General features: G+C 39.9%; 1 protein-coding gene across 4 annotated transcripts; it reads right to left on the reverse strand.

Annotated features, from left to right (window-relative positions):
• Positions 1-64,463: 64,463 nt before the first annotated feature.
• ylpm1 (YLP motif containing 1) lies at positions 64,464-199,608 on the reverse strand. Of its 4 annotated transcripts, none has more exons than XM_060829393.1 (22): positions 198,996-199,608; positions 172,113-172,193; positions 162,792-163,055; positions 156,723-156,908; positions 150,013-151,025; positions 143,947-148,671; positions 137,363-137,477; positions 136,453-136,678; positions 133,643-133,732; positions 130,107-130,278; positions 128,995-129,143; positions 124,498-124,643; positions 115,943-116,005; positions 108,222-108,341; positions 103,466-103,642; positions 102,789-102,872; positions 99,013-99,096; positions 97,398-97,508; positions 94,358-94,409; positions 69,285-69,418; positions 67,867-68,043; positions 64,464-64,830 (listed from the first exon to the last, which is right to left on the reverse strand). In XM_060829393.1, the coding sequence occupies exons 1-21, from the start codon at positions 199,431-199,433 to the stop codon at positions 67,897-67,899; spliced, it is 8,577 nt and encodes a 2,858-aa protein (XP_060685376.1). In that variant the 5' UTR covers positions 199,434-199,608; the 3' UTR covers positions 64,464-64,830; positions 67,867-67,896. The 4 variants fall into 4 exon arrangements, with proteins under 4 accessions (XP_060685376.1, XP_060685374.1, XP_060685377.1 ...); XM_060829391.1 differs by having other exon boundaries at positions 162,792-163,058; XM_060829392.1 differs by lacking the exon at positions 64,464-64,830 and adding an exon at positions 67,000-67,085 and having other exon boundaries at positions 162,792-163,058.
• Positions 199,609-204,925: the final 5,317 nt, after the last annotated feature.

Genomic DNA, 204,925 nt, shown 5'->3' on the forward strand with positions numbered 1-204,925 from the left:
GAGTTTTCCACACAATCAACAATGGTCATTATTAGAAACTTAGTTTCAGATTTCTATTGAATTAAAATTCAGCTATTTGCCCTAGCATGATTCAAACCCAAGTCCCTCAGAATATTACCTAGGTTACCTCTGGATTAATAGTCTAGTTTTAATACCATTAGGCACTCACCTCCAGTAATTCCTGATTGCCATTTAAGTTGATTTTGGTTATTTTTGCAGGACAGCAAGAGTTTCATTATTGTATTTAATGGCCGATTAGATAGAACATTGCACATAGGCAACCATTGCAGATTGTTGCTTGTATGATATCACGTGAGGGGTTAATGGTCAGTAGTGCCATTATCATTTATTGCATGTTCACTTAGCCTTTAAAATATCTCAGCTGCACTTTTGCTATATTACAAAGGTTTTCTTTGTGTATTTTGTCAAAATTTTAAATTCACTCCTTATTACATAGAATGTTATAGCACAGTGCAGGCCATTTGGCCCTACAGGTCTATTTCAATTTCAACATTGACAGTCATGCCTTTGGCCACCTCAGACCAACAGTCTGGAACTTCCTTCCAAACAAAACTCATCCTTTGGTTCAGGCTGCTTGTAATTCATCACAGATTTATCACAAACATTTATTTTTTGTTTTACAAGCTATTATTGCTTCACTTTCAGAAGCTGATGGTTGTGTGTAAATTGTATTTTAAAATTGTGAGGCCTCCCCCATCCCCAAATGAGAACTTGTTGTACATTTATTTTCTGGGATTTGCAAGGCCAGCATTTTTCTGTCCAACCTTGAGTGACCTGATAGAGTCATACAGATACTCAGCACGGAAGCAGACCCTTCGGTTCAACTCGTTCATGCCAACCAGATTAATCTGGTCCCAAACTAATTTCAGGGACCATTAAGAGTCAGCCACATATCTGTGGATCTGAAGTCGTAGCTGGCCACACAAGGTATGGAAGGCAGATTTCCAACATCTACCAAGCACATTAGTGATCAAATGGGTTTTTCACAGTTATCATTATGTTCCAGTTTTATTAATACCACAATGGGAAATCAACCACAACCACCCCCCCAACCCCCCAACCCCCCCCCCACCACCACCCCAAACCAGAGTATTGACTTCGACCTCTGGATAACTAACCTCGTGACAGTACTGTGATCAAGGTTTGTGCAAAGATTTGTAGCTCGGGTGCCATTGTCATGGCTGTGGGTATGTTCACCGAGCTGGGAAGGTGACTTGCAGATGTTTCGTCCCCTGTCTCTTTGGAGCTTCCTGTGAAGCGCTGCTGTACTGTCTCTTCTGGAATTTATTTAGTTCCATTTCTCCTGCTTCTGGTTATTCGTTGTGGTGGCTGGCATATTGGGTCCAGGTCAATGTGCTTATTGATACAGTCTGTGGATGAGTGCCATGCTTCTAGGAATTCTCTAGCTGTCCTGTATTTAGTTTGTCCTATGATCGCTGTGTTGTCCCAGTCAAATTTGTGGTCCCTGTCATCTGTGTTATGGCTACTAGGGACAGCTGTTTGTGACGTTTAGTGGCTCATTGGTGTTCGTGGATACGGATTGCTAGTTGTCTGCCTGTGGGCCCTATATAGTATGTGTGTGCAGTCTTTGCATGGAATCTTGTAAATTACATTAGTTTTGCACATTAAGGGTATAGGGTCTTCTGCCCTGGTGAGTTGTTGTTCGAGTGTGACTGTCAGTTTATGGGCTATCATGAATCCCAGTGGTCTGAGAAATCTGGCTGCATATATTTGGTTGTTGAATGTGAAGTGTGTTGTCAAGCACAGGTCTAGTAATTTGTTATGCAGTCCTTGTTGCACTTCCCCGACTGCTGGAATTCATGACAGTCAATAAACTGATAGCCACCCTCAGACATCTCACCAGGACAAAAGACCCTATACCCATCACATGCCAGACTCCATGCAAAGACCACACGAAACACCATATAGGGCAAAGAGGCAGACAACTAGCAATCCGCATTCACAAACGCCAACAAACCACTAAATGCCGCTGTCCCTAGTAACCATACACACAGATGACAAGGACCACAGATTCGACTGGGACAACACAATGATCATTAGGACAAGCTAAACATAAGACAACCAGAGAATTCCTAGAAGGATGGCACTCATCCAAGGACTCCATCAACAAACACACAGACCTTGACCCAATACACTGGCCACAACGAACACTACAACACATCACAGGAGGGTCCAAAGCACTGAAGATGTCACCTAGACAGGAGACGAAATGTCAGCAAATCAACTTCCCAGCTCGGCAAACTTATCCACAATCACAACATTACTATAATGCCATCATATCCGCTAGCTGCCATTTCACACTAGGAACAACTACCTAAATTCCTTAAGTTTTAGGAAGTCAAGGACGATGGGATTCTAAAATTAACTGCTTGGTAATTCAGAGCTAAACATTGTTAAAAAGAAACATGACGTCAAAGCTTTTCACCAGGTACTCATCAAGACTGATACTCAAGTAACCTAAACTTAGAAAGGGAATATCAATTTATACAACATGAAAAGATAAAGCTGATTGGTTTGGATCATGGTGTGGTGATGCAATATAAATTGTTAATCTTAGTTAGCTGTTTAAACTCAGACTAGGCAGGTATAATTAATATTATAGAAAGTCATAAATATCTAATCATGATTATTTGTACCTGGCTGCAGGTTATTGGTGTACTTATTTTTTATATGTGCATTAAATACCAATGTAACACTCCATTTCCTAAATGCTTGCAATTTATAAGTTGTTGTTTTATATTTTTTAAACTGCCTTAAGCGAATTTACTTACTTGCAGATAGTGAGATACCATGCAGATGAATTTGTAGTACCAAGCAAAATTAAAATAAATTTAACCAAACTCATCATTTTGTCCTTGCTTACTGTTGGGAGACCTTATCATTGATTATCTGAATTGGTCAAGGTTCATGAATTCCTATGGCTCAGTTTGTACGATCTTAATTATAGAATCCCAGCAGTGTGGAAAGAGGCCATTCAGCTCATCAAGTCTGGATGATCCCACCCAGATCTATCGATTTCTGGCTTGAACATGCATTGTGAGAAGAAGCTTTTTCATATGATGAGTGGTTTGGGTCTGGAGTCACTGCCTGGAAGAGTGGTGGAGGCATCTTCAATTAAAAAATTCTAGAGGGCAGCAGATTGGAATAGAAATATTGTGCAAGGTCACAGAGAAATGGTGGGTGAAATGGATATGAAGTTGCGATGCACATTTGGAGAGCTGGTACAGACATGATGAGCCAAATGGCATTCTTCAGCAGTAGAATGATCCTTTGATTCTGTGCTCTAGCCATTATTTGTCCCTCAATCACAAAAACTTATCTAGTCAATATCCATTTGGTATTGTTGCAAGTTTGCATACTTTAAAGCCTTCTTTCCATTTCAAAGCTGCGTTTTGAACCCATGACCACCCAATTCCAGCAGAAGAGTGTCCCATGGAGTCAAGGAGAACACACTGGTTTAAAACAAATTTGTAATCACTTTTTTGAAGAGCATCCGAACTCCTCCAGGTAGTCTTGTGTTTAGTTTTTTTGGATCAGAGTTAAATGGATTGATTTAATTTTCTAAAATAAAAAATGATGTGAGTGGGTTTTTTTTTATCTGTTGGGTGTGGCAATCTGCATTTCCTGTTTACAAAGTCAAATTAGCCTTAGCTCGCCATCATTATCCTATATGCTCCAAACGTAAGCTCTTTCTGCAATGGATGATAAATATCTAAATTCAATAATACTGCAAAGCAGCACGTTATTATAGATACAGATCGAGTTACATGGAACAAATATATCACAGTGGCAGTACTCTTTCGCGCTTTCCATCTCTGATGTGGATGAGTATGAAAAGGAAAAGGTGAATTTGTGAAATAAAATGAAGAATGCAAAGACTGAACAAAAGTAATTTGGGACTGATGGACCACTAACAGCACAGAAACAGAATCCAGAGAGAGAGAGAGAGAGACAGAAAAATCGAAGCCAAACCCTTAGTAAATAATTGATGTACATCATGCTAAAGTTAGACTCTGCAGTTCGAAGTGAAATATTCAGTTATTAAAAGGGAAAAAGCTGAAAGCTGAGGCTGAAGGTGAAGACTGTTCCAGCAGTTGCCTTTCTAATGATACAAATCAATTCATCTTGAAGAGAAGGATGTATTTCAGCTTTAATCCATTTATTTTACAGATGGTGAGGAAAAATTTAACAATACAATGATTTAATTTAAGAATAAGGCACTTCATTTCCCTCATCCAAACCATTCTACCGAATCACTTGAAAAAAATGACAACAATGCCTTTGTTATAAATGTGCCAAAAGTATATCAAAAACTCCAACAATTGGTTATAAAGCTTGAACCTTTGCAATGATTGCCTTAATTACAAAGTTGTCTTCCAATTAGGTGAGTTACCAGAGCATTTATATAAATTAAGGAATTAGTTTTGTTTTTCCATGTGGACGTGAACAGAAAAGCTTCAATTTTGAACTGTGGTGGTAAAAATCAACACATTTTGGATACAGAACTGGCTCATAGGTAGAAGACAGAGGGTGGTGGTGGAGGGTTGTTTTTCAGACTGGAGGCCTGCGCCCAGTGAAGTGCCACAAGGATTGGTGCTGGGTCCTCTACCTTTTGTAATATATATATATATATATATATATAAATGATTTGGATGTGAACATAAAAGGTATAGTTAGTGAGTTTGCAGATGACACCAAAATTGGAGGGGTAGTAGACAGCGAAGAGGGTTACCTCAGATTACAACAGGATCTTGACCAGATTGGCCAATGGGGCGAGAAGTGGCAGATGGAGTTTAATTCAGATAAATGTGAGGTGCTGCATTTTGGGAAAGCAAATCTTACACACTTAATGGTAAGGCCCTAGGGAATGTTGCTGAACAAAGAGACGTTGGAGTGCAGGTTCATAGCTCCTTGAAAGTGGAGTCACAGGTAGTATAGTGAAGAAGGCATTTGGTATACTTTCTTTGATTGGTCAGAGTATTGAGTACAGGAGTTGGGAGATCATGTTGCGGCTGTACAGGACATTGGATAGGCCACTGTTGGAATATTGCGTGCAATTCTGATCTCTTTCCTATCGGAAAGAAGTTGTGAAACTTGAAAGGGTTCAGAAAAGATTTACAAGGATGTTGCCAGGGTTGGAGGATTTGAGCTATAGGGAGAGGCTGAACAAGCTGGGGTTGTTTTCCCTGGAGCATCGGAGGCTCCCGTTTTTTCCTTCCTGTAGCATTTGTATCCTGGAACATTAAGCTACCAATCCTGTCCGTCTCTGAGCCATGTTTCTGTAATTACTATGATATCCGAGTCCCATGTTCCTAACCATGCCCTGAGTTCATCTGCCCTCTCTGTTAGGCACCTTGCTTTGATATAAATGCATTTTAATGTATTAGTCCTACCTTGTCCCTGCCTACCCTGACTATTTGACTCACTTCTGTTCTCAACTGTACCAGTCTCAGATTGATCTCTTTCCTCACTATCTCCCTGGGTCCCACCCCTTCACCTTACTAGTTTAAATCTTGCAAATCTCCCTGCCAGTATATTAGTTCCCTTCCAATTTAGGTGCAAACAGTTCCTTCTTGTACAGGTCACGTCTACCCCAAAAGAGATTCCAATGGTCCAAAAATGTGAAACCTTCTCCCATACACCAGCTACTCAGCCATGCATTCATCTGCTCTATCCTCCTATTCCTGCCCTCACTAGCTCGTAGCACCGGAGAGTAATCCAGATATTATTACTGTCGAGAACCTCCTTTTTGAATTCCTGTCCAACTCTGTAATCTCCTTTCAGAATCTCAACCTTTTCCCTTCCTATGTCATTGGTTCCAATGTGGACAATGACCTCTTGCTGGCCCCTCTCCACCTTGGGAACATTCTGCACCCTGTTTGAGACATCCTTGATCCTGGCACCAGGAAAGCAACACACCATTCTGATTTTTCGCTGCTGGCCACAGAAACATCTGTCTGTACCTCAGACTGGACAGTCCCCTAACGCAATTGATCTCTTGGAACCCTCGTTGCATTAGAGCCAGTCTCAATACCAGAAACTTGGCTGTTCATGCTACGTTCTCCTGAGAATCCATCACCCCCTACATTTTCCAAAACAGCAGACTTGTTTGAAATGAGTATAGCCATAGAAGGCTCCAGCACTAGCTGCCTACCTCTCTTGGAGTTACCCCATTATGTGACTGTATCTGAGACTTTCTCCCCTTCCTATAACTGCCATCCATACTGTTGCTGTTACAAATTCCTCATTACTTCTAACTATCTCTCCAACCGATCCATTTGATCTGATAAGATTCGCAACCAACAACATTGATTGCAGATATAAGCTGCAGTAACCCTTAAACTCTCTTTAAACTCCCACATCTGACGAGAAGTGCATATTACTCTACTAAAGGCCATTTTTGCTCCTTCACAATCTACAGACCCAGAAAATAACACCATCTTATTCCTCTACAAAACACTGTCCCAGGTTAAATTAATAAGTTATGGCTTATATTTTAAGTTTAATCAAGAGACATATCTCAAAAAACATACAATCAAGAAAGAACCTACATTACTCATTGCTGCAGACTTCCTGTAGGTCACACTTAAAAACAGTACACTTATCTGCTTCTGTGGTGTGAACTTCACCCAAACAGTTCCTCCAAGATCAGTTGTGAATTTCACTGTTTTTGTTAACTTTCCCAGACGCACTCCGATGTCCAGCGATATTTGAATTCAAACAGCAAAGGCAACATCTGTGCAGGTTCACTGCTGTGTCAGTTTCTTTTTCTCTCTCTCTCCTGCACTGACCTCACCATGTGCTTCCATTGTCTGTTCTTCTCCCTTTTAAAACTGCTATTTTTTTTTCAAAGTTCCAAAATAATGCAACAACATATAAAACAGTAATTGCTGCTCCTGAAATTCGAGGAAATCACCTCCAGCACCTAAAATACCTCAACAAAGGAGCAGCTGTTACAGCCAGAAATTTTTCACATGGAATCAAGGATTATGGGGATAAGACAGATACAGGATAGTGATTGTGGAAAATCAGCCATGATCATAATGAATGGTGGTGCAGACTTGAAGGGCCGAATGGCCTACTCCTGCACCAATTGTCTATTATATAGCATTTCATAGACATAATATAAATCAGAGAAAACAGGAGCGAGAATAGGTCATTTAGCTCATCGATCCTGCTCCATCATTCAACATGCTCACAGCTGACCCTCTATCTCCACCTCATACTTCAGCTTTTCTTCCATACCCCTTCAGAACTTTATTCGCTGGAAACCTTCCTAATTATTTCTTAAATTCTATTCCATGCCTGTGCTTCCATAGCCTTCTGCAACAGAGAATTCCACAGGTTTACCACCAGCTGAATGAACAAATTCTTCCTTGTCTCAGTCCAAAATGGACTCTATATCCTAAGACTGTGATCTTTATTCTGGAGCCTTGGCCATGGGAAACATCATTCCTGTATCCAATCAGTCCAACTCCATCAGAATTTTGCATGTTTCCATGATACCACCTTTCATTCCTCTAAACTCCAATGAGTACAGGCCCCGGCAACCCAAGATATCCTCATATGACAAACTGCCATCTCAAATTTCAGTCTGGTTGACCATCACTGCACTCCGTCTATAGCAACTTACATGTTTTCATCGGTAAGGAAACTGCACACAAAACTAGGTTTGCCCTCACTCAGGCACTACACAGCTGCAGTATGACTTCCTTGCTCCTGTGCATAAAGTACCTTGCAATGAGAGAGCATTTGCTTTCCAAACTGCTTGCTTCTTTGCAAGTTTGCTTTCAGTAACTGCCGTAGAAGGATATGCAGGTTCTTTTGTACATCAACATTTCCCAGTCTATCACCATTCAGATAATACTCTGCCATTCTGTTCTTCCTATTGAAGTGGACTTCATATTTATCCACATTCATCCATTCACTCAATTTGTCTAAGTCACTTTGAAGGGTATTTACTTCATCCTCACCATTCACAATCTCACCAAGTTTTGTGTCATTGGAAAACCTGACAATATTATTTCTGACTCCTTCAGCCAAGTCATTGACAGGTGTTGGGAATAGTTGTTGCTCAAGCACTGAATTCTTTGGCACCCCATTTCTGACCACCTTCCACTCTGAAAAAGGCCCATTTATTCCTAATCTGTTTGCCTTCTGCTAATCAATTTTCAATCTATAATCTTATATTACCACCAATACCATGTGCTTTGAGTCTGTACACCACCCTCTTTTTCAAAAACTTGCTGAAAATCTAAATGCTTTATATCCACTGATTCTCCCTAATCTATACTACTAGTTCTGTTCACAAAAAAAAACTTCAGGAGGTTTCTAAAACCATAATTTCCTTTCCATGAATCCATGTGACTCTGTGTAATCACAGTGATAGAATCAAAGTGTCCTGTTATCACATCTTTTAAAATATATTCTAGCAATTTCCCGAACACTGATAATAGGTTAACTGGCTTTTAATTCTTTGTTTACTGGTTTCCTTCTTTTTAAAAAATACTGGGGTTTCATTTCCCAGCCTCCAAATGCTGGAGCTGTTTCAGAATTTGCAGCTTTGGAAGATGATAATGAATGCATCTATTATTTCCATCATCTCGAGTACCCTGATATGTATCTTATTAGGCTGGGGATTTATCTGCTTTCAATCCCATTAACTTTTCTACACTATTATTTTCCTTTCAAGACACTAGCTTCCCGTGCATTTCTAGGAAGGTATTTGTGTTTTTCTTCTGTGAAGACAGAACCAAAGTAATTATTTAATTGCACGGCCACTTCTTTGTTCACCATTATCAATTCTCAATTTTTAAATTGTAAGCGGCTTACATTTGTCTTCACTAATCTTTCCCTCTTTACATAATTATTGAAGCTCTCATAATCTGTTCTTCTGTTCCTTGTAATTTAACTCTCTTCATATATATTTCCCTTCTGATTCAACCTCTTAGAGTTATCGATGTCATAGAGATATACAGCATGGAAGCAGAACCTTCAATCCAACTCGTCCATGCCATCCAGATTAGTCTAGTCCCAAACTAATCAGGTTCCATTTGCCAGGACTTGGTCCATATACCTCTAAACCCTTCCTATTCATATACCCATTCAGATGCCTTTTAAATGTTCTAATTGTACTAGCCTTCACCACTTCCTCTGGCAGCTCACTCCGTACAACCACCAGCCACTGTGTGAAAAAGTTACCCCTTGGGTCCCTTTTAAATCTTCCCCACTCACCTTAAACCTATTTATGGACTCCCCTACCTTAGGAAAAAGACCATGTCTATTTACCCTATCCATGCCCCTCATGATTTTATAAACCTCTGTAGGATCACCCCTGAGCCTTTGATGCTCCGTCTATTCAGCCTCTCCCTATAGCTCAAACCCTCCAACCCTGGCAACATCTTTGTAAACCTTTCCTGACCCCTTTCAAGTTTCACAACATTCTTGCCATAGCAGGGAGACCAGAATTAAATGCAATATTCCAACAGTGGCCTAACCAATTTCCTGTACAGCCACAACGTCATCTCCCAACACCTGTACTCAATGCACTGACCAATAAAGGCAAGCATATCAAATGCCTTCTTCACTAACAATCTACTTGTGACTTCATTTTCAAGGAACTATAACCTGTTCAACAAGGTCTCTTTGTTCAGCAACACTCCCCAGGACCTTACCATTAAGTGTATAAGTCCTGCTCTGATTTGCCTTTTCAAAATGCAGCACCTCGCATTTATCTAAATTAAATACCCATCTGCCACTCCTCGGCCCATTGGCCCATCTGATCAAGATCCCATTGTACTCTGAGGTAATCTTCTTCGCTGTCCACTACACTTCCAATTTTGGTGTCATCTACAACTTTACTAACCATACCTCCTATGTTCACACTCAAATCATTTACATAAATGACAAAAAGCAGTGGACCCAGCACCGATCCTTGTGGAACACCCAGGTCACAGTCTCTTGGTCTTCCTTTGCTGAATTCTAAATTGTTCACAGTTCCTAGGATTGCTACTTCTTCTCTCAACCTAACATGCTTCTTCATTGATTAGATGATCAGATGTGGAAACAATGTGGAAACAGGCCCTTTGGCCCAACAAGTCCACACCGACCCTCCGAAGAGCAACCCACCCAGACCAGGATCTATTACATCTTTAATTCCTTTTGTTAGCCATAGTTCGGCCACTTTACCTGTTATATTTTTTCTTCTGAAAGGAATGTACAACATTTGCAATGCATCTATTCACCCCATAAATATTAGCCATTGTTTATCCATTATCATGCTTTTTATAGCCCAGGCTATCACAGTCAACTAACCCATTGTACTTTTGTAATTTCCTTTGTTTTGATTCAGGACTCTAGTTTTATATTGGACTTCTTCACTTTCTATGAAGAAATTTATCATGTCATGGTCACATTTTCTGAAGGGACCTTTCACAACAAGGTTATTAATTAATCCTTTCTCATTGCACAAAACTAAACCTGGAATAGCCTGTTCCCAAGTTGGTTCTTCAATATAATAGTCTAAAATAACATCTTGTAGCAGATCTAGAATCCATCTGCTACACATCATTGTTAATTTGGTTTGCCCAGTCTATATGTAAATACAAATCATCCATCATTACTGTAGTAACTTCATTGTGGACATCCTTACTTGCTTTTTAAATCCATCCCTTTCCTCATCAATACTGTTTGGAGGCCCATAAACAATTCCCACAAATGTTTTTGATCCCTTGTTACTTCTTAGCTCCACCCAGACCGTATTTATATCCAGATTCTATCCATTCTGACTATTGCATTAACTTCACCTTTCACTAATGATGCAAACTCACCTCCTTTCCCTATTTATCTGTCCTTCCTAAAGAGTAGGAGACTGATCAGCAAGGTTAGATCTCATGGAATACAGGGAGAACTAGCCATTTGGATACAGAACTGGCTCAAAGGTAGAAGACAGAGGGTGGTGGTGGAGGGTTGTTTTTCAGACTGGAGGCCTGTGACCAGTGGAGTGCCACAAGGATCAGTGCTCGGCCCTCTACTTTTTGTCATTAACATAAATGATTTGGATGCAAGCATAAGAGGTACAGTTAGTAAGTTTGCAGGTGACACCAAAAGTGGAGATGTAGTGGACAGCGAAGAGGGTTACCTCAGATTACAACAGGATCTTAATCAGATGGGCCAATGAGCTGAGAAGTGGCAGATGGAGTTTAATTCAGATAAATTGAGGTGCTGCGTTTTGGGAAAGCAAATCTTAGCAGGACTTATACACTTAATGGTAAGGTCCTAGGGAGTGTCGCTGAACAAAGAGACCTTGGAGTGCAGGTTCATAGCTCCTTGAAAGTGGAGTCGCAGGTAGATAGGAGAGTGAAGAAGGCATTTGGTATGTTTTCCTTTATCGGTCAGAGTATTGAGTACAGGAGTTGGGAGGTCATGTTTTGGCTGTACAGGACATTGGTTAGGCCACTGTTGGAATATTGCGTGCAATTCTGGTCTCCTTCCTATCGGAAAGATGTTGTGAAACTTGAAAAGGTTCAGAAAATATTTACAAGGATGTTGCCAGGATTGGAGGATCTGAGCTACAGGGAGAGGCTGAACAGGCTGGGGCTGTTTTCCCTGGAGCGTCAGAGGCTGAGGGGTGACCTTATAAAGGTTTACAAAATTATGAGGGGCATGGATAGGATAAATAGACAAAGTCTTTTCCCTGAGCTCGGGGAGTCCAGAACTAGAGGGCATAGGTTTAGGGTGAGAGGGGAAAGATATAAAAGAGACCTAAGGGGCAGCTTTTTTCACGCAGAGGGTGGTACCCGTATGGAATGAGCTGCCAGAGGATGTGGTGGAGACTGGTACAATTGCAACATTTAAGAGGCATTTGGATGGGTACATGAATAGGAAAGGTTTGGAGGGATATGGGCCGGGTGATGGCAGGTAGGACTAGATTGAATTGGGATATCTGGTCGGCATGGACGGGTTGGACCAAAGGGTCTGTTTCCATGCTGTACATCTCTATGACTCTATTGAATACCTTTGAATGTTCAGTTTGCACCCTTGGTCACCCTGCATTCACATCTTTAGAATCACAATCATTTTGGGCCCATTTATCATTAATTATGCTATTAACTCATCTGATTTATTGTGAATGCTCCATACATTCAGATATAGTACCTTTTGATTTGACTTTGCCATATCACTTTGATTTGATTTGCCATATCATTTACCCTTCACTCCTCCCTAGAACATCTTGACACCAAGAACAGCTAATAAGAATCCTACTCATTGACTACAGTTCAGCCTTCAACACTATTATCCCCTCGAGGCTGATTACTAAATGTAGTGATCTTAGGCTAAGCCCCACTCTCCGCAACTGGATCCTCAGTTTCCTGACCCACAGGCCATAATCAGTGAAGACTGGGGACAATATTTTATCCTAACACTCAACACTGGAGCCCCCCAGGGGTGCATACTCAGCCCACTACTGTACTCACTGTATACCCATGACTACATAGCCAGATATCAGACTAATGCCATTCACACGTTCGCTGATGACACCACCAGTCGGTCGAATCTCAAATGGCAACAAAACAGGCTACAGACGGGAGGTGGAACACCTGGAAAAATGGTGCACTGAGAACAACCTAGCTCTCAATGTCGGCAAAACTGAGGAACCCATTATTGACTTTTGGTGAGATGTTACTCATAGCCCACTACACTCATTACCAGTGGAGAGTGTTAAGCTCCTGGGAGTGGTCATCCACAATAAGCTTTCTTGGACTCTTCATGTGGACGCACTGGTTACAAAGACCCAACAATGTCTCTTCTTCCTCAGGCAGCTGAGGAAATTTGGCCTGACAGCGAATGCCCTTGCCAATTTTTACAGGTGCGCCATTGAGAGCATTCTGCCTGTATATATTACTACCTGGTATAGCAACTGTACCATTCAAGATTGGAGACAGTTACAGAGAGTGGTGAACTAGGCCCGGACAATCACAAAGGCCAACCTCCCATCTATAGAATCCATCTACCAGGCTCGCTGTCAAGGAAAGGCCGCCAGCATTCTCAAAGATCCATCCCACCCTGGCAATGTTTTTCAACAAACCTCTACCATAGGGGAGAAGGTACAGAAGTCTGAACACATGCACCAGCTGGTTTCATTACAGTTTCTACCCTACTGTTGTTAGAATACTGAATGGACTCACAAACACTTAACATTCGCCTGTACCTGTGTTTTTGTTTTTGCTGCTGTTTACCTATTACTTACATAACTCTGTGATCTGTCTGTATTGCTCGCAAGACAAAGATTTACACTGTGCCTCGGTACACGTGACAATAAATTCAATAATTTTTTGACATTTTTAAACATTTGTCTTGTGCTGCAATTCTACTTGTTGATTGCCCTTGTTTCTTCTGCCTTCCAATTTTACTTTCTACTTTTCTACCTTTAGTTTCCACCTTAGCTTCTCTTATTACGGCCTCCCCCACTTAGGATCCTACCCCCTCCCACTCTAGTTTAAACACTGCACAACAATATTTGTGAACACCCCTGCTAGGGTATTGGCCCAGTCCTGCTGGGGGGCAACTTGTCCAGCTTATTCAGGTCCCATCTTCCCCAGATTCAGCGCAGATTCTTCAAGAATTTAAATTGTTCTCTCCTATATCATCCATCCAAACACACATTCGACTGGTCAATTTTCCCATTCCTAATCTTGCTAGCACATGGCATTGGGAGTACTCCTGAGATTACCACCTTTGATTACTGGAAGATTACTTTCTTAATTTATTTCCTAGTTCCCTATATTCTGCTTGCAGGGCCTCAGCTTATACACAAGCCATTGGTACTGATGTGGACACAATCTCTGACTGTTATCCCTCCCCCTTCAGTATCCTACAGCTGCTCAGTGACATCCTTGACTTTAAAAATCACACAACAGGTTATTGTAAAACAGGTTTAATTGGAAGCACACTAGCTTTCGGAGCGACACTCCTTCATTTGGAGATGCCAGTGTTGGACTGGGGTATACAAAGTTAAAAATCACACAACACCAGGTTATAGTCCAACAGGTTTAATTGGAAGCACACTAGCTCCGAAAGCTAGTGTGCTTCCAATTAAACCTGTTGGACTATAACCTGGTGTTGCATGATTTTTAACTTTGTACACCCCAGTCCAACACCGGCATCTCCAAATCATCCTTGACTTTAACACCATCGAGTCATGAAATCACAGATCATATACTGCTGTCGCATCTGCACAATCCCCGTATGATAGATCATTTTCTGCACACATACTGTTTTTCTCTATCCCCACCATGCAGCTGAATCATTCTCAGTGCCATGGATTTAGCTCTTACTGCATCCTGCTGAGACACAATTATTCTCTGTAATAACTACATGGGGAATCTGCTATTGAGGAAGCTGGCCCATCAGGATCTGTTATATTACCTGCCTAATATTACCGCAGAAGACAGCGAGTGGTAGTAGAAGGAAAATATTCTGCCTGGAAGTCTGTGGTGAGTGGTGTTCCACAGGGCTCTGTCCTTGGGCCTCTATTGTTTGTAATTTTTATTAATGACTTGGATGAGAGGATTGAAGGATGGGTCGGCAAGTTTGCAGATGACACAAAGGTTGGAGGTGTCGTTGACAGTATAGAGGGCTGTTGTAGGCTGCAGCGGAACATTGACAGGATGCAGAGATGTGTTGAGAGGTGGAAGATGGAGTTAAACCTGGATAAATGCGAGGTGATGCATTTTGGAAGGTCAAATTTGAAAGTTGAGTACAGGATTAAGGATAGGATTCTTGGCAGTGTGGAGGAACAGAGGGATCTTGGGGTGCAGGTACATAGATCCCTTAAAATGGCCATCCAAGCATATGGTGTTTTGGCTTTCATTAACAGGGGGATTGAGTTTAACAATAGTGAGATCTTATTGCAGCTCTATAAAACTTTGGTTAGACCGCACTTGGAATACTGCGTCCAGTTCTGGTCGCCCTATTATAAGAAAGATGTGGATGTTTTGGAGAGGATTCAGAGGAGGTTTACAAGGATGCTGCGTGGACTGGAGGGCTTATCTTATGAGGAGAGGTTGACTGAGCTAGGACTTTTTTCATTGGAGAAAAGGAGGAGAAGAGGGGACCTAATTGAGGTATACAAGGTAATGAGAGGCATAGATAGTGTCGATAGCCAGAGACTATTTCGCAGGACAGAAATTACCAACATGAGGGGTCATAGTTTTAAGCTGGTTGGAGGAAAGTATAGAGGGGATGTCAGAGGTGGGTTCTTTACACAGAGAGTTGTGAGAGCATGGAATGCATTGCCAGCAGCAGTTGTGGAAGCAGAGTCATTGGGGACATTTAAGAGACTCTTGGACGTGCATATGGTCACAGAAATTTGAGGGTGCATACATGAGGATCAGTGGTCAGCACAACATCGTGGGCTGAAGGGCCTGTTCTGTACTGTACTGTTCTATGTTCTATGTTAATGTTCTCCTCTGACTGGCAGACAACCATTTTCTTTCTGCCTTTACGTGTGGTGTCACCATCTCGCTATACTTGCCACTCACTAAGGTGCCTTGCAGATATACAACAACGACTCCAACTACCGCTTCAATTCCAAAACACAGAATTCCCATAGCTGCAGCTTGCGACACTTCCTATACATGCAGTATTCCTGACAGTAGAAGAGTCCTTGACTTCCCACATTTCACAGGAAGGGTATTTCAGCTGCCCTTCGATTGTTTACTCATAAATTAGACACTTTACATTATTTCATTGACGTTAACTAATATTAAATATATACCTTCATCTGGCTCATGTTCCTTAAATACTCTTAATCTAAACTAAAGACCAATTTGGGACTGTTCTCATTGGAGAGAGGAGGTCTGTTAGAGATTTTCAAAATCATGAGCAGGCTGGACAGAATAGACTGGGAAAAGAGTGTTCACGCACAGAAAAAGAACAAGAAGAAACGTGTAGATTAAAAGCAATCTGCAAAAGGAAAAAGGATGAAATGAGGAAAAGCGTTTTTACTCAGTGAATAATTAAGGTACGGAATGCACTGCCTGGAAATGTGGTGGAGGCAGGTTCAATTGTGGTGTTAAAGAGGGTATTGGATGATTATTTGGATGAAAATAATTTGCAACGGCATTAGGATAAAGCAGGATATTGGCACAAGGTAATGATGCTCATTTAACAAGCTGCTGCAAGCATGGTGGGCTGAATGGCCTCTTTCTGTGCCATCACACTTCTGTCATTCTGTTACTTTAAAGATTGGGTTGCAGGTGTATTCACTTGATCTTACCTGTTCAAGGTTGTCACTTGTTTTGTGCTGGCTTCTGTTCCCACTTAATGAGCTTATGTTTTCCCTGTGATGTTACTCTTGAATGTTTTCAAAATTCAGCCCTCTTGTCCAGCTTTTCAACTCCTGGTTTCCCTGAGGATGAAGACAGAGAAAGAAAATGGAAAACAGCACCTCCTAGTTTCCCTTCTCCCCATTACTCCTGTTTTACTAATCTTGCAGTGTTAACACCTTACATCAAAGCACTCTTTGACAAAGTGCTTAATCTCTCTTATTTATCAATATGATATCAACTCATATAGGGAAATAATATGATGGATAACTAAAAGCTTGGCCACAGTTGCAGGTTTTAATGAGCATGTTAAAGGAGCAAATCAAGATAGAGAGGCAGAGAAGTTAATGGAGTGAATACTAGAGTGGCTGGCCAAGGCTTTTGAATATTACTGATGGTGGAATGTTTAAAATTGGGTATGCTTGGGTGAGTGGCTTAGAGGGAAACTTGCAGGTGGTGGTGCTGGCCTTGTCCTAGATAGAAGTGATCATGTTGTCTGAGGAGCCTTGGTGAATCTCTGCAGTGCATCTTGATGATAGTACATTCTGCTGCTACTGAACATCAGTGTGGAAGGAACAGATGTTTGTAGATGTGATGTCAATCAAGCGGGCTGCTTTGTCCTGGATGTTGTCAAGCTTCCTGGAGTGCTGTAGGAGCTGCACCCATCCAGGCAAGTGGGGATTATTCCATCACACACCTAACTAATGCCTCTCATGTAAAAGATGAAGACCCCTGCATCAAGACAAGACTTGGGAGCAACTAAAATGCAGGAAGGACAACTGGTCAGTTCATTTGCTTTGACAGCATTAACAAAAATGGAATGACACTCTGCTCAGATTAAGCAAGAATGTCTGCCATTGTCTTTGTTTCTGAACACTTTTACCATTACTCGCTGGAAGATACAAATTAACAATTGAGTCTGACTACAAGGTCCTTCAAAGGATTTCTCACTTTCTGTTCCAAAGCTTCTGCAAAGCAAGTCACCCCAGTTGCAGAGATATCATCTGTTTGTGACATGCAAGCAAAGGAAACAGATGTACATTGGTGACATGGTGTCAAGCTCAGCATTCCCAGTAAAGAAACTGGGGGATGCTCTTCTGAGTTGTGGATTACACAAAAATAGGAGGGAAGGCAAGTGGTGAGGATGACACAAATGTTCTTTAGAAGGATACTGACAGGTTAATTTCTCAAGGCTGAGGCAGATGGATTTTTAATCAATAAAGGAATCAAGGATTATGGGGAAAATACAGAAAGGTGGAGTTGGGGATTATCAGATCAGCCATAATCTCATCGAATACCAGTCTTTATGGTATGAATGGTCTATTCTGTTCCTCTGCTGAAAATGTGTTGCTGGTTAAAGCACAGCAGGTCAGGCAGCATCCAAGGAACAGGAAATTCGACGTTTCGGGCCAGAGCCCTTCATCAGGAATGAGGAGAGTGTGCCAGGCACGCTAAGATAAAAGGTAGGGAGGAGGGACTTGGGGGAGGGGCGATAGAGATGTGATAGGTGGAAGGAGGTCAAGGTGAGGGTGATAGGCTGGAGTGGGGTGGGGGCGGAGAGGTCAGGAAGAAGATTGCAGGTTAGGAGGGCGGTGCTGAGTTCGAGGGAATCGACTGAGACAAGGTGGGGGGAGGGGAAATGAGGAAACTGGAGAAATCTGAGTTCATCCCTTGTGGTTGGAGGGTTCCCAGGCGGAAGATGAGGCGCTCTTCCTCCAACCGTCGTGTTGTTATGTTCTGCCGATGGAGGAGACCAAGGACCTGCATGTCCTTGGTGGAGTGGGAGGGAGAGTTAAAGTGTTGAGCCACGGGGTGGTTGGGTTGGTTGGTCCGGGCGTCCCAGAGGTGTTCCCTGAAGCGTTCCGCAAGTAGGCGGCCCGTCTCCCCAATATTCCTCCGTCTTATGTTCTTAGGGCAATGAAAATTGAAAAGAATAACAAACTGCCAATGCATGAGAGCAGTTGTGTGCATTGCGGTTAAGTCATGTAAATAGAAATGCACATAGAATGTTTTTAGATGGGGGAGATGTTTGAGGTAGAAAAGCAATAATGTATTAATGTAGGCATCCATCTCACAGCTCGTTCAATAAAGACACAAACAAGCCAGGCTACCATCACGGGAACTTGTAACACTAATTTTGTAATAAGTTTGAAGTAAGAGAAAGTAGAAACAAATTATTAACAGATCATAAACAATTGGATTTCTTTTTGAGACTACTTGGTCATTTGAATTGCAAATATGTGAAACAATGAGAATGAGAAAGAGCACTTTTAATGTCACACCTTTATGATCTGAGCAGCAGGCAGTCTAATCCATATGAATGTATTTTTTGTGCTGCTCAATGAATGAGAATGACTCATTTCTGTGAACTGGTTGGGTGAAACAACAAACATACATTGTGTGGTCCTGCCACTGCATGATCAAGTCAAGAAAACAGAAATAGAGCACGTTGGAGAGACAAAGCAAGTCTGGCAACATCTGTTGAGAAAAAAACAGTTAACACTTCCAGTCCAGTGACCCTTCATCAGAACTGACAATAGCTAGGAAAGTGTGGTATTTACATTGATGCTGAGGTGGGGGGCTTGCAGTGAATAGAGTATATGGAAAGCAACCCAGAAAAAAGAGAGGGAAAGAAAGGGGATAAGCAAATTAAGAGACAGCTGATAATGAGCTGAGAGAGAGAGAGAAAGAGAGAGAGAGAAAGAGAGAGAAATAAATACTAAGTTATACACAGGAAACCAAAGAGAAAGCTAAATGGCTGCTGCCAAATGCCTCATACCAATTGACTTAAAGAATGATATAGACAGGTGACTGATTTAGGTAGAGGCAATACCATGTGGGGAATTAGATACAAAATTCATTGGTCCTAATTTTTGGGTGTGGGGCTTCAACCCTTGAATCCCTTGGAAAAAACATAGAGGATACATGAAAGTTGTGTCACCCCTGCGTTTCCTTCATAGCAGCATGTCCATAAGTGTCTCCTGAACTGCATCTCCTGCCCATGGATTCTACTTCACAGATGATGTCCTCTGTACACCAGAACAGACTGAGAGGCAGTGTAAAGAAACCATGTGCTTTAGGAAACTTCATCATTAAATTACAAAGTCCTTTTATGAGGCATAAGACTGAATTGGGGGCAATGTACAGTGCTCAGGTGTTCAATATCCAGATTGTGACCCTGACAACTGAGCAAGACTGCTGGGAAAATGTTGCTTGGCTGGTTAAAGTAAGTGATTGCCTCTGCACTGCACACCTGTCTAACACAGCACATCACCCATCTCTCACATTGCTCAATGCAGTATATTTCCTCCATTGCTTTTTCAGCTATGCACACTACCTATCAAATCTGAACCACAATACCCTTTAGACTATGCTTCACACACACAAGCCTTCTGATCATGGCAGTTGCACACAGCCCTGCACCCACAAACCTGTGTGATGTGCACCAGCACCTCACACTTCTACCCACGAGCTCTGATTCATTTTGCACAAATGTTAGAAGCTAGAATCAGGATCAGGGTCTGGCCAGGCACAAATGAGCTACTGCCAGGACGGGGGAGTACATCAGTTTATGTCTCAAGGTCAAGGTCACAGACTAATTCTACTGCAGGAGGCCTCACAATGTGAAGGAGGAGAAAGTGAAGACTGCAGATACTGAAGGTCAGAGTCAAAAAGTGTGATGCTGGAAAAGCACAGCCAGTCAGGCAGCATCAGAAGAGCACGAGAGTCGACTTTTCGAGCATAAGCACTTCATCAGAAATGCCATTCTGAGGCAGCCTCAGATCTCAGGAGGAAATGCATAGTTACTTATCATTACTAGGTTGTGGAGAATGTAGTCCACCACCACTATCATGAACCTTTTGAGAATGCACTGCAAGGAACACATAAAGTGATCTAAACAGTTAAGCAGCTGCTTCAGGAGATTGATGATTTGCTCCATGCTACTGCAATTGGTTCCATGTCTTTTATTAGAAGCACTTTGACCTTGTGCACTGGGAAAACAGAAGAGAGATATGTGTAATGTCTAAATCTCTTACATTGTTATTTGGAGGCCTGAGGGGGAATCATTCATTGTTGCAGGATACAAACCCAGTTGGTGCCAGAATAACAGACATTCATTGAGATTAATGTCTGATGTGGTCTCACGTGAACTGCATATTAGTAGAGTGTTATAGAACATAGAACAATACAGCACAGAATAGGCCCTTCGGCCCTCAATGTTGCACCGACCTGTGAACTATTCTCAATTTGTCCCCCTACACGAACCCATCATCATCCATCTGCTTATCCAAGGATTGTTTAAATCTCCCTAATGTGGACGAGTTAACTACATTGGCAGGCAGGGTATTTCACGCCCTTACCACTCTCTGAGTAAAGAACCTGCCTCTGACATCTGTCTTAAATCTATCACCCCTCAATTTGTAGTTATGCCTCCTCGTACAAGCTGACGTCATCATCCTAGGAAAAAGACTTTCTCTGTCTACCCTATCTAGTCCTCTGATCATCTTGTATGTCTCTATCAAATCCCCGCTTAGCCTTCTTCTTTCCAATGAGAACAGACTGAAGTCTCTTAGACCTTTCCTCATTAGACCTTCCCTCCAGACCAGTCAATATCCTGGTAAATCTCCTCTGCACCTTTTCCAATGCTTCCACATCCTTCCCGAAATATAACAACCAGAACTGAACACAATATTCCAAGTGTGGCTGCACCAGTGTTTTGTATAGTTGCAGCAGGATATTGCGGTTCTGGAACACAATCCCTCTACCAATGAAACCTAACATACCATATGCAACCTGTGTGGCAACTTTCAGGGATCTACGTACATGGACTCCAAGATCTCTCTGCACATCCACACTATCAAGAATCTTTCCATTGACCCAGTACTCTGCCTTCCTGTTATTCTTCACAAAGTGCATTACCTCACATTTAGTTGCATTGAACTCCATTTGCCATCTCTCAGCCCAATTCTGCAGTTTATCCAAGTCCTCCTGCAACCTGTAACATTCTTTCAAATTGTCCACTACTCCAGCGACTTTAGTGAGATCTGCAAATTTACTAATCCACTACCTATGCTTGTGTCTTTTATAAAAATGACAAGCAGCAGTGGTCCCAAAACAGATTGTTGTGGTACACTACTAGTCACCGAACTTCAGGTTGAATATTTTCCATCAACCACCACTCACTGCCTTCTTTCAGAAAGCCAGTTTCTAATCCAAACTGCTAAATCACCCTCAATCCCATGCCTCTGCGTTTTCTCCAACAACCTACCATGTGGAACCTTATCAAAGGCTTTACTGAAGTCCATGTATACCATGTCAACTGCCCTACCCACATTTACATGCTTGGTCACCTTCTCAAAAAACTCAATGAGGTTTGTGAGACACGACTGCCCTTGACGAAACCATGTTGATTATCTGAAATCAAATTGTTGCTTGCTAGAGGATTATAAATCTTATTTCTTATAATCCTTTCCAAAACCTTTCCCACAATAGAAGTAAGGCTCACTGGTCTATAATTACCTGGGTCATCTCTACTGCTCTTCTTCAACAAGGGCACAACATTTGCAATCCTCCAGTCCTCTGGTACTAAACCTGCAGACAATGACGACTCAAATATCAAAGGCAAAGGCTCTGCTATTTCCTCCCTAGCTTCCCAGAGAATCCTCAGATAAATCCCATGTGGCCCAAGGTACTTGTCTACTTTCACTCCTTCTAGAATTGATAACACCTGTTTGTAACTAACCTCGATCCTTTCTAGTCTAATATCTCATACCTCATGCTTCTCCTCTACAATATTCTCCTTTTCCTGAGTCAAAACCAATAAGAGATGTTTGTTTAGCACCTCTCCGATCTCCACAGGGTCCACATTCAACTTCCCACTTCTGTCTTTGACTGGCCCTATTCCTACCCTAATCATCCTTTTATTCCCCACCTACTATAGAAAGCTTTAGGGTTCTCTTTAATTCTATTTGCTAAAGACTGCTCATGTCCTTTCTTTGCTCTTCTTAACTCTCTCTTTAAATCCTTTCTAGCTAATCTGTAACTCTCCGTCGCCTCATCAACACATAAGCCTCCTTCTTCTTCTTAACAAGAGACGCAATTTCTGTAGTAAACCATGGTTCTCTTATCTTATGATTTCTTCCCTGCCTGACAGGGACATACCTATCAAGGACATGCAATATTTGTTCCTTAAACCAGCTCCACATTTCCATTGTCTGCATCCCCATTCTATGCATCCTAATTCTTGCCTCATCACATTATAATTGCCCTTGCCCCATCGATTACTCTTGATCTGTGGCATGTACCTATCCCTTTCCATCGCTAAACTAAACATAACTGAATTATGTGGTGCTGGAAAAACACAGCAGGCCAGGCAGCATCCAAGGAGCAGGAGAATCGACGTTTCTGGCATAAGCCCTTCTCCAGGAATGGGGGGGATGCAGTGAGAGAGGGTCTCACTGAGATCCTTGTAGAGGGAGGAAGAGAGCTTCTTCCAGGTAGGCATCCTTGCAAGAGGATTTGCAGTAGGTTAAGATCAACTAGGAGAAAAGTGAGGACTGCAGATGCTGGAGACCAGAGTTGATGAAGGGCTTATGCCGGAACGTCGATTCTCCTGTTCCTCAGCCGCTGCCTGGCCTGCTGTGTTTTTCCAGCACCACATTTTTCAACTCTGGTCTCCAGCATCTGCAGTCCTCACTTTTCTCATAACTGAATTATGGTCAGTCTCTCCAAAGTGCTCACCTACAACCAAATCAAACACCTGGCCTGGTGCATTACCAAGAACCAGATCCAGTGTGGCCTTCTCCTTGTTGGCCCTTTGACATACTGTCTCAGGAAACCCTCCTGTACACTTTGGATAAAAACTGATCCATCCGATGTACTAGAGTTTCCTGAAGAAGGGCTTATGCCCGAAATGTCGATTCTCCTGCTCCTTGGATGCTGCCTGACCTGCTGCACTTTTCCAGCAACACATTTTTACCTCCCTATAATATTTCCAGTCAATGTTGGGGAAGCTAAAGTCCCCCAAAATGACTACCCTGTTCCTTTCACTCCTACCCAGAATAATTTTGCTAATCCTCCCTTCCACCTCTCTGGAACTCTGCGGAGGCCTATAAAAAAACTCCAAGCAGTGTGACCTCTCCTCTCCTGTTTCTAACCTCAGCCCACACAACCTCAGTAGACAAGTCCTCATCAGAAGTTCTCTCAGCCACCGGTATACTGTCCTTGACTAACAGGGCCACGCCTCCCCCTATTTTACCGCCTTGCCTGTTCTTAATGAAAGATCTAAACTCTGGAACCTGCAACATCCATTCCTCACCCTGCTCTATCCATGTCTCTGAAATGGCCACAACATTGAAGTCCCAGGTACCTATCCATGCTGCAAGCTCACCTACCTTATTTCAGATACTTCTAGCATTGAAGTAGACACACTTCAAACCAGTTTGCTGCCTGCCAGCACACTCCTGTGACTGTGAAATCCTGTCCCTGTCCTCCCTACTCTAATCCTCCTGTGCACTGCAACTACACCTCAGGTTCACATCTCCTTGCTGAGCTAGCTTAAACCTACCCCTGCAGTGGTGGTATTGCTTCCTATTGAAGTGGAGGGACTTGCAGGTAAAATGAAACTTGACTGGAAAAATTAAACATGAAGTTAGAATCACAAAATAATTGAATATTACAATGGAGAAGAAGACATTTGATCAATTATGTTTATGTTGGCACTTTTGAAGTGGAATACAAATAGTTCAAATTTACTCACGTCTTCTTAATTTTCTCAAACTGTACTCTCCTTCAAATATTTAGTCAATTCCTTTTTGAAATCTATTATTGACAGTAAATAACATCCTATTGGAGATTGCATTCAAAATTTTAACCTGTCGTTACGTGACAGAGGGCATAGTCTCGGGTCGTAACAACATAGACAAGTGCTTCAGAGAAACTGGAATTGAGAGTGGTAGTTCGCATGTATTAATGAGTCAGGAGTGGCTTTTTTGAGATGCCAATCACTTTGAAATGGAAAGTGAGCAATTACATGAGAAAAAGGAAAAGGTCTAAATAATCATGTTCAGTCTGGAAAGTAGATGTTTGGGAGGGGATGTTAAAGTGCTTTGTAAAGTCTGTAGGTACGTACATACAGTGAAGAAAGTAGATCCGGGATACTACTTTAATAGTATGAATAGGATACAAAGATTAAGGTTTAAAATAATAATTAACTAATTCATCGGGATACTCAATTTATACAAGATGTTCAAAGAACTTTGTAAAACGAACAAGGGGTACGACTTATACAGATAATGGTAGTGTCCTAGGTGAGAGGAGAAAAATTTAAAAGTGACCTGAGGGGCAATTTTTTCACACAGAGTGTGGCGCACATATGGAATAACTGTCAGACAAAGTGGTAGATGCAAGCAGAGCTACAATATTTAAAAGACATTTGTACAGGTACATGAATAGGAAAGGTTTGTTTCCATGCTGTATGATGCTGTGACTCTAAACAATTGGAATAATGAATGGGAGGACTGTCGCATCTTTCTAAATTAATGAAATATGATGGGCTGAATGTTGTTCCTCAGATATACCTGTTATGAACCACAGATTCCAATCATTGGAGAAGCACACACAAGAACCCGTAAACTCCAGACTTCAGACTATAACTGAATGAAGTACACTCACTTTTCAACCTTGTCACTGCAAGGTCAATTTAAGAAAGACAAACTTGTGCCATTGGCCATTCTCAACTTGCCACCTATGTCGGTGTTGTGGTTACAGCCACACGTAATGCCATATGATACTATTTTGTCAGGAAATGCCTGACTGACCTGGATATGCACAAGATACACAGTAAGCTGGTCAAACAGCTTTTCATCAAACACTAAGATAGTATTTTTTTGTTCTATTAAGATTTGTTCTCAATGATCACACATCCTCTCAGGCGAATTACACATTAAGGAAAATGTATTTTATCTTGAAAGATGTGTGTAAGTTCAAATGATAAGTGAACAAAAATAACAGTGAAATGGAGCAGCAAGTGAAACTGGGAGGAAAGAAATCACCAAATACCCAAAGCTGGCTTCCTTCTAATCATATTGAAGTTCCTTTTCTCAATTAACTTTAAATACATTTAAATAAATACTCACACAGGAAGAACCTGATAAACCAGAGTATCTTGTGCATTCCCAGTTAAGATGGTAAAATGGGACACAGTAAAATATGGAATTTATGTATGACAGAAATAATATCCATTTCCAGTTAATTAAGGCATAATGTCATGGCTGGTTAAGTGTCTTTTCTTCCCACATTTTTCATCATTGAACCTCCCCCACTCAATCCCAATGTATGTTCTGAAAGCGCATGAAGCTCATGAAAGTGACCATTCTCCTTTGTAAGTCTGACTAAGTATTGACAAGTTAACCTCAGGTGCTACCTCCCTCCCTTTTCAATTCTCCACATCTAAACCTCTTCAAATATACCTAGTCTTGGCCCCTTGTCCTTACCAATTACCACCCCATCCTTAACTTCCTTTTTATCACCAAAAGTTGTTGTTGCCTCCAAAAAGTCTATTTTCCTTGTGATACTGTGAATCCTCCAAACAGATTTTCATCATGTCACTGGGCTAGTCAAAGCCACAAATGACATTTTTGCTGACTGTGGTTGTTCTATTTTGCTTTAATTGCTTTATACTGATTAATATACTACGGGATATGTAAATAGCTGGAATGCATCATCATAGGAAGTGATGCAGGCTAACATAAAGCATTTCTAAGAGACCTTGGAGTGCAAGTTCATAGCTCCTTGAAAGTGGATTTGGAGGTAGATAGGATTGTGAAGAAGGTGTTTGGTATGCTTTCTTTTATTGGTCAGAGTATTGAGTACAGGAGTTGGGAGGTCATCTTATGGCTGTACAGGACATTGGTTAGGCCACTGTTGAAATATTGCATGCAGTTCTGGTCTCCTTCCTATCGGAAAGATGTTGTGAAACTTGAAAAAGTTCAGTAAGGATTTACAAGGATGTTGCCAGGGTTGGAGGATTTGAACTATAGGGAGAGGCTGAACAGGCTGGGGCTGTTTTCCCTGGAGTGTCGGAGGCTGAGGGGTGACCTTTTAGAGGTTTACAAAATTATGAGGGGCATGGATCGGGTAAATAGGTAAAGTCTTTTCCCTGGGGTCAGGGAGTCCAGAACTCGAGGGCATAGGTTTAGGGTGAGAGGGGAAAGATATAAAGAGACCTACAGGGCAACTTTTTCACGCAGAGGGTGGTATGTGTACGGAATGAGCTGCCAGACGAAGTGGTGGAGGCTGGTACAATTGCAACATTTAAGAGGCATTTGGATGGGTATATGAATAGGAAGGGTTTGGAGGGATATGGGCCGGATGCTGGCAGGTGGGACTAGATTGGGTTGGGATATCTGGTCAGCATGGACTAGTTGGACCAAAGGGTCTGTTTCCATGCTGTACATCTCTTTGACTCTATAACAGGTCGGAGCAAATTTCAGATGTTTGAATCTGTCCTGAAAACAAAAAATGCTGAAGATCACAGCGGGGGTCAGGCAGCATCCATCACAGCTGACTTCGAGTCTTCTAGACTTGAAACATTAGCTTGCTCTCTTTCCATGGATGCTGCCTGACCCATGATTTCTAGCATCCTTTTGTCAACAGGTAGCATGTGAATAGCAGGGATTTCCTGAACCTTGTTATTCTTTAATGAAGAACCATTCATTTTGTTTGCCAATTAACATTACACTGTTTGGTACATTTATGTTCAGAGCCAATAACACAAGTGGTCATGGTGCACTATTCTTGCCTGATTTTCCAGAAGCCTTTGATACAGTTGATTACACTATGCCCCCTTCCAATGCTTTTCTTCCATTAGTTTGTTCAATGGGATTGTCATAGTTAGGTTCCAAGAAACTACAAGAGAATATCCACAGGCTGGTCAGATTGGCTGTTCATTGGCAAATGTTTATCCTATCTAACATTTCATACTTCTCTTTCATAACAATACCTCTGATTTGTCCCGCTCTTTTGTGAAAACAGATGCAAAGTGTTCATTAAGAACCATTTCCCACTTCTGCACACACTAACTTCATGTTCTGTATTTGGGTCTGCTGCATCTTTAATTATCTACTTCCTCTTTATGCATTTATGAAATATTTTTGGATTTACCTTCATTTTACTCGTCTATACTTTTCCATACCCTCTGTTTGATTTTCTAATTTCCCTATTTCTTAATGTCACACTGGACAACCCAGAAAGAAAAACAATACAATTGGTGAATGATGTACATTATCCCACTCATCTCTTACACTTCAAAATGGATCTTTAGCATGACCAGTACATTCACTGCCAAATACTACTATTTTTTATTGATTGTTCCCTCAGCATACTTTTTGCCTCTGCAGTATTGAGCTACTGACATTCGATATAAACATTTTTATTTTGCATTTTCCTACATTCTATGCTGGATGTAGGTTTGCTCGCTGAGCTGGAAATTTCATTTTCAGATGTTTCAACACCATACTAGGTAACATGATCAGTGAGTCTCCGGATTAAGTACTGGTGGCATGGCCTGTTTTCTATTTATGTGCTTAGGTTTCTGTGGGTTGGTGATGTCATTTCCCATGGTTATGTCATTTCCTGTTCTTTCTCTCAGGAGATGGTATATGGGATCCAAGTCAATGTGTTTGTTGGTAGAGTTACGGTTGGATTTCATTCAGAGCTACATATCTTCTCAAAACTCACTAACATTGTATGCTCTTTGAAATCCAAGGGCTTCTAGATTTTAGACACCCACACTTTTATTCTGTGGAATCAAATTCGTTCTAAACCCTGTTCACTTTTTTTCCTTGAACATCTCCTATTGTTTGACACTTGTACATCTTCAAGTAGCTGTTTCTCTCTACTTCACATAGTGAAATTGGCCTTTTTCATTTAAAACCTCTCTCTTGGTCAACCTTTACCTTTTTGATGATAACTCGGAATCTAACTGCATTATAGTGACTACTAAAAGGTTCCCTCACTGATAGTTTTAAGGAAAGAATCTAAGCATGTGATGGGCTAAGTAGAGAACTATTCTTTTGCTTATATAACTTCTTACACACTGGCAAAAAAAAACTTCACTTGATTACAATTTAAAAATCTTGTGCCTGCTGTATGTTTTACACTGGAGATGTTCCCTGGCTAGGTATTACAAGTTTCGAGTCTGTCATAGACATTCCTTTTGTTACAGAAATATTGTTACACTTTAAGTTGTCTCGTAATTGTTTGATACACAGAGTAGGAATGAAGGTAATGTTTGGCAGGATATAAAATGGAATGCTACTTGGGACTTGTACTGGGATGTAAGCTTTTCAAGACAATATAGTGATTGTAATGGAGATTCACAACAGAGTGTATCAGATTTTAAAGTAGTCAACTATGAGGCCACGTCTCCTAAACACCCTTGACTGAGTTAATTAAGGTCTTGAAAATGATTAAGAGATTTGAGAGGTAGATCCAGAGAATGACTCAATCATGTGGGGATCCAGAAAAGGACAGCATACTCTCAAAGAATGAGATCTTTTTCTATACATTGTGGAAATTTGGACAACTCAATCTTCCAAAATGTTCCAGATCGTGATCAACAGATGTTTGTTAGGAACAACTGGTGATGCTGATATATGGGTAAATATAGTTGTGATGCAGATCTGCTATGATAGAATTGAATATCAGAATACATTCAGCTCTTCTGTAACGCAGTGGTTGCGTTCTTGTGCAACCCTGCGTTATCGAAAAATTGCGCTTTAGAAACAGCGCTTAGTGTCGTTAATCACGTTACAGCCAACACTTTTTAAATCTTTGTGCTATAGAAACAGAGTCCCCGATTCGTCAATCACGTTACAGTGAATTCACGTTGATGAAACATGAGTTAGAACAGCCTGTAGTCTTGAAAAGCTAAACAGATGATTTCTGTTCCCAAGCAGTCTGATGTTCAGGGATATGGCTCTACTGCTCAATATCGAATATAATTGAGGGTGGGAATTACATTGCAGACAGCATGCTAAATATGTGATGGAGCTTGTGTTTTCTTTTTGAGACTAGCATACCCGAGCTATTCATTAGGTACACACATGTGCAGGGAACCTGTTAGCATTGGCAGCAGCTACTACTTAAATAAAGGCCACACTTCTTAATGCTGCAAATGTGTTGCTGGTCAAAGCACAGCAGGCCAGGCAGCATCTCAGGAATAGAGAATTCGACGTTTCGAGCATAAGCCCTTCATCAGGAATCCCTGATGAAGGGCTTATGCTCGAAACGTCGAATTCTCTATTCCTGAGATGCTGCCTGGCCTGCTGTGCTTTGACCAGCAACACATTTGCAGCTGTGATCTCCAGCATCTGCAGACCTCATTTTTTACACACTTCTTAATGGTCTGGAGTCCTTTGTAAGCTGAATCCATGCAGTAATTTTTTTTATTAGCTAACATGCTAAAGGGTCATCGTTCCTGATGAAGAGCTCATGCTTGAAAGGTTGACTCTCCTGCTCCTCGGATTGCAGCATGTGCAGTCCTCACTTTATTCTCCCTGAACATGCTCAACAGGTGAGCGTAAGAAACCTAAAAAAAATACAGACTTGCCTGAAACCAATCTGAAAGTACTTTTTAGTTTCTTTAAAAAATAAACAGTAATGGGTGCCTTTGGCAGATGGAGGGGGCTCAGATTCTTCATTTAGTGCCACATCAGCTGTACAAGGCTAAGACAGAATGTTGGTTAGAATGTGGGCTTAAAGTTAGTGCTGCACATTAATCTACGTTGCTCTATATCTCACTGGCAGTGCACATAAAGCCCATAACCAAGATGGCTTCCTGTGTATCTTGTGCATATCCAGGTCAATATTTTCAAATCTTGGTTTATAAGATATGCATACTGGCTAAACAGTTGGGTCTACAAGACTGGAAGTTAGCCAAATGAAGTTCTTTGAGGCTTTTTGAGGAGGGCAGTTTGAAGGGAAATTTATACTTCTAGTATACAACTGCCAATGATTTTCTCCCTTCCCTTTCAAGAGAAAACATCTAAACTGCAAGGAGCAAAGCAAGCACTGTGAGCTAGAGTCAATTTTAATGAGTTTGCATAAGTCCTATTAAGTTACATAAGTTAAGCAAATAGCCTTGCTGGCTTCCAGGCCAACAGCTTTTATATAGAGTCAATATTGTTTTCTTTAACTTTCTCATAAGATCCTTAACCCTTTCCTTGATGCAGGGATGTCTGCATGCTACAATTTCAAAAGGCTTCATCAGATCAATTGCAATATGCAGACTCTACCCTGCCCCCATTTCATTTGCTGTGAAAGGCATCAGCCCCGAAGTTCGTGGCTCACCATGGCATGAAAACATCAGCATTTGCACACAGAATGAAGAAAAACAAAACTGAAATAATGCAATGGTTAAGAAGTTCCCCCACCCTCCCCCCCACTGGCAAAACCCTGTTTCCATGTACAGGAGATGTTGGAAGATACCTATTGCAGAATGCTTGGATTGCTCTGACAATGATCTAATCTTGGGTATGGTTGACAGTTTCAACTGATAAAGACAAAAGTACCTTTTAAAGGAGTCAATTGTTTGCTTTCTACTGCTTTACCTTAGATGTACATTTGGGAATGCTTTCTGCAAGGTGTCTGAAAAGTTATTGATTGGGTTTTCACTCAACCTCTTTCTAGAAATCTCTGGAGATCAAGCAGGTTTTCAGGCATATGCACAGGAAAGGCAGAATTCCAAAGAGAATCTTTCTATTCAGTAACATAGAAGAAAGAACACGTGGGTATGTAGTGAGGTGAGCTCAGACAACATTGCAAATTCTCCTGCCATTATATAGTCTACAGACTTGCTGCACCTACCAACAATTCAGCCAGGAGCTATGCATAGGAAGGTTACACTATGGCAAAGAAGTCCTTGTTAAGCTTTTTACCTATTGCAATTTGATTCTCATTGCAAAATAGATCCCCAGTTGCAGACTGACTGTGTTTTAGTGCTATGCTGACTTCCTTGAGATGTTCCGAGTCTATATATTTAGTAATCTGGGCCCAATATACCCAACCATTAAAAAAAATCCAAAAATACAATTGTTCCATTCTCTGAATGTGGAATAGGTCTGTGACCTACAGCTCAATCTACTACAAGTGTGAGATTTGCTAGCAGCTGTTCTTAAGGCAGTCCACAGTTTCTGCACTCTAATCCAGCTGAGGATACATTGAGCGACAAAGCTTTCTCTGGCTTACAACACTTGGATGTCTGTTATACTTGAAGTAAGTACAAATCTGGCTGACCCGAAGTGCTTTACAGCTACTGAATTTCTTCCTGAAGCCTGGTCTGCTGTAATTTGGGATAATGGCATCCAGAACGATCATCGCAAAGGCTCAAAAACTGGTTACTGTTCGGAGGCCTATATACCATTCTCACAAGTGACTTCTTGCCTTCGCCATTTTTCATCACTAGCGAAAATACTTCAGTTCTGGTTTCGTGATCTTAGGTCATTTCTCTTTGTTGTACCAATGGTAGAGTCAGTTAATAAAGCCACCCCTCTGCCTTCTCCCAGATTCCTGTTCTTCCTAAATATTCTATTCCCATCAATATTCAGGTCCCAATTCATGTCATCATGCAGCTATGTCTCTCTAATGGCTATATATCATACATATTCATTTCCATTTGTAGCCTTAATTCATTTGTTTTATTTCAAATGCTGCATGCATTCAGAGTTAATTTTATCCTTTTATTCTTTTTCTCTTAAATTTGGACTCTATTCCTTCCTGGAATGGTCTGTTTATCATTTCCTGTATTAATACCTTTCTTTTTTGCCTCTCTACACTCCTTAAATTACATTTTCCCAAATTTAATCTTTTGTCCCTGCTATTTAGTTAACCACCTCTTTTCCCCTAATAATGTGGCTCACAAGAACACTAGCCCCAGCACAGTTTGAGTGAAAACATATCCAATTGTACAGCTACACGTTCCCCTGATCTGGTGTCAGTGCTCTACAAACCAGAACCCACTTCTCCAACCCGTTTTTGAACCATGCATTCATCTCTCTCATCTGATTTGTATTGTGCTAATTTGCATGTGGCTTAGTTAACAATCCATACAATGTGACCTTTGAGACTTGACCTGCTCTTAATTTGGTGACTGGCTCCTTGTAAAGACAATGCAAAAATTCATTCTTTATTCTGCTTATTTCGTTGGTACGGACATGGACCATGATGACTGGATCCACCTTACTCCTACCACAAGTTTCTCTCTAGCCCTGAGCAAATATCCAAAACCCACACATTGGGCAAGCAACACAGCTTTCTGGACTGATGTTCTTCACTGCATAGAATGATCAATATCCCCTACTACTGCTATTTCCTTATTGCTCCATCTATTTGTATGGATTCCTGTACCAGGGTGTTATGTCAGTCAGCCCATCCATTTTACAGCCTGTGTTCACAGCTTAACAGGCTGGAAGAACCTCAATGCTGGTAAGTAATTTGCAAAGGCTGAGGCTTTTGCAGTCCTGCCTTCTGGGTCGCTCTGCTGCCTCACTCACAGACAGATTCTGTTCTCCTCGAACATAGACTAAATTAGAACACCCTGTCTGTGACTGCCCCCTAATATAAATAATGTAGGCAACATTCCCAACCCTGGTGCATTGCAGTGTCAGCAGCTCAACCTCTAGGTTAGAAACTCTGAACTGAAGCTGTTCAAACTTCATGCACTTAATGACCTTGATCACAATCGCATCGAGGGGGACCCACATGCTGCAGTCCTAACATATCTCCTGTCCTGCAGTCCTTCATGCTTTCAAAGACTTTTAAAAATTTAATTGTATTTAGACTTTTAAAAATATATTGTATTAATGCTACCACTACTCACTAAAATATGTGAACCTTGAGAATAGAATCAATTTGAAGGTGGCACGGTGGTTCAATGATTAGCACCACTGCCTCACAGTGCCAGGGAGTCTGGTTTGATTTCAGCCATGGGTGACTGTCTGTGTGGAGTTTGCACGTTCTCCATGTGTCGGCATGGATTTCCTCCAGGTGCTCCAGTTTCCTCCCATAGTCCAAAGATGTGCAGGCCAGGTGAATTGATCATACTAAGTTGCCCATAGTGCTAGGTGCATTAGTCAGAGGGAAATGGGTCGGGATGGGTTATTCTTTGGAGGTTTGGTTGGGCTGAAGAGCCTGTTTCCACACTGTAGGGAATCTAACCTGAGTAACACAGCAAATAACCAATTTCTTTTCTGATTGTAAGCACAAATTCCTTGAGATTGAAAATAGTAGCAAAAGCAGAAACAAAAACAATAGAGGACCCCTTTTCTTTCCCCCACTAATCACCCAAATCCCAATACTCCATTGTAAATTGCGCTCAACTGCTAAGTCACCATAGACATAAAAATAGAAATTGCTGGAAAGCTCATCAGGTCTGGCAGCATCTGTGGACAGAAATCAGAGTTAACATTTCATTCTGAGGGTCACTCAACCCAAAATGTTAACTCTTATTTCTCTCCACAGATGCTTTCAGACTTGCTGAGTTTTTCCAGCAATTTCTATTTTTGTCTCCGATTTACAGCATCTGCTGTTCTTTTGGTTTTTATTTGTCAAGTCACCCTAAATTGGCTAGTTTTAAATGTTCCTAACATTGAAGTCCTAGTTGACCTAGTAACAGAGGAACCAATTTCCAGTACTTCAATAATTAACCAAGTTCAACTGTTCTTCTAATGGGGACATTGTAAGGCAGGCAATTTTAGAATTTAAACTGTGGATTTTAGTTAAGTGCTAACTTCAAATAAAATTATATTTGTACAACATGATTACCTTTACCTCCCCTGTCATCATTCCAAAGGGACTGTTCCCACAGTTCTCTTTCACTGTGACATCCTGGTTCCCTCCTCTATCACTCAAAACACACCAGCCCCCTCTCATGGCATCTTCCTGTGCAGTCAGAAGAAATTTAACACTTTCTCCTTTTATTCCTCACTGTCCAAGGCCCAAAGCACTCTTTCTAGTTAAAGAAGTGATTTGTTTTTACTCTATCAATCTAGTCTACTATATTCATTGCTCCCAGTGCAGTCTCCTCTACACTGGGGACAAACGCATACCTGTGAGACAGCTTTGTGAAACGCCTCCACTCAGATTGCAAACATGGCCCTATGCAATTGTTTGCATTTAACATATCACATTGTTCTTATGCTCATATTCATTGTACTAGTGTTCAAGAAACAGCACCTCATTTCTGTTTAGGTGTTAATCTACAGCCTTCTGGCACCAGGGACCCAGATTTGATTCCAGCTCTGGTGACTGTGTGGACTTTGCATGTTCTTCCTGTGTCTGCATTGGATTCTACTGGGTGCTCATATTTCCTCTCACAGCCCAAAGATGTGCAGGTTAGACTGGCTGTGCTGAATTGCCCACAGTGTCCAGAGATATGGATTAAGCTATGTGAATTGGCAATGGGAATTGCAGGGATATGGAGACAGGGTGGGTGGTTGGGTTTGGGTGGGATGATCTTCGGAGATTTGATGCAGACTTGATGCACTATAGGGGTTCCATGATTCTATCCTCCAACGTGCTTCCCCTCCACACAAGTGGTGGACTTTCCTGGTTGGCTTTCAGCACAGCTGACTGATATTCTTGATGTTAACACCTACACTGCGAACTCTTTCCTATTTTGATATCAATTATCAATCCTGTTGCCTTTCATTCTATCACCCCTATGATTTAGAATCTTCTTTGCCTTCTAAACTTTTCCTGATTTTCTCTTCTGTTCAACTTGCCTCTTTGCACCATTTTTTCTACAATACAAGGCCAAACACTTTTCCATCTCTCCCTTTAGTTCTGAAGACATCATATTTAAATGTTAGGAACATTAAACCAGCCAATTTAGGGTGACTTGGCAAATAAAAATCAAAAGAACTGCAGATGCTGTAAATCAGAGACAAAAGTATAAATTGCGAGAAAAACTCAGCAGGTCTGACAGCAACTGTGGAGAAAAATCAGAGTTAATCTGATTTTCTCTTCACAGATGTTACCAGACCTGTCCATTTTGTTGAGCACTTCCTGTTTATATTTTAAAATACTTTTTATTCATATCTAGTTATTTTAGGTTAAAATTTAATAAACTGGCATCACACAGAACTAAAAGTAGATTTTTGTAATAGCAACTGTTGCATACTTCCTGAGATAAGAAGAAACTTCTTCAGCTGGAGAGTGGTGAATCTATTGAATTCATTGCTACAGGAGGCTGTCTGTTTAAGACGGAGATAGATTGATTCTTGATTGTCAAGGGAATCAAGGGTAACAGGGAGAAAGCAGGAGAATGGGGTTGAGAAACTTATCAGCCATGATTGAATGGTGGAGCAGATTTGATGGGCTGAATGGTCTAATTTCTGTTCCTATGTCTTATGAACAAGTTGGAAGTTTCTTTCAACATTAGGCAAGTACAGCCAGCCAGAACAGTGGACTGAAAACAACGGCCAGAGTTATGTTGGAGTGTATGGGTGGAGCGAAATTGACTTAGGAAACTGCAGCATCAGGTAAAATTTATGGGATATCATGCCTAACAAATCACTGGCCTCTGTCATTATTGCAACTGAAAATTGAAGTATTTTCGATGGACTTGATCACCATTAACAGAGGGAGTTTCACACATTTTGTTTTACTGGGTATACAAAGCGTAGAAATAGACAGTTGTTATAATTTATATGTTAATATTTGCTTTTATCAAACTGAAGGATTCTAGTTCTTTAGACTGAATTCATTCTTGATAAGCAAAGGGATGAAGGTTGTAACGGGTAGGCACTAAATGGAGTAAAAACAAAACACTCATGATCTTATTGAATGGCAGAGGAAAGTTGAAGGGTTGAGTAGCCTCCTCCTGCTCCTGGATCAGTGGTGCTGGAAGACCACAGCAGTTCAGGCAGCATTCAACGAGCAGCGAAATCGACGTTTTGGGCAAAAGCCCTTCTGTTAACTGCACACAATTGTATTAATGGATCAGATACATCTTGGGTACGGTGCAGATTAAACCCTATCTTCACCTTTCCACGTAGACATACAATAAAACAATGGCTAACATTAAAAATTAACACTGTAAATACTGTTGGCACATCTAGATTCATCACAATGTCGCTGCAATCTACAAAGAAACAAGGCAACAATGAGATGTTTGGTGGTTCAATCTGCCACCTAGTGGCTGCTACACCTTTTCACCAGCTCTGTTCTGAAATGCCTGATTACATAAATCCAATCTATCTGAATTCAATGTATTTCAATCACTAGCCAGTAATAAAGTCTAAATACAATAATTATCTACTTCTTTTAACAATTCTAATGTGTTTCGATTTAGGTCCAATTAATGTACAATATATTGCTGAGTATGTTATTACATTAAAAATATTGAGATGAAATTGGGCTCTGTAGCACCCATTGAGCCCTTAAATGTTGAAAATACTGTCCAATGCATGGTGACATTTCTAATGGATAGTCTGCTGAACATCAGTTTTGTAAGCTGCCTTGAGTATTAACTCTCTTCCAGGTTTGGGGCAAGATTAAAAAACTCTCTACTGGAGAATAGGCAGGTTTGGTTAATTAAGTAACTGGTTTAATTCAGTTCTATAATAGCCAGAAATCTCTCACTTATCTCAGTAGTGTGTATAAGGGTACAGTTGTGATGGAATGCATCTGAAACAGAATGAAAACCTGAGAGATTGGTGAGTAGGGAATTTAGGGTCTCCTTTTTTTTCTAACCATGTCAGTTGATATTTCCAACATTTAAGGGCTATAGGTGTTATAGAACCCAATTTCATCTCAGTATTAGTATGAGGTGGGAATTGGTGAATTCAGTAGTGACAGAAGCTAGTGGTGTCATTTGTAGTATATCATTTAAAGATACATTCACAAACCTTGATCATTAAACTTGTTCATACATCCTTGATCTCTGCCATTATCTCTCCATCACTTTAACAAAGATCTCCAGTGCAGTATCCCAAAACACTGGATCTCAATTATCTTGCAATGGTCAGCCGTTGCTGTGTTTTATTTAGTATGGGAAGCTACTCCCAATGAATCTCTTCACCTCCAGCCAGAACAACAGCATTTGCTTTAAGAGGGCAGGTTAGATTTGTTATACTGAGCACTGGTGATATTGGGCATCCTGCTGATGCATCAGCATGATGGGGAGACCTAATTGCATGCAGAAATTATGGAAATAATGTGGCACCAAAAGCTGGTGTCTTGCATGCAGTGTCACCAATGGATAAAGGATTGATTGTGCACCTATATTCTTTAACCAGAGCAACAGGATCAAGTACATCACCAGTTATATAGAACATAAAATCTGGATACTAAAAATACAAGAGCATAACAGATAGCAGCAGGAGAAGGCCATCTGACCCATCGAGCCCGCTCTGCCATTTAATAAGATCATGACTGAACTTTTCATAGACTCAGCTCCAATTACCCACCCGCTCACCATAACCCTTAATTCCTCTACTGTTCAAAAATCTATCTTTGCCTTAAAAACATTACAAGGTAGCCTCAACTGCTTCACTGAGCAGGAATATACAGATTCACAACTCTTTGGATGAAGAAGTCCTAACTCAGTCCTAAATCTGCTTCCCCATATTTTGAGGCTATGCCCCTGGATAATTTATGATTTATTCTTGAAGACAACATCCAGATTTCTTTGAACGTTTTTTCATTTTTAAGATACTGATGCAGCAAAGATTCTAAATGCACGTCCAATAGAATCATTCAATCTAAAATGGAGCTATTTCAACAGCAACTTAAGAGTTGTGCAAGTCTTTCTTCTCATTAAACTATCATTATTTTTCATCTGAATCACTTTCATATTTAAATCACGTGGAAAGTTAAATACTTTACAAAAGGATGGGAGATATGCATCATAACATCCCCATTGTGGCATATACAATTTGTAACTACTTTGATTAATCCTAGGGGAATGGGCATTAAAGGAAATATCCCCAGTGTCAATCAAAGTAACTATGAATTGTGTATGCCTCAACAAGACATCATGAGGCATATTCCCCAACTCTTTGTAAAGTATTTGTCTACCTTCCCCATTGTCATATTTGTTGATCATATATGACTATTTGTTTGTGATAATGACCTTTTCCAAGTGAGTGCCATTCTTGAGCTGGCTAAGTCTTCAATTTTCTTTTGAAAAAAGATGAAATCCAGGCCACACACACAATTTAATTAAAACCATAGAATATATATACATACCTTTGTTGTTTTTAACCACATTGCACATGACCAGAACCAAGTGACTGTATTCACAATTGCTAACATCGGGCCTGGAGAAAAAGCTATGGCATTGGTCTTCATTTTTAATTCCTTTTTGACATTTCTGCTATAGAGCACGAATGTTTGGCCACATCCCCTAGAGGGCAGTGTACTACTGTAGTAGTTCCACGAATACCGAAATCGTTATTTGGAGATCTGTTGTAGTGTAAGCCTTGACAGGGTTTACGGTGGCTCAGTGGTTAACACTGCTGCCTCACAGTGCCAGGGTCCCAGGTTTGATTTTAACCTCAGGTGACTGTCCACGTGGCGTTTGCACATTCTATCTGTGTCTGTGTAGGTTTCCTCTCAGTTCAAAGATGTGCAGGTTAGGTGAATTGGCCATGCTAAATTGCCCATAGTGTTCAAGGATATGTAGCTTAGGTGCATTAGGTATGGGTAGATATAGGGTAGGGGAATGGGTCTGGGTGGATTATCCTTCGGAGAGTCGGTGTGGAATTGTTAGGCCAAAGGGCCTGTTTCCACACAGTAGGGATTCTATGATTACAGATGAATACTGAAAGACACAAAGTATTTGCAGGATTATTATCTAAATGTCTTATGCAGGTTCAATGACAACAAGCTTTACAGTTGGAAGTATGTTTGTGAAATGTATCATCAGCAAAGATAGATTGAACACTAGGTTGAGAACAAGACATGAGGCTACAAAGGGATATAGTTAGGTTATGTGAAGTGAAAAAGATCTGGGAAATCGCGTATAATACAGGAAAACGTAAAATTTTGGCAGGAAAAATAAACGTATTTATCTAAATATTAAGAGACTGTAGAATTCTGAGATGCAGAAATACTTGGGAGTTCTCGTGCGGAAATCTCAGAAAGTAGATCTGTTTGTACAACAGGTACGTAGAAAAGCTAACAGAATTTTATACTAAAATATAAGGAACTGCAGATGCTGAAAATCTGAAACAAAACAGGAATTGCTGGAGAAACTCAGCAGATCTGATAGCACATGTGCAGAGAATGCAGAGTTAACATTTCAATTCAAGTGGCCCTTCTTCAGAACTGGAGATTTTATCATTTTTGAGGGAAATTGAACACAAAAAGGTCATACTTCAATTATACATGGGATTGATGAGACTAGATCTTGAGGACTACATGCAGTAATTGGTCTCCTGATTTAATGAAGGATGTAAATGCATTGGAAACAGTTCAGAGGTTTACTAAACTAATTGCTGGAGTTAGTGGGTTGTCCTATGAGGAAAGATTGAACAGGATAAGCTTGTATCTGTTGAAATTTGGAAAAGTGAAAGGCCACTTCATAAAAACGAGATATGGATTTTGAGGTCTTTCTGGCTAAGTTTGCAGATAATATACAAAGATAGGTAGCAGGACAGGTAGTATTGAGGAGGCAGAGAGGCTGCAGAAGGATTTGGGCAGGCTGGGAGAGTGGGCAAAGTGGTAGATGGAATATAACGTTGGAAGTGTGAGGTCACGCACTTTGGTAAAGAAAGAAGCGGAGGGCTTTGAAGCCTTCGTGATGGGGGATGGAGGTGTATAGGCACTGGATGTCCATGGTGGAGATAAGGTGTTGGGGGCCGGGGAAGCAAAAATCATGGAGGAGGTGGAGGGCGTGAGTGGTGTCCCGAATGTAGGTGGGGAGTTCTTGGACTAAGGGGGACAGGACCATGTCAAGGTATGCAGAAATGGACTGAAATGAGCAAAGATTTAGGGCGGCACGGTGGCACAGTGGTTAGCACTGCTGCCTCACAGCGCCAGAGACCTGGGTTCAATTCCCGACTCAGGCGACTGACTGTGTGGAGTTTGCACGTTCTCCCCGTGTCAGCGTGGGTTTCCTCCGGGTGCTCCGGTTTCCTCCCACAGTCCAAAGATGTGCGGGTCAGGTGAATTGGCCATGCTAAATTGCCCGTAGTGTTAGGTAAAGGGGTAAATGTAGGAGTATGGGTGGGTTTCGCTTCGGCGGGTCGGTGTGGACTTGTTGGGCCGAAGGGCCTGTTTCCACACTGTAAGTCTAATCTAATCTAAAAAAATTAAACTGGTTGGGACTCTACTCAAAGTGGTTTAGAAGAATGAGAGGTGAGCTTGTTGAAATGGATAGGATTCATAAGGGGCCTGACAGAGTAAATACTGAAACGATATTTTGCCTCACAGGACTGTCTAGGACCAAAGGGCATAGTCTCAGAGTGAAGGGATGCAATGAGGAAGAACTTCTCTCAGATGGTTGACGGTCTCTGAAACTGCTTGCCACAGAGAACTGTGAGCAGAGTCCTTTTGTATATTTAAAACTGAGATAGATAAATTTTTGTTCTGTCGGGGAATCAAATGTTATGGGGAAAATGCAGGAAAGTGGGTGTGAGGAATGTCAGATCAACCATGATTTTAATGAATGGCAGAGCAGGTTCAAAGATCAAACAGCCTGCCCCTGGTTCCATACTTTATGGTTTTAATAATGTGTAACTGCAACTGGATTCAATTGATATTGGTCACTTGGAATGATATTAGTTCTTCAAAGTCATTGAGATACCAAAGAATTCAATGTTTGCAGATAAAGAGACAACAGGTTATGCTTTTTTCTAAAAATATTTATTTTACATTGCAGAAAATAGAATTAGCCTTTTGTTACACTGAGCTTTCAATGTGCTTTTTAAATCTAGACCCATTTTAAGCACAAAATGCAAACTGTAATTAAAACTGAAACCTTAGGTCCAATCTCACAATTAATAGATGAATGACAAAATAATATCCAACATTCCATGTGAGTTTACTGGATACCCAGAAGTAGAACTCGAGTATAGGAGCAAAGTAGTTAATCTCTTGAGCATATTCTATTGTTCAATTAGATCATGTCGTACCTTCTCATATATCTTAAACACATCTACCCACCTTAGTTACACCATACTTAAATCAAAAAAGTCTCAGTTTTGAGCTCTTGTTCTGGTGTTTTATATCTGCTATTGCTTTTGGTCAAGAGATTATATGCCTTATATTACTGGATCATACAGGCATTCATAGAGGGGATTAACAATTGCAATATTATTGTGACCTTAAAAAGAAAGTTTTTGCATTTGATTAGCCTTATAAAAATCATTTGCGGATCTTTTATCCTCCGGGATGCAGTATCCATAAGTAGCTCTAGAACTTGGATCTTCTTAAAAAGAATTAACATTACATATTCAATCTTGATTAAAATGTTGGCTCTTGTTGAGGTCCAATAGTCGCATACAACGATATATTAACCAATGCACCCCATTTATTAGCTGAGAACGCTGTCTTCCTGCATTGGATGAATTATCCAATTAATTCTATTCACTGTTCTTTTCCATAGTGCCACATTGTTTTATTCATCCCGTTATTTATCCAATTCTCTTTTGAATCTACTACCATCACCCTTTCAGGTAGTGCATTCGAGAACTCACTGAGTTTCCTCATGTTGCCTCGGATTCTTTTTGCTGATCATCTTATATCTGTGTCCTTGATTTTGACAGAAACAATTCATGATTTTAAATTCTACTACATCACTGCATCCAAGATCAAGAACTCAGTGTGGTCAGTGAGGCAATTGGAATTTCCTCCACATTCCAACATTCTTTGCCTCTGGACAATGATGTTTGAACAATGTTGAAGCTGTTTTATACTTCAATAAAGAACATTCTCTTTACGCTGTTGCAATTCACAGCGGGAAGCCATCCTCCCTCCTGTTGCATTGTTGCAACCAAGAGAACAGAGCAGACAGACTGCTCCTGAATCACTGATACTTCCAACCAGATGTTGAGACATATGCAGTAGCAGCTTGGCAGGGTCATCTTATCTACTTCACCTGAACATGTCTGTGCAGTGAGATTGGATATTTAGCATTAGGCTGAAATATAACCCAGTGTCTCTCTGCTGTTTTTAATCTAACATGGCTCTGTTCTAATGGCCTCCACAAACCAATAACTTTCTAAGGTAAGAGACAAGAGTGAAACTGAGTCATTTAATTTGCTGTTACCTTATGAACGTAAACTTGCGTGTGTGTGTGATACATATATCTGTCTCTCTCTATCTCACTTATTTAATACAATAGTTATAGACTCTCACAGATGTACAGCCCAGAAACAGACCCTTTTGTCCAACTTGTCCTTGCCAACCAGATATCCTAAATTAACCTAGTCCCATTTGTCAGCATTTGACCCATTACCCTCTAAACCCTTCCTAATTATATACCCATCTAAATGCCTTTTAAATGTTGCAATTGTACCAGCCTCCATCACTTCGTCTGACAGTTCATTCCATACATGCACCACCCTCTGTGTGAAAAAGTTGCCTTTTAAAGCCCTTTTATATCTTTCCCCCACTTCCAAACCTATGCCATCTAGTTTGGACTCACTTACACTAGGGAAAAAGACCTTGACTATTCATCCTACCCATGCCCCTCATGATTTTATAAACTTCTATTCGGAGACCCCTCAGCCTCCAATGCTCTAAGAAAAATAGCCCCAGCCTATTCAGCTGCACCTTATAGCTCAAACCCTCCAAACTCAGCAACATTCTTGTAAACCATTTCTGAACCCTTTTAAGTTTCACAACATCTTTCCTCCATCAGGAAGACCAGAATTGAACACAGTATTCCAAAACTGGCTTAACCAACATCCTGCACAGCTGCAACATGACCTTTGAACTCCTATACTCAATGCACTGACCAATAATACCAAACACCACCTTCACCACCCTGTCGACCTGCGACTCACTTTCAAGAAACTATGACTTGCTTTGTTTGGCAACACTCCCCAGGACCTTATCATTATGTGGATAAATCCTGCCCTGATTGCAACACCTCACATTTATCTATATCAAACCCATCTGTCATGCTTTGGCCCATTTGCCCATCTGATCACGGTCCCTTTGCAGTAGAGATGGGGTTGGATTTTTCCACGGAACAGGACATGCGCCTGACTGTGCAATTAGACTTTGCTTTAAATGGAATAACTTTACATGGCAATAATGAAGTCAATCACTTTAAATTTTACTCTCAATCTGAGGATATTAAAGAGTAAAGCCATTTAATAATTTTCAATAAATTCCAACATCCTGGGTTGCACTTCTCTGCTGATGAATCTGGCTACACTACCTACCTGTTTCATCTTGCAACATCTTTCTGATTCCCTCCATGATGTCTGGTCTTTGACTCCACATCACCTACAAAAACAGATTTTTAAATGTTATATCTTATGCAATTTTTGGTCATGTTTCACTGTCTCAGGAAGCTGAACTTGTGTTATTAAAAAAAAAGAAAATCTACATATATCCCTCTGCTATTTAAATGCACTCTCCAGACCATGCACATTGCTAACCAGTGCCCTAAAGAATTTTCAAGCAGGATAGGTTGATGGAGCTGTTTCTGACTGGGACCAAATTCACCTCATAAATAATACATGTACAATATAATATGAATTATTCCCCTTAAAAAGCTTTAGTCACTTAGAGGGATCAAAATGAATTCTACAATTATCTCCCCCACACCACTAACTATCCCTTGCCATTCTTTTTTTGGCCTGTCCTATTATTGTTGTATTGTCCCAGTCAAACTCGTGGTTTGTGTTGTCCGTGTGCATGGATACCAGGGAGACTTGGTCATGTCGCTTGGTTGCTAGCTTGGCAAGCAACCAGTGACCTGTATCCATGAACACCTACTAGCAACCAAGCAACATGATAGGACAGGCTAAACAAAGAACAGCAAGGGAATTCCTGGAAGCATGGTACTCTTCCTTGGACTCCATCAACAAGCACATTGACCTGGACCCAATATACAAACCGTTGAAGTAGAAAACCGGAACCGGCACCAACTGGAAACAGCTCAAACAGAACTATGTCAATTCAAATTCATTACAGCAGCGCTTCACAGGAGACAACACAGCACTGATGATGTCACCTTGAAAGGGGACAAACCATCTACCAACAAACCTACCAGCTCAGCGAACAGACCAACAACGAATTCAACCAGCTTCCAAGCTACAGATCTTCACAAAAATTTTAAATATTTTCCTCAGGCTGACATTTGTTAAATAGTCTTGACCCTTTTGCTTATTTAAGCTCTATCTTTCTAGGTGTAGATTTTATATTGTCTTAGGACACCTAATTCAAACATATCCAGTTTATTTCAACTTCTCATCTTCAGCACATTTGTTACATTGATAGCCCTCTGGCAAATGTATAGCTAAGGATGTCAGGAAGACTGTAATCAAAGTTTCTATTATTTGCTGGTAATGTACCTCAACATTTTTATCTGTATACCATCAAAGCCCTATGCCACCTCCACACACTCTCTTCCATCAACTTTTGCTCTTTTAATTTTTATATTAAATGGTTCAGTTACTGCTTGTTGAACTATATCAATCTTTAGCCATTTGATAGTATAGAATTGAATATTGCTGAAAAAAGACAGGCGTTGAAGCTTTGCATCTTGCACTCACAAGAATACCAATAAAGGAGAAAACCAACATTTCTACTACTGGAAAGGATAGTATGAATTAATTGGCAAGTGGGCTGTGACTGGTTGAGTGGAGGCCACGGAGAATGCAGTAAGTAGTTCTTAATAATTGACACTTAACTGTCAGGCAGTTTACATTTTTGACTAGGCAAGTTGACAGTGATTGGTCAGTGATTGACATGAGAAATCAACCAGAAAATGGCTGAGGGCTATTTTACTGAGTTGAAAAAGGTGGTGTGTGCACATATATTCTTTCTAACAGGTCCCTCTGTATTAATACATATAATGTCCAATACACATTTATCACATGGTGGTCTGAGACACTGACTCACCATGCCAGCTTGACCTTAAAACAGGGCAAGTTAAAGCCAGTCTGCAGATTAATACAGAACATTAGCCTGATCAGATAAGAATGTTTCATTTTGAATAAATTCATGAAAGGCCCAAAGGCCTCTTAGTCCTGAAAAGTACACAGTCCACCTCATGTTAAGAATAAAGTAAATCAGTAATTTGAACAATAGGTAAAGCTAGTTGTTTTTTTTTAATTCACTCATGGGACATGGGTGTCGCTGGCTGGCCAACATTCACTATTCATCCCTAATTGTTCTTGAGAAGGTAGTGGTGAGGCTGCCTTCTTGAACTGCTGCAGTCCATATGTTGTAGGGAAACCCATAATGTCAATAGCAAGGGATTTCCAGGATTTTGATCCAGCGACAGTGAAGGCGCAGTGTTATACTTCCAAGTCAGGAGGGTGGGTGGCTTGGAGGATAATGTGCAGGTGGCGTACCCATGTGTCTGTTGCTATTGTCCTTCTAAATAGAAGTGTTGCGGGTTTGGAAGGTGCTGTCAAAGGATCTTTGGGCACACAAAGCATACATGCCACATGGGAGGTATTTGCCATGAACAGGACGCTGCTCTCAAGCCAAGATGATGCTCACATAAATGAGTAATTTGCTCTATGAATTTCAGTGCTAGTATGATGCCAGTCTATCGTATTAAACAGCATATCTCATTGGCCATTGTAATAAGCAAGGTACTCACTGTACCTACTGTGCTTGTAAAACTTTAAACACAATGTTGAACATCAGTGTGATTCTGCAATTCAACAACATTTGCTGGATAATCCTGAGTGTGCAAAGAATCACAATGATAACCAGCTTAGGACTGTGGCAGGCTCTGTGTTCAGCACCTGTGTGTACTGGAAGCTACATGTATTAATATGTAAGGTTCTGGATCAGTATTCTTTGCAAATAGCATATGTGGAAGCATTGAATCATTTTCAACTCAACAAAATAAGTGACAGTAATTCACTAGTTCATTTCTCAAGACAATGTTCTGACCAGTCAGTCTGGTTTAAGATTTAAGTAAAGCTTGGCAGTATTACACAGTTTACTGCTGCGTTCTCCAGTACAATACATCTACAGCGTTTAGTTGTCAACCAATCTGCACTCTCCTTGTATACAGCATAAATGTTTGCTTCCCTCTTTATTTACATTCTTACAAATTGTCCTGATAAGTGCAGGATGAAAAACTTGGACGAAATGTATTTTTCACATTGCACCCTCACAAAATGCAAAATGAAACCTCTGGTGTTTCCAGCAGAAATGCTCATCTTGTGAGCTGAACACAGAACAATCTTTTACATCGATGAAATTATAGTTCACAGGTTTTACAAATTATTTTCACAGTATTAGCATTACTTGCCAATACCAAGATGTGCAAACACTTAAGTAATACATGTGCTTCACAGGGACAAGTCAAAGTTAGAAAGTGAGTTTACATTTTTCATGCAAATAGCAAACACTAAAAGACTTCTACAAATTGGATGATTCCTGAGTACTGGCAAAACTCAATTTTTACATAATTTTCAATTTCAAATTTAAAACTTCAAAATTAATATTTTGATTGCTCAAATTTTTCATCCACATTCAAGATTGTTAGGGTTGAGGTACATCATTTTAAGTTTGCGAAGGACTTTGGAAAGTATCCCAGTCAAAATATTCTGAACAAAAAGCAAAAACAAGAACTGTAAATATTAAAAATTGAAAGAAAAACAAAGTCTTGAACATTGAGTTGTTCTGCCAGCATCTGTAGAGAAAACAGAGAAGTTACTCAGGTGTAGGCTCTTCATCAAAACTAGGAAACACATGAACAGAAGAACAGAAAAAGAAAGAACTTCATGCAAAGTACTAAAATGGAAATCAGAATGTGCCTAAATTATTGAAATGATAGTAACAAGATATGATAGATAAAGTGATAATAAAATCAACTAAAGCAACATTTAAGAGATGTGGAGAAATTGTGAATACCTGAAATTCAGAGAATCAGGCACAACAGTTCTGGAAATGGAAAATGTTGGCAAACTGGAACACAGCATAATAACTTCCTTCAAAGCAAAATGAGACTGACACCACAGGTTTGTAGAGTGTATACTAATATGATTCAGCACATGGTCCCTAATCCAATTAATGAAGTACCAATGTCTGTATTACTTTTACATCCACTATCTAATATTCTATAATGGTAACCATCAGATTAAAGGGACTTGTTAGCCTTAATTCCCATCAGTTTCCTTAATATTTTTCTTCTCGTGATTGTGTACTTATTTGTTCCCTTCCTTTTGTCGCATGAATTAGTATTTTTGGAATGCTATTAATGTCTTCTACCTATTTATTCAAATCCCCTGCTGTTCCCTGGATCCTCATCATTATACCCCCAATCCCAATATCTAAGCATCTTATGTTCACTTTGGCCTCGAACCTTTTTATATTTATAAAGAACTTACTGTCGGTTTTGATATTTCTTATCAGTTTACCTCAATTTATTTCCTCCCTCAGTATTAATTTTTTGGGTCCTCATTTGTTGGCTCTTTCTAAATTTATCCAATCCTCTGGCTTACGACTAACTTGTGCTTCATTGAAAGAACAAAAATACAGACAATTTGATACTATCTTCAACATCATTGATGAACCTAAACATCTGCCATTGTTCAATAATCATCTTTTTTTGCTAAACTACTTTCCCAGTCCACTCCAGTCTTCTTTCTTTGGTAATTACCCTTAAGTTTAGTACAGTTGTTTCCAACTCAAGATCCTCACTCTCAAACTGAAGCTAATTTTTACAGTGTTATGGTCACTGTTTCAGAGGGGATCTTTTGCTCTGAGATAATTATCAAACATGGCTCATTACACATTATAAGATCCAAAATCACCTGGTCCATGGTTGGAACCATAGCATATTGTTCTAGGAATCTGTCCCAAATATACTCTCTCAATTCCTTCTCTGGCTATTTCTGCCAATTTGATTTTCCCCAATCAACACTAAAAAAAACATGATTAATATACCGCTCTTTCACAAACACAAATTATCTCTTGAATTATTCTCAATCGATTGCACGGTACTGTTAAAAGGAGCTAACAGATGATTTCCACCAGTGTCATCTTCCCCTTGTTATTTCTGACTTCCATCTATATCGATTGTACATTTTCAAAGTTACTTCTTACTACCACTCTTATTCCATTCTGTACTTACAAAGATACACCACCAAGGTAGCCCAGTAGTATTATTGCTAGACTATTCATCTGGTAACTCAGCTAATGTACTGGTGAACCCTGGTTTGAATCTCACTATGGCAGATGATGGAAACTGAATTCAATAAATAAAATTCAGCAATTAAGAATCTGTGGATGACCATGAAATCATTGTTGATTTTCCAGAAAAACTTGTTTGGTTCATTAATGTCCATCAGGGAAGGAAATCTTGACATCCTAACTTGTAATGATTTACATATGACTCTAGACCCACAACAATTTGGTCAACTCTCAACTGTCCCCTGAAATGGCTTTGCAAACCATTTAGTGATATTAATCACTACAAAGTCTCAACAAAGAAATTAAATCAGATGGACCGTCTGGCAAAGACCTCAAAACCAGACACAACAACAGAAACAGGCCTGTCAACTCTGCAAAGTCCTCCTTATAACATCTGGGGGCTAGTGCCAAAATCAGGCATGTTGTCTCACAGACAAGTCAACAGCCTGACAAAGTTATACTCACAAAATAATATCTTATAGACAATATCACCACCATTATTCTTGGATATGTCCTATCCCACCAGCAGGACAGACCCAACAGAGGTGGCAAGAGTGGTATATAGTCAGGAGGGAGTTGCCTTGGGAGTCCTCGACATTGACCCTGGATGCCTTGAACTTTCATGGCATCAGATTAAACATGAGCAAGGAAACCTCAAGCTGATTACCACAAATTGTCCTCCCTCTGCTGACAAATCAGCACTCTTCTGTGTTGAACAACATTTTCAGGAAGCACTGAGAACAGCAAGAGCACAAATGTACATCGAGTGGGGGGATTTCAATGCCAACCACCTAAAGCAGGTCTGTTTAGCAGCACTAGTGATCAAACTGGTCAGGTCCTCAAGAGTATAGCTGCTGGCCTAGGTCTGTGACATGTGGTGAGGGAACCAACAAGTTGGAAAAACATACTTGACCTCATCCTTACTAATCTGCTGACTGCACATGTATCTGTCCATGGCAGTATTGGCAAAAGTGACCACCACTGCATGGTCCTTGTGGAGATGAAGTCTGACTTTTATCTTAGAGAATACCCTCCATTATGTTGTATGGCACTACCACTATCACAAATGGGACACATCTTGAACAGATCTAGCAACATAAAAATGACACTGGGACAAAATCCTGGAATTCTTTCCCTAAGGGAATTGTTGGCCTACTTACAGCACATGGACTGCAGTCGTTCAAGAAGGCAGCTCACCATCACCTTATCAAGGGCAACTAGGAGTAGGCAAACATTGGCCAGCCAGTGACACCCACATACTAGAAATGCAAAGAAAATTCTTTACTTCCTGCCTGTCCTTTCCTGGATGTTTTAGCTTTATCTTCTTGTCAGCATGTTTCCATATGGCTACAAGACCAGACTCATGAACCTCTGCACTTACCAGAAGAGTTGTGAAGCAGAAACTGTGATAATATTCTTTCAGAAATGATTTTCAGTCATTAAAATGGCCTTTTATTTTCACCTAAGATATCAGACAGTCATGTGAAGTGATAGCTATAATTGAACTCCTGGAATATTAAATACCAGGATAATAAACTTGGCAGGTAATTATCAAGTAACAATACAGTGAATGGTTTATGATGATTATTAAGACAAATACTAAGGTGATTTCTGCATTAAGAATCAGCAATTCTATAAATTTAAACTGATACACAAATTGGGACCTGTTTCTGCCAGTGGGCCTTTATTGGCTAAAGAAATTCACAATCAAAGTATATTATCTCTCAAGTAATTCAAAACTAATGTAATGTCTATCCAGTTGTATTGACCTACTTGTTATTTATCTGTTTGCTTTATAGTTCTACAAACCTCTCAAAAATCCAACTGTAGTTTGTGTTGTGTTGGGGATATCACAGTCTAAAGATACAGTGTAAACATTTAGGACACAGATTTGGAGAAATTCTTCACCCACATCGGCAAACCTGTGGAATTCTCTGCCATTCTGCCATAGAAAGGGGTTGAGGACAAAAGACTGAATGTTTTCAAAAAGGAGTTAGATATAGTTCTTCGGGATAAAAGCAAAAGCAGGGAGAGGGTACCTGAATTGGATGATCAGCCATGATCATACTGAATGTTCAAAAGCTGATTAACCTACTCCTGCTCCTATTTTCTGTTTCTATGATCCCAGCTAATACTAACACTGTATAATTTGGATTCTCAAGTGAAATTTGGTTTGTTAGCCCATCGGCTTTATCTTTGTAATGCTATTACTATGGGAGTCAGTCACTGAATATAGTCACAATTAAAGAATATACAGAAAACAAAAGTACAAACCATTTCACAAGAATTGGTTGAAATAATTTTCTTACAAATATCTGAATAAAGCAATTCAACCCTCGTAGCCTCAACAATCGTGCAGAGTCAAATCTCAAATGAATGATCATGTTGTCTCCACTTCATAGTTCCTTCTTCTGTTGGCATGTTTGTGCTTTGTTTCTTTATGGTAAATCTTCACAGTCACTCAATGCGAGTTTCTTGAATTTGAAGTCTTCATGAGACCCTTATCAAAACTAAGGCAGCTTACTTACTTCCAAACATAGATTCTGGAACTCCTTTTCCATGGGTTTCTGTTTCTGAAGGTTTCTTTGACAGGTTGTTCTGCTATAATGTGCATTTCATTTATGCAAATTCACTATAACATGATTAAAGAATTGGAGACACTATTTCTAGAGCATGAATTTTGTAAGTGTGTTTAGGTTATAACACAAATCTGACCCCATTAATTCAAATTTCTATTACATGATTTTCTAATAACAAGGGGTTGCACAAGAATGGAACTACCGTGTTATAGCAGAACCAACTGTACTAATATTGAACTGCCCAGGTCTCTTCTGCTGCATGATGGTCTGGAGACTGCTAAACTAAACTGCTATTCTTACAGGACTTTTTTTTCTCCCCGAATGACATGATCCTATCTGCACACTATGATTTTCTGGATGCTTCTCTCTTTGTTTCTGTCTCTGTGTCACAGAACAACTTGCTGTGGTCCATTTTTCTTTTCTAAACTATTTTTTCAAAAGCACTGAACTATTCATCTCACAAGTTTTTTTCCCCTTTAAAAAGACATCAATTAAATGAATTGAAGCTTATTTCCAGACATCGATAACCATTCTCAGAACTCAGAAGTAAAACTAAATTCTTCCCTTCTTAATGCACACAATATGGAGATACAAATCGAATTAAAGCTATCCATTGTTCTATGCTGAATTTAAGTTTCCAAATAATAACATATCATGAACATTCTTCAAATATTGCATAAAATACTCAAACAAATTGAGTGGCTTTATTTTGGTTAATGGCTGGCAGACTGAAGAATTTACACATATCAAGTTAAAACAAAACCCTTAAACAGGGTTTGAAATTAGAAGCAATGGCATTTGTTTAATATTAGGAAGGGAAACTTGTCAAGTTAAAATGGGAAGAGTTACCTCACGATGTTCTTATGCATACCTGCTACAAGTTTGTTGAAAAAGTCTTGACGGACCAGATTACCCGCTTGCTCTGGATGGCATGACTGCAGTATGGCAAAAGGAAAGATAAATTAGGGAAACTAAAGAAATTAGGGAAACTATTAATTTCGGTATATTTTACATGCAATACTTTGTTTTGGACTGCAAAGTACATCTTCAGGATGCACACCAAAGCACTCACAATATGCAATAGCAACATTAAATGAAGGTACACACCAGGCACATGTGCCTGTTTGCCGAGCAATAATAATACCAACTGTTCAGAGTTGCTGAGATTATCTGTAACTCACACAATAACTTTAAATTTGCAGCCTAGAAAGAGATCCACCATATCACAAAGAAGCTTATAGATATACAGTGTACTGAGGATGAGCTGATTACATAAATTTAAGGTTTATTGGTGGCACATTAGTAAGCTTTGAAGACAGATTAACAAACAGGAAGCAGAGAATAGGATAACAGTAATTTTTAGATTGGCAGGACGTAACTAGTGGGTATTACAAGGGTGAGTGCTTGGGCCTCATTTAGTTACAAACAAAGTCAAGGTGTCCTCCTGCTGTGTGATACTTCTGTTCATTATCCAAGTCATATCACATGTCAAGGAAAATGTCTATTCCTGCATTTATGTATGATAACTAGCCTTAAGCATTAAATATGTGTTGAATCATAGCATAGAAGAACTCAACAGGGAACACACCTATATGTAGTTGATGATTCCTTCAAACTACATTGGTTTATCCTTACCGTTGATGCAGTGATTGGAAAATAGGTGGATCTTATTGGCTATGAGATCCTTGATTGGGCCAGGTTAACAACCCCAATTGGGGAGCCCTGGCTGACAGATACAAACAGGAGATTCAGAATCTCCTCACTTCAGGGACTGACTCTGAGCTGGTTGGCCACAGTGAGTGGGCTGTGTACATATAAATAAAGAGTGATTTGGGGAGAGGACACTGGCCTCGATATAGTATTTCAGCTGTGCAATACTTATTCAGTCACGATGTTAAGACAATGGCATTAGCCAGAGTGTCGAGCTCCAAAGTGGATGTTGCACTGCTGTTGTACTCTAGTTGATCCAACGATATGCCTTTGATGGACATTTCCTGTGCACATGTTAATACCCTCACCCATGAAGTGTTCTATGCAATTCACTCCACAAAATTTTTGCAATATCATGGCTACTGTTTTGGAGCTCCAAGGACAATTCAGGTGCTCAAATAATGTACATCAAATGAGGAAAATTTCTCCAACGACACTTTTGTAAATTTCAGTGCAAGTAGGAAAATGCTATATATCCGTCAAGAAAGAAACAGAAACAGGAATGGGCCAATGAAACCATCAAGCCTGTTATAGAGTCAAAGAGTCGTACAGCATGGAAACAGACATTTTGTTCCAACCCGTCCATGCTGAACATTAAATTAATCTAGTTCCATTTGCCAGCAGTTGGCCTATATCCCTCTAAATCCTTCCTATTTGTCTACCCAGCCAGATGCCTTTTAAATGTTGTAATTGTACCAGCCTCCAGCACCTCTTCTGGCAGCTCATTCCATACAAGCACCACCTTCTACATGAAAAAGTTGCTCTTTAGGTTTCTTTTAAATCTTTCCACTTTCATCTTGAACCTGTGCCCTCTCATTTTGGAGTCACTGCCCTGGAGAAAAGACCTTGGCTTTACCTTATGCATGCCCCTCATGATTTTATAAACTTCTATAAAGTCAACCCTCAGCCTCTGACACTCCAGGGAAAATAAACCCAACCTAATCAGCCTCTCCCTATAGCTCAAACCCTCCAATACTAGCAACATCTGTGTAAATCTTTTCTGACCTTGGTCAAGTTTAACAACATCTTTGCAGTATGCCAAAAGTGGCCTCACCAATGTCCTGTACAGTCATAACATGACATTCCAATTCTGACCAATAAAAGCAATTGCACTGACCAATAAAAGCAAGCATACAAGTGCCTTCTTCACTATCTACCTGTGACGCCAGTTCAAGGATCTATGAATCTGCTCCCCAAGACCTCTTCACCTGGCAACACTCCCCAGGACCTTACCATTAAGTGTATAAGTCCTGCCCTGATTTGCCTTACCAAAATGCAATACCTTGCATTTATCCAAGTTAAACTCCATCTGTCATTGCTCGAAACATCGGCTCATCTGATCAATGTTCTGTTATATTATGAGATAACCTTCTCCATGGTTCATTAGACCACCAATTTTGGTATCATCTGCAAACTTACTAACCATTCCTCCTATATTCACATCCAGCTCATTTATTTACTTAACAAAAAACAGTGGTCCCAACATTGTTCCTTATGGCACACCGCTGGTCACAGGTCTCCAATCCTAAAAACAATCCTACCACCACCCTCTGTCTCCAACCTTCAAGCTAATTTTGTATCCAAATGGCTAGCTCTCCCTGGATTCCATGTGATCTAACCTTGCTAACCAGTCTACCATACGAACCTTGCACTGACATTCAATATGATTTTGGCCCATCTTCCATTTCAGCTATGGGCATGTTAACTTTGTGGTAATGTTATTAAATTCGTAATTCAGTATTCTGGAGTAATGAAACACGAGTTCAAACTCACAAGTTCAAGTTGCCTAAGTCTAGAATGGAAAGCTAGTATCCCATAATGGTGCTCCTAATATTAACAGATTGCTGTAAAATCCATCTAGTTCATTAATTTCTTTCAAAGAAAGAAATCTATCTTTGACTGGTTTGATCAATGCACAAGTCCAAATGGATAATAATATGGTTAACTCTCAAAAATACTTTGCAATGACCTAGAACACAAGCCAAAGAACAAAGCATTAAAAAAAATTTGACTGTCTTTATCAACCTAGGCACTCAACACATAAAGGCATCACTCCAGCCCAAAGTACACCTCACCAATGTCTAGGAATCTACACCAGAAATAGGACAGCTATTCCACAGGCAAGTCAAGTAAAAGCATGATTTAGTCATTTTCATATCATACCTTTCAGTCAACATCTCTGGGTTGGTCCTGTCCCTTCAGCAGGTCAGACATGGTAGTATAATGGTCAGGAAGGTGAAGCTCTGGAAGGTCAGTACATTAACAATAACTCCATGAATTTGCATAGCATTAAGCCAAATGTAAGTAAGGAAATCACCCACTGAATACTTGCCACCCAGAGCTGATGTATCAGTACTCAGAGTCAATATGTCATCATCTTGCTGAGTTATCAAGAATTTGGAATTATAGAGCAACTTTATAATTAATAAAGCATCCCAAGACACTCCCATAAGTACATTAGAAGACAACATTTGATACTAAGCTACATAAGGAGGTATGAGGGTGGATGAAGAACTAAGTTTTATCACTTCTTAAAGTAAAGAGATATAGAGAGGCAGATAAATTACGTAATGAAGCTCCAGTGCTTAGGCCCAGACATACAAACATATAGTCACCTAACTGGTACTAATTACAATCAGAGATACTCAAGATGCCAGAATTAGATCTCAAGTTCATTGATCAATTGATAAAGGCAAAGCTATGGAGGGATTTGGAATACATGAGAATTTTAAATGCAAGACACTTTTTGACCAAATGCCAACAAAGGTTAGTAACAAGAGGGCTGATAGGTAAACAAATAAGTTTTGTGGAAGTAAGGATTCAGTTCCCCAGTGACTTGGATGGCATTACATTTATGGAAGATAGAAAGGAGGAGGCCATCTAGGACTACATGGAATAGTCGAGTCCAGAAGAAAGATAGAATAAATATTGTTTCAGCATCAAATGAGCCAAAGCAAGGGCAGAGTCAAGTGATATGCCAGAGATAAAAATCAGCATTTTTAATGGTGATTCAGATATTTCATCAGAATCTCATCAAATATGTCCAAAATGTTACAAACAGTTTGGTTCAACCTCAGAAACAAGGACAGTTAGAGCCAATGGCTAGGGTCTGAGGTTTATAATTCTATTCAATAAAATCATTGCCCTATTAATTTGAAGTGTGACACCTCAGTAGCATCTCTCCACCTAACCCTAGACATGAATGCGTATACATGTAATTGCTGTTCATTCAAGCCAGAGGTCTCTCACTTATATTGGGAGAAGATTTGACCAAGGACATTTTTTGTCAACCAAGTTGATGGTTTAATCTATAAATTCAATTCCATTCATTCATCTTTTATTAATCACCTTCTTATTTCAAGTCATAACTTCAGAGCTTTGATACTAGCATTCTGGACATGTGCAACTGCCAGGTATATGAAATCCATGGGTCCAGCAACTGCTTATTCTGAATTGTGCAGAAAGAAAAAAACTACTTTTGGTATACGCCCAAGATTGACGGCAGATAAAACTACACTTTTTGTATGCCATAAACTTAATTTGCAAATTGAAGACACCTTTCAACAAAGAAAATAAAGAGTAAAGGAATAATTTGCTCCTTCTTGAGCAGCCTGAAAGAAGCCCAAGCAGAAATTGGTAACCATAAGTGCTCCCCAAAGCTACAAACAGAAATCAGCTCTTTTATTTTAATCATTTGTGGGATGTAGACAACGCTGGTCCTCGCTGCCCTTTACAAAGTAGTGGTGATTTGCTTTTTGAGCTGCTGCAGTCCATTTAGTGGAAATACAATCACAACACTTTTAGGAATGCAGTTTCAGAATTTTAGGCCAGCAACACTTAAGGAACAGTTTTATATTTCCAAGTCAGGACTGTGGGGGGGCTTGGAGGGGAATGGGTAGGTGATGGTATTTCCATGTATCTGTTTCCCTTGTCCTCTAAATGTTAATGGGCGTAGGTATTTCTAAGGAGCTACGGTTAAAATCAGCATTGCATCTTGTACTCACTGCTGCTAATAAGCATCAGGAGAGGGAGTATATTTATGGATATAGTGCCAATCAAATAGACTGTTTTATCCTTGATAGTGTCAAGCCTCTTGACTGTTGTAGGAACCGCTGTCATCAGCATTTATATGGCTAATTCAGTTCAGTTTCTGGTCAATGGCAAGTATCCAGTATTGTAGCTATATAGGAACAACTTTGCTCAATGTGCACTAAGTTATAGTGTATGTCTTCAATACTTTACAGTATTCTCAAAGGCCCATTGTCTATTCACTATTCAGTGTCTCCAGCCATTTCTTGATAATATGTGAAGTGTATTAAATTAACCAAAAATTGGTATCTGTAATGCTGGATATTTCTGCAGGAGGTCTGCCCATTACATTGTTGATGTCATATGACATACATATGTTGTACCTTTATTGTCAATGGCAGACAATTCCTTACGTTCAATTCAAACCTCAAGATGCAATGCCAAAGTATGATGAGTCCTTGCACTTGAGACCCTTTCTGACTAGTTAGTCCACTCATCAAAACAATAAGTTGAGAATATTATATATGTCTAATGCAATCAAAGATGTGCAGGGCAGATGAATTGGCTGTGCTAAATTGCCCACAGTGTTAGGTGCATTAGTCAGAAAGGAAACGGGTCTGGGTGGGTTGCTCTTTGGAGGGTTGGCGTGGACTGGTTGGGCTGAAGGGCCTGTTTCCACACTGTAGGGAATCTAATTTAATCTAATCTATTTTTTTTAAAAGTCTGCAAAAAACACTCCCCGTAATACTATCAGTGTACAATTGACAATAATATGATAATGGATGCTGGACAAAAACTGAAGATTTAGTCACATTAGTTAGCTACTTTCAAGAAGCCTGGTTAAAACTCTAGATCAATACCTTATTGAACTATGACAGTGACAGCTTGACAACAATACTAAAGCCAACACAAAATAAACATTTCATACCAAATTTAAAATCAAATAATGAAACAGTGCATACAAAAATCAACCAACAGCACTTTGTGCTTATCTTCCACATGCCTTGACTTGTTTTTGTGTTCCTTTGCAGGATGATAGGTAGAAGGTAGGTGACTTTCAATGGCAAGATAATGGAGTATCATAAGCACATCTGGGGGCCTGCCTACAGACGCCTTTAGATTGATACAGTTGACAGCTACCAGTAGCAAGGCCCCAGGGAGAAAACATCCAGAGTTGCGCCACTCACCCAGTGTTTCACCTCAGCAATCCCACTAATAATTTGGAGGACTGATGGCTGGATTGTTGCAACACTCTTCAAGCACCTGTGAATACTGCACTTTAGAAGCACAAAAGCATCAAATTTGAAACTGCATTGCATCAAGGAAAATCTTTAGCAGCTGCTGCATGTCCCACAGTTGAAGGTGTAAAAGTGGTCATTGATGCTGCATCATGGTTGAATACCAAGTGTAGGAAGAGATGTAGCCACGACTCCTATGTTGGGAAGCATAGTTTTCACGTTCTGCACAAAACTATGTGCCAAGTTAGTAGCAGATCTGGTACTTTCTGTGCATCAAGTAATTCAGCTTCACCTTGTAATTCAGGTGAATGTGGAAGACAGGGTGATGATTAAGTTTGAGCATCCTCATCAGTTTCATCACTACCATTGGCCACACCCCTACCAATAACTTTCCAAATAATGGCCAAACACCTGGACATGAAGACACACTGGTCTTTCTCCAATTAGCTTCTGCTACTTTTGCACGGTGACTTAGAAAGAAGAAACTCGTCTATGAGTTTCATATAATCCATCTGAGTGATGTGGCTGGCAAAAAGTCAGTGAATAGCTGGCATGACATGCAATCTGTGAAAAAAAAGTGAGTCTGTGGTTTGTTGTGGTGCTTGTGAATTTCAGGTCTAAGTACTAATATATATAGAAATTATTGATAGGTGAGCCATTGGAAAGTAGCAAATTAAGTAGTGTCTGATTCCAGTATAAAAGATAGGATTTATTGATACATTCAGTTATGTTAGGCCACAAAGTTTTGCAACATTATATTCAGGTTCTTGGAACTTGATGACAAACACTGCTTTCCATGGAAGCCTACTCCTGTTGTCTTGATTTTGTGTCTGGTGGACCTCCTGGCTAATTTATTTCTGGAATATACAAGTGCATTGTATGCATGGTTCCTTAAAAATGTTTTTCATGGTCACACACATACAATAACTTAAATGGGCTTATTAGTATGTAGGGCTAACAGTTTGCTGCTCCACCATATATAGAGCCTAAAGGAAAAATTGCTCTGAAACCTTGGTAGGTTTTCCTAAATTCACTCATGGGATGTCGATATTGCCAGTTGGCTGGCATTGTATTGCCTACCCCTAGTTGTCCTTGAGAAGGCAGACATTTCACCACCTTTCCTCATTCTTTTTTAACCATAGCCCCTTGCTGCAGCTTCTGAAAGCTATAGTGTCTGCACTTTCCTATTTTGTATCGTTCTTAAATTTTACACAAATCAGTTATTTCTAACAAGACTGACAAATGCACTCCAAATACAATAGACCTCCACTTCGCAACAATGGTCTCCTTTCGATGCACCCAGTCAATCAAAAGCAAGTTAATGAAGATGTATGTTGAAATAATTGAAATGAACAGCAATTCATCTTGCACCACGCATTTCAATTCATGGTTATTTTGGATGCTAACATATTTTGCCCTCAATATCTTAAAACTCGACAGTGTTTAATGTTAGTTTTTCTTTTCAAAACAAAATATGAGGAAACTAAATGAAAGGCCAGAAGAAATCTAGTAGTAATAGCAAAACTAACTACAAAATCCATAATACTTTTATTGGGAGAAACCAAAAACACATGAGATCTTCAGGGACACAACCTTTTGGCTGGATCTTTTGAAATTTATTTACATTTTTCCCTAAATTACAATGTATATAATAGTAGAAATAGTGAATAAAAATAACAAAACTGCTCTACTCATGAACATAAAAACATGAATTAACTACTTAGATTCTACAATGGGAAGAATTACAGATGCCATACTGTGGAACTGGGCGAAGTCCAATAAAACTTTCAGGCATGAGTTAAGCAGTCATCATCACAAAGTTTACAGAGAGCATAACTGGTCTAAGAGACCTGTGAATTTAGAAACAATTTTATTTTTAGTCAACAGTACCAATCTATGCTTCTTATAAAAATATAGATTTTTAAAAACTTGAATATTTGATTCCAAAGTCAGCTGTTTAGCTTATTAAGTTTATGTAGTGACAAGCTGAGCTGTACAAATCGAGGATTATTTCTGTATTTATTTCCAGTGTGCACTGTTAACTGACTTTAGACACAGGCTATCATTGCCATTGGTACTCTGGCACTTCTTGTAGTGGCACCATTTCAGCTCCTGGTTGAAAAATTCTGGAGTCATTCAAGATGATTTCACAAGGACAACGATAATATTTCAAAGGCTGACCTAGACTGACAGAACAAGGATTCTCATTGGTACTTACCTTTAACTTTTTGAGATGACTTAAGATATTGCCTCCCAAGTAATCCTCTTTCAAAATTACACATGCTCTTGGAACTTGTGTGTTGTAGGCAAAGTGCACACTTACCAGACATCATTAATTACCTGAGACAAAGTAGTGATGAACTTCTTGAAGCAAGTGTGTTACTTGCTAAACAGCATTAGAAGTTAACCTATTATGCAAGCTTCAAGCTGTGTATGCCGGATCAGATAAGGTTGATCGATATGCCTCTTTAGGGGAATGAAACTTTTACACTCAAGTACAGCTTTTCCGTAGACTTCTTAGTCATTTGTCTGTTCTGATTATCCAGCTAAAGCACATTTAAAATGAAGTACTCAGAAGATTTTAGATATGATGATGTACTTCAAACAGCCTCAGGTATTGATGAATAATAATGGAAACCTTCCTCTGATAAATGGAATGGGCAAATAACATGACTTTACAGAAAGAATTTGCTGAAACAAATACAGTCTTCAAAATATCACTGCCTCCATATGTGTAACTATGTTTATCACCTAAATTTGTTATCCGATCGTAGTTAATCAGTTCTGAAGGGCCATTGTACCCGAAATGTTAACTCTTTCGCTCTCCACAGATGGTGCCAGACCTGCTGAGTTTTCCCAGCAATTTTGTTTTTTGTTTTGTTACACAACAGCTCACTTTAACCATGTTCTCATTAAATTACAAAAACCACACTCTCACTTACATTCTTCTCGACAGGTAACATTGTAGAAATTTGGGGAGGCAGTGGAGTAGTTAGTGTCATTAGGCTAGTAATCCAGACACCCAGAATAAGGTCTGGAGGATAAAAATTCAAATCCCAAAAGACAGATAGTGAAGTTTGACTTTTTTTTAAAAACCTTGAATTAAAAGCGAGCCTAACAGCAATCACATAACATTACTGATTGTCATAAGAACCCATCTGATTCACCGGAGATTACTTTCGCCCTTGCTGGATGTTCACATATATGCCCCCATCCTGAGGAGGCAATGAAAGAGGGCTGAGTGTTCCTCCTTCAATCTTTAGAACTATTTGCCTATCCTGCACGATCCCATGTCACAGGCTAACCACAAGATCTTTCAGGTCCTTTTGGTTCAATTACACAGAAGAGAATATATTTAAATCTGGTAGCGAACAACAACTAGCCACACACACACACAAAATTGTTAAATAGTGGAAATAGACAGAATCGAGTAACATACTTTTGCACTGAACACTTTATCTTAAATCTAATTAAGTATACCAAGCATACAGAGATACAGCAATTAGGCATGCACTGAAAATGTCAGCTTCAAAAATGGCTCATCCATTTTGAATTTCATTTCTTTACTCTAAGGAACTGCTACAAGACCACAAAGTAGTTGTATTGTCCTGACTACACGCTTTTCTACATTATACAAAGTATATTTATTGTAAAGATGCTGACTCCATCACTTCGATCTTGGGTAGTTTAAGTGAAATGGCAGATCAACCACAGATATACCACTAGCATCCAATTCTTTAACTTGGTGGACCCAGGTTGTCCAATACGCCTCCTTCTGATACAGTGAAATAGAAAAGGTCTAAAGGCTTTAGATAGTTTTTGAAATGTTCTTACCTCTTAACAAACGTAATCCATAAAAATCACAAGAAAAGCTTGCAATTTACCTCTGTCCAAAGACAGTTCATGTAGAATTTAAAATGGTTTACATTTATTACTACAAAGAAACTAATGTAACTGTTGTGAACTTCAGAAAGGAGGATTATTAGTTTTACCTTTGGCTTTATCAAAATGTTAAAAATATTGAAATCATGTGCTGGACAAAAGGTTTGCTGTTCCACTTTTATCTTGGGTGCAAAAAATTGTTAGTTTGTCATTTGTTCATCATGGTTAAATCCATTCCAATTTAGCTCTTCTGTTGTGCTTTATGAGTTATGTTGAGCTTATAAAAACGGAGTATTACAATTTTCTGCAGAAAGAAAGACGGCATACCTTCCAGTGAAGGCAGGGAAAGCCACAAAATCAAATACAAAGTACTATTGCGCACTTTAGTTTAGAATTTATGATAAACATGAATAGCAACTCATGAGATAGCGCTGTTATAGCTGATTATAAAAAAAATGATACTGGTGTCTCTATATGTAGTAATGAAACAAAGTTGGTATACCTTTACCAAATTCTATTTTATGAAACCTTCTTAGAACTATGTTCTGAGTAATCCTAATGGTTTTTGTGGAGGTCTAAACCTCAATAATAAGGCACTCAAAGGAAACTAGATGCATCATCAACTTTCAAGCTTCCTAATTCCATTTTCAATATCTTCAAAGCACAGAACAGAAGTAAGTTACGGACATCCAACCAGGTGGTGCAGAGAACATGGTATATGAAGTTAAACACAATAAACTAAAATGATGGTGCAGAATGCTTACCAATGTGTAGTCTAATGCATAGAATGCTTCTTAGGCACTTACTTGAGAAGAAATCTCAGAGGATGTATGAAATTCACAGTAAAATATGAATGGATTGAAATTCACAGCAGCAGTATAGAAGGTAACTTGGAGATATTATTTCTGAGTGGCTAGAATAGTACATTATCAGAAGAAATGGCAGAAATCTGCCTTTCCTTTTGGTCAGGTATGACATCCAGCAAAATAAATAATAGAAAATAAAGCAAGATGAAGTAAAATGCCCAATAGGACAATGAATCATTGAATTAAAGTGCAAATGACGCACAGAACATGTTGATTATCCAAAGAGATCTCGAACATTAAAAAAATGATTCATTAAAAATTCTTATCTGTTCATGCTTCTTACCAATATGTAACTAACATAAAACAGTTTCATTCATAATCACTTTCAAAAGAAACCCAAATTTTTAAGGACGGACACTAAATAATGTGAATTGAAAACTGATTCATTTCAGCTATTGTGGGACCACAGACTAACAAGGATGCCCTCCCTTTGACCCAAAACGGCAAGAGTACTGTAAAAATGCAAATGATTACCTTGACTGCTTACTGGTATATGCAGTTTAGCACGTATAGCATGAAACTGACAGCAATTGTAATTATTCATCATAGATTTCCTATTTTTAATCTTTTACACCGAATGTCAATTCGTAATTTTTCACTGCGATGTGTTTTGTGCCCAATTACTATTAAGAAATATGTTGTCGTAACTTAGCAATCTTCACAAATACGTTATCAGTAACACAAAGACTCAAGAACTTAAACAATTACCATACATCTGTATGCAACTACATGGATAATTACACCTTACACCCAACCCCTTTCAAAAATGATATGTTGTCTTAAACATTCCCATCACAAATTTCAAAACCAACTTTCTTCAGAATCATTTCTCTCTCACAAATTTCATAACCAACTTTCTTCAGAATCATTTCTCTCTCTTTAGGTCAGGGTAAGTAATTCTTTGGATAAAAATATTGCAAATGTTGAAATGACATTTGAATTGCAACATTTCATTTTCAGTTATGCCTATTTCACTGTTCATGCAGGCATTAAATAAGGTACTAAAAGTTTTAAATGGACAAAACAGAACCAAATAAATCAATGTAGTAATATTTCTTATGAGACAATCATCTTGTCTACTGAAGCTATATTCGTTTCAAATGGTCTTGCACTAAGAAAGCTCTTCATTTAATTGGTGCAAATGCAAAAAACCATGGTCTAATAGTTGCTGGAAATGTACACACTCCAAAATATATTACAGTTTGAAACTGTACATTCTTTTGGCACATTTACCAGACAGTGAAGTATACTTCCCCATTTCCTACAGGATGGATAGATTCCTTGACTGTGATTTCTAAATTGGGACAGCTCATTAGTGAGAGAAGAATGCAATAGCCAAATTCAAAAGGCTATTTCAAACCATATTTGAAAGAAAAACCAGAAATACTGAATCCATAATAAACACACATTTGTTGGAACGCCCATTGCGTGCAGACACATGAACTGTTCCATGGTTTCAAGTTAACTTTATTGCTCCTTAAAATTACAGTTGGCATGACAGAAAAAGGAACAATACAGCAATACAGTATATAAAAAAAAACACGAGCTGATGAAGCAAAGCCATGATAGCAGGCTCAGGACACACTCGATTACAATTAATGTGGTTTCAACTTAGTTTTAGATAACACTATCGATTAACCCTTTAAAAAATATTCTCACAGGCTGCTAATAAGTCAACCACCTAAATAGTCTAGTGCTCGTACAGTGTAACAGTAAAATAAAACGAAAAACTCAAAACGACTTGTGAAATTTCTTGGCTGTCCAATCTCTACAAAAGATCTTTTGCCAGCCTTCTCCACTGTTATTGTGGAGCCTAGAGAGGAATGGAAAAATTAAAATTAGTTCAATTAACATTTAAAACAGTTAATTAAGCAAAAGGAAGTTACATTTTAATGATTAGATTAACTATCCAACTTTACCACTGTCTATAGTTACAGTTCTTGAATTTAAAATACCATTTGCAAATAACATTTGCCCTTAATCCTCATTCACATTCGATCAATTTTAAAGAGGAACTCAGTGAGATGTTAACTTCTCTAAGCAAAATAATCAGGTGGCAAATGAATTATAAAAGATAGATGAAGTAAAAAGATTTGACAGGAAAGACTTAACGCAATAGATTATTTCAAGATGCTTGCCAAATTCAGACTGGGCTCTGGAATGATTTCAATTTCATTGACTGCAAGGCTGTGGGCATTTGTGTCCACAGAGGAGAGGAAAACATTACACACAAATGCCATAAAAGAAACATTAGAACTTGCTGGGGAAATGGAGAATGGAAGAGAGGGAGTGAATGGCAGGATTAATGCAGGTAGTTATGGGGCAAAGATTAATGGTGAATCCACCTAAATATTAATAACTTCAAATACAGTATGCAATTTGCCTCCTTCAGGTGACTCTTGTCATTTTGCAAAGATCATGGTTGATCTAATCACAATCTCAAATTGACATTTTTGCCCATTATTGAAAACCTTACACCCTCCTTTTCACAAGAACATATCGACTTCTGCCTTAAAAATATTCAAGAACTTTGCTGCCATCACCTTTTCAGGAAGTTAGCCCCAAAGTCTCATGATCCTCAAAAAAAAATTCAAAGAATTAAGACCATAAGACATAGGAGTGGAAGTAAGGCCATTCGGCACATCGAGTCCACTCCGCCATTCAATCATGGCTGATGGGCATTTCAACTCCACTTACCCGCATTCTCCCCGTAGCCCTTAATTCCTTGTGACATCAAGAATTTATCAATCTCTGCCTTGAAGACATTTAGCATCCTGGCCTCCACTGCACTCTGCGCCAATGAATTCCACAGGCCCACCACTCTCTTGCTGAAGAAATGTCTTTGCATTTCCGTTCTGAATTTATCCCCTCTAATTCTAAGGCTGCATCCACAGGTTCTAGTCTCCTCGCCTAACGGAAACAATTTCCTAGCATCCACCCTTTCCAAGCCATGTGTTATCTTGTAAGTTTCTATTAGATCTCCCCTCAATCTTCTAAACTCCAATGAATACAATCCCAGGATTCAATTAAATAATTGAAAAACAATTAAGAGCTAATGGTAAAGAACAGGAAAATAAAGAATTGGGAAGAAACATCCTTTGTGGAGCTAGCACTATTATAGTCAAAGATACTGAAGCTTCTATGCATTGACATATAGTCTCTACATTGTGTGGTTTTGCTCCTGGGCAGTATTCTCTTCAGTAGTAAAAAATTTTAGCCCTTTCTGCCATATGCTTCTTCCTCCTATCTAGGGTAATTTACACATTCAATGACATGTTTTCTAAAATAATGTGGCATTGAAGCTTTTGCTCTTACACTCACTAGGGCAAAGCATAAACGTACCAATAAAGGGGGAAAACAACATTTATATTGTGTGAAACAGGAGCACTTACTGGTTAACAAGTGGACTTCTATTGGGATTTGGGTTTGTTGGCTACAGAGAGATGGATCATATTAAACAACATTTCCTTCCGGCTGTTCATGATAAGCAAGGTATTGACTCTATTAGCACTTTCCTCTCAAAGTAGAAATGTTAGTTTGCACCTTAATTTGAACACTTGCAAATTGTCTTAGTGATTGCCAGATGAAAAGCTGCATGAAATTTTGTCCTTTTTCAGCAATACTCCAATTGTGTACCCACCAAACAAATTACTTTTTTCTATTCACTGACTACACCATGTCAAAAAGTTGTATAAACTAAAACCCCACAACGTCCATATGCTGAGAGAGTTTGGAAAAAGTGACCCTTCTAAGATATTGTAAAATATGTGGCAGATGCTATTTAATTTGATAAATGCAAGGTATTACATTTTGGTCAAACAAACAAGGGCCAGACTTAAACAATTAAAGGTAGGCCTTGGGTGGTGTTGTAGAACAGAGACACCTAGGGGCTCAGATATATAATTCTTTGAGATTTGCATGAATGTTCGACAGAGTGGTTAAGGCGGCGTTAAGCATGCTTGCCTTAATTGCTCGGACGTCTGAGAATAGGAATTAGGACGTCATGTTGAGGTTGTACAGGACATTGTTGAGGCCTCTTCTGGAGTGCTGTGTTCAGTTCTGGTCGCCCTGTTATAGGAAGGATATCATTAAGCTGGAGAGGGTTCAGAATAGACTTTTCATGATATTACTGGGAATGGAGGATCTGAGTTATAAGGAGAGGCTGGATAGGCTGGGATTTCATTCACTGCAGCATAGAAGGTTGATGTGTGACTTTACAGAGGTTTAGAAAATCATGAGGGGTATAGATAAGATGTATTTTCCCTCGGGTGGGGGATTTCAAGACTAGGTGGCATATTATTAAGTTGAGAAGAGAAAGTTTTAAAAAAGACTAGGGGAAATGTTTTGTTTTATTACAGGGAGTGGATCGTGTGTGGAATGAACTTCCAGAAGAAGCTGGTGGTACAATGTTTAAAAGATATTAGGATAAGTATGTAAATGAGAAAAGTTTAGAGAGATATGGACCAAGCACTGGCAGGTGGGACTAATTTAGTTTGGGACTATCCTCAGCATGGACTGGTTGGACCGAAGAGTCTGTTTTTGTGTTATATGACTTCCTCCAGCACCTTCCACATAAATCCAGAACATTGAAACTGGTGTTTTGCTCCCTATTCTAACTTCAAAAACAATTGCATGCAGTGATAAAAGCTTTTTTTCACAGAAGAATTATGGCTGGCCTTTTGAGTTTTGATTCAGAACTAAAATAACAAAGCTTGCCCTGGAAGTCTGCAACCAATCTCTTGGAGATATGAGGCATACAGTCAATCTAACAAAAACAACAGAGAAAATAAATATTTTACTAAACCTTCTAGCACAGTTTTAAAAACTGCAACTTTGTTTTCTTGCTTACCTCACTGTAAAAACAGTCCAATTACTTTTCTTAGAAATATTTAGTGCGATTCAATGCTCTCTGGGCTAATTCACCCTTTTCATCTGTTATTTTCTCCCAATCTGTTTGTCCAACCACAAATCCTATGGCTCGTTTTCGCTCAGCATCCTTCTCCACTTCCAAGTCTGCCCATCTCACCTAAAGCAGATTGGGGTAAGTTCAAATATATACATTTTCCCTCCTTGCTGATCTTAAGCATTCTGCTTTTCAAATCAATCAGAATCTTATCCTATAATATATTTTATTTTTAAATATGGAGACTCATGATCAATCTATTTTAGTTAAAGTAAATGGGTTACAGAAAAGAGCTTCTGGATCAAAAATAAAACTATATATTCCACAGCTTAACAATGGGATATTACAAATGAACACAACAGAACAGCAGCATTTTAGCCACATTTGTCAATTTCCACAAACTCTATGCATCCCTGATACAGAGAACTCTGGAATTGGCATTAACGAAACAATTAATTGGATACCACACATTATTAGCAGTGACCTTAAAAGAAAAGTTCATAGTCTTAAATTTAGTTATTCCATTCACTCCCTAAATTTGGCAATTTCAATTTTATATTAATTAACACTTCAACTGCTGGTCAGTTGCTGATAAAAAAAACAATGGAAGTGATTCTCCTTCCAATTTCCAAATTAATTGAGAATGTCATACTAATTCTAGGTTTTGTGCAGATCACATGTCTGATTTCCTTCGCCAAATAACCACTTCCTTATTTGAAGGTGCAAATTTCACCAGTTCACAAAGTCCATTTTTGTTACAAAGGCTAGTTAGGATCCTTCTTTAGATTTGATTAATTGCTCATTGCATGTGCATTAACTAATTCACACAGTTCTTATCTGACTTTGCTACAGCTTGAGACTGTTTCCAGCCAGTGTAAAATGCATAATTTTAACCCAAAGCAGTATTAACTAGTACAACATCTTTTTGTACTAAATGGCAGCAGCACATTGCATTAGCACACTGGTACAATGATGATGTATTCTGTGAATAAATACTGGTTTGAATTCTCACTGTGCTGGGTTTCTGCCTCAATATTGTTGCAGGAACCTTGAGATTCCAGAAATCTTGTTCTGTTCTGACGGGACAGGATGGGATTTGGGAGGGTGAAGATGGGGGGCACTTAGCAACAGATTGTATTATTTCGTTGTATAATTTCACAGCATTCATTTGTTTTGAGAAAATGTTTTGCACTGAATCATGTTTGTTACTCAAGACAAATACTGGCAAAACTCTGTAACATCTCATTTGATAAATAATTTATTCTGACTCTTTTGCCAATCCATAATGTTCAAAGGAAACTATTTTACAAGTTAAGCAAAACCAAACAAAGCAAATGCACATAAAATGAGAAATGTTTTCTTACCCGTTTCTTTCCAGGTTCCGAAGAACGAGTGTTATAGTCATCAGGAAGCTGAAGGTAATCCTCCAGTCGATGTGCAATGCTGTCATGCCAGCCTCGCTTCCGTTTATTGCTGCTTCTTAATCCATCCAGCTTGTCTGAACAACAAAAACATAGGCTCTGCAGTCAGGAATAGCGTGAATGTATGAGAGGGAAATATATATATATATATGCATACATATATACATACATGTATATGGTGTTACAGCTGAGCTCACAGGTGAGTACCCTTGTTGCATTTAAAGGAGCACAGGCTGGTTGGTCATAAAATTATTTGAAACACATCTCTGATGTAGTTAACTGCTAAGGCAGAATTCTTTCTCAACTCTCTGATGTTATTATTTTGTGCACTCTTTGTTTGCAAAGTCCATGTACAAATTACCCAACAGGTGAAGAAAACAAATTTCTACAGTACAGTCGTACTGATGGAATAACAACTTAAAACAAAAAGTTTAAACTATATTGGATTTAACGTTGCATCACTCCTGCAGTTTTACAGAGATGCATTGACAGAACAGGACACTGTTTTTATTTTCCATCCAGGGTTCAAGTTAGAGGAATTAGTCTTACTTTAATATGAAATGCCTGTTAAAATGAAAGATTACTCACTGCTCAGAAATAAATATGGTTTGTTTATTTTATTAATTGTTAAAGTCATATTCAACAAGTGGCAGACAGACTCCAAGAAAATTTCCTTGAGTTTCATTTTAAAGTAAATAAAACAGTATGATATGTTGACCGAAACAGAGTGATCTGAAATGCTGTCACAATTTTGTTGCTGTGGAAAACGTGCCCTGTTATGAGATGCTGTCCCTTTCTGCGTGTGACAATTAACGTGGAGTTTTTAAGTACGTCTTAATTACCAACAATGCACAGAGCCTGCTAGAGGTTCTTTACAAACTAACATTAAGTGAAAAGATCATGAATTACAACCCACATAATATTCATCTTGCAAAAACCTGAACCAAAGACATGACAAATATCAAACCTAATCCTGTTGTATTAACACCAATTAATCTGACAAAGTTAAGTTTATACTGTAATTGATATTCAACATTGCATATGTCCTACAATATTTACACACACACATCTGAATGCCAAAGCAGAAGTGACTACCTTTTGAAATATGATGCTATTACAGAACTAGGTGAATATTTTAATATGTAGAGGTCAGTTTGGTTACATCCAATATTCTAAAAACAAATTTTGCAAAAGAATATTAAATCTCAAAGTTCATGAAACACATTTAGGAACTCTGACTGAAGACTCCAAAGACCTAATGAACATACGAATTACTTGAATTTTAATCACTCACAATTTACATAGTAATTACATTGAAAAGTAATGGCAAAGATAACACTTATCAACATCATTCAAAAACATCAATAAATAATTGCAGTACTTTCAACTCTTAAATTAGTGAACCTACATAGTAAATAGGAACAAAGAAGAATAATTATGCCAGTATCAGATTCAGTTTGCGCAACCTTAAAACTGCAGAAAACATCAGTGAGATAGATGGTTTGACTTCTGAATCTTAACATATGCCAAGCATATGAGCTGTAAATGAAGACTGTTAAAATTCTACAAACACAAAGTTGCTACAAGACAATTAATAAGCCTCAGAACAGAAGAGACAAAAGCAGGAGCTGACCATCTAGCTCCTCAACGCTGCTCCACAACTCACTATGACACTGACTGAACTTCAACCTCAACTCCACTTCCCACATGACTCCCATATTACTCAATTCCTTTAGAGTTAAAATATCTATTAATCTCTTACCAATGACTAATTAGATTTTGTGATCTTAAGATGTACCGAAACAATTCTATTCTAGTTACACATATCAATAAAGTATAAATAATTGATCAAGTAATGCATTTAGGGAAATGATGTTTCTTTGAAGAATCCTTTTTAAAATCATTATTCTGCAAGTCATTAATTTTATAAACAAACCTTGATTAAAAAATGAACTTCAAGAGTACACATGATGCTATTTTTCCTATTCATTTATGATTTTACTGAACTGTCTCTAAAAAATAACTAACTCCATAAACTTAGACAAATATTCAGCAAGTAAAAACAAAATAAATTTAATTCATTGTTATGTTTTTTTTCCTCCATTTCATTTTCAAATTTCTCACAGACTTAAGTCAGTCAGATATTCCATTCCTGTGCTTAGGCACAAATTGTTTTGAGCCTGTAATTAAGAGGTGTTTGACTCTGCTTTCTCTCTTAAATTCTATGCAATGCAGCAGGTTGAATGGCCTGACCTATACTGCTCCTTGCACTTAATGTTTAAAAAAACTGATATAGTAGAACAAGACATTTTAAAATCATAGTATTATCCGGTCCTTCTGAATACTCAAGGTAAGAGGCATTTTTCTTCCTTATCTACACATGAGAATATTTGCAGCAAAAGTTCCACATTGTTCTTGCATTTGTTATTTCCCAAATAAAATTTGTGATAATGATGCAAATGCACATTCCCCCTAACAAACAATTGTTTTATTGGGAATTAAGTTCAGGACAACATTCACAAATACTAGAAAAGTAAATTGGTACTTATTAAATTTCTCACACATCACAAAAATATATACATTTCACAGAACATTTAACTGGATGAAGGACAATTATTCTATTAGTTTCAATGGAAGGAACAGTACTCCTGTGAAGTGCTCCTACATCTTACAGTCTTCTGAGCTACCTTAAACAGAAGAATTTCACATGCCCCAAAAAGGCTAAACGTTACTGAAATTTACAAAACACACCCACAAAAAAGAGACAATCACACTCGGAACAGCATTACTTACAAAAATGTTCAAGTCTTTAATAGTCAGGAACAATTTCACTATATTTTAGTCCTCCAACTATTTTCATTCCCGAAGCTGTTGCTCAGCAATCTTGATTTTAGACAAAACAATGAGATAATAAAAGATTATTTTCTTTATTCACACATGGGACATGGGTGTTGCAGGCTGGTCAGCATTTATTGTCTATCCCCACTTGCCCTTGAGAAGGTGGTGGCGAGCTGCCTCCTTAAACTGCTGCTGTCCATTTGCTGTAGGTTGATCCACAATGCCCTTGGGGAGGGAATTCCAGGATCTTGACTCAGCGACAGTGAAGGAATGGCGATGCATTTCTGAGTCAGAGTGGCTTGGAGGGGAATTTGTAGGTCGTGGCGTTCCCATAAATCTGCTGCCCTTTTCCTTCTAGATGAAAGTGATTGTGGGTTTGGAAGGTGCTGTCTGAGGATCTTTGGTGAATCCTTGCAGTACATCTCATAGACAGTACAGACTACTGTTACTGAGCATGGTGGTGGGACTGGATGCTTGTTGATGTGGTGCTTATCAAGTATGCTGTTTTGTCCTGTATGATGAGTAGTGTCTTTATCGTTGTAGGAACTGCACACATCCAGGCAAGTGGAGAGTATTCCATCACACATCTGACTTGTGCCTTGGAGATGATGGACTGGCTTTGGGGACTCAGATGAATTACTCGTCAAAATAGCTGTTGACCTATTCATGTAGCCAGTGTTTACATGATGAGTCCTGTTATAGAATCATAGAGATGTACAGCACGGGTCTCCCATTTTCCACTTCATCCAATCCTTCCTTCTTACTCTACCCATTTAACTTTTAGGGTAAATTTGAAAAGTTTCTTATCGCCTAAAGATTGCAGAGCACAACCTACAGAATATCTGTCTGGAATTTCCATTCATTTACATGTCTAGTTGGCATGGAAAGGCTGCCAACATCTTTGAAGATCCTTCCCAAGCCAGTAATGCACTCCTATAACCTCTTCCATCAGGCAGAAGATACAGAACCTTGATCACGCACCAGCAGGTTCAAGAACAGCTTCTTTCCTGCTGTTATCAGACTGATGAATGGACTCTCTAATTTCAAATAATGCTGATCTTGCCTAGCTTGTGTGGTGTAATCTTACTCTGTCGAAGTTGTTTTTCACCCTATGATCAGCATGTCCTTGCCTGTATCGCTAGCAAAGCTTTCTATTGTACTTAGGTACCAGGACAATAAATCACATCAAAAAAATCATTCAATACATTTGCATGGATCAAATATTCGAGATCAAACACAGCATTCGCTGTCTGTATGTAACTATCCTCTTAACCTTAAATTTTATACTTCAATACTTTATACCTACCAGGTATTATTAGCTACAGGGAGAGGTTGTACAAACATGGATTACTTTCACCAGAGCACTGAAGACTGAGGGGCAACCTGATTGAAGTGCATTAAAGTATGAGAGACATGAACAGAATGGACAAGAAGAATCTTTTCCGCAGGTAGAAACGTCATATCCTCAAAAGTTGTAGTTTAGATTATAAGATAAAGCAGAATTAGACCATTCAGTCCATTGAGTCTGCTCTGCCATTTGATTGTGGCTGATATTTTTCTCAACCCCAATCCCCTGCCGTTTCCCTGTAGCCCTTGATTCCCTGAACCCATATATCTCTGTCTTAATTCAATAACTTGGTCTCCAGAGCCTTCTGTGGCAGTGAGCTCCACAAACTAAATACCTGTTGGCTGAAGAAATTCCTCATCTCTGTTTCAAAGGATTGTTCCTTCACTCTGAGGCTGCACCCTTAGGGTTTAGTCTCTCCTGCTAGTGCAAACATCATTTCCACATCCCCTTGATTCAGGCCTCTCAGTATTCTTCAAGTTTCAATTGGAACCCCCTCATTCTTCTAAACTCCGTCAAGTATAGACCAGAGTCCTCAGCTGCTCCTTATATGAGATGGCCAATCCAACTAGACAACTCCGCACAGACAGGTGCTTGCGGCTGCAATCGAACCCGAGTCCCTGGCAATGTGAGGCAGCAGTATTAACCACTGAGCCACCGCGCTGCCCTTTTGCATGAATGACTTATCTTGCAATCCACTACAAATCTGATTTTCCCAATCCACTTGCATATTGAAGTCCCCCATGATTACTGTAATAATGTCTTTCTTACATGGTTTTTCTATCTCCTGATCTATCTTCGTCTTCACAAGCTTACTATGGGGCCTGCACACAATTCCCATTAGGATATTCTTTCCTTTGCAGTTCATCAGCTCTATCCACATATATTCCATACGTTCAACTCTGCATTACTACTAGCTATGGATTTAATTTCCTTTACTAACAAGGCAACCCTGCCCCCCCCCAGCTCCTCCTTTTAATAGGTCATCATTTTAGAATATTTACTTCCCTGTTCTCTTGCATCCATGTCTCGGTGACACCTACAACATTGTACCTACCAATTTCAATCTACATGACGTGCTCATTTACCTTGTTTCATATACTGCATGCATTTAAGCACAACACCCTCAGTTCTGTTTTGACTGCATCCCCCTTCTCACAGTTGTCGACTAATCTGCTGTGCCCGAAGTTAGATTCCTGACCCTTTCCATATTCTCTGTCCTATTATTTGTTCTGGAAACTTTAATAAGCTTTGTGAAAGTACTCCCTCTTTAAAGGTTTCCTGTTCTCCCCTCCCTCCAACATACGTACATACATACATACACACACACACACACACACCTCATCAATTTAGCTTGCAGCCCTACTAATATGATTTGCCAGGACTCTGGTGCTGGCACGATTCAGGTGGAACTTGTTGCATCAGAGCGGCTCCTTCTTTCCGTCTTTCACTGGTGTCAATGTCTCATAAATTTGACTAGGAGAAAGTGAGGACTGCAGATGCTGGAGATCAGAGCTTTAAAATGTGTTGCTGGAAAAGCGCAGGTCAGGCAGCATCAAAGGAACAGGAGAATCGACGTTTTGCGCATAAGCCCATCTTCAGGAATGAGGAGGATGTGCCAAGCAGGCTAAGATAAAAGGTAGGGAGGAGGGACTTGGGGGAGGGGCGTTGGGAATACGATAGTGGAAGGAGATTAAGGTGAGGGTGACAGGCCGGAGAGGGGGTGGAGACGGAGAGGTCGGGAAGAAGATTGCAGGTCAAGAAAGCGGTGCTGAGTCTGAGGGTTGGGACTGAGAAAAGGTGGGGGGAGGGGAAATGAGAAAGCTGGAGAAATCTGCATTCATCCCTTGTGGTTGGAGGGTTCCTAGATGGAAGATGAGGCGCTCTTCCTCCAGGCGTCATGTTGCCATGGTCTGGCGATGGAGGAGGCCAAGGACCTGCAAGTCCTTGGCGGAGTGGGAGGGGGAGTTAAAGTGTTCAGCCACAGGGCGGTTGGATTGGTTGGTGCGGGTGTCCCAGAAGCGTTCTCTGAAACGTTCCGCAACTAGGCCAGAGGTAAGATGAGCCAGGAAGACTGCAGCTAAGGTAAGGCAGTTTTTTAAAAAATTACTTACTGGTAGCGGACAGCAGTGTTTTCCCTTTCACAGAGGGAGTGGGAGCAGCGGGGGAAGTGACGAGGGGCAGCCGGGAATGAAAGCAGTGACCATATATATCAGTAAGGTGGCTAAACCCTAGACTCTAGAGTTGTAGAGTCTCCCACCCACCCTCCTCCTCGAACCTAGTTAATAAGGTAAGGTTCATTCTAAACTTCCTCTATTGAATATAAGTTTGTTGTTGACTTTAAAGCAACTTGAACTAAGCTTTCTACTTTAGTACTGAGTGCCTGTTCAGATAAGTCAGGTATGGATGCTAGGGCAGTTGCTTGCTTCTCCTGCAGAATGTGGCAGGTGGAAGTGCACCCAACTCCAGCTCCTTGAAAACCGTGTCAGGGAATTGCAGCTGGATGAACTATGGATCATTTGGGAGGTTGAGGGGGTAATTGAGAGGAGTTACTGGGAGTTGGTCACTCCTATGGCTCAGGACAAGGATAAATGGGTAACAGTTAGGGGGAGGAAAGGGGACAGTCAGACAGTGCAGAGATCCCCTGTGGACATTCCCCTCAGCAATAAGTATACCGTTTTGGATACTGCTGGGGGGGGGGGGGGGGATGACCTACCAAAGGTAAGCCATAGCAGTCAGTTCTCTGGCACTGAGCCTGACACTGTGGCAAAGAAGGGAAGGTTGGGGGGGGGGGGGGGGGGGGGGGGGGGGGTGGGTGTGGAGAGGACAAGGAGGAAGAATATAAAAGTACTTGTGGTAGGGGACTTGAGGGAATTGACAGGAGATTTTGTGGTCAGGATCGGGATTCCCAGAGGGCATGTTGTCCCCTTGGTGCCAGGGTCCGGAATGTCTCCGATCAGGTGCATAAGGTTCTAAAAGGGGAGGGCGAACAGCCAGAAATCTTGTTACATATTGGCACTAATGATATAGCTAGGAAAAGGATCAAAGATACAACAAGATTTCAGAGAGTTAGGATGGAAGCTGCAAAGCAGGACGAACAGAGTAGTGTTCTCTAGTTTACTACCGGTGCCACGAGATAGCGAGGCAAGGAACAGGGAGTGGGCGCAGCTTAATACGTGGCTACGCAGCTGGAGTAGGAGAGTGGGCTTTAGATATGTAGATAATTGGGATGCCTTCTGGGGAAGGTGGGACCTGTACAAGAAGGACGGGTTGCATCTGAACTGGAAGGGGACCAATGTCCTGGGTGGAAGGTTTGCTCGAGTAGTTCGAGAGGGTTTAAACTAGTATGGCAGGGGGGGTGGGAACCTGAGCTGTAAAGCGGAGGTGAGAGTTGATGCAGATGAGGCAATAGCAAGAGGTAGACCAGCTAGTGGGAAGGATTTTCCTGGGAAGGAACCAAGGTATCAGTTAAAGAGTGTTTGCTTTAACTCAAGGAGTATCAGGAATAAAAGTGACGAACTTAGAGCATGGATCAGTACCTGGTGCTATGATGTTGTGGCCATAACAGAGAGATGGGTTTCTCAGGGGCAGGAATGGTTCCTGGGTGTTCCAGGGTTTAAAGCATTTAAAAAGAATAGGGAGGGGGGGAAAAAAGAGGAGGGGGTATAGCACGACTAAATCAGAGAGAGTATCGCAGCTCCAGAAGCTTCCATTGTCGAGGAAGATCTGCCTACCGAGTCAGTATGGGTGGAAATTAGGAACAGCAAGGGAACAGTCACCTCTTTAGGGGTTTACTACAGGCCCCCCAATAGCAGCAGGGAGATGGAAGAAAGCATAGGTCGGCAGATTTTGGAAAAGTGTGGACGTAGTAGGGTTGTTGTAATGGGTGACTTTAACTTTCCCAATATTGATTGGAACCTCCTTCGAGCAGAAGATTTGAATGGAGCTGTTTTTGTAAGGTGTGTTCAGGAGGGTTTCCTAACTCAAGTACGTTGACAGGCCGATGAGGGGAGAGGCCATTCTAGACTTGGTGCTTGGAAACGAGCCGGGGCAGGTATCAGATCTTGTGGTGGGAGAGCATTTTGGTGATAGCGACCACAACCGCCTCACATTCTACATAGCTATGGAGGAGGAGAGGATTAGGCAAAATGGGAGGATATTTAATTGGGGAAGAGGAAACTATGATGCGATAAGACATGAGTTAGGAAGCATGGATTTGGAGCAATTGTTCCATGGTAAAGGCACTATAGACATGTGGAGACTGTTTAAGGAACAGTTGTTGCAAGTGATGAATAAATATGTCCCTCTGAGACAGGCAAGAAGTGGTAAGATAAAGGAACCTTGGAGGACGAGAGCAGTGGAGCTTCTCGTCAAAAGGAAAAAGGTAGCTTACATAAGGTAGAGGAAGCTCAGGTCAAGCTCAGCTCCACAGGATTATAGGCAGGCGAGGAAGGAGCTTAAAAATGGTCTGAGGAGAGCCAGGAGAGGGCACGAGAACGGCTTGGCAGAACGGATTAGGGAGAACACAAAGGCATTTTACACTTATTTGAGGAACAAGAGAATGGTCAAAGAAAGAGTACGGTCGATCAGGGATAGAATAGGGAATTTGTGTGTGGAGTCTGAGGAGGTAGGGGAAGCCCTAAATGAGTTTTTTGCTTCTGTCTTTACGAAAGAAACAAACTTTGTAGTGAATGAAACCTTTGAAGACCAGGTGTGCACGTTGAAATGGATAGAGATAAAGGAAGCTGATGTGCTGAAAATTCTGTCAAACATTAAGATTGACAAGTCGCTAGGCCCGGACCAGATTTGTCTTCGGCTGCTTTGGGAAACGAGAAATGCAATTGCTTCACCACTTGCAAAGATCTTTTCATCCTCGCTCTCCACTGGAGTCGTACCTGAGGACTGCAGAGAGGCAAATGTAATTCCTCTCTTCAAGAAAGGAAATAGGGAAATCCCCGGCAATTACAGACCAGTAAGTCTCACGTCTGTCGTCTGCAAGGCGTTAGAAAGGATTCTGAGGGATAGGATTTATGACCATCTGGAAAAGCATGGCTTGATTAAATGCAGTCAACACGGCTTTGTGAGGGGCAGGTCATGCCTCACAAACCTTATCAAGTTCTTTGAGGATGTGACTAGAAAAGTTGATGAGGGTCGAGCGGTGAATGTGGTGTATATGGACTTCAGGCAAAGCATCTGATAAGGTTCCCCATGGTAGGCTCATTCAGAAGGTCAGGAGGAATGGGATTCAGGGGAACATAGCTGTCCGGATACAGAATTGGCTGGCCAACAGAAGACAGCGAATGGTAGTAGAAGGAAAATATTCTGTCTGGACGTCTGTGGTGAGTGGTGTTCCACAGGGCTCTGTCGTTGGGCCTCTATCATTTGTAATTTTTATTAATGACTTGGATGAGGGGGTTGAAGGATGGGTCGGCAAGTTTGCAGATGACACAAAGGTTGGAGGTGTCGCTAACAGTATAGAGGGCTGTTGTAGGCTGCAGCGGAACATTGACAGGATGCAGAGATGTGCTGAGAGGTGGAAGATGGAGTTAAACCTGGATAAATGCGAGGTGATGCATTTTGGAAGGTCGAATTTGAAAGCTGAGTACAGGATTAAGGATAGGATTCTTGGCAGTGTGGAGGAACAGAGGGATCTTGGGGTGCAGGTACATAAATCCCTTAAAATGGCCACGCAAGTGGACAGGGTTGTTAAGAAAGCATATGGTGTTTTGGTTTTCATTAACAGGGGGATTGAGTTTAAGAGTCGTGAGATCTTGTTACAGCTCTATAAAACTTTGGTTAGACCGCATTTGGAATACTGCGTCCAGTTCTGGTCACCCTATTATAAGAAAGATGTGGATGCTTTGGAGACGGTTCAGAGGAGGTTTACCAGAATGCTGCCTGGACTGGAGGGCTTATCTTATGAGAAGAGGTTGACTGAGCTCGGCCTTTTTTCATTGGAGAAAAGGAGGAGAAGAGGGGACCTAATTGAGGTATACAAGATAATGAGAGGCATAGATAGAGTCGATAGCCAGAGACTATTTCCCAGGGCAGAAATGACTAACACGAGGGGTCATAGCTTTAAGCTGGTTGGGGGAAAGTATAGAAGGGATGTCAGAGGTGGGTTCTTTACACAGAGTTGTGAGAGCATGGATTGCGTTGCCAGCAGCAGTTGTGGAGCAGGGTCATTGGGGATATTTTAGAGAATCCTGGACATGCATATGGTCACAGAAATTCGAGGGTGCATACGTGAGGATCAGTGGTCAGCACAACATCGTGGGTTGAAGGGCCTGTTCTGTGCTGTACTGTTCTATGTTCTATCTTCCGCCTAGGAACCTTCCACCCATAAGGGATGAATGCAGATTTCTCCAGCTTTCTCATTTCCCCTCCCCTCACCTTTTCTCAGTCCCAACCCTCAGATTCTGCACTGTCTTCTTGACCTGCAATCTTCTTCCCGACCTCTCCGCCCCCACCCCCTCTCCGGTCTATCACCCTCACCTTAACCTCCTTCCATCTATCGTATTTCCAACGCCCCTCCCCCAAGTCCCTCCTCCCTACCTTTTATCTTAGCCTGCTTGGCACACCCTCCTCATTCCTGAAGAAGTGCTTATGCCCGAAACATCGATTCTCCTGTTCCTTTGATGCTGCCTGACCTGTGGCGCTTTTCCAGCAACACATTTTTAAGCTCTCATAAATTTGAACCCATTTCTTCCATACCAACCTCTCAGCCACATATTTACCTCTTTAATCTTATTGATACAGTGCCAAACTGCTCGTGGTACAGGTTGTAATCTAGAGATTATCATTTTGGTTCTGCTTTCTAATATAGCTCCTAGCTGCTCATATTCCCTTCCAATAATCTCTTTGTTCCTTCTACCTATATCACTGGTATCTATATGGACGACAACAACTGGCTCTCCCCTCTGCTTCAATTTCCTCTGGGTGAGATATCCTGAACCCAGTCAGGCAACACAGCCTTCAGGACTCTCAATCCTGGTCACAGGGAACAGTGTCTATTTCCCTGACTATATTATCCCTGATTATAACTACATTCTCTTTTGTTCCCCTTTTGAATGGCTCCCTATACCATAGGGTTATGGTCAGTTTGCTCATTATCTCTACAGTCCCCACTCTCATTCACACTGCGAACACAAATTTCAAACCTGTTGGGCAAGTGGCTCGTGGTTAGCACTGCTGCCTGGCTTTGATTCTACCCCTGGGCGATTGTCTGTATGGAGTATCCGTGGTTTCTTCCAGGTGCCTCAGTTTGCTCCCAAAGTCCAAAGATTTGCAGTTACGTGGACCGGCCACACTAAATTACCCTGTGGTGTCCAGGGTTGTGCAGGCTAGGCAGAATAGCCATGGGAATTGCAGGGTTACAAGGACGGGGTTGGGGATGGGTCTGGGTAGGATGCTCTTCAGAGGGACGTTATGGACTTGTTGGGTCAAACGGCCTGCTTCCACACTGTAGGGATTCTATGATTAAGTTCAAATACTGAGGCTCCTTCAGCACTACTAATCAATCCCTCTACTTGCCTTACTGGCAGTCAATACCATCCTGTCCCTGACCATAGACCAAATTAAAGGTATTTAATCTAGGGGTGTGACTGACCATGAAAACACAGTAACCAGGTAACTCTCCCTCTCCCTGAAGTGTTGCAGTGTTCAAAGCTCAGACTCCTGCTCATCAGCTCTGAGGTGAATTTCCTCAAGCAACCGATACTTGGTACAGTTATGATCACTATGAACCATAATAAGGATCATTTCAGAGAAAATCTCTGTGACGCCCACTCCAACCAACCCCACTGCCCTATGGCTGAACATTTTAACTCTCACTCCACTGAGGACATGCAGCTCCTGGGCCTCCTCCATCGCCAAACCCTTACCACTCGAAGCCTAAGAAGAACACCTCATCTTCCACCTTGGGACCCTGCAACCACATGGGATCAATGTGGATTTCATCAGTTTTCGCATTTTCCCTCCTCCAACCTTATCCTAATCCTAGTTCCAAGCCTCCAACTCGGCAGCACCCCCTTGACCAGTCCTACCTGTCCATCTTCCTTCCTTTCCACCCATCTGCTCCATTCTTCCCTCTGACCTATCACTTCCACCTGCACCTTCATCTACCTATCACATTCCCAGCTATCTTTCCCCAGCCGCACCCCCCCCCATTCCCATTTATCTCTCAGTGCCCCCAGCCCACAAGCCTCATTTCCGATGAAGGAATTATGCCCCAAATGTCGATTTTCCTGCTCCTCGGTTGCTGCCTGATCTGCTGTGCTTTTCCAGCACCACACTCTTCACTCTGAGCTCCCACATTATGCAATTACAACCTATCACCTGGCCTGGCATCTCTATTTTGATTACTAAGTTCTTAACTTGATTTTTAAAAATGTTACACTGGCTTTTCAGTTGTACCCTGTAAATACTTCCCCTAATTGCTTTCAATTTGAACGTAACCTATAATAGACAGTCCAGTTTGTAGCTATCACCAACCAATGAACTTACTGTTTACCTGTAATATCCTTTTGTGCTAGGTCCCTGATCCTGGGTTTCAATTTCTCCTGTTAAAAAAAATCTTATAAAATATGAACTAAAAAAAAACGCCCCTTCTCCTCTGCACCCAACTCCCTGAACTATATACTCAGTCAGACTACATCTCACTGCAGATATGATCTTTCATTCCTGATTGTTTATAGCTTAATGATGGTGCACGATCAAAAGGTCCTTTCTTAAATACAGCTGAGGTGAGCTGAGATGGCTCACACTACTTTGACTTCAATAGCACTTAAAACCTATTAAGGCCCAAATCTGGCTTTACATGGTTGACTGATTACTGTTTCTGCATCAGACCTTCCTTACTTTCTCAAAAAACCAAAGTACTAAGGATGTTGGAAATCACAAACAATTACAGAAACTGCTGGAAAAACTCAGGAGGTCTGGTATCATCTGAGGAGAGAAAGTAGAGTTGATATTTCGGGCCTACTGACCTTTATTCCAGCAATTTGTTTTTGTTAGCCTTTTCACTAGACAACTGAATTTTCAACTTTTAAAATGGAAGAAAGAAAGACTTATTGGTTCTATTCCCACCATGTGAAGCTGATTGGTAAGGTGAAAAGGAAAATGTTGAGATAAAAGATGTGTGAGGCAAGCTATTTTTACACAGAGGTGGTGGGTTCCTGGAACACGTTACCCAGAGAGGCGTTAGAAGCAGAGTCAATAGCAACATTTAAGAGGCATTTAGATGGACATGAATAGGCGGGGAATAAGGGGCATGAACCTTGTGCAGGCAAACGGCATTACCTTAGAACGGCTTCACAGTCCATGCAGACATGGTGGTCCAAAGGGTCAGTTCCTGGGTTGTACTGCTCAATATTCAATGTACCATAAATGCAATGATAGTTTACCAGTCCTCCAAAGGCAGGACTGATGTATAAAGAAAGATTAATGACTATGAGAAATAACAACAGGAGTTTACGGTTCATTCCATCGAGCCTGCTCCGTCATTCAATAGGATTATGGATGATCTGAAATTGGTCACAGCCAATTTCCTGTATTTGCCAAAACCCTTGATCCCTATGGATCAAGAATCTATCTCAGCCATAAATATACACAAGGATTTTGCTACCACAGCGCTCTGTGGTAAGACGTTCCAAAGCTTTCAACCCTTCGAGAGAAGAAATTTGTCCTCATCTCTTTCTTAAATTGTCACTCCTTTATTCAGAGACCAAGCTCATTGGTTCCAGACTCTCCCATGAAGGGAAACATCCTCTCAGCATTTACTAGATTGAACTGGATTGGTTAAGATTATCTTCACGGAAGCGTAGAGGAATAGGATGGGGGGGGGTTCATACAAACGTATAAAATTCTGAAAGGAATAAACTGGATAAATGCAGGAAGAATGTTCCTGACGAATGGGAGAACCAAGTGTCACAGTTTAATGAAATGGGGTAAGCCATCTGATATTGAGATGAGGAGAAATTTCTTCAATGAGCGACTGATGAGCTAATGGAATGCTCTGCCACAGAAAGTGTTTTCAAGGAGTTAGGTATTGTTCTTAGGGTGAAAGAGTTCTAAGGGCATAGGGAGAAAACAGGAACAGGGTATTAAGTTGGATGATCAGCCATGATCATACTGAATGATGGAGCAGGCTCAGAAGGCCAAATGGCATGCCCCACTCTTACTTTCTACATTTCAAATGTATGATCAGTATTTCTGATTCAAGTAAAATAAGCTTTTTGCTTTTACAGTTAAGTAGAAAATGTAGTTGGATTGAAATAACCATTTATCAAAAACAATAAAACAGTGGCTCAGTGGTTAGCACTGCTGCCTTATAGCACCACAGTCCCAGGTTCAATTCAGCCTTGGGTGACTGTTTACATAGAGTTTGCACTTTCTCCCAGTGTCTGTGTGGGTTTCCTCCGGGTGCTCCACTTTCCTCCCACAGTCCAAAGATGTGCAGGTTAGGTGAATTGGCCATGCTAATTTGCCCATAGTGCGAGTTGCATTAGTCAGAGGGAAATGGGTCTGGGTGCGTTACTGTTCGGAGGGTCGGTGTGGACTGGTCAGACTGAAGGGCCTGTTTCCGCTCTGTAGGGAATCTAGTCTAATCTAGTCAAAAACTTTGCTTTGATGATACATTAACTGTTATGTTGCTATCAAGATAAAACTACAAAACCAGGGTTTCCCTTCTTGGTTTCAAATTAACAAAACCAAATCAAACCACAGAAAATAATGATCTGGTGCTACGCAAGATGACCATTCGCCAGTGGAAAGAATGTCAGCTGCATATCTGAACACTTGTAATGTGATATACAGCTGGCTTAAGAAAATAGGAATGTCTAAGACCAGTAAAGATCACTGCAGTACATGTAGTTTGTGTCACGGCCGATTCCATAATACTTGTTGTACCTGTTTGTCATACTCTTTCACCATATACTAATCCAACAATCTCCAAATTCATTGATATTCATCCTTAAGATCCTCTAAATGTTTGTCAATTCCACGCATTATCACCTAATTAATTATGAAGCATTCTCAATATCATCCCTCACCAAGTTGAAGCTCTGCCTAACTTGTTGAGTCTATATGAATGTTTATCTCACCTGTACGTATTAGAGTCTCCAGTACTTCCTTAGTCACATCTCCAGTGAAAACATACCCTGATTTGAAACTGCTCCATAACTCCTGCTAAATCCCAATCAGGTCCATTCCTTCCAATCATGAGAACACATTCCTGTATGATGAATTTTCATGAGCAAAACATCCACCAGCCCTTTGGTTGCATGGAAAGAAGTCCATGAGATGAATCATGCATGATCTTTCCTCCCAGCAAAACTAGTTTTTTCTCAAAGTTTTGTATTGTTCCAGTCAGCTTACTGTTTGTTCCTTCAGAGACCCAGTCAATACTTGCCCTAAAATGAATGCCAAATTGGCTTTTTATATTTGATGTTTATCTTGTTTACCATTCCTCCTAAAATAATTCCAATAATCAAATAGGAACGAGGACAGTTTTCTATCAAGTGAAGCCGTAGACTGTTTTTTATGCCTGCCTTGAATGTTTGGACTGCTCTTTCCACCAAACCACTGGACGATGGATAGTATGCAGCTGTCCTCATATGATAAATGCCATTTGACTTTAGGAAATACTCAAATTCCCCACTGGTAAATGATGGCCCAATGTTTCTGACCAACACTTCTGGGAGGCTGTATATCGTAAAAGATGCTCACAGATTTTCTATCGTCATTCCCGTTTGACAAATGAACTCTACCGCACGTCCAACCACTAAGTGGGGGTCACAATAACGAAGAATGTTGAACCCATGAAGGCTACGAAGACATAGGAAATGTGTGACCAAATCCAGCGTTAAACTGGCCATTCCCACAAATGTGGGGGAACTGCTGGCAGTAATTTTTATCCTTGTGGGCATGCTGGGCACTGCTCCACCAATATGGCTATGTCAGCGTTCAATCCTGCCCACTAGTCTTAACCTCTTCCCTACTTCTTCATTTTGAACACCTCTAGATAACCTGGAGGCGTTCAGCCAGTATCTGGCATCAAAATTTGCTCGGGACCATCATCTTTGCTTCCCATAATAAAATGCTGCCTCTACTGTGATCTGGTTTCACTGGGTCCAGATGGGTTTCAATTCTAGCTGCGATAGCCCCTTTGCTTCCTGCAACAACTGTTTCAGTTTTGTCAGAACCAGATTTTCTTGCTTTTTCAAGGCTGCACACTGGTAGCAACTAAATTAGCTTGCCAACCAGGATCCTGAAGAACGTATTAACTGCTTAGTTGGTTCTGTTGTGGGCTGACCTACAGCCCCCATGTTCAGGATATGTCCTGAATGAGCTATGCAATTGCCTTCATTCAAGTGGTGTTCCGCAAGCTCCATCAGCCTGGCAAGAGTTTCAACTTCCATTGGCACACCTTTAACTCATATGCTCCAGTTGCAGCATTTTCTATTGATAACGTCAGTTGTAGTGCCCGTTTAACGTCCAATTAGGCTTCAGCTTGTAAGCGCTTCAGCATGGTTAGATCATTAATCACACATATCAATGATCTCTCAGCAGCTCACTGAGGGTTAAAACAAAGTCACATGTCTCTGACAATCCTCTTAACCTCATCAAAAATCCCGACATGGATTTCTCTGGTTCTCAAACTGCTGAATAAAAACGATAGCGTCTAAGAATTAAAGGAGGCTAGGAGTTGGAATATTCCTTAACTAAATCAGTCAACTCTTGAAAGGTTTGGTATCTGATGCTTCATGAAAACATAGGATCTTAATAACTGAAAAAGCTGTAGGTCCACAAAATGTCAGGAGAATTACTTGCTCCTTTTCATCTACCCAGAGTTATTTGTCCAGAAAAAATAATGCACTCTTTCCATATGCTGAAGAGAGTCTTTGACAGCAGGATTCAATGAGTCAAGCTTCCCAAATAATGGCATGACTCCAGAAATACTTACCCCAGTTCAGAATGACTGTCAAGCAATTTTCTCATCTCCACTGATACAACTTCACAGAGGCCAGTATCCTATCACTAAGTCACTCTCTATTTACATGCGCATAGTCCTTGACACTATCAAGCTCCCTCAGAGCCAGTACTTAGACTGAACAGAAACTGTGACACTGCTGTTTATTTTTGCCAGACAAAGCTCCCTGATTGGACCAGCTTAACAACCCCAATCAGGGAACTCATATTCTGAGGTCCACCTGGCTGACCTCGTTACAATCACTACAGCTTCAACTGTCACCACAGAAGAACAAAGATTTGTATGCTATTTGGAACTACAGAAACACTTTTGAAATGCAGTGAATGTTGCAATTGAGTAAAGGTGGCAACTAATACTTCTACAAACAAAGTGATAATAATCAATCTACCGTTTTGAAACAGAAATATGAGCTAAGACACCAGGATAACTCACCTGTATTTCAAAATAGAATCAGGCATATTTTTATATTCACCCAATCAGCTCAATGGGGCCTTAATTTAACATATCCCCTGAAAGATAGCAACTCCATTAGTTCACCATTCCCTCCATACTGCACTGGAGTGTCAGTCTTTATCTTCTGTATTCAAGTCCTGGAGTGGAACTGAGCAAATTCCAAGAATTTCATGAAGATGTAAACTAGACTACATTCAATGTCATTAACGGAGTACCTCCAGTATCCTAAAGAGTGAAGCCAAGACACTGGATTTCTTCACGGTCTTCAATTTTAGCCGTTTTTCTTTGGAAGACTCACCTGAACTAAATTTTGTCCAAGTAAAAAGCTGAGAAAGTACACATTTAAATATAATTGTGCAAAAGATGCTACAAATTACATCTCAGTCTCTTATTCTGAATCTGATTGATGGTGCTATTTCATCAGTAGTGAATGCTGATTTGATATGGAATTGAATTCAAGTTTCCTTGACAAATGAAATACCCAGAGGGGTACGGCGATCCAAATATTGCACTCAACTTTAAACAAAAAATAATGAAAGGACCAATATAAAATATTAAAGTATATAACATCATGGAGTTTTAGAGAGTGACAATTTGGAATGGCTGAGAAATTTTAAGGTCAGTAAACAGATGTGGTTATGCCTATCCAAAAACTCGGATTACATTATAAAGCTGCAGTTAATATAACCTTAATAAAACAACCTAGATAAAAGAACTTCCAGAACCATGATAGACATTAAAATAATTTATAAACATAAATTAAGTGAAGAGCCACATTTTGATCAAAATTTCACATTGTATGACTGAAGTGCACTGTTTACAATTCCAGTGAATGCAAAGACAAGCATCACAGTTTACAGAAATGAATGAAAGATTAGTCTGAACTGTGGCATGGCGCATCTATAGGTTGACCTCAACTGACATGAAATTTTACTGAAGAGGAGCAAATTGAGAAAGAAAAATATTGCAATTTAGATGCTGATTCATCACGTTTGTCAGAAACAACAGAAAACACTTTGCACACAACGAACTATAATTATAGAAGCAGATAAAACCTTTATGTTCAAAGCAAGATAACACAACCAGCAATGAAGAAAATGCCCAACTAATCTAGCTCTCTTTCTGTGGTGCTAGCTCAAATTGGAGGTCATAAAAAGCTTGGCATATGAGAAGAGCTAGATGCACAAGATATTGAGTTTCATTATGGTGTACATATGAGAATAAGCTTCACTCAGTTGTAACTAACTCCCTGGGTACTACTGAGTTAGCATTGCCTTGGCACCATCATGTCACAAAATATGTCACCTTAACAACCTCTCAAAAATTTAAAAGCGTTGTTGCATACGGAAGATATCAGACAATCAACTCATAGAGTTAAAAACTCCTGAAAAACATTTTCCACCTTTGTTGAAATGTATAAAACAATTTGCAATAATAAAGCACCTTTGGTAAAATGAAACATATGAAGATGTATCAAAGGGTGTTTTAAAGCAATATTTGTCATTGAGGTACATGAAGAGATATTAGAAAAATTGGTCAAAAGATTTATAAAACATAATGTTTAATGGAAAGTGAGGAAGGGAATGAGCAAGGAGTCCCAAATCAGGTAGTATTGATAGCTGAAGACTGGTCACCAATCGTGAGGGTAAAAAGATTGGGAATGCCTTAGAGGTCAGAAGTGTACAAAGTGCTTTGAGTATCCTATCAAGCCTACTTCTACGAACAAGGATTATATTTTAATCACTGTATTTTAATTGCTCCAAAGTCCAACTTACTTGTATATCAACTTAGAAGTGTCCCCATGCGCTTGCTGCACTTTTAGGTGGTTGAGGGCACAGGGATGGGGATGTGTGTGGTTGTGTGGGTGGGTGGGGTGGGGGCGGGGGGGTGCACACGCAGTGGCGGTGCTGCTGCTGGAGTAACAAGTGGCTTTTCTGTACCTTGTAAAGGCACATTTTGCATTCGCATTGCGCTGCCAGTACAGGGGTGTAGGGGATGAGTCTCGAGGCAGGCTGCTTTGAACTGGATGGCTCAAGTCTCATGAGGCCTGCCGTTGCTGCAGTCATGCAGGCTGAATGTATTCCATCACTCCCCTGACTTATGCCTTGCAGATGGCAAAAAGATTTGAAGATGCAGATCATTAGTCACTCAATAGAAAATTCCTATCCTCTGAGCTACTCTTGCTAGGCAGACTCAAGAAATGAAATTTTTGATTAATGATAACTCCTAGCATGCCACTAAATATCACTACTGTGAATGAATGCTACTTGCCACTTATTAACAGCCCCTGAAGCTTGTCCAGGTAATGTTGCAAACAAGCAGAAACTGATTAATTATTCAAGGAAATACAAACTTATTATGATCAGTGAACAACTCCTCTTTCAACCACATGATGGAAGGAAGGTCATCAATAAAGCAGTTAAATATTGTTGGGTTGAAGATGCTTGCAAAGGTGTCCTGAAGCTGAGATGACTGACTTCTCAACCAACACATTTTGTAGCCATATGACTGATTTTGGAATATTCTACAGTGATTGGATGAAAATATAAAATTAATTTTTAAAAGAAAATCTACTTTAATGGACCAACTTTCTCCTCAATGCTACTACTCTTAAATAAAACTGGCAAAATACCATGCTAATGTCTTATGTACTGTTAAACTTAAATAATAAACAAATTAAGTTGAATATCAAGTCTGAAAACCAATAACTGCTCAGAAATGTATAAAATTACAGAACTTTTTCTTAGCAATTCTTGACAACAATGCAAGAACTTCAACAGAAAACGTGTAGCAAAGAATGATGATCCTTTGTTTTAGTCTAAGCTACACATATAAACGAAGTGCTATTTTAAAAAATGAAATAACCAAAGAGTTGTATGAATCAATTAGCAGCAGAAATGTAATGAAGCAGCATACAAGACAACCAAATGACATTACATGGCTCTTTCACGATGAAAAATGCCTCAAGCCTGCTAAAGTTAAAAGATAACAAAATATTCAAACCTTTCCAACCTAATGAACGAATAAACTTCTTAACAAAATATAGTTTTTTTTCTCTCGAAAATTAACCGTTGAGCAACAGGTAGGGTCAAATAATTTGCTATGTAGCCTCACCCCAGCAGTCCTAGAACAAAGCCCACAGGGTCCTATCCTAGTTTGGAAGGGAAAATTCAAAATCTTTTAGGTAGCAAAACAAAAGATTCCATGAAAGGAAACCTTCCCAGAATATCACTTTATATTGTTAGTCATGCAGGATTGCAGTACTTTTTAAGATTTAAATTTTATATTTCAAATCAGAGTTTTCACAGATGGCAATAACCATCCACCACAATTACATACTCATCATATACTACCAATAACAATCCATCTAGACATAATTACGAGATAACTTTAGCCCCAGAGGGGTTCAAAAGAGTTGACTGGAGATTAAGGATATAATTACACTATTCAAACAAATATTTAGTACATAGTAATATATTAAAAATAAGTTATATGGAAATTAATACATCATTTCAGAAATAATAAATATATTTTATATATCAGGTCATATATAATTAGTTTAAAATTATATAATGGATATTTTATACTGATTTAGACAGGTTTTTGTACATTTCTGCTTTTGGTGCAGAAGTCACAAGCTTTCTTTGAACTATTTTAGGGCTCTGTTAAATGGAAATGAAAATTATTTCAAACAGAAAGAAGACCCAATAGGATAAATCAGAACTATTAAAATAAATACATATTCAATGCACTATGTGCTGCAGTTTTAATATGTAAACCACTGAACTCGAAAAATGTAAAGAGCCTCAACATTGCACATATCCCCATTACATGCAATGATATATATCACAGTAATTTTAAGTGACCAAACACAGAACAACACACGACGACATAAGAAGCTGAACACCAGAAGTAGTACTGGAAAATCTCAAAAGAAAACAAAAAAAGATTTCATTTGAACAAACAGCACATGAATATTCTACTTAGAAACACTAAATTAGCAGTAAAAGTATAATTCCTTTGGGATATATGGTAGTTTTAAATACAGAGTGCACATATTTAAATGTTTAGGTGGGATGCTTTGTTCTTTCCCCCACCACAATGTTAATGACGTCAAGGCCATTAATGAAGTTTTCAACGCTATTCTGTTTTATTTTTAAGTATTAAAACAACACATTCTAGTATTTTGATTTAATGTTTATCAGCGAAACAATTCCACGTGAATCTTAATCTAAATAGCTAAGGAAATTCAGCATGTCCACAAGGATTATTACCAATTTTTGTAGATATACCATAGAAAGCATCCTAATTGGATACATCACAGTGTGGTTTGGCAACATACTGTTCCCAAGACAGCAAAAACAACAGTCATGAACAGAGCCCTGTGCATCAGGCAAACTAGCCTTTCGTCCACTGAAAATGTGTTGCTGGAAAAACGCAGCAGGTCAGGCAGCATCCAAGGAGCAGGAGAATCGACGTTTCGAGCATGAGCCCTTCTTCAGGAATGAGGAGAGTGTGCCAAGCAGGGTAAGATAAAAGGTAGGGAGGAGGGACTGGATGGAGGGGCGTTGGAAATGCGATAGGTGGAAGGAGGTTAAGATGAGGGTGATAGGCTGGAGTGGGGGTGGGGGCGGAGAGGTCAGGAAGAAGATTGCAGGATAGGAAGGTGGTGCTGAAGGTGATCCTAACCTGCAATCTTCTTCTTGACCTCTGCGCCCCCATCCCCACTCCGGCCTATCACCCTCACCTTAACCTCCTTCCACCTATTGCATTTCCAATGCCCCTCCACCCAGTCCCTCCTCCCTATCTTTTATCTTCGCCTGCTTGGCACACTCTCTTCATTCCTGAAGAAGGGCCCATGCCCGAAACGTCGATTCTCCTGCTCCTTGGATGCTTCCTGACCTGCTGTGCTTTTCCAGCAACACATTTTCAGCTCTGATCTCCAGCATCTGCAGTCCTCACTTTCTGCAAGAAGATTTCGTCCACTGAATCCATCTATACTTTCCGCTGCCTTGGGAAAGCAACCAACATCCCCTTCCCTCACCTCACCCTAGTTCCAAACTTCCAGCTCAGCACTGTCCCCATGACTTGTCCAGACTTGTCCTACCTGCCTGTATCCTTTTCCACCTATCCACTCCACCCTCTCCTCCCTGACCTATCAACTTCATCCCGTTCCCCACTCACCCATTGTACTCTATGCTACTTCCTGCCCACCCCCACCCTCCTCTAGCTTGTCTCTCCACGCTTCAGGCTCACTGTCTTTATTCCTGATGAAGGGCTTTTGCCCGAAACGTCGATTTCGCTGCTCCTTGGATGCTGCCTGAACTACTGTGCTCTTCCAGCACCACTAATCCAGAATCTGGTTTCCAGCATCTGCAGTCATTGTTTTTACCTCATAATCAAAGACACCTCCACTCCGTTTATACTCTTTTCCACTCTCTTTCATCAGGCAGCTGATATAAAAGTCCGAATACACAGACAACTAGATTCAAGAACAGCTTCTTCCCTGCTATTGTCAGACTTTTGAACAGACCTTTAAATGTTAATTCTGATCTCTCTCTGCACCTTCTCTGCTGCTGTAAAACTGTATTCTGCATTCTGTTTTGCTATCTGGGTGTACTTTGTACGGTACGATCTGCCTCTACAGCACACAAAACAACACTTTTCACTGCATCCTGGTAGATGAGAAAACAATCAATCAATCAAGCTCTATGGTGTGACAAATATAAAAACAAATGAAGTTGAGTGTCCAGCTATAGGAACAAAATGTTACAGCTGGGCACACTGTGGTTTTAAGGTGACAGGGTAAACATCCACAGGTTTAATAGCTAGGATACAAGGCGACATTATTTGATGATTGATGAACAAATTCAAGAGTACACAGGTGTGAAAATTGACATGCCTGGTCAGAATATTCTAATCACATGAAATACAGGCATGCAACAGAAACATGCAATGTAATTAGACGGCTATTTGATATTCAATGAACGCTGGAATAATTGGAGGATACACTGCCAATGAAAAAAATTTTGATAAACTACCCTCTGTGACAAATGTTTTGATGTGTATTTACACAAACTGAACAGGCCCATGTTAATAATTACCACATCTTTCTTAAACAAATTAAACTTTTAAAATAATTGGGCACAGCCCTAGTCACCTCATATCACAAGTCATTGCCAATAAGTGGCTCTAATTGGTCTACCAAATGTAAAGGGTTCCACATATTCTTAGGAAAGGAAGTTACAAGATTAATCTATTCACCACTGACTGAATTTAATTGTACACTGTGATCCCAATAAATGCAAACTTATCTGTGTGACGGGCTAGCAAAATACTATCCCATAGCAAGGTGCTGGACTCACGTCACTATAAAATGACAAGTCTGTGATAAACATATTTCAAGAAATTGGAACAGTACAAATATACAAATCTGACTGCCAGCCAAACTGTTCCCTTTCAATTTTGACCAAGTTAGGGAACTTTGAACATCATTAAAAGTTTTACGTTCTCAAGATGAAGGCAGTACGAACTAGGTTTCTGCCAAAATTTCAAATACATTGAATGGTAAGGAAAGCCACCCGCACTGCATTTTCACCCCCAATATGTACAATGGTTCATTAAAGACAGGGTCCAAGCTGGTGAACAGTTCACTGCATTCACAAAGGTTATTAAAATAATATGTATTGCAATATGTATTGCAACATGTTTACTACAAACGAAGTTTAATGCTACATGTATTCAGTAATGTATCCACATCTACATGTTAATTACTCTCTAGGACTCTATAATGCACCATGCAAAAAGATCTTTTTTGAATCCACAATATGTTTCATGAAAATTCTGGAAGTAGAATATTGATATTGTACATTTTTAATACTTAAAACTACAAAATAGCTGAATTGTAGAGGACGTATTGATTACAAACACATAACATCTTCAACTGACTCACTGCAGACTGATATAGTGTCAGCTTTCAAGTTTCACTGAGCATTATCTATCATTCAGTAGTTTATAATGCTGCAGTAAAATTGGTGTTCTCACAGCATAGACTCACAGTAAAGCCATCAAATATGACACAGCAAACAATCAGCAACCATTTAAGTAAAATTCACTTGCTTTTATCCAAGCATTAATAGTTTATTATACTCCACAAGTCAGTGTCTTTTGACATGAGGTTCAGCAAAATACTGCTAAGTATTCCCTGGTCCACTATAGCAATAACTGCCCAACCTTCAATTAAATGTTCTCATCAAACTGGTTATTAATTGGATATCACGGAAAAGTACTATAAGGATGTACAATTGGAAATACAAGGATACCAACATCTTTGTGGTTAGCTTTTAAAACCATGACCTTCAGTCAAAGAAGAAAAAGATCAGTACCTACCTAGACTTTCCTCCGATGTGTCCATTTCCCATTTGCTTTTAGTCACGAAACCCTAAATCATACACACACACACATAGAGAAGCTCATCTGGTTAGAGTGAAATGTTTAACACTATATAGTATTGAAGATAATGACTCTGTCCATCAGGAAAAGAATGCAACACAAGCCAAGAGAAAAACACAATCAAGATACCACAGTATGAAGGAAATAATGGTGGTTCCCTTGAAAAATGTGTCTTTTTCTCTCGCGTATTCCCCAAACATGACCTACACAATGAATATACATGAACATATGCAGTTGCTTAATAATGAAGCAGTTGTATCAACTTTCCTTATATACTACTTTCAAATTTGAAATTTATCCAAGTCTATTAGTATAATTCAGTAATTACAAAATAAATGTATTTGCCACATAAAAAAAGCCAATGCTTTGGAAATTAAATTGCTAGGTTCAGTGTAATCCCAAACTTCAGGCATCCTTACAAGTGGTATAACAAAAGAATTTATATGATTCAAATGAGTTTTAGAGTAGTGTCAGAGGAAAGAATATCTCCTCGTTTCCAAAAATAGATGTTATTTGGAAAACAAAAGATTGCATTTGCATGATTGAAAATTGTGTCGTCGTGAGTGACAGTTGTGAAAACAAATATATTTTAAAACAGCATTGGTCATGCTGAACGGAAAGATTATTTTATGGATAGAATTCCAAAGCTTAAGATTTATTCCTGATTCTCAAAATTAAACATGTCTGTAGTTATCTAAAATTAAAACTAGCATTCTAATAACATACAGCAAATTACTACAACCTACCTCATTTTTATAGCAAAAAAGCCTAAATATTTCAGTAATTCAAAAGAATTACAAATACCACACGTTATTTTCTGAAAATCTTCTGAAGTAGTCTGTAACACTGAAGCTTAAACTTAATTTTACTGAAACAGGAAAGACAATCAGATCTTGTGATATCTTTCAGAGTAAGCTTCTCAAAAGGTATTCGTGTCAGTAAGAAATATATAGGGATACACTGCATTACTCACTGAATGTCAACTACCTGCAGGAGTGTAATCGTCTAACAAGATTCCATTTGTGCATCTACAGTACACAGAAATATAAGTTATAACAGCAGACCACTTCATTCAAATACCCATACCTTTTTATGCAATCAAACAGAACAAATCATATGTCCTTTTTGTGTTAGCATAGGTCCTCAACCCCTTTTTCATCCAACTATCCAGCAAAGCTAATGCTGCTTCAACTGCTAACACTGGAAAAGAATTCTACTGTCTATAATTTTTAGTAAAAATATGAAGAGGAGATAGGAGTTGCTTCTTCTAAAAAAAATAAAATCTTGGTTCTGTGATATCATACATGCCTCAGTCAAAAGGTTGTGAATTTAAGCCTTAGTTTGGTAACATGGATGCTTGCGTTGTTGGAGGACATATCTTTAAATCAAATATTAAACTGAGAACCCCAGCCTTCCACTTTGAAGGGGATGAGAAAAACTCTGAGCATCATTGGAAAATGAGTAGATGAATTCTCAGTGTCTTGGCCAACATTTATCCAGCTACCAAAATTAAGAGATAATTTGTTTATTTATTTCCTTCTAACCCATGGGACTCAGCTCTACACTAACTGGGTGTCAATTTCTGCAGCAGTAACTATGCTTTACTCTGATGAATGTGACACACTCTGTCACCTCCTGAGGTAATTTAAACAAAAAACTTTCCTTTCATAAACTACTTTTCAATATCAAAGAACTTTGCCAAAATTCTATCCAGGTACTTTAAACCACTGATAATTGTCAATCATAGACAGGTCACATCTGACTGCTGATTGTGATCACATAAAAAAAAACTTCTGTTACATACAGTTGAATGACTTAAAGCATACATTGATAAAGCAGACTTTTGGCAACACTGGCTTGGTATTGTGGTGATCAAAACGAATGGCTTTTGCAATCATTATTGAAAGTGACAACAAATTGTATTCTGTACTAGTTTACAATTTGAAAATTTAAAATAAAAGTGAAAGAGTTCAGAACTTTAATTTCCTGGTTTGCTATCTGTAACTACTTAGGTGTGAATGGCTTATTATCTATTCAGTGTCACCTCAGCTTGTGCACAGAAGATAGTCATCATTCTGACTTGGAAACGATGATAAATCGCTATATTTTTATGGGCAGATTAAGTGCCATTGCATCATTACTAAACTCAGGTAATTGACTTCAACCTATAAACAACTATTATATTCCATAATGTAGTCACGATCTGAATCCATTAATTTAATAAGGGCTATTTTGCTTAGTCTTAATATTTTTACATATATAGATATTGCACGTTTAACTATATTATTAGTTGTGATAAGATATTTGGGGACAGCATGGTGGCTCAGTGGTTAGCACTGCTGCCTCACAGCACCAGGGACCAATGTTTAATTCTACCCTCAGGTAACTGTCTGTGTTGAGTTTGCAAGTTCTCCTTGTGTCTGTGTGTGTTTCCACTGGGTGCTCCAGTTTCCACCCACAGTCCAAAGATGTGCAGGTTAGGTTGATTGGACATGCTAAATTGCTCAAGAGTCTGAGGGATGTATGCGTCAGATGCATTAGTCATGGGAAATATAGGGTTACAGGGAAAGGGTAGGGAGATGGGTTGGATAGGATGCTCTTCAGAGGGTCGGTGTGGACTTGTTGGGCTGAATGGCCTGTTCCCACGCTATGTGGCATTCTGTAAATATCTATAACTTTACATAGTTGCAACAGACAGGTTTATTCAAGACTGGTTAGATTACATAAAAATCAACCTTTCATTTATGACTAATAATTGTGTTCTATTTACCAGACTTGATGCCTGGTCAATAGATTACAGATTTCACACTAAAATCCCAAGGCTCCAAAACGTTTTTTAAAACAGTACCGATGTTTCCTATACTAAGCAGAAACATTATACTGGATTTCTTACTGACAGGTACACCAATATGTAAGTGTACTAGGAAGAAATTTCACTTGAAGAAGGTAAGGAACTTAATTCTGCGACATTTCCTACCGTCTCACACTCTTCATCATCAGCAGCATCCTTCTTAGAGTCGTCTTGTTGCTGTTCTTCCTGTTGCTGTGGCTGCTGCTCAGTATTTGGATCAAAATCCTCCATTTCAACCTTAAGAATAAAAATTTATACAAATGAAGTTTCGGAAAGAAGTTTTGCATTTAACTGATTCTCTTCCCTCTGATGGTTCATTAGACGGTACAAGAGATGCAAACAATAGTTACCAAGCAATTGACAAACCTAGTTACGAATTTCAGATGCAAAAATGCAGAATGGATGGCTTGCCATCTAAATTTCATGCATTTCTATATAGCACTTGTTTGCTGTACTGTCGCACACAACACTAATGATGAATTGAAAACAAATAAAACTTGAACCACAGACTCAACACTCAGCAATTTTTAAAATGAGAATGTATTCTATTCAAAGGAAAATACTGGGAATGCCTCAGATCTGAAATAAAAATGGAAAATGTGCGTACTTTCAGCATGTTAAGTAGTATCTGAAGAGGTTAAAAAAAACATGAAATATCATCAGGTCAAAATGTTTACTTTGTTTCTCTCTCCACAGATACTGTTTGCAGCATTTTCTACTTTTATTGCACATAATCTTCTATAAAAGGGAAGGTGAACCTAGGTGTCTTTAATTCAAAGATGTTACAATATGAGGAAAAGGTAATTAACCCTATACCACTGAATCAACTTCAGACTTTTAGTAAAGAAAGGAAACAATCAGACAACTGAAATATGTTAATTTACAAATGGAATAATTTGCTATAGTATAGATAAAGTAGAAGGGCAACCTCAATGGCAAAGGTGCTCCATAACTCTGGGGGTTAAGGTGAAGGAGACTTTAGTTGCCAGCTAAATCTGGAAGGTAAAGATCCTGGTTGACAAACCTCTGAATTTTGTTTTAAATAAAAGGCTGCATTATTTGATGTGAATGTCACAACTAGATGGCACAACGAATGCTAACGCAGGAACACAGGTTTGCAGTGGCAAGTCACTACAAGGCAACAAAATTGTAGCTACCAGAAGCCTTATCTCTGTTTTTCAGTTTAAAGTTAACTTTGAGGGTTTGCAGTCTACATATTCCCAGCCACTCCTTCTGCCTGACCAAAACTCTCAATTGTGGATCCAACAAACTTGTAAATGCCTATTGCTGGTAATCACACAGCATATGTTCTAAAACACTGATAGATGCTCACCAATGAACAATGGCCAGGCAGTGAATGATGAGGTAGCAGAGATCTACTCACTGGGGAAGACAGCTTTGTCTCATCTTTTTGCTACTCCCTACCCCTGCAGCAGCCACAGTGGATGCTGTTTGCATATGTGAAGGCTCCAATGTCAGTGTACATGGAATTGTTCATGCGACATCAGTACTGCATGTATAAATGCTTTCTGTGGTCTGAGTAGTCACTGAGTTTATGTAAAGAGAAAATTGCTCTCTTTGTCTTCTTCTGTTCTTTTACCATTTCCAATTATGACTAACAGCTCAAATATAAATAAAAGCATTCAGCTGGCAACCTAATGTAATTGCAAGCCTGCAAAATGTTACTATAACCCTGAAATAGAAGATAATGGCAAGCCTGAATACAGCCTGGGTCACTTACTTCTTCAATTGCAGCATCTTGGAGCAGTGATCTGATGTCTAAACGTAGCATGTGACGGGGAGTTGAATCCCAATGTTCAGCCATCTATAAATAATCAAAAATACATGTTAATCAATAGTCTAAGCCAGTGTTTGATGACTTCATGAATAATAATTTTAACTAATATATAATAAATGAAAACAGCTGCTAAGAACTATTTGTTGCTGAGTACTGAAACAATTTTGATGATAATTTTTTGCTTTCCAATCCTGGTCTTGAATGTGAATGAAGCAAGAGACTCCTGTCTTTCTGCATAGTATCAACTTACTGAATGAGGGAGGAAGTGAAATTTTCATGGTAGATATCAGTATTGTAGAAGTGTGCAATGTAAAAAAGACAGCAGATGAATTGACCAAGTACTTTGCATCATTTTTGTCCACAGAAGACAGAAGTTACATCACCGTGATAGCTTAAATCATGAATTGGAAGGCAGGGAGGAACTCTGGAAATTTAAAATCCCACGGAAGTGCTACTGATCAAATTGTTGGAGTTATGGGCTCAGTCCCTAGGTCCTAATGGACTTCATCCTAGAATCTTACAGGAAGCGGTTTGTGTAAGTTTAATTTTCCAAAGCTACCTAAATTCAGGTGAGCTTGATTAGTTGAAAAACAGCAAATCTAAGTCTTTTATTCAAAAAGGAAGACAGAAAGCAGGAAACTACCGTCCAGTTAGGTTAACATCTGTCATAGAGAAAATTTTGGAAGCTATTATAAAAGAAGTTATAGCATGGCACTTGGACAAATTTAAGTACAGTGAGTTCTTCTGTAATACAATGGTTACGATCTTGCGCGATCCAACAATATAGAAAGTTCGCACTTTAGATACAACGTCCCAAACCCGTCAACCGTGTTATAGCAAATGTGCATTGATGAAACACATGTAAAAGCGAATGTCCTGTAATTAAACAATCATTCTGAATTTGGGAAAGGGTAATCAGTCAGCCAATTTACTGGATTTCTTTGAGGAAGTAACAACTGCTGTGGATAAAGCGAGCCAATGGATGTAATGTACTTATATTTCAAGAAAGCATTTGATGAGGTGTCACAAAGTCTATTATGGAAAATAAAAACTCATAGTGCAAGGGACAACATAGTGATATGGATAGAAGACTGCCTGGTTAGCAGATAACGTTAAGTGGGCTTAAATGGGCTGTTTTCTGGTTGGCATTATGTAACCAGTGGTGTATGACAGGGATCAGTGCTGGAGATCAGAGCTGAAAATGTGTTGCTGGAAAAGCGCAGCAGGTCAGGCAGCATCCAAGGAACAGGAAATTCGACGTTTCGGGCATAAGCCCTTCCTCAGGAATTCCTGATGAAAGGCTTATGCCCGAAATGTCGAATTTCCTGTTCCATGGATGCTGCCTGACCTGCTGCGCTTTTCCAGCATCACATTTTCAGCTCTGATCTCCAGCATCTGCAGACCTCACTTTCTCCTAGTGGTCACAGTTCCCCACTATTTATGTAAATGACTAGGGTGAAGGAACCGAAGACATGATTGATACATTTGCTGATGGGACAAAGAAGGATAGAAAAATAAGCTGTGAAGCAGTCATAGGGTGGTTAGAAAAAGACACAGATAGGTTAAGTGAGTGGACAAAGATCTTGCAAATGGAGTATAACTTTGAAAAAATGTGAAGTTGTCCATTTTGGCAGGAAGAATGAGAAAAAAAGCATTTTATCCAGATGGTGAGAACCAGAGAGATTTGGGCGTTGTAGTGTATGAAATCACAAGAAGTTAGTATGCAGGTACAACAGGTAAAGTTTGCAAGAGGAACTGAATGTAAAAGCTGGTAGGTTATACGTCCATTAGGTTGAGTGAACTCCACAGATAAATAAATTCCACAGAGTGTGGAAAGAAATTTTTATGTATTTAATTATCCGAGCTGTAATTGGCTAAAATACTTATACAGCTTTATTCTAGAGCTAGCCACAAGTAAGAACACTTTTTGAACATTCAAACCAGCTCTTAATGTTGAAGACCTCCATTCAGAGACTGTCCAATTCTTTATTAAAAGTTACATCCCTCAATTCTGTTAACACCTTCATAAATATTTTCTGTATTATTTTTCCCTTGTACTTCAATACGCTTTCTGCTGTACAAAGCTGAGAACTGGAGAACATAAGTACATTCCAATGAAGGAACAATGCAAATTAATAATTCTTTAGCTTTCCACACCATTTACTTTGTTAAACTTCAAAGCTGAAGTATCCTCATTATTGCTTCAATCAACAGGGACCGTTTCACGTTAGATTATATTGAATCACCATTTATTCAGTCAATCAGAAAACATTGCAATAGCTTTCTAAATTTTGGTGTAGTTCTCCATATTATTGGTTACAACAATCTTCCTCATACCCCAATACTTACAAACATACATAAAACATCATCATCTGCAAATTTTAACAGCACAGTGTAAACTACTAAATCTAGGTAATTTGTGCAAAAATATTCTCAGGACACGTTCCTGCTGGCCACCATTTCCAACTTTCTGTAAAGAAATTTCATGAAACTGTTAACTGTTTCGCTTTCATATCCTTTTTTTAAAATCCATTTTGCTGCCTGGCCTAATTCTTGACCTTAATTATGAGTTTCTTATGTAGCATTTTACTGACAGTCATTTGGAATGCCAATTCTTAGGACATGCACTGTAGCGCTCTTCATTTGTTTCTTACTTCTGCCAAGAATTTAATAAGGTTGGCTAAACTTGATATTCCTTGCAAGAACATTTTAATACTCTATCTCTAGATTAAGATATTATTTTTGGTGCCAGAAGTATAGCTTAGAAAGGTTCAAAAATAAGAAGATGGGAAAACATAATTTTGTTCCATTTTCATAAATGATCTGGACTCAAAAACTTAATACTAGGCAGCTGAATTTGACATCGCTGACTTTGGAAGGACAACAGACTCAGAGGAAGAATTAGAGTTATCTGGACAAAACCTTTGCTGGCAGAAGAAAAGCAAATGAAATTTAGTAAAATACAAAAGCAAAACAGTGCACATTGAAGGGGAAAAATAAGCAACTCTTTTCATATTGCTGACAAGAGTTGAACATACATCAAAATAAGACCAAGACATTTTAGTTGGCTCCAATTAAATTTGCCCATCACTGAAACTGAAGGAATATTCAACTACATAATGAAAACAATTGAAATGCAAGTCACAGGAAGTTACATTTATATTGTGCTTGTTTCATGTGCAGACTAAAGCCAATGGTCCAGCTGGTTGACAAGGGAAACGGTGAAATCCTGGAAGCACTGTAGTGAAGGACCATAAGGCTAACTCCGATGGCACACATATAGGATATGAAGTCTGAAAGACTAGTGATTTTTCAAGCTGGAAAGAAGGCACCTGAATGGTATACAAGATAGCAAATGTGAAATAGGCAAATCCAGATGATATAAATTAAGTAGGGGGAGCAGGAAAAGGAACAAAGTTGGCATTTCCTAGTTTGAATCTAAGGATCGGTATGAGAGTTACTCTATAGGCTGACAGAGAAACTCTAAAAAGACTTCACAGAAGAGCCTAAGGGATAATTTAAAATTAATTGGACAGACCGGAACATATGAAATCAGATGGAATGTTAGTTTTACACCCACACCTTACCCTGCCACAAAGGACAAACTTCTCAGAGCAACTCTAGAAACCTAAAAACAGTTAAATTCTTCAGCATTATGCTAAACTATGTTGTTAGGTCACCTTCAAAAGCTTAAAGAAATGAAAACTCTAATTATTCACCTTGTTGATTTCCTTTAGTTTACGTCCATGAATGTTTCTCTTGGCACAGGTCTGATTATCTGCACTCATTTCTGCAATATAAACCTAGAAAGAGAAATTAGTGCGGAAATCCCACTAGTGCATCCAGCGTTCATTCACAACTCAAAGATCAAGTTGCCAGAACAACATTACACTGGTCAAATTCAAACAATATAATTACCGAAGAAGTGCTTAAAGACGTCAAGTAATTGACAATTCAATATTTTCTCTGCCTTTTTGAAAATATTTAAATATTTATACAGATTAAAAATAATTTATCAAGTTTTGTTTTACTTCTCTTCCTATCCTTCCCCTTTCACCAATGGAGGTGAGACTATTTGGAACCTAAATGAAATACCTTAAAGTGAATTTACTTAAAGTTAATAGAACTTTTTATAAATCATGAAAAGCATCCTGCATGAACATTTTTACTGCTTGGCAGCTGATCATGTAGGCTACAAGGCTACATGTTTGGAATTTCTGCCATAAACAACTTCATTCTGCAACCTTCTCCTTAAAACTCACCACTCTGTCAAGACTTTTGAGAACCTCCTCTATATCTTCCACTTTTGTTCTACATCAGATATCTCCCTGATGGCAACTCTGTAAAACAGTTTGATTGCTTATCTATGTTATATAAATGGAGGCTGCTAACTCACCTCAAAGCCTTTAGTTTTGGCTGCACTCCATAACTGCTCAAAATGTTTGACCCTGTTGTTGATGGCATCAACAATGATGAAGGGGAAAAAGCCATCATCTAGTGTTTTCCGGAATGTTTTGAACATGCTGCTTCTGTATGTGTCCTCCATTTCTGGCTCATATTCATACTCTAGGACCTAAGAGACCGATATGAGAGATAGAAAGAAAACAGACATTTGATGATGCAAAAGCCACCTGATTAGATTTTGTTTTTCCAAATAATTGAAAAGAAAAAGATAATTCATTGTACCTAATGCCTATAAACCCAAAATGTCAGCATTTCTAATCCACTGACATGAGTGCAACAGAATATCTATCCAGCAATGCACAAGTTACAGAATCTCATCTCTATTGGAGTCATTTTGTAAGTCAAGCAGTTCAAAGTCACACTGATATAAATGCTCTTGACCCCTTCATAGGAAACAGTGAGAAGAAAATCGCAACAAGAAATAGTGTCATTACCAATGCTGAAGTCCAAAGAGATTCACTTGCGCATCCAGCAGCAGTGACAAGAAATGATTTCTTCTAGAACCTGTTAAAGGTTTGGGGTATTTGTCCAAACTTTACAGTAGATCTCAGATCAACCAAAAACATAAAAGCAGAAGATTGTGGATACCACAGATGTGAAATTATAATAGAAGTGCTTGGAACAGTCAGATGCTACCTGACCAGCTATAGAGAAAAAGAGAATTAATGCTTCAAGTCAAGATGACCCTCCATCATTGTGTGCACACGTGTGCCTGTGAGTGAACATGTGTGTGATATACAGAAAGAAAGAGAGAGAAGGAAGGGAGGTGTGATGATGATTATATAGTGTGTGCAGATTATCTGATGCATCTTCGTCCACAGCATTAAGTTTTAGCCTTAAGCACTTAAAACTCTGTGGATCAAAAATTTCAAACTAATACCAAGCTGGATTTAAAGGAAAAGGGAGATAGACTACTGCATATTACAAACTTTAATACAATGAGAATCAAAATATATTATTTAGAAAAATTCTTGAAAATTATAGAAAAATTATGCTAATTAGAACTTATGCAGAAAACAAACTTTTTTTGATCTAAGAATACAAGCAGGCTGAAACCCATGTGCTGCAATGTCGGGTGACTATGATTATAAAAGTCAACAATTCAATCAATTGTATATAACAAGCATTTGAACATTTTTCATTTTTTAATAAAATCTTGTATTTCAGTTACAGAACTGTTCAGTCAGCAAGTAAATTCATAAGGTTCATCTTACCGCAATAGTAGCAAATTGGAAACCAAATAGTCATTTCATTTTCTAGCATTGGATGTATATATAAACAGGTTTGCACAAAGTCTTGGTAGCTAGTTTTTATACAATGATGAAAAATGACACTCAGAAGTGCAATGTCCATAAGTTGAAATGTTTTTGGCAGAATCTATCAGACTGCTTCAGTTTAGATTATGTTGTTATAATGTCACAAAACTGAGCAGGGTGATACTTCGCATGTGGGAGTCTAGCTCACATTTAGTCACATGAGCAATGGAATCAAAGAAACTATTAGCGATAAATTACACCACTGCCAGGTGATTAAAGCTACCATTAAATGGCAGCTTTAAGTAAAGTGGTGAAATTCAGCAAAACTGTAATTACTCATGTTTACAGAGGCAGGAAGAGCTATAAAAATAAGATTCCAAATGTCATTGGCAAGATTTGTGTAATTTTACAGTCAAAAGTCAAAGAAAAAGACTAGAGCTTCAGAAGTAATCACATAAGTCACATTCCATTATTTCCTTTTTGGTTGCCCTATTCAAGGGTCCTGATGACACAGGCAAGGCAATGGTGCAAGTTTCTGACTTAAGGCCCATGGTTTGTATCTTCAATCTGACTTACAGGAATTAACAAGATCTATAGTAGATAAAATTTGCAAATAATAGCTAAATAGAAGTTTTAATTCCGGAATTTTAAGAGTGATTTAAATATGGTTCGACTGAGTAATTCATTGCATATTGAAGGAGGTTTTCCTGTGATTCACAGATCATAGAATGTACAGGTGACAAATTTAAGTAAGTGGCTCATGGCTCACAGCAAAGTTATATCCCATGAGGAACAAGTATTCCAGGAAGGGAATGAGCCAACTGTAATTCACCAGAAAGTTAAGGATAAGATTCAAATTGAAAGAAAAGAAAACATACAAATGTGGCAAATTTTAGTGGTAAGCAGAAGATTGTGAAAGTTTTAAAAACCAACAAAAAGTGAGCATATGCCCGTTAGACATGGCTAGAGAAGTAATAATGTGGAACCAGGAAATGGCAGAGGAGTTGAATCACACTAGGCATCCTTTTTCATGGGATAAGATACTAATAGCATTCCAAAATTAATCAAGGGGTACAAGGTAGCAAGGAAATCAATAAAATAACTATCACTAGAGAAAAATTGCTGGGGGAACTAACAGGACTAAACACTGATAAGTTCCCTGGTCTTTATGGGATGCATCCTAGGATATTAAAGAAAGTAGCTACAGAGACATTGCATGCACTGGTAGCAATCTTCCAAGACTCCTTTGATTTTGAAAAGGTTCCACAGATTGGAAAACTACCAAACATTTCTTTTAAAAAGGACAGGATATAAAAATTGGGTAACTATAGGTAAGTTAGCTTAATGTGTCATTAGGAAACTGTTGATATATTATAGCCGATGCAATAGCAGAGGACCTAGAAACATACAAAATGGTCAAGCAGAGTCAGCATGGTTTCATGTAAGGAAATCATGGCTGACAAATTTATTAGAATTCTTTGAGGAAGTAACAAGCAGGATGTATAAAGAGGAAGCACTGGATGTAATATATCTGGATTTCCAGAAGGTTTGATAACGTGTAGTAGGCTACTTAAGGTAAGAGTCTATGGTTTAGAGAAAGTATGTTAGCAAAGATCGAAGACTGGCCAACTCATAGAAGAAAGACAGTTGGGATAAGAGCTGAGAGTCATAGCGTCATACAGATGTACAGTATGGAAACAGACCCTTCGGTCCAATCCATCCATGCCGACCAGATATCCCAACCCAAACTAATCCCACCTGCTAGCACTCGGCCCATATCCCTCCAAACCCTTCCTATTCATATACCCATCCAAATGCCTCTTAAATGTTGCAATTGTACCAGCCCCCACCACATCCTCTGGTAGAATTTTGCCTTTTTGTAATTTTCCCATATGCACTCCGATGTCCAGTGATACACGAATTTAAACAGCAAAGGCGGTAACTGTGCAGGTTCTCTCTCTCCTGCACTGTCCTCACCATGTGCTTCCTTTATCTGCTCTTCTCCCTTTTAAACTGCTATTGTTTTGACATTTTTTGACAACCCAAAACTAGTGGAATACCACAGGAATTAAGTGCTGCAGCGTCCATTATTTCTAAAATATATTGATGACTGAGGGAAGTCAATGTCTTATAGCTTAGTTTGCAGAAGACACAAAAGTAGTTGGGAAAGCAAGTGGTGAGGATAACACAGAGTCTGCAGAGGGATACAGTTTAACCAAGTGAGCAAATGACTTGGCAGGTGGAATATAATGTAGGAAAATGTTATGCACTTTATGAAGAGGAGGAGCTGAATATTATTTAAATGGAGTAAGGTTGCAGAAAGCAAACTGTAAAACAAGGATTTGGGAGTCCTCATGCATGAATCACACAAAGTTACTGTCCAAGTTCAATGCATAATAGGGAAGGCAAATGGAATGTTGGCCTTTATGTTTCTGAATGGAGTTATATAAAAGCAAGGAGGTTTTGCTAAAACCATACAAAGCATTCAACTCACCAAAGCTGGAACACTGAACAGTTTTGCATGCCTTATCTAAGGAAAGATCTACTGGTACTGGAGACAGTTCAGAGAAAGTTCACTTGGCCGATTTTGGGTATGGAAGTGCTGAGTTTTGAGATGAGGCCAAGTAGGTTTGGCTCGAATTTACTGGAATTTAGAAGAATGAATCAATTAAGATTCTTGCAGGACTTGATAGGTAGAAATGGAGAGGTTGTTGCCCTTTGTGATAGAGTCTAGGATCAGAGGACATAATCTCAGAATAAAGAATTGCACATTTAAGACAGAGGTGAGGACGAATTTCTTCTGAGGGTTATGAATCTGTTGAATTCCTTATCACGGAGGGCTGTGGAGGATGTTAATTATGCTGGAGGCCAAGAGAGGCAATTTTTTAAATCAGTAAGGGAATCAAGGGTTGTAAGGAAAAGACAAGAAAGTGGAGTTAAGCATTATCAGATCAGCCTGATTTCACTGAACAATGGAGCAGATTGATTGGATAAATGGCTGACTTCTACTCCTACATCTTACGGCCATTGAGCAAATGCAAAAAAATTCTTAACATGGAGCTTATAAACCTTTGTTCATCTTGGCATTGTAGTTACAGAATAGTTCAATGGCTATAGTTTCTATGATGCATATAAAAACATGGAAGCTGATGTTTAAATACAAGTTCTCAAGTAAAAGATCTATCAACTTCTATAATCTAATCCATCTGCAAATTTCTGTTTTGTCCCGTGGCCCCACATTCACCAAAGAAACTTTTTTCATTTTGGAAGCTACATGGCCAACAATTTTCTTTTATATCTTTTTATTTAGAAAGAGATTTTTAATTTCAAACTTCAGAGATCAAAAGCATATCTTGGTGCCATCAGTGGTTCCAGTACGTTTCGTTCTGATTGAAACAAAATATAGTTATAACTAATTTTCTCAATGCTTACCTTCTTTTTGATTCGCTTGCCACTGTCTGGGTCTTTGACTACTTTTTCCACCTCAGTCATGAAGTAATCATCCAGGCTGAGAACGCGTGGCGCAGCTCCTCCATACTCCACCTCCTTATCCTAAACAATAAGCAGAGACATAAATACTTAAGTTCACAAAAAAGATACTTTCCAAAATGGTTCTAATTTATTACCTACCTTTTAAGGACAAACACGATTCAATATTGTACCTTTGATGAAGTTAAAAAACAGAACTTGTCAAAACAGAAATTCCTATTCAAAAGTTCGAAGTTATTTTGGAGAGATTTTAGTATTTATACACAGAGCTAAACAATTCTTTAATCAACAAATCAGATGTAAGTACTGCACTCCTACCACAGCCGGTCATGAATGGTGGCAAACAATAAAAGAATAAGCTGGCAGAAGAGCCTCCATAAAACATCTTCATTCTCATTGATGGAGGAGGCCAATACGTCAGTGCAAAAGATAAGGCTTAAATATTTGCAACAACCTTCAGACAGAAATATCAGTGGATGATCCACTCTGGCCTCCTCCCAAGATCCCCAACATCATAGATGCTAGTCATCAGCCAATTCAATTCATTTTACATGATATCAAAAAAGAGCTGAAGGCACTGGAGGCAAAGGGCCTGACAACATCTTAGCATTAGCATGGAAAGCTTAAGCTCCAGAAACTAGCCATTCCATCAGCAAAGATGTCCCAGTATACTAGCAACTCTGCATCAACCCCTTAACATGGAAAATTGCTGAAGAGTGTTCTATCCCCAAAAAGGACAAATCCAATAAAATCAAATACCAGACCAAGTCTACTTTCAACCATCAGTAAAATGGTGGAAAGAGTTGTTGACTGTACTATCAATTGGAATTTACACAGCAACAATCTACTCACAGATGCTCACTTTGTGTTCTGCCAATAGCACTTCACTCCTGATCTCAATAAAATCGTCTAAAAATGGAAATATAACTGACTTCACATTAATGTGAATACCCTTGATGCAGTGTGGCACTAGAAGCCTTAGGTAATTTGATGCCACCATGAAGATAGGAAAACTCTGCTGATTGAGATCAAACTGAGCACAAATGAGGATGGTTGTGATAATTGGAGGCCTTCATCTCAGTCCCTGGATATCGCTGACAGAGCATCTAAGGGAAATGTTCAAGCAGCAATCATCTTCAACTGCTTTGACGACCTTCCTTTATCATTAGGTCAGAAGTGAGGTATTCAATGACGAATGCACAGCATTCAGTACCATTTGCAATTTTGCAGATACTAAAGCAGCTTGGGCTGTTAAGTAGAAAGTCAAACCCAGGTGTCACGATATGGGTAAACCCCTCTGCTAATTTAAACCTGACACGCCGAGAAGTTCACCTTGCCCCATAATCTGTTAAATTTTGAGAGGCAAAGAACTATCGCAGAGGTCACTATTTAACAATTTTATTTCTTAATAGCTATTTACAATTCCTTCCTTTTTGCCCACTCTACAACACTGGTCCGATAAAAACACCAATTAAGATTTACAAAATAAATTCAAATTTCAAAACCAGCCAGCTGTTGAATCTTCTCTTTATATCTTCCTCTGTAGATTTTCCTCTGTCATCCTTTCTTCAGTATTCTGCTTCACAGGTCTTTCATAAGAACAGGTATCTTTCAGAGAGCTATTCAGCTAGCAGTCTATACTTGTTGGTTTTCTTGGCAGTTCTTCCCCTAACTGTTCAATATGTCCAGTTTTGTACCCCAAAACATTGGATCATTTCACTAGCTTGACATTGTGAAAATACTAAATTCAAACTTGATTGGATTTTGGTATCTGGGGCATAATTTAAATTGATTGGCCAAATTTGAATTTGTTCTTGTATCATGGCAACTCATCTGCATGATTGGTTTCGCAGTCAAATATTAAATTCTAATTCTTTCAGCACACTGTATGCCTCTCTAAGCCTGTGCCAACTTCCAGTCTCTCTTAAATATACAGCACACACCTATACCTTCATAACATCAAACCATAGGAATGCCAGGCAATAACTGCTTCTATCCAGAGAGAATCTCAATATTACAATCAAAGAATCCCCCATCATTAACATCAACTGTGATAATGATAATCATTCATCACAGCCTGATTCAGTCATGTAAATAAAGTGGATAAAGGGCAAGTCAGACACTGGGACAAGAAACTCATCTCTAGACTCCCCAAAGACAATCGCTTAAAGTACAATTAGAGTCATACAGGACAGAAACAGACTCTTCAGTCCAATTCATCCATTCCAACCAGGTTTCCCAAACCAAACTAGTCCCAGTTGTCTGCTTTTGGCCCACATCCCTCAATCTTTCCTACTCATGTATCGGTCCAAATAGCTTTTAAATGTTGTAATTGTACCTGCCTCCATCACTTTCCCTGGCAGTAAATTCCATGTATGCACCATCCTGTGTGGAAAATAAAACTGCTCCTCAGCTCACTTTTAAATCTTTCCTCTTAAACCTATGCCCTCTAATTTTAGACACCCCTACCTCAGAATAAGACCTTGACAATTCACCTCAATGTCCTACACGTCAAGGAAAAAAGACCCAGCCTATCCATGCCTCTTCGGATAACTCAAAACTCTGAGTCCCAGCAACACAGTCATAGAGATGTACAGCATGGAAACAGACCCTTCAGTCCAACTTGTCCATGCCGACCAGCTATACCAACCCAATCTAGTTCCATTTGCCAGACTTGGCCCATATCCCTCTAAACCCTTCCTATTCAAATATCCAGATGCCTTTTAAATGTTGCAATTTAAAATATGCAATGCTTCATGAATTTGTGCATCATCCTTGTAAATCTTTTCGGCACCCTTTCCAGTTTAATAACATCTCTCTTATAGCAGGACAATCAGACCTGCATGCAGTATTTCAAAGGTGGCCTCTCCAGTGCCCTATACAGCAGCGGCATGATGTCCCTACTCCTATACTCAATGCTCTGACCAGTGAAGGCAAGTGTGCTAAACGTCTTCTTTATCATGCTGTTTACCTTCGACATGATTTCAAGGAACTATGCACCTGCACCCCGAGGTCCCTCTGTTTGACAATACTTCACAGGGACCTACCATTAACTGTCCAAATCCTGCCCGGTTTGTTCTATAAAATGCAACACCTTGCATTTATGTAAATTAAATTCTATTTGTCACTCCTTGGCCCAACTGATCAAGATCCTGTTGTACTCTTAAATAACCTTCTTCACTGTCCATTATACCACCAATTTTGGAGTCATCTGAAAACTTACTAACAATGCCTCCTATGTTCTCATCCATTTAAATAAATTACAAACAACAGTGGGTCTAGCTCTGATCTTTGAAAAACTCGGCTGGTCATAGGCTTCCAGACAGAAAATAACTCTCTACCCACAACTCTCTGTCTCCTACTGCCAAGTCAATTTTATATTCAATTGGCTAGCTCTCTCTGGATCTCATGTGATTTAACCTTACTAAACAGTCAACCATGTAGAAGCTTGTCAATGGCCTAACTTGCTCATTTAGACAAAGTATACTGCTTTGTTCTCATCTGTCCTGTTGGTCACATTCTCAAAAACCTCAATCCAATTTGAGAGAGACAATTTTTGACGTACAAAGCCATGCTGACTATCCCTAATCAGTCTTTGCCTCTGTAAGTGCATGTAAATCCTATCTCTCAGAATCCCTTCCAACAACGTACCCAGCATTGACGTCAGGCTCACTGATCTATAGTTTCTAGGCTTTTCATTGCTGCCTTTCTTAAATAACAGCATAATATTTGTCACCCTCCAGTCTTCCAACGCCTCACCCGTGGTTATTGATGACACAAATATCTCTGCTAGGTGCCATACAATTTCTTCCCTTGCTTTGCATAATGTCCTGGGTTATACTTGATCAGGTCCTGAGGATTCATTACCTATGTGTGTTCAGACTTCCAGTACTTCCTCTTCTGTAATAAGGACTCTTTTTATGACATCATTATTTATTTCCCTCAGTTCCCCTAGCTTCCACACCTTTCTCCACAGGAAATGCCAATGCAAAATATTTTATCTCTTTAGTATCTCTTCCATCTCCTATGGTTCCACACATAGATGACTTAATTGATCTTGAATGGGCCCTTTCTCTCCCTAGTAACGCTTAATATACTTGTAAAAGCTATTTGGATTCTCCTTAACCCTATCGACCAAAACAATCTATTATCCCTTTTTTGCCCTCTTAATTTCCCTCTTTAGTGTACTATACTTTAGTCCTATATTTCTCAAGGGAATCACCTGATCCCAGACGTTTATACTTGACATATACCTCCTCCTTTTTGTTGACCACAGTCCCATTATCTCTAGTCATCCAGCGTTCTCTACTCCTATCATCTTTGCCCTTCACTCTAACAGGAACATGCAGTCACGAAACTCTTGTTATCTCACTTTTGAAAACCTCCCACACGCCAGTCATTCCTTGACCTGTGAACAGCCTCCCCAATTAACTTTTGAAAGTTCCTGTCTGGTACCTTCAAATTGGACTTGTTTATCAATATGTACCTACTACAGAAGGAGCAAAACATGGCCTTAATTTAGAACTTCTATGCAAGGATTATCCTTTTCCATAGCTGTTTTAAAAGTAATAGGTTTATGGTCACTGGTCCCAAAGTGCTCCCCCACTAATACTGCCGTCACTTGCTCTGCCTTATTTCCTAAGAGAAGGCCAAATTCTGCTCCTTCTCTAGTAAGTGCATATTGATAAAGAAAATTTTCTTGAACACATATAACAAATTTCTCCCCATCCGAGTCCTTAACACTGGCAGCCCCACTCTACTATTACAACCCCCATTATTCTGACAGATATCAGATCTCCCTATATATTTGCTCCTCAAGTTCCTGCAGAGAAACATAGAAACTTTAAATGAGTGGACAAAGGTCTCACAGATGAAATACAATGTTAATAAATGTAAAGTCATACATTTTGGTAGGAGTAACAGTAAAAAGGACCATTACTTAAATGGTAAAAGGTTACAGCATGCTGCTATACAGAGGGACCTGGGTGTCTTTATGCGTGAATCACAGAAGGTTGGTCTGCAGGTGCAACAGGTAATTGGGAAGGCAAATGGAATTTTGTCCTTCACTGCTGTTAGGATTGCATTTAAAAGCAGGGAGATTATGTTACAGCTGTATAGGGTGCTGGTGACGCCACACCTGGAGTTCTGCATGTAGTTTTAATCTCCTTACTTGCGAAAGGGGGGTGAAGAGGAAGTTCACAGTGTTGATTCCGGAGTTGACAGGGTTGGTTTATGAGGAGAGACTGAGTAGACTGGGATTACGTTCACTGGAATTTAGAAGAATGAGGGGAGATCTTATAGAAACATATAAAATTATGAAGGGAATAGATAAGTTAGATGGAGAGAGAATGTTTCTACTTGCAGGTGAAACAAGGACAAGGCATAACCTCAAAATTAGGTGGAGCAGATTTAGGAATGAATTGAGAAGGAACTTCTTCACCCAGAGGGTTGTGAACCTATGGAATTCCCTGCCCAGTGAAGTAGCTGACACTACTTCAGTAAATGCTTTTAAAGCTAAGATCGATAATTTTTTGAACAATGAAGGAATTAAGGGATACGGTGAAAGGGCGGGTAAGTGGAGCTGAGACCACAAAAAGATGAGCCACAATCTTACTGAATGGTGGAGCAGGCGCAAAAGGCCAGATGGCCTACTCCTGTTCCTAGTTCTTATGACAATTGGGGGTGCCAACAGTACAATTCCAACAAGGTGATTACCCCTTTCTTATTTCTCAGTTCCACCTATAAAGTGTTACTTGACGATTCCCCCGGAATATCCTCTGTAAGTAAAGCAGTGATGCTTTCTGAAATCAAAACACTACTCATGTCACATTTTCAGATGCAATCAAAGAGAACACATGTACAAGCATATATGCCAAGTAAGAACTGAACTACAAACAGGGCAGATATACTGCCTCACCTTTTCTAATCAGAAATGCTGAAGAATAGAATAGACTAGCAATTTAGTGTTGCACACATTTAAAAGAAAAAGTGAAAAGTTTTATAACTCGCTTTACTTTTGGAAACAGTAAAAATGACCTAAGTCATAGATTCGAAGGAAATAAGTAAAAATCAGGGCAAAGTTCGTCTCATATCAATTTCCGTTTGGGAAAAGCATATTAAAATGACGAACGCTGGAATACTCAGAATCTGTTGTCGAAGAAGCCTCTATGCTGAGACGAAAGTAAATTGTCCATTCCAGTTAACATCAACTAGCTAGGCTTTTCTTGGTTTGCATGGCACAGAGCTATTCATTCTCCTCAGTAGCTGAGACACAAACTTGCAAGTAACATTTGTATAGCAGTAACCTGCTCGTTTATGCCTTTTTTGGCTAATATTAGGGTCATCGAGCTTCTGATCTCATTACATCTTTGGTCTGAACACAGACGAAACAGCTGAACTCCACAACTGAGAGGAACTGCCCTTGACAGACTGCATTTCACTGAGCATGGCATTAAGAAGGTCTAATGAAACAGGTATCAATGGAAATCAGAGGAAAACTCTCTGATGACATATACACCACAAGAAAACTGGTGAGATTGCTCAAGGTCAATCACTTCTGTCCCAGAATATCACTGCAATAATTCCTCAGGGTAAATATTTTTATTTAACCTGTTCAGACACATATGACACATGTCTGGGGTAGCCAGGAGTTGAAAACAGCTCTGCTGGCCCAAAAGTAAAGAAATTACTACTATGGCACAAAAGCTTTAAATTACTCAAGGCAGTCTCCTAGGCCCAAGCACCTCCAGCCATTTCATCAATAACCTTCCTATGTCATTAGGTGAGCAGTGGGGGCAATGATTGCACAATTCACACTTCCTTGGACAGTGAAGGAATCCATATTCTCGTGCAGCAAAACATGGACAACAACTAAGCTTGTGCTGATAAATGAGATTTGTGTCAAACAAGACTACCACGAGAAAATGAAAATCGAACATTTGCCCAATACATTCAACGGTATTACTATCACTGAATCCTTCCTAACAACATTCTTGGGGGTTACCATTGATCAGATACTGAACAGAATGAACAACATAAATAATGTGTCTACATCAAGTCTGAGGCTGGAGATCTGTGGCAAATAACTAACTTCCTCACTCAACAGTGCTCGTCTACCATCTATTCTTAGGAGTATTGTGATGGAATAATCTCCACAAACCCAGATGAGTGAAGCTCCAACATCACAAGAACTCAAAAATCATCAAGGATAAAGCTCGAGTGACACCTAAACTTTCTACAGTCACTCTCTTCATCAATCAAGCACAAAGTGGCACAAGTGTGTACCATCTACACAATGCACTGCAGGAACCAACCAGGCATTGTCAAACAATACCTATGAAACCATGGTCTCCATCACTTGGAAGGACAAGAAAAGCAGATGCATGGGAACATCATCATCTGCCATTCCTCTCCAAGTCACACACCATTCTGACTTAGAACAGTTAATTAATTCTTTCACTGTCACTAGGTCAAAATCCTGGAATTCCCTTTGGATACAAGTACATGAAATTCACTGCAGCGACTTAAGGTAGATCACCACACCTTATCAAGGTCAAATAAGGGTGCATAATAAATGCTGACAAGCCAATTATGCTCACAGCCCATGATTTATGACATAATAGATCTGTAAACTTTCAAATAATTTGACAGATGGTTATACTCACACGAATAAGTTTAGCAACATGCGTCTTCCCACTTCCAGGGAGTCCTCGCATGATAACTACAATCTGTAAGAAAATAATGTTCAATGTTACTGCAAAACATAATGATCCAAACCACATATAAAATATGCTAATCAAAAATAATTAATTTTTCTATGAAGTCAAATGAGTTCTTAGCACAAAAAATACAATTACTGTGACAGAAGACAAACAAATGGATTTTGCCCTTATCTCTTAAAAAGAATGGTATTCAATCATGACATTTATAATTAATAATCCTCCTCTGAAAGTCATTCTAAAGCAAATCCTAATATTGTACACAGAAATACAGATATTCTAAATATGAAGTATAAGCTGACAGCTGAAATTCTGTACAAGCAATCATTGCTTAACATAGGAACATTGCATTTAAAGCAATAGATTCAGTAAAATAAATTAAATAACCTGTATGAAATTGAAAACTTACTTGTAATCCAGTGAAGGTACAACTGCATTCTTTCAGATTTGAGTTACAGTTGCAGATTTCTTTAAACGTAGATACAGACAGAGCCCTCAGGAGGCCCCTGTGTGATACCAGTGCATGCAAAGGGAAGTTCTGGCTATGACGTATATTTAAAACGGATTCAAGTAAGGTCAACACCACTGAAGAACAGGAAAAAGGTTGGTGCACGATGCTTCGATCAACTGATAAAGTTGCTGATAGACTGAGAATGATCTGATATACAACATTAATTGTTCCAGAGATTAGGGACCAACAATAAGGATAAAAATCAGTAGAATGTGACAAGTGATGGTTCTCTGTGTACAATATTCTGGCCTTATAGCTTCATTACATACCAATGATGGGTGAAGAAATAGAGTGTTGCTTAGTGTTATGAAGATGTAGGTGTACTGTACCTTTAAGAGAGTTAAAAGCTAGTAGAATTATCTGACAGCACCGAGTGTTCTGAACAAGATATAATGTAACCTTTTGGTCCAGCAGCTAGTGTAGCTGGTTGCCTGGAGACAAAATCAAATTTGAATTCGGCCAATCAGCTTAAATTATACTCCAAAAAAAAATTAAACTCCAATCAAATTTGAATTTAGTACAATGACAACATTAAAAGCCAATGACATAATCCGATGCTTTGTGGGTAAAAGACCGGGAAACATTGAATAGTTGGGGGAGAACTGCCAAAAGATCAACAGATACAGACTGCTAGCCAGAACTGTCTGAGAGGTACCTGTCTAGAGAAGGAGTTGCACAGAGAAAAACATCGACAACAACCGGGGACAGCAAATTGGCAAAGAGAAGATTTAACAGCTGGCTGGTTTTGAAATTTGAATTTTTGAGTAAAACTTAACCAGTAAAACTTTATCTGACTAGTAGTATAGAAGGGAAAGTAAAAGATAGGTTAGAGGAAGCAAGTGTAAATAGTTGTTAGCTAATTATTCTCTGTTATACTTTAAGAAAAAAAGTTGTTAATTGGTACTTTAAGTAGTTCTTGGTCTCTTGAATTTTCACAGATTACTGCACGTGTTAAATCTTTTCTGTATTGCTGGATTAAATTAAGCAGGAGGGTATACTCCGTGTCATAACAATTGGGGGCTCATCCAGACTTTGAATGGTTTGGGGGATTTTGTCTGCGACTTGAACAGCTTGGGTCTTGGATTTGTGATTTGAACTGGTTTAGACAGATTTGAATAGATTTGGGAATACGAAAAACGCCAGCAGATTTAAACACTTGCAGGTTAGTGTCCCAATTCTTTAAATAAAACGCAGGCGAGACAATTTGTTTAATTTTGGTGACTTGTGTTGATTAAATTAAAAGTGAGAGAAATTGTTCTTAAAATTGCTAAAAGGGTTCTGGGATTTGAAGATGATCCTCAAATTTGTCAAGAATTTTTAGAAGGAAAGAAAAAAGCCATGTCTTTAGAATTAGCAAATAAGAAAGATTTGAGTTTAACCAAAGACAAAAGTAAAGCTGAAATTGTAAGGGAGTAACTCAAACACGGTGCGTCAGACAAACAGACAAGTGCATTAGAGGTAGAAACATTTAAATTACAATTGAGGAAAATGGACTTAGATGATAAACAAAAAGAGAGGTAAGAAAGGAGGAGAGAGAAGAAGAATGAGAGAGATGGTACATATCTGAGCAAAAAGAGAGTTTGAACTTGAGAAGTTGTGACTTAGTCAGCAAAGTCAAGTTAACAGGATGGAGATTAAAAGAGAAGATAGTGATATACACAAATATGTCAAAACTCTGCCACTTTTTTTTTGAGAAAGACGTTGAAGCCTTCTTTATTTAATTTGAAAAATTGGCTAGGCAGATGGAGTGGTCCGAGGATTTAGAGGTAATACTAGTTCAGACAAAACTAGTAGGCAGAGCTCGTGAGGTATTTACCGCACTCTCAGATGAGGTGTCAAGAGATTATGAAGAAGTTAAACAGGCTGTTTTAAGTGCTTATAAACTGGCACCAGAAGCATATAGACAGCGGCTCAGAATCACATAGAACCAGGTCAGACTTATGCTGGGTTCAAAAGAATTAAACACAGTCATTTTGATAGATGGGTGCGTGCTTTGAAAATAGATAGAATTCTTTGAGGCTCTATGAGAGATTATTCTGCTGAGGGAGTTTAAAAACTCACTACCAGGGATGGCAAGAATTCATGTGGAGGGACAGAAAGTGAGAGGGGCAGCAGAATTAGCAGATGAGTACATCTGGTGCATGAGACAGCTTCTGTCCAGAATTTCGTCCTGTGAGGGATAGAAGTTGGGAGATCCTACACTACGAAACCAAACATAGAGAGCACTGTTAAGAATTTACCACAAGCTAAAAAATAAGCCCAAGAGGGTGGAAACTAAGTGAAAGGCCTCACGTGTTTCCACTGTGATAAAGTGGGGCACACAAAGTCATAGTGCTGGTTGCTAAAGAAAGGCACCATGGGAAAAGATGCAGTAAAAGAAGCTCAGCCAGTGGCATTAGTGAAGGTAGCTGAAAAATGTGTTGCTGGAAAAGTGCAGCAGGTCAAGCAGCATCCAAGGCGAAAGAGAATCAATGTTTCGGGCATAAGCCCTTCTTCAGGAAGGCCTGAAACGGCGATTCTCCTGCTCCTTGGATGCTGCCTGACCTGCTACACTTTTCCAGAAAGACATTTTTCAGCTCTGATCTCCAGCATCTGCAGTCCTCACTTTCTCCGCATTAGTGAAGGTAGTAAAGGAGACCCCAAGAAGAACAAAGGAGCTGCATTAGAGTGCACCGCCTAGGCAGAGGCTGGGTACAGAGTTAGTACCTGATCTCGACAAAGAATTGACCTGTTTACTCAGGAAGAACAGGGAGAGAACGACAAGAAGTTATAATTTTGAGAGATACAGAATCTCACCGGTTGCTGATAGTAAGAGATGAGGAAATATGCACTCTTTCTGATCTGTTACCCGAGAGTGTGGTAATTTGTGGGATAGATAACAGAAATTTAGTGTTCCCCTTTGTAAGATCAGGTTGGAGTGCCAATTCACGACTGGGGAAGTTACAGCGGGAGTGATTGACAGATTGTCAGTTCCAGGAATTCAGTTTGTTCTTTGGAATGATTTGGCAGGGTCTAAGATTTGAGTGACTCTCCTTGTTATGGAAGACTGCCAAAAGATCAACAAGTAAGGACTTCTAGCCAGAACTGTCTGAGAGGTACCTGGATAGAGAAGGAGTTGCACAGATAGAAACATCGGCAATGACCGGGACAACAAATCTGCAATGAGAATATTTAACAGCTGGCTGGTTTTGAAATTTGAATTTTTCAGGACTGTATCGAGAAAGACAAGCCAGTTACATCACCAAATTGGACGTAATGCGTGGTTACTGGCAGGTACCTTTATCAGAGATGGCAAAATAAATTTCTGCATTTGTAACCCCAAATGTGCGATATCATTTTAAAGTAATGCCCTTTGGATTGAAGAATGCATCTGCCACATTCAAAAGACTCATGAACAAAGTTGTGGCTGGGTTAACAAACTGTGCAGTCTATTTGGTCGATGTAGTGAACTTTACTAAATCCTGGAAAGATCACATGGTGCCGTTGGCAGAGCTCTTTGAATGACTACGAGAAGCAAAACTGGTGATAAACTTAAAACAAAACTGAATTCGCGAAAGCAAAGCTGACATTCTTGGGCCATAACATCAGCCATGGAAGGTTGACCACACAGAATGCAAAGGTGAAGGCCATCAAGGAATTTCCAATGACCAACCTCGAAGAAAGAGGTGCTTTGATTCTTAGGACTCAGCGGATTCATTTCGAAGTTTGTTCCAAACATCAGCAAAGTAGTGGCACCATTAACCGATTTGCTGAAGAACACAGTTTCAGTGGACAGAACATTGCTAGGATGTATTCATCCATTTGAAATCAATATTAACCACCAAACTAGTTTTAGCTACACCAAACTTTTCAAAACCTTCTAAAGTCGCCATCGATGCTAGTGACATAGGAATTGGATCTGTACTCCTATAGGAAGATGAGAATGGGATTGAACGGCCAGTTGGTTACTTTTCGAAGAAGTTCAACGTCCACCAGATGAAATACTCCACGATCAAAAAAGAATTATCGAGTTTGGTACTGGCCTTACAACATTTTAATGTTTATGTCACGAACAATGTGTCGGAGACGGTTGTGTACATGGATCACGATCCACATACATTCTTAGAACGCTTTAAAGACAAGAATATGAGAATATTTCATTGGAGTCTTATGTTGCAGACTTCTAATTTAAAAACCGTATATGTTGCAGGTTGTAAGAAGGTAATCACAAATGCATTATCGCGAATTTAACTGATAAAGTTTGGATGAGAGTTGGATTTATTTAATTTTTTTTATATATTGTGATATGGAAAGAAGTTATGGTGAGATTAGATTATCGGTACGTTAGGGTAATGTGTTTAAAGAATAGAAAAAAAAAGCCACCTTTTCATTGTGATGGCTCATTTTTTCTTAAAGGCGGAGGTGTTATGAAGATGTGGGTGTATTGTACCTTAAAAACTACCCTGACAGCACCAAGTGTTCTGAACAAGATACAATGTAACCTTTTGGTCCAGCAGCCAGAGTTGCTGGTTGTCTGGAGACAAAAACAAACTGATTGGCTTAATTCAAATTTAACTTGCACCGCCAAAAAAAACGCAACTCATATCAAGTCTGAATTTAGTATATTGACAATATTAAAAGCTAATGACACAATCTGATGCTTTGGGGCTGTAAGATTGGGAAAAATTGAACAGTTGGGGTAGAAGTGCCAAAAAAACCAACAGACGTAGACTGCTAGTCAGAACTGTCTGAGAGATACCTGCCTCAAGAAGGCGTTGCATAGAGAAAAGCAACAACACTGACCGGGAATGCAAATCTACAAAGAGAGGATTTGACAACTGGCTGGTTTTGAAATTTGAATTTTTCAGTAAATCTTAATTAGGGATTTTATCAGACTAGTATTATCGATGGGAAAGTAAAAGATAGGTTAGAGGAAGGAGTTGTAAATAGCAGAGAAAGCTATAGCTCGAGTTCATTAGATGGGTCGGTGTTTGTACAATGTGTGCAGGAGGGTTTCCTGACACAATATGTCGACAGGCCAACAAGAGGGGAGGCTATATTGGATTTGGTTCTAGGTAATGAACCAGGCCAGGTGTTAGACTTGGAGGTAGGTGAGCACTTCGGGGACAGTGACCACAACTCGGTGACTTTTACTTTAGTGATGGAGAGGGATAATCGTGTGCCGCAGGGCAAGAGCTATAGCTGGGGGCAGGGAAATTATGATGCAGTGAGGCATGACTTAGGATGTGTGGATTGGAAAAACAGGCTTCAAGAGAAGAACACTAATGAGATGTGGGGAGTGTTCAAGGAGCAGCTACTGCGTGTCCTCGATAGGTATGTACCAGTCAGGCATGGTGTAAAGGGCCTTGTGAGGCAGCCGTGGTTTAGTAAGGAATTGGAGTCCCTTGTGAAAGGGAAGAAGGCGGCATATGTAAAGATGAGGCGTGAAGGTTCAGTAGGGGCGATTGAGTGTTATAAGGTAGCCAGGAAGGAGCTAAAGAGGGAGCTAAGAGAAGCGAGAAGGGGACATGAAAAGTCTTTAGCTGGTAGGATTAGGGAAAACCCAAAGGCTTTCTATAGGTATGTCAAGAATAAAAGGATGACTAGGGTAGGTATCGGTCCAGTCAAGGATAGTAGTGGGAAGTTGTGTGTGGAGGCGGAGGAGATTGGAGAGACATTAAATCAGTACTTTTCCTCAGTATTCACTCAGGAACAGGACACTGTTGCTGATGTGAATATGGAATCACAAATAATTAGAATGGATGCCCTGGAAATATGCAGGGAAGAGGTTTTGGGAATATTGGAAAGGATGAATATAGATAAGTCTCCTGGGCCTGATGGCATTTACCCCAGGATCCTATGGGAAGCTAGGGAGGAGATAGCAGAGCCATTGGCCTGGATTTTTATGTCGTCGTTGTCAACAGGAATAGTACCAGAGGACTGGAGGATAGCGAATGTGGTCCCATTGTTCAAGAAAGGGAGTAGGGATAGCCCTAGCAACTATAGGCCAGTGAGTCTGACTTCAGTGGTGGGCAAAGTCTTAGAGAGAATGGTAAGGGATAAGATTTATGAACATCTGGGTAGGAATAACGTGATCAGGGATAGCCAGCATGGTTTTGTGAAGGGCAGGTCGTGCCTCACAAACCTTATTGAGTTCTTTGAGAAGGTGACCAAGGAAGTGGATGAGGGTAAAGCAGTAGATGTTGTGTATATGGATTTTAGTAAGGCGTTCGATAAGGTTCCCCATGGTAGGCTAATGCTAAAACTTCGGAGGTATGGCATTGAGGATACATTAGAGGTTTGGATTAGGAATTGGCTGGCTGGAAGGAGACAGAGGGTAGTAGTTGATGGATTATGTTCATCTTGGAGCGCAGTTACTAGCGGTGTACCACAAGGATCTGTTTTGGGACCATTGCTTTTTGTTATCTTTATAAATGATCTAGAGGAAGGACTTGAAAGCTGGGTAAGCAAGTTTGCGGATGACACAAAAGTCGGTGGAGTTGTGGATAGTGAGGAAGGAAGTGGTAGGTTACAGCGGGATATAGATAAGTTGCAGAGCTGGGCGGAAATGTGGCAAATGGAATTCAATGTAGCTAAGTGCGAAGTCGTTCACTTTGGTAGGAATAACAAGATGATGGATTACTGGGCTAATGGTAGGCTACTTGGTAGTGTGGATGAGCAGAGGGATCTTGGTGTCCATGTACACAGATCTCTGAAAGTTGCCACCCAGGTAAATAGTGCTGTGAGGAAGGCATATGGTGTACTGGGCTTTATTGGCAGAGGAATTGAGTTCCGGAGTCCTGAGGTCATGTTGCAGTTGTATAAGACTCTGGTGCGGCCTCATCTGGAGTATTGTGTGCAGTTTTGGTCGCCATACTATAGGAAGGATGTGGAAGCTTTAGAACGAGTGCAGAGGAGGTTTACCAGGATGTTGCCTGGAATGGTAGGAAAATCTTATGAGGAAAGGCTGAGGCACTTGGGGCTGTTCTCATTGGAGAAGAGAAGGTTTAGGGGAGATCTGATAGAAGTGTATAAGATGATTAGGGGTTTAGATAGGTAGATACTAAGAACCGTTTACCGCTAATGGAGTCAGGGGTTACTAGGGGACATAGCTTTAAATTAAGGGGTGGTAGGTATAGGACAGATGTTAGGGGTAGATTCTTCACACAGCGGGTTGTGAGTTTATGGAATGCCCTGCCCGTATCAGTGGTGAACTCTCCTTCTTTATGGTCATTTAAGCGGGCATTGGATAGGCATTTGGAAGTTATTGGGCTAGTATAGGTTAGGTAGGATTCGGTCGGCGCAACATCGAGGGCCGAAGGGCCTGTACTGCGCTGTATCCTTCTATCTTCTATGTTCTATGTTCTAAATGAAAGTGTGGGATTGTGTTCAAATAACGTTCGAAATTGGTGAATGGCAAAAGTTGCCTCTTTATTCAGAAACCGTAAGACAGTTATGCTATTTGCAGTTTCTGAATATAAAGGCTACTTTTGCCACTCACTGATTTCAATTGTTATTTGAACACAATCCCACACTCATCTTTTTCTCTATTGAAATTCATCTGTCAGGTGTCTATTTGGCTAACTTGTCAATGTCCCTCTGCAGTTACTATTCACTATTCTCCCTAGCTTAGTATTATCTGCAACTTTAGAGATTTTTGCCCTTAATCATCTCTAAGTCGTTTATGTCAATCAGACAAAACAAGTGTCACACTGCTGGAACACCACTTTTGCCTTGTTTCCAGTCTGAGAAATGCACATCTATACTTACCCTTTGTGTCCTATCTGTTCGACAATTCGAATCAATGTTGCCAAGCCCCATCAATCACAAGCGTTTGTAAATTTGCTAACTAACCTGCCATGCGGCACTATATTAAATGCTTTCCCAAATTCAAATGTACTACATCCACAGCACTACCCTGATCCACTGCCTCAGCTACCTCTTCAAAGAAGAAATCAAACAAATGGAAAAGATAAGTCAGCAGAAGTCATAAGCAAAAAACATAACTCACTCTGTCAGGCCGGCTCTGCCTGCCAGGCATTTTTAGAATATCATCAACGTTTTTACTTTCTGGTTTCTTTTCAACACGTGGAGGAGGATGTGATGGATGTGGGGCTGAGGGTGGAATCCGTTCGTCAGAGTATCCTCGTCTTTCCCCTAAAATGTTTGGTAAGAGACATTTCATTAATACTGATATCAGATTATTAATTAAGATAAATGATTACAAAGACATGTGTGCAATTTTGTGAAAAGCAAAATGATTCTTCTCGCCAAAGTTGGGGCATGATAAAGAAAACTTCAATGCTGAACAATCAAGTACTCAGAATTAACAAAACTTAGAGGCACAAGTTTATGGAAAGGTAAGACCATATCTAGATTTAATATCATTTTGATTATCATCTGTGCAAAAATATACTGACAAAATATCATGCTCTTGTGGCACACTGGATATGACCCTACCCCTGGACTGGGAGATCCAGCTACAATAAAATCTCTGAACATCTTAATTTGAAATAGAAGTATCATGAAATTGGAAATAAAAATCGTATAATAAACTAACAGTGACCAGCCGAGTGTCACAGGATCAATGCTGGGCCTTGGCTTTTTACAACCTTTACTAATGACTTCAATTAACAGAGCGAGACTACGCTATCAAAGTTGATGATACAAATTATACCATGGAATGGCAAACTGTAGAAAAGACACAAAAAGCCATAAGACAAGTTACGTGAGTGGGCAACAAAACTGCTAAAGGATCATATTGTGAGGGAAAGTGAAATAATTTACCTTAGTCATAAGATTAGAAAAAAATTAATTATTTTTCAAAATGTGAAACTTTAAGTATTGACGTGCAGAGAGATGTAGAAGCATTTACCCATAGAATGCAGACAGTTAATATGTAGATATAGCACACCTTTTTTTTGACTATTTCATGCAATTCAGCCACTGCTGGCTGGGCAGCACTCATTGCCCTGGAGAATGTAGGGGTGAGCTACCTTCTTAAAACGCTGCAGTCCACATGGTGTAGATACACTCACAGGGTTGTTATAGAGGAAGCTCCAGATTATTGCTCCAGCAACAGTCCTTATAGTCAGTTTACGTTATGGGTTTGAAAGATGCTGTTGAAGTAATCTTGAGGATAAGCCGCAGCACAACATATATGCTTATGGTACACATTGCTACCATTTTACACTGTTAGCAGAGGCAGTGAATGCAGTGGCTGATGGGGTGTCAGTTAAGCACACAGATATTATCTTTGATACTGTTGGACTTCAAATGTCTTTGGAAGTGCACTCCGCCGTGAAAGTGGAAAATATTTCTTCACACTCCTCAGTTGTGCCTTGTAGATGGTGAACTGACTTTGGCTCATCAGATGAGTTACTTGCCAAAGAATTTCCAGCCATTGATCTGCTCTTGTAGCCACAATATTTATATGGCTGATCCAGTTCAGCTTCTGGTCAACAGTAGTCTCCAAGTTGTATTCACTGGAGCATCAGCCGTGGCAATGCCAATGAATGTCAAAGGGAAAACATCAGATTCTTTCTCATTGAAGATGGATTTTGCATGTCACTTGAAGGGCACAAATATTAGAAAGGGAAATGCTGTGTTTGCCAGGAGTTTGGAAATTCAAGGAGTCTTTCTATAATTGAACAAGGGCTTTGGTGAGATTCCATCTGGAGGAATGAGTGCAGCTTCAGTCTTCATATTTAAGGAAGGATAGATTTACATTTCGCCCTGGGACGATGGGGTTGACCTTAGATGGGAGGCCAAGTAATTTTAAAAAATTCATTGGATGTGGGTGTCACTATCTAGGCAAGCGTTTATTTTCCATCCCTAACTGCCTAGAGGGCAGTTAGGAGTCAGCCACATTGCTGAGGATCTGGAGTCACACGTAGGCCAAACTGGGTAAGAATAGCAGTTTCCCTTGCAAAAGGACATTAGTGAACCAGACGAGTTTTTCTGACAAGCGATAACAGTTTGACAATGATCATTAGACTCCACGCTGAATTTTTATTGAATTCATATTCCACAACTTGCTATGGTGGAAATTAAACCTGTGTCCCCAGAACATAACCCAAACTCTGGATTAATAGTCCAGTGACACCACTAGGCCACATGCCCATCATAAACACGAACAGGAATAGACTGCTCAGCCCTTCAAACCTACTTCACCGTTCAGTAGAATTATGGCTGGTCCGACGTTCCACTTTCCTGTAATTTCCATGACATGTGACTCCATGACTGATCTAGAATCTATCTCAGCCTTAAATATACATGAGTACTCTGCCACACAGGTCTATATGGCAAGGAATTCCAAAGGCCCTCAACTCTTCAAGAAATAATTACTTCTCATCTCAGTCTCAAAACTGGTTAGCCTTTGCTCATAAGACAATCCATCCATATTACAGATCATCCTAGTAAACCTTCTCTGAACTGTCTTCAATTAAATTATATCTTTCCTTAAATAAGTGAACCAAAACAGCTTATAGCATTCCAGATATGGTCTCACCAGCACCTTGTACTGTTTCTGTAGATACCCCTACTCTTTCAACCCCCTTTGAAATGAGAGCCAACATCCAATTCGCCTTCCTGCTGTAAGTGTGCGCTAGCTTTCTGTGTTTCATGTACAAGTATCCACAAGTCCTATTCTGTTGCAGTTGCCTGCAGTTTCTCTCAGATTAAATAAAATTCTGTTCTTTTGTTCTTCCTTCCAAAATCAAGAGATAGAGAATAATACATTTAAATTTGTGCATGATGCAAAAAGAGGTGGAATGGCAAACTTTAGGATGGACACAAAGGTTGCAAAGAGCCATAGACAGGTTAAGTATATGTGGGAACGTGTAATTAAAAGAAACTTTTAAGTGTCAATGTTCAGAGAGATTGGGGGCATTTGCCCAAGGCATACCAACAATTAACTTTACATTATATTTGATTTGTCAACTTTTTGTCCACTTACTTAAGCTCTCAATATCTCTCTTTAATCTGCTTATATCCCTCTCACAACCTGCTTTTCCATCTATTTTTGTGCTGTATACAAATATGGCTACAGTATTTTCACATTTTTTTCCAAGTCCTTATATATACTGTAAATAATTGTGGTCACCAACCTGAAAAAGAACCCTTTACCCTCACTCATGTTTCCTGCCCATTAGGCAATTCGCTTTCCATGTCAATATATTACCTCTAACTCCGTGGACTCTTAGGACTTAAACTTTTTTGTGTGGTACCTTGTTGAACACCTTCTGGAAGTCCAATTACAACACATCTATTGGTTTCCCTCTATCCACGCTGGTTAAGACTACTCAAAAAACTCGAATAAATTAGTCAGACACATCAGAGGTTTCATGAAGCTATGCTGTCTCTTTTTGATTAGACTCTGATTTTGCAACTGTTCTGGATTACTTCCTTAATAATTCATTCCAATATTTTTCCAAAGCAGATGATATGCTAATTGTCCTACAGTTAGCCATTTTTTTGGCCTCTTTCCCCTTTTTCAATGTAGATGTCACATTAGCAGTTTTCTAATCCTCTGGTAGCTACCTAGAATCCAACTATTTTTTTGGAAAATTACAACCAATGCATTCCTTGAGCCAATACTTAAGTTTAGAAGAATGAGAAATAATCTCATTGAAACATTCAAGATTCTGAAGGAGCTTGACAGAGTAGACACTAAAAGATTGTTTTCACTGGTTAGGAAACGTAGGAACATAGTCTCAGGATCATGGGCTGATCATTTAGGACTGAAGTGAGAAGATATTACTTCATTCAAAGGGTAGTAAAACCTGGGAAAACTCTCCCCCAGCTGTTGAGAGTGCATTTTAGGTTGGGCCAAACAAACATTTTGTCTCTTAAGAAATCAAGGGATAAAAGGTGTAAACAGAAAAGTCGAGATGAAGTCCATGCCTAACTTTGACTATACTGAATGGCAGAGCAGGTTTGACAGCCAATTTGGTCTGCTCCTGCTTCTATTTCTAGACGTTTTGTGAGTACAGAATGATCTGAATCTCTAAAATACAGTCGGTTATGAATAGGAATATGTGCTTTTTTTTCATTTCACCTCAACAGAGGACCATAAGAAAGAGAAATTAATCTTCAACCAAGACTAAAAATCAGTAATACCCCAACAGATTTACACTGAAGTTGCAGATGCCACGTTTATACATGAATGGCGAAAAAGCAGATGAAGACTTGCCTCCAGAATTTTGTCAAGATAACTTCTTTGATCTCAATGCACAGGAACCTCCAGCGTAATTCAATCTACCCACAATATTCAAATTTCCAATCATGCTACTCAGTTCAATTTACCAGCCTCTAATTCTCAGAGACTGCTAGCAATGGTGATATTGAACAATAATTTGATGTAGCTTGTATATAAATACCATCACAATTACCTGTTCCAATAAGCCAATACTCATTTCAATGCTGTGATGACCCAATTTGGCAAAACTATCAACAAGTAATCTGGCTGGCATCTAAATAGCTGTGTGAATGACATAAATTCAAATACCTCCAAAACCACCAGGTGGGTGATCAAATGGTGGTCGATCAGATAAACGATCAAACTGTGGTCTGTCAAAACCCCCTCGATTGAAGTGATCCTTATTGTCTGGATAGTTGTGATATCCACTTGAACGAGTGGGTGGGCCATGAGACATTCTGCAAGTGAAATCCACACACATAAAAGTTTACTTCTGACATTTACAGAGGAAAGAATCTTCCTTAATTTAAAGAACAAAAGAGAATCAGGCTTCTTGACAGAATGGGAACCAAAAAGCATATCCTCTCTCAGTCACTTGATTGGTTTGAGAGATGCCAACAAAATACCACTTTAAAAAACTATGATATAGAGGTTATTATTCACAATCAATAAAGATGAACATATATTAATGATACATTGTACACAGAAATGATATGGTTAAATAGTGCGTTATAGGTGTAACTGACAGCTATCTGAGGATGTCAGTTGGCTCAGGCTGAATGGCTATTCTTCATAAATTTTATTCACAGAATGTGGGTTAGGCTTGCAATTATTGCCATTCCCTTATTGTCCAGAAGTCCACATTATTGTGGGACTGGAGTCACACTTAGGCCAGACCAGCTAAGGATGACAGTTTATTTCCTTAAAAGTTATGAGTAAACCAGATGGGTTTTTCTGAAAATTGGCAATGGGTTCATGATCATTAGACCTTTAATTCCAGATTTTTAAAAATGATTTCAAATTCTATCATCTCAGGACGTTACCTCTAGAGTTATTACCTAGCCATAATACCACTAGGTCAATGCCTCTCCTGCTGGTTTGCAGGATGCCAACAATGTGGGTTCAATTCCTACAACAGCTGAGGTTACCATGAAGGACCCACCTTCTCCACTTCTTCAGTTGCCACAAGTGTTACGAAATCCAAGTTAAATCACCACAAGTCAACTTTATGGTCCATTAGGACTAGCTTTATGGTCCACTAGAACTATGATGACATTACAGCTGTTTGAACAAGACTTGGGAGGTTTGGTGTGGCATCTTGGCTGTTCCTGCAAACTCACTTGCTACAAATCACAAATACTTACTCATCACATTAATCTTGAGTTTACATTATGACATTTTAATTCAGGTCCAATGCTTACCTATCCTCACGCCCAAATCGCTCACGCTCAAATCCTTCCCTCTCATAATCTCCCATTGACCTGTCCCTGTATAGGTCACGCTCTCTATCATAGTCTCTTCGATCCAAGAATGAATCTCTTCTTTCCAAAAATTGATCTCGTTCCCCATAACGATCTCGAGGACCAAGAGAATCTAAATGGGAGAACATAATTCTGTGAAATCTGTAGACCATTTGATCCATTTATTTTTAGTGAATTCCTCAAGTTATTTTTAGTTGTAATTGGTGACTGATGACATCACCAGGACAAATGGTAAGATTTAGTAAGCTTGACTGCATGAAAGGAGACCATCATTAGTTGATCACTGCTTGTAGTTATGATAACGATAAAATTGTCAGCAAATGTTATCATGATTCTGACTATTTGAAATGGAAGAAACTTGTGAGTAATTATTACTATTAGTTACTACTTCATCAGAGTATCCCTTCCACACAGTCAGTGAAAAGGTTATAAGTTTTGAAAATCTATTTGCTTACAGGGCTTCTGAGAGAACATTTTCTTTTAGAGCCAACAAACTGGAGATGCGCACACACATAAGCATGCAATCAGTACTCAAATACTGGGAAACAAATGCATTCAGGCCTGTTATCATCAGTGAAGAAACAGTCACATTATAAGGGCACCATTTCTATTTTGTTTGCTCTTGTCTGGTACCAATCACTAAATAGTTGAATATTAGGAACCAAAGTGCTACTGGTTAATATTGTAGCTTGAATTATGCTGGACAATATTTTAAAGAGCCACAGGCATTATGACATTGAAGGATAACACACAAGACTACAAAAAAAACTCAATTCCATTTTATTTTCATCCAACATTCCCAAAATTTAATATCACTCTTAAAATAGATTTTTCAGAATTAAATGAAAAGGAAAACTTAACATAACTCTAAATGTACCCAAATAAACCGATTCATCTGAGTAATTCTTTTTCAAAATGAAACTTTTCAAATGAAATTACATTGAAAAACGTAATAACTAAATTAGAATGGATAATTACTCTTATATTTCATTACTTGTAAAATGCTTTGGGACGAAGTCATGAGAGGTATAACATAATTGCTTCTAAAATTTATATAAAAGGGAAGAGTTGCTAAAGTGAATGTTGGTCCCTTGGATATGAAACCAGAGAATTAATAACGGGCAACACAAAAATGGTAGAGATGCTAAATCAATACTGTGCCTCAGTTTTCATGGTGGAAGACAATAGTCCCATTCCTATTGGAACAGGCAAGTCACAGGCAATAGAAAGGGTAGAACTTAGAACAATCAACATCGATAGGGAAAAGGTACTCAGAAGAGCATTACGATTGAGGGCAGACAAGTCCCCTGGGCCTGATGGCCTACATTGTAGGATATTAAAGGAAGTGGCGGCAGAGATAGTGAACCCATTGGTTAAAATATTCCAAAATTCCCTGGACAGCGGAGAAATTCCAGTGGATTTCAAAACTATTAACGGAACACCCTTATTCAAAAAGGAAGGGAGGCAATATGTGGTAAATTACAGACCAGTTAAACATCTGTGTTGGCCAAGTGTTAGAATCAATTATCAAGGAAGCAATATCATGACATTTGGAAAGTCAAAATGCTATCCATCAGAGTCAGCAAGGTTTTACAAAGGGCAAATCATGTTTGACTAATTTGTTGGAGTTCTTCGAAGATGCAACAAGCAAAGTGGATAATGGGTCCTGTAGATATAACATATCTGAACTTCCAGAAGACGTCTGATAAGGGGCCGCACAAAAAATTAATTCACAATGTTAGATCATACGAGATTAGGGGTAATTTATTAGCCTAGATTGATGAGTGGCTGATGGACAGAAGACAGAGAGTTGGAATAAATGGGTATTTTTCTGGATGGAAAGAAGTAACTAGTGGGGTGCCACATGGTTTGGTCCTTGGGCCCCAGCTATTTACAATCTACTGTTATGGACTAGGCCAGACCACTCAAAACATTCTTAAGCAGGCAGCCCAGACCATAACTTTACAATTTGTTTCGGTGAGTGTACAGTGAAAATTACCTGGAGTAAGTTAGCTAGGTTGACTAGCAGGTTTTAAAACAGACAAAAATGTATTCACAAAAGTATGGAATGAAACATAAAGAACAGAATAAAGAACAGTCTATCCAAACTCGACTTTATTATGCTGTTCCGATTATGCACAACAGTCTCAATAAACAAACTCCCTTAAACACGGTAAAAATGAAACAAAGGCTTACAGGGTCAACGTTTGAAGGGTAGAAGGAGAGACAGTCTAGCAGCCTGTCCAGCTCCACAGCTGAACTCCCAAACTAGTTCTGGACTGAACTGCTCAGCCAGAGAGCTGGCCATGTCTCCTTGACTTATACAGTTTGCTTCGAAAAGGATAAATGCTTTGGCTTAGACTCATCTATTTATATATAAACAAAAAATCCTTTCATCTTTGTACCAAACCCAGCCGTTTCGGAGCCCAGGCTATTTATGACCCCTCTGAGAAAAACCAAGAACACAGTATCCTTGAGAAAAGGACCAGCTTTAGAAAAAAGGACCAGCTTTGTGACACTACGTTAACAGCTTAGATACAGGAAGAAAAGGCTCTAAAGCCAATTTTGCAGATGACACAAAAATAGGCTGGTAAATTGCAATGAGGAAATAAGAAATTACAAAATGAGGTGGATAGGTTAGGAGAGTGGGCTAAAATATGGTAGATGGAATTTAAAGTGGATAAGTGAGAGATCATGTATTTTGGTTGGGAAAATGAGAAGGCGACCTGTTACCTTAATTGGGAGAGACTTCAGGGTACTACAGTGCAGAGGCATCTTGGTGTCCTCGTTCATGAGTCACAGAAAACTCACATGCAGACACAGCAGTTAATAAAGAAATTGAATGAAATGTTCGCTTTTATAGCCAAAGGAATAGAATGTAAAGGTAAGGAAATATTGTTGCCACCATACAAGGCATTGGTGAGACTGCATTTGGAGTATTATGCACAGTTTTGGTCCCCTCATTTGAGAGATGATGTAGTGGCACTGGAGGCAGTTCAGAAGAGATTCAGTAGATTAATCCCAGAGCTGAGGGGTTTGTTGTATGAAGAGAGATTGAACAGTTTAGGCCTATTTAGAAGAATAAAGAGAGATCACAGTGAGGTATTCAAGATGATAAAAGGAGTGGATAAAATAAACATGGAGCAGATGCTTCCTCTTGTGGGGCATTCTAGGACGACAGGATAGTCTAGGATAAGGGGTAGCAAATTTAAAACAGATTTAAGAGAAACTACTTCTCCAAAAGATTTATAAATTCTGTGAAATTTGCAGCTCTATAGTATGGTAGATGCTGGGACAATGAGTACATTTAAGAAGGAGTTAGACTGATTTTTAATTGGCAATGGGTTGAAAGATATGAGAGAAGGCAGGGAATGGGAGTGAGGAGCATATCAGCCATGATTGAATGGTGGAGCAGACTGATGATCCAGACGGCTTAATTCAGCTCCTGTATCTTATAAATTTATAATTTGTAATACCTTTATCATACATCCGTTCTCGTATTGGCTCAGGGCCAAGTGAAACGCGTTCTCCATAAGGGATCTGTTCAATTCTTCCGCCTCCTACCTCTGAAAATGAAATATCACACATTTTAAAAACTGAGCTTAAAAGTAAACTCTTAGTAAATGAAATCTATGGGACCAAACTTTGAACCAAGAATTTTGTAATTTTCCATTTCATAGGTCTCCATGTATCTGTACCATCTCACATTATAGTACCAATGTTTGGCTTTTTGTTTTGTTTTGCGGGGCAAGGGGAGGTGGAAAACAGTTTAAAAAAACTTTATTCTAACTAATAGCACACTAAAAGTAGATCAGAAAGCCATGATTAATACAAATCAGGAAATTAGTATTGTTGCAATCACTGTTAAGACAGTTGTAATGAGTGACTTCAATTTGCAAAGACTAAGTTCACCAAATCAGCACACATGCCGCAAAGAATGAATTCCTGAAGTGCACGAGGGTTTGTGGAGCAATGTAAAAACCGAAAAAACTGCAGATGCTGCAAATCAGAAACAAAAAGAGACATTGCAGGAAATGCTTAGCAGGTCTGGCAGCATTTGTGAAGAGAAATCAGAGTTAATGTTTCAGGTCCAGTGACCCTTCCACAGACCCTAAATATTAACTCTGATTTTTTTTCACAGATTTTGTTACAGCTGCAGAGCTTTTCTAGTAACTTCAGTTTTTGCTTCTGGGGCAATGTGTTGAGGACCCAACTATGGATTAAGTTCCTTTGGATTCTATATTGTGCAAAAAGAAAAGGTTGATAAATAATCTTGCTATAAAGGAGTCTGTGTGAAATAGTCACCATACTTAGGCACAATGGTTCAATTATTTGAAGAGCCTATTATATAAAAAGGAGAATGTGAGCTGAAATCTCAGCTGTCTTTATTCCTACCTTTAACAGAAAGCTTTAAACTCACCCACAAATGGTTGAAATGTCAACAGGTCCCATGCAAGCATGGCACATGTCATGCAATTACTTAGAAAGGGTATGAGATATAGGCTAAATGATTAATGGTCATAGTCTGACTATGTGGTAGACACATTATTAGATTTAATTTGAAAAGGCAGAATGAATATCACTTAGAAAGGCATGGATTAATCAAAGATTGTTAGCTTGATTTTGTTGAAAGAAGACCATATCTTCCTAACTTCATTAATCATTTGAAGAATTACCAAGACTGTTCAAAGTGACAATGAGCTCAGTCAGGCGAGTGACGTTGGTGGTTGATGGAAGATTGTTCAAGGCCTTCCTTTTCAAGGAAGTAGTGAATGGAGTGCCTTAAGACCATCTTGATGGAGCTCGAGGTATAGAGGATGTGCACATCCATAGTGAAGAGATGATAGCTAGGGCCAGAAAACTGTTATTGTGGAATCAACAAAGAATCAGAAGAATGACAAATCCAAGTGCGAAGAGACTGAATAAGGTGGGAGGAAAAGCAGAATGAAGATAGGAAAAAAAGTTTGAGGTCAGGAACAGGTTGAAATGCTTGGTCTGCCAGGGCAGCCCTGTTTGTGCAAAAAATATAAAAAACACCATTTTGCAATCCCCTTCAGTAATCACATCGAACTCAAAACATTAACTGAATAATCAGGTCAGATTTATAACATTCCACAGAATACACCTGAGGTAAAATCACCACTATGAAGACCAGAAAAGTGCTGGAACTGCTTTGCTTATTTTAAAAGTTACCCAAACTCTAACATAAATTATATTGAAGTTGCAAGCAAAAGATGACATAGAAATGCTACATTGGAGCTGTCCAAGGTGATAGTTACCAACTAACTTGAGTAATTGCAATGTGCCAGCTTCCAATCTAACATATTCAATAAAAATACAGGACAACCGAGATTATCCAAATGAGATGGATGGGGAGTATTTGGATAACTGATTGTTTGGATAACGTTTTTACGGGACCTTAAGATCCTATTTGGATAATCCAAAATTTGGATAATTAATGTTCAGAAAACCAAGGTTGTTCTGTAGTAATTGCTATTAAACAGAAACCAGAAGGTACAATAAGCACAAACTCAATCAAACCACTTGAAGCAACTACTACATCAGCACCCATTTATTATTTCACTCATGAATGGAGTGTGACATAAACTTTTGAAAAGGGAAGAAAAAACATCCCTCATTTTCCTGAGCAAATCTTGTGTGAAGATATCAGGTAACAGGCAGATAATCTCCTCCTCGTGCATCCAAGCTTTGATCTGGAAGCATTTGTTTTTTCTTGGCTCAACAATTGCAATGCTCTCCTAGCTGGTCTCTCATAATACACCCAATATAACCTCATTAAAAACTCTACTGCTAGTAGCCTCATTCAAACCTATATCTGTGTTTTGATTGTGCTTGTATTTACTGATTCTGCACTGGCACCCAATCTTGCAGCAGTTGAACTTTAAAATTTTTAGCCTCAATTTCCAATCTCTCCACGGCATTAACCCTCTCAATCTCTATAACCTGTTTCAATCTTAGAACCTCAGGCCTCTATGCTCCTTCAATGCTATCCTCGGCTTATTCTTATTTTTATAGCTCCACTACTCGTAGCCACACTTTCAGCTGCCTGAGTGTGACTCTTGAGAATTCCCATACTAAATCTCTCTGCCTTTTCTGAAAACATTTCTCAAAATCTACTTTGTTAACCAAGATCTTCAAACCTGTCTACATAACACAAGCAAGCTTCGTGACAAACTTAATCTCAAGTTCATTCCTGTGAAGCATGTTCTGACTTTTAACAATATTTTAGACCCATAGTAAATGCTGATGTTGATTTTACACGTACCACGCCCATGTCCATAATCAACAGTTTTCTGAATAGGTGGTTGTTTGTTCAGTGGAGTGGTAGAGACTGATGAAGCTTCACTGTAAGCATAATTGGAGTCAGGATTTTTGGGTTCAGTTCCTGAGTCCCACAAACCATGGAATGTATCTGTGTCCCAACGTTCGGACTGGATGGGATTTTCTGGTGGTACAGGGCCAAGTAAGGAACTTTCATTACTTGACATATCCTACAACAGAAATAAGCAGAAGGTGACAAGGCGGACAGAGGAGAATTGCTCATCATTTCTAATATCAAACTACATAATACAATACATTGCTTACTGACCCTTGACCAAGGTAGATCATATAAACTAACTTGCAATGATATAAAGTATGAAAACAGTGGAGAGGTTTTCGTTCAAGACTGTTACTGAATTGGCAGCTACCAAATTATTTGATCAAATTCTACTGCTAAATTTGTTGTTGATTTTGGTTGTTTACAGCATGGCACCAAAAAAAATGTTGACACAAAAGCTATCAGATAATTGTGGAAGTTCAGTTAGTTTATTAACATCCTTCAGGTCTAGGAACCCACCACTGTTACCAAGGCTGATGAATTCAAAATGATTGACCCTTCATTTTTCATTGGATAAATGAATATAGAACAGCATGCTAAGAGATCAATCATCAAGTCTTTCATAGTCATGAAAAAAGATCACCAAGGTATAAAGAGAACATAGAATGCGCCACAATGTATGGAATATAATCTGCACTTCAAAGATAGACTTGTGTAGCTGTCTATAAACAGTATCTGCGTGGTTTATGAAGATGACAAAATTAACACAACTCAATTTCCCAATATGGTGCAGAAAAAATTATGTGTATAAATATTAGTCAATTCAATATTGTGCTATCTAGTTCTATTTTCTTACCTTATAGAAGTCTTGACCAGTTTTACTATTCTGATAATCTTGAATTACAGGAGTAATTCCTGCAGAATCTGTTTTGCTAGGTAGAAGAGGTACTCGCTCAATCTCCTGTAGCTCACTAAAATGTCACAAGCAACTAAAGTTAAAACAATGCACAAATCTGGTGAATGAAGCAATGATATTACTGACAGAATCTGGAAAAATAGATGATCATAATCCAGTATGACTGACTCAATGCTTGATCCTTGAATACTAGAATGTCCATGCAACATGATTGTATGAAAACACCTACACAGTTTCAGGTACATTAAGATAAACACGTCTTTTGATTGCTGAATACATTTCCTCACAATTTTTCTCTTAGATGCATCTGGTCTGAGATTATCTTAATTTCAGTGTTCATGATACAAGTCATGTTACTGTTTAAGAGAAGTTCAAATATCCAATCAATTGTTCGAAAAAATCAAAGACAAATAAAGTGGAATATAAAAGAGAGTAAATACTTTTTAGTTTTCAGGCTTTAGCAGCTTAGGCACTGCTCTTTTCCTGTCTTTCAACTCATATCTTTCTCTTCCCTTCAAAACTCTCTGTATCCATCTATTCAAATAAATCTCAGTCTTCCTAGTTTCTAAGCATTCTGTTTATATTATTTCTTTGTAAAGCTGCTAGAAACCTGATTTTTAAAAGTAGCAAATTCAGGGTAAAATCCATGTCCATGGTGTCCCTGTGGGAATGCTGCTATTTTAGGCAGAAGATTTGGATTCAGAAGATGTCATCAGAAGCCTCAGCGAATTGTTATACTGCATTTCCTAAATGGTATGCACTACACTATTGGCAGGGCTGAGGGTAGTGAGCATTTATGACAATAGGTGAGATATGAATCAAGCTATTTTCTCCTGAATGATGTCAAGTTTTGGAAATGTTATTGAACCTGTACTTATCCAGCAAAGTGTGGAACACTGTGTCAAATTCCTGATGAGCTTTGTTGATACTGAGAGTGAGTGTGCACTCTCAAGCTCAGGCCTCTGGGCTCCTATAATGCTATCCTCTGCTTATCCTTATTTCTATAGCTCCATTACTGGTAGCTACACTTTCAGCTACCTGCATGTGAGTGTTTAGAATTAACATGCTAAATTACTCTGCCTTTTCTGAAAGCATTCCTCAAAATCTACCTTGTTGACCAAGATTTTTTAAATCTGCCTGAATCTATCAATTCAATATGGTGCATTCCATTACGTCGTTGGTGTGCACCTGCTCTAGGTAACATTTTGTACAACAGTGGATACCAAGGAATTTCCCCTTTAACTCAGTAACTGTAATGGTGTTAAATGTCAAGGGGATGGAGTTAGACTCTCTTCAGCTAGAGTTAGTGATTGATTGATTTATTGAACTTCAGGTAAGGTGGTAGCAAAGTGCTTTCCTCCCTTCTCTTGGCTTCAGATATACAGCTTTGGCCTCCAAAACAGGGTTGGTTAAGACCCCAGCAGCTGAAGCGAGGATACTAGCAACCAGGACTCGAAGAAGGGACAACATCAACCCGAAGTGGGGTCACAAATGATCAGCAGCCTAGTGCAGAGGGTTGCAGCATTGGCCTGATGTAGGAGCAGCGGCAATGGAGCATGGCGGCAGAAACCCGAAACGGGGACACCAGTGACCAATGGTCAGTGGCCTAGAACGGTCATGGTGGCCCCCAAGTTGGTCTGCTGTGGACAGCCTTTGGAGAGAGACAGTGATATTTGTTGTTTTGACTTTGCTTCTTATTTTCCTGGCCTTTGGTTATTTTGTGTGCATAGCTGTAATGTCTTTTCTTTTGTTCTGTTATTAAGGATTGCACCTCAGTACCTTTGTATCTAAGATGACGTTGTAAGTGGCAACTTATAAGCTTTTCACTGTACTCATTTGAGTATCTGTGACAATAATACTAATTCAATTCAATTTGATTTGCCATTCATTAGCCCAAAACTGGATGTTGCTGTACTTATGCATGCCTGCTCCAATATCTGAGGTGCTGGGAATTCAACTGAACTGTGTTAAACAATCTCAACATCTAACCGTATGATCGAAGGATGAACATTTATGAAGCAGTTGAAGGTGACTGGGCCTGTGATACTAATCAGAGACGTTCTGAAAAAGCACCCTGCAACTGAGATGATTGGCCTCAAACAACTACATTTTCCTGTGTGCTAGGTAGCCATTCCTCCAACTGCCACTAACTTCAAATTTGCCACATTTAGTCATATGCAATCTTGATGCTACCTCTAAAATTTAATGATTTTGTCCATGTTTACATCTGTGGATTGGAGCTAAGTGGTCCAGTCAGAATGTAAACTGAGCAGCAGTAAATAAATTGCTGGTGAATAATTGTCATTTGAAATACTTTTGATGACAACATCCATCATGTTGCTCACTTTGAGATGGACGACTGATTGGTATGGTGGTAATCAACCAGAATGAATATGTTCTGCTTTTTGTTGGCAAGACCTAAACTCATACTTTTCACTTTGTCAGAGAGATGCTAATGTTGTATACTCTAATTAAACTGTACATTATGGAAAGAACCATGGGTGGGCATTGGAATATTGTGGCAGGATGCTGTTAGGATCAAATGGCTTTCCTGTGCTTAATGTATTCAATCATTTCTCACTATCACAGTTGAAGTGAATCAGCTGAAGGTGGGCATGTGTGATCCTGATTACCTTTGGAGCAGGCAGAACTGGATTTCTCAGTTATGGACTAGACTCTGCCATTATTGAGGTGTGAGCGTTTATAGAGCCTTTTCCTCCTGTCGGTTATTTCATTGCCCACCATCACCAGTCATAACTGGATGCAACATGAATGGAGAGCTTCAATCTGATAATGGGTTTGCTTAGCATTCATTACTTGTTTACACATGGTCGAATGTTGTCAGTTCCACCAGGATGACATCTCAAGTATCGCATTTTTTCTGGTATGCTAACATATCTGAATAACCAGGGGCCATCTCTGGGAGCCATGGTAATGGCAGAATGACGGTCTTGGCTGGGAATGAGGTTAGATTCTGGAGGTGCACAATTCTCATGACCCATAGCACCGCATCGAACTGCTAGGCCTAATCTGTACGTACTTCATGTTGTGTAGTGGTAGTTTTAGAACAAAACAGTGAGATATTACATATCACAAGAATCTTGAAGTGGTCACTTCTACTAACATTGAAATAATACTATCTGTGACAGATCAGCAAGACTGGGGTCAAGTAAACCTTTCCCCTTGTAATTATTTATTCTATAAGCCACTGCCGCAGGGTAAGTCTGGCAACTGTACCTTTCATGATTAGGTCATCTTGGCCAGTAGTAAAGCTAAAAAGCTTATTCTTGGGGCTGGGCATTGATGCCTCCACTTAAATATTCAGTGCTCTTGCCACCTTCAATGGTTCTACTAAATGGTTTGGAGTAGAGGACTGTACTGACTCTGCACTTAATGGGGAGTGCAGTTGGTGATAACCAATAAGACATTTCCTTTCTCAAATTTGAACTGCTGCCATTGACTCTGTACTGCATGACGTCTATGTTGAGGACTCCCAGTGTCACTCCCTCTCAAGAGCATGATCCTCAGCAGCCACCTGCCATTAGATTAGATTAGATTCCCTGCAGTGTGGAACCAGGCCCTTCGGCCCAAAAAGTCCACACCGACCCTCCAAAGAGTAATCCACCCCAACATTTACCCCTGACTAACCCACCTAACACTACGGGCAATTTAGCATGGCCAATTCACCTAACATTGGGACAGCACATTTCAGAAAATGATGATGTTAGGGTCTAAAAGATAGCTGAAAGTCAAACTCTCAGAATCATATCTTCATCAGGTTGCTGCTGGACTCATCCGCCAATGTTGGCACAAATTCCCAAATGTTATATGGGGAGCTTTGTAGGATTAACTGAAGATGGGTGCTGTTTGTTTGATGCTTAGGATAATGTTAGGTGACCTGTCCAGTTTTATCTTCTTAAATAACTTTTCAAAGTAGCTTGACATAACTTAGTGGCTTGTTGGACCATTTTCAAAGGCAGTTTAGAGTCAACAAAATTGATGTGGAGCTGGAGTCACATATGAGCCAAGCCTGACAACAGATTTCTTTTTAGAAAAGACATTCATGAATCAGTCACATTTTACATTCATCGGTAGTTGTGTGGTCATATTGCTGATACTAGCTTTATGTACGTTATTCAATTCATTAAGTCAAAATTTTCCAACCACTGGAACCTTTCAAATATCCCCAGATCATCAGTACAGGCTTCTACTCCAGTAACAAAAGAACAATGCTAATGTTGCACTTTATAAAAAGCTCTAAGTAAATAAAGTTTAGTGTCTTGCATCAAAAAACATCTTTTAAAATTTATTTTGATACTGAATGTATCAGATTTTCCTTGTACTAGGTTGTGTTGAAACCAACCCTAAACTACAAAGGGAAATTATTTGGGGGAAACGAACTAAAATAATGGACAAAATAAACAATTTAAATAATTAACTTCAACTTGAAAACAATATTTGATATTGCTCCATATCTTGAAAAATTACAGAGGTGGTGGGGCTGGATGCCTTAAAACACAAAGATGGAGAAATCCGCAAGACACATCAGGTGTACCCCAGAAATGTATGGGAAACTAGGGAAATGATTGCTGGGCCATTTGCTGAGTTTTGTGTACCGTCGACAGCCACAGGTGAGGTGCCCGAAAACTGGATGTTGGCTAACGTGGTGCCACTATTTAAGAAAGTTGGTAAGGAAAAGCCAAGGAACTATGGACCAGTGAGCATATCATCGGTGATGGCAAGCTGTTGGAAGGAATCCTGAGGGACAGGATTTACATGCATTTGGAAAGGCAAGGACTGTTTAGGGATAGTCAACAAGGCTTTGTGTGGAGGAAATCATGTCTCACTAATTGAGTTTTTTGAAGATGTAATGAAGATGATTGATCAGGGCAGGAGTAAGGCGTTCAACGAGGTTCACCATTGGAGACTGGTTAGCAAGGTTAGATCTCACAGATACAGGGAGGACTATCCATTTGGATACAGAACTGGCTCGAAGGTAGAAGACAGAGGGTAGTGGTGGAGGGTTGCTTTTCAGACTGGAGGCCTATTACCAAAGGTGTGCCACAAGGGTCAGTGCTGGATTCATTGTCATTTATAAATGATTTGGATGTGAGCATAGGCGGTATGCTCAAATGGGCCTATGAGCCGAGGAATGGCAGACGGAGTTTAATGTTGATAAATATGAGGTGCTGCATTTTGGAAAGACAAGTCAGAGCAGGACATATACACTTAATGGTGAGGTCCTAGGGAGTATTGCTGAACAAAGAGACCTTGGAGTGCAAGTTCAGAGTTGCTTGTAAGTGGAGTTGCAGGTAGATAGGATAGTGAAGGTGGCATGTGGTATGCTTTCCATTATTGGTCAGTGCATTGAGTATAGCAGTTGGGAGGTCATGTTGAGGCTGTACAGGACATTGATTTGGCCAATTTTAAAATACTGTGTGCAATTCTGGTATCCTTCCTAACGGAAGGACGTTTTGAAACTTTAAAGGGTTCAGAAATGATTTACAAGGATGTTGCCAGGGTTGGAGGATTTCACCTATAGGGAGAGACTAAATAGACTGGGGCTGTTTTTCCTGGAGCGTCCTAGGCTCGAGTTTATAAAATCATGAGGGGCATGGAAAGAGTAAATACACAAGGTCTTTTCCCTGGGGCGCGAGAGTCCAGAACTAGAGGGGAGAGGTTGAAGGTGAGAGGGGAAAGATATAAAAGAGACCTAAGGGGCAACTTTTTCATGCAGAGGGTGGTATGCTTATGGAAAGAGCTGCCAGAGGAAGTGGTGGAGGCTGGTACAATGACAACACATAAAAGGCACCTGAATTGGTATATGATTAGGAAGGATTAAGAGGAATATGGGCCAAGTACTGGCAAATGGGACTAGATTAATTTAGGATATCTGGTTGGCATGGACGAGTTGGACTGAAGGATGCATTGGCAATCTGTATACTTCTATGACTTTAGGTGAATTTGGTGATTTATGAAATTACAGAAACAGCTCAAACATTGATTTGGTAGAAGACAAGATGAGAACTTGATCAATCTATGCCAAGCCCTGAAAAATTCTTGTCAGGAAGGGAAACAAATACAAATATGCAATTTAAAAACTTTCGTTAAGTAATTCTCTTAACCAATGTATCTTCCCACCCAAACGTTTCTGTCTTCTCAAGATGCTATTTTTGCTGGAATGTGGTTACCAAATTAGTTATCAAGTATTCTCTCAATGTGTAAGCGTAGGAAGTACAGTAAACATCACGAGGCTAATTAATTACAATAACAGCAAACATGGAGTATATTAATAGATCTTCACATCTGCACATTTACTAACAAGAGCTTTCTTCTTCCCTCGCTCATTCACTCAGGAGTATTAAAATGGATTAAAACCATAGTGGCTCGGAACTACATTGTCTCAGTTGTGATGGGAAACGGGCTAACAGCATGACCTTTACTCAATGGTTTCTATTACCTGATAACATTATATAACAATATTCTCGAGAAATCTTTTGGCGATACAAAAAATAGTCACTTACCGCAATAATTTTAGTTCTTGCGCTGCTTTTAAGATGATTTCATGTTCTCTTTCTGACAATGCAACAATATTTTGTCCCCCGGGTGTTTGGTCTACCATAGGTTTTTCAGAGAAAGGCACTGGTGGCTGTTCAGGTAGAACAGGTGCACGAACAGGACCAGTCTGTGATGGCATCTCACGCAAATTGTCAAAAGGTAACCGCCTGTTGTCTGTGTCTGGATATCTTCTTTCATCCATCTGTTCTCTCTGCCAGCCAAGCCTTTCTGGAGGAAAATCACGTTCATCCCTCCTCCAGTCTGGCCTCTCTGCATAGTCCTGACCCCACATTTCCCGTTCTTGTTCATGATGGTAGCTCCGTTCCTTTTCATCCCTCCACTGCTCCTCTCTCCATCTGTCTGGCCGAGGGTGTAAAGGAGAAAAGTCCCTTCCAGGACCACGAAGGTCCCATTCTTCTCGTCTGTGGAAGTATTCTCTATCATGTTCATTGTCTCTGTTAAAACCATGTTCACGTGACCTTCCACTCCTATCAAATTCTCTGTCAAAGCCTCTGTCAAACCCTTCAATTTGATGTGGAGCTCGAATTTCCCTTCTGTCTAAAATTTCATGAGGCAGAGGTGGTCGCCGAAGAAGTGAGCACTCCTCTCTTCTAAATGGATCTCTTTCATCCCAAAAATCTGAGCCAGTGTCAGTCCAATTTCCCCTTTCCCAAGATAGAGTTCTCTCTCTTTCAAAAGCTGGACCTCCCCTTGGTCCAGAGAAATGATCATCCAAAGATCTACCTTCCTCCTGATGCCAATGTCCCTGAATGTCTATCCTGTGATGTAGCAATGGTCTTATTTCTGGAACATCTTTATTACTGTCAACATCATTTTTACGGATAGAGGAATAATCTTTGCCAACGTGTTGCCGATGCTCTGGGCCTTTTGCTCGATCATTATTTGGATGCAATGGTACAGATTCAAACTTTTTGTTGGTATCTACATTTTTTGGCTCTGATTTCTCAGATACAGCTTTTGCGGCAGCTGATGAATTGGAAGGTAGTGTTTTAGGTACATTTTGCACAACTGGATCTTTTTGGTCCTGAGTGGCAGTTACTGAAGAAGTTGCTAACTCAGAATTGTCTGCTTTCTTCTGAATTTCATGTGATTTAGATGAATCAACACTTTTTGTCAAATCTTTAGTTCCAGATGAATCTGAATTTTTATGACTTGTAGCAGCCAATGGTGTATGGGAAAGATTTTTTTCATCTTTATGTTCCACTGAAGCTGGTGATATTTTATCAGCATTTTGTTTTACATCTTTGCCTACAGCTGCTGTCTCTTGCTCCTGGACTCCAGTTTGTTTTATTTGATCCTCAACTTGTTCTAATGTTGGATGAGAAGACTGGGGCCCTTTTAAACTTTGTCCCATTTGTTCGGTTCTAACTTGAAGGCCTTTGGGTCTTGAACCAGATGGTCCAGTGGGGAAATGCCCACGGGGCCCAGTTAATCTTGGTCCTTTTGGGCTGTCAAACCGTGAACTATGAAACTTTGCACCAGAGGCTTCAAGACGTTGCCCTTGTCCCTGGCTTTCAAGGTGTTGCCCTTGACCTGAATGCTGAAACCACTCAGAAGCACCAGGACCTTCAAAAGACTGTCCCTGGCTGTCAAAATGCGATGTTGTACTATAACCATCAACATGTTGCCCATGACTAGCTGAGTGCTCTTCAAAATGAGCCCCTGGATGCAGGTTATCAAAGCGACCCCCACGTTCCTGGCCTTCAAAACGGGCCATTGGACCCTGTTCTTCAAAGTGCCTTCCCTGACTTGGCCCCTCAAAATGCCCTCCAGGACCCTGGCCTTCAAAATGAACGTTTGAACCCCTGCCCTCAAAATGACCTCCCCGGCCCTGACCCTCAAAGCGACCTCCACGGCCTTGGCCATCAAAGCGACCTCCCCGGCCTTGGCCATCAAAGCGACCCCCTCGGCCCTGTCCATCAAAGCGACCCCCCCGGCCAGGGCCCTCATAACGACCCCCTCGGCCTTGGCCCTCAAAGCGACCCCCGCGGCCCCGGCCCTCAAAATGACCCCCTCGGCCCTGGCCATCAAAGCGACCTCCTCGGCCCTGGCCATCAAAGCGACCTCCGCGGCTCTGGCCCTCAAAACGACCCCCAGGTCCCTGGCCTTCAAAAGCATCAACTGGCCCCTGACCCTCAAAGTGACCTCCAGGTCCCTGACCCTCAAAATGATCTCCAGGGCCCCCATGACTGTCAAAGCGACCCCCAGAGGCCCCCTGGCCATCAAAGCGACCCTTGAATGCTCCCTGGCCCTCAAAGTGACCTCCGCGGCCAGGGCTGTCAAAGCGGCCCCCGCGGCCTGGGCCCTCAAAACGACCCCCGTGGCCTGGGCCCTCAAAACGACTCCCGCGGCCTGGGCCCTCAAAACGACCCCCGCGGCCTGGGCCCTCAAACTGGCCTCCAGGACCATGGCCCTCAAAGTGACCCCCAGTGTCCTGGCCCTCAAAGCAGCCTCCTGGTCCCTGGCCCCCAAAGCAATCTCCGGGACCCTGGCCCCCAAAGCGATCTCCGGGTCCCTGGCCCCCAAAGTGATCTCCAGGACCCTGGCCTCCGTAGCGACCCCCAGGGCCCTGGCCTTCAAAGCAGCCTCCCGGTCCCTGCCCCCCAAACCGATCCCTGGGACCCTGGCCCCCAAAGCGATTCCCAGGCCCCTGGCCCTCAAAGTATCTCTCGGGACCCTGGCCTTCAAAGTGGTTCCTGGGTCCCTGGCCCTCAAAGCGATTCCCCAGCCCAGGCCCCTCAAAGCGGCCCCTGGGTCCTGGACCATCAAAGGGCGCCCCAGGTCCAGGCCCCTCAAAGTGACCCTCGGAGCCTGGACCGTCAAAACAACCTCCTGGGCCTTGGCCCTCAAAGTGACCCCTGTGCCCTGCGCTATCAAAGCGACTGCTCCCCTGGCCATCAAAGCGTTTGCTCCCTGGGCCATCAAAGCAATTGCTCCCCTGGCCATCAAAGCGATTGCTCCTCGGACCATCAAAGCGATTACCCCCTTGACCATCAAAGCGATTACCCCCCGGGCCGTCAAAGCGATTACTCCCCGGGCCGTCAAAGCGATTGCCCCCCGGGCCGTCAAAGCGATTGCCCCCCGGGCCGTCAAAGCGATTGCTCCCCTGGCCGTCAAAGCGATTGCTCCCCTGGCCGTCAAAGCGATTGCCCCCTTGGCCATCAAAGCGATTGCCCCCCGGACCGTCAAAGCGATTGCTCCCAGGGCCGTCAAAGCGATTGCCCCCCGGGCCGTCAAAGCGATTGCTCCCCGGGCCGTCAAAGCGACTGCCCCCCGGGCCGTCAAAGCGACTGCTCCCCGGGCCGTCAAAGCGACTGCTCCCCGGGCCGTCAAAGCGACTGCCCCCCGGGCCGTCAAAGCGACTGCTCCCCTGGCCGTCAAAGCGATTGCTCCCCTGGCCGTCAAAGCGATTGCTCCCCTGGCCGTCAAAGCGATTGCTCCCCTGGCCATCAAAGCGATTGCTCCCTGGGCCGTTGAAGCGATTGCTCCCTGGGCCGTCAAAACGACTGCTCCCCCGGCCGTCAAAACGACTGCTGCCTGGGCCATCAAAGCGATTGCTCCCAAGACCATCAAAGCGATTTCTCTCTGGGCCATCAGAGCGATTGCTCCCTGGGCCATCACAGCGATTGCTCCCTGGGCCATCAGAGCGATTGCTGTCCAGGCCTTCAAGAATCTGATCTTCATTTTGATTTGCTTGTCCCTGGCTTACAAAACGATTGCTGAGGTCTTGCGAGTCAATGAGACCATCCTGGGTCTCAATGGGATTACTTGGACTCGGTTTATCAAAACGATTAACTGATCCTTGTGGCTCAACACCTATACTAGTAACTTGCTTCTCGAAGCAGCTATCTGCATCCTGGTTTTCAGTGTGATTACTGTTGCTATGGCTCTGCACCTCAGAGCATTTACTGGGACTCTGCTTCGTAAGGGTATTATCTGAACCCTGTTCATCTAGGCGAACACCAGGCATCTGCTCTTCAAAGCGACTATCTTGTTTCTCAACACAAGTTGCCAGGTCCTGCGTTTTGACATGACCACCTGGACTCAGATCTTCCTTATCAACTTGACTGTCCCCCCCCTTCTCAAGATGGCTGCTGGGACCCTCCTTCTCAGGGCCAGTACCAGGGCACTGCTTCTCAATGCGACTGCTCAGACCCACCTTCTCTTGACCCTCTTTCTCTGTAAGATCACCAGGATCGTGTTTCTCAAATCGATTATTGGGAGTCTTATTTTCAATGGGAGTACCAGAACTCTGTTTCTCAATGCAACTGCCAGGAGGCTGCTTTTCAAAACGATTGCCTGGAGGCTGCTTTTCAAAACGATTACCAGGAGGCTGCTTTTCAAGACTGGGAACCTGATTCAAAGCCTCAGCTTCATGTTGGTGACTCGGGACTTCATCATCTACTTGCTGACCCATAGCTGAATCCTTGACAAACTGACTTACAAGTTCACTCTCAACAACTGGAACTGCAGGCTTATTCTCAGTGTGCTGGCTTGCAGTCTCATCCTCAACATGCTGGCCTGAAGCCTGTCCTTCGAATCTTGTCTGGGATACTTCAAATTGGTGGCCTTGAAATCGAGAGCACCTTAAATCAAAACGTGAATGAGCACTTCCCTTTTCTCCTGGTCCTTCAAATTTTTGCATTCCTCTGCCATGTGGTCCATCGAACCTGGAGGGGTTCCAAATATAAAATACTTTAACAAATGGATTTAAACTCATGTTTGTTTTTAACAATTTCCTGGCAAATACCAATGAAGTCTGGGCAGCATAGTGGCTCAGTGGTTAGCACTGCTGCCTCACAGTGCCAGGGACCCAGGTTCGATTCCTGCCTCGGTCGACTATGTGGAGTTTGTACATTCTCCCTGTGGATTTCCTCCCACAATCCAATCCAAATACATGCAGGCTAGATGAACTGGCCTTGCTAAATTGCTCAGAGTGTTCAGGGATGTGCAGATTAGGTGCATTAGTCAGGGTTAAATATGGGATAGTAGGGGAATGACTCTGGTTGGTTACTCTTTGGAAGGTCATTGTGGACTGGGGCTGAAGGGCCTGCTTCCACACTGTAGGGATTCTATGTTTATGTCTATTTTGCTTTTTGTGGGAAAAAAATACACCAAATTCTGCTCACAAGTCACACACAGTATTTCACTAATCTTAGCTCATCTATCATTTAATTTTGATACCTCACACCATGCTAGACAATTAGTTTAAAAGTTATTTTTCAGTTCATTTTTCAGCTTATTCATTAATAAATAGCTTATTTTGATTCACTGGAATATATTTAATATAAAAATCTCTCCTGCACTGCTTGAAACACAGGCTACAGTTTAGTGTGCACCATTCTAAACATTTTCTTTTTAAAGGAGTACATTGATGTTTTTGCTCCTCCCTATTACAAATTGTAAAATATAAAGCAACATCTCCAAAATAAATTTACTGAACCAAAATAACCTGCTTTTCATAAACGCAAACAAGATTTAATAAAGGAATTAAAACCAGAATTTGATCATTTAATGGTCATATTGACAATTCATTTGCAAATATAATAAAACCTAGGTTAAATTCGATGTTGGTTAGTTATCTGTCCCTCAAAAGCTACACTTGCCACTTTAAGGTCTCAAGGTAGACATTTGTCTAGAACTCAACTCTAACATGAAAAACAGAGAATAATGAAAGATGCATTTAGTCACAATAATTAAGGGTAGACCTGGTTTTCATTCTGACCCACAGTAAAGGTCACAAAGCTAATTACAGTGGAAACTTAATACACATTCACAGCTCTTAAATCCAATGAATTGCAGCAATGTACAGATCACAACTGGCACACACTTTCAGTAGGTCACTGATTTCATCAGCAGAAACAAAACCAACCATTAAGAGTTGAGGAAAATTGATTTATTAACTTGCAACTGTGTCAATTTCGGAACTGAACAAAGCCACACATAAGCACTACACCTGATTGAAAAAGCACTCTTAGTTTGTACAGACATTTGTATGGACTTATAATTACCTTGACATCCTGTGGTCTCCAGTTTGCAATAGCTCAGATGACTTAATCCCAGATGTCGCAAATCGACTATTATGAATATTTGAACTTGAAGAAGATGCTTTTACTTCAGCATGTGGTCCTGGAATTAAAGGTCTCTTCTGTTCTGTGATAGCTGTAGTGTTCTGGGAAACTGGGGTAGCAGCCTGATATGCTGATGGCAGACCCTGGGAAACTGGCGGTGGGGTCTGCGTCACCAGTGGAGGGACCAGAGAGACCGGCGGAGGGGCCAGAGAGACCGGCGGAGGGGCCAGAGAGACCGGCGGAGGGGCCAGAGAGACCGGCGGAGGGGCCAGAGAGACCGGCGGAGGGGCCAGAGAGACCGGCGGAGGGGCCAGAGAGACCGGCGGAGGGGCCAGAGAGACCGGCGGAGGGGCCAGATTTATTGGTGGAGGAGGTATATTCATAAGTGGAGGTGGCATAGTCAATGGTGGAGGCGGCACAGTTATTGGTGGGGGTACCATTGTTATTGGTGGAGGTGCCTGAGTCACTGGCAAAGGAGTTTGAGATAATGATGGTGGGGCCTGAGACACCACCGGAAGTGCCCTGGAAACAGGTGAGCTTTCTGGTTCTGAAGAAGCTGGATCTGCTGGTGAGGTTGCTGTTACTTGTGTTGAAACTACAGAAGAACCAGCAATTGGTGGTGTCGGAGGCAATCCCATGGGTGGCATTGGTGCAGCCTGAGACATCAGACTGCTTGATGTATTTCCCAAATAACTCTGGGATTGACTGTTCATGTACTGCTGTTGAACATTTCTGAGAGCATCCATTCTTTCCTGGAAATGATGATTTGTTGATACCATTTGCTCTTGCCACTGGTTCCACTGAGTTTCATACTGTTGGAGTTGATCTTTATTCGGATATGCTTGGAGCTGTGCCTTCCAGATCTGGAACTGTCGCTGCCATTCTTGATACAGAGGAATAAACTGTTGCTGCTGCATTTCTAAGTGCCTCAGCTGCATCTCGAGAGGCAGTGACTGAAGAAAAAGAAATCCATTACATTAAGTCCCAACTTCATATTTTGTATTTCATAAACAGCCTATAAAGTTTCTTCTTTTCTAACTAATTCAAAAGCTAGCTTTCCCTCCCCCCCATTTAAAAACATATGTGAAAATTAGTCTGGAAACTGAACACTGATCACCCTTGAGACAACTTTACTGACCAATATATCAGCAAATCTGAATTTCCCTGATATTCATCAGAATATTATAGAAAACAAATATTTTCTGTACACCTTTATATTGAAAACTCTTAATATTTCTGCACTTTTCAGCAACTTGCTGACACATCTGCCCTGCTGGATAATGGACCCAAAAATGCTCACAATACTCCAAATAGAACCTGACCACAGCCTCAGCAGTACATCTCGATCTTTTGAGCCCTCTCAGAATGAATACTAATATTGCATTTTCCAACTGAACCTGAACTAGAATTCCAAGTCCCTTTGTGCCTCAGATTTCAGAAGCTTTTTTCCATTTAGAAATTGTCTATGCTACTAAAATCCCGACAGGGAGATTTACTAGTTTTACTTGGGAGCCCTCAAATAAATATGGAGTTGGAGTGGGGGTTCCTAAGCAGAGGTGAGAATAAAGAGAAAGCTAAGGATGGTTCGGAAGTTAAAGACAGAAAGTTAATCACGCAAGGCAGGCAATAGCATGTAAGAGAATGAAGTAACTGAAAAATTAAACTACATTTATTTCACTGCAAATGGCCTGACAGGTAAAGCAGATGAACTCAGGACAAGTATGGGAATATGGGACCGGGATATTGTAGCTATTAGTGAAACATGGCCTAGTGAGGGTCAGGACTGGCAGCTCAATAATCTGGGGTTTAGATGTTATAAGATAGAAAGGGAGGCAAGAGAGATGGGGAGAGTGGTGCTTTTGATTAGAGAAAGCATACTGCTGCACTTAGAGAGAACATTCTTGGGGGACTGTCCAGTGAAGTAATATGGGTGGAACTTAAAAAATAAGAAGGGGATGATCACCTTAATGGGATTGTACTATAGGAACCCCCCAAAGTCAGCAGGAAACTGAGCAGCAAATACGTAACGAGATTTTAGATATGTGTAAGAATAACACGGTTGTAATAGCAGGAGATTTTAACTTTTCAAAAACAAAGTGGGACTGCCATTGTGTTAAAGGCTCAAATGCGGAGGAAGTTGTTAAATGTGTTCAAGAAAATCTTTTTACCAATATACAGATGTATCTATTACAGAAGGAGCAAAACTTGGTCATTTCTTGGGAAATAAGAGTCAAGAGTGTTGTAATATATGGCAAGTGACTGAAGTATTAGTTGGGGAGCACTTTGGGACAGTAATCATAATTCTATTAGCTTCAAAATAATTATGGAAGCCTTGTATAAAAATTAAAATTCTAAATTGGGGTAAGAACAATAGGGATAGACTGTTTGCAGGTAAGGGACAACTGGCAAGTGGGAGACTTTCAAAAGTGAGATAACGGGAGTTCATAGGGAGCATGTTCCTGTTAGAGTGAAGGATAAAACTGGTAGGAGTAGGGAACAATGGATGAATAGACATATTGAGGCTATGGCAAGTGAGGACTGGAGATGCTGGAGATCAGAGTCAAAAAGTGTGGCACTGGAAAAGCACATCAGGTATGGACAACAGGGATCAACTAAATCTCTTGAAGAGTATATAGGCAATACGATCATTCTTAAGAGGGAAATCTGGAGGGCAAGAAAGGGGATAGGAGGTAGCTTTGGCAGATATGGTTAAAGATAATCTGAAGAGATTTTACAAATAGAGCAAGGGAAAAAGAGCAAGTGGGGAGAGAATAGGCACCTGAAAGCTCAATGAGGTCATCTATGTTTGGAACCACAAGAGATAGGAGACATACTGAACAAATGTTTTGCTTCAGTACTTACTGTGGATAAAGTACAGAGAGAAATAAATATTGATGTCTTGAAAACAGTCCATATTACAAATGAGTTAGTGTTGGAGATCTTAAAAAGGATAAAGGCAGATAACCCTCCAGGACCTGATCTTGTGTATGCTAGGACATTGTGGGAAGCTGGGAAAAAATTGCAAGGCCTCAATCAGAGATATTTGTACCATTTATAGCTATGGGTGAGGTGACAGCAGACTAGATGCTAAAGTTGTGCCTTTATTTAAGAAAGGTTGCAAACGAAGTCTAAGAACTATTCACCAGTGAGTCTGATATCAGTGGTGACTAGTTTGGATTCTGAAAGGCAGAATTTACATGCATTTGGAGAGGCAAAGACTGATTAGGGATAGTTAGCATGGCTATGTGCATCGGAGATCATGTCTCACAAACTTGATTGACTTTTATTGAGGATCTGACCAAGAAAATTGATGAGGGCAGAGTGGTAGACATTGTCTACACAGATCTTTTATTTTTAAATTTATTCATTTGGGATGTGGGCACGGCTGGCTGGCCAGCAATTATTGCCTGTCCCTAATTGTCCTTGAGAAGATGGCAGTGAGCTGCTTCTTGAACTGCTACAGTCCACCTGCTGTGTGTTGACCCACAGTGCTATTAGAGAGGGAATTACCTTAATAAGACATAGTAGACTGATTAGTAAAGTTTAATTACATGGAATTGAGAGAGAACTTGCCAACTGGATACAAAATTGGCTTGCAGATGGGAGACAGCTGGTGGTGGTGGAGTATTATTTTTCAGACTGGAGGCCTGTGACCAGCAGTGTTCCGCAAGGAACGATGCTGGCTCCACTGCTGTTTGTCATTTACATGACCAATTTGGATGAGAGTACAGGAAGCATGTTTAGTAAATTTGCGGATGACACCAAAATTGGTGGTACAGTAGACAGTGAGGAATATACAGTATATCAGATTACAGAGATTTTGACCAATAGGGCCAATGTCTCAAGGAGTGGCAGATGAAGTTTAATTTAGATAAATGCAAGGTGTTGCATTTTGGTAAGACAAACAAGGACAGGACCTGCACAGAATATGATTGGGCACTGGGGAGTGTTGCAGAAGAGAGACCTAGCGATTCAGGTACATTGTTCATTGAAAGTTGTGTCACGAGCAGACACAGTGATAAAGGAGGCATTTGGAACATTTGCCTTCATTGCTTAGAACATTGAGTTTAACAGTTAGTACATGATGTTGCGTTTGTACACGATATTGGTGAGGCTACTTTTGGAGTACTGTATACAGTTTTGGTTGCTGTGTGAAGGAAAATTAAATGTGAGAGATGCAGAAAAGATTTATAAGGATCTGGAGGGTTTATGATATATGGAGAGGCTGGATAAGATTTTTTCACTGGAGTGTAGGACATTGAGGGGTGACCTGACAGAGGTTTTTAGCATCATGAGGGACATAGATAAGGTGAATAGCAAATGTCTTTTCTCTAGGGTTTGGGAATTCAAAACTAGAAGGCTTAATTTTAAGATGAGAGGAGAAACATTTAAAAAGGGAGCTGCAGGGCTACTTTTTCACACTGATGATGGCTCATATGTGGAATGAACCATCAGACTAAGTGATAGATTTAGTTACATTTAAGAGACATTTGGACATGAATAAGAAAGGTTTAGAAGAATATAGGCAAAGTACAGGCAAATGGGATAATTTAGTTTGGAAAACTTGTCGGCATGTAGAGTTGAACCAAGGGTCTCTTTCCGTGCCGTTTAACTCTATTCTTCCTAATAATGTGCATAACCACACACTTTTCCAGAGTGTATTCCATTTGCCATTTCTTTGCTCACTCTCCTAGCCAGTCTGAGTCATTCTGCAGCCTCCCCGCCTCCTCAACATTACCTGTCCTGCTGTCTACCTCTTTGCCATCTGCAAACCTAGTAAGAATGCCCTCAATTCCTTTGTGCAGATCATTAATGTACAGCTTGAATAGCTGTGGTGTCAACACTGGCCTTTGTGCAACTGCACTCATCATAGACTGCCATCCTGAACAAAAAGGCCCCTTTATCCCCTATCTCTGCCTGCTGCCAATCATCCAATCCTCTATCCAAGCTGAGTACAATGAATATTTCCATTGCACTGGTCACAATGCCCAGCAATTTAATGCTTTTCCTTCTGTACCACTGCCCCTAATCCACATCATATGTCAACTGGTACCAAGTGGAATCTTCAGATTACTACCATTGAGGCCACACTTCAAAGTTAAATATGGAAAAAATTCCAATCAGACAACAAAGAGCCTATATAACTGCATCTTTCTTTATACCTTTCTCATCAATAATGATGTAGATCATGGCTTACAGCTATTCACCTCCCCATCTCAGGGTGCTGTCAACTCCTTGAGTGACATTCTTGACTGAGGCAGCAAGAAGAAAATGTATCATCCTGGAAATAAATCTACAAGACCTGGAATGCCTTTAGGTTTCCCAAATACTGAATCTTCCCTAGTAACATTATTTGCAGATCTTCCTAGTACTCATCATACAGCTGAGCCACTTTTGGCATCACGGATCACTTGATGTGGGTGTACTTCCCACAAAAACCATTTCCTGCGTGAGTATGAAAAACAGGATACTCATTCGAGTACATGGTGCTCTCAGAAACTCCTGCACTACTTCCTTGGTGCTGAATGTCTTGCAATCTCTCTGTCTGTACAAGCCAGAATTGTGGGAGTGGCCACTCCCAAAATCTCTCTGAGACCTGGCATATGGCATGGCAAATCTGGGTATAAAATATTCCTGGTTACATGTTGTTCAGAAAAAATAAGAAAGGAATAGGAGGTGGTGGAGTGGTGTTTTTGGTTAAGGACTGCATTGCAGTACTGGACAGAAACAATGTTTTAGGGGGTTCAAGAACCGATTTGAATTTAAAAAACTGATGTCTTGTTTTTGAGCTGGGAGAAGTTCTGTAGTGGCATTCCCCAGGAGTCGATATGGGGACCTTTACTGATATATGTGTGATCTAGAACTTAGTGTGCAGCATGTAATTTCAAAGTTTGTTCATTGTGGGGATGACAGTGTAGAATTTCAAAAGGATATAACGCAGTGGTGGGACAGCTGATCGAAAACAGATCAAACTTCAATGCAGATAATTGGAAGGTGATACACTTTGGTATAAAAAGCACAGACATTATAAACTGAAGGGTACTATTCTAAAGGACACATAGGAAGAGAGAGACTTAGGTGTTGGAAACAGACACTACCTGTACCACGGACAGGGAGACAGCTGTTAAAAAAGCATACATTATTCTAAGCTTCATTTATAGGGGCACAAAGTATTGTGCACAGTTTTGGGAGCGATACTTCAGGAGCAACTAATATTTCTATATTCTCAGAATCAAAACCTCTCAGCACCAGAAACCTGCGTTCAATTCCAGCCTTGGGTAGCTCTCTGTGTGGAGTTTACACGTTGGGTAATCTGGTTTCTTCCCATAGTCCAAAGATGTGCAGTTAGGCGGAATGGCCTTTCTAAAGTGTCCCATCATGTCCAGGAATGTGCAGGCTAGGTGATTAGCTGTGGTAAATGTCAGGTTATGGGGATAGGGTGAGTTTGGGTGGGGTGCTTTTCAGAGGGTCAGTGCAGACTTGATGAGCTGAATTGCATCTTTCTGCACTGTAGGCATTCTATTTCTTTTCTTATATTGTATGGCCAAAATATTGTTATGAATGCTTAAACAGTAGAGGTTTAAAAAAAACCCTCTTGGCATTTCCAAGCAAAAGTATATAACACAAACATGTAACTCGATGGCACTAGCCTGTATGTGCTGTATTTGCTGCATCAACTGCTGGTACTGTTGCAGGAGTTGCTGTAGTTGATTATGTTGTTGCATCATGTTCTGCTGCTGATATTCTATGCGTTGTTGCTGCCATTGAGCTGCAGCTGCCTGCAACATTTTCAATCTTTCTGCTTCCTCTGGATTCTCTGGAGGTTGGATAGTAGGCTAAAAGAGCATCCAAAATATGAAAGGATAATAAAGTCAGTGTTTTGCAAGGCACATTTAAACATAACTACAAATTCTTGAATCACAGTCGTGCGCTTACAAGTTTATTGACATGGAATGTATGAAATTCTATTGAAAAGCTAAAATTAAGGAAGATGTTAATGCTTCTCAAACTGTATCTGATACAAATAACTGGTTACTTGTAATTTTTTTTAATACATTAATGTGAAAACTCACATGCTATCACTGCACTGCAGAAATGGAGCGCCAATGAGGTGCAAATATTATCCCTTTGAAAACATTTAAAGCTTATCAATTTAATCAAAAAATCTTTGGATGAAACTTAGTTGAAATATCTTTGTGAAGCAGACAGATTTGTCATCTCCTATTTCCTCCATAAAACTTCAGAATCTTTAGTAGATGTTTGTATCTCTTTGATACGAAACTTCAGTATTAGTGAATAGAAAATAATTTTTAAAACTTTAGACAAAATTTTGAATATCTCTCCATTTGAACAGATCTGCAAAATTAAACTCTCTTTACTCTTTAGCAAACTTTTAGCAAACGTGAATATTGATATTTAAAGCTATTCCCAATTATGGAAAAAACAAATATGCAGTCATGATAACTGTGCATACATAGCGTATAAAGAGGCAAACTTAGACTAGGAGATTTACAGGCTTAATCTCAGTTAATGAGGAAGCAGAGGGTCTAAGGTGGCAACATAACTGGCTTCAGGAAACTTGGGAAATGAAAAAGAAAGTAAAATCTTGCACTCACATCTCCCCCATTTGTATCCAAAGACTTTGTTAGATAATTCAGTGTTAAAATTAAGGTTATAGTGGACTGAAGAAACTTCTTAGGCACTTCAACAATTAAAGTTGATAATGTGTGGAAGCTAACAGTATGAAAAAGTTAAAACTAGCAAATCACTAAGAGTGGGAACATGAGTTCATGCCAGTAAAGTTCAAATTCAGAATCCTGTCTCAATTTTTTCTGTGCACAAACAACAATCAACAAATGGATGAACCTCCAGATAGAGCCGAATTGATAATCTGGACTTCAAGAATCCATTACATACTAAAGTGGTGTGGGTTTGGGGTGAGAAGGGAGGGTAGTAAGAATTTACAATGTTTTTGAACAGATGAACAAAAATAAGCCAAATGAGCTTCTAAATAATAAAATATAATCTTGGGGTCAGTGACCGTAAGCTATCTGGTTATGGTGTCTAACTAACTGGCATGATTAAGTTGAAATATAGGATAGTGTATTGCTAAAATCCTGTTACTTTGAAGTGTTGCAGCTATGAAATGTAGGTTTGACACAAGAACAACGATGGCTGACAATACAATTCCAAGTCACAACACCTTAGACAGTATTTGTGCAAAAGCTAGTGCTACTATACATCTGCACATCCTTGTACAAACAGGGAACAGAAGTAGACTTTGAGATTCAAATCCACATTACTATCCACCCCAATAATGTTTCACCCTCTTTCTTATCAAGAGAACAACCAGTTCTGCCATAAAAAAAATTCCAAAACCATGCTTCCACATTTTCAGAAAGAAAGTTCAAAAGATTTAGAATTCCACTTAATCTCTCTAAATTTCACCTCATCTCTGTTTTAAATGAATGGCACCAAATAGTTACCTAGATTGTCCTTGAAGAGAAAACATCCAAAGTTCAATGGTGCAATACCTTAGCAGGGATGACAGTGGAGGAACAATGGCAGATATTTCTGTGTATGATGCAGGATCAGTTCATTCCAAAAAGGAAAAAAAGATCCTTGGAGGAGGTATGGGATGCTGTGGCTGACGAGGGAAGTTAAGAAACGTATAAAGTTAAAAGACAAAAAGTATAACATAGCAAAGATAAGTGGGAAAACGGAAGACTGGGAAGCTTTTAAAAAACAACAGAGGATTACTAAGAAGGAAATACACAGAAAAAATAAGGTACAAAGGTAAAATGGCCAAAAATATAAAGGAGGATAGTAAAAGCTTTTTAGCTTTTAGGCAAAAAAATGGTTAAGACTAAAATTGGGCCCTTGAAGACAGAAACAGGGGAATCTGTTATGGGGAACAAAGAAATGGCAGAAGAATTGAATTGGTACTTCAGATCTGTGTTCACTGGGGAAGACACAAGCAATCTCCCTGAGGTAACAGTGGCTGAAGGACCTCAACTTAAGGGAATTTATATTTGCCAGGAATTGGTGTTGGAGAGACTGTTAAGTCTGAAAGTTGATAAGTCCCCGGGGCCTGATGGTCTACATCCCAAGGCACTGAAGGAGGTGGCTCGAGAAATCATGGATGCGTTGGTGATTATTTTCCAGAGTTCAATACATTCGGGATCAGTTCCTGCGGATTGGAGGGTGGCTAATGTTATATTACTTTTTAAGAAAGGTGGGAGAGAGAAAGCAGGAAATTATAGACCAGTTAGTCTGACCTCAGTGGTGGGAAAGATGCTGAAGTCTATTATAAAGGATGAAATTACAACACATCTGAATAGTAGTAACAGGATAGGTCAGAGTCAGCATGGATTTATGAAGGGGAAATCATGCTTGACTAAGCTTCTGGAATTTTTTGAGGATGTAACTCTGAAGATGGACGAGAAAGATCCAGTAGATGTAGTGTACCTGGACTTTCAGAAAGCTTTTGATAAAGTCCCACATAGGAGGTTAGTGGGTAAACTTAGGGGGCATGGTATTGGGGGCAAAGTACTAACTTGGATTGAAAGTTGGTTGGCTGATAGGAAACAAAGAGTAGTGATAAACGGCTTCATTTTGGAATGGCAGGCAGTGACCAGTGGGGTACCACAGGGATCAGTGCTGGGATCGCAGCTTTTCACAATATATATTAATGATATAGAAGATGGTATTAGCAATAACATGAGCAAGTTTGCTGATGATACTAAGCTGGGTGGCAGGGTGAAATGTGAGGAGGATGTTAGGAGATTACAGGGTGACCTGGATAAGTTAGTTGAGTGGTCAGATGCATGGCAGATGCAGTTTAATGTGGATAAATGTACGGTTATCCACTTTGGTGGCAAGAACAGGAAGGCAGATTACTACCTCAAAGGAATCATTTTAGGTAAAGGGACAAGACTACGAGATCTGGGTGTTCTTGTACACCAGTCAATGAAGGTAAGCATGCAGGTACAGCAGGTAGTGAAGAAGGCTAATAGCATGCTGGCCTTCATAACAAGAGGAATTGAGTATAGAAGCAAAGAGGTTCTTCTGCAGCTGTACAGGGTCCTGGTGAGATCACACCGGGAGTACTGTGTGCAGTTCTGATCTCCAAATTTGAGGAAAGACATTCTGGCTATTGAGGGAATGCAGCGTAGGTTCACAAGGTCAATTCCTGGAATGGCGGGGCTACCTTATGCTGAAAGACTGGAGCGACTGGGCTTGTATACCCTTGAGTTTAGAAGACTGAGAGGGGATCTGATTGAGACATATAAGATTATTAAAGGATTGGACACTCTGGAGGCAGGAAACATGTTTCCGCTGATGGGTGAGTGCCGAACCAGGGGACACAGCTTAAAAATATGGGGTAGATCATTGAGGACAGAGATGAGGAGAAACTTCTTCAAGCAGAGAGTGGTGGCTGTGTGGAATGCTCTGCCCCAGAGGGCAGTGGAGGCCCAGTCTCTGGATTCATTTAAGAAAGAGTTGGACAGAGCTCTCTAGGATAGTGGAATCAAGGGTTATGGAGATAAGGCAGGAACAAGATACTGATTAAGGATGATCAGCCATGATCATATTGAATGGTGGTGCAGGCTCGAAGCGCAGAATGGCCTACTCCTGCACCTATTGTCTGTTGTCTCTCCACATCTATTCTTTCAAGACTCTCAGGAATTTACACATTTCAATCACCTAATCGTCTTCGAAACTACAATGGATATAACCCCAGCAATTTGAATTTTTCCTGACTAGGTAACCTGTCCTTTCCAGGTATTAGTCTGGTAAACGTTCAAACTGCTTCCAATGCATTTACATCATTCCTTGAATACAGACAATAAGATTGTACGCTGTATTCCAGGCATGGTCTCACCAGTGCTCTTCATAACTGAAGTATCAACTCTATACTTTTGTGGCCAATTCACCTCACAATAAATGATAACATCCTACTAGTTTTCCTAATTACTTTTTACACTTGCATTCTAATCTTTTGTCATTATTATTCTCGGCCACCCAGATCCCTCTGCAATTTCTCACAATTTAGATTATAGCTTCTTTTTATGCTTCCAGTCAAAATGGACCATTTTATTTTGCCACATTATACTCCACGAGCCAAATCTTTGCCCATTCAATTTATGTATCTGTAAGAAGCCTCCCATTTCTTTTCAACCTTAGCTTCCTACCATTCTTTGTATCATTAGCAAATTTGGCAACTAGACTTTCCATCACTTCAAAGTAATTTTAAAAATTTCTAAGTAGTTGAGGTCACAGCACCGATTCCTCAGTGCACCATTCATTCCATCTTGCCAACCTGAAAAAGCCGATTTATGACTGCTGTCTGCTTCCTGTGAGCCAGCTGATCTGCTACCCCTACACTATGAAATTTTACTTTCTGCAATAACCTTTAAGGTGGCACTCAAATGTTTTCTAGAAATCCGATTGTAGCCCATTGGTTTCCCCTTAATCACAGAGCATATTACATTCTCAATAATCTCTAATGGATTAGTTAAACATGTTTTATTTATTTGTTCATGGAATGTGGGCATCACTATGAGACTAAATCTCTACATCAAAACAACCAGGATACTACAAGAAAATCCGCAGCAATATTCACTTAGTTTCAGTTAGAAACATCTTTAAAACCGAAACAAAAGATAATATGATTCATCAAGCCAAGTACATGTCTGGTATCTATCTTCTCCAATTATATCACCAGATGGGATCATAACAATTTTCCATTCTGAGAAAAGATCATCAAGCTGAAACATTTACTCTGCTTCTCTATCCACAGATGCTGCCAGATCTGAATATCTATGTCTTGAACCTTGCCATTACCCTCCTCACTGGTGACTGCAACTGAAGAGTTTCATGGAATCTGCAACCTTTGAAATTGCACCCTATGTCCCAAGACCAGGTTATTAACAGATATCAAAAGTATTATTAAATAAAGAAACACTTTGTCAAAATTTTATATTCAACAGGCCGATTTGTAAAAAAACACCAAACTGAAGGGGAACCAATATTTATGCATGAAAGAAGAGTTCTGATAACTGGCAAGTGCACTGATTGGTTGAGACATTCCCATGGAGAATTTACCAGCTACTGGTGACTGACATTTAATAGGCAAGCTTTTTTAAATTTTTAAACCAGACTGATTGACTATTTAGTTAGCACACTGCCCTGAGGCATGAAACAAAGAAAGGCCATCACCTATTTTGCTGAGCTTTGCCAAGAATGAATACTTTTGTGTGTTCTTTCTGTCCGCAAGGAACAGATCCCGGCGTATTAATTTATGTAGCTTCCAGTACATGCATGTGTCACACTGGTCAAAGGAAGGAATCAGGTATTTAGAAAGTATTCATGTTGGAAATCTCTTAACCCACTGAGTGAATTACACTCCTGTAAATGATTGAAGAATTCAAAACAATCTTCAAAACAACTTAAGAACTAAACATTTCTTATAGTTCCCTTAAGTACACAATTGTCTTAAATTATCCAAAAATCCATAGATGAAAATTTCCCTGAGATGATCGGCAAGAAGTAGAGATATTCATATGTAAGTCATTCACATGTCCTTAAGTTAAGCCAAGACAATATGCAAGTTTATTTGCCAAGATGAGTTTGGTTATATCCATGTGAAATGGATTTACAGATGAAAAATGTAGTGGTCTGAATTTACACTGAAGACACAAACAGGCTTTGCCTACCTTTGCTTCTTCAGGTGGTGGTGGGGGTGGTATCTCCTCTTTGGGTGGTGGAGGTGGTGGTTGTGTTTTGGGAGCCTCATAAGGTGGAGCTGGTGGCAATGGCGGCTGAGTAGTATAAGGAGTTTTGGCCTCATCTGCTTTCTGTTGCACAGATTCACTGCTCTGATTCATTTCATCACTCTGGTTCTGTTCATGCTGTCCTCCATACTGTTTGTTCCCATGCTTCTGTAGGTTTTGCATGTGCTGCTGATACCAATACTGCTGCTGCTGATGGCAAGAGGGTGGAGAGAATTCAAGTTAATTTATGTTTACAACTCAACAGTCACATCTTTGTTCCTGGGTTGATCATCTATGCAAACTATGCTGCATCAATGGACAAAATATTCTGAAGTTGTTATGCATTTACATCAAGACTACTGAGCTTGTAATTATTTTATATATATATTCTTCAATCTAGGTTATTCTCATATCTATTAGCCACCTATTACATACTAAAACATTTAACTGATTCCCCACCATATGACTCAAAAGTGAAACTTGAACATTTAATACCATACTTTTTAACCCACATTATATGTCCTTGCTGAGTTCCAGTGAGTCCCAGATTCTGCATAATAATTTCAAAGTGCTCCAATGTTGTTTAGCGGACACAATGTGCTATTTTGTAGCTAAAACCCTTATGTTACCCAAATTGAATTTTCTCTGCTTCACGATAGTTATTTGTTTTGATCCAACATTACAAGCCGTAAAGTTCCAGCTACTTTGACAACCCACTTCGGCTAATCATGACATGAAAAATGACAGATTTGGAATCAGAATGTAATCTTAAGGTTTTTGTCACAAGACTATTAAAGACCAAACTTTTGTCAAGCTACAATGAAGGAGAGAGAAATGTACTGAGCATTAAATCGGTAAATTAATATTCACTAGATAGTTACAAATTAATTTGAAATAAACAAGAAACTGCAAATACTGAAATGTTAAATACTACTTCATTAGCACATTTCTTTGAAGGAAATTTCACTTTTATTGCTATATGCTTTAACATTAACCCATTTCAAGCTGGTTTCAAGCTTGCAAGATATATTTGCAAGTACAAATAAAAAAATGACAATTTGGCAATTGTGTGGGAACCTCAATGATCTATTCCAAGGAGTAGAACAAAGTAGTAAACAATCCTTGTAAACAGTCCCTGCAACATGTAAGTTCATAATAATACATTCCTTCCAAATGAGGAGAAATAACTAACAAACACAAGAAAATGCCTGCCATAACGTAAAAGAAAGAATTTAATAATAATGTCTCATTTGTACTTATGATCCACAAACAAAGAAGAGCCTTTTATTGTCAAATCCATGCATTTAAACACAGATGGAAAATTTTGGAAACATTCAGCAAGCCAGGTTGCATCTGTGGAGAACATTATCATTGCAGGTTTAAGTTCCTACATCAGAACCACCAGCTGTGGAGCTAAGGAGCTAGGAAGACATAGGAACAGGAACTTGTCTCGCCATTCAATGAGATCATGGCTGATGTGCGGCCTAATTCCATCTACCTATCTTTAATCCACAGCCCTTAACACCTTTGTTAATAGAAATTCATTTACCTCAGATTAAACTTAACAACTAATCCAGCATCCACCACCATTTGTGGAAGTGAGTTCCAAACTTCTACCACTCTTTCTGTGTAGAAGAGCTTTGTAGCATTGCTCCTGAATGGTCTGGCCCTAATTCTCACACTATACTCCTGAGATCTAGAATCTTCAATCAGTGGCAATAATTTATGTTTTTCCTGTTAATATCTTGAAAATTTCAATCAGATCACCCTTTAACCTTCTACATTCGAGAGAAAACAGGACTAATTTGTGTAATCTCTCCTCGTAACTTAACCCCTGAAGTCCAAGCATTACTCTTGTAAAACTACCTTGCACTCCCTCCAAGTCCACCAAGGTGTGGTGCCAAGATATGCTCAAGTATTCCAAGTGGGGCTTTCTTAGTTATTTTCTCCATGACACTTTAAAGATTATGCACCTGAATGCACGTCTCTTTTGACATTCATTGTATTCAACTTCACACAGTCTAGAAAGTACCCTTATCTATCCTTTCTGGTCCAAAATGAATAACCTACACTTGCTTATACTGAATTCCATCTTACATAGTTTTGCCCATTCACTCATTGCATTAATATTCCTTTGTAATTTTATGCTATTATCTACGTTGTCTACAATGCCACATCACTTTGTGTCATCAGCAAACTTGAATATAGGACTTGCAATATCATTATTCAAATCATTAATAATGAATGTGAATAATAATTGAGGCCTTAACACAGAACCATTTTGTGCAAGTTCCCTCCAAGCCACTCACCATTCCAGCTTGGAAATATATTGCCATTCCTTCACTGTCACTAAGTTAAAACCTTGGAATTTCCTCCCTAAAGGCACTGTGGGTCCTTTACAGCATGTGGACTGCAGCTCACCATCACTTTCTTAAGTGCAACTAGCGACAGATCATAAACGCTGGCCATTGAGAAATACCATATCCCTCGAGTGAATAACAAGGTCACAGAGCATATAATGTGTACTAGTGGACAGCCTATCCTCAAAGAAGTCAAGATAGTAAAGACTCAGAGGTGGACTTAGTGAGAAAATGGATGGAAATTGCAAGCAAAAATTGCTCATTTTTTCCCAATTCCAGACAAGAGCAGGAAGCAGCACTGATGGTAACAAGAGAAATTTTTCATCTATAGTAATCTATTGCACTCCTGAATTGTGCCTTCTAATGTTGGAAAATCTTTGGAGTTAGGAGGCAAACTTTGTTTCTATTCGTGAATGGGATGTGGACAGCTGGCTCGGCCTGTTCTTAATTGTCCAGAGACAGTGAAGGGTCAACCATAGTGCTGGGAGTCTGGAGCCACATGTACAGCAGACCAGGTACGGTCAGATTTCCTTCCTGAAAGGATAGTAGCGGACTAGATAGCTGACCATTCCCCTTTCTTTATTAAGGTCATTTCTAAAACATGACCACTGTGGCCTGAAGTCTCATCTGTTTTCATATCAACAGAAAGCCTCTCAAAATCCTTTTCGCCTCTGTACCAAACCAGACTGATCAGAGCCCGGCCCAGTTTATTAGCCCTCTGAAAAAAAAAATCAAGGACAGAGTATCCTTGAACCAAAAAAAAGGGACTAACTTTGTGACACCTCCCCCCTTAAAAGAAAAACCATTGATACCAAAAGGCGATTTCATTTTAAGGCTTCAAAGCCCAGTTAGTAGTCTAAACACGCATATACACTACCCTAACTATAATATGCAAACATGCACAACCCAATGCAAATTCAGGCCACTGTACATCCATCACCGAACGCCTCCATATCTCATTCGAATCTTGATAATACATCAGCAATCACGTTTTCGCAACCTACCACATGAACAATTGTCAAATTGAATGGCTGCAACCACAAGCTCCATCTAAACAGTCTGGCATTTTTGCACTTAAAATTCAGCTAGTGTACCACCAAGCCTGCCTTCTGAAGTTGATCAAACATGTCCAATAAATGTTGTAAATTTTCCTTCCATAAGTGACTAAAAATCACCAGGTCATCAATATATTCCACACAATTGGGTAATTCGTCAATGACCTTATTAGTCAGTCTCTGAAATGCAACTGGAGCATTATTCATTCCAAATGGCATGACTTTGAACTGATATAGCTAGAGAGCTGAACACTTCCCTTTCTTTATGCAGGTCACATCTAAAACATGACCACTTTGGCTTGAAGTCTCATTTGTTTACATATAAACAAAAGGCCTCGCAAAATCCTTTTGATCTCTATACCAAACCAGACTGATCGGAGCCCAGCCCGGTTTATTACCCCTCTGAAAAAAATTCAGGAACAGAGTATCCTTGAGCCAAGTCACAGCTTTTAGATAAAAAAGGGACTAGCTTTGTGACTGGTTACATTGTTACCATTAGGCAAGGTTTTAATTCCAGATTTTCAACTGAATTCAAACTTCACTCTCTGCCATGGTGGGATTTGAACCCATATCCTCAGAATAAGAGCCTAGAGTTCTGGAGCACTCATCCAGCAGGATTACCACTTCTCCATCATGTTAGATAAGTTCAAACACATGGGAGTCGCTTGTAACCATCTCAGTCAGAAGTGTAGATGGATGACCTATTAATAGAATATTTAGGCTGCAGCTTAGTGTAGTAGTCACAGAATTTATGTGATTGGGCCTTTAAGCTTCTGGTTAATGTGACCACCTGAATGCTGCTTAGACAATGATAATACCCTCTGCATGGCACAACAGCATCTCCCATTTATCAGTTCATGATGGTCGAGTTGGACAGGGACCTGGACTACATTGCTATCTGAGGAATTATGAATTGAGTTGAACATTGTGCCATCAGCAAGCCAGTCTACTTCTGACATTGAGTAACAGGGAAGAAACTGAGGAAGCAACTGCTGACATTTCTGCCAAGGACACTGGACTGACATCAAGCAACGTCCTGGGCCAAGATGACTGTTCTATGACAACCTTTTCTTTGTGCTGAGTATGAATTCATACACTGGCTTTAATCCTACTTCCCACTTATTAAGGCTTTATGAAGTTTACAGTTGCATGTCTAGGGTAGCCACTTTAGCATTTCAGCCCTTTTGGCCATATTCAGATAAGTTATAATGAAATTCAGAATACAGTGACTCTGGCAGAATAGAAACTGTAATAGCAAATAGATTATTGGTGAGTAACTGACACTTTAAAGGAACTGCTGATCACTCCTTCATTCACTTTGATGATAACTTACTGTAGATTGACTGGATAGTAATATGTGAGGTTGGCTATGTGCTCCTTTGGTTGCTTTTCTCTACTCCATGCAGCTTATTACTTGGTGTTAATACAGTCCTGTGCTATTCATCAAACATATTGAGACCTCATTTACAGGTATACACAGCGCTGCTTTTTTAAGAACCAGGGCTGGTCATCTGGCTCAATGGTGTTGAAAAAGTGATGAACATACTAGACCATCAAGTTATACATGTTGGTATAACAGATTTCCATTGACAGACCACAGCATCACATCAGTGTCCAATTTTAAGTTGCCATTGTTAATTCCACTTAGAAAAGTAGTAGTGCCAAAAAAAAACATGAAAAGGGTGCTCTGAGTGTGAAGACTTGGTTTTACCTCAAGGAATATGCTGCATGTGCACTAGGCAAATTGCTAAGGACTAGATAAGGTAATTATTTCCTTGTTTGTGCTCACATTGCAAACCCAGTGTGACACCTACAGTCTTCAGAGCTCAATCAATAGTACTACACCCTAACCCAAGTCTCCAATCCAGAGTACATATGGAGTCGTTCTATTCAGAGGTTCAAGAATTCAAAACAATCTTCTGGAAACACAAGATCTTGAGGAGACTGGATAGGGTAGATACCCAGAAAATATTTCATCTTTTGGGAGAAATTAAAACTAGGGTTTATAGACTAACAGTAAGAAAGCTGCCTTTTTAAATAGTGCAACGAAACCTATTCTCTTTCTCTCTCTCTCTCTCTCACACACACACATACACAAACACAAGGTTGTCAACTGATGAAATTTCCTTTGGAGAAAGTACTGAAGGTTGAGTCTTGAGGCTAAATTATGTAATATTATTCAAAACACAAGACAGCAAGCATTCTAATGTACAGACAGGAAATAGAAAACACAACCATATCAACCACGATCTTATCAAATGGTGGAGTAGCCTCAAAGGGCCAAATGGCCTGCTCCTATGCTCCCGAATATTTATTCAACATTTCAGAGATGGCAATGACAAAGTTTTCTTATCCATATTTAACTTTACTCCTTCAATTTAATGGGATGAAGAACACGATTACTTCAACCCACATATACACAATATGCTGCAGCCGGTCTCTCCTTCTGCTCTGACAAATATCTATGGAAGGTGTTACAACCGAGCTTGGAGGAATGCACAAATTTCCTTCTAGGTCCACTCCACCATTTGCAATAAATTTTAAGTTTAACTTTTGTTGTAATGAACAATTCTGTAACTGATTCAGTTTTGAATACAATTCATCCAGGGTTCATTTGTCAACAAATAACGAGGGCATTACATCTAAAACTTACTCAAGCTAACAAAGATTATTGTTAAAAAATGGTTTAGTCCATGTAAAGATACACAAGATACTCAAATAACTCTACTTGAAGAAAACAGGGGTAAGATCAGATCAGTAAATTCAATCAAACAGATCCCATGGATTTCTCAGCTATCCTCCCTGGACATTAATGACCATGTGGGTCACCACTTATGTGTCATGGACTGCTGCGCTGATTGATCAAGTTCTAGTGGCCCACTTTCCCATCCTGGGATTACATGCTGTTAGATTCTGCACCCCAGCAGTTCCAGTTCCAGATTTTCATAAATGGGAAGCTTCAACCAGCCAATATTACCAACATTTTAGTGATTTTTCATTTTCTAATCTCGTTGAATTGCACTGAAAGAAAAATTGCGGGCATCCAAACACCACTCCCTGCTGCACTGAACAATTAATTCTGCAGCGGCTTCTTTCGAGACCTTTATAGCTCCTATGGTGCCTTAAGCCCCAACTGCACACAGCTATTCAACTGCTCAAGGACTTTCCCAAGCCCCAACTAAACAAAACCCAATAATTTGGTTGCATTTGGAAGCAAAGCTAACAGCAGCCTTGCCTAGCATGCAGTGAGTCTTTCTCGAAGCATCCAGCAACCAACAGAGAACCTTGCAATCGGTGCTACCGCTATTTTTAGGTAGGTCAGAATGTAACTCATATTTTGGAGCAGACAAACATAGTATCCTGGGAATTTCCTGCCTCCCTGAATGTTACAAGGCTCACCAACTGTTGGCTCCTGCCGCAGTACATACAACAAAAAAGGAATCCATCCTAATGGCAATAGAGGAGTGTAAATTGTTGGGTGATAGATACAACTGAGCACAGTCACACCAGGACTTTGCTTGCTTAGTCTGAGAGTTGATTTGCCTTATTTTCACACTGTCCCACATTAGTGGGGAGGTTTTTGCAGGGTCAAATGAAACGTGCTACTTTACTGTGCTCAAGGCTCATGCTTCAGTTGAAGCATAGTGATTTTTCTTTTCTTTCTTGCAGCATTTTGATAAAACTAAGTACTTTGTTATACCATAAGTGCAGTCGTACTTTGGTGTCATTCATAAATAAGACCAGGTAAGGATTGTCAGTTTCTTATGTGTGGACATAAGTGAGCCTGACAGATTTGAATGACAATCAGCCAGTTTTATATTCACTTTTTATTGATACCAGCTTTTTATTTCAGCATTGTTGAACATACTGATATCAAATTTACAAACAACCATAATTAAATTTTGAGTCCTCTCTGGATTGGTCCAATAATTCAGTTAACATAATTCTTTACTTGGTCAGGAATACATGTCTCTAATGTATTAATACCCCTTCCGTCCTTGTAACTTAATTCTGCTTTTGAAATGTCACTGAATACTCACAATATAATGCATAAGAAAAAAATTCATTTTCATGGCATAAGAAAATGAACATATAGATACATAAACATGCATACTTGTGGATCTCAGTGCTAATAACACTGATCTATTTCTACCCAAGTTAGTATTGTGCTTATTATTTCATAAAGTAAACTTCTTCAATACATCAAGAAACTTCACTATAGTAGGTCTATGAACAATAGTGCTGAGTCAGACATCCTGGAGCTGGTCTTTGGCTAAACTGTTTCCTCGTAACCATACTTATTCATCCAACAATCTAATAGCGTGTCGCATTTGAAAAAAAAGTAAATCTAGAATGACGTCATTGGAGAGCACTTATGGAAGAAGTAAATCTACTAAAAAAAACTGCATTAACAGGACTCTAAATTTTCAACTTGTTATTTCTGAAGGTCTGACAATATAAATAATATTTTCTTGCTCAACTTCAGCTCTACATTGGTTTCAATAGAAAGTCAACCATGTGGCATGTTAATGTTTCCAAGTAGTATAAAAAAGGATCTTTAAGATTCAGGATCTGGCACTCAAGGGACTTTCTTTTTACATTGTTCCTTTTAGAATGCCCCAAGTGCTTTACAGCCAATACTTTTCAAAAGGTAGTCACTGCTGTAATATGGAGAAATGCAGCAACAAATGCACAGACAAAACCTCAACAAAGAATGCAGAAAGAACTGACTAGATAACTTTTTTCAGTTATGGTGGATGAGGGACAAATGTTGACCAGAACATGGAGAGAATGTTCCTTCTCATTGTAAAATATCACAAAATGTTTTAGGTCCACCTGAGAAAGTGGACCGGACACTGATCGCACAACTCCATAAAAATTAACATTTTGAACAGTACAACACTCATTCAGAATTGAAGTGTCAACTTAAGTTCAGCAGTCAATCTTCCGGTGTGGGACCTACATCTGAATTATTCACTACTTCACATTTTAAAAAAGGTCCATAGTGCCATCAGGGCTGGGTTGTCTGCTGTGTTTTTGAAAAAAAAAATCAAAAAAATTAAATCACCAAGATTTGTTGTGTGGTGTTCTTGGTTTTAGGTCAAGTTAATATATTTTATTGAATCAAAATATAAAAAGCTTTAATCTTTAGCTTTGAATGTAGCCAATTCCATTCCACAACTTTACACAAATGGAAATACTCTGAATGCTGAATGCCTGAAATATGAACACAAAAGGCTAGACAGGAAAAGTTGGGATGCGAGTAATTTAGAACAGTTATTCCCACTTTTTTTTTAATTCTTGCTCCTCAGCCTTCCTGGTCATGCAATAGCACACTTGAAAAAGGTGCACTGTTATCAAACTTTGAGCTGTTTTACAGGATATTCACAAGTACTTAAAATGTACTGTTGGATCATAAAATGGAATAGCTGCTTCAGTATCTGATTCGGAGTGCTAATTTACATATATTTTATCAACATGAGTGTTCTTCAATACATTAACCATTAGCCACATATGGCGAGTTGGGAATCCAGATGCCACAAATTAAGTTTCCAGTTAAGAAACAAAAATAATAACATGGACAGCTTTGAGGAGGATAGCAAATCAATATAAACCTTATTGTGCATTACTCGTAAAATATTTAGGATGAAAAGGAAAAAGCAAGTTTTGTTTTAATTTCTATGTCTTAATTCCTCCTTCACTGAATGGTGGCAAGTATCTTGAAATTATCAGTCATGAGATATCGAATGAATGCTTGCTGAAATGATGTCACCAAATCCCCACTAGTCCACATTTTCTATTGGACAACACTAAACGACACAATTTATAATGTGTTGTCCTGCACTTACCTGATAGGAGCCATTTATTGCTTTGGAAAAATCACTGGACTTCTTGTCACCAGGTGTTGTCAGAGTACTCGCAGTAGCTGACTGAAATGCACAGAAAACTAAGAATGTAAATAAATATTATAGGCTTTTTTTTTCCATTTCTGCATCTTAAATATGTATTCTGAAAGCAATTAAATGTTCAGAGTAAAAGTTTTCTTAGCACAGAAACAAAAAAAAATTAGAACAGAATAACCTCATGTTCAATTACAATAAAACCATGATTAATCTATTATGTTAGAGAAGATTTTAAAACTAGGAGACAAAAGGCATTTGATAAATCATCTCCATTTACATGAGCTATACATAATACACACTACGTGGTTTGGGATCAGTGTTGCTGTTTAGAAAAAGAAAAACATTCCAAACAATTGAGGGATGTAGATGCATTCTTCAGAAGGAAATCAGAAGGGCAAAAAGGGGATATGAGATAGGCTTGGCAGATTAAGTTAAGGATAATCCAAAGAGATTCTACAAGTACATCAAGAACAAAACAGCAAGTAGAGAGAGAATAGAGCCCCTTAAAGATCAACAAGGTCATCAGTGTGGAACCACAGAAGATGGGAGAATACAAATCTTGCATCAGTTTTTACTCTTGGGAAAGAAATGGAAGCTAGGGAACTCGAGGAAATAAGTACACATGCCTTGAAAACATTGCACATTACAGAAGATGAAGTGTTGCAAGTCTTAAAAAACAAAGATGGATAAATCGCTGGGGCCTTAAAGTGCATCATGGGACATTGTGGGAAATTAGGGAAGAAATTGCAGGGTCCCTGACAGAGATATTTGTATCATCTACAGCCATGGGTTAGGTGCTGGAGGACTGGAGGGTGGCTAAGAAGGGCAGTAAGAAGCCTGGGAACTATAGACCTGTGAGTTTGACATTTGCGATGGGTAAGCTGTTGGAGGGAATTTGGACAGATAGGATTTACGTGCATTTGGAGAGGCAAGGACAGATTAGAGACAGTCAGTATGGCTTTGTGCATGGGAAATCATGTCTCACAAACTTGATTCAGTTTTTTGGGGATGTAACGAAAAAGATAGATGAGGGTAGAGTGGTAGACATTGTCAATATGGACTTTAGTAACACCTTTGACAAGGTACCACATGGTAGACTAATAAGTGAAGTTAGATCACATGGGATTCAAGGAGAGCTTGCCAATTAGTTACAAAATTGGCTTTGAAGGTCGAAGACAGAATGTGTTGGAGAAAGGTTGTTTTTCGGATTGGAGGCCTGTAACCAGTTTTGTTTCTCAGGGTTCAGTGTGGAACTGTTGTTGTTTGTCATTTACATAAATGATTTTGATGAGAATATAGACAGCATGGTTATTAAATTTGCAGACGAAAATTAACGGTATAGTCGACATTGAAGAAGGTTAGCTAAGATTACAAAGGGATCATGATCAATTGGGCCAATGGGCTGGGGAACGGCAGTTAGAGTGTAATTTGGATAAATGCAAGGTATTGCATTTTGGTAAACCAAAGACAGGACTTATACAGTTAGTGGTAGGGCCCTGAATAGTGTTGTTGAACGGAGACACCAAAGGGATCAGGTACATAGTTCGTTGGAAGTTGCATCATTGGCAGACAGGGTAGTTAAGAAAGCATTTGGAACACTCGCCTTCATTGCTCAGACCATTGTGCATTGGAGTTGGGACATCATATTGAGGTTGTACAGGACATTGGTGAGGCCACTTTTAGAGAACTTTGTACAGTTCTGGCCACCCTGCTCTAGGAAGTATATTATTAAAGTGTACGGGATTCAGATAAGATTTACTAGAATTTTGTCGGGACTGGAGGGTTTGAGTTATAAGGATAGGCTGGGACATTTTTCACAGAAGCGTAGGAGGTTGAGGGGTGACCTTATAGAGGTTTTAAAACCATGAGGAGCATAGATATGGTGAATGTCGAGATCGTTCCCCTCGGTGGGAGTGTGCAAATGTAGGGGGCAGATATTTAATATAAGAGAAAGATTTTAAAAAGGAGCTGAGGGCAACTTTTTCACACAGTGTATAGTTCGTATGTGGAACGAACTGCCAGAGGAAGTGGTAGATGAAGTTATAGTTACAACATTTAAAAGATATCCCATTATTGTGTGTTTACAGTATCTTATGGTTACAGTACTCAGCAAACCAGAGAATCCAGGCTAAAATCCTATCAAAGTTGTGAAACTGAATTCAATAAACTGTGTAAACACAGAAAAACTGCAATGCTAGAAATCTGAAATGAAAAGAGAATGCTGGAGAATATAGCAGGTCTGTCAGGAAAAGAGAAAGCTAACTAAATTACTTAAGCACCCAACAAGGAACCCAACTCCAATGCTGCCCTAAATGATAAGCAGTCAGAATATGTGCATGAATTTTATTTTCATCAAGAAGAATGAGCGTTACCATCATTATTCAAAACCTATATAAAAGTTTTTCGCCAACAAATTACCCGCAACGCCATCATCTATAAAATGTTTCAAGTCTGAAATCATGATTATTAAAAGAGCTGTAATTGAAATTTCATCATGAACATCTAAGACAAAACTACCTTTATAGCTTCCTCACCAATGTCTAAACTAATCTAAATCTAACTCATCTAAATCAATGACCCTAGTTCCAGATGCTTACCATTCTTTGGGTGAAGTCATTGTTTTTTCTGAATTCTGAATTGAAATTTTCTGGTGACTACCTTATTGAAGTTCTTCTGTCTTAAGCTCTTCTTTGCAATAAGGTATGTTCTCTTTCTATTCACTCAACCAGAGCTTTAATTTTAAATATTTGTGTAGGTCACCCGTCAGCCTCTTTTGCCCAAGCAAGGAGACTCAACGTGCAAATCTCATTGTTACATCATCTCCAATGAGACAATATAATTTGATAATTATTAGACCTGATCATGATACAGTACTCTAAGCATGGTTTAAATGAGTTAGCTTCCCCATGTTTCATTTCTATCCCTCTCGAAATAAAGTCCAGCATTTAATTTTATTTTTGCTTACTTGTGGCACAACCATTCTCAATTTTCTACTTCACCTCCTCAAAGAAATTCATGAAGGCTAGTCAAGCAATAGTACTGTGAGACAATCCATTGTTTTCCTCCGAGGGGTTCCTCTAATCCGTCCACTTATTTATTTCCCCTACCAGGAATGTTAATCTAACTGGTTTGTGTTTCCCTTGCCATGCTTTATCCCCATCTTAATATTCAAATCATTTGTCCATTTCTACCGCCTGGAGCCACCGTGGTCTGGGAAGAGCGAGAGTGAGAGTGTGTGTGTGTGTGTGTGTGTGTGTGTGTGAGAGAGAGAAAAAAAAAGAGAACAATGCTGTTAAGGAACTTCCAGGATGTTTGTGCAGCAACAGTTCCAAGTCAGGATGGTGTATGAATTTAATTTGCATTCTGGGAATCTAAGATGATTTTAAAAGAAAAAGGCATTTTGTAGGACAATGATTCTGGGCATGTTATAGGAGTGAGGTTATCTCATGACCTTTTCTATATAGTTTAGACTAGTCTCTCGTTATGATGTATGAGCCAAAGCAATTGGCCATTTGGGGCCTGGCTTGATCAAGGTTTCCAACTTTAATGTGCATTTAGCTTAATTAGTCAAGTGTACTCAGACCTATCAACGAGTTTCTCTTCCTCTGCAAACTTTTGCCATTTTATTGCTACTTATCTGATTACGGGCATGTGGCGTTTTTTTTGTGATTTTAATACCAAATTCTGTATAACGACAGCTTGTTTGCAGCAATAAGGGGAATAGCCTGAGAGAGCTCTTAGGGGTAAGAGCTGGCGCTGCTATTCTGCTAATGGTTTTAGAACCTTAGATACCTACAAGCCAGGCTTGAGCTATGTTATAATGTAACATTGATGCCACTGATAAGTAAAGGTAATAATTTAAACTAAACTGTCTGCAAGAGTTTTATATTCCAGACTACCACAGAGTACAATCACCAGGATGAACCAAGACAAACTTACAAGTCGGGTCCATCAGGGATTGCCTGAGCCATCTCAAAAAGGTTTATCAACACAACCAAATCTTTAACTGCTGAGGATCTGATCTCTGGAATTCCTTTCCTTTTTGCCCATTTTGGCAACTTCTATGTGGTTCACTGTCAAATATTGTCCAATAACATTCCTGTCACAGACTCTGGGAAATGTCACTATGATAAAATTACCATATTTAGACAACTTTTATTGTTGAATCAACAAAAAAATTAATGTGATCGTTGGATTCTAGGCAAAGTTAAGCACTGGTTGCAAAGGCTACAAACACTTCTCTGAGCGCACTTCTGGTTGCTACTTGTCAATTGAAAAATATCAGATTTACATCAATTTTTTGTGTGCCAGAATACTTATCAGTGCAGTGAAACTTTTAATAATAGGCTGTTAATATGAACCACTGCAAATAAATAAGTTTATAGAATAACCCAGTGGGTTTCTTGCATAATATGGAGTCACAAAGGTTTTCAGAAGATTTGTAGCTCAGGTTGAGTTTCTGGATAGAAGTTTGCTCACTGAGCTGGAAGGTTCATTTTCAGACACTTCGTCACCATACTAGGTAACAATATCAGTGAGCCTTCAGTGAAGCACTGGTGTTAGTGGCCCGCTTTCTATTTATGTGTTCAAGTTTCTTTGGGTTAGTGATGTCACTTCCTGTGGCAATGTCAATTCCTGATCTTTTTCTCAGAGAGTGGTAAACGGGGTCAAAGTCAATCTGTTTGTTGATAGAGTTCTGGTTGGAATGACAAGCTTCTAGGAATTCTCATGAATGTCTGTTTGGTTTGTTCTAGAATGGATATGTTATCCCAGTTGAAGTGGTGTTCTTCTTCATCTATATGTAAGGATATTAGTGAGAGTGGTCATGTCTTTTTGTGGATAGTTGATGTTCATGTATCCTGATGGCTAATTTCCTGCCTGTTTGTCCAGTGTAGTGTTTGTTACAGTTCTTGCAAGATATTTTATAAATGACATTAGTTTTGCTTATTGTCTGTCTGGGGTCTTTCAAGTTCATTAGCTGCTGTTTTAGTGTGTTGGTGGATTTGTGGGCTACCATGATGCCAAGTGGTCTGAGTTGTCTGGCAGTCATTTCCAAGATGTCTTTGATGTAGGGGAGAGTGGCTAAGATTTATTGAGGCGTTGTGTCTGCTTGTTTGGGTTTGTTGCTGAGAAATCAGCAGACTATGTTCATTGGGTGGGAGACAGTGAGGTCTGCAGATGCTGGAGATCAGAGTTGACAGTGTGTTGCTGGAAAAGCACAGTAGGTCAGGCAGCATTCGGGTAGGAGGAAAATTGACGATTCAGTCCGGAGCCCTTCATCAGATATCCTGATATTACCCAGTATGGTGACAAAACATCTGAAAATGAACTGGGTAGCTCAACAAGCAAACTTACATCCATAGTTTCTATGCTTCGTAAATAGTACTTGAATTGTAACAAAACACATTACACATCTGCCCGGCCTCAGAATTGCTGCTGAAACTGTCATCCATGCCTTTGTTTTCTCTAGACCTGATACTTCAAATGCAATCCTGACTGTCCCTCCCATACTCCACCGTCCATAAACTTAGGCGCAATCAAAACCCTAAGACACACAAGTTAACCGACAAACAGGCCTACTTGCCCATCTAACCCACAACTAAGCAATGTCTTGGATGTTAAAACTCTTGTATTCAAACGCTTTCATAATTTCACTGTCTATATTTCTGCAACTTACTCCAGTTCTACAATCCTGCAAAATATCTACAGGCCTCCAATTAAGGTCTCTTAATAACTCTCATCGTGATCACTGGTTCAGTCCATTCAGTTGCATAAAGCTCCAGGACTCCCTTCCTAAAGCCCTCTATTTCTCTTCCACCTTTAAAAAATACCGTTTAAAACCTATGATTTGATCCAGTATAATCTTATCAAATTGTGTTCAATATGCTTCTGTGAAGAACCACAGAATATTTAGCTGCATTGAAATTGAAATCTAAGTTCAAGCTGTACAGAGTTCAAGATAATATCATGAATCAAGGATATCCAAAAGATGCCACAAACTACATACAAAGAAAAGCTTTCTGGAATGGCTTTTCCCAAGGTGTGTTCAGAGTCATTCAGCACAAAAATAGACCCTTTGGTCCAAACAATCTATGCCAACCATGTTCCACTAAACTAGTACCACCTTTCTGCACTTGGCCTGTATTTCTCCATACTTTCCCGATTTGTAAACATATCCAAATGTCTTTTAAACGTTGTAACTAAACCTGCAGCCACCACTTTGTCTGGCACTTCATCCCATGCATGAATCACTCTGAGTAAAAAAAAACTTGCCCTTTAAGTCCTTTCTGAACCTTTCTCTTCTCACCTTAAAATTATACCCCCTAGTTTTGAACTCTGCCACCCTAGGGAAAAGACCCTCGTCATTCACCTTATCTATGCCTCTTATTATTTTATAAACCTCAATAAGCTCACCCCTCAACCTCCTATACTCCAATGAAAAAGATCCCAGCCTTTCCAGTCAATGTTATACCTCAAACCCTCCATTTTCAGCAAATCTTTTCTGAACCCTGTCCAGTTGATTAATATCCTGATGGGTTATATATACTTACCTTGTAATCAGTTGAATTTGAGCAATCAAGATATGCTAAACTTTTATAAAATGGCATTAGCTCAAGCTGGAGTTTTGTAGCCAATTCCAGCCATGACACACTAGGGTTTCAAGACCTTATGAAAGCTGGGAATTTCAGTTCCTTGGAGATACGAGATAAACTTAGAGTTTGTCTTTCTTGCAATGGAGAAGGTAAAGAGGAGGTTGAAAGAGGTATTCATAATCATTAAATTGTCCAATTACAGAAAGATTGATAACAAGAGGACACATAATTAAGGTTAATTGCAAAAGAAATAGAGATGCTAGAAGTCAAAAAAAATGCAGTGTCATGTTATAGCAATGTAAAATGAATTGCATGAAAAGGTGTTGGAAGCAGTAAAATGTCAATGGACAATTAGGTACTTGAAAAATGTTGGCCGATAGGAATAGAGTTTTACAGTGCGTTGGGACTAATTGGATAACTTTTCAAAGAACAAGCATAGTAAGTTCACAGGTCTCAGCTTGCACAGTGCTGTTCTCTGTGATTTTCATGTCTCTCTACATTGTGGAATATGAAAGGGCAGATATTTTTTGTGTTAAAGCTAATACAAGTGCCCTTGTTGATATTAACCAGATCAGAAAACAGAATAGATGCATTTTATGCCTGCACTAAAATAATAATTGCAATAACTATAAATGTAACAAGCAATCAGCATTTGGCTATCAGAAGTAAAAAAAACAAACTTCAAGTGAACCAGACAGAAGATTAACAATAACTTTATTCTAAGATTTTCAAAATGTTATTTTAAAGTTAGTAGTAACAAGATGAATTATAATCAGCCATTCCCAAGCAGTTACTATTGACATTTCTTTGGAGTCTAAATAGTGCAGATTTTACTAGACGGGCCAACACTTAAAATTCAACATTAATCCTTAATTCCAACTGGCATATCACTGCCTCAAGGATAAACAGTTCATGGGCAATAAATACCAAACTTGCAAGCCACATTCACATTCCTGAATAAATGTTTCTAAACTCTACTAATTCCCATCCATAGCTACTTTGCTTTCATCAAACCTAATCCACACACTGCTCCAATTCCAATTCTCATATCATGGCATTTCCAACTCAATATCAGATAGTACAAAACAGCCTGATAAAATGGACAGACACGTGGAACATGGAATTTAGTGCATAGTTTGTTTTGGTAAACTAAATGGTACAATTCTAAAAGAGCGTCCTAAGGTAGAGTGACACAAGTCTTTATAGTGGGGATTTATGAGAATTCTGTCAAGGTGAAAAACTTCACTGTTCCTTGGAGAGAAGAGATAAACTAGAGTTTGTCTTGCTTACAATAGAGAAGGTAAATAGTCATCTGGGCCTGCTCCCTGCGGCTGTTACTATTCCACTCTTGTTGCCCGGGTTTGACCCCATCAGGAAATATTGCTTTTTGTTATTTTATGAACTGTAATAATTAATGGTTATAGTGGGAGCTATGGTTAGTAAGTTTGCAGATGACACCACAATTGGACATGTCGTGGACAACAAAGAAAGTTACCTCAGAGTACAATGGGTTCTTGATCAGATGGGTTGAAGAGTGGTAGATGGAGTTTAATTTAGATAAATGCAAGGTGCTGCATTTTGGAAAGGCAAATCAGAGCAGGACTTACACACTTAATGGTAATATCCTGGGGAGTGTTGCTGAACAAAGAAACCATGGAGTGCAGGTTCATAGTTCATTGAAAGTGGAGTCACAGGTAGATAGGAGAGTAAAGGTGGCATTTTGAACGCTTTCCTTTACTGGTCAGTGCATAGAGTATAGGAGTTGGGAGGTCATGTTGCAGCTGTACACGGCATTGGTTAGGCCACTTTTGGAATATTGAATGCAGTTCTTGTCTCCCTCCAATCAGAAGGATGTTCTGAAATTTGAAAGGGTTCAGAAAAGATTTAAAAGAATGTTGCCAAGGTTGGAGGGTTTGAGCTATAGGGAGAAGCTGAATGGGCTGGGGCTATTTTCACTGGAGCAGAGGTTTATAACATGATGAGGGACATGGATAGAGTAAAGAGACATGGTCTTTTCTCTGGGGGTGGGGGAGACCAGAACTAGAGGGCATAGGTTTAGGGTAAGAGGACAAATTTAAAAGAACCTAAGGGGCAACTTTTTCACGCAGACTGTAGTGTACATATGACGTAAACTACCAAAGGAAGTGGTGAAGTACGAAACAATTACAACATTTAAAACGCATCTGGATGGGTGTATGAATAGGAAGGGTTTAGGAGGATATGGGCTAAGTGCTGGCAAATGGGACCAGATTAGTTGAGGATATCTGGTCACCGTGGATGAGTTGGACTGAAGGATCTGTTTGTGTGCTGTACATCTCTATGACTCTATGACATGTTAAGAAAGGTTTGGATTAGAACAGGAAGGAAGTTATGCTCAACCTTTACATGTCCAGCTGAAGTACTGTGTTCAATTCTGAACATTCCAGTTTAAGAAGGATTTCAAAACCTCAGACAAAGTGCGGAGGAGATTTTCTAGACTGGTAACAGAGGACTATGAAACCTTGGAGATGGTGAAACTAGAGATATTGAGATTGTTGTCTTTAGATTGAAGGAAATTGAGCAGATTTTTGGTAGTTGTTCAAAACCTTGAAGGGTTTTATTTTATGAACTGTAATAATTAATGGTTATAGTGGGAGCTACGGTTAGTAAGTTTGCAGATGACACCAAAATTGGACATGTCGTGGACAACAAAGAAAGTTACCTCAGAGTACAATGGGTTCTTGATCAGATGGGTTGAAGAGTGGTAGATGGAGTTTAATTTAGATAAATGCAAGGTGCTGCATTTTGGAAAGGCAAATCAGAGCAGGACTTACACACTTAATGGTAATATCCTGGGGAGTCTTAAGTTCCCACAATGTTGATCACCAACTTCGTCACAATTAACAACATTTTAAGTTTTGCATCATCCGCAAATTTTGAAATTTTGCCCTGCACAACCAAGTCCAGGACAACGAAAAGACATCAAGAGAAACAGTGGTCTTTCGTGGAACACCAATTGAAAGGAACCACACATCCAAATATCAATTATCTGAATTTTGGATGATCCGAATAAGATCTCAAGGTGCCATAAAACGTTACATCAAAGAGGTAAGTGAATTTAGATTACCTGTATTGAAGGATATGTGAAAAAGCTGGCAAAAACAAAGAAACACAAGCACCTCAAGCAACAATGACTGGATTTGGTTTTTTACGTAAGGATTAGTTACACAGCTCTTTTCAAAAGTAAATGCTTTATTCCCATCACTTTACCGGGCCTTCATGAAAAGAATGGCAGAGAAAGTAAACGCATGTGTGAGGTGGTACTTCTGTCTTTCTATTGCAACATTGAGTTCACGGAAACTGACAAATGCTCTTGTGGTTGTAGAAGCTGTTCGGTACCTTGTTTAATGCTGGGATTTCATATATTAATGTGATGGTAAGGGTTTAGTCCTTCTCAGTTTAACCTGCAATTTCCAGAATGCAAAGATTAGTTTGTTTAAATAGCAGACTCATCAAAATTATAGACTTAAACAAACTCTTCAGTCGAGCACAGCATTAGATCAGCATGGCTCCCTTTATTTAAGGTCATATCGATTATCTGAATAATCAATTATCCGAATGAAATAGTGCTCACCGATTTCTTAGATTAGATTACATTAGATTACTTACAGTGTGGAAACAGGCCCTTCGGCCCAACAAGTCCACACCGACCCGCCGAAGCGCAACCCACCCGGTGTGCAGGACATTGGTTAGATCACTCTTGGAATACTGCGTGCAATTCTGTTCTCCCTGCTACAGGAAGGATTTGTGAAATTTATAGTCATAGAGATGTACAGCTTGGAAACCGACCCTTCGGACCAACCTGTCCATGCCAACCAGATATCCCAACCCAATCTAGTCCCACCTGTCAGCACCCGGCCCATATCCCACCAAACCCTTCCTATTCATATACCCATCCAAATGCCTCTTAAATGTTGCAATTGTACCAGCCTCCACCACTTCCTCTGACAGCTCATTCCATACACGTACCACACTCTAGGTGAAAATGTTGCCCAAGGTCTCTTTTATATCTTTCCCCGCTCACCCTCAACATATATCCTCTAGTTCTGGACTCCCCGAGCCCAGGGAAAAGACTGCCTATTTACCCAATCCATGCCCCTTATAATTTTGTAAATCACTATAAGGTCACCCCTCAGCCTCCGACACTCCAGGGAAAACAGCCCGAGCCTGTTCAGCCTCTCCCTATAGCTCAAATCCTCCAACCCTGGCAACATCCTTACAAATCTTTTCTGAACCCTTTCAAGTTTCACAACATCCTTCAGATAGGAAGGAGGCGAGAATTACATGCACTATTCCAACAGTGGCCTAACCAATATCCTGCACAGCCGCAATATGACCTCCCAACTCCTGTGCTCAATATTTTGACCAATAAAGGAAAGGATACCAAACGCCTTTTTCATTATTCTATCTACCTGCGACTCCACTTTCAAGGAGCTATGAACGTGCACTCCAAGGTCTCTTTGTTCAACAACAGTCCCTAGGACCTTACCATCAAGTGTTTAAGTCCTGCTAAGATTTGCTTTCCCGTAATGCAGCTCCTCGCATTTATCTGAATTAAACTCCATCTGCCACTTCTTAGCCTATCTGGTCCAGATCCTGTTATACTCGGAGATAACCCTCTTCGCTGTCCACTACACCTCCAATTTTGGTGTCATTGCAAACTTACTAACTGTACCCCTTATGCTCGCATCCAAATCATTTATGTAAATGACAAAAAGTAGAGGACCCATCACCCATCCTTGTGGCACTCCACTGGTCACAGGCCTCCAGTCTGAAAAACAACCCTCCACCACCACTCTCCGTCTTCTACCTTTGAGCCAGTTCTGTATTCAAATGGCTAGTTCTCCCTGTATTCCATGAGATTTAACCCTGCTAATCAGTCTCCCATGGGGAACCATGCCGAACACCTCACTGAAGTCCATATAGATCACATCTACTGCTCTGCCCTCATCAATCCTCTTTGCTACTTCTTCAAAAAACTCAATCAAGTTTGTGAGACATGATTTCCCACGCACAAAGCCATGTTGACTATCCCGAATCAGTCCTTGCCTCAGGATTCCCTCCTACAACTTGCCCACCACCAAGGTCCGGCTCACCGGTGTATAGTTCCCTGGCTTGTCTTTACTGACCTTCTTAAACAGTAGCACCACGTTTGCCAACCTCCAGTCTTCAGGCACCTCACCTGTGACTATCAATGATACAAATATTCCAGTAATTGAGGTAAATCTGAAAGGGTTCAGAAAAGATATACAAAGGTGTTGCCAGGGTTGGAGAGTTTGAGGTGTAGGGAGAGGCTGAACAGGCTGGGGATATTTTCCCTGGAGTATTCCAGGTTGAGGGGTCATCATTTGAAGATGCTGGTGTTGGACTGGGGTGTACAAAGTTAAAATCATACAACACCAGGTTATAGTCCAACAGGTTTAATTGGAAGCACTAGCTTTCGGAGCGCCGCTCCTTCATCAAATGGTTGGTTGCCTGATGAAGCAGCGGCGCTCCGAAAGCTAGCGCTTCCAATTAAACCTGTTGGATTATAACCTGGTGTTGTAGGATTTTAACTTTGTACACCCCAGTCCAACACCGGCATCTCCAAATCATGACTACCTTCATCAGGTGGTTGTGGAGTGCACAACTGTAAGACACAGAATGTATAGCAAAAGTTTGCAGTGTGATGTAACTGAAATTATACATTGAAAAATACCTTGATTGTTTGGTAAGTCTCTCATCTGTTAGAATGACCATGATAATTTCACTTATTTCATATGTAAATCACAAAACATTTTTTACAAGTTACATTCCCAGGTTAACTGTAACAATGGTGTCAGTGCAGATAAGATGTTGAGATGTTGAAGGTGTTAGCCCCCTGTGTTCCCTGTCTTTGCCATACTGTTTAGACTGATTCTCATCTAAAAAATGAGTTAACAGAGTCTTACATGGATTTATGCAGATTTTGAGCAAAGTGCAATGTAACTCTGCAAGTACTAATTCACCCCACAAACATATGCGTGGGTGTGTCTAGGGTCAGGGTTTGTGAGTGTCTGCAAGAGAGAGTGCGTATGTGTGTGAGAGTGAGAGTGTAAAGTGATCTAAGTCTGTGAGAGTGTGCAAGTGAGAGTGTGGGAGTGTGTGACTGCAGGAGTGTGTGTGTGTGTGCGCGCGAAAGTGTCTCTGGGGTGGGGGGTTGTGAGTGTCTGTGAGAAAGAGTGTATGTGTGTGAGAGAGTGTAAGGTGTCTAAGTCTGTGAGAAGATGCATGTTGTGTGCGTGTCCATGTGCATGTATAGTGCAAAGTGGTCATTTGTAGTGTGATATGAACCCAAGGTCCTGGTTAAGGCCCTCCCTATGGGTACTGAACTTAGCTATCAGCCTCTGCTCGGCCAATTTTCGCAGCTGCCGGTCCCGAAGTCCGCCTTGGAAGATGGTCACCTGAAGGTCCGAAGTCGAATGTCCAAGTTGATGGACACTTCAGCGGTCCAGGACATTCGACCTCGGACCTTCGGATGACCATCCTCCAAGGCGGACTTCGGGACAGGCAGCAGCAAAAAGTGGCCGAGCAAAGGTTGATAGCTAAGTTCGGTACCCATAGGGAGGGCCTCAACCGGAACCTTGGGTTCATGTCACACTACAGGTGACCGCCATTGCAGTATATACACACACAGACACTCCTACATGCGCGCACACACACACACTCCTATACACAGACACTAACACACACTCCTACACTCTCACATGCACTGTCTCACAGACTTAGACACTCAACCTCCCAACCCAGGTACACACTCCTACAGACACACATACTCCCATGCTCTCACTTGCACCCTCTCACAGACTTAGACCGCTTTACACTCACACACACATGCACTCTCTCTCACAGACACTCACAAACCCCCCAACCCAGACACACACACATGCGCGCGCGTGCGCACACACACACAAAAACCCACATTCATACATACACATATACGTTTGTGGGGTGAATTTGTACTTGCAGAGTTGCATTTTACTTTGCTCATAAACTGCATGAATCCATGGAAGACTCTGTTATCTCACCTTTTAGATTGGAATCAGTCTAAACATCATGGCACAGACAGGGAACACGGGGGCTAACACTTTCAACATCTTATCTGCGCTGACACCAATTGTTACAGTTAACCTGAGAATATAACTTTTAAAAAAAGTTTTGTGATTTACATATAAAAGAAGTGAAACAATCATGGTCATTCTAACAGATGAGAAACTTAAACAATCAAGGTATTTTTCAATGTATATTTCAGTTACATCACACTGTAAACCTTTGCTATAAATTCTGTGTCTTGCAATTGTGCACTCCGCAACCACCTGATGAAGGTGCGATTTGGAAAGTTGAGGGATGACCTCATAGAAGTTTATAAAATCATGAAGGGCATGGAGAGGTTAAATAGCATGGTCTCTTTTTAGGGGTGGGGGGAGTCCAAAACTAGAGTGCATAGGTTTAGGGTGAAAGGCTAAAGAGTTAAAAGGTACCCAAGGGGCAACTTTTTAATGGAGAAGTTGGTGGGTGTATAAAATGAGCTCCCAGAGGAAGTGATGGAGGCTAACACACTTACAACATTTAAAAGGCATCTGGATGGGAATATGAATAGGAAGGATTCAGAGGGAAATGGGCCACGTGCTGGCAAATGAGACTAGATTAATTTAGGATATCTGGTTAGCATGGACAAGTGATCTTACCTATATCCTCTTCTCACATTACAGCAGGAAATGTTGTCAACTGAGGATAAGTTCAGCAGACATGAAGATCAGAAAAGAACAAAGTCACCATTCCTGAAGGAATGTGGGTTTGCCAGCACTGTTGCGTGGAATTTAAACTAGCTTCACAGCGAGAGGGATACTGCGTAAGACTACAACAGGGACACAGCATACTTCAGTAAAATGAACCAAGATAGAGGGAGTAAGGCAAGACTGGATGGGCTGTAATGTTATGAGTATTATAGACAATGATGGTTATAGTATGACATTTAACTCACTGCCTAACTCCCCAAAGTCTGTCCACAATCTACAAGGCACAAGTCAGGAGTGTAATGGAATATTCTCCACTTGCCTGAATGGATGCAGGAAATGTCGAATTTCCTGTTCCTTGGATGCTGCCTGACCTGCTGCGCTTTTCCAGCAGCACATTTTCAGCTCTGATCTCCAGCATCTGCAGACCTCACTTTCTCCTGAATGGATGCAGCTCCAACACCACTCAGGACCAACACCACTCAGAAAGCCTGACATCATACATGACCTGTTTGAATGGCACCTCATCACGATTATCTACTCCCTCCCTACTGATGCAGCAGTGTGTACACGATGTTATGCAGAAATTCAACAAAGATTCTCATTAAGCACCTTCCAAACCCAAAACCACTTCCATCTACAAAGACAATGGCAGCAGATACTTGGGAATACCATCTCCTGTGAGCTCCCCCTCCAAGCAACTCACCATTTTGACTTGAAAATATATTGCTATTCCTTCACTGTCATTGAGTCAAAGTGCTGGAATTCCGTTTCTAGCAGCATGGTGGGTCAACACACAGCAGGTGGACTGCAGTGGTTCAAGGCAGCAGCTAACTACCACTTTCTGTAGGCAAATACAGATGGCCAGTGATGCCCTCATCCTGCAAATTAATTTTTAAAAATCTTCTGGAGTCTTTTTGCAGTTGCACTCATCTCGGTAAGCATGGAGTATTCCATCACATTCCTCACTTGTGCCTTATACAGGCTGTAGAGAATCAGGTGAGTTGCTCGCTGCGGTATTCCTAGCTTCTGACCTTCTTTTCTATAGCCACTGTAAATCCAATTAAGTTTCTGGCCAATAGTAATTTAGAGGATGTTGATAGCAGGAGATGCCGTGAAGGCAACTACATTAAATGCCAAGTGGTAGTAGTCAGACTGCTTCTCCCTGGTAATGGTCATGGCCTGGCATTTGTGTCATGAATGTTACTTGCCACTATTGTAATGCTAAAAGATAAATGGGAACCTCTCTCTTTGGACATTAATGAAATACTAAAGGAATAAACTGCACTATCTTTGGGTGGGGACGACAGTCAGGCAAGAATGTGAATCACCTACACCCAATTAGACAGTCATTTGCTACTACGCCCCCTTGCTATTGTCAAGTTAAACTATTGTTCAATCTCTTCCATTCAAAAATGCTTTCTGGCCAGAGGTATGTCGCACCTGCATTATCTTGGGGAATCACAGAGTCAGGAAATCATCGGCATAATGACTCCCCTGCATTAGAGCATTAGCATTATCTCAGAGGATGATCTCATCTTGCCATTGTACCTGGGATAACTTGTGACTGTGACTAACTGGGGGTTGTCTTGAGTGGCATGTGACTGTGGGGAGAGGCAAGAGTATCTGTAAGCATGTGGCCAATTGGCCCGTATACAGGAGATGTGTTTTCTTTGTTCAGAGCCTCACTTGCGTGTGAAGAAGGCCAAAGGGGTTCACCTAGCTTGTACAAGCTTTAATAAACGTTAATGATCTGCAGTAGTTGGTGCGTGTGAATTGCATCTCATGTGCGAAACCTCGGGAAAGGACCTAACACTACCAACCTAAGGGTGAACATTTTCCAAATCTTTCTGCAGTTGAACATAGCTGAAAATGTGTTGCTGGTTAAAGCGCAGCAGGTCAGGCAGCATCCAAGGAACAGGAAATTCGACGTTTCGGGCTAAAGCCCTTCATAGACTGCTTCAGTGTCTGAGCAGTCATGAATGGTGTTGAACATTGTGCAATCATCAGCAAAAATTAGTTCTGACCTTATGATGGAGGGAAAATTATTTATGAAGCAGTTGAGGATGATTGCCTTGAAACTCTTCTTTACCTTCTCTGTTGTAAGCAAGACAAACTCTAGTTTATCTCATATCTCCAAGGAACTGTGAATTCTTTCACCTTGATCGAATTCTCAAATTCTAAATGCACATTTCATAAAGTTTTGAAATCAGAGTGTGGGGTGGAAGGCATAGGCTTGAACTGATGTAGAGTTTAGCATAACTTGTTTGTTCTTATATTCCATGCTTTATTTGTCAAACTCAACCGATTGCAAGATGAGCACTATAACCCTGTTATAGGAAGGAGATTATGAAACTGGAGAGGATTCAGAAAATATTTACAGAAAGTTGTCAGGAATGAAGGGTTTGAGATATAAGACTGGAAAGGCTGGGACTCACCATCCTGACTTGGAAATATAACCACACTTTTTCACTGTTGCTGAGTCAAAATTGTGGAATTCTGGATCATTGTGGGTGTACCTACATTACAATTCAAACAGGCAGTATACTCCAACCTTCTTAAGGGCAACTCGGATGGGCAATAAATGCTGGCCAGCCAGCAATGCCCACATCCCACAAGTGAAATTTTAAAAATTCCTTTTAGTCGCTCTCATAAGTTGCTTGGTGGAACTAAAAAAAACGTCATTGTGTAAGTCCATCAATAGGAAGATGATAAGCAGAGAAAGATAATGGTTCATTAGAGACCAAGAAGCAACTGTGCATGGAGTCGGCAAACATTGGTAGGGTGTTAAACAAGTATTTTGCATGTCTTCACAGTGGAGAGGATGTAGGTCCAGAATTTGGTAGTAAGGACTGTAGGTTACTGAGCAGTTTGACATCATGAGTGAACAGTTATTGGAGGTTTTGGTGTCCAGGTGACTGCTGTGGGAGATTGGGGAGAAACTTACAGGGCTTCTGACCCAAATTCAATTGCCAAGGGGGAGATGCCATAGAACTTGAGGATAACTAATGCATCCACATTTTTTAAGAAAGGTGTAAAGATAAACCACAGAATTACAGACCAGTGAATCTCTTGTCAGTAGTTAGTTAACTACTGAAGATAATTCCAAAGAAGAGAATGAATTTCCACTCGGAGAGGCAAAGTTTGAACAGGGACAGTGAATGACGGGGTTGGGGGAGGGGGGTGTGATGAAAAGTAAAACTAAGTTTGCAGATGACAAGATGGTTGGCTGGAATATTGACAGTCAGGAAGAATGTTTTAGGTTACAGGAGGATATAGACTGATTAATTAGATGGACGGTTCGGCCACAAATGGAATTTAACCACTTAAGTGTGAGGAGATGCATTATGGAAGCAACAAGACAAGGGAATATTCAAAGAATGGTAAGACACTAGGAAGATTAGAGGGATGTTGAGTTGCTTTTCCACAGATACCTGCAGGAGGCAGGACATATTACCAGGATAGTTAAAAAGGCTACTTTATGGGATACTTTATCAGTTGTAGCATAAAACAAGCAAGTTACGCTGGAGCTATACAAAACTTTGCTTTGGTCACAGGTGGAGCATGAGTACAAGTGGATAGTTGTAGTCACTGCATGATAGAAAGGATATGATGCACAGGAGGGAGTGCAGAGGAGGTTCACCAGGATGTTGTCTGGATTGGGGCAGTTTTGTTATGAAGACAGGCTGGCTAAGCATGGTTTGCTTTAAAATCTGATTGAAGATTTGTAGCTCGGGTATCCGTTGTTGTGGTTCTGCTCGCCGAGCTGGAAGTTTTTGCTGCAAACGTTTCGTTCCCTGGCTAGGGAACATCATCAGTGCTGTTGGAGCCTCGTGTGAAGCGCTGCTTTGATGTTTCTTCCGGTATTTATGTTGGTTTGTTCTTGCCGCTTCCGGGTGTCAGTTTCAGCTGCAGTGATTTGTATGTGGGGTCCAGGTCGATGTGTCTGTTGATGGATGTTCTTGCCGTTTCCGGGTGTCAGTTTCAGTTGTAGTGGTTTGTATATGGTGTCCAGGTCAATGTGTCTGTTGATGGAGTTTGGGGATGAATGCCATGCTTCTAGGAATTCTCTGGCTGTTCTCTGTCTGGCTTGTCCTATGATAGTGGTGTTTTCCCAGTCAAATTCATGTTGCTGGTTGTCTGAGTGTATGGCTACTAGAGATAGCTGGTCGTGTCGTTTTGTGGCTAACTGATGTTCATGGATACGGATCGTTAGCTGTCTTCCTGTTTGTCCTATATAGTGTTTTGTGCAGTCCTTGCATGGTATTTTGTAAACTACGTTAGTTTGGCTCATGCTGGCTATTGGGTCCTTTGTTCTAGTGAGTTGTTGTCTGAGCGTGGATGTTGGCTTGTGTGCTGTTATGAGTCCTAAGGGTCGCAGTAGTCTGGCTGTCAGTTCTGAGACGCTCCTGACGTATGGTAGAGTGGCTAGTCCTTTTGGTTGTGGCATGTCCTCGTTCCTCGGTCTATCTCTTAGGCATCTGGTGATAAAGTTGCGTGGGTATCCGTTTTTGGCGAATACCTTGTATAGATGTTCCTCTTCCTCTTTTCGCAGTTCTGGTGTACTGCAGTGTGTTGTGGCCAGACTACTGCGACCCTTAGGACTCATAACAGCACACAAGCCAACATCTACGCTCAGACAACAACTCACTAGAACAAAGGACCCAATACCCAGCATGAGCCAAACTAACGTAGTTTACAAAATACCATGCAAGGACTGCACAAAACACTATATAGGACAAACAGGAAGACAGCTAACAATCCGCATCCATGAACATCAGTTAGCCACAAAACGACACGACCAGCTATCTCTAGCAGCCATACACTCAGACAACCAGCAACATGAATTTGACTGGGAAAACACCACTATCATAGGACAAGCCAGACAGAGAACAGCCAGAGAATTCCTAGAAGCATGGCATTCATTCCCAAACTCCATCAACAGACACATTGACCTGGACACCATATACAAACCACTACAGCTGAAACTGACACCCGGAAACGGCAAGAACATCCATCAACAGACACATCGACCTGGACCCCACATACAAATCACTGCAGCTGAAACTGACACCCGGAAGCGGCAAGAACAAACCAACATAAATACCGGAAGAAACATCAAAGCAGCGCTTCACACGAGGCTCCAACAGCACTGATGATGTTCCCTAGCCAGGGAACGAAACGTTTGCAGCAAAAACTTCCAGCTCGGCGAGCAGAACCACAACAATGGTTTGCTTTCTTTAGAGCAGGGAAGGCTTGGGGGGGGGGGGGGGGGGGACCTGATTGAGGTATTTAAGATTAGGAGGGGCATGGACAGAATGCATAGAAAACAGCTGTTCCCCCTAGTTAAAGGGTCAATAACAAGGCGGCATAATTTTAGACATAAGGCAGGAAGTTTAAAGGGGATCTGAGGAACTCATTTTCATCCACAGAGTGTTGGGAACCTGAAATGCACAATCTGGGAGGGTCATTGAAGGGGGAATTTATAATCTACAAAAATAAATTGAATGAACATTTGGAATGTCTTAACATTCAAGGCAATGGGCCAAGTGTTGGAAAGTCACACTAGTGTAGATTTAGAATTTATTTAGTTGATATAGACTTGGTGGGCCAAAGGGCATCTTCTGTAGTATGATTCTATGACCTTAGGGCTGTTTTCTCATTGAAAAGAGATATCTAGTATAGAGTTTAACCTGAGGGTCAGATTAGATTAGATTAGATTAGATTACTTACAGTGTGGAAACAGGCCCTTCGGCCCTACAAGTCCACACCGACCCGCCAAAGCGCAACCCACCCACACTCCTACATTTACCCCTTACCAATCACTACAGGTAATTTAGCATGGCCAATTTACCTGACCTGCACATCTTTGGATTGTGGGAGGAAACCGGAGCACCCGGACGAAACCCATGCAGACACGGGGAGAATGTGCAAATTCCACACAGTCAGTCGCCTGAGGCAGGAATTGAACCCGGGTTTTTGGCGCTGTAAGGCAGCAGTGCTAACCACTGTGCCACCCACATCAGGTGAGGCTGACAAGATGGGACCTTCATGGTGACCTCAGCAGTACAGAAATTGAACCCATGCTGAAGGCATCACTATGCAACGCAAATTAGCCATCCAGCCAACCGAGGTAACCAACAACAAAAACAGAAGCTGCTGGAAAAGCTCAGCAGGTCTGACAGCATCTGTGAAAAGAACTCAAAGTTCACATTTCAGGTCCAGTTCTGGGGAAAGGGTCACAGGACCTGAAATATTAACTTTGAATTTCTTCACAGATGCTGCCAGCCTACCAATTATTTTACTGTTTCAAAGGAAGGAATAGCTAGGCCAATCTGACCTTTACCACTATTTCCTCAATCACAGTGATATTATGCCTACAATTAGTTTAGTAGCATCTGTGGAAGGTAGCAGAGTTAACAAGTTGGGGTCCAGTGACACTTCTTCAGAATTGAAAGGTTTTGAATTATCATTGGACTCAAAACATTAACTCTGCTTTCTCTCCCCAGATGCTGGCAGACCCACTGAGTTTTCCAGCAACTTCTGATTGTATTTCAGATTTCCATCATCCATAGTCTTTTGAAGTTTTTGTTTTGTTTAATATTTTCACGTTACTGCTTTTCAAAGATAATAAGATTATTTTTAGATTAGATTACTTACAGTGTGGAAACAGGCCCTTCGGCCCAACAAGTCCACACCGACCCGCCGAAGCGCCACCCACCCATACCTCTACATTTACCCCTAACCTAACACTACGGGCAATTTAGCATGGCCAATTCACCTGACCCGCACATCTTTGGACTGTGGGAGGAAACCGGAGCACCCGGAGGAAACCCATGCAGACACGGGGAGAACGTGCAAACTCCACACAGTCAGTCGCCTGAGTCGGGAATTGAACCCAGGTCTCTGGCGCTGTGAGGCAGCAGTGCTAACCACTGTGCCACCGTGCCACCGTGCCATCCACAATCTGTAAAGGGGATTAAGCAAAGTGCTTCCTAATTTAACAGCATTTGAAATAAAACAAATTAATATTTGAAATAATTAATTTTCTATAAAGTGGAAGAGATATGCCATGCATCTTTACTGTTGGTGATCTTGTGTTTGTTATTTACATGCACTAATTCAATCTCAATGAATCAGCTTCACTGATCAGACAAATAGCATTTCTGTACTTAAATTATATGAATTTATTCAATGTAAGCCAACATCAATCTCAAAATTGTTATCTAAGAACCAAAATTCAGATCTCAATGAATCAAATCACCTCAGTGGCAAAACCAAAATCACACTTTCATGCTTCAATTTTATCAACCAGCTTAGCTGTGTTTTTCTTCAAGACAATCTAACAGGACACAACCTCAGCCCAATTAACCAAGTGAATCTTTTTAACTATGCATCAGTTTATCAGCAAAGATGCTCATAACTTGCACAAATAGACTTCTCCCACACATCCATTCTTCAACCTCACTCTACTTTTCCATCATATCCAAGGATGGAATGTTCCAGGATGCTTCCCACCAGGTTTCTTAATTTCCATTTTTCAAGGACTGCAACTCATTCAGAATTGAACTTAAAGATAGCTAAAAAGAGCCTAGAAGTTAAAGCTTTTAATAGTCATAACAACTTGGACACAAGGTGCAGACTTGAAAAGAAACATGCCATTTAATACAGAACAAGATGGAGTGATTAATTAGGCCAGCATTAGCAGGAGAATGCAGCAAGAACAGTTAAATGTCAATCTTAATTCTCTGACCAGACGCTAATTGATTAGGGTATTGGTACAGGGTTCAGCAGGGCTTTGCTCCCTCGATTCCTTTTTTTAAAAAGCCACAATGTATAAATTCCTTCATAAAAAGCAGCCTAAAGTAATTATGTATAAAGTTTTTAGCACACACAAATGGATCAACTCTGAGCTTGACTCATAATATAAAATTGGTTTCTGGTATTATTTCTCAGCACAGTCTGAATTATTTAGTAAATTACTTCCAAAAATAAAATAATATCTAATGGTTACACTTTCTTGAGGCTTGCAAGTATGGGTTGGTTGAATACAAGCAGCATGCTGCCAGCTGCAAACAGTCAAAAATAAACATTATTTGACTTGGTCTGTCAGTCACTGGGGGACACAGCCTACTCACCTAGCTTAGCATCACTTTGGTACTCAAATTCATATCACATTATTTACTTGTGTGGTAGGCAAAAAGTCATTTTGGCTTGATGGCGGCATCCTGTCAGTGGAGAAAACCACTCACTGAATTACTGTACTGCAGCAGTATTGAGACAATTTGCTTGGCTTGCTCAAAATTTGGAACATCTTCCTCTTCTAGGATAATGAGGTAAACTGGGCACCACTCAGGACCAAAAGTGGTCCTATCCCCAAAATTTTTTCGCAAGCATTATACATATTGTAACCGCTAATTGCAATTTACTAGTATTGATCCGAGTCAAAAAGTGTGGTGCTAGAGAAGCACAGCCGGTCCAGCAGCTTCCATGGAGCAGGAGATTCAATGTTTCAAGCATAAGCTCTTTACTGCTCCTTGGATGCTGCCTGACCAGCTGTGCTTTTCTAGCACCACACTTTTTGACTCTGATCTCTAGCATCTGCAGTCCTCACTTTCTCCTAGTATTGACTTGATCAGGGTATTGTAATCTCACAGGATAATTTTGATATGCTCTGTCCCAGTATCAAGCTTACAAGGTCAGCAGATGGCTAAGATCCTATTCAAGAAGTTGCCAATAAGATTTATCTTGTCTCGTGAAACTGTAGAAATCTCAATTTGTATATTGACTGGTGAACATAGGCTTTCAGTAAATAATAGTTAAGAAACAATTTCCAGACATTGCAATGAATACTTCAAGGAAGGAAAGTTCACTTGATTGCACTCAAATTTACCACTGAAATGGAACTAAGTTTATTAAGCTGTATAAACACCTTCTTTGATGCTGCTCTGGACTGAATTATTGCGAATTTGTTATACTGGAAAGATGAAAAATGTAGGAAGTTGGTGGTCAAAGATGCTCTTCTCATTGTCATCAACAAAGATGCTAACAAGGGCTAAGTCGAGAGGGGATCCCATGCCAAGCAAAGTATACAATACATCCAAGGAGAAAATGAGGTCTGCAGATGCTGGAGATCAGAGCTGAAAATGTGTTGCTGGAAAAGGGCAGCAGGTCAGGCAGCATCCAAGGAACAGGAGACTCGACGTTTCGGGCATAAGCCTTCCTGAAGTAGGGCTTATGCGCGAAACGTCGAACCTTCTGCTCCTTGGATGCTGCCTGACCTGCTGCGCTTTTCCAGCAATACATTTTCAGATACAATACATCCAAGTCAGCTTCTATGACAGACAACACTATGCCAGGTACTTAACTGTACACTTCAACAGCTCATTGGTCAGAGATGGACTATATCACTGTTATTTCATGTTGAAAACATGCTGCCGTATTGCTGACATATTGTTCACGGTAAATCAGAAATAGTAAAACAAATAATGAAGCTCTTTGGGGCAGCACTGTAACTCAATATGTATTCCTGCCCCGCCATCAAGAAGTATTAAACAAAGCAGCTTGTGCCACATTTTTCAGACCAGCAACAAAACATACTACAATGACAGCATAGAGAAAAGAAAGTGAAAAAGATGCCTTTGAGTACATTATGAAGAGGTTTTCCACTCTGCCTGTAACAATTGTCAGTGACAGTTACAATATTTCTAATACTTGTGAAATAAAAAATGCAGAGAAAAGTTAAGAAGTTCAATAGAATTAAGGAGCCCTTAAACTCCACCTATTATTCAACACGATTCAGGAAATTAACTTAAAGCCGTTTCATAGGTTGACATTCTGCGATCTGAGAATTATAAATGTTAAGGTATTTCCTTCTTCCTTGAGGATTATTCAGGAAGATGGTGTGAACATAAACATTAACAACTAAGAATGCAAAACCTAGCAAAGTAATTGGTGAGCACTAGACGTTATTCCAAGAACCATTTTACCTAAATTGTTTGCATCATTGAAAGATAATCACTCAAAGTTAAGTAAACTGCAACAGCATCTCTTTCAGATTGAAACAAAATATATTAGGAGGGATGGTTAAAAAGCTCGAGTGATTTTATGGGGGACTTTGAGAAAGGAGGGTGGAGGGGAGTTATGGATGCAAGATGGCACCAGATATCGTCAACTCCTTGCAAGCTCCTGCGTGCAGATCTACGTTCCCTATTTGCTACAATCGTTGTACATTCTAAACTTAATAGCATACTTTAAAAACTTACTAATATCTATGTTTTATCTAAACTCACAGGTTTGAAGCTCTTCTGATAATGGACTCTCAAACATTTCGCATTTGCCTGTACCTTTGTTTTGGTTTTTGCTGCTGTTTACCTATTATTTACTTATCTATGCTATTTAACTGTGCGACCTGCCTGCATTGCTCGCAAGACAAAGCTTTTCACTGTGCCTCAGCACATCTGACAATAAATTCAATTCAATTAATTCCAAGAGCATGGACCTATACCAGTCAAGGCACAGCTGCCAATGGTGGAAGTAAATGGAAGGTCAGTGGAACAAAATTTGCTGGTCAGGGGCTGCAGGATGTTGTAGCGTAGTTCTGGTCATTACAAAAGCAGAGATGAGTCAAATCAAATCAATGAGAAACATAAACAGTGGTTTTAAATCTGATACCATGAGCCAATATAAGCTAGCAAAGTACACTGAATGAAACTTAGTGATTATTTTAAACTTCATCTTGAATATTTTGTAGTATCTATCAATGCGAATTCTCTTCCCCAAAAAGCAGTTGAGGTCAAAACATTTAACTGGCCGGAATCTGAAACAGGCTACAGAGTTAGATGATTATCCATGATCATACTGAACGACAAAATAGACTGGAAGGGCGAAATGGCCTAGTCCTATTCTTTTTCTATGTTAATTATGGGCATAGACTTGCCAATTTCAACCAGTGGATGACACCAACAAAAAGAACATTTCTTCAGCTGAGACTTACAACAGATAGACTCATTGCACAATTTCACCCAAATATACACAGCACTGCCAGGCTACCGATACAGGAATTACTTATTAGATCCAAAACAAGTTAGCAATAAGCTTTTATAAAAAGATTCACAAAAAGGCGTAGTAATTATTTTCTATAGATGACAAAAAAATCTTCAGCTTTCGTTGGAGAAAAGAATACTTTTTTTAAAAATTAGGAATAAAAACCTGCAGCATAAACTTGGTACTGTCAATTTTGGTGATTTACATTTCAAACAATGTCAGGCTTAATATATCATCTTTACTGACAATGGATAACTGTCACCCACTGTTGCTGCACACCAATCCTACCACAAATAAGAGAATCTAAAAATTGTTCCTCACCAACACCCAGAAATGAAAAGGTTGAAGTCTTTAAAAACAAATTCTCAAGGAATATTCTGTTGCTTTCAACTCCTACACTTTTTTTCTAAGGTTATCCAGCATTTTCATTCATCTTTTTAAAATCAGAAACTTTCTAACAACAAATTTGATGACTCTGGAAAAATCCAATTCATGATTAGAACAGAAAAGAATTCCCATTCTCAATAAAGGCATCTTCAAGCAGCATCAGAAACTAGACTCTAAAAACAAGGAAATGCTAGCTGTCTAATTCACTGTTACATAAAGCTCCCAAATAAACTGCCTTAAGAACAAAAAAAAACTGATAGGTCATCAACATATTCTCCCATCAGGTAAAGTTGATGGAGGGGAAACAAAGAGGGAAATGGGAAATCAATCTGAATACTGATTCCACTTGTGCATTTTCTGTCAGTATGACCTCACAGGGCATGGAACATTATACTCCACCTAATCCGTGGATATCTAAACAATATTTAACGTCCAACAGGTAAATACAAATTTGGCCTTCCAACTGATCAGGTAATTTTCCCTTTAAGTGCTACATCAGACTGTCACAACCTTTCTCAAGACTTGTTTGAAGGGGTCAAGAGAGATCACAGGTCATCAGTGCAATATAAGCTAGGTTCTCTCTACTCTACAATCACCTATCCAAATTTCGAACAGACAATAAAGATGTCAGATCTGAGTTTGTTTTAACTGTTTGTTTTCACAGATGCTGCCTAACCTGTACTTTATCTTAGATTTGATGTATCTACAATTCTTCACTTTCATATATATTAAAGATGCAGTCTGACATCTAGTAAACTATATTTTGTTTCCTAGCTATCAGTTCTGAAGAAATCACTGTACTTGAAAGATTAACCCTGCTTTATCTGCACAGATGATGCCAGACCTACTGACTCTCTCCAGCAATTTACTTGTTTCAGATCTCCAGCATTCGCAGTTGCTTTATTCGCAATTTTAGACACTGGTTGATCTCTACATTTCTTAATATTTGATAGAGCATAAGTAGCAACATGTCTGAAATGGTTTTGTCGTTTCCTTTCCCTTCATCTCACCTGTAAAGCCACGGAGGAGAAATCTGGATGTTGAGTGGGTTGGTTAGTCTGAGTTAGTTGGGTATTGCTGGTGTCCCAGAGATTCTGAGGCGGTGGAGGTTGCTGTAGATGAGGCGGCAATGGTGGAGGCGGTATGGACGGAGGTGGAAGGTTTTGATGGGCAGGATGCTGCAGCACCGACTGTAACTGCTGCTGGTGCATTTGTTGCAGCTGCTGCATCTGCTGAAGGTGCTGTTGCCGGAGGGTCTGGAAGTTGGACGCTAAACCGGCCCCGGGGACGGGCGGGGGTACGGTGGTAGGGCTCAGGGTGGAACCAACGCCAACCACCATGCCCGGGCCCGGCACACGGGGCCCTGGTGGTAGTGGAGGCTGAGCGGCTCCGCCATAATACGGAAGGTGTGCCCCTCCCCCACCATACCGACCCCATGACGGATACATCGGGTCTGAGGTCTATCTTCAAACAACTTCAACCGGCGAAAATAACTTGATGGGGGTAAAATATGATGGGTATTATTAAAATCCTGACAGGCTGCCCTGTCGAATCGGAGCAGAAATATCCACGACAAGCGATCAATATTTCAGTCTCTCCTACATTCTTCGATGACCGGCGCCATTAGACGAAGAACCAGGGAAAACACTGGCGGGCTACGTCATCGCGTCACGCTCCCTCGCCTACGCAACGTGCGTCAGCTGCAGTCGCAAATGCCAGGCACAATGCATTTCTGATCTGCTTTACGACGGCATGGTCAAAGAGATTTTCAAGAAGACTATTTGAAACGTTGGGAGCGCCATCTTTTTTACAGGCACAACAAGCACTCTTGAGGTGTATTCGTCGTGTCCCTATCCCGGAGATCTAGGTTCAAACCCACCAAGCCAGAGTTATGTAATAATATCCTGACAGATGTTTTCAAGAAGAAACCCAGAAATTTTTGGAAAAGCTTAGCAAGTCTGGCAGCATCTGTGAAAAGACATCAGAATTTACGTTTAGGGTCAAGTGACCCTTCCTCAGAACTCAGATGTCTTCAGGATGTCACCAAATCTGCAGACCTTCAGTTATGAAGCGAGATGGTGCAGACTAGATTCTGAAGAGGAGTCATTGGACCTGAAATTTTAACTCTTGCTTTCTCTCCACAGATACTGCTGAGTTTGTCCAGCGATTTCTGTTTTTGTTTGGGGTAAACTGGGGGTTCTTTTCTCTAAAGCAAAGGAGTTTGAGAAGGGACATTATTGGCATGTATAAAATTATGAAGCATACAAATTTAAAAAGTCACCATAATTCTATCGGACTGTAAATTAGATAAAAGATATAACTGGTGCTGGCTTAACCTGAGGATCACTAAACTTTTGGGTGAGGGGAGAGGTAGAGAAGGAGTGTACTTCATGGTAACCTAAGCCAGTTCAAGAATGGAGCCTACTCTGTTGGCAGCATTGTGCTGCAAAACAGCTATCAGACAACTAAACTAAGCAACATAGTAGATAAAAATAAACCTTTCTCTCTGAGGGCTGAATACCCAGGGAGCATAGATTTAAAAGATGTGAGGAAAAACATTTTCACCTCAATGATGATGAGAATCTGGAACTCACTGCCTGTTAGGGTGGTAGAGGCACAAACCCTCTTAACATTTAATAAGTATTTATCAGTGTACTGCTATACAGTAGATTGGCTGGACCACCTTTGGACTACTGTATTCAATTCTGGTTTCCCTGCTCTAGGAAAGATGTTGTGAAACTTGAAATGGTTCAGAAAAGATTTACAAGGATGGTGTCAGGATTGGAGAGTTTGAGCTGTAGGGAGAGGCTGAATAGGCTGTGGCTGTTTTCCCTGGAGCATCAGAGGCAGAGGGGTGACCATATGGAGGTTTATAAAATCATGATAGGCATGGATAGGGTAAATAGGCAAAGGGTGGGGAAGTCCAAAATTAGAGGGCATAGGTTTAAGGTGAGAGGCAAAAGATTTAAGAGGGACTTATGGGGCAACCTTTTCACACAGGTGTTGCATGTATGGAATGAACTGCCAGATGAAATATTGGAGGCTAGTACAGTTAAAAGGCATCTGGATGGGTACATAATTGAATGGATACATGAATAGGAAGCGTTTAGAGGTTTATGGGCCAAATGCCAGCAAATGGGACTAGATTTATTTAGGATATCTGGTTGGTATGGATGAGTTGGACCAAAGAGTCTGTTTTCATGTTAATGGTCCTCACAAAACCATTTAAAAATAGTGTTTCCAATTTCCGCTAATGAGACTATTATTATCCTAGCTGAAATTACGACTGGACAAGCCAGAATGGAATCTGGTCTGATCATGCTAGCTTTATTTAACTATGGTAATTTACTAAATAGTCAGAATGCATGGCTTGATATTTTCTTTAATAATTAAACAATATTATACGGAAGAAAAATGCTCCTAAAACACTTGGCAGAACGTATCAAGTATTCCCAACACAATCACTTTGCAGTTTGTAAAATACCCATCAATCTCAAACCTTTAAGCAATACTTAATTGATTCTTTCCTGTTTTTTTTCTATGAACTGTGAAATCTTCTCATCAGAATACTCTTAAAATTGAAAGTTTAGATTTTCCCAATCTTTAAAAGTCTGCCAATTACTAACCAAAAACACTTGATTTGTACAAACTAAACTTCAAAAAGTGATTGATTGCTTTGCCTGTTCTATATCCCTCCTAGATGTGAAATTATATTGTGCTTCTGATAATCAGTCTCCTCCAAAACTGCTCGATATCTTTCTGTCTCTATGTTTTCTAAGTTAAAATCAATCCTTCATAATCATAAACCAAACCAAACCAATGGCTGTCAATCTTTACATTCACAGTTGTAAACATTACACAGTAAACCTTGCAAATAATCTTCCATTAACAGGGATCCCCTGCTCTTTTACACATACTGTATTAAATCAGTGTTCCAGAAACACTGACCTTTTTTGGTAAATCTGAAGAAAAGGAACTGTCCATTTGCTGCTACTTGAAATCCAAACTCTAAAAATTAGACATTTTTAATCTCAAGATCTCAGCCAGGCCATTAAATTTTTCAAAAGCAAAATATTGGAATGCTGAACTAAAAATACAGGTATTGATAATAATCTGCAGGTGAGACAACATCTATAGAGAGAAACAGTTAATTTTCAGGTCAATGAAGAATCTGACGGAAAGTCATCATTGGAGGGAAACCAAGTTATTATTCAGGTCAAAGGTGCTGCTGAATATAGCTCATGAATGTGAGAATTGCCATACAATAATAAATACATGATTAACTTCTTTATCAAGACAGAGAATGTTGGAATGTGAAACTTAGAAGTGCAGGGAATAATTAAGGTAAGTAGCACAAATGCATTCAAGGGAAGTTATATAAGCACATGAAAAAGAAATGGAAGGATGTTGATCAGAAAAAAAATTACAAGGATGCTGCACACACAAACAGAAAATGCTGGAACTGCTCAGCTGCAGAGAAATAGATAAAAACTTTTCATTGTTCACAGATATTGCCTGAACTAATAATGAGGTTAGAAAAGGAGATACAAGATCACAAACACATACATTATCTATCGAGGCTAAATGGTCTCTTTTCACGCTGCAAGTACTTTGTAATGCTTGTAATCTGACTGATTGCATGGAATTGATGATAACCTTGTTGACTATATATATTTGCTTGTTCATCATTCCAAATTCTTGCAGGCTACAGTTGTATCATCAATTCTTTGGTAAATTCCTCCTCTATTGACGTGAAGTATACTTCAAGAATAATGTATTTTGAGGCTGCTATTGACACTGTAATGAATCACTTGCAACAAGCCAGGAAATAGGCACATATTTTGATGAATTTCTCCTGTTTAATGGCTCAAAGACCAATACTTCCTCTATCCGGACAAGACCTAAATCCATTTTGTGCAAGATTCCTACCACTGTTACCTAAGTGGTATATGCAACAAGCTGCAGTCAGGAGAAATTGCTTAGATTTTCTATGCCGGGATCCAAGGTTCACAATTGGGACACCCAGGACCAATGTGTCATACCTTGCTCACTCAGGTACTTTACACCATTAAGAATTTATTATTTATCATAAAAACAAATACCAGAATGAGTGGGCATTCATATTCAGAAAAAAAAAACAAAGTTTCTAAGAACAGGAGTAGGCCATTCCAATCTTTCAGCCTGTTCCACCAATGTAACTATGGCTGATCACCCTACTCAGTTTCTTATTCCCACTTTTGCCTACACCCTTTTATCTCTTTAGCCCTAAGTACTATATCGGTCTCCTTCTGGATACCATTCAACATTTTGGCCTCAACTGTTTTCTGTTTAGTGAATTCCACAGGCTCATCACTCTCTGGGAGAAGAATTTTTTCATATCAGTCTTATATGAAACACTTCAAATCTTTAGAATGATGGAAGGTTTTGATAAATTGGATACAGAATGTGTCTGAAGGAGTTAGCATATGACTGGAAGCCACAATACAAAATAGCAACCAGAAAATCCAATTTAGACATTCAGGCGAAACCCAAAGATTGGCAAATATGGAATTTTTGCTTGCAGAGTGGTTTAAGTAATTTGTAGAAATGCATTTTAAGGAAAGCAATGAACTTTTAAGAAGGAAATTAATATTTCTTTGAAAGAAAATTGGGACTCTCGTGTTGAGTATAAATGCTGATATAGGATATAAGGCATACAAATAGCCCATGTAAACCAAAGCAAAAATCACATATTGACTGTGGAAAGAGAAGCAGTTTTAAGTCCAATATAATGATTATTTGGAACCTGAAGAAGGGCTTATGCCCGAAATGTCGATTCTCCTGTTCCTCTGCCGCTGCCTGGCCTGCTGTGTTTTTCCAGCACCACATTTTTCAACTCTGGTCTCCAGCAGCTACAGTCCTCACTTTCTCCTATTGAGTGACTTACCAATTCAGACCAGAATTTGATTATAAAGCAAACCTTTTAAGATCCTTACATCAGTGACAGCATTGGGGTGGAAAGAGCAGCTTTTGAGTCAGAAGCAGTGAGGGAAAAATCAGAAATGGTCAGTTAGAGCAGCCAGAGAGGAGATAGTAGCTTCAGAGTCAGGAACAAGAAGGGAATCAGAGCCGCAACAAAAGCAGAAAGTGCTGGAGAAACGCAACAAGTTTGGCAGCATCTGTGGAAAGAGAAGCAGTTTTGAGTCCAATATAATGATTATTTTGAACCGAAGGTGCTAGAAAATTTGTTGAATGACAAAAGGGCAGAAGAGCAAGCGTAACAGATATTAAGGGTACGCAAAGCAAAAGTGAGTTCTTGAGAAGGTAATAATCAAATTCAAGGACAATGTTCACTGCATGAGGTTATTGAACTCTAGTACTGAGTCCTGAATGCTGTAAAGTACCTGAGCGGAAAATAAATACCTGTTTCTCCAGCTTGTGTTGTGCTTCATGAGAACATTGCAACAAGCTTTGGTCAGAAATGTTAGCATGAGAGCAAGCTGGTGTATGACAGCAACAACTGGAAGGTTCAGTGTCATTCTTACAGACAGATCAGATCAGAGGTGTTCCACCAAGCAATCAATCAACCAGTTGACATTTGTTCTCACCAATTTAAAGAAAACTTCACGGAAATCAGAAATGATGTAGACAAGGTTGAAAGAAATAAAAATAAATTGTCATTTCCCATAAAAAAGCATGTTTTAGACCTCGAACAGAGAGGAAGGAAGAGGTAGGAGAGAAAAAGTGTTACACCTTCTGTGTTTGAATGGGAAGGTGCCACTGAGTGGGTTTGGAGTTGTTTGCAGTAATGGAGGAGCGAACCGGGATGTTGTGGAGTTCCTGCAAAATGCTGACAAAGGGAGAGGAGGAGATGATGTGTTTGTTTGGTGCTTGCTGCTGAAAGTGGCAGAAATGGCAGAGGGAATGATCTTTTAAATGTTGAGCTCTCAGCCATGTCCAA

The sequence above is a fragment of the Hemiscyllium ocellatum genome, chromosome 8, assembly GCF_020745735.1.
Source record: "Hemiscyllium ocellatum isolate sHemOce1 chromosome 8, sHemOce1.pat.X.cur, whole genome shotgun sequence".
Taxonomy (NCBI): Eukaryota; Metazoa; Chordata; class Chondrichthyes; order Orectolobiformes; family Hemiscylliidae; genus Hemiscyllium; species Hemiscyllium ocellatum.

Bases quoted from the DNA above. Each gene is read 5' to 3' on its own strand.
- ylpm1 (XM_060829391.1), bottom strand. From the start codon at position 199,433: ATGTATCCGTCATGGGGTCGGTATGGTGGGGGAGGGGCACACCTTCCG. The intron at 116,006-124,497 runs GTGAGTTATGTT...ATTTTCTTACAG, and splicing joins GGCAGAGCCGGCCTGACAGA to ATTGTAGTTATCATGCGAGG. The intron at 68,044-69,284 runs GTAAGAAAACAT...AATCTGCTTTAG, and splicing joins CGGAACCTGGAAAGAAACGG to GTGAGATGGGCAGACTTGGA.